This window comes from Macrosteles quadrilineatus, unplaced genomic scaffold (assembly GCF_028750875.1).
Source record: "Macrosteles quadrilineatus isolate MER2022 unplaced genomic scaffold, UCM_ALF_1.0 Scaffold_15__1_contigs__length_3749704, whole genome shotgun sequence".
NCBI classification, from domain to species: domain Eukaryota; kingdom Metazoa; phylum Arthropoda; class Insecta; order Hemiptera; family Cicadellidae; genus Macrosteles; species Macrosteles quadrilineatus.
The window spans coordinates 2,858,299-3,117,014 of NW_026542608.1; the positions used below are offsets into that span (position 1 = coordinate 2,858,299).

The 258,716-nt window shown below is 35.5% G+C and overlaps 3 protein-coding genes and 1 long non-coding RNA gene across 4 annotated transcripts; 3 read left to right on the forward strand and 1 right to left on the reverse strand.

Moving 5' to 3' along the window:
* Positions 1 to 15,247: 15,247 nt before the first annotated feature.
* Positions 15,248 to 140,124, reverse strand: LOC129005094 (host cell factor 1-like). The gene is made up of 11 exons (XM_054433889.1): positions 140,058 to 140,124; positions 117,162 to 117,222; positions 111,478 to 111,529; positions 101,894 to 102,067; positions 94,589 to 94,732; positions 82,108 to 82,460; positions 70,302 to 70,385; positions 61,908 to 62,144; positions 61,041 to 61,214; positions 57,769 to 57,973; positions 15,248 to 16,208 (listed from the first exon to the last, which is right to left on the reverse strand). Exons 1-11 carry the CDS (start codon positions 140,114 to 140,116, stop codon positions 16,114 to 16,116), a joined length of 1,638 nt encoding a protein of 545 aa, XP_054289864.1. The 5' UTR covers positions 140,117 to 140,124; the 3' UTR covers positions 15,248 to 16,113.
* LOC129005097 (uncharacterized) lies at positions 64,444 to 66,991 on the forward strand. Its single transcript, XM_054433892.1, has 3 exons — positions 64,444 to 64,984; positions 65,837 to 66,000; positions 66,444 to 66,991. Exons 1-3 carry the CDS (start codon positions 64,802 to 64,804, stop codon positions 66,916 to 66,918), a joined length of 822 nt encoding a protein of 273 aa, XP_054289867.1. The 5' UTR covers positions 64,444 to 64,801; the 3' UTR covers positions 66,919 to 66,991.
* LOC129005099 (uncharacterized) lies at positions 126,299 to 133,905 on the forward strand. Its single transcript, XR_008491796.1, has 3 exons — positions 126,299 to 126,487; positions 131,707 to 131,878; positions 133,751 to 133,905. It is a non-coding gene; the product is annotated as an uncharacterized LOC129005099 (long non-coding RNA).
* A 1,284-nt stretch (positions 140,125 to 141,408) lies between the features above and the next one.
* LOC129005098 (uncharacterized) lies at positions 141,409 to 239,733 on the forward strand. Its single transcript, XM_054433893.1, has 7 exons — positions 141,409 to 141,422; positions 174,099 to 174,260; positions 187,360 to 187,461; positions 225,965 to 226,067; positions 226,886 to 226,983; positions 238,170 to 238,298; positions 239,127 to 239,733. The coding sequence occupies exons 4-7, from the start codon at positions 225,995 to 225,997 to the stop codon at positions 239,358 to 239,360; spliced, it is 534 nt and encodes a 177-aa protein (XP_054289868.1). The 5' UTR covers positions 141,409 to 141,422; positions 174,099 to 174,260; positions 187,360 to 187,461; positions 225,965 to 225,994; the 3' UTR covers positions 239,361 to 239,733.
* Positions 239,734 to 258,716: the final 18,983 nt, after the last annotated feature.

A 258,716-nucleotide genomic window follows, 5' to 3' on the forward strand; every position in this document is an offset into this window, starting at 1 on the left:
CAGGCTGATAATCTGAAGGTACCGGGTTCGAATCCAACTGGCAGCACTAACTTTTTGTCAACATTTGTTTTTCATATCAGCAAGTTTGGTTGGTTTGGTTAGGTTATGACAGTTTAATTTTATAATTAAAAAATTATAAAATTGAATTTCAGACATTTATAATTTTATTTTTTAGGACAGAACTATTTTTTCGATTAGTAAACCTTCATTCGAGTTTTTCATTATCAGCAAGTTTGGTTAGGTTATGACAGTTTATTGTATTTAATTTAAATTTAACCTACAAACGATATACGTTTTGACAGCGATAGTGATAGAGATAACAATTTTCCGCGAAAAGTTAGGCTATATGCTGATGCGCCGGTATAATTCGGAAGCGTACGACCGTTGTGTTATATAGTTCGATGCGTACGACATGGTGCGATGGTGGGGGGTGTTTTGATCCACGATCCTCGGAGTTGCACTGGCTGCCTAGACGCTTGTGTCAAAATTAACCATTGAAATCAAACAATTTATAAATAAACAAGTAAAATAATGCAACAGCTGACTTTTAATAACTAGGTGGCGTTCGCAAAGGCATCCACAAAATTGAGCGGAGTCATCAAGGGTTCATATTATATTGTTTTTGTCATACTGCAGTAAAAACAGTCGTTTTAATGCATGCGTTGCGGGTCTAAAGTAGTATTTTTACTCTTTAGGGAGTAAAAATCTTTTTAGCCTCTATGGAGTAAACATCAGCTGTTGTCAACTCAGTTGGAAATTTCGATTGCAAAACGATTGAATGTATCGAAATATGTATCGATTCGTGCTTCATAATCATTTTAACCTACAGTCTACAGTCTCTTCCCATATCATTTTAACATTGCAGATACATTAATCCATTCCCACACTCAACACTGCTCACCTTTACTATTTCCTTCACCACCCCCTACGTCACGGACCTCAAGCTAAACTTAGTGTCGTATTTGATTATATTTATGATCCATACCGTTTCTGTTCTAATATCTGTGGAATAATGCTATCAGCTATTTCTTTATCTACTGCATTCAAAAGCCAACAGCTGATCATATGTCTTTGTTTATGTGTCAAATACTGCTTCCATAAGGATTACATTGAAACTTTGAGACCCAGTGGGGCGGATATTCCTGAGAGACATTTTTAACGCCATATAGATGTTGGCACTCACCGGTATGGTCTTTATCACCATGCAAAATTTGAAAACGATTTGATTTAGCCGTCTAGGAGGAGTTTGCGTATTACGAAATGCATAAGAGTCGACGTATAAGAGCTTCGCTCGCTCCGCTCAATTATCAGTGTCATATTTTATTTCGCTAGCTTGTACATTTTTTTATGAAACAGAAAATTACCAACTTATAAAAAACGATGTATAAGCTTATTACCAGCATATAATATTAGTACTTTTATGAAACAGACCGATTTTAAAATTGACTTTCTTCTGTATCATGACATGTTTGCAATCTAACGTTCCATTACGAAATCAGTGGAAATTCCTTTTATCACAGAACTCTTTCAATAATTTCTTATTGAACTATCTAATATCTGTTGTACGGGTTGTTGTCAGCCTTTTTCACCACTTTTGCCTATATTTTATCATATTATTCTACAGATCATCATAGGTTTATTGTCATACATGTTTTAAACAATTGGAAAAATCTTGGATTATGTAATACAATACATAATTATACAAGTGCAGAAGGGCACGTTGCCCATTTGAGCCGTGTCCATATTTTGTTAAATTAATAGTAGTTTACAGCAACTGGATAAAACATTTTACAATATTTATGTAGAAATATGTGCATGACTTAGAAAGTCATTAAGCTGTAAAACTGCAATTTACTAACTTACAGACTCTTCAGAGAGGTTACTTCGATGTTCGTACAGTGTATTCGAACGGTGTATTCGTTCAGCTTAGTGAACACATAATATAGATATGATACGACAGTGAATTTCAAATTTCCCGCGAGATAAGTAAATCGCAGATCCGTCGTGGAGTCCAACAAGCGCCACCGTCATATCACTACCCTCCCTCGCTACGAGTCGGAGGGACACGGCTTCCCTAGGAAGTGACCAAGGATTCAGTGCCGTACCTACCGTCAAGCTATATCAAGTTAAAATGTTCGAATATGGTGTAAGTGAGGGTCGTGTCGCTGATTACCGAACGGGGTATATTTCCAAATGGGTAAGTGTCACTCCAAAAGACGAAAAGTTGTCAATGCTTTAACAATCTCAGATTTTAAAAATGTTTGTCTCGATTTTAGCGATTTTAGTTTTTTCCCCAGTATTGAGTTCATAAAGTATCGAACGTTCTCACTCTCTTTTAGAGGCAAATGTCTCTCACCTCGAGACGCTAAATCCATTTCGAAATTTTACACCATATAATCGAGCGGAGGCATATGTCTCGTCAGTTCGATTATAAAAGGCCCTCTTAATTTCAAGTAATAAATTATTTTGGTTGAGTTTTTTTGTAAATTGGAATGTTAGTAGAAGTTTATTTCGGAGTGTACCATTTTGTTGTTTTAGAGTGTTATTTTAACATGTAATCCTCAATTAGAAGTTCCCTTTAGAATTGTGAGTCTATATTAGTGGTATTCTTATAACTCACGAAGTGTGCAACTTATTAAGTTGTATGTCGTGACCCGTGTGAAGTACTTATCTCGCAAGGCGACACATATACAGAGAGTGTTATTTTATCGTTAATTCTCCAATTTAAAGTCCCCTTTTGAATTGTAATCTTATTTTTTGTATTTTAAGGTCCTACGAATAGTTTAGATAAAGTGTTGCGTTACGTGTAATATTCCGTGTGGGGTATATGTCTCGCATAGTGATATTACCGTATGTTTGAGAATAATCTGTCTTAACAAAATCAGCTTAATAGGCATTCAGTCGTAAGGTTGAGCTAAAGTTCCTCTGTATTTGGTCTCTGAAGTGCGGTGGTCTTTTGGGTATTTTTTTACGTGTTAATCCGCGAGAGGCACATGTCTCGGGCATAGTAGTCTATCCAGATTAATTAAACCCGCCTTCAGATTAATTCACCTATCAAGTCGTAAGGGGCATTTGTCTTGTACGACGTAATTTGTAAACATGATTTTATAGAATATCTGGAGGGGCATATCTGTCTCTTCACGAAATCCAGTTTATCGTTCATCCTGTAAATGTACCGATTCATTATGTATCGGTTATCTTGAGATATCACATTACATGTAATAAAGTGCTACGATTCGCCCTTGATGTGTGAAGTGTAGATTTGGCACGAGAAAGGAGCACGTTTCGACAAACTGTAAACCGTGGTGATTGAGTATCGTTTAAAACCACAGAACTATAAAACGCATTTCTATATATGTATTGCCGCAGTTGTAGTTCATGTAATAAATATTGGGTTCAAGGTTCAATATTGGGCCCTGTATTGTTCAATCTGTACATGGCAGACATCCCTATTCCACGTCTCATTAGCTCTGTACGCCGACACTGATATCCTGTGCCAACATTTCGATATCCATGAGGCCATATATGCTCTGCAATATTATGTGGACGTTCTCATTGATTGGTTCTACAAGTGGAAATTTCAACTAAATGTGAGACCAAAATATTTTCCTTGAAAAAAAACATACATTGCCACATGAAATTCAAATATATGGTAACTTTCTACCATGAAACCCTGATGACCAGCCCATAAAATATCTTGGAGTATGGCTGGACCACGTTAATAAAAAACTGTCTCAAGGTTATGCATGCCTTGCAAGGCTTTTTCCTTTGATAAATACAAAATCTACTCTAAAACCAGCTTGTGCAGTTTTAATCTATAAATCAATAATTCGGCCGTAATAACATACATATATGCATCACCTATCTGGGGATTAGCTATTTCAAAAAATAAACTGTTCAAAATTCAAGTAATCTAAAATAAAATTCTTAGAATAGCAGGGCATGCTCCTTGGTTCGTTAGAAACAAACACATCCACAAAGAGCTTGGAATAGAGTCAGTTTTTCATTGAAAAATCCACCTTCAAATTTCTAAATTCTCTAGACAATGTTCCTGGAGCAATGGCAATCAATCTTGGCGAAACCACAGAAAATGGAAGATTGCGCCGAAGGCTTCCCCAAGATAAGTTGGACGAAGCCTAAAGAAAATTGAACATGTGACCTGCATCTAAATTTACTATGTTAATTACAGGGTATCTCAAGTTTGAGCAAACCCACAATGTTATTTATGTTATTTTATTTTTTCTATTTTGTTAAAACTTCTGCGAATAATGTAATATTGAACCAGAAATAAATGATGGAAAAAAAATCAAATCTGCATTTTAGGTTTTTCTAGTGAGGCCTTGATCCAAGATCCAACACATGAACAAAAGATTTGTAACATGATTTTTATAACAAGCAATCCACAGTCTACTAGCAAATTACAAAACTCATCAGTACAAAGGGGTGATGATAGAAAAAATACAATTTTTCTTTTTATGAAGGACACTAAGTTGTCTCTTTTTGAATTAGAACAATGGGTTGGCCACAACAAGCGTTGAAAAACACAATTTAGAAATTTTCAAAAATCCACCATTTTGAAAAAAGTTTGGTGGGCGGGGGTGATAAAACTTGAAATGTCACTTTTTGAAGTTTTCTGTGTAGTTTGGACCCAAGGCCTTATAAACTTGCCAATGTATGTTAGAATTTGTATACCTGGATCAGTAATCTCTGACCAGCAACTCAGTCAATTAGTGAGCTACACCAGGCTACACACGCGGCTATATTTATTTAATATAATAATAATTATATTTATGTTGGATGTACATCAAACATTTTTATTCCATAAAGGAAATACTAATTTAACTAAATAGATGATATGTAGTTAAGGCATCCTAGTTTAGGTCGAAGATTTTACCGTATGTTACTGTCCTGCTTTATATAGAGCCAGAACCATAGCCTGACACATGTTTAATCTATGGTAGAAAGAACTTATTTTTTACTAGTAGTATTTGTTTCTTGTTATCGTTTTTGTCCATCTAGTGCAATTATGGTAGGGTCCCGGATTCAAATCCCGCCGAATCATCAACGGATTTTATCTAAGTAATAATGCCCAACCCCTAGGTCTAGCCTGAAAGTTTTTTAAACTTTATTTTATTTTACAATCTGTTCAAAAGTTGAACAATGAGCAAATGAAATAATAATACAACATTAAAAGTTACCTTGAAGAACATGAGCTAGTATTGACCACTGCCACACTAGCTAACAAAGAGAATTTTGATAACACTTAGCCGAATCTGAATGGGAGGTCCAATATCGTAAGTTGCTCAGTCTGTAAATGATGTTAGTTGTGATTGTCCAATAAATTAAGTACAAGATGATTTGAATGATTTTCCAATTTAATAATGTATTTTCCACTAGATTTTGTAATTTCTTCTTTGATTGTAATGTGAAAAACAATCCCAGGCTATAGTGCCTGGCCTCTGGCGTCCTAGGACAAAAATAACCTTTTTTGTAGCGTAGCATTGACTATTGATACTTTATTGATTTATATTTATGTTTATTCAATCTTAACAGCCATTTACAATATATTGCTTAAATTAGGCATACTATAACTATATTGAGCAATAAAAAAACGTTTTTACTCTTGGCAAACTCAATTCACAGTTTTCCTATTTTCAAATTTGCTGCCATTTTGTAAAATTTCAGCCATTTTTGAAACAATGGATCAATATTTTTTATGTGGGTCCAGTTTTTGCATTCTTTTTGCATTTTGCATTGGCTCACATAACGCTCTTTGACGTCATATTGATATGACACGTTTCTCATATTCCAGCTTTTCAAGATTACTTCAAATCATCGGTACTGTCTGTGACGACAGGGTCGTCTCACTGTCTGCCTCTGCAACTGTCAAAGTGTCAAGTCGCCAAAATTGGTCGTTTGTTTAAAATGTTATATATTGATAGATCATTGTTATTATGTCATTGACTTTTATTAATACAGTTATTGAGATGGTAAGGTGAAATATATACAATGAATTTTCAAATAAAATAACGTATATTTTGGAAGAGCTCTATTTGTAAGCTAGATGAGATAACCTCTCTGTCTCCACTTTTAGGGTCACAAGAAGCTCCATCCATACTAAATATTTGGTAACTTAGCCTTAAAATATGTGATTTTGCATAGCCTATACGCTTGATCTCTGTTATAAATTATATTTTATAAGTGAAATAAAGCTAATAACTTATTCTGAGCATTTAAAATGTACTGAAATGAAGTAGATGTCAATAAATATTAAGTTTATTATTAAAGTACCTGGGGACCGAGCTTCACTCGGGGAAAATCATTTGTTTACTCTGAACGCAGTTTCAGTATTGCAGATACATTAATCCATTTCCAAACTCCACACTGATCGCATTTACTACTTCCATCATCACTACTCCCTACATCGTGGACCTGTTTTCCTCCCTTCCCATATAGCATTTTTATGATGGCAGATACCTTTATCTAATTGTCATAAACATTTCTCACAGTCCGGAATGCTCGCCTTAACTACTTCTTTCACTACTTCCTACGTCACGGACCTTATTCCCTTCCTTCCAATAGCATTTTAGGATTGCAAACGCCTTAATCTAATTGTAATAAACAGATCCCACACTCCAGACAGCTCGCCTTCACTACTTCCTTCACCACTTACTACGCAGCGGACCTGTTTCATTCCCTGCCCAGTGCCCATAGCATTTTAGGATTGCAAATACCTAAATCTAATCGTCATAAACAGTTCCCACACTCCGGATAGCCCGTTTTGACTACTTCCTTCACCACTTCCCACGCCGCGGATCTGTTTTCTCCCTTACCATATCATTTTAGGATTGCAGATACCTTACTCTAATCGCCATAAACTGATCCCACACTCCGCACTGCTCCAAAAATGAGGGAGAAGTTCTGTTCACAAAAATCGGCTTAGCGTATTATATATATATATATATATATAGATATTTCAATTAATTTCTTTTTATACAGTACCTACTTATGAAAGTAAGCTTGATACTGTATCAATGTAAACGTGTTAATAAAAAACGTGTTTGTCTTTAAATAAGTTTTAAAATTATTGTTCCTTGTTGTGTCTGGAAATTTTTTGGAAAATTATACTTACAAAGTCGACATTTTAAGCACTCTGACAAAGAAAAAGTTTAATCTCTTGTAATCTGAAAAGGAGAGTTTTAGTGCAAAACTTACCTACTTTTTTCAGTGATACAACTTTGTCTGCTCTACTGGCCCTGTAATTTCACATTATCTATTTTTAAATATTTTGTTTCATAATGCTGACGCACATTGTATTCCTTCAACAATTATTGTTTCAGAAAATAAAAAAGTTTTTCGCTTACTACATTATTGACGTTGCCTAACCTAACCTAACATTTTTACACAGTTTAAAAGCAAATTGTGAGATTTTAACAATCAAGGGATTTGAGGAACATGAATTTTTGGACAATAAGTAGGCTATAGTACCAGTTTTTTTTTAATTTAAGTTACATGTAAAACAAAATGGAAATTCAACAGTGAATTCTATGATAGTTATCCTTGTTAGATCTTGGGCTATTTACAAAACAAAATCAAGTCGTCTTTCACTCTTTTTGGCAAAACGTTCGATCACTTTTTCAGTATCTACTTCAATATCCCGGTGAACGTGAAGTAGACAAAGACCCGTAAGACGGGACTCCCCCATTCTCGCCCGTAGCCATGTTTTGACTCTCCTCAATGTGGAGAACGACCTTTCCGCTGTTGCCACACTGACTGAAAAACATTACGTCTGAATATTATTAACTGTACAGATATATATATATATAAACTAATAATTGAAAATACACCACAAGCGTCTACAAATTTGAACATAAATTATTAACTAAAGTAAAACTACCCAAGCAGTTGTGGAACAAATAAATAATTATGTTTACGTTTTGTTCGGCTATCTAAATATATAAAAGGCAAAGCCCTCACTGACACACTCACTCACTCACTCATCACTAATTCTCCCACTTCCCATTTACCTAGGAGGCTGAAATTCGGTACACCGATTCTTTGGGCATTAAATAGGAAAACTAAGTAGTTTTTATTCTGATCGGGCTTTCGGGCTCCGCCCCAGTGGCTCTGGAGTTTCCTATGTTAACCTTATGATTTGTCATATTAGAAAGGAATTAATGAATCTTAACAGCTGTTTCAATTAAACAAGTTGGTTCTGTTCGATGATGTTCAATAGCATTAAATTTACAAGGATTACCAACACTGCAGCACTATTTTTTTTATTTTTATTTATGACAACAGCTAATTTGCAACCAAAAGGTGTGTGAGTGTAGCGAACGAACTTCAACGTGGAGGCGAGTTAGCGTAGCGAACGAGGTAACCTGAAGGCAAGTGAGCGCAGCGAACGAGCTCCAACCTAAAGGTGAGTGAGCGTAGCGAACGAACTTCAACCAGGACGTGATTGAGCCATGCGAACGAACTTCAACCAGGACGTGATTGAGCCATGCGAACGAGCTCATCTTGAAAATTAAGAAGCTAAACGGGGCAAAGCCCGCGAGTACAGCTAGTTTATTAATAAGAGTAATATGCCTCTTATATTTGTTCAGATTTGGGTATTTAAATCCACAATTTTATTTTTAACTCTACTTGTCTACTCCCTTACGGTATTATTTTTATTAGATCAGAGAATCAAAATATTACTAAAAGTGAAATAAAATAAAAACTGTTTTAATAGCTTGTTTACTGTATGCATAGTAGACCGTAATATTAAATACCACATACCTGGAAGAGTAGCCAGGATTCTGACAAGATTTGATATTGTAGGAAATATATTACTGTCACAGGCATCCAATACTTCCATTACGTCTTCAGGCAGCTTAACATTTTTCTCTTGCTGTGACATCCAATGTGTTTTCCACAGTTCCAGTTTACCTTCGAAGTAAATCGTGTTCATTTTACTGTCTCCACTGCCAATGATAGAAGAAAACTTATCAAATGCTGTTTTCAACTGACTTAGTAGATTTATGCGTTGTTCTTCTTTTGCTCCAACTAGAATTGTTGGGATGATCCCTCTTAGACCAAAACATTCTAGGGAACTCTGACTTAGTCTTGTTGATAGATCATTTGATACATTGTCCAGTAGAGGTATGTAAATGGACCTCCTATAATACTCTTCCGGAGTTCCTGGGTGGTTTGATCTTTTTGTTTGTTTGCTGGCAAGTCGTGGCAACCTCACTTCAACGTCTACTACTTTGGCTAGCTCTGTAAATTCAACAAACACTTTGCTGAAGTTTGTTTCAACCTGAGTTCGTTTTACTTGTATTGTGGTCAGTGTGTTGGTTACAGCTTGTGATGCCATATTGGAGTCCAGGGATGGTGTTTGGAGCAGTCTACTAAGGGGTAGTGTGATTTTCAGGATATCAATCAATACAAGCATTGATATCAAAAACTCAGGTGTGCATAACGAGTTTAGCAACGTTGATGCAGTAGATGATGACTTTGAATCTTTCCATGTAGTTATTAAAGTCAATGCGTCAACAATATTGGTTAGTGCAGCTCTAAATTTGATGACGCTTTCGTGGCGCTCCACCCAACGAGTTTCACACAGGCTTGATTGTTGGTATCCTATAGTTGCCTTCAAAACCTGATTCCTTTTGGATGACATATTAAAAAAAGCCTCAACTGTCTTCATCACACCCACGGCGTTTCTAATGCAAGCCACATTAACTGATGTTGAAATTGAGTTATTCAATACATGGTTCAGGCAGGGACATCTACATGCATTCTTCAAAACCTTTTGCATTTCAGTAACAGCACCTACTGATTCGGATGACATGACACTACAACTGTCGGTGCCGATGCCTACACAATCGTTTAAATCTAATGATAATTCTTGCAGCAATTTGACAACAATTTTTCCTAAGGCCTCTCCAGTTAGGCGTTGTTCACTGTCTGTATCTTGATCTAGACTTATAGACGGAATTCTTTTATATGCGTCAATGAATTTGACGAAATCTTCTCGTATTTCATTTTTGTATAAGTATCTTAGATTCAATGAAAGTTGTTCTGTGTGAGAAATATCTGTCGTTTCGTCAAATATAACTGAATAATATTTAGCATTTTTTACTTGACTCAGGATAGTGTCAGTAATTTCTTCTCCACAGCAGGTAATAAGGTCATTTTGTGTCGTATTGCTAATGTAGGTGGCTCTTGAAGAAGCAGTTGACAAGTGACGTTTTAAATGCTCGTCTCCTGACGCCACTTTGAAACGTAGCAATGCCCTAAAATAACCCTCATTGCTAGGCCCAGCTGTCTCTTCCAAACAGCCGTCGTCTCGATGACCTCTTAAGGGGATGTTCTGCCGGCCCAAAAATACTATTGATTCCACTATAGATCGAAGTCGTTCCCTATTTTCTTTTACCTCGTTGGGTATCTACCTGATTCTCAACAGATTTCTGAGGATTGTGATAACTTTTAAGAAAATCAATGCCGGCTTGAACACATGACTTGTGATACAAAGTATCTTCATGGGACTGTAAATGTCCCTGCTTACCTAAAAGCTTAGCGCAAGTGGTCAAAGGCTGAGTGACGAGGTTTTGTGCTATCATACCTTTGTTGTGGCCACACCTTTCGCCGGCAAAAAGCACACAAAACTTACAAAATATTCCCCTTTTTTCGTGAGAATAAACTAGCCAACTCCTTTGTTCTAGATGATGGTGTCCCAAATAACGTTTTAATTCCTTGCCTCCTCTTGTGTGCACCGAATGAGGCAGTTGGTACGATTTCGGTGGTACCCATGGGTTTTCCAACAATTTACACTTTGTTTATTCGTCGACAATTTTATTTATGAACAATCCTATATCATTGGAGAAAATACTGTCATTGCTGCATGACTCAATCGTGGACGAAGCTTCATTTGCCTTCACGTTTTGGGTTTCTTTAGATCCAATGTTATGAATCTGAATGGAATTGACATCATTTTGTGAGGTGCCTGCATCAGATATCCCTTGATCAAGACTGAGTGTCAGTGTGTCACCGAGTTTCATGGACGCATCCTGAGTTACGTAATCTTTCTTGTCTACTTTTTTAAAGTACGAACTTGTTGGATTTGGATTCAAGCGTTTCCGATCATTTTGGAATGCCTAGAACAACGAACGGAATACAATATACAGGTATACATACAAACCATAGGCAATTTAAGTTAAAATCTGTAAATAAATCAAATTAACAAATTACAAGGCATAAATTGTGAAATTTATTCCAAAGTTTGATACGATGTTCATGGAATTTCAAGTTAAAATCTGTAAATAAATCAAATTAACAAATTACAAGGCATAAATTGTGAAATTTATTCCAAAACGACAAGAGGACTATTTTACATTATACTGAAAACTGGCCGATATCATACTAGAGATGTAAGTTATCGTTGTTTCCCAGCAACGCAACTTAATTTTAGTAGGTATTTTAGCAATTGATAGAATTATTGTCCTAGTTTCTAACATCATAATTTATCGTCATTACTTTTACTTAAATGGCTTTTTTTTTTGATAATAATAATTGGAAAAAGCCATTTAAGTAAAAGTAATGACGATAATTTACAACATGTAAATATATTAATATAATTTCCAGTATCCACTTATTTTTATTTCTCAAAGCATTATCTACCGTTTTGAAACTTACGTTATTTATAGTTTAACATTAAACTATGATTTCACTCTTAATTAACTGAATGTTTATAGGTTACTAAAATAAAATACATCACTTTAAGAATTTTTTATATTTAAAATCAAAACAAGTCATAAGTGTACTGCTACAATACATTTGCTCATTATTTTACAAAAATAATGGAGAATTATAGTACCTGGGAATCAGTGGAGAACTAAAATGTGAAAACGCATAAAATAACTCAGGTTTGATAGCAAACAATACGTACCAGTATACTTCCTGTGAGACTTCCGACCTACGTACCATTCCCACACTCCACAGCGCAACATACACAGCGTTTATTACTATTTGGCTATATTGCCGTAACTTAACATAACATGTGGAAGTTGCGGTGACGAGTTTAATAATTCGGTTATTTCAAGACCCACTTCCACACAACAACTAACTACCGTATCTAAATTGTCAGTACATAAACTAGTTGTCGACGATTTCGTCAAAACTATTATAGTTTTTCAAAAATAGCATTCTGTTCTGCGGATCTGTCCGCTGCCGACTGCCGTGGCATTGTCGCAATGAAAAAACCACAAACGCAATGAATATTATAACATCGATATTTTACAATCGCTTACTGTTTGTGCCACTGCGACTTTGTTAATGTCTACACATGAGTGGTAGTAAGTTTAATGGCGGTTGCTCAATTTCGAGTCTAGGCTAACCTAACTTAGAAAACAACTAAGCCTAGGATTTGAAAACTTTCATGATCAGTACTTACCATTATAATCTTGTCCGGTGCTTGAGCTCAAGACGCTCAAATGGAGATGAACATTGGTTATATCTTGTAAAACTGTGTTTTAATAACAAACACAACAAAAAACGTAACAAATTAACAAAACGAATACTGAGCTGAGCCACAAGTGTAGGTGTAACGTAATGTGGAGGTATGATCGACACGGTGACGTACCGGATGGCAGGAAACGCGGATGCGCGCGGACGCGGTGCCACGCCCACTGCCCAGACTGCATCGCTACAGAGTGCAGAGCGGGGTTTCCCAACGATTTTCCAGACACACAGTTTGTCCAAGTCTTTCAATTCTTCAGTGACACTTATAGTCCAACATGCTTATGTGCGTGTAATAGTCTACTCATGTAAATAAAATAAATGTTTAAATAAAAAAAAATAAAAAATAAATCTCGGGGGGGGGGGGGGGGCATGGCCCCCTCCTGGAACCGCTACTGACAGGGCCTATGTTATTAAAAGACCGATTACATTCATATGTATTTTGCAGTTAAATTAAAAATCATATAACATTACAATGCAGGTTAGCTAATTGTAATCATGATAGGATTTAATATACAGGAATATAAGCTGAACAAGTGTCCAAGTGTCAATGCAGTGAGTTGGTGATTAACGACCGGCCAATGTCCACTCAAGCGCGGCTAATAAGGGTCGAGCCCCGGTCTTCCCCGACCGATGTTTTCTGCCATGAGAGTACACGATTTCTACTTAAAATCCATGTGCCAGGTTTCATCTGTCCATCAGCGAGGCAGCGGCGACTAGAGGTCACGTGATCACTCGCACTCGCTGGTGCCAGCCACCAGTGTTAAGTATTCTATAATTGATTTTTATTTTAGTCTGTCACCAACACATTTTTTTGGGGTTTTCAATTTTTTACTACATGTGATTATTGTTGTTATTGTTCAAAATGGTCAAGAAATACATCTAAGTTTTGTCCTCAATCTTTTTACTTTTATTTAGTGGTGATTATCTCTAGATTATGTAAGTATATCTTAAAAGTTATAAAGGATTTTCTCTTTCTTCAACACTATTAAACTCAAGATTCAAGATTAGAAAGATATAACTATTCAAGGTAAATCTCTATCCTTTTCCATTATACATCAAGCCTAAAACGATTCTCTCCTCTCTAAAATTCCCTAATCATTTCAACCAGCGTAGTCTGACCACCTCTAGAAGCGTACCAGTTGCGACCAAAGGTAATTTTCAACCTGGTTTTACACAAAAGGGCCTATCTCATTTTTAGTGAATTTTCCATATAGCGAACAAGCTATTGTCGTAGGTCTCATAGTAAGATCTGAACCCGGGACAATTAAATTTTTTGTTTTAATGTCCCCAGAGGCCAAAAACAAATATAAATAAATAAATATATATATATTTAGCCTAAATGTTAATAATAGGCCTATATAATTATGACAAAAATATGCCTAGCGTATTAAATATATATAGATGTTATTTATAATAGGCCTACATATAAATAACATAGGCATTTTTTTTTTATTTTCTCCGTAACCAATAACTGTACAAAAACACTTCAACATACTAAATTATTTGTTTAAGCGAATTTCCCATATAGGGAATAAGCTATTACCGTAGTACTCATGGTAAGACCTGGATCCGGGACCAATTTACTTTTTTGTTTTGAGGTCCCTAGAGGCCAAAAACAACATCCGTTCAAATTCATATATATATATATATTATTTATATATATATATTTATATATGTGTCCGTTAGCGCGATAACTCGAGCAAAAATTATCCGATTTTGATGAAATTTGGTACAAACCTACATTTATTTGAACGAGTTCGCGAACCAGCATGATCGGACTATGGGAACGGGGTTTTATATGGGGTTTTAAGGGGTAAAAATGGGGTTTTCCCATTTTTGACCATAAAAACACAAAATTTCACAATTTCTTTCCAACCCATTTTGTGGAGCTTAAAAAAACAAATAATTTAGTACATTGAAGCGTTGTTGTGCGCCTAATGGTTACGGAGACAATTCCAAAAAATTGTAAATTTAAAATTCCCATGTTATTCTTATGGAGAATAAGTCAACTGTTGTAGTTTGCTTGTTTATGAACATATTTTAGCTGCAATATACATTAGGAAAAAAAAGTGAGGGGGGTACCCAGTAAAACTACTCCTTAAGACCTCAAACCACCTAAATCTTAGTAATACAAAAATCCAAATTGTGTATGGCTTTCAGCTGTTTTGGATGAGATGCACTCATCATGTATAGGTAGTTGAAAGTTTGGTTATTTTACTCTTGCATTCTCCCAATATATCAACCTTAGAAGGTTGAAGGGTTTCTCAACCCCAAAAATATTTTAATTTTTTTTTATTTTGTACAAATTACTGTTTTGGAGAGCTACAAACAAAATGTCATCAAAAAAACAGTACGGTATCAGCAATATTGACACAACTTTCTCCCATTAGTTTGTCAACAACCCTCATCGTGCTTTTGGAGGGGTGAGAGTTACTGTGATACTTTTATGGGAAAATTCACCATATGAACCGTAATTTTTACAGCAACAGGGGTGTACTGTTTTGTTAAAGTTAATAGGACTAATAAAATACTCATTTTAAATAAAAACCTTCAAATTTTTGGTGAAAATCAGATTTTCATGCTATTTTATGGGAAAATCACCATTAAAAATCAAAATTTGAGAAACGAAGAATCAGAAAACGACTCAGTTTATTGTTCGCCAACAATCAGTATTATCTATAACTCAAGTTATCTAAAACTGGGAGATTATAGAGTTGACAACATTATGCTTACATTCAAACACTTTGTTTTATTAAAAAGTACATTTTGTAAATAAATAAAAGAAAGAAAAATAAAACATTAAACAAGCCGTTGGTATAAAAAAATAAAAATTTTTTTACTCAGATATGAAACTTATTAAATATAGTGATTTTTAAAATCAAGGTTATTGTTATGAGAGTACAGTACAGTAAAACCTGGAATATTCAGAAAAGGTCAATCATGGTAAAAAATTCACACTCAAAAGAGTGTATGAAAACATTCATTGCTTTTGATGCTTGATTTTAACAACTAGATAAAAAATTAGGTTTTTTTTATTGACCAAACACAACCACTTGCAGGTGGGAAGAAAGAAAGAAGGGTGAGAGTAAAATGACAACAGAATGACTAACTTACAAGCGTTAAGTGTTCTTCTATGGCAATAACACAATGTTGAACAATGGCTAATAGAATATTTAAAGTTAAAGTTTATCAAGTAAATTTGAATGGATGATGTTGTTTCAAATCACTCATCTTTTGAAAGCTGTTTTACACAATAAACATGTAGCATGATTTCTTTCTTTGTATTAATTATCTTTGTAATATTTACATTAAATCGCTTTGAGTAATTTTCAAGTTGGCCAAGTAACTTGAACCCTTGTTTCCAGTTATTCTTGGTTATTCCCGTGTTCATTATCCTGCATAATCAAAGTTTTATTGTACTGCTGACGTATTTTGCTGCGAAATTGTAATCTTCAGTAGGTCACCAATTATTAAAGTTCCTAAACCCAATTTACACAGCACAACTCTAAAATTTTTCTCTGGAAATATAAACCAAATAAAAAGAGCTTACTCTTGACTTACTTCAATAAATATTTTACTTTTATTATGACATTTTTAAGATTGGCATGGTTAACTTCCTGTTTTGAACCTTTTCTGAGGAGAGTTGCCAAGATTAACGTCACGTTTAGGACCTGGCTTTGTTGGACCACCAGCTGGAGGCACATCTGAAACATAATGTTAACATACATAAGTCGTCATACTGTTTGAGGTTTAGTTGGATGTTATGTACATTACATTTTCCCCTGTAATACACTATAGGTAATTGCTTTCAATTTGTGAGGATTTTACTAACCCTGGCAGCCATTAAACAAGATTATCAAAGAAAAACGTAAATACGATAGCTATAATATATGATTGTTCGAGTAGTTTACCAGGGTTGTCAGCAGAATCTAAAAAAAAAATTCCTGGCTAAAAAGTACGAAATTCCCGGTGACTAATATAGGCTACTTATAAGAAAAACCCAATAAAAGTTGTAAAAACAAATTATTATTTTTTTTTTACCCACATACCTCTATTAGCCCTTAAGGCAAATTAACTCTTAATATTCACTCAACAAACACTGCAAATTAAGGTAAAAAATTAACATTAATGAGTTTAACATTGTACAGAATAAACTTGTACTACTGAGCTAGGCCTCCTGAAGCAGTTTCAAACTACCGACCGTGTAAAGAAAAATAAAAATAATATTCCCTAGGGTATATTCTTTTGTAAAGAAAAGTAAAAGACTTCTACTTTATATTAACCATTTCATCTCTTCAAAACATTTACTCACACCTATATGTAATATAATTTGGTATTTCATGGAGGTGTGAATATACCAAAAAGTTGCCCCCTGGTGGGGTTTGAAAATGAATTTAAATAACTTTAATTAGACTACTGAGGACAAATCACAGAGCTGCGCAGTGGAGATAAAGATGTTAAGTGTGAGCCCTTGTATTAAGTACCTCAGAAGTCCGATTGATGGACCGTGAGAGATCTGATGTATGTCCTCCTATGATTATCTTCAATGATCTTATATTACTAGTGTCAGGGTGTCTAGTTTATTTCCATTCTAAAATTCAAGACTAATTCCAGACTTTTCAAGACTAATTCCAGATTATTCAAGACTAGTTTTTTCAACAATTAGTGGGTGTTGATACTGAAATGTATCGATTCTCGATTCTTGATACCGATACCAATTTTTAAAGCTTAACAAAATTTTCTGAATAATACTACACCAACCCCTGTCTTTGTCATAAAGTAGTATTATGACAATGTGGTGTTTTCAAGTAAAGAAATAATGCAGCAATCAAAAGTTCTAACTAGCAAATTTGTTTTTTTTTATCATGAAATCTTCCACGTACTGTACGTTGAGACATCATCATTGACTGCAGCGGTTACAGAAACGTGATCGACGTCGTCCGCGATCACGGCAAAATCATAAACATTTCCCGCGGCCTTGTAGACATCAATGACATCATCGTCGTCTCCCGAGGTCTCAGAAACGTCATCGTCATCGTCCGCGATCGCGGAAAAACCATAAACCTTTCCCACGGTCGTGTAGACATCATCGTCGTCTCCCGCGGTCACGGAAACGTCATCGTCATCTCACGCGGTTAAGGAAACGTCATCGTCGTCTCTCGTGGTTTCGGAAAACGTCATCGTCGTCGTCCACTATCGCGGAAAAATCGTGAACATTTCCCGAGGCCGTGTAGACATCATCATTGGCTTTTGCGGTTACGTAAACGCAAGACGACGATCGCGGCAAAATCATGAAAATTCCCGACTTTGAAATCAAATTTAAGACTAAATCCCGACTTTTCAAGACCATTTTGAAATTCAATACTAATTCCCGACTTTCCCGATTTTCCCGACTACTAGACACCCTGTAGTGTACATGTTGCTCGAAATCGAGCAATTGCAAATAAGTACAGGAGTTATTTATAAACAAATAACTTGTTTAAAAACTAAAACAGTCATAATTTCCGATGATTTTAAAAGAGACAACTAAAAGATTAATAACTAATGGGAATACTCACAATTTACATAACAGTCCTATTCCAGTTTAAAGGGTTAATTTTTAACAATCAAACTGTCCATAGACGGGAAAAGATAAGCTTACAATTTAAGTCAACGTAAAAAGGCTGTCAGCTTTTATAAAGTACCGTACCTAAGTTTTTTAGCCCATTTGTAGACAATAAGGTGTAGGCTACTTTAAACTCTACATGACAGAGTTAGACAAACACTGGCAGAACTCTGAAATGGTGTTACATCATAGGCTTACTCATATGCCAAATCCTTAAAATAAAAATTCTATAATTAATAACTTATATCATTAAACACAAACCAACATCTTTTTTAACATTTGTAATACAACATATAGATAATTTACACATCGACTGTTTACAATTAACATATCCTCTTTTACTCACTATTAATTTTTGCAACGGGAAAAATCTGTTTCATAATCATTGACATAGATTTATAATAAATAATCTATCATAAAGTTTAAGATTAAATAAACCTGCCACATAGTTGTTTTATTTTTTTTTTTATCAGCTGGCTGAAATTTTTAAATAGGCATTTGACAGTTCTGGTTGTTTACATTTAAATGTCAAAGCAAATGTAAACATTGTGAATTTTCTCCTGCTTCCATGGTGACCAATTATTAATATTGAATTTCTGACAACAGCTGGAGTTTCAAAACAATTTTTGTTTCCCATGTTAATCTTATGGAGAAATACGAAACTTCAAAGGGCCCCAGGGCCTCACTCTCTAATTATTTTCCTAAAAAGAAAGTTTCCTGCACAACTTCACGATACGCTCTTTCCAATGACACCAAAAACATGGCAATCGGTTCAGTAGTTTCGGAGGAGTAATTGTCACAAAAATCCTGCTTGCGTATTAAATAAGTAATATAGATATCACTTCTTAAAATCTAATGTATTTGTTAACTTGTACTCTGAAAATAAAATGTTGACTTTACTAAAATGCTGCAATTCATGTAATGATTCTGTATTATTAAAATCTGTGAATACCAATATTTTATATAGGTACTGTTTAAAACCCAGTAGTAGTAATCATTTTAATAATTGTTTTAAAAGAACAATGCCAATGTTTTACACTCTTTGTGTAATCATTCGGTTAAGCCGATTACCTTGATTGCCTTAAACTGACAACAAATATATTGAACACAGGGAAATCAATAGAATGAGTGAGTAACAATTATGTATATTAAATAAATTCAAATATCGTGATACACTTTCAATAGCAACACCTAATGCATATATTTATTCACAGTGAGTACTTTTACATATTTTCTAAAGAGAGAATTGATTGCGAATGTTTAAGTTTGTTTGTGATATCAAAGGTGCAGAGCCTCGGGAACCTAGGTTTGTTTATTTAATATATATTTTTAGGCTACCAGGCTTCCCAAATGATATAGTATTTACGCAACTGGTCAGCTGATTTGTATGATGCAAGAAGGGATTAATCGTGCAGTTGTGAATAACTCACACCTTAGTGCTCAATGGCAAACTGGGGCCAATCGACTTCTGAGTCGATTATTTGAAATGAAAGTTTATTGACTCTAAAGGAAGCCTACCCTCATAGCCTTTATTGCAATCCTATCCTTCTACCGAGACTATGCTCTGATTCGATGGGGAAACGGAAGCCTGGCGAGCTCTGGCCCTAATCCGGGGTCGAACTCTTTTATGCTTCATTAGGCTTCAGTTCGCACACCAACTAGCTTTCCCCCCAAGAATACCTCTCTCCCCAAAAAGTACCTGACCCGTGGGTAAGAGAAGAGGATGACTTTGGTGCCCCGGTGGGGGGTGGTGTGCAAAGGGCAATGGCTTTGGGGAGGAAACACTTCCGTTACTGAGAGGGCAACTGATGGGATAGTGACCTTCCTAGAATTGAATTCTTATTGTTGAGATATTAAGTTAAACAAAATGTATTGCAGCCAATTCATTGGATCACTAGAGTAATAGCATAAAGACGATTCAGGAAATGAGCTAGCTATTTCCGTCTTAAATTAAACTTAAGCATGAGTAATATATGGACGGTGAGCCGTGACTTGTCCACCAGGCGTCCCACCAATGTCACGCCTCAGTGTTTTTGTATAGTGCGAGTGCTGGCCTTGCGCCGGAACTCGGTCGGTTTGGGTCAGGCAGCAAACCTGCAACCCAGAGTCAATGTCCGCCTGACGTTTGGGAGTCAGAAGGCGTGCGACTGTCAACCATCTCAGACTTTGTGATTGTTTGCATAAAAAATTGTATCTGTGTAAATCGTTTTTATGCCGTTGTTCTTCATGTTGTTTTCAATCAATACAACGTTTTGATCCAGTCATGTAGTTAAGTGTTTTGCCAGTCGTCAGATGAGGTCCCGGATGGGAGGCTTGTTTCGGCTGCTGTCTTCGGAGAGAGTCGCCCGGGGGAACATACCATCCTCTTCCTCCTCGGGCTGCCAATGGCCCAGCTCCTCCGGGGACCATTAGGCCACCATCCGCCCTATACCACCACCGCCTGCCACCAACAAGGACTACTGTGTATTGTGCCGCCAAGAACCGCAAGTGTTTTGGACTGATTAAGATTTTTAAAGATTTCTATTTAAAAAGGGGGCCCCTAAATTATTTATTATCTGTTATTTATTTCTAGTAATTTATTAGATTGTTGATTTATTTAAAGTTTAAAACAGTATTTACAGTTACCATTTTTTAAATTATTCATAGTTAGGCCTAGTTTTTTCAGTCACAGTTACCGTCCAATTTAAATTTTGTTAGGTCAATTTTTTATTTACTGGTACCAGTTTGTAAGTTCAGGAGGGTAGAAATAAATTCTTTGCTTTAAAATTTTTGAGAAAGAGATTATTTAAATGAGATTCTTTGGACGGATGGAATTTGTTGTTTGTTAGTTGTTGAATTTTTGATTAAAATATAGGCTTTGTTCACTATTTGTTTTTGTTTTGATATTCACCCACGGCCTTTCACTTTTGTTAGCGATGTGGGGCGGCCACTTGCACTGTCACTATGGGGGGCACGTTTCCAATAGTTGTTCGTCTGGGGGCGGTGCGAGGGGTCGGCTCAACGGCTCAGTAAATTGCTAAATAGTTTCTAATACATAGTTTTCTCTAGCCTTTATATTTTCTGCTCCCTTAGTGCACTGTTTTATTTTACAATAAAAACCAAAAACTTAGCTGTTTTTTTTGGGAATTTTATTATCACTTCATTATTATTGTATATTTGTTATTGTGAATATTGTTTTATATAATTTATCATCTATTTAGTCAATCAAATTCATAAGAACAATAAATAGTTTTTCACCACACTATGATGTTTTTGGGTGTATTACATACGTTAATTGGTGGCTGAAAGTTACGTTTTGCTGGCCATGCCAGCTGTCATCGTAATTTGGGGACCGAGCAGGTTTTTACAGGCCGGGGCCACAAAATCAGCTGTCCGTTTACTTACTTAAAACATGAATGCATTTTAAATACACAATCAAAATCCATAGCATTGCAATAGAGTTGTGTTATTGTCACCGTTGCCTAGCAACTATTTATTTTATTTTTGCTAATTCCTCAAATTATTTCTTCACATAACCTTAAAGTTGTAGTTGTGTTGACTATCAGTGTGCATTATTATAGTGGTGAATAGTGGTAATAGGGTATAGTGTGGTGAAAAATAGCGTTCGTACCATGGACCGAAATGGTTTTCCAGCTCTCGATCGATTTAAGTTCTCGACTTCGTCTCGAACTTAAAAACTATCTCGAGCCGGCAAAACCTCATTTTCGGCCCTAGGTACGAAATATACTATTATATACCTTGTTGAGTTCACAATAAAAGTATCTTTAATTTTGACCGTATTTAAATAATGATGATTAAATTTAAAACAATAACGTAGGCCTAGTAACTAGTGTTGCATATACAACATTCGGTTGTGAATTTTCTTGTGCTTTGCCTTGAAACAAAAATTAGTTATATATGAGCGGTCTCTGGAACGTGTGCTCCCACTATCTCCGCGTTCCACCATCTCCGAACCCAAATCTGTCCCGCCATCTCCGAATTCTTGAGTGACCCTTATAATCCCGTCACTGCCTGCGTTAGCTGTCATTGCATCCACGGCTGCGAAGCCCCGTGGATGGAAGATTTAATGAAAATTTAACCCGTGGGTTAGGTTAGGTCAGGTTAGGTTAGGTTAGGTTAGGTTAGGTTAAGTTAAGTTAGGTTAGGTTAGGTTTGGACGGAAAGTCTTAACGCAGGAAGTAACCGAGGATTATAGGGGTCACTCTTAAATTCGGAGGTAGCGAATGGATTTAACTTAATTCCTTTGCGGTACACGGAGATGGCGGGACGCGGAGATAGCGGGAGGTAACCCTCTGGAAGATCACGCGGGATTGGATGAATAGTTTAATGATGCCTATTGATTTGTTTCTATTGTTTCAGTACAAATTGATCAGTTTGTTAAGCGAATTTTCTATTCAAAGGTATAGACTATTAGCTATTACTGGAGATCTCGTTGTAAGACTCCCAGGACCGATTTACTTTTTCGTTTTGAAGGGTCATAACAGCAAAAAACACCACCCGTCCACATTTTAGCGAATTTCCCTATAGGGAAGTAGCTATTACCGTAGGTCTCATGGTAAGACCTAGGCCCGGGACCGATTTACTTTTTCATTTTGATGTCCCCAGTAGCCAAAAAAACAATTTGTTCAAATTTTTATATATCTATATATAGAGATATACATATATATATATATATATATATATATATATATATATATATGTGTCCATCCGCTCGATAACTTGAGTAATTTTTGTCCGATTTTGATGAAATTCGGTTTGAAGGTGTAAGGCGGGATGAACTTGAATGAGTTCGCGAACCAGCATGATCGGACTATGGGAACAGGGGTTTATGGGGGGTTTTATGGGGTAAAAATAGGTTTTTCCCATTTTTGACCCTAAAAACACAAAATTTCACAATTTCTTTTTAAACCATTTCGTAGAGCTTAAAAAAACAAATAATTTAGTATATTGAAGCGTTATTATGCGCCTAATTGTCACGGAGAAAATTCCAAAAAATTGTAATTTTAAAATTCCCATGTTATTCTTATGGAGAATATAAGTCAACTGTTGTAGTTCGCTTGTTTATGAACATATTTTGATCAAATTTGGAAAATAGATTAATTTCTTATTAAACCACAGTACCTTTTAACATTTTACATTTAAAAAAAACTTGTTTACCCTCCCTGTTGCAGCAAACCTAAGTACTCATTAAACTAATTCTGTTTGAATAGGGAATAAATGTGATATTTGTAAGGAGACATTTTAGTTTAAATCCAATCAGGCAAATGGAAATTCGCTTAGTCTGCAGGTTTGCTGCGGCGGGGGTATTTAGATATATGTCCGTCAGCACGATAACTCAAGCAAATATAATCTGATGTTGATGAAATGTGGTATAAACGTGTAAACTTTCGTTAAATAATAAAATAGGGATTTCCCATTTTTGACCCTAAAACATACAGTTTTTCTATTTCTTTCTAAACCATTTTGTAGGGCTTATAAAAAAATCATTTAGTACCACAAAGCGTTGGTTGTACGCCTAACGGGGAGATAAAATTCAATAAAAATTGTAAAGTAAATATTACTCTTTGTTATTTTTATTTTTTAAATCAACTGTTGTAGTTTGCTTGTTTATTGACGGATACTAATCGGGGAAATTTGTTTATTTCATACCAAGCTATCGACATTTTAACCAGCAAACACACCTCTTTACTATCACTTTAGCAGCAAACTTAGGTAATCATTAAATCACTATCATTAGACAGTTTTAAGGGAATATGTTTGTGTAAATCTTGTTAGGTAAGCGAAAATTAGCTTAGTCTGCAGGTTTACTGCGGCGGGAGTAGGTTATTTTATTATAAGATTGAATTTGTCTGTTGAAATGACATATTATGGAAGTACGTTGTTCATACAATTAAAATTTTTATAGTATTACATTTCATATCATTCGTTAGGTAGTGTTAATTTCCCCATTATGTGTAATTTTAATATTTAATTCCCTTATTAAATGTTCCCTACACTTAATTTGTCCTCACATATTTGTAATTTGTAAATAAACCTAATGTTGACAAATATTCTTTTCAAGCCAGCACAATACCAACTACCAAATATAAGAGCCCCCATAATTATTTTAATAACCCCTGAACATCTTAGTAATAATCCTACAGTATATTAATTACCAGCAGAGTACCCGTCCTTACGGGGCTGGCGTATAAGTATGAAATGCTTATTGCAGTTATACTCGTAAATAATATACTACAGTATTTCGTCAATTCGGTAAATTCCGAATAGGTAGGCCTAAATATAATAACAGTTAAAGCAAAGTTGGAGAGGTTAAATTATAATTTATTTTTTACATTTTAAATTGACATGTTTGCTTTAATATTACGGTTTAAACTTCCGCGAGGGCCACGTACATTTCCTAATCATGTACTTTTCACTGCTTACGCTTCTTCGAAACTGACCAAAGTATACATTTCATTATCTAAATCATCGTATAACATCATAGTAGCCACTAGTAATCTCTCCTGTGAACTTATTTTACGCACCAACCATGTGTATTGTACGCAGTCTAGGAAACCACTCACGGCAGCTGCGTTTTGGGGGTGTTATATACTTCGATGTTTGGGACCTGGACAAAAGCCACAGCGCATCTAGGAAACCACAGCCTTACGACTACGATCAGTAGGTGCAGCGTTTCCCATTTCGTTCGATGTTTGGATTTAACTTAACCTAAAAAAATGTTTGAAAGACTAACTATTTATATGATTTGTAAGGAAAATATAATGTGTAACACGAGTGCAAACTACCTCTGCCGCACTCGATAAACGATCGATTGATTGAGAAAATCATTACTTGGACTGATAAACACGGACTCAGACTCAATCACGAAAAAACTAAACCTATCATAATTTGTCATCCTCGGTTACGGAACTCAATTTACTTTCTCACGACAAATTCAATAAATATAAATGGAACAGCTTTGCTTTACTGTGACAAGGTCAAACACCTAGGTCTTACTATGAACTCGACACTTACTTGGGGCGATGCAGTCTAAGACATCCGTAAAAAGGTGTTTGCATCAATCCACGCACTTAAAAAATTACAAAACTTTTTGCCAATGCACATAATAATACATCTCGTCAAATCACTTGTCTTCCCCCACTTCACTTACTTCAACTCTGTGCTCAATGACATGACTGTAAACCTCGCTGATGCTCTCCAACGCGCTCAGAATTACTGCTTGAGATTCATTTATGATCTGAGACGCAGTGAGCGTATCACGCCTTACTACATTAATTCTAAACTATTCAAGCTATGTGACCTTAGATCAATTAAAATTCTTTTGCTAACCTATTCAATAATAAAAAACAAATTTTCCAAAATATTTTGTAGATGATTTTAGGTTTGTAGCTGAAGAAAGTGTTAGATTTTCACGCTATGCTTCATTGACTTTGCGTATACATCGTCGATAAGGAAAAACCTTATTTTCCTATATCAAATGCATGTAATTTGGGTTTGACGTGGTTTAACACTTCATCAAATTGGGCCTTTAGTGTTGGGCCCAAATAACATGCATTTGATATAGGAAAATTAGGTTTTTTGTTATTTACGCAAAAACTAAAAGAGATACGAAGTAAGTGTAAATTACAAAGTTGTTAGGAATTAAAAAACCTATAAAATCATGTGCAACTTGACATATGTTGCAATTAGAATTTTTTGAAAAATGAGCATTTGCAAATTTTCAAAAATAAATTGTTTTGGAATTTGTATAATTTCAAAAAACCGTTACTTGTAGCATATCAAATTAAAGCTTATTTCATAACGAGTAAGAAAATTCAACCGGAGAAGGGATAAATGCATTGGTATAGGAAACACAGAGTATTAAAAAAATATAGATTTTTTCCAAAAAAACTGCCGCCATTTTGAAACGGAAAAAGATAACTTATTTCTGTTTTCGCCAAAATGTTTGTCTATCTAATACCTTTAAAATGATGTACAACATGACACATGTTTACATTTGAAAATTCCGAGATTCGAACTAGTGACCCTCAGTTTTTGGCACACCCTGTATTGGGAAAAAGTTAAAAATATTTTTACGTTATTCCTTGGGGTCAATTTAGCGGGAAATTATTTTATTTTATCCTTGTACGTTAAGCCGTTTTCCCGTAATCAATTTGAGACACCTCTCGTGAGACACCCTGTATATAGATACATATATACATATATACAAATTTGAACGAAAGGTGTTTTTGGCCTCTGGGGACATCTAAATGAAAAAGTAAATCGGTCCCGGGCCTAGTTCTTACCATGAGACCTACGGTAATAGCTACTTCCCTATAGGGAAATTCGCTAATAGCCAAAACAGTGCAAAACTTAACTGGAGAAGGAAACAAATGCATTGCAGCACATAATATGGACTCCGAAGATTGTAATATAGAGAATATATCAAAAGATTATTGTAATGGATAATGCCAGCTACCATTCGAAACGACTTAACAAAATTCCTAGTTCAAAATCAAGAAAGGCAGACATTGTGAAGTGGCTATCAGATAATGGTATTGAACACAATCCAGTCCACACAGTAGCTGAACTCCTTACCACCGTGCGGCAGCACAGGCAAGATTTTCCGGGGTAGCGGATTTTTATCCCCCTGGAATTTTAGCCCCTGGGCAAACGTGACATCACAAACCAGGGGGTAAAATTCCGGCCGCGAACTTTTGAGTTTCGCGACATCAGCTCGATGGATTAAACGCGGAATTAAACATATATTTTCAAGGTTGTGAATTTAATCAGAACACATTAAATTATAAAAACCTAGAGTGTACGGCCCGGATTTTTACCCCCGGAATTTTACCCCCGGAATTTTACCCCCCGGAATTTTACCCCCTGGCCAGATATATAAATTAGTGAGGATGATTAATTATATTCATTCTGTTTTAATTTAATAGTAAACATTTTATTATTAAGTAGGTAGCCTATATTATATTTTTTTGTAACATTAACTAATCGAAAAGGTTTTTAATTTTAATTTTGAGATTCTAGTATTAGGATTCAATCTTTGAAGCCAACAGTTGGTTAATATGACGTATAAACAATCAACTGAATGATAATTGTTTCGAACATTTCTTTAAAAAATAAATAAATAAAGATAGGCTACTAAATAATGAAATGTTTATAATTATTTAAAAACAAAAATGAGAAAATCGATAATTCAATTTCTAAAATTGGCCAGGGGTAAAATTCCGGGGGGTAAAAATCCGGGGGTAAAATTCCGGGGGTAAAAATCCGGGGGTAAAAATCCGGCCCGTACATCTTCAGTTGTCTAAACGCTAGTTATATGGACAGGGGGTAAAATTCCGGTTTTTATCGCTGATATAATTAATCACGCTCTGGCTATTTTCATTAGACTTCCAAATCCGCGGGGGTAAAATTCCGGCCGCGAACAAACTTTTGGCCACTCAGGTTACTACGCCATGTGATGTCAGCTTTGCCCAGGGGGTAAAATTCCAGGGGGATAAAATCCCGGCGACCCGATTTTCCTCCACAGTACGAACTGGATGAACTTGCGTTGCAGATGGGTCTGAGGTTGTTCGCCTACCCCATACCATTGTCAATACAATCCCATAGAGCTAATTTGGGCTCAAGTGAAAGGGGAGGTAGCGCAAAATAACACATATTTCAAAATAAAGGATGTCAGGAACTTTCTTGAAAATGTCATGAACCATGTAACAGTAGAAGACTGGAAGCAATGCGTAATTCATGCTGAAAATATCCAGGAACAAGATTTTTTTAAGAAGGACTGCGTGACGAAATTATGGAACCATTCATTATAAATCTGCAGAATGACACTGACTCTGGTGGCTTAAGCGAAGATGATGGTGAACATCTACTTTCCAGTTATGAGAGTGAATGATGTAATGGAACGTCTCCAGTACTTTGTTAACGTTCACATTACAACTAACTTTTGTTAAATTTACATAATTGTGTTCATTTTGTGGTTTAATAAATGTTTTATAAATAAAATTATATTTATATATTTTTACGAGTTTTGTTTTCTATTTGGTGTGTACTCAGGCATATTGGGCTTTTATTATTAGGGATTTGAAATATTTATACAATTAGTAAACAATGAAAAAATGCAAAAACTTAAATATAGCTGTTTCATACAAATGGTTTAATTTTTGTGTATCTTTTAAGCAAACTCGTTCATTCAAATAGTATGACCAATTTGTTATGTTAGTTTACCCTCAGTAAAAGAAAATTAGGCCTATAGCAAATAATGTATGGTATAATAAAACAAGTTTAATGAAATGACTCCGTTGTTCATCATGACCTAATAGGTACATATTAAAAGCATAAATATCAGATTTATCAGGTACAGATCAAAAGAATAAAGTAATAAAGTATAAATAATAAGTATAAACTAATATAAGTAATAAGTAGCATAAAGTAGTAATGTTAGTCCAAGATTATCTATATTACAACAAAACTTCTAGTAAAATTAAAATTAATACGTAGATTATTTATGTTAAAATAAATCTTCTTGTTTTATTATGTGTGTAGTTCAATCATAATAAACAAATGCTTCCTAAAAACCTGTCTGCAATATAAAACAGATGATTGTTACGGGTAATTTTAGTGTAGAAAAGGGTAAATGAGAGGGAGATTTACCATAATAGGGAAATCATATGTTGAATTCCAACCGCACAATTATTTTAGACAGACTATAATCTTAGACATGTAGCCAAGGCTTTGCTAAAAACTTTTTATGTTGACAATTGCCTTACGGGAGTTAACAGTATTTCTGAGCAAGAGAATTTCATAAATGATGCTCAAACACTTTTAAAGCTAGGAGGCTTTAACCTTAGGGGTTGGACTGGTAACGGTTACTTTAAAACTCCTGAACAAGTTGAGAACGTCTTGGGACTTAGATGGTTAGGCTCTAAAGATGAACTGTACTGTAATGTTCAACCTTTGAATATCAAGGACTCAGTACTTACCAGAAGGACATTGCTATCATGTGCTCCAAAGGTTTTCGGTCCTATTGGTTTTACTGCTCCGGTTGGACTGATTCCCAAAATTATTTTGCAAACGACTTGGACATTGAAGGTAGGTTGGGATGAAGAACTACCTCAAAACCTACAGGTACAGTTTCAAAAATGGGTCGAGGAACTAGGCTGTCTGGAAAGGTGTGTATTGAGTAGGAGAATATTTTTGAATGCTTCAAGTACAGTACATGTTTTTTGTGATGCCAGTAAAGCTGCTTTTGGATGTTGTATTTTCTTAAGAACCGAAGTAGATGGTATCATTGACATAAATCTTATATTAGCCAAATCACGAGTTGCACCAATCAAACCAATTACTTTACCTCGTCTTGAGTTAATGGGTGCAATTACTGGTGTGAGACTCTCATGTCTAGCTTTACAGTGTCTCAACAACCCCAAAGTCCCAGTTTATTATTGGCTGGACTCCACCGTAGTTCTAGCATGGATTGCAAAGCAAGGGAAGTGGTCTGTTTTTGTTGAAAACCGAGTGAAAGAAATTAACAGATTGACCCAACTTTCACAGTGGAGACATGTTTCAGGACCTGACAACCCTGCTGACATTCTTTCCAGGGGATGTACTCCTAAAAAATTACTCAATTCTCAATGGTGGCTTGGCCCTCAATGGCTATATGCTTCTCCTGATAAATGTCCATCAGAACGCCCATCACCTGATCCAGAAGAGCTTAAGGAAGAACTTCGTAAATCTGTCGTCACTGCTAGTTCTGTTGAGCCAATATCAATCGCTCAATGTTAGGAAATAGATTTTCCAAGTATACTAAGATAGTAAGAACTGTAGCGTGGATTTTGAGAATGTCTCCCAATAATAAATTGAACTTGGGAAATAACATCAGTTCTGAAGAATTCTTGAAGGCAGAAAAGATTGTATTTAAATTGATTCAAAGAGAGAGCTTTCCTGAAGGTCTAAAATCTCAAGAGCTAAGTGGTGTACAAAAATTCGTGGATGAAGATGGCGTCATAAGAATGAAAACCAGAGTATCAGATCGGGAGGAAGGTTTTGAATACCAGTACCCTGCCATTCTACCTAGCAAACACCCTGTTGTTGAGAAAATGATCAGACAGTACCATTTACAGAATAAACATGCAGGAGTACAAGCATTGATTGTCATCCTTCGTGACAGAGTGTGGATCCTGAAAGGCAGAAGGGCTGTTGGAAAGGTAGTTCACAACTGTGTTCGATGCAAGCGACACATAGCAAAAGCCTTAGAGATGCCATCACCTCCCTTACCCACAGACCGCACTCAGATTTCTTCATGTTTTCAAGTATGTGGGATTGACTTGGCTGGTCCATTGATCACTAGAGATAATCAGAAGTGTTGGGTGGTAATATTTACATGTGCCGTGTATCGTACAGTCCACTTAGAAGTCATCCAATCCCTCGACACAGAAGCCTTCATAAGAGCCTTACGACGGTTTATAGCTAGACGAGGCCGGATAAGTGTTATCTATTCAGATAATGGCACGAATTTTGTTAGTTTAAACAAAAATCTGAAGTCTCTGAACTGGACTGAAATCCAAAATACATTCAGCCTCAATGCGATTGTGTGGAAGTTCATTCCCCCTGCAAGTCCTTGGTGGGGAGGATTTTGGGAAAGACTGATAAGGATCCTAAAAGGACTCCTCCGGAGGAATTTGGGAAATTTATCTCTCACATACGAAGAAATAAACACCCTAGTATGTGAATGTGAGGGAATAATGAACAGAAGACCACTAACAGACGTCTCAGAGGAGACGGGAGATTTAAGATCTCTGACTCCATCTATGTTTCTACAAAGCATTGTGGGAAATGAAGTCAGAGAGAACCAGTTTGAAAACAAGATGGAGATATATTCAAAGTCTAAGAGACAATATGAACTCCCGTTTCAAAAAGGAGTATTTGGGGTTCCTGAAATCGTCCAACAAGTTAAAATCTGACGATATTAAAGTTGGAGACATGGTATTGGTTCAAATTGAAGACAGAAGAAGAATTACTTGGCCTTTGGGTATTGTAATAAAACTGTTCCCAGGGAAAGACGGCAAAGTTCGGTTGGTACAAGTAAAAACTAAAAAGGGTTTAATACTAAGACCCATACAACGACTGTACCCACTGGAAGTTACCGGAGAAGGACTGAATGAAGACTTCTTATTTTGCGACCTCGCAAAAAAAGGGGGAGTGTGTTATAAAATGTAATATTGTTATATAATTCAATATTATCCTCTTTGTAAAGATATGATATATTAACAGATGTTTAATTATGATAGTTAAAAGAAACATGAATGTAAACATTGTGTGTTGAAAAAAGAAATAGTAAATTTGTTCCAACTAACTTGAGACTGATTTTATTTAACTTTATTGAGAATTGGTTCATATTTGAAGTTAGTTTACACACGGGTTTCACCCCGTTTGACTTCATAATATATTGATTGGTTAGGTTAAACTGAAATAAACCAAACTGAATACAGTAATACAAACAAATAATCTCACCTGATTTTAATAAGGTAATAAATTGAAAGAATAACATACAAATGAATACAGCTGAGGTATTTTTATTTTTATTTATTTTATTTTACTTTCCAATGCTACAAAACAGCACATGCCAATTATTTTGTAGAATTAATCATGTAAAAATAATGACAAAAAGAGTATTACAATATATAAATAAATATAACAAGGGAAAAATGTCCGTCTTCTATGGTGGCAATCATATAACAGTTTCACTCAAAATATAAGTATAAAATATAAATACAAGAATACAAAATATAAATGAAATACCAAATAAATAAGAATGCAATATAATATTTATATATCTAGTAACAAGAGAATTTAACTAACTAAAATAATAATACTGATGGTCATGAATCAAATGTAATAAATACGCAATAAATATAATATAAAAAATAAATAGGTACTATTTTGAAAAACTATTAATTAATGTTGATAAGAAAGTCTGAAATAATTTGACAAATAGACATTTAACATTTTGTGTGATAAGTAAAATATATCTAACTGATAGGCATTACAAGTGTGAGACATTAGATTTAGTGGGGAATCGAATCCAAGATTGGTACGAGAGTAACTAGGGGTAAAGACAAGAGTGCTGCGTGAATTGTGTCGTGGAACGTGAAAATTGATTTGTCCCAGCAAGTCACTATCGTCCAGAACACCGCTCACCAGTTTATGGATATAAGATAAGGCGGCCAACTTCCTTCTGTCACTGAGACTAGTCATTTTAAACATGGTCAAGAGCTGGTGGTATGAAATGTTAAATGTATAGTGACCAAATGTTTTAAAATACATAAATCTTAAAAACCTCTTTTGAATTGCCTCAATCATGTCTACAAGATAAAGCTGATGCGGATACCATACAACTGATGCATATTCTAATCGTGAGCGCACTAATGAACAAAATAATAATTTTATTGAATTTAAATTTTTCAAAAAGCTGCAAGATCTATGAATGATACCTAATACTGAATAAGCTGCCTAACAAGTGCTCATTACGTGTTCTGCAAATAAAAATTTACCATCGAAAACAACACCAAGATCTTTAAATGTTGACTTTCTACATAAGACAACACCATCCATTGTGTAAGGAAAGTTTACAATAGTTTGGCTAGTTTTCCTTGTATAAGTCATAACAGCACATTTTTTAACATTAAATAATATATTGTCTTTACTCCAAGCAATTAGTTCATCAATATCAGTTTGTAGCTGTTGAGAATCCAAGATTGTGTCAATATTTTTGAAAATTTTTAAATCGTCAGCATACGTTAAAATTTTACTATGTTTTACACATCTGGTTATATCATTTATACAGACTATAAATAATAAAGGCCCTAAATTTGAACCTTGGGGGACACCTGAGTACACCAGAAATGTGTTGGAGCATGCACCATTGTATGTTACATACTGTTTACGTTTGTATAAATATGAAGAAAATAATCTTAATGTGTTCTCAGATAGGCCATAGTAATGCAGCTTAGACAATAACACTAAGTGATTAACTCTATCAAATGCTTTTTCAAAATCGGTGTATACACAATCAACTTGAATGTTCTGATCAATAGAATTTATAACATACCGTGAAAAATTGATTAAATTCAAATTAATTGATTGACCAGGGTAAAAACCATGTTGATGAGGAGTGATAAAATGTGATACATGACCGAGCAATCTGTTGTATAATATGCACTCAAAGACCTTAGCTGGAGAAGATACAACTGCGATTGGTCTGTGGTTTTTTATATCATTTAGAACACCTTTTTTCGGAATTGCTACTACTTTTGCAATCTTCCAAATATCTGGAAAACAGTTATTCTTCAATGAGAGGTTGAAAATGAAGTGAAGTGGTTTGACTAAAACATCAGCACAGCCCTTTAATAAATAAGGTGGAATGTTATCCGCACCTAATGACCTTTTTGATTTTAGTTTTTTCAAAGCATTTAAAACTTCCACTTCACCAATCTCAGAAATAATCAATGAATTGACATTCTCCAAAATTGGCGAGCAGAGCGCCTGGTTTACAAGGTCGTCAAGGTCAAGGTCATTGGGTTGGTAAACAGATTGAAAGTAATTAGCCAGGGCCTCAGCTATCTTATCATTTCCTTCAATTTCCTTATCTTCATATTGCATAGTTCGTGGACCCTTATCACTTGCTCTTCTCAACTTCTTTATAACACCCCAAAATGATTGTGGGTTATTAGACAAGTTCATTTTGATATTTGTAATATATGCATTCTTTATTTTTTATCATCAATTTTAATTCGTGCGAGAACCATGAGGGATATTTGGGTCGGGATTTGGGGCGTCTTGCTGGAACGTGTGTGTGTAGAATTGTATGTATTTTGCTGTAAAAAAATTCCAAAGTGTTATTTAAATCATCACATTGAAACATTTCAGACCAGTCGCAGTCACGGATGTCATAGTAAATTTTAAGAAAATCTGCTTTTGTAAAATCGTCTGTGTATGTGTGTGGTGTGTCAGCACTAAGGTCTGTATCCCCTCCCCGCACCCTCCGTACCATCTGGAATTCACATAACAGCGCGGGGGTGATAACCATCAATATTTACAATAGGATTAGATTCTTCAACAACAGTTAAATTATTTATATCACTTAAAACTAGATCTTAAGTCCTACCAGTTACGTTTAATATATTATTTTTTGACACCAAATTATGTAAACTACAATAACACATTAACTGTTTGCAAGTTTCATTTCCCTGAGATAAATCATATCCAGTCCCTACAATGTGTTGATTAAAATTCCCTATTACTATTATATGTTCTTGTCTACGTACAAATAAATCCAGCTTATCAAAAAATGATTTGTAACAACTAACATGCGAGTTTGGTGGAAAATAATCTGCAGCTAATATCACAGAAAAAGTTTTAGTAAATTTTAAACAAGCCCAAATATTATCTCCATCTGTTTCTAATTCAACTAATCTCTGGATAATAATAGAATCATCTACTGCTAACAGAACCCCATCACCCCTACTCTTCCCTGTAAGCATTACATCTCTATCACGTCTCAATACAGTGTAATTGTCTGAAAAAAGTTCAGAACTGCTTATTGAATTATTAAGCCAAGTTTCAGTGAGTGCTACTATTGGATAACAATTCTCTAATAAATTTAAACGGAAAGTATTTAATTTGGACCTTAAACCTCTAACATTCTTGTTCTGTATGTAATTAGAACTAATAATAAATGTATTTGTAAAAGTACAATTTTAACCAACTTTATTCAACACAAATTAAAAACAAAGTGAAGAAGTAAACATTATAACCAGCTGGTGATAGTTATAAAATAAATAATCAATAAGTAAAGATAGACATTTAGGATGTAACACTTCCCCTTCTTAAGTGAGCTTCATAAATTGAGTCTATCCACGGGTTTATGTGTCCTTTTTGAACGTCTCACTGTAATAGCGGGAGTTGGTGCCACTGGAACATCTGATATGTTGTGATCGTTGGCCTCTGGAACATCTGATATGTTGTGATCGTTGGCCTCTGGAACATCTGGTATGTTGTGATCATTTGTTATGTGGTTTTCGGTTGGTATGTTGTGATCATTTGTTGCGTGGTTTTCGGTTGGTTCCTCTCTGACTCCTCCAAAATGGACTCCTCCAAAATTTGTTGGTATGAATACTTGATTTTGCTCATTCCTTAATGAAAACTCACACAAGTTTCGCCCTGAACGTCTAATTTGGTCTTGATGACGTCTGATTGTGCCACTGCTTGTGGATATTTCATAATTTCTTGGTCCTTCTTTTCTATTGATCTTTCCAAAGCCCCATTTGTTGCAGGTCCCATATAGGCGGTAAGCAACAGGGTCTTGAGCTTTAAATGATTTTTGTCTGTCAGAATATGATTTTGAGTCAAAATTTTGGTCCATTTTTTGTGACAAATCAGGATACAATAAGTCAAGTCTTGATCGAATTTGACGTCCAATAAAGAGATGTGAAGGAGACTGTCCTGTAGTACTATGTGGAGCTCTTCGATAGGCCATTAAATATCTCTGTAATTTCAACTCAATTGAGCCTTCCTCAAAGTGCATGGCTCTGATAGTATCTTTCAAGTCTTGTACATAGCGTTCTACTTGGCCATTAGTTGCAGGATGGTAAGGTGCTGATCTCTTGTGTCTAATTCCGTTAGATTGAAGAAATTTTTCAAACTCTAACGAAACAAATTGCCTTCCGTTGTCTGACACTAATATGTCAGGGATTCCAAAAGAGCAAAAGAATTTCCGCAAAGCCTCAATGGTTTTATGAGAATTTATAGTTGTAAGTGTTACAATCTCTGGCCATTTACTGTAGGCATCCACAATTAGGAGAAAATAATGGCCATAAAATGGTCCTGCAAAATCAACATGAACTCTTTGCATAGGCCTTGAAGGCTATTCCCAGTGGTGAACTGGTGCTTTGGGTGCTTCATGTTGTACTCGTTGACATCCCAAACAATTTAAGGTCATATTCTCAATGTCTGCATCAATTTTAGGCCACCAAACATACGAACGAGCTAGTCCCTTCATGCGAACTATACCCACATGAGCCTCATGAAGTTCTTTCAAAATTCTTGGACGAAGTTGTTTGGGAATCACCACACGATTCCCTTTTAATAAGCATCCAAGCTGAATTGACCATTCTTGTTCATTAGAAGACATCGGGTGATGTATTGGCTCCCCTCTGATTAGTGATTGATAAATATCTCTAAGATCTGGATCAGATTGTGTATTTTTTGCTATTTCTTCAGCTGTGACAGGTAAAGTATAGATTTGTTCTATTTCATGAACATCGGCTGAGTCAATAACAGCAGCTTCTTCAACATTTTTAGGTAGTCTTGAAAGTGCATCAGCATTAACATTATCTTTGGTTGATTTATACTTTATGTCAAATGAAAATGCCTGAAGGAATATAGCATAATGTTGTAGTCTTGTTGCGGCCATAAGTGGTATTCCATTTTTCGGTCCAAATATTGATACCAGGGGTTTGTGGTCTGTAACTAGGGTGAAATGACGTCCATAAAGGTATTGGTAAAAGTGTTTAACTCCAAAATAAATTGCCAGGGCTTCTTTTTGTATGACACTGTACTGTTTTTGTGTTTGTGATAGTGTTTTGGAAGCAAATGCAACAGGTCTTTCGTTTCCATCCGGAAACACATGAGAAAGAATTGCCGAAATTCCAGATTGACTAGCATCTGTTGCTAGAATGAGTGGTAAGTGTGGGTCAAAATGGCATAGTATATTCTCTGACATCATTTCCTCCTTCACCAATTGAAAATCTCGTTCACATTCTTCAGTCCAATTAAAAGGTACATTAGCTCTTGTGAGATTAATAATAGCTTGCATCTTTTCACTTAAGTTTGGAATAAACTTTCGATAGTAACTTATCAACCCAAGGATTTGTCTAACTTCTTTCACATTACTTGGTCTCTTCAGGTTTCTTATTGCTTCAGTAATATGTTTACTTTTACTTATTCCCTTTGACGAGACATGGTAACCAAGAAAGTCAATCTCTGGTACAAGGAATTGAGATTTAGAAACATTAATGTGTAAATCGTTGTCTTTGAACCGATTTAATACAGCACGGAGTCTTTTCAAATGTTCTTCCTCACTGTGGGCTGTTATTTTGACATCGTCAAAGAAAACATCAACACCATCAATACCTTGTAGAATATTTTCCATTGCTGATTGCCAAATAGCAGGTGCACTTGCAATTCCGAATGGTAGACGATTTACTCGATATAGACCTTTGTGTGTATTGATTGTGAGCAATTCTCTGTATTCTTCTTTCACTGGCATGTGTAGGTAAGCTTCGGATATATCAATCTTTGTAAATTTAGTCGAATTACCCATTCTGGCCAAAATATCATCAATGCGGGGCATGTTGTGTTCTGGTATTACCAAATGGGGATTGAGGGTTACTTTGTAGTCTCCACACAGTCTGATATTCCCATTTGCCTTCATAATCGGTACAACTGGAGAGTAGCCCAAGAACTCTGATTCACCTTTGTAATTATACCTTCTTTTTCTAGTCTGTCGATTTCTGCACTAACTTTTGGTAACAAAGCATAAGGTAGTGGTCTAGCTTTTTTAAAAACTGGTGTAGTGTCAGGCTTTAAGTTAAGAAGTGCTTCTCCCCCTTTGAAACTTCCAACTCTTGGTTCAAATATGGATTTAAATTCCATTAAAATATCGTGTACTTTGGGATTTGAGTGTTTAACTCTATTCAAGTCAGCTCCGTGAACGTTATTTATGTCTGACCAATTTATTTTAATCGATCTCAGCCATTCCCTACCAAATATCGTATCTCTATTACCATCGACTATATACAATGGAAGATATTTGGTTTGGTTACCGTAACCAACCTGAACAATGGTTTTACCCAATGGAACAAATTCATTTTTGTTGAAATCTCTTAATATTATGTCTGGATTCATTAAAGGTCTGTGTTTTGGAAAAAACTTGGAAAAGTTACTTTTTGACATCAAAGATACCCCTGCTCCTGTATCTAGCTCAAACGGAATAGTTTTCCCATTTATTTTTATGTTTAACATTATTTTCCTAAATTTATCTTCTGATGTATTCATAGAACAAATGTCAATAACATTAGTTTCCTTATAGAGGGATCTAACAGAATTGTTCATATTTTGTTGTAGAAATATTTCACTTTGATCTTCAAACGAGTCTGTTATTTGTTTTACATTTCTTGAAGTAGTGTTAAATGTAGTCTTATTTTGTCTTTGCAATTTGATAGGTGCATTAGGATTCCTAAAACAAATCTTTGCTAGATGCCCTATTTTTTTACAGAAGTTACATGTTGTATTTTTGTGTTTGCATTCAGATATGTATTCATGTAACTCTCCACAACGGTAACATTGTTTAAGATTGGTACTGTTTTTAGGTTTTTGAAAACTTTTCTGTTGTACAACATTTAAGTTAACCGGCAATTCATTGTTTTCATGATTGAATTTTGATTGGATTGTTATTGAATCGTTTTGAGCCTTTTCAATTACTTGAGCCATGTCTACAGCTTTTTCAAAACTCAAATCACTGTCACTTAGAGTAATTAACCTTGCCTGTATTTTTTCATCCCTTAGCCCGAGTATGAATTGGTTTCTCAGGGCTTTTGACAGAAATGTGCCAAAATTACAATATCTAGACAACTTTCTAAGATCCAATGAAAATTCAGAAACGTTTTCTCCTTCATATTGGTGTCTACAATGAAATTTGATTGTCTCTGATACTTCATTTGGTTTTGGTGTAAAATGTGAATTAAGAGTTTGAACTAATTCAGCATAGGATTTAGTTATAGGTGATACAGGATGCAATATATCCCTAAGTTTACTGTAAGTGTCTGATCCAATACAGTGAAGTAACGTAATTTTCTTTTTGTCTTCCGAAATGTTGTTATAAATGAATGATATCTCTAGTCTTTCCATATACATTTCCCATGTTTCATATCTTTCATTAAAGGGTCCAATCAATGCTGAGTTAATCATTTGAATGTTTTGAGATGTATTTGAATTACTTGTACTCACCTCCATCGTCGCCAAATTGTTCTGTATGTAATTAGAACTAATAATAAATGTATTTGTAAAAGTACAATTTTAACCAACTTTATTCAACACAAATTAAAAACAAAGTGAAGAAGTAAACATTATAACCAGCTGGTGATAGTTATAAAATAAATAATCAATAAGTAAAGATAGACATTTAGGATGTAACAATTCTGATAATAAATTTCAACCTTATTGTTTTCCATTTTTTAAAATAAAACACATGCAGACTAAGCAAAAAAAAACATGCAAAATGAATAAATATATATCATGCTTAAATTTATATTAGATTTAAATACATAAATAGGAACATACTTGAGGTTTATTTTACAGGTCAAGGTCGGCCTTTTCAGTGATGTGGACCGGTCTCGCACCATCCTTTTGTCGTAGGAACACCTTCCCAACACTGGTTATCCAAGCGTATTTGTAGCCCTTGTCTACCTTTAACTTGCGCGTAGCCTTCCATAGGTCCATGGTCTCCTTAGTGAGTGACAGGTTGACGTACACCTTGCTCTCGCTGTTGTAGCCTAGCTCTGCTGCTGAGAAACCGTTCTTCACTCTGGTCTTGCTCCTCATCATCTCCATGTCGATGCACCGGCAGAATTTTGATTATAATCCCCCTCGGAGCCACCGGGTCGAGGTTCGGTGGAAGACGATGAACAGCATCAATCATCTGATCTTCTAACTGGAAGTTCAGCGCACGAGCCACTCCCTTCACTATATGGATAATGTCTTCTTTATCAGAGTATGGAACTCCACGTACTTCCAGGCAATTACTTCGTGAATACTGCTCTGCTGCGCGTTCAGATTTTTTAACAGCAATTAACTCCTTCTTCACAAGTTGGTTCTCCGAAGATAGATGCTCTATTGTATTTTCGTACTGCATCAGCTTTTGTTCTCGTTCATCAATTTTTTTCTTACAATTATTTATCTCTTCACTGCAAAAGTTGATTGACTCATTTACATCAGTTTTCAAGTCCTTAATATATTGCTTAATTCCTAAAATATCATCACTAAATTTTCGTCACTCTTTATTTCAGCAATATCTGCCAACCATAAATCAAGTTTCTGATCGACGGTCATGTCACTGGAGCTATTGTTGCGTGTAGCTCTGGTTGGTGGTGCCATCACGCGGGGTGATTTGAACTAGTCGGCGTGCGGCGTGTGTCACGTGACCTTGGACTCGACCCGGAACACTGATTATAACCTGTAAACTAGGTTAGGTATTTAACCGATTGTGAGTTAAATTTGGTGGATAATTATATAGTACTTACTGGAAACGGTCAAACACTCACACACAAACAAACACAAAATATAATGTTCGCACAAAAAGCCCAGTTAACTCATATATTGCACTGATTTCCCGGAGCCGATGTGACACACAACTAGACAGCTGACATGTTATCCCCTCTTTTTTTTACATTAGGTATATGGAAATTTCCCTTTGGAAAGCAATTACGGAAATAATGGATAGTTTTGCGCAAGGTTTCTCGTCATGACGAACATTTTAAGTATATGGTTTATGGGGGTGTTTTCTCAAAAGTTCATTGGTACTTTTGGCTTTATATATAGATAAATTTTCGTTGTTTTATTCTACGTATTCCTGTAAAAACAAAATTTTTTTAGCTCGTTTAGGACATTTTTTATGACAGTCGGAAGGTAAAAACTCCCTGTTTTTAGAGTATCAAAAACCATCTTAAGACTTTGAAAATTCGCACAATGTAAACTAAAAGTCAGAACTTTATCAATCTTTAATACAATATAGACACATATATGGGTGAATCTCACAAAATGGTTTAATTTAAGTCCCAGCCAATATGATGTACTAACAAATAAATAATTGCCAAATAAAACTGTGTTTAATTACTTCCCTCAATCCCTATTTTCCATTGCATTACTATTTAAGAATAAAAAATATTCAATTTATTTACTTAAGAATGTTTATTTCACGAAAATACAATTCGGCAACGTGTCCTCGACTATTGTCTGCTACTTGACTTGCAAACAAAACACGCAATATGTGACGAAAATATCAATGACATTTGTCAAAATAACAGCTGAAAACAGTAAAAGAGGAAAGCAAATGCTAAATACATAATATACCATTGACTAAGGAAGTTATATTTTCAACTTTCGTGGTCCTTGGTCTGCTCCACGCCAAAAACGGCAACGAGAAAGTGCCGCCTAAATCTACGACGCGACTTTGAGCGGGAACGAAACGATCACCGTTCGTTGTGCTTATATGTGGCGAAGATATATTATGTTGTTTCTTTTGTTTAAACGTTGATTAATACCTCAAAATAAATATTTTCAGGTAAGAAAAATTACGTACCTTAATTCAATAACAAAACGGTAACTCAATTTTGTTGAAACTTTTAAAACTAGATCACCGTTCAAAGCTATGTTTATAACAAGTTTGTTGTTATAAACCTAACCTAAATCTCCCAAGGTCGCATAAGGGTAAAAACACAGTGGAGCAGGGCAGGTAGCTGGTAGCCTGGCGGGTCGCTTAATCGCTTACTGCGATGTAGAATTAAAGCACGCGTTGTTATGGGTACGCACACAGTCGCGCCTAGCAGGTAGCCGAGAGGGTAGCAGTAAGCTAGGCGGCAAGCTAGAAGAATTGCCAAGTCGATTGTTTGGGAGCTTCAAGCGGGGAAGGCTCGACTTGGGCATGCGCAAATAGCAGAACTTGACAGCCATGTGTTCTCGAGTTCGCAAGTTCCACGCGGGATCTGTCACTGCGCATTCTTTGTATACGTTGTGTTGTTTGTTTTAGTTGATTTATTTGGAAGCTGTTTTGTTTACATGAAATAAAATAATGGACGTAGACAAATTAATATCAGAGGTTATTATCCGTGTGCCATTGTGGAAACAAGTCCATCCGGACCACCACAAACGTCACGTACTCGACGATCTGTAGAATGAAATAGCGAATGAACTAGGATTCAAACAAAAGTTTATCCTGTACCATGTGATAATATTAGTATCGGCGGCTGACAAGCGACTGTACTGAGCGCCACTGTGTGTATGTCCCAGCCACCCTCCAGGTAACCAGCAGTAAGCGAGTAAGCGACCAGCCAGGCTACCAGCTACCTGCCCTGCTCCACTGTGTTTTTACCCTAATGCCGCCTTTCGTTACTACGTTGTATTTAATCTGGAATTCACCATCCGGTAACGAACATTCCGGAGAGGTAAAACTATAGTTTGACAATTTAATGGTATTATTTACTTGTACACTTGAGCTATGTTGTAAAGTTTTGCTATTAGTTGGCGATTTATTAATTTAGTATTATTCATTAAGTGTTCACATGGTAAAATCAATCTTTCACTTAACTTTAACCATATTTTTTTTGTTGATTGCGTTTTTTTATTAGTGTTATTTATAAAATTAATAGCCCAGTCAAAAAGTATTATTTTTAATGTCACTTTCGTGTTGTTTTTCTCTATGCCCAGCTGTCTGGATGTGCAGTGAAGTAGCAGACAATAGGTGATGACACGTTACCGAATTGTATTTTATCGTGAAATAAACTTTTCCTACAGTTACCTAACAATGTACATGTCCTCTCACTGATTTGAGAAAGCAAAGTGGCCAATTCGCTCATCAGTGAGACAATGTTAACATTGTCTCTCAATATTGTATTGTAACAGTATTGTAACATTGTCATTGACAATGTTAACATTGTCTCACTCTAATTACTTTGTCTCACTCACTCCAGATTTGCAACGTGAAGGCACGAAATAGTGAAGCGCGTAACATGCAGACAAGGTCGTATGCGCGCGAAATACGTTGGCAGCACTGGCTGTAAATCAGCTGGTCAGCTGTTGTACTGTTGTATCATTAAATGTCATATTAAAAGTTCACTTCTGTGTAAAAATATGCCACGTTTCTTTACCAATTTATTTGTTTTATGGTAACTGTAGGAAAAATATAATGTGCAACTCGAGTGCAAAGTGTAATTGCCTCACTCGAGAAACCATTCCTCACTCACCTACGGCTCGTGAGTAAGTATTTCTCTCGAGTGAGTCAATTGCTCACTTTGCTCACTAGTTGCACAAATAACTATTCTTAACTAAATAAATTGAATATTTAATATTCCTAAATAGTAATGCAATGGAGAATAGGGATTGAGGGAAGTAATTAAACACAGTTTTATTTGGCAATTATTTATTTGTCAGAACATCATATTGGCGTGAGATTCGTCCTTATACTACAATCAGGTAACGGTCAATACAATCAGGTAACGCATAATGAAAACTAGTGCAGATTTGTTAATAATTTAGTAAAATTTATAATTAATTAATCATTATATTCTTTAGAGTAAATATTACACTGGTATTAAATGTTACACTGGTAACAGTGAATATTTAAAAGATCCCAAGATTATGTAGGTTTAATTAGATAGTTTGTGTGTTTAAATTATCAGGTAACCAACAAATACGACAATTTTTCCTTATATTTAGCAAAGTAATATGAATACAATTTTTTAACATTGGAATTTTAATAATTAAGGGTCTATTATATTGTTTATATAATTATTTTATCATTTAATAAAATTTATCACTGCATTTTTTATCAATTTTCAAGCGTTACCTGATTGTAAATGTTTCTGTGTCAACTAAATGTGAAATAATGGGAAAAATAGTAAATGATCAAATTCAGCTCTGCTGATAGGAAAATTTATTTTACACAATATAAAGTTTCAATCTACTAATAATTTAAATTATTTAAAACAATAAAATTTTTTTTTTTTTAGTTTATTCAAAGTGTCACATTTTGTGAGATTCACCCATATAATGAATTAATTAGTGTAGTTTCAGAGTTTTTACTCTACCCAAAAAGTTTTTGTTGTAACTTTTGTAAATTACCTTTTTTTGTCAAAAACGGCAAACGCTAGAAAAAAATTGAAAAGCTTGTTTTGAAGGTGGTTGGTTTTGTAAAGTATGTGAAATATTGATTCTGCTAAACCACATTATTACGCATATTATTTATATAAGTTAACATTTAATTCGGATAGTGCAGAGGCCGAATACGGCACTTCCAGACCGCTGCTGGCTCTGACTGGACGCATACCCCGTACAGTTTTGCCAAATTGAACACCTGGACAATGGGCAGCGATAGGCTGCGAACTGTTGAGTCAAAACTGAACAGCAGTTATTATTAATTATTGAGCGGAGCTCTTATACTACACTCCTGCTTTTGTTTTACAAATACTCCTCCTGAACGGCTGAAGCGATCTGCATGAAATTTCGCACAGTCATAGTAACCAACCACGGGAAGGTATAAATCTGAAATGGTACAAATCGAACCACAGGGCTTTTCCCTATGTTAATTTAAACTTTTAGAAATTTAACATGGGCCTTATGGGTTAATTGGTTGCCATGACAGTATTTGCAAGATAACAATAAAAAGGTAAACAAAAGTTGTAACATGTGTTTACAAATAAATCATCTAAACTAGCACATTGCAAAATAGAGAACAAAAGGGAAGAACAATCGGATTGATACCGTTGAGCATTATTTGCTACAAAATGTATAACTAATAAGGATTATGCACCATATTGGCTTTTGATGTTACAAGTAGACATTTTTCATTTACGTGAACCAGACGTACAATTTACTTTGAATACTGCACATAGGGATTCCAAATTATGTGACCAAATATATCATTAACTTTGGATACAGCAATTAGACATTACATTAACGTGAACCAGATGCATTATTGACTTTAGATACTGGAAGTATAGATATCCCATTTACAATAAACAGAGACATTGACTTAGATACTGCAAGTAGACATCCAATTTACGTGAACCAAATGTATCATTAACTTTGGATAGGTACTGCAAGTAGACATTCCATTAACTTGAACCAGACGTGCCATTGACTTTAGATACTGCAAGTAGACAATTCATTTACGTGAACCAAATGTGCCATTGACATTAGATACTTCAAGTAGACATTTAATTTATTAGAACCGGATGGACCATCGACTTCGGATACTGTAAGAAGACATCCCCTTTACATATAACACATTTGGGTTCTGCAAGTAGACATTCCATTATTTATGTGAATCATACGTACCATTGAATTAGGATTCGTTAAGGAGACATCTCATTACGTGAACCAAATGTACCATTGACTTTGGATACTGCAAGTAGACATCCCATTTACTTGAACCAAATGTGCCATTTGCATTGGATACATCAGTAGATATTTAATTTATAAAAACAGAAAGACAATTGGATTTAGATACTGCAAGTAGACATCTCATTAACCTGAACCAATTGTACCATTGATTTGGATACTGCAAACAGACTAGACATCCCGTTTACGTTATATAAATGCACCATTGACTTTGGATACTGTAAGTATACTTCCCATTTACGTATAACAAATGTAGCATTACCTTTGGGTTCTGCAAGTAGACATTCCATTGTTTATGTGAACCAAACGTACCATTGAATAAGAGGATTCGACCAGGAGATGTCTCAATTACGTGAACTAGATTTAGCATTGACTTTGGATACAGTAAGTAGACATTCCATTTACATATAACAGACGTAGCATTGACTTAAAAAAATTATTAATATACTTGCTCCGCTCAATATTGCAAGCATACAACTGCATTGCACACCTAGTTAACCATTTCCCATCATCTTTTCTAAAGAGGGCTTTGGACCTCCAACGGCACTCCCTCACTTAAAAAAAAAAACATAACACTGACAATCATTTCATATTCCGAATCTGACAGTTTAGATTTAGCACCCATTTTTAGCGATGTGACACTAGCTAAAATTGAAGACAGACTGAGGTGGATTACTGATGACATATTTGGGGTGGTAATACTTTGGGCCCTTTGGAAGAATCGAAGAATGCAAAACATGATATTTCCTGTGAGTCAGTCGCCAGTGACACACACTGTGTGAATCACCTTACGCTCGGTCAAAGTCCATCGTGGCAACACTGCACTGGATTCCTGAGCGGGCGATGGCGTCTGCACCCCTTGCAGGCGCGAGATCATCCAGTTTTTTGTTAATTTATATAAATAACATGCTTCACAATTTGGTTGAGCAGTATCAATATTTCAAATACTAAACCAATCACCTTCATAACAAGCTTTTCAATTTTTTCCTAGTGTTTGCCGTTTTTGAGAAAAAGTTAATTTACAAAAGTTACAACAAAAACTTTTTGGGTAGAGTAAAAATTCTGAAACACACAAATTTATTTATACAGGGTTAGTAAAAAGTGTGGAGACCCCCTGTTATTTTTTTAACGGCCCATACTAGAAAAACTAAACTTGGCACACCTTTTTGACATGTTATGAAGTACTTTTTGGGCATAACCGTCACTTGGTGTACATCCCCAAAATGGGGGATTTTGGGGGAAACTCAAAAATTTCAAATACAAAGACCCATCGAGTGACCCCTCATTTTGAAGGTCCTGGCAAAAGAAAATCAACAACGCAAACTAGAGGTCTTTATCCCAATCCAATAAAAAATGGCAGCCAATTGAAATTCTCTGAAGTTAAATTTAACTTACAGCTTTCCAAGTCTGGAGACCCGCTGTAAATTTTGTAGCGGCTCACACTAGGATAACTAAACTCTACACACCTTTTTGGCATGTTATGAAGTACTTTTTAAGCCTAATAGCCACTTACTTACCAAACCCAAAATGGGGGATTTTGGGGGAAACTCAAAAGTTTTAAATAATAAGCCCCATCGAGTGACCCCTCATTTTGAAGGTCCTGGTAAAAGAAAACTAACAATGTAAACTAGAGGTTTCTGTCTCAATCCAGTAAAAAAATGGAAGCTGAAAGAAGTCTTTAGAAATCGGAAATAACTTGCAATTTTATATTTAATTGCCATATTTTACTTTGTTAAGATAGAGACCTATAGTTTGCATTGTTCGTTTTATTTTATTATGACCTTCAAAATGAGGGGTCACTCGATGGGGCTTATCATTTAAAGTTTTTGAGTTTACCCCAACATCCCCCATTTTGGGTTTGGGAACTTATGAGAATTTCAATTAACTGCCATTTTGTACTGAACTGAGATGGAGACCTCTAATTTGCGTTATTGGTTTTCTTTTACTAGGACCTTCAAAATAAGGGGTCAATCGATGGGTCTTTGTATTTGAAATTTTTTAGTTTCCCCCAAATCCCCCCGTTTTGGGGATGAACACCAAGTGGTGGTTATGCCCAAAAAGTACTTCATAACATGCCATAATGGTGTGCCGAGTTTAGTTTTTCTAGTATGGGCCATTAAAAAATTAACAGGGGGTCTCCACACTTTTTTATAACCCCTGTATATGTGTCTAGATTGTATTAAAGTTTGATAAAGTTCTGACGTTTAGTTTACATTGTTCGAATTTTCAAAGTCATAAGATGGTTTTTGATACTCTAAAAACAGGGAGTTTTTACCTTCCGACTGTCATAAAATATTTCCTAAACGAGCTAAAAATTACTTGTCTTCACAGGAATACATACGTAGAATAAAACAACAAAAATTTATACATACAACGTGTTTTTCTAAGCTAGTTTGGTTACTTTCTGTAGAGCTCCAAACTCGAGTGTCTAAACTTTTTTCCCTGACAGTAGGCTAACATACTAAAACATGATTGCTGTGGAAAAACATTATTAGATATTCAATTTGGACAGATTGGTTCAACTATAAATACACATAACATAAATTACACAGTACATTTACTTACATACATAGAAGACAAACAGACGGGATTACTACATTTGGGGTAAGACTTCGCGAAACGGTCAATTTTGACAAAACGTTTCTCGTGCAATGCCGGACGGTCACACTGAAATTTAATAATTCAATTCGTTAATTTTGTTTTCGTTCCTTCGCGAATCGATTCGTAAACACTCCAGCAATTCAGACAATTGTTGTTGTTCACACAATTGTGACACGTCATCCTCAGTCAACAGGATTACGTGAACAAGGTACACGACTTCCTTGAAAACAATAATATTGACATTCTCACTCAGGACCCGACGACCTCATTCTCCAAAGACATAAATAAATTGATCTCCTCCAGTACCAATCTTTTATCATCAGATGAAATAAAACATGTTAAGGTTACAAACCCTCAGGCTCCCGTCTTAAGAGGATTACCAAAGATTCATAAACCTAATGTACCAATTAGGCCCCTTGTCAATTTTAGGACATCCCCTGCATACAAGATCTCGCAAAAACTAGATAATATAATCAGGAGAGAAATAGTTCTTGAAAATGATTATAGCGTAAAAACACTGTAGACTTAGTTAACAAATTAACAAACATTGAATTAAAAGGATCATACATGCTCGCATCCTTCGATGTCGTTAATTTATACACCAACGTGCCTGTTAGAGAAACAATCCACATCCTAGAAACTAACTTACATAAAAATTCTTCTTTGTCGACAGTTGCTAAAAGAGAACTAATCAAATTAACAGAATGCATCTTAAATCAAAATTACTTCACATTCAATTTTACAAACAGAACGAAGGACTAACCATGGGCTGCCCTCTGTCAAGTATTTTATCAGAATTGTTTATGAACCACATAGAGAATGAATATTTATGGTCAGATTTGAATCGACATAGAGGAAAAATCATACACTACAGCCGTTATGTTGACGATACATTAGTTTTGTTCAATGGAAACCAGAGGCAGATCAACTTACTAAAGTTCGGCCGCTTAGAAAAAGACCTTCTCCAGCATTGGTTTAGCATTAGCGCGCAGGTCGTTTTCTAAGCGGCCGAACTATAGCCAACTATTTGAACATTGTCCACCGTAACATAACCTTCACACTAGAAACTGAGAACAATAAATCCATAAATTTCTTAGATGTATCAATAACCAGAACAGATAAAGGAATTGATTTTAATATTTACAGGACGCCAACAACGACGGATCAGACAATCCATTCATCCTCACACCACCCTCATAACCACAAAACACAGCAGCTTTCAACAGTTATGTTCACAGACTATTATCCATACCGTTGAGTAATGAAAACTATAGAAATGAAGTCGACACCTTAAAACACATAGCAGTAGCCAATGGTTACTACAGCTCGTTAATTGACAAATTGATAAGGAAGCACAACAACAAAACCAGACAAAGCAACGCAACAGATAACAAACAATATGTCAGCGCTGAATTTGGCACAGTCCTAAATAATACCCTAACTAAACAGATGGCCCGAAATAATATTACGATAGCCTACAAAGTTCTAATAAACTTTCCAACATCCTACAACAGACCAAGAACAATCCCCGTAGTAAAGTAAATGGTACGGGAATTTATAAAAACAAATGTGACAACTGCCCACGTTTTTATATCGGGCAAACTGCTCGTTCATTCAAAACCAGATTTAAAGAACATTTACCAAAAAGAAACAACAAATCCGCTTTTGCCGACCATCTCATTAACCACAACCATAACTACACTGACATAGAAACAAATTTGGAAGTCATGCATTTTTGCAACAACAAGAGGCGCTTGGATACCATAGAAGAATTTGAAATCTATAGAGCAGCTATAGAACATCCTGACCATATCTTGAATGAGCAGCTGTCATTCAAATCAAATATTATTTATAACACCGCTATCCGCATCATGAACTTGACCAATCAGCGCACGGGTCCTGATAAACAACAGGTGATGGGGAGGGAAGTGAATGTCTCCGATACCACCGTAACCACGCGCCAGTCATGACCTACACATTACCGGCGCCGCGTCGTGTGTTTGCGGTACTTGGCCAAGTGTTTGTAATGGGATCATCTCATAACTCCAAGGTTTCATAACTCCAAGTGATCATAACTCCAAAGTTTCATAAGTCCAAGAGATCATAACTCCAAATTATATTTAATCCAAAGTTTCAAAACTACAAGTACCCGAAAAGGGATAATTTCATTACTCCAAGAAAAATATAAGTGCAAGTGATCATAACTCCAAAGTTTCATAAGTCCAAGATATCATAACTCCAAAGTTTCATAAGTCCAAGTAAAAATTAAACCAGAGTGTCATAACTCCAAAAGTTGAGTGGAGTCTCATATCTCCAAGTGGAATGTGTAGTACAGTCAGCGCCACAAGTTCCTGCGCTGTCCGCTCCGCTGTAATACTGTCAGCAGCCGTTGTCGCATTATTGTATCCATATACCTACCGTCGCCTGTCAAACGATTATGTAATTTTGTTATATACTTACAGATTAATTAATTGCTATACTTCTTACTTCTATGCTAAAGGTACTTTAACCTTTAACTACTCGCGCGGGTTTTACTAACGTATGTACTCGCGTGGGGTGTTTTTGACACCCCGTTATTACATATTTGTTATAATTGTATTAACACTAATAATTGGTAAATAAAATTTTTTTTTGTTATTTAAGTTTATTAAAACGTTTTTATTAGCTCGCTTTCTTGTCCGGTACAAATTTTGCAATCAATTTTATACTAACTTCCCGATGAGCTAGAGACTTGAAACTTGAAACATAGCCCACAAATGGAAGACAATGCAATATAATATCATTTAATTTTCATATTTTCCTTGGGCTACGCCCCATGGGCTTGTTATTATTTTACTGTATACTGTTTCCAATATGAAAGAGTTATTTATTTTAAGTTATACAATGTAAATAATATATTTCTTTTACCAACTGCAGTTTGTGTGTGTATTTGGTCAAGTTTTGCATATAAACCATTTGTTGTATTAAAAAATATGTATTTTGTCATTGAACTGTTTGATATTGAATAACTAGCATATGTACTACCCGGAAAATATATAATTTTTAAAAGATTATATTATGTCTGTGAATGGTAAAGGTATTATTTTTCCCTAAAATGTACTACTAAAAAAACAGTTTTTAGGGGGGGGGGGATCGTAATACACACAAGTTTTGTGCAAACAAATTTATTTATATGTCAAAAACACTTTCACTATTTCAAAACGAATAACAGTCATATTTACAACGAATTTAAAAGAGTCAACTCAAAGATTACCGGTGTGTAACTCGGTCTAGACTATGTTTATCTTCGTTATTGATAAACCTAAAGCATTAGGGCCGGTTTTCTCCTTCTCAAAATGCCTCGCTGTACAGGCAACACAGGTCATATAGTACAATACTATGGCTATTGTTCACAAGGGTAGAGACTGTCCCATATTACCACCGCTCGACTGAACTCGCAACAATGGGAAGCATCTATACTTATTTAATACACAAGCAAGATTTTTGTGACAATTACTCCTCCGAAACTACTGAACCGATTGACATGTTTTTGGTGTCATTGGAAAGAGCGTAATTCGTATTTAGATCACAAACTCTATCTACACTAGGCACTGAACAATACAAAACCCTCTATATACGTCACAATACAAAGACTGAGCAGAAAAGTTAGGTTGTGTCAATGACCGTGCCTAACCTCAAAATTAACGTACAGTAAATCGAAAATAATGCTACTACTGTACTGTCGGCCTTCCGGCGGCCTGCCGGCGACCCCATACACGTAACGATCGGCCTGAAGGCAGGGGTTGGCCGGACGACGACTGATGGGAATACCATCAGTCGTCGTCCGGCCAATTTGATCGTCCGGCGGCCGGAAGACGACCCCATACACGTAACGATCGGCCGGCCGGCGTGGACTGTTCAGACCGGGCCGGCCGGCCGATCGTTACGTGTATGGGGGGCCTAAATATTAGTTAGTTTCTTTGGCAATAAACAGGAAAAGGCTCACACTGTTTACGTTTGCGTTGACAGAGAAGCAAGCAACAGTGTCACATTCACTTTATTTCATGATTTCACACTGCTGATATTAAATAACTAAATTGACATTGAAGTAGTACAGTTATTCCATGAATGGTCGCCCATTGTTTTGAAAGTTACACATTTAAATCTACCTGTAGGTCGCAGAATATTAATACGTATAACCTAAAAGTTTACAAGAGAACATAATCCTAAGTATAGTATCCACTATTCTCAGAGTATTGTTTTATGGAATTCGTCTGTAATTTGCAGACTATTAATTCGTAGAGTACAACTGTATTTATAGCGGGAAGTATTTTGTTGTAAAATAGCTTAGACTTCCCCACTTCAGGTATCCCTCCCAAGAATACCTGAGCCAAATACGTTTGTTTGACATAGTCAAGGAAAAGTTTAGTTAGTTATTTACTAAAGTCAGTTTCATCTTTTTACCATAATTCGTACATTAACATAATTCATAATTATCAGTGTTATCTAGCATATGTACTTAATTATTTTGGAAGGGGTTAATTTGTGAACAGAACGCCTCATTGAGTTCTAAACAGATTTTGAAAATGTTAATGTAATTTGTAAAAAGTATACTCTGAAGTTGCACTAACAATAAAATCAGCTCAAAATATGGTAGGGGATTTTCCCCAGTGTTTTCTAGAGACCTGCTACACCGGTTCACATTTTTATAACCCTCGAAATTTTGGTATATCGATATAGACTACACACATTCAACAAACATGACATAACTTTCATGGCATAAACTTATCGGCCTACTTACACAGATTTGATTTCAGACAAATCTTGATTTTACCCAAGGGTAGAAGTATTAGAGATGTATAGTTCAAATCTACAGATTTCCTGAATACAAAGATCCGTTACGGTAGGAAAAAACAACATTTAAAATTGAAACAGTATGCGGGCAAACACCGACGATCAATATTTAAGTAAACTACTTGTAACATAAAAACGTCAATGACAGTTTGAAACCAGCTGTTAGTTAAAACAGCACTGAAACGACTTTAAATTATTAGCGTCGGCTGCTAGACTAAAAAAATTAAACTTAAAAAAATGAAATCATGGCATTGACATTCCCTTCCTTAGAAAATTATATTTATTTCAACACAAAAATCACGAAATCGCGAAAGTGGTTGATTCAGAATCCTGAAATGAAAAAAAAACTCTGTCACGTTTAAAAATATAATATACCACAATTAATTGCACACTCTAGTGGAAATCGATGAAACCCACCCATATGAATTCTTGCTTATCCGTTTACTTTTCCACTCTTTGCGTTTTTGTACATGCCAAGTCAAGTCTGAAAACATTACATTTAAAACAGTTGTATTAAATCTTCCATAAATTACAAGAAACAGTGACTCATCCATTTTCCCCGATTCCGAATATTTGTGCGCAATCTTGGCGACTTATGTTCAGTCTCCAGCATTTTGGAGGTGTTCGCAATTCAGACACACCCGTTCCCATAGTCCGATTATGCTGGTTCACGAACTCGTTCTAATAAACTTAGGCTTACACGTTTGTAACAAATCTCATCAAACTCGCAGCGTTGTTGCCCGAGTTACCGCGCTCACGGTCACATATACAGAGTGTATTTATAAAGTCCCGCATGGGCTTAATATTTTCAAAACGGCAATTTATTGGTATATCAACACTGATTGCAAGTCCTCTTCTCGATTTAAAGTGATTCTGATATTTTGATTATACTTTCATTATATTTTGACTCTATTCCAGTGATATGAAACTAGCCTAGGCTGTTTCTGAATTAAGGTACTTTTTGGCATAACCTTTAGAATAGTATCATTTACATATTTGTAATTACTAACAATTAATTATTTCGATAAGTTTAAGGGATTAATCCCCTAAAAGATATTATTATGTTTATTCTTATTTAATAATCTGTTTCTAATTTTCAAATTATTAATTAAATCGGGGCCAAACCTAAAGCAATGTGATTCATTTTTAATACATTTAAAAATTATTCTATTTTTAACAAATGTGTTGCTTAACAATTACCATAGGGTGTAAGGTAAGTTTACTGATGTTGATAAGTATAACTACCATTTGATGCAACAGAAAAAATGTATACTTTACGCATTATCGTTGGTTATGAATTAAGTATAAAAGAATCATTTTTTAAAGTCAATCTTTGCTCGCATTATTTATATTAGTTGTCTTAGAAGTGCATACACATCTAAATCTACTGATTGATATTCCACCACAGCGTCTGCAATTTTCTTCTGTGGAAAAGCTGTTGTCCAAGCGACAATAATAATGAACGAGCGGCCGACCCTCAGAACAATGGACTGAGGACTGAGGAGGACGGGCAGCAGGTAGGCTGCCGAGCAGCCCAGCCCTACTAGGGGTAGCGTTTCAGGGGGAGACGATTCCGGGGTGTACATAGGGGATGCCTTGCCGGGAAAGACCTTTCCGTTCCTACTTGTTTGAATTAAAATTAATAACATAATTAGTTCATATCAACTAGATTTTGATAAATTACTTGTCAAGCCCTTGGGGGGGAACGATTCCGGTCGCGGACATAGATTTTATACCAGCTGGTTGTCTGGTTTCGTGACGTCACGTTTAGCCTGGGGGGTGATGTTTCCGGGGGCGACCATTCCGGCGACCCGGATAAACGAAACGTGATACGTATATCTATATAATTAATACGCGAACACGAAGTTTGTCGGTTGAACTCCTCCGTCATTTCTTAACCGATTTTATCCATTGACGTATCATTGGAAAGACCGTGTCGCGTAGATTTGCAAACTGGCCTTGAACTGGATTTGAAAAAGTCCCTTGGGCTCTACCCCAGTGGCTTTGAAGGTTCCCATGTTATCCTTATGAAGATCATAATTGTTCAAATTTTGATCAGCTGTATAATTTAATTGCTGTCAATATTTAAACTGCATTTCAAAGAAAAGCGTCCTACAAAAATTAAATCTTTGAAAAATAAATCATTGAAAGAACCCATTTGCAAATTATTGAAACATTAAAAGTCATAGAACGCCCCCTAGTAGAAGAAATAGAGATAATATTTTTTTAAAGAATTAACTATCGTCATTAGCCTGTATAATGAAGAACACCTACAAGATTCAGATTCCTACAAACTATGAACGAGGATGTTAGCCGAAGTGCTACAAATTTTATTAGGAAACATGGACTTAACTTTGTGATCATTGCAGAGGAAAGCCCTCTAAAGCCAAATAAATCTGGTACGTCAATGACATTAATCTATGTTTTCATAAAAGTCAAGCAATTTTAATAATAGCCTATGAAAATATCCAAGAGCCCCTTACCTGAAGGCTTTTAATTATTATTCATATAATGCTAAGGGAAACAAAAATCATCTGAACAACAGAAGGTCTTTAACTTTGCATTTTCTCAGGTAAATATAATTAACGTTATTGCAACTAAATAAAAAATACACCAATTGAACAAATAAAATTGTGACAGACAATTTGATGAAAAATAAGTACGAAAACGAATTTAACACAAACAAAAAACTAACATTTGGATTATGATTTAAAATTCTGGTGACGCAATAACAACGATAAATATACAGAAAATCAAAACAAATTGAAGACTGGTACACAATCATCACATGTTTGATTTTCAGCGTGGGATGAATATAGATAAGTTCATATTTTATTTGGATTGTGGTCGAGTTTTGACCACTGGACGACATCAATTCTTATATTAAAGTACTTAACTCATTAAGGTACTTCAATAATACATAAATGATAAATACCTTCTATTTAACTCAAATAAAACAATCTGGTATTAGGTATAGATGTATTTACTCAAAAACCTATTTCTATGATAATTTAGTCTCGAAATCCAAATGTTTAGACCTATCTATAGATTATATCCGCTTGTTTGGATCATACAAATCTAGATAGTATTTTTAAAATTTTAAATATGGTATTTTTTTATTAAACCCATTATGCACTACAGACATTTTGCGTACAATTTACTTTGCTAACATACACTCTCAGATTTGTTACGGAATACAGATTTATGAGGGAACAAGTAATTGTAACTACAATCAAATTTTATATTTACAAATGAATGCTACAAGATGAAACCTTAACCTGGATTAATACTGTTTAAATTTTTTCCGAAAATAGGAGATGAAAAATAGTGGAAAAAAATGCACTACGACTTATTTGCGTTGTGCACCACGAATAATATGTAGAAAAAATTTCGAAATTTCGTATATACAGCTGAAGAAGTTAAGACTAAATATTTTTCATAGTTTAGAAATTTTAAAACGTGAACTAATACTGTATTTCCTTAATATTGTTGTTGGAAGACGGCAATTGCTAAAATACTGTGCGCGTAAACTAATTCATTCATACCTCGTGGTGGTCATCTAAGTCGATTATTGGACAAACTAAAAGTCTTACGAAAAAATGTTTGGAACAAAAATTGAAGAACATCTTATTATCTACACTTTTCTCGCTGAAAGTTTTCATCTGACCAAAAAATAAAAAAAATCCTCGCTCACTTACTTTTTCATGTTTACATTGAACAACCTTTTCATATTTTCCATTATTAAACATTAATCATCTGCACGAACTAAATTGTATTTATATAGTATTAAACATCAGTTTACGCAGAATTTAAATATGTAAATTTCATCCTCTCACTATTTGTATTACAATTTAGACGAACGTGCAAAGCGAGAGGGAACGCACCACTTCGAATAATCTCGCCAACATCGGAAACTCTCTTCCAGCATGTGTGTGTGTAATGGGTGCGTGTGTGTGCGTACGTTATCGCTTCCTGCACAGACTGTACCCATTGTCACTTGGAGTTATGAAACTTGGTGTTATGAACCCTTGGAGTTATGAAACTTGGACTTGTGGTCCTTGCAAATCTGTACGTTTGGAGTTATGAAATTTTGTATTTTAATTTACTTGGTTTTATTTTAACTTGGACTTATGAATCTTGGAGTTATGAACGCTTGGAGTTATGAAACTTGGTCTTATGATATTTTGGTTTTAATTTACTTGGACATAATTTTACTTGGAGTTATGAAATGTTGTATTTAAAAGTACTTGGAGGTATGAAAACTTGGAGTTATGAACCTCACCCTTTGTAATATGTGTTTTTGTGTGAACTTCATGTACTTTATGTGTTTTTTGATGTGCTCAACCGCGGGCTAAATGAGTTTATTTTGTGTTTCTTCACTTTGAAGATGTGCTCATTGTAGCACGAAACAGCTGTCGTGTTTGACAACTATACAGGATCATTTTAGGCAAGGTAACATAAACCATATTCAGCTAATTTTAATGATCTAGAGGCTATCCATCATGAAATTACAATCTTATTTTATAAGTTAAAATATTTGTTATGATTGTTATTTTGTCACCAGCTTGCCAACCCATAAGGCCCATGTGAATTTTTTTTTTAATTTTAAATTTATGTTTCATGCTTATTTTTGAGCCTATTTTAATTTATAAAGGGATTCTGCACATCTGGAAAATATCTTTCTAACAATATGCGTAGATTTTCCCTGCGATGTACATAAGCTAAGAAAAAAGGTTTTAAAGAAACATGCTTGCCTATTAATACATAGATAAATATTGCAATGGGGCGCTACTAATGGTTTTGCCTGGGCGCAGACAGGTTCAAAAACAGGCCTGATCTGATTTATTTTTATTTTTTTAAAGAGAAAAAAAAAACAAAGAAACACCTATCATATTTTATGCAAAAATTATTCAAATAAAATCCAATCATTTAATACACTTGAATAATGTTACAAAAGATAAAACACAGAGGTTAATCTGAAATGGAAGTGTACGATTTACCTTGGAGCCATCTGACTTGAGTGGCAGGTCCATAACCCTTCTCATTCTTGGCTGCAATCCTGAAGATGATAGCGGGTTTGGTAGTCATGTCAATGTGAGCAGCAGCTAGAGACGTGTTCTGTACCACAGCCTGGTTCTGTGCCCCACAGTACACTCGCACAAACGCAAGCTGTGTTGGTGTACTGTTTACTGTTTTAGTGTCACCCTGTTAATCATTTCATTTGATAAAAATGTTTTTCTTTAATATAACCTCATTACCTTTAAGTAACTATTTATCTGTGAAATAGTCATAAAACTACACTTTATAACTTTAGTAAGGTAAATTTAAATTTACTAAAGTTGTCTCTTGACAAACTTTTACTTTCGGTGTCTTTAATACAATTTATGAAAGGATTTATCATATATTAATATTTAAAACAATATTTGAAAGCCGTTTTTGTCAGGTCGCTAACTGTCCCCAAGACGTCATAGAGGAACTTAAAGCAGTTTATGGAATTTAAAAAATAAAAATAAATTAACTTTTATGCTGTACATACATTGTTTTGTGTCTTTATTAAGCCCTATTAAGTGTTTTACAATTACAGTCCACTTTTGGTAATTCAAACACTTGATAATTCAAAACTTTCAATAATTCAAAATGAAGGCTCAGTCCCTAGAGAATCTCTCAATATTTCAAATTTTTACCATGCATTTTGATACACTCTGTATTTCAAAGTCCAAATAGAGGGCAGGTCAATTTGTAACACGCAGTAATTCGAAGTTTTGTCGGAAAAACACTCTATAATTCGAAGTAACTCAGTAATTCGAAGTTTCGTCGGTTAACACTCTATAATTCGAAGTCATGCTGTAATTCGAAGTTTTGTCGAAAAAAACACTCTATAAATCAAAGTCACGCAGTAATTCGAAGTTTAGTCGGCAAAACACTCTATAATTCGAAGTGATCTCTTCCTGTTATAACAGGAAACTATACAGTACAGTACATCCTGTTCCTATGGTAGGCTAGTGTTGGACGTTTTGATGTTTGTTTAGTTAGAGCAGTAGTCTGAGTTAGTTCGCTGACTTGTTTTTCTAAGTTGGCAATCCAATCTCTAGATTGCGCGACATCTCCTTGAGCACAAACGTAGTTGTCGACAGCTAGTTGTTGTTCAGCTATTGGCGAAATATATAGCGCTAAATAACAGATTTCTTTGCAACTACAGTAACTGAAAAATAAGCCGTTGATTGTTTAAAAGTGTACCTACTAAAATACGGTATGATGTTTTATTGTAACGTGCTGTACCTTTGTATGTATTAAAAAAATGAACTCTCTGTAATTCGAATGGTTTATTTTTCTACCGATAAATCGAACTCTTGATAATTCAAATTTATATGCTTGGCCCACCAATTTTGAATTATCAAGAGTCTACTGTACATCTATACTGAGATGTTTCAAAATTATCCTCATTGTTTACTTTTGAATTTGTATATAAGTTGTTTATAAACCATGTGTTATGTATCCAAACACCTAGGCCTACTATTAGCTAAATTAATACCTCTAAATTATCACATGTTTACATACAGTAAAAGGGCAAAAGGTTTCACCTGTTGTAAATTTCCATATTTCACATTCTCATCAAACACTATCTTTTATTATTTAATAAGCTGAAATTTGTAATCACTGGAAGTTATTTATACAGTTTGAATTATTTTATAAAATTATTCTTCTCTTTCACTTTTAAAAATATAATTAAAATACTCGATATAATACCAACCAATCATAAGTAACAGTGAAAAGTGAGTGACATCAAGAAACCAGTGATAACCAATTGTTGCAACAGATGTATGAAATTTAACAGGAAGATTTGTGAGTATTTCCATTAGTTAATAATCTTTTAGTTGACTCTTTTAAAACCATCGGAAATTATGACTGTTATTAGTTTTTAAACAAGTTATTTGTTTATAAATAACTCCTGTACTTCTTTGCAATTGCTCGATTTCGAGCAACATGTACACTAGTTTTAATTATATGATTGACTAGCTGTACTCGCGGGCTTTGCCCCGTTTAGCTTCTTAATTTTCAAGATGAGCTCGTTCGCATGGCTCAATCACGTCCTGGTTGAAGTTCGTTCGCATGGCTCAATCACGTCCTGGTTGAAGTTCGTTCGCTACGCTCACTCACCTTTAGGTTGGAGCTCGTTCGCTGCGCTCACTTGCCTTCAGGTTACCTCGTTCGCTACGCTAACTCGCCTCCACGTTGAAGTTCGTTCGCTACACTCACACACCTTTTGGTTGCAAATTAGCTGTTGTCATAAATAAAAATAAAAAAAATAGTGCTGCAGTGTTGGTAATCCTTGTAAATTTAATGCTATTGAACATCATCGAACAGAACCAACTTGTTTAATTGAAACAGCTGTTAAGATTCATTAATTCCTTTCTAATATGACAAATCATAAGGTTAACATAGGAAACTCCAGAGCCACTGGGGCGGAGCCCGAAAGCCCGATCAGAATAAAAACTACTTAGTTTTCCTATTTAATGCCCAAAGAATCGGTGTACCGAATTTCAGCCTCCTAGGTAAATGGGAAGTGGGAGAATTAGTGATGAGTGAGTGAGTGAGTGTGTCAGTGAGGGCTTTGCCTTTTATATATTTAGATTGCATTATTTAGGAAACAAGTCAGATGTTTATAAACATTGTTTTAAATTTTCAATGTAATTTACTATTTTTTTCAGACTTTTAAAAACGTTAGCGACCTGATGTTGTCTTTGTAGTTGATAAGACAAATATTCATAAAAAATAGAAAAACTTGCAATGAAGCTCTGCTATGGTTAGCAATGTATAATGTAACACTTAGTTTATTACTAATAAATAAATAAAAGTATGTATTTAACCAAATAATATTTTTTATTTTTTCTGTTTTTATTTTCTCTCTCAATTTGAAATTCACCCATATATGGAAATATGGTTGAAAACATTATTTAACAATTAGTACTCATTTCATTTAGTTTTTTATTTATTTTATAAGGTCTGCTCATTTAGCTTGCCTGAGAAAATTGAGTCCAGAAGTTAATAGATACACAGTAAAATACGGTAATACAAAATAAAACACTGATATTTCGTCCTGACCTACTATCTGAAGAAGTCCTAAATCAGAACAAAATATCAGTGTTGTGTTTTGTATTCTTTTATTGTGGACTCGTAAGCTCACATTTTTTCAGGTACCGATTAGCTAGCTGAACTCTATTCCTTTTAGAAAAATTCCTCTTCTTGTTATTTATTTCACACAGTATAGTACCTGTTGGTTGGTGGTGGCTTGTCTCACAGCCAGACAGACAGAGTATTCAATAATCTTGCCAGAAGAGGAGGAAGGTGGTTCCCAAGACAAGTGAGCTCCTTCAGCAGACTTGGATATCTTGATGGCAGATGGGGCTCCTGGGAACCCAGGCAGACAGGTCTTGAATGCAGATACCTATCAACAAATACATAACTTAACATGCGAGTGCGAGTAGTGCAAAAACAAGTGAACAAGTTAAACTACATAGTTAGTACAACAGGTATTCAACCAAACTTCAAAATTAAATTCACTGTCATATTTGCAAAATTGTTTTTGATAATGAAAAGGGTCAAGTCGAGGTTTAAATAGGGTATTCAGGAAAGACATTAGCAGTGGAAAATTCTCTTGGAAATTCCATACAATTTTCATTCTAGCTTTTCTCGCATGATTTTAATAACAATGGAATATTTTTGGGTTAAAAAACTTGCAGTATTATCGGTAACGCCATCACTGAAGAGTTTATATGCAATTAACTTACAATTCAGGATGTCACGGTGGTCCCAAATGAATCCAAAATGTTTATCAAATCCAAAGCATAGAACATGATTCCTTGAAATCAGGACTTTTTAAAGTTTTGACGATTCAAGAATAAGAATCCTTAACTATTTTAAAGTTTAACTGAAAAATCACAACTCAATCCAGATTTATCACGGTTGACCAAATTCAAGGCTCTTATGGTTTCATGGTTATGTGGATACCCTGCACAGCCCACTTAATACTAATTAAGGTGTAGGTTTTTGGGACACCTTAGTATGTTTTAACAAACCTAAAACAAAATATTTAGTTTTTTGCATATAGTATACATCTAGTGCTGTATGTGGAGTCTACCTCACTCCAAGGGCCTCTGCCACAGGTGTTGATGGCGGCTGCCCTGAACTTGTAAGCTGTCCCAGGCTCCAGGTCCAGTTTGAGAGCTCCTGTGTAGTCTGGCAGATTGTCTACAGTAATGTCAGGATGATCTGGATCCTCGAATGTCGAGGGGTCGTAGAAGCTCTTCACCAAAAATGAAGTACCTTTGATGATTCCCACATCACACCACACTGGTTCTCGTTTCAGTGGAACATCCTGTTATTTATCAGTATTAATACAACAGACACTCGGATGATACCATTATTGGTTCACTAAAACTTATGCAAAGTTTTATAGCCTAATTTAAATTTCATAAAAATGTTAAATGTGAGAAAATATTAGGGATGTATCGGTTCCAAAAGTCGGTTCTCGGTTCCACCGGTTCTTAGCAAAGGAACCGGAACCGAGGGTCGATGCCAAAATGTCGATTCCTCGGTCCCGGTTCCTGGATCTGATCGTTCTAATTAATTTGCATCACCATTACATTTTAAATTACTACTGTTCAATACCATTTATATTAAATAGTGAATATAAAATTTAAGAGCAAATATTATTATAATTATAATTGTTTTTGTGTAGGTATTGTGCAATTCCATATGAATTATTCAATCAATTTACGTAAGTCAACAGATCAAACAGCTGAAGATAAGCCGTAAAGCCGACGCCGACAGCTGATTGAATCGACTATGCATCAGCACTCAACAAATAGGAAGGAACAAATAAAATAACAATATTGATCTATTTATTTACCACAACCTCCTACTCCTTCCTTATTATCTTTTTAAAACTGTTGTTTGACTTTTACATAATTGATGCGAAGTATCAGGTAAAGAATAAGTTACGTCATGTGCAGCCGTCTGCAGCAAATTGAAAAAAGGAATGCAATATTGCAATGGAGGATAGTTCATACAGGTAAGTGGCAAGCATTACTCTCAATCAATATGAAATAAAAGTCAATATAATTTTTATTTTTTTATTGTAAAAACTGTTCACACACTTTTATTTCATCTATGACTGTTAACATATCGTAAAGCCATTCTTAATTGTGTGAGATTCAATAGGTGGTGGAAAGAGCTTAAAACAGAGAGAGTTTTGGTTTGGTTGTTATTGTTTTTATAATGAACACATTCAACCATTTTGAAAATATTATAAAAACAATAACAATCAAATCAAAACAAATAACAAATATACTAATTTGACAGTTACAATCAAGAATCAAGTGATCTTTTGTTTGCAATCCGAGTGACGTCAGAATATGACGGGAATTAGCACACCTATGTATTTTCCTTCCACCATGATTCTAGGTCCCTTTCTCTGTGTTGCGTTTGCGTATGCACGGGTAGAGGAGCCGGTCTGTGTGCATTGTGCGTTAAATCTCCTTCAGTGTTTGGTGATCAGAGTTGAGGTTATACCTACCTATTAAGATGTCTTCCGTTGTTTGGTCTTACTTCAAGATCGACGAGGTTAATAATAAGTTTGCCAAGTGCAATATTTGCTCAAAATTAATTTCAAGAGGCGGGTGCATGACAAACTCTAAAAGCACTTCAAACTTGATGAAGCACCTAAGAACTCATAAAATTAATCTTGCTCCTGAGCCCAGCTCTAAAAAGGAGAGTATTGGTCAAGCTAAAACTCTTGATGGATTTCTGCAGAAGTCAGGTAAGCCTATGATGCCTATGCCTTGTACTAGTGGTGCTTCCAGCCAAGTTATGACTTCAGAGATAAGACCTATGCCTAGTAGTACTTCAAGCCAGTCTCAATTTAGTGTTACTTTGGATATCGAACATGACCTAAATAAGGTAAGGCCTAGGCCTACATGCCAAGATGATACAAGTAGGCCTATTTCTTCTAATTCCGACCAATCAGAGGGTTCATTTGTAGGATTACTAACTGTGAGTAGGCCATCTTCAAGCACACCTTTGAGGCTTGATGTTGATACACCTACACATGGAGATCCTTTAGGCCTAGGCCTACATCAGTCACAATTTTCACCAATTGAAGATGTAGATGACCCTGATCCATTACAGGAAATGGAAGAAAATCTGTCCTCATCGACAACATCACCCAGGGGTGCTAGGCCTAGTTATCCTAAACGGATAAAACTAAAAAGGTCGAAGCAAATCACCTTACCAACTATGGCTGACAGGATGCAAAAATTCAAAACAACCGACAGCAGAGCGTTACACATAAATAAATTGGTTGCAGAAATGATTTGTTTAGACATTCAACCTTTATCTGTGGTGGAAAATAAAGGTTTTCGACGTCTTTTAAATTACTTGGAACCTAGATATACAATTCCTACGAGGAAAACGTTTACTAATAAAATACTTGTTGAAATGTACGAAGAAACAATGAAGAAAGTGCAGGCCGAGATGATGGAGGTAGAAAGTGTGGCTATTACTACCGACATGTGGACAAATGTCGCTCAAGTAGATTTTATGGCCATAACTGCCCATTTTTTTTCTAACAACGCCAGATTTCATAGGTGTTTAGAGGTTGTGCCTTTTCCAGAAGTAAGCCATACTGGAACCAATTTACTGACCTTTTTAATAAAGGTTTTGGATCAATGGAGTATCAAGCAAAAGGTAGTTGCTGTGGTTAGGGACAATGGTCCCGATATTACGTGTGCACTGAATTTGTCCGAGTTCACAGCAATCCCCTGTGTGGCACACACACTTCAATTAGTGATCAAAGATGGTTTCTTTAACAATGCCAGGATTTCTAATGTTGTGACCAAATGCAAGAAAATTGTTGGTAGCTTTAAGCATTCTGCGAAAAACACTAAGTTACTGAAAAGTTACCAGGCTCAGTTAGGTGTCCCAAGTCACAAACTCATTCAAGACGAACCAACTAGATGGAATAGCACTTTTTACATGCTAAAACGCTTGCATGAACAGAAGCAAGCTCTAATTCTTGTTGGGAGCAATCCTGAGACTAAGCTGTCCACTGAAATTACCAATGAAGATTGGAAAACTATTGAGTATGCAGTCGACATCTTGGAAATTTTTGAGAATGCAACCTTGCAGCTTAGTAAGGAAACATCGACAATTTCTGAGGTAGGCCTAAGTTATATTACACTTTTTCCTTTATACACTAACCCACCTTAAATATTTTCAAAAAATAAATAGGGCCTAATTGTTGGACTAATCAGAAGTAAATTTATCCTTAGGCCTATTTCATTTTCAAAGCTCAAGTAGGCAGGCCTATCAGTATGAAACCTATCCACTCAACTTATGAATGTGTTCTGTTGAAAACTACGATAAGTCAAGGTACCTAACCTGACCTAGACCTAACATTTCTTAACCATGACCACAAATGTCCCTTAGTCTCTGTTTTTAATTTGATTTATAGGGCTAACACAAAGAACTTCATTAACAAGAAAATATAGGTACAGTATTGGCTTTCTTATTTGAGTTTGAATCATTTTACCATTTGCAAAGAAATAATTAAGTTTTACTATATTATATCCCTAAACTGACTAGCTACCGGTAGCTTTAAATTTAAATGAGTTAGGCCTATGATAAAAAAAGATTGATGGCAGGGTAAAAAAAATATCTTGTGCATTTTACTTACCACATCTGTAAGTACTGGTAGGCCTGAAAATATTTCGCTAAATATCGTCCATGTTTCTTTATTATAGACACTGTTTGTAGTTATAGCCTACCATATAACATTAACAGAGGAACAACTTTTTTCTAAGATGTTGGATTTGGGGACTAAATAATAGATAAACATAAAGTTTTCATCTTTTTTAATTCAGCGTATAAGTAAAATAGGCTAGGTTTAAATTTACTGTAGGCTACCTGAAAAGTTCAATGTTGACCATGTTTTAATTAAATGGATGTAAAAAATATTTTTTTATTATGGTTTGAATGTAGCCTATGAAACATTTTCTTCATTCTTCTCAGATTATACCAATGATACACACAATTCAACATGTATTGGAAACTCGTGCACCTCAGGGATCAGGACTACAAGGTCTGAAAAATGACTTATTAGCTTCATTGAAGAGAAGATTTATGGACATGGAGGAAAATCGAACTTATGCATGTGCGACACTACTTGATCCCAGGTATAACACATTTTGTTAGTTACACAAGTGTTAAGTTACCTACTGAATTCTTTTTTACTTAGGCCTAAGTTTAGTTCATATATAACTGATCAAATCTAAAAATTAAAAACTCTGACAAGTGAAAACTAATTTGATTAAAGTATTATATAAACTTAATTATGGTGTTGTTCCTTGACATATTAATAGACTTAAATGTTTCATTCCTTATTCGTTCTTAAAACATTCGTTTTGATTGTCCCAATCCTCCCCTATTTTTAATCAGCATACCATTACTAGACCTAAAATGTTCGTTAATCATATTAAATGCCATAAAAAATAAATTATAATGAATACCAATTTAAAAAAATAAATTTAGGCTATTGTGAGCAACCTAGTAAAAAATTCTAACCTTATATCAAAACATTTGGGAAAGAGAATAAATACAGATTATGTGTCATTAACAGGTTCAAGTCAACACCGTTCAAAAAGAAAGATAATTTTGAAATGGCAAAGATTCATGTCCTGGAGGAAATGAAGACATTTTCAACTCCGACGTCGGAAGCAGCACCACCACCGGCTCCACAAGAAGATACCCAACTGAAAAGGAAAGGTTTTTGGGCACAGTACATGGAAGCGTTTGGCCAGGAAGAACATACTGGTGATGGAGATCAGGAAAAGTCCTTGGAATCAGAAGTCAACGCTTATTTGAATGAAAAAACTTTTGACCCTAAACAGGGCCAAAAAATCGCCGAGTATTGGTCAGTAAGCTCCCACAAACATCTGCGTAAGTTGGCGTACAAATATTTGTGCATGCCACCTTGCACAACTTTCAGTGAAAGGCTTTTTAGTGTTGCGGGAAACATTTCGGACACAAAACGAAACAGGTTAGATCCTGACAGAGTAAAAATGTTGGTATTTTTGAACCGAAACCTAGAATAAATCATTCTTGTTATGGACGGTTTGAAAAAAAATAGGCCTAACATGGTTATGCATTTTATTTGATTACAAATCAAATCTGTGCTATGATTACAAATATCACTCCTCATTTCATATTTATGTTGTTTACAATTTTTGTATTAATATTTTGCTGTTTGTAATAAATATTAATTATTATGCTTAAGGGTTTACCGTGTTTACATCTTTCAAATATAACTGTTACTTTTCACTTTTCAGCCAATATTTAAAACTGTAACATTGATTGGTCAGCGTTAATTGTTGTTCTTTTTAATTCTGCTTAATTGGTTATTGATTTGTAAAATTACCGTTTTGCAATAATTAACTTACGCTGCAATTACCAATTCTTAATGTTAATTGTTGCCGCCAATATGTACTTTTCAATTAAGGAATTAAGTCTTCAAATAATTACTGTTTACTTGTGTTTAGGTTTGAACATTGAATCCTTACGTGGTGTTTAAATAAAATATTTCTGTCAATAAAATCTGATTATTCATTTCCTTGACTTTCAATATTTTTAGGTACTGCCACTTACAACTGTTTTGTTTCGATCAATGAATTTATAGCATAAGTACTCGGGACCGAGAACCGAGAACCGATCCAGTGTAAGAACCGAACCGGAACCGAACCGAAAAAAAGTGGAACCGACACATCCCTAGAAAATATAATTCTTCAGACTATTTCTAGTTAGTTGTGTTGTACTTCAGAAAATTAAGGGAGACTAGAGAAATAATTTTATTTACAATAAAACAAATCAAATGTATAAGATATGTAAAACATTAACCATTCCCAGACGAGCAATAGTATGCACACAGCCAGAAAAATTATTTTATTTAAATAAAAGATAAAAAAATCTTACTTTTTATAATGTTTATTCTGACTTTTTTGTTTATTTATTTTACTATTTTATTAAATTTCTTATTCTTTTAGAAAAACATTCCTAATACATCGGTGAGATATAATTGAATAAAAGTTTTTACAAAGATTAATGATGTTATAGACAATCAACTATAACAAAAACTGTCGTAATAATTGGCGGATATATATCTGCCTACTGTGTTTTGAATCTCGAAACTCGCCTATCGAATCTCGAAACCGAAACTTTTCCAATGTTTTGATGGTTTTGAGATTTGAGATTCGGTTTTGACATATCACTACTCTAAAATAACACAGAGATGTCTTTAATTTGGTAAGATTTGAAGAGAACAATGCTCAGTTTACCATATTGGGACTAAAAAAGTTATTAATAAGATGTAAAGTTGTTGAAAATTAAGTTTCACCAGTATATAAAAAAGTAAACAGCTCTTACAATTCTAAAAAAAAAAAATCATTGAATATTCCAGAAGAAATTTAATCATCTGAAGTGATCTTTAGTACAATAATAAATACTTAAAACCATACAACTACTTCCAAGTTTCTAATCCCCTTACCTATTTTTAAAAGATTTGCATAAGACTATATTATATTACCAATTGAGTTGAAGAATTTAAATAGATTCTAAATTAATTTTAGGCCATTATCATTATGTTTATGAGATGGGGACACCACCTAGGTACGTATTTTAACTAGGGGTCTCAATCCCGGGCCTTCAATCCAATCCCGGGATTTCGGGATTAGTCTCAACCAATCCCTGTTAATCAGCCAATTGATCCCAGGATTATATTATTTTATGATTTTAACTTTTCAGCCATTTGAACGTGAAGTCTCCTGGTTGAGTCCTCTAATGTTTTAAAACCTTACCAGTGTTACCATTGTGATTTTGCGGTTTTCTAAGTAAAGAATTACCACACGGAACTTCCATCACCTATCTTTCTTATTTACAGTGTATAATTGTTGATGTGTCTCTCTAGGATTTAGTAAATACATAAAAACCCCCGCCGCAGCAAACCTGCCAACAAAGCGAATTTCCATTTGTCTGAATTGATTTTCAATTAAATATATTTAAATAACATAAGGTTTAACGAGTACCTAGGTTTGCTATTACAAGGAAACTAATAACGTGTGTTTTTTAGTAAAGTATTAATTAATAGCTTAGTATAAAATAAATCAATTTGCCAAGTTTGGTCAAAATATATCCATAAACAAGCAAACTAAAACGTTTTACAATATACTCCATAATAATAACATGGGAATTTTAAATTTACAATTTTTTGAATTTTCTCCGTTACCAATAACTGTACAAAAACACTATGATATACTAAATTATTTTTTAAGGTCTTTAAAAAAGGCTTAGAGATAAATTGGGAAATTTTTTGTTTTGAGGGTCAAACATGAGAAAACCCAATTTTTACCCCATAAAACCCTCCGTAAAACCCCGTTCCCATGGTCCAATCATCTGGTTCGCGAACTCATTCAAGTTTATCCCGCCTTACACCTTTAAACCAAATTTAATCAAAATCCAACAAGAATTACTCAAGTTGTTCACGGACACATACATATTTTCATAAATAAAAATTAGAACGAATGGTGTTTTTGGGCTCTGGAGACATCAAAATGAAAAAGTAAACCAGTCCTGGGCCTAGGTCTTACCATGAGACCTACGGTAATAGCTACTTCCCTATAGGGAAATTCGCTAAAAACACGAGCAACCGCACTCGGACGTAGCCTACACGTCATGCTGCTTCACTCAGCACTAAACTTGCCAAGATGCAAAGCTAGAAATTTGACTACTAAGAATAATATAAATCAAAATTAAAAGAAAAAAAGATAATATGGGAAGAATCACCAGTTGCTGCGTAAAATTGTCATGTTGACTGACAGCAATAAAACAATTTAAGGAACAAACAACAAACCATCTGCTTGTAGCGTGTGTACGAAAAATGTAGTTATTATCATAAAAAATTTAATCACCGCACTAAAAACCAAATACGAAGAAAACTAGAAAACTTATATACCCTATAAATTTAATCAATCTTAATAATAAAATAATAATGGTGTGCTTATAGGTTAATCTGTAGGCCTTCAATATTATTAGGAAAATAATACTTCAATTACCGATTGCCATGTTATGTTTGCCACATCGATTGCGTTGTTTGCGTTAATTGTCAAAAGGAAAACTCAAAAAAACTTACACTTTAATAAACTTATCGTAATTTAAGTAAACAGTATATGTGTTTCAAGTGCTATTGGAAGTATTTTTATTTATTTTTCGTAAGTAAAAGTCCTAAAATTCACAAAAAAGGTTAATACAAACATAGGTTTTGCAATCCCGTTAATCCAGGGATTAAAAGACACCAATCTCGGGATTTCTAGGTATCAAAAGGGATTGAGACCCCTAATTTTAACCCAAATATGAGTAAAGAATGTTGTTTAAAAATCAAGACAAAACTTGTATGGAATCATTTGATGTTATCACTATGACATCTTACCTCAACTTGCTTGATACCATTGGTCGCCTGGTCACAACCCAAGGCTGCAGACGCTAGGGTTACCAGTGCATCCGCTTCACCAACCTGGAATAGAGTAATACAGAATAGTTTTAACATTTTATACATACAAAATACTGTTTATATTGTAATGTACCTAAGTATAACTAACCTTAATCGTAGTAACTAGACTGTAATTGTAAAGAAAAAATTTTGTGATTGCTTTACTTCACTGAGAGTAATCAATAAATTGGAGATATTGGCATAAAATAGTATTGTTGCGGGGCAATTTTTTTTATCCGAGCCGGTTCCAGCTCGGATCCGGCGGAGGTGGTACTCCGAAATCCGGATCCGACCATCACTACTATTTATTAACACTATATTCTTTAAAAACAGTAATTACAATAACCTAACTAAGCCTACCTAAAGCCGTGATATTCTAATTTACAATGCTTTTACTTACAGCTAACCTTTACAGGATTTATTACTATTTCTGCCACAACACTCACTACACTTTTACTGTCACTGTCACTGTCACTAACACTGGTCACTCACATCGGCGTGCGGTCGCTTCACTGATCTCTGACTCAACTCGAGAGACCAGACTCAGACTCAGACTTACTATACTGGCGTTTGTCGGAAGATGGTCCCTTGTATAGGTTTGCCAAAGAACCTTCTAGAGTAGAGAGTTCAAGTACACCAAGATAAAGCTGTTTTCAGACCGGCGTAGGACTGTAGAAGGTTCTGGACCCCTATTGCTGTAGTCCATTGACATGGGTTTATTGTCTGTCACTGGTGTTCGGGGAATCCCAATAGTGATGCGCGGTACATTTTAAACTTTCTCACCTCATTCGAGAAAGAGAAAGACAAAAGCAAAATTAAGTATGAATCACTATACATACAAACAATAACAAATAAAAGCCCTTTTTGGTTTGCTGAATGAAGGCTTAGCTGTTTGTTATGTAGCCATGTACTGTAGTCTCATCCATAAAAAAAAATACATTCCACCCGTTAAGTTGAAATAGCAGTCTTGCACAATGTGCAGTGTTGCCATTTGTCACGGTGGTTACAGATCGAATGCAATATGATTCGTCGAAATCATTAGTAACTTAATCCAACATTTAACCATTGGAAATAAAAATATCAATAATTCAGCCACTGACTGGACTGGACTGAGTCAAACAGTTAAACTCAGTTAGAGTGAACTTGACTGAGTTTGCGGTTTGAGTCGTACATTCAGTGCTGTGCTGTTCTGCTGTTTATGTATTTGTTGCTTCTGCATTTCCATAGTTCGTACAAAACAAAGTCAAATAAAGAACTCTATGAATAAAATAAAATAATCTTGTGACTTGTAACTATTATTAATGTTACTACTAATCAACATCAGATAAGGAAAGGGTGGTTTTAAGGTAGTTGTAATAATCTATGTCTAATCTATGCCTGCCTTCTTTCTTACAGTTGAACTAACATATGTTTTATTAATTATTAAGATTTTTGTAAATAGTCCAAATAATTACACATCTTTGGTCAAGTCTATCATTTTTGTCTTGTCTGTCTTTAATATTTTTAACATTGGTGCCGAAACCCGACTAATAAATTATGTCAAGAAATATGTCCATACGAAAGTCAGGGAGAGAGAAACATCCTCCAAATAGATATTCCCCTGAAATTGTAAATGACAAGAATGAGGAACCCATAGAAAGAGATGGTCAACCTCCAAAACCCCCTTCTAAGTCAAAAACCACATCTTCAACTTCCAGCAAGCGCCGGTTAGTTCAACTGCAACTAGAAGAAATAGAAGAAATAAACAGGCTTGAGAAAATACATGAAGAAAGGGAGATGCAACGGCTGAAAGAATTTGAAGAAAAGGAGATGGAGCGACAGAGACAAGAGATGGAGCGACAGAGACAAGAGATGGAGCGACAGAGACAAGATATGGAGCGTCAAATGCAGGAACAACAGAGGCGAAGAGAGGAGAGGGAAATGGAACGACGTCAAGCTGAAGCAAAAGAACTAGAACGACAGAAGCGTCTGCTGAGAGTAAGGACCGTACTTGAGTCTGCTTCGGTCTTGGGAAGTAGTCAGTCCGCCTCAGTCTTGGGCAGTCGTCATTTGGAATTGGAAGATAATGAAGACCCTGACAAGGTAAGCTTCAATATTGCTACTGTTGAGGAGGACTCTAATGTCAAAGTCAATAGGTGACTGAATGAGGAACCATCAGTTCCTTTGACATCATCAGCCATCGTGTCCACGGCTATTGATAAACTAGCAGACTCCTTTTCAAAAGCTATCAATTTATCTAACCCCAACCAACCTGTCTCTTGCTGACAGCGTCTTCCATCCTTCAGCGGGAAACCAGACGAGTGGCCCATGTTCTATTCCTGTTACAATAAGACTAAACACCTTTTTAATGACGATGAAAACCTTGACAGAATAAGAAATTGTCTGGAGGGAGATGCCTTTAAAATGGTAAAACCTCTATTTATATCAGGAAAAAATTTGAGTACAGTAATGAAAACTTTACAAATGCGTTTTGGACGTCCAGAGTTTATAGTCGAGTCAATGTTGAAAAAGGCGCGCATGCTCCAACCAGTCAAGGAGGATGACGCTGTCAGCCTTATTGAGTTTTCAACAACTCTTTTAAACCTGACCTCTACCGCAGAGTCGTTGGATTTGGAAATGTACTTAATAAATCCTCTCTTGTTGAATGAACTTTTAAGTAAGCTCCCATATACTCTAAAGTACAGGTGGGCTGAACATGTAAATAGCATGCATTTAGAAAAACCTACTGACCTGAAAGTATTCTGTAACTGGCTTGAAAATCAGTGTTCCGTTATGAGTATTTATTTTCGTCCACCCGAGGAGACAACGCGGAAGAGAAGTGACCCTAAACCAGTTTTTACTAATTCGCCCAATGAAAACGTTTGCATGTTTTGCTCGGAGGGTCATGAAACCGATAAATGTAAGCTTTTTAGAAAAGCAGAAGTCTTGCAGCGGTGGAAGATGATAATTGAGAAAAAACTGTGTTTCTTTTGCTTCCGTCGTCACCACATCAAATTTTGCAATTTAAAGAAACCTTGTGGAATCAATGGGTGCAAACTATCCCACCATCGCCTTCTGCATACTCACAGTGCCACTAAAAATGCCCAAGAGATCAGCTGGGACAGAGTACAGAACACTTTCAGGCAGGAAGGTAAATCAAAAGAAGAATTTATAAGCAATCACTCGGTAAATAACCGTGTTTTACTAAGAGTATGTCCAGTGACATTATGGTCCAAGCTGTCAGATCGACACATATGCACTTTTAGATGACGGTTCAACCATATCTCTACTAGATTCAACTACAGCCAATAAATTAGGCGTCAGTGGTAGCATTGAACCCCTTACCACTTGTTGGTCAAATGCAACTAAACATTTTGACCCAACGTCCAGACGAGTTGAACTTAAAATAAAAGGGCTCTATGAAGACAAAGTTTTCACATTGACTAATGTAAGAACTCAATTTCCCTTAGATTTACCCCAACAGTCGATCGATTCAGTAAAGCTTCGTGAGACATGGTCTCATTTAAATTCAATCGACCAACCTCTACCAACATCTCATGCCAAACCTACCATCTTGATTGGTCAAGATAATTGCAACCTAATATTGACAAGGAAAGTTGTGGAAGGACCTCCTAACTCGCCAGTTTTATCCTGGAGTTACTTAGGCTGGTCGTTGCATGGAAAATGTCCAGGATACAGTGGAGGACGTATCGATGACAACTTTGCTCTGACATGTTTTAAATATGATTAATTGTACAAAACAGCAGAGGAATCATTTGAGATTGACAACTACGGTGCAGAAAACATCTCCCAAGAGGAAAGGACTCAAAACAAAGATATGAAAATCAAAAAAGCACATTTAAACAGGGATCCAATAAAAGAAAAAGCGTTAGAGAAGGAATGCCAACCCCTGGAGGCTAAGAATATGATTCAAGACTCTGAGAAACATTCTGACATTCTCACCAGTGTCCAGACAGTCTAAGTAGTTGGAGAGAAAACGGAAGAGCCTGATAAAGAAAATGAGATAGGTCTAGTTGACGATGAGCTGATAGAAAATTCCAAAGTACTTGAAGTCTTGAAGGAAGCCATGCTGGAATCCAGTGTCAAAATCAAGAACAAGATCTTTGCGGTAACTGGCAAAAGGAAGAATGTGAAAACAGAAGACAAAAAACTTAAAGCCAAACCTCTATGGGAAATGAAGAAAACGGAGAACGATTCAGAGTTGAAAATTTGTGGTGGATGTGATGTGCAGTTTGACAATACCTCCTTCTACAGACACAAGAAGAAACGTGTGTGCTGGAAGGAGCACAAGAATAACGATGACAATCAAACAAACAAGTGTGCTCAGTGTGGCTGCAAGTTCCCATGTCTGATGGTCTTGTTTAAACACAACTGTAGTCGCTCACAGGAACCTACGATGCCACAATGGTGTCTTGAAGAGCAGATGGCGGAGGTGCTAAGAGACAGCGTGGAGGACAGTCCCAACTTGTCACCTATGAAAATATCCAGAGACGAGTCTGTGAGGAGAATGTCACTAGTGGACGATTCAGTCAGCCACGAGAGCTTTGACATCTCACAGTACCACAACAAGTCCAGCAGTGCGTTGTTAACCAGAGGAATAAGAAATATTCTGAAATATTCAAAGAAATCAAACATCAAAGAAGAAAACGTATGCTCAAAGTGAAAATCACTAAAGAACTGGTGAGTGCCAAATTTAGGCTTCGCAAGCCTCGGCCAAAAATTACTATTGCTCCAAAGAAAAAACTAATGAAAAGGAAAAAGAAACTAATTTTTGAAGCCCGGCCCACAACAACCCAAACAACGCACGCCCTAACGGTTCATATCCCTGTGATAACAAGAGATGTAAAACATGTGAAATAAATCAACCCAGCCAAACATTTTCCAGTTCCACAACCAAAGAAAACTACAACATCCGAGGCTTCAACACTTGTGAAACGAAGAACATTATCTACCAACTACAATGTAATAAATGTGATGCACAGTATGTAGGCCTATCCACCAATAGCCTCAGAACCAGGATGAATGGCCATAGACAAGATGTATCTACTGGATACAAAGACAAACCAGTTGTACAACATGCCCAGAGCCACAACAACCCTAGTTTCAATGACTGCTTTACAACCAAAATAGTCAAATCACTGCCCCCTCAATGTAACCAGTCACAACTGAGAAGATGGGAATTGTCTTATCAATGGTTTACTAAGTCTAGACAACCCCCAAACCTAAACCTGAGATAATACCTTCATCTAACCCACTCCACTTCAACATCCAACCCAACTAGCAGGCTTACATATTTATTCATATATATATAGTGCATATAAGATAAACTGAAACTGTGTTTTTTGAATTCATACTATTGGCAACACTGACTCAACAACTCACTGGCCACCATTTTGGACATCTAGAAAACTATCTCTTCCTTAGTTGAAAATGCTGTCAGTGACAATGAAATATTCTAATGTTTTGTGTATATAGTGTAAAGTTTTGTTTTGTGTTTCCTGTGCCAGTTTGGACTCTTTCCCATTCAGGTAAGCCTGCTATCCTCTCAAAAAATCCTAAAAAATCTAGGCCCTTGTGCTCTATACTACACCCTTAACCTAATTTTTGAATGGTTAGTTCTTGGGGGGGGGGGGGAGAGAATGTGTCTAATCTATGCCTGCCTTCTTTCTTACAGTTGAACTAACATATGTTTTATTAATTATTATGATTTTTGTAAATAGTCCAAATAAATACACATCTTTGGTCAAGTCTATCATTTTTGTCTTGTCTGTCTTTAATATTTTTAACAGTAGTGTAATGATTTTGTTGAGTCAAAATAAATCATTTATTTGATCCAGTCTTTCTTTATTAAGCTTGCCTTCTGTCTTCTGCTTAAAGATGGTGGAGGTATTGGTGTCGATGATTGCACCACTCTATCAGCTGACAATAGTAACGACAACTTAACCAAACCAAATCTGAAATAATCATCTCATAGCCTACTATTGATAATATTTAGGGGTCTGCGGTGCACCGAATAAGTCGGTACGGTACGGTACAAGCTTAATTACCGTCATCGGTTCGGTACAGCATTTTACACGGTACAAATTCGGTTCGGTACAGCCTATTATAATAATAAATTACTTTCAGTTTACTATCGTAGTCAACGGCAGTTGGTTCCGAGCACATAAAAGTCTTATCAGATGTTTGTTTACGATTTTCATAATTTATTACTAGCGTGATGATGCAATAAAAAACCCATTAGCAGTCCCAAATCCATTAACATTTTATCACGACAATAATTGTTGTATTGAAGTACTTCCAAGAACTGTTGAGTTTTATCACTTTTATTTCTTTACGACTTTCCCCAATTCTGTTTTATCATAAAATAATAATAGTTTTATGATGACTGTAAAATGTTATCTCTAACTTAATCAGTATTTTCGTAAATATTGAATTTGCCGCTGGCCATTGCCTACTGCCATAAAACTGTTTATGGCTACATATTAAACTTGAAACTAATCTACAATCTTATTTTATAAATTAAATATTTGTTATGGATATTTTATCTTTCTATTGACGACCATGGATATATACAAACTTTTGTCGTGATTTTAATTTCAACATCAAAATACAATATTGCACAATCGTGATATTTTAGGCCATTGACCTTTATTATGCATCCGGTATTGCTGTTTCAGAAGAGAAGCACGTTGATAAATTATAAATTGATATTCCCGTTGTTAAAAAGAATTATTTTATAAACCTATAAAACAAAATCATAAAATCTTACATAAAGATAACAATAACGGAAATTGTAAAAAGGGTATAAAGATAACAGTCGTTATTCTTTTTCTTTGTTCTTCTATTTCTTGGGTTTCCCTTCATCACGCATTCAACAAGTTGCCATGGTTACTAATCACCCATGTTGGACATAGCGCACAGCAGGGGGTTAAAACTTGACGAAAATCGGTTAATTTTTACCTTATTTAATTACCAATGAATGTACTACTTTATTGGTATTTGGTACTGTATCAATAATCGTTTAAAATGGCCAATTTTTGTCAAATTTAACAAAATATTTATTGAAATTTCAAGGTGAATATTAATAAAACAATTATTACCAAATATTTGTATTCATTTAAAAGATTGATTTGTGGTATTGGGTTCCCGACTGAGTGCAGCCGAGCGGCACTAATGAGGGTCGGACCTTCTTGGGGGTGAACAATAGACGGCTTATCAGACCCTCCCCTCCCCGTCCCGTGGTCTGGAGAAAGCATGTAAACAAACTATTGCACAAGAGTGACTTGACATTGAGCTGCTTCAACTATAATTTTGTCAAATGAACTGTGATGTTTCAAAATCAAAAACAATAATTTGGGACCATACTGCTTAACAACAATGGACTGCAATTATTGTTTAACATACAATCCATTTTTAACAAACTAAGATTATACGATTCAAATACAATTATAAAAGTTATCTTGGTATTTTACTTGGGGTAATGAAGTTATGTAGGCTAGTGTAATTCTCGGTTCATCAAGGTTCTACTGAATTATGTTTGGCAGTGAATAAGTGTAGAATGCAATTTATAAATTCAGGGATACACACCTTTTACACAGTTATAAAGTCTAATTGCCCAACATCAAATCTTACTCTGTGATAATCCAAATTTTAGTTTCAGAAAAAAACTTTGCAAGAATTGTATCCATCTTATAACAACTAGTTTTGAAGCTGATAAAAAAAATGGTCTTTGCCATTACTTCATCATAACCTCCAGTTTTTCATTGTCATCTGCTGTGAACAGCTGGCAAAACTACACTGTCTTCTACTGAATGCTTTTATATGTTTTTAAAATAAAAATAAAAAACTAGAAATTGTGTTGGTTGGAAATAATTTACCAGTTTTGTGAAATTATCTTGTCAATAAATGTTTCAAACATGTTTATTCATAAAAACGATTCTTATCCTATTTTTAAACTACTTTATCATGGCTATTCAAAGTATCTCAGAGTAAAATAGGTAAAGCCTTTATCTCAACTGTGATTTTTCTTGACACAATCCTCGTAGTAGTAAAAGGTTTTGTTTTAAAAATATGTGGTACAGTAATTGTTGTTAGAAAACCATGAATGTAGGATACTATCCATTTTCATAGTAATGTCTATGTATTAAAGTTAAAAATAATGGTTTAGATACAGTTCTGAGAAGAAAACCGCAAAAATACGGGTAGCCGCGTACCGTACCGATTTTGTACCGAGAACCGAGGTACAAAATATTGTACCGTACCGAACCGTACCGACCTTAAATTTTCTGTACCGCAGACCCCTAATAATATTTTATGATAAATATGCCCTTTCAAATAGCCATGATGATAATCATCATGGTTGACAATTTGAATTTTGTAAATGAGTAAATAAAAATATAACCTATTAACTTAGTACCGAAGGTATCGGTACCAACATTTCACAATTGATTCTTGGTCCCGGTACTTTTCCCAAGAACCGGTGGAACCGACATTTGACGTAAAGTACAGCTCGTGACATCTAAGCTGGCACTTGGCCGATCGCTAATAGTACCTATTTCAAAAACATTATCAGGGTGTCTACTACATTCTGGATAAAAAATTCATGGACAATTCCCGTACATTTAAGGACACTTTGCCGTAATCTTTGTCGGTGTCATTAGGCCTACCGAATAATTTTCCTGATTTGTCAAACTGTATTAATCTTGTTATTCACTGTAGTTGTACCAGAGAGTAAAGTAAATAATAATAGATAAGAGTTAAAAATTGCAAAATAGAAATTTATTGAAAGTAAACAAACATAGGCCTACCTATACTTTAGGTAAAGCTTTTATAGTGTAACAGAGAAACGCAATCATTGTCTCCTGCAATAGCGACAAATATCTCCATCCGTCACGTAAACTTCATAAAATAGCTTATCCGATCCAGGCGGATTAATTTGGCATGATTCGCCCTGGCACAACGTTAGGTTCTCGACTACTTTTGAAAAAAAATCTTTAATGCATATTGTTACTCAATTCTTAGTACAAAATCAAGGTATGGTAAGCGGCTATTAATAAGCAATAAGCACAGAGTAAGATTATTGTATTCATTTGTAAAGTTAATATCACACATAGCAATCATAAGTTGTTTATCTTAGGCTCAATTACATTTTCTTAATATATTTTACAGCTCTTTCAAGAATCAAAATACCCAGGCCTAAACCTAATTATTTAGGAGGGCCTATATAAACTGAGTAACAAACAATGAGGTTATAATAGCAGCAAAGTTACTATCATCATTCTAGTTCATAAGATTTTGATTGCTTAAAGCATACAACTCAATAAATAAATATATGGGAAACAAAAAACATTGAAACCTGAATAGCCAACAATATAAGACAAAGATACAGAAAATGCAATGACATAATTTGAAACCAAGCAGGCCTACATAGTGATAAAACATTAATGCAAACAACGAAACAACAATGCTTGTGGTTTTGTCAATTGAAAGATAAAATGTCCATAAAAAAGGGGTTAACTTACAAAATAAAGACTGTAGATTATTTACATGTTTAATATGAAACCATAAACAGTTTTATGGCACTAGGCACTGGCCACGGCAAATTGAATCTTCAAGCCGAAAGTACAAGTAAGAAGTGAAATTTAACAGCCATTATAAAGCTATTATTTTCAATATAAAAATGGTTTATTTTACCTTTTTGCGTCGAACGATCCGTGTGTAGTTAGTACAACTACAGCTGTTTCATACCACTAGGGTACATCATCAGGTTGTTGGCAGAACGTTAGATAAAACAGCATTCATTAATAGATGAACTTGTCGAAATAAATATGTCTATATACACATAATACACGAAAAACATTTAAAAAACACGAATTTACGAACTTGGCCAAGTAACGAACACACGAGACAGGCGCCGATGGATGTTGCGTCATGACTGCTGTCGTGTGTCCAAGCATCAGCTGTTACCCCTCCCCCCCAACTCCTTTATCAGGACCAGTTTTGTTTTGGTTTAAATGAATGGCAGTATTGTAGATGATATTAGATCTGAATGAAATTTGTTCGTACAATATATGGTCAGGGTGTTCTTTGGATGCCTTGTATATTTCGAACTCCTCTATTGTGTCCATGTATCTGCCTTTAGTACATAAATGCATAATTTCTAGATTACTATGTATGTCCGTGTAGTTGTGGTTTGCGTTAATTATGTGGTTGGTGAATGCTGATTTCGAGTTCTTTTTGGGTAGGTGTTCTTTAAACCTAGTAGCGAAAGAGCGAGCAGTTTGGCCGATGTAAAAGCTCGGGCAATCGTTACATGTCATTTTGTAAATACCTGTGCTGTTTACTTTATCAGAATGTGTTTTATTTTTTTTCTTTAAGCATAGTAGATAATTTGTTAGATGTTTTGTATGCAACGTGTACATCGTTCTTTGCCATTTCTTTTCTCAAGGTGTTATTGAGTACTACTCCAAATTCAGCACATACATACTTTTTGTTTCTGGGTTCTAGAATCTCTTTTGTTTTATTTTTCTGTTTTCTGATAAGTTTATCAATGAGAGAGCTTTCATATCCATTGGCAACGGCAATGTGCTTCAAAATGTTTATTTCATTGTTGTAGTTTTCTGTGGTAAGGGGTATGGATAATAGTATGTGAACGAAACTATTGTAAGCAGCTGTCTTGTGGTTGAAAGGATGGTGTGATGACGAATGGATGGTCTGGTCAGTTGTTGTTGGTTTTCTGTAGATTTTGAATTCCATGATGTGATCAGTTCTTGTTATTGTTACGTCTAAGAAATTAATTGATTTGTTAGCTTCGGTTTCGAGGTATTATTTTCACGATAAAATAGGTTTGGGATCTAATAATAATTACCCTAGTAATAAAAAAAAGTTGTAATGGAATAAAAGTGATGCAACTTTTATGAGCTAGCTGCTGAGTCAACAGTTCTTGGAAGTACTTGACTTGACACTTGATTGTCGTGATAAAATATTAATGGGTTTGAGATTGTTAATGGGATTTTTATTGCATAATTACTCTAGTAATAAGTTATGAAAATGCAAACAAACATCTGATAAACCTTTTATGTGCTCCTAACCAACTAGCGATCAATAAAATTATGGCCCATTAAAAATTTAAGGACATTGTCTGGCATTTAAGGACAATTCCCGTACATTTCATTGCCAGTAAAAATTTAAGTACAATTCCCGGTTTTCCCGGTTGGTAGACACCCTGATTATGTGCCGTCATGCGGGTTGTATCAACTGTCCTCGGGACCCATATGAAGGCGCTCAAGTACATAATACAAGGGGAGTCAACCCCTTGAGGCAGCGGAAATGTTTGCAGTCCGGTCTTTTCCCTAACTCCACCCTTCTCCCGCCTACACTGCCCGCGCTAGGCCAAGTGCCAGCTTAGGTGTCACGAGCTGTACTATCACTGTACCATCACTAGTTTTAATTTCTAATGTATTTTGTTCAGTAGTCAATAACTGCAGAAATGCGTAATGTAAGCCAAGGGGAGATTTGAATGGTTGTTGTTTTTGGTCAGTTACATTACAAAGCTTTATATTGCAAGTATGGTACCTTATTTAACTTATTGTAAGTACGACAGCCATTTCTCTAGGGGTACAATTTTTATGTCATGTTTCGCTTACAATACAATAGATATTTAACTTCATAGAACAAAGTAACAACAAATTAATAAGAAGATTAATTGAAAACTCCCGCGTAGAGTTACCAAATTAATACACTTTACCTCGGTTTTCAAGGTCTTGAGCTCGTCCACAGGCTTGTTTGCTTGTTCAATGGGTGTAGGCAGGCTGGGAGTGTGAGGCGTAGCAGTCGGTGTAGCAACAGCTGTTGGTGGAGGGGGCTCAACAGAGCTGGGCTCTTCTTTCTTGACAGGAGCAGAGGAGTCAAACTCAGAAACATAGTCGTCAATGAGAGACGGGGTGTGTAGCATTGTATCCTTGGGAGGGTCGGTAGGGATGGCTGCCTCAACAACAGGCTGCTCAGGGACAGGGGGTGGGTCTTCTGTAGCAGCTGCCGTAGGCTCATCTTGGGCAGCCTCCTCCGGCACTGCTACCAGGTCTTCTTCCTCAATGTGGTCTAAGACACATCAGATTAAAATTAGAATCTTTTATGAACTCAATAAAAACTATTTAATATTACATATCACACCTATCGACGAATACAGTCCTCAAAACAAACAGTGTCAACAAAATTTAAGACTATCCTATATTTTGAAATACAGTAAACTTCCTCTAATCTGGCATTCGCAGGACTTGACACATGTTCATATATTCATATTCAAACATCTTTATTCATCATAAGTCATGTACATTGGTGGTACAGTGAATAGTGTCAGAATACTTAAAATAAAAATACTATATCTATGTATGGGAGGTGGAAAATTCCTCAAAAGAATATAATGCTAAATTTGTTAAATAATCTTTTAGAATTTTCTTGAATTTAGATAGGTTTGTTTCTTTTTTTATCAATTCAGGGACAAATTTTAGAAACTCGTTACCAGCGTATGAGGTTTTTTTTTTCAAACATGCAGGATGATGAAATATTCCAGATTACAGGATGAATATCGGGAATATTGTGGATTAAGCAAAAAATTACATGGAGTTGTGTAGGCATATTTACTCTTAAAACAGCTAAACTACTCTTAAAATCCTTTATTTGTTACTACACACCAAACTTAATACAATATAGATAACAATGACATTAAAACATCACTTATTCTTTTTCTGTGTTCTTCTATTCTTTATTGGGGTTGTCTTCACCACACATTCAACAAGTTGTCATGGTTACTTATCACCCAACCAGGGCCCTGTTTCGTAAAAATACTAGTGTTGTAAGAATATATTACTTACGTCAATCAGCTCATCAGTACATGTACTGAGGTGAAACTCACGACTCAATGAGCTGATTGACGTAAGTAATATATTCTTACAATAATATCCACAGCTCAGGGGCTTAACAATGAATTAAAAAAAAAAAAAAAAAATACTAGTCTAGTATTACTAGTGGTTTTTACTTGTGTAGACAGCAAGTGTGTTTCATAAAGTTTTACTCTTGTAAATTACACTGATAAATACTTGCCATTTTCTAACAAACTCTCTACACCCGTATTATTTGTAGTACACTAGTATTTTTTAAAAGAGTGATATTTCATTACTTACATCATTGTAAAAATGAATTATTAAGCTTTTTTGCCAGTGCAAATTGGCTCACGTTAGATAAAAAATAGTTTTGCGAGTGCTAAATATGATAATTATTAGAAATAAATTACAAGCAATAAATGTACGACGTAGTACAAAATGAGTGAAATTGAATTTTATAATGTACGTATGTACAATCTCCCTATTAGAATAATTATAATTATAAGTTATCAATTTGTGTGAAATTTTAGTATAATTTTACATGAGTTAAATGTGATGGTTATATCAACTATTTAGCTATAATAACAGAGAAAAGATTAAGTTTCGAGAGAAACCAAATTAAAACCGCATACCGTATTGTATACAAAAATCTTCAAAAATGTATCCAACATTGCAACATTAATCAAATTATTTTACACCCAAGGCTCTCGGTTTTATTTAAGGACATTTTGATAGGAAATAATAGTAAGACAATTTTAAAGAGGAGTTGCATTGTGTTTTTTTTAGGTGCTAATTATTTGCTTCCCTAAATAGCTAAAAAACAATACTTAAACTGTCTAACCGTTTCCAAGCATTAAACAGCCTTGATCAAGAAGACTCAGAGGTAAATATAATTGACAAGGTTTGGAAGAACATCAAAGAGACCCTGCAAGACTGTGCAAAAGAAGTTTGTGGGAAAAGGGAAAGGAAAACAAAAAACCATGGTTTGACGAAGAATGTAAAGCTAATGTCTTAACCCTCCGAGTGTCACTCGTCGAAAAATCGACGCGCGACTCGACGCGCGAACATCGTTTACGGCGAAGGCTCTATGACTGACTGAATCGGATTGAACTGGATCGAGTTAGGTATCGTTATTCTCGTTATATTCTAAGCTTTCTCCAGAGGTCTGTCTCAGCGCTGTATGTTCTCCGAGCCGATCTTAATTGTAGCAGACAGCTGACGTGCGTATTTGTAAATAGCTAGGTTACCCTCGGACCGATGACTGATGTGTTTTATTACGTTTATCATTGTTTTAGTGTTAAAAATCAAAAGTAGTGATATACATACGTGGTGCATTATAAGAAGATTTAAGTGATTTTGAAGGGCTGGTTGATGATCCTGAAGAAGTAGGTAGTGATATTGATGTAAATTATCAGCCAGATTCCTAGCTATGGTTAGGCTATGCATTCTTAGCTAAACGCTATGTACTGAAATCTGTTTTTTGCCCATAACTTATTTATTTGCAAATCTACTTCCTTATATTATTATATATTTGTAATCCTCATAAAATTTAGAACAAAGTGTCTATTTTCAAATATTTATAGGCCTATAATTTATCCAATTTCATTGAGCGCGAACTTATTTTTTTTTTTTTAATTTTCCAAAATATTTTTTTTTACCTAAAAAATTTTTTTGAAACAAATGTTCCTTATGTATAATATTGAAGCCCATGATTTTCCAAACAAAATGGTATATAGAACAGTAGAATTAACATTGTTTTAAGCTTCTCAGATCGGTTTTAATAAAACCTTGCAAATGCGCCAAAAATAGGCGGACATTAAGGCCTAAACTATGGACATTCGGAGGGTTAAGCCCCGTGTACACGTAGCAAGTTTACTAGCAGCTAGTATTCGCAGCTAGCACTAGCTGGGCACATTAGCCCGAAAATTCCCATCTACACGTGGCTAGTTATTAGCGCTTATTATTAGCGCTAGTCATGTAGAAGTGAAGTGTTCATTGGTCGCAATAGTCATTTCAGTTTAGCACAAAATGTCTTCTGTTCCTTTTAATTTTTAAGAATTGGTGTACAAGAGTTGTGTTAACATGAACTTAATCTGTGTGGGTTCGAAAGTGGATTATGAGGCGAGAATTTCTTGGTGCGTCCAATACTCTTTTAAGAGAACTGGCGTTGGGAGACCAGAGTACTTTAAGTTTTTGAGAATGAATGCTTTAAAGTTTGAAGAACTGTTGGAACTAATCACTCCACTGATTAAGAAAAATGATACTGTGATCACTGGCGTATGGCGAGTGGCAATTAGCACTAGCAGAAAGAAGTGCAAATGCTCCGCTAGTGCCGCGCTAGTTCGCTAGCGCTAGTGGTCACGTGACCACCCCCACCACTTATTAGCGCTAGTAATATCAAACATGTTCAAAACGACTAGCAGCGAGTAAAATGCTAGCGCGCTAGTAAATTTTTACACTAGTAGACCGTTTACACAAAGCGAATTTACTAGTGCTAATCAACTAGCTGCTAGTACTAGCCTCGTGTACACGGGGCTTTACAAAGGAAAAAAGCAAAAGAAGTCTGGCTCAATAAGAAACAAGACAGAGATAGAGAAAACTATACAAAAATCTCAAGAGAGACAGTAAAAGTGCTTCGGAGGAAAAAAAGAGAATGGGTAAACCAAATCTTAGAGAAAGCTGAACAGGACAGGACAGCAAACAACAGTAGAGACTTCTACCGATCAATAAGATTTTTTAGGAAGGGATACAGTCCAATGCCATATGGCATAAAAAAACAAATCAGGACAACTGGTGGTGCAGAGCAAAGAAGGACTACAAGTATGGCAGGAACATTTCAAAGATCTTTTGAATGTAAGACAGTCAGAACAAGATGAAGAAGAGGAGGAAGCGTACCAGAATGTAGATCCAATGGTACCATACCCAACAATTCAAGAAGTAGAAACGTCAATCAAGGAATTAAAAAACAATAAAGCCCCAGGGGAGGACTCTATTCCATCGGAAGTAATCAAAGCAGGAGGCACAGAACTGGCAAGGGAGATTCATAAACTGATCATTGATATTTCTTGGGACAACGAATTGATTCCAAATGAGTGGAAGGAAGCAGTTATCACTCCCATTCACAAGAAAGGAGACAAAAATGAATGCACCAATTACATAGAAATTTCCCTCCTCAACTGCACCTACAAAGCACTATCAAAGATTTTACAAAAAAGACTAGATGAATATACATCAAATATCATAGGAGACCATGAAGCCGGCTTTACAAGAGGAAGATCAACCACGGACCAAATTTTTATACTGAAAGAGGCAATTGCCAAATATTATGAATTCAACAAGTCCTTTCTCTGCCTTTTCATTGACTTCTCCAAAGCGTACGACTCGATCACTAGGAGAAAACTCTGGAAAATAATGGAAAAGTATGGAATACCTAAAAAGTTAATAAATCTATCAAAGTCAACTGTATCAGGATCTAAATGCAAGGTTAAAGTCAATGGAGAATTCTCAGAGGATTTTGATATAAATACTGGTGTGAGACAAGGAGATAGTTTGTCCCCATTGCTATTCAACCTAGCTCTGGAAGACTCTCTACAAGAATTACAAAAGCTAGAAGCTAGAATTACTATGGGAACCAACATAAATATCCTGGCATTTGCAGATGATGTGGCACTTGTAGCCAAAAACGAAGAAGAACTAAAAGTTATGGTCTCAAAACTTATAAACCACACTAAAAAGTTGCCTTAAATATCAATGAAGACAAAACCAAGATAATGAAATGTGGAAGAGCTACCCAATTAAATAAAGAAAATCATGTAGAAATAGAAGGACACAAATTTTATAAAGTAAACAATTTCTCTTACCTAGGAGTAATGTTGACGAATAATGATGAAGAAGACTCTGAAATTCAGCAAAGATTAAATGCAGCACATAAAAGTTTATCGGCACGCCACAAATTGTTGAGTTCTCGCCTAATCTCACAGAAAACTAAAATCCGTATATACAAAACTATAATAAGACCAGTATTACTATATGGCTCAGAGAATTGGGTGATAAGCAAGAGAACCGAGAAACGACTTATAGTGTTCGAAAACAAGATTTTAAGGAAAATCTTTGGACCAACCTTTGAAAATGGAGAATGGAGAGTTAAGCACAACAGGGAGTTGAGAGGGTTGTACAGGGACCCAGATATTGTGGCTGAGGTGAGAAGTAGGAGATTGAGATGGGCGGGCCATGTGTTAAGAAAGGAAGAGGGCTCCTAGTGGCTCTTACTAGTGGGCTTAGTGGGCTCTTAGTGAGAAACGCTCTAAACAACTGTAACAATCCGATTGTGGGCCACCATTGGAGGTTGGACTGATCACCCAACCAATTACTTTCAACATTGTATTTTAGAAAAGCGCTCATACAATGGCCATAATAACCCTCGGTTGATTGTAAGAATATTCAACGCCAAGAAGTCATGGAAAAAAAATCATGTTTGAGGCTAACAGACGGCCTAGGTTCCAATTGGATTCGGATGGAGTGAGTGGCTGGTGCAGTGAACGCCCGGCTAGAATTAGGTCCTTTCCATTTTTGATTATCGAAGATAGAACATCTGAAAGAAAGCCCTCGCTTGATGTTAAGGATTGAAAGCACCAAATTGCTGATTTTAGAGGTAAGGCAGAGGAATAATTCGTCTTTTTAACATATTTTTCTCATTTCATTTTATGATTCAAAATTTTGATTTAAAGGAAAACTAAATTAAAAGTTAAAACTTTGTCGTCACATTCCATTCATGTCTGGTTCTGAACAAGTTTGTAGAAAATGTAACTTTGAGAGATATTTCTTTGATTCAAGTGATATTTCAATGTGGAATAAGTAGAATACTAACTAAGCCATGTTTTCCAATAGGCTAATTAATTGTAAAATGGTTCTGTTTTGTTTAAAATGCGTAAGATAGGCCTCTGGTCTTGGACCTTTTTCATGTCAAAGTTTGCAAGGTGTGACGCACATATTTCCAAGTTTTACTTTTGGGAATAATTACGATAATTTCAAGGATACTAATAGCCTAGATTTGTTGACTGCCTCTCAATTCATCAATAGTAGATTTTTAGATATTATAATTTTGCTAACTTGAATTTTATGCCTAGGCCTAGCCTATTCAACTGAAAAAAAACCCAAGTGTTCTCATAAAGCCCTATTTCTTAGGCTCAAGGTTAGTAAGTAATATCATAGATAAAACATACTCCCATGTTGCCATTTTACTTGATTAATTATTGTAGCCTATTTTGCAAGTTAATCTCACAAGAGAGTTAGGCCTAAGCTGAATTGAGTCAAGCCCATTTCAGAAAGTCAAAAGGCGCTGAAAATATTTTGTAAATAAACCGAGACAGATTTTTTTTTTATCGAAGCGAAAGCGCAACTTTCTCTAATTTTGAATTTTGTGTATTCGAAGGTTCTCTTGTGTAATAGGTAAATGTCCGTAAAATTTTAAATAATTTTATTATGTCTCCTGCAAATTTCATGTTTAGCTTTATATTACCTTATGTATTTTGTTGTTTGTAATTCACAATAGGCCTAAACCCCTCCCCCCACAGTGTAAATATTGTGTACCGTATACACCATACTATTATGTTTTGGGGTTTATATAGGGCTGGTACTTTGGTATTCTACTGCCGTGCAGTGCTGACGTGCCTTGAGAATTTCGCCTGTGTACTGCCTGAGAGACTGGTGGAGTGCGCTTGTACGTGGAGAGCAGCCTATTCCAGACACGGCTAGACTTAGGCCTACCATGGTCTAAGCGGACTTGTGGATCCCCCCCCCCCCTTGAGTCTGAGGGACTTCGCTTCAAACCGATAAATGATAACTTGTTGTAACTTGCCATTAGAGTAACCTCACTCTTGGAAGAAACCCCAGTTAATCGGTTGCTGGACAGCCTTTCAAACAGTGGACAGTGCGACTGACCCAGAACTAATTCACTTTTGGATTTTACGGGATTCCGGATTGTGGGGCCAATTCATCTGGTTGGAGGGAGGGGGAAAATTCGTAATTTAAGTTAGGTTAGGCCTATGTTTTATGTTCCTAATATTCATGTTCCTTTATGTATTTGATATTTCACCGGGTGGCCACCGTCAGCGTATTTGTATAGATAATTAAGTTGTTTAGATATATTACTTGTCTCAAAAAGGGTCCATTTATTTAGATTAATAACTTGTTTACATTGTCTGATTTTTGCCAAAGTGCCTTAACCATTGAGATTTTGTATAGATTTGTATTGTATCTTTGTTGTCAACGTCATTATTCTGATTTAGAGTACCAACATTTGTTTGCTATTAACTCTTGTACCTTGTTTGAACTTTCAAAAGTGCCTTAAACACAATCATTGATTAAAGTTAATTGTTTTCCTTCAGAAATATCATTCTTTTTATTGATCTCCTTAAACTTGTCTAGGTTAGTGTTAGTGGACAATCAAACAACAGTTGCAAGTGTGGCTTAGGCCAATTCTTTTCAGTACAATTAAACAGATTTTACCTAATTTGAAAGGTATTAACCTTGATTGGTTGGATAATTTCCTTTTGGTATCTTATTATCTTAGTCTTAAGTCAGTTGGTACATATTTATTTGAATAATATTGGGTACTGTATATTTGCATATTTGTTTGAGATTGATCAGGTAGACTTACTAAATACATTAGGGTATTGATGTTACGGCATCAGACATGAAAATTGGGTTAGGTAAAGTTTAACTCTCTGCCTTACTACCATAGCAACCACCAGAAGAGTTTTTCTCTCCGTTGTAAACTCTTATGAGAGATCTCCAAACGGAGTGGCGCCCCCTAAACCGAGCTAGTACCAATAGACCCGGTTGCTATAGAAGTAAAAAGGTTAAAAAGAAGATATTTGTGAGTGAACCCGGCCCACCTCCCTGAGCAAAGCCCGGCACAGCAGTTTGTGAGGCTGCACAAAAACCCGAGGGTAGGAGACCTCCTGGAAAGCCCAAGCTGAGGTGGAGAGATCAAGTGAGAAGAGATCTGAGAAGAATGGGAAGAAGGGAGGATGAAGCAGTGGATCGTGCAGTCTGGAGGCAGTGTGTACCAATACCCACGGCAGTAAGTAAGTAAATAGCTAAAACCCTGTGATGTACTAACAGTTTTGTAGGTCTATATCTGATTTTTGTGTGTTGGGCTGAACTGCTTATCATAAAAACATTATTTTTTACCCATTTTGGTATCCTGAATTTCTTCTTCAAAGTAATAAAAAAAATAGATAGTGTCATTTAAGTGGAAAAACATGTAAAAGTTTAATTAATGGAATAAAAAGATAGTAAGTGGTGCGGATTTGAACCAGGGACCCACCACATGAGAAGCGAAAACTCTACCTCTGAGCTACGCCCTGCCATTGCATCTTGGCCATGTTTTACTATACTTGAAAACCTTATTCCCCATTGCTTGTAACAGTGTTGCAATTATTTGTTACATCAATAAACGTTTAGGCTTATTATTCATGGTTTGTAAACTCAAAATTAGAACATCACCAAACGGGTTTTAACCCAAATATTCTTATACATTCGAATATTTGAAAACATAGGTTAAGGTACTTGAAAATGTTCCTAACAAAATGTCCTTAGGCGATTTAATTACATTCATAATTTGAGCCTTCTTTTCTTTATTTTATACGTCAGAATAAAAAAAGACTATAAAAATCACAGCGAATGCGGCAGCAACAGATCAACTTCCAACCAACTGTTAAGCGCCGCAACTAGGCCTACAACCGGCTACTACAATGACCGTGTTTGTTTGCGGCAACGCTGGCGGCGGGCTCATTGATGAGCATAATAGCGGTTTGATAAATAATATGTGATTGTTTTACTTATATTTCTATATAGTTATGGATTAAAAGAAGACACTGCGTTTCTACAGCCATTTACTTTTAGTATCAAATGAAAAAAATTAAAACCCTTTATTAAGCGCCAGAAAACCCGTGATTGAGGTTAGAAATTAGTGTTGAGAGTTCACTTGTAAAGTTGGTCAAGTGACTAGTAAAATACAGTAGTATTTACTAACGGTATAAAAACGTTTAAGAAACAGAAATTAGTAGGACAGGTAAATAAGGGACTAGTATTTACTAGACTAGTATTTTCATGAAACAGGGCCCAGAGGCTACTAAAGTTGCCATGGTAACGAATCAACTAATCATAACCTATTAAAGTTGTCATGGTTACTAATTACTCAATCACAAGGTCTACTGTTGCAACAAAGCCCAGTAGTAGACAATGTGAAAGGATTATTACACATACAGTATTGTCAGTGCAAGCGGATAGCTCGACCTTAAAGCTATCGATCAATATTTCTCTATTATGCTTCCATTTTGTTTGTGTCAAATGAACTGCCATGTTTCAAAATCATAATGTGGGAGAGCCTACAGCCACTGCATACAAATAATAGACAGAAATAGTTGAATACACAATACACTATGCATTTCAACACATTAGACTAAAGAAACACAATTTATAAAATTGTCTGTGTATTTTTCTTGAATAATAAGGTTAGCAAACAATTTTAGAAGCACCTACTAATCACGGTTGATCCGCCCCCGTTTAATCGAAGTTCTACTGTATTATCCTTCAAAATGTTTTCCTGAAGGTCGTGCCAGATTATCAAGAGTGACAGATTGTAGGATGCCGGATCAGAGGTAGTTTACTGTACTTCATATTTAGAACAAATGTATGATTTAATCATTACTGGAGGTGTCGTATTGAGTCTAAAATGAAAATGACACAGAGTTTAAAAAAATTTAATACCAGAACTACAGCCCGCCCTCGCTAGTCCGACGCTTTGAAATCCGACGTACTCGGTAATCCGACGCGCCGTCAGGCGCCGCTACGGGAGCAAAAATAAGCATGCAGTGACATGAAACACTGTGACTCACGTCTCGTTGCCGACGGAGCCCTTTCGTTCAGTGTTCAGTTGACTTTCGAGACGTGCAGTTCACTTTTCCGTTGCAGTCGTACCTTTGTTAGTAAGTGCAAGTGTTCGTGTACAGTACAGTAGTTGTGTGAAATGGCTAGTACAAGTGGTGTTAAACGGAAACACAAAACTTTAACAATATCGGAGAAGTGGGAGATTATTAAAAGAATAGATAGCGGTGAAACGCCGACTGCAGTAGCGAAATGTTATGACATCGGACGGCCTGTGATCTATGATGTAATGAAGAAGAGAGAAAAAATTGAAGGGTTTATGAAGTCTGTTGAAGACGACGCTTTAAACAGGAAAACACTGAGAACAAGCGAGTTTCCTGAGGTGGAAGAAGCACTGTTCATTTGGTTTAAACAACAACGAACACTGAATGCTCCTATTTCCGGAGACATACTTAAACAAAAAGCGCAATATTTCTACACAGAAATAACAAAGAAGGATGATTTTCGAGCTAGTCATGGATGGTTCGAAAACTTCAAAAAACGCCATGGTATACGGTTTATGAAGATGAGTGGTGAAAAGGTATCTGCTGACAAGTCTGAGATTGATGCGTTCATTGAAATGTTGGACAAAAAAATTACTGAGCTTGGTTTAGTTCCCGAGCAACTGTACAACGCCGATGAAACCGGGTTGAATTGGCGACAGCTCCCGGCAGAAACATTTGTAAGTGATGAGGAAAAAAAAGTGTCTGGAAGGAAATTGCAAAAAGAACGATTCACGCTTATGGTGTGTGCTAATGCATCAGGCACTCATGCTTTAAAACTGCTTGTTGTAGGAAAATCAAAAAACCCTCGAGCATTCAAAAATGTCAAGGTTGAATCTCTGCCAGTAACTTACAAGTCACAAAGTCGCGCTTGGGTCACAAAAGAAGTTTTTCATGACTGGTACACTAACAGCTTCGTTCCACAAGTTAAGGCTGAATTAAAGAAGAACAAGTTACCAATGAAAGCCCTTCTTTTACTGGATAATGCGCCAGGACATCCTGATGCTGATGAATTGAAAATCAAAACTGCTGATGGCTACATTGAAGCTATGTACCTACCAAAAAATACCACAGCTTTAATCCAGCCCATGGATCAAAATGTGATAAAAACTCTCAAAGCTCACTACAAAAAGCGCATTCTTATGGATGTTGTCAGTCAACCTGATGCTGATATTGCAGCGATTTTGAAAGCTTTCAACATTAAGGACGCCATTTTGAATGTTGCATATGCTTGGCAACAAGTAAAAAGCACAACTTTGATCAAATCTTGGAAAAATGTATGGCCTAACAATCCATGTCTTACAACATGTAATCCTACATCCAGCAGCGACCCAGAACCCGTTTTGGAGGCTACATTGGAACTTTGTAACGAAGTGCAACTTGCCCCCGCATCAGTTGAAGAGCTTAGGACATGGATCATGGAGGACAACCTTGATGCTGACGTGACAGATGCAGATATAATCCAAGAAGTTACAGCAGCTGATGACGACGTGATCGAGGACGCAGCGCCAGAAAAAACCTTAACCGTCAGCTGTGATGACGCTGTATCGGCTGCTAATACTTTGTTACGTTGGTGCCAAGAGAGAGATGTGGACATGACAAAAGTTTTAGTTTTAAAAGGATTGCAAGAAGCAGCAATGATGGACTGTGTACAAAAAAAGAAGCAGAAGTCAATCACAGACTTTTTTAACAACTAAATACCGTGCTGAAACACGTATGTATTAATTTTACAGGGGCCTACTTTTTTAATGAATTGTGTACTGTAGGCCTACTTTTATGCGTATTTTTTGGGATGTACAGTACTGTTTGTAAATACTGTAAAATAAGTTTAGCTACATAAATTAAAATTGTGTTTACTTTATTCTGTGTTTTTAATTCTTCCCAAGAATTTAATAGTGATTAATATATTGTTTAAAATGATAGTTATATCTTTTTGGCAATCAAATGCATTACAGAATAGCTATTTTCGATAATCCGACGTTTTTGAAAATCCGACACTGCGTCAGTCCCGTACCTGTCGGACTAGCGAGGGCGGGCTGTACAAGGTTCACAATAATACATTTGCTAAGGTAATATCAGGAATGGTCAGCTGGGTGGAGATAACACATGTGTATTTGGCCTATGTCGAAGGGACTAGTAGAGTGAGAAAATGCAGGAAACCAGTACTTACTTGCCAAACAAATCTTGACTATCAATAAACAAGAACGTTAGAATCACAATTTCACAGTAAAATTGCAGGAGATTAATTATTAAGGTAACTATTTGTTAAAAAAACACAAGAGAATAAAAAGGCAAATTATTAAAATAGTTAATTGTTGATGGGACAAAAATCTATTGAAAACAAAATCAAACCTATATAGATCTAGGTCTAGAGCCTGTCAACTGATTAATAAGAATTGGTTGTGATTGTTACCTTGAGAGTGCGGTTCTTGCTGAGAATCAGTTGTATCTTGGTCCTGCTCCATCGCCTCAGTCTCATCTACAGCTTGTGACGTCTGTCCATCCGCCTCTTCCATCACGGACTCCTGGCTCTCTTCATCTGGAGCTACCGGTATCTCTAGTTTAAATAGTAAAAGAGAAAATTTAATAACCGGATGGTGTGTGAACACAATAACTAACACAGTTATGATTGGAAAAATATGGAGTTATGGTTAAAAATCATTATGAGATGTGATGAAACTTTTACAAACCATTGACATTCCAATTAAACACCTAGATACATCATGGACATAGGTTTATTGTCTACAAACCAAAATTTATTAATAATGGATTCCTGTTACCTTTTTTATGTTAACCTCTGGATTACTTTGAATATATGTGTTGATTCCACTACTTTTAGCCTACTAATAAAAGTCCACATTTTGTATAAGAAAATAGAAAGTAGGTTTTTATTAAATCACAATCTGTAAGTAAACATAAAAAATTCAACAAGTAAACAAACTAATAATTTGAACAAAAATGTTAGAAATAAAATGTAAATAAAACATATGTTAAAACCTCCTCCTCTATTTACTGTGCTTCCAATTAAACACCTAGATACATCATGGACATAGGTTTATTGTCTACAAACCAAAATTTATTTTGTATAAGAAAATAGAAAGTAGGTTTTTATTAAATCACAATCTGTAAGTAAACATAAAAAATTCAACAAGTAAACAAACTAATAATTTGAACAAATGTTAGAAATAAAATGTAAATAAAACATATGTTAAAACCTCCTCCTCTATTTACTGTGCTACGGCACTTTACGAGGAATCAGCTGATCAACATGTCTTTAATTATTCGCCCATCTTCCAGCTGAACTACGTACATTACATGTCCTTGCTTTTTAGTTAACTATATAGTAGGGACGGACAAGATTGAATTTTTAGTTCGAGACGAGACGAGATTTTTTATTTCTCATAAAATTTCGAGACGGGATTTCCCTTCTCATACACAACGGGAAATGCACGTTCAAAATTTTTACCTGATTTTGTAACATTGTTAGATGACTGTTTAAATACAAAAATAATGATAATTAATAGGCAAGAATATTTATAATCTTTTAACATTAGAATAACATTTTTTTTATTAATCACGCCTAACTTATTAAAAATGCCTACGATTAGGAAACATAGTGATATCAGTTAGGATAGAGTTCAACTTATCCTAAAATAAAATAAATCATAAAATAAAAGCAATATTAATTTTTATAAAATAGTTATTTGTTTTGACTTTTTATAGTAATAAAACATTCCTCACACTGCTTACACTTAACAAAACTTCTCAAATGTTATTAAAGTAATATTATTAAAATAATTAAAGTAATATTTACATTTATAGAATTAATTAAATAAGAACGCCTTCACAAAGGAAACGCAACTACAACACGCTCCTGTATTGCGGGTATTGCATTGACTTTCTGCAGGCGTTTTTAATTTTTTTTTTTATTCTCGTCTTGATAAAAATCTCAGCCAAAAAGAAATCTCGTCTCGTGTAACGAGATTTAAAATTTCCCGAAAATTTCCTGAAATTTCGAGACTTGACCATCCCTACTATATAGCTTAAGTACCACTTGGACAATCCATTGACATATTCCTTTATAGTGGGGTTGTATAGTTGCATATAGTGACAGAATATTTCAGTTCTGGCGGGGAGGCTGCAACTTTAGGTGGTTATAGTATACAAGTTCCTGAACCTAAAACCGCCCAGACCCCAATTTGTAAGGACCTCGGTCATCCGTAGTGACGTCATCAAGATGGCGGCTGTAAAAGGATGCTGGGTCGCCATGAATTGGTTATAACACTCAAATGTCTGAACCGATTTTAATGAAATTTGGCATACAAGTACTTGAATACATTATCTCGGCACAGGTTGTCAATAGTCGAGTTTGATCAAGTCGTTTCAAAATGGCGGCCATTAATAACTAAAATAATAAAAATGTTTCAGTGTTTTGTGTTGAGATCTGCAGCAACCTATTCATTTTCCTTGCAATCACAGGTTGTGATATCGTCTTTGCATTTAATGGAATACACAAAATACCCTCACCACAGCAAACCTACAGATTAAGTGAGTTTCCATTTCCCTGATTTGATTTTCAATTAAATCAGGTCTAATAACATTTGGTTTCATGAGTACCTAGGTTTGCTGCTAGAGGGAGAGTAATAAAGTGAGTTTTTATTGATATATTTTAATAGCTTAGTTTAAAATAAATAAATTAGCCATGTTTCATTAAAATATAATCATAAACAAGCCAATTACAACAGTTTATGTACTCTCCATAATAATAACATGGGAATTTTAAATTTACAATGTTTTGAATTTTCTTCTTAACCAATAACCTTATAAAAACACTTCAATGCACTAGTTATTTATTTGATTAAGCTCTTTAAAAAAGTTTAGAGAGAAATTAGGGAATTTCATGTTTTGAGGGTCAAACATAATAAAACCCAACTTTTACACCTTAAATCCTCCCAAAAACGCCGTCCCCATGGTCCGACCACGCTGGTTCACAAACTTGTTTGAAGAAACGTAGGTTTACACGTCTTTACAAAATTTTATTAACATCGGATCATTTTTGCTAACGGACACACACATATACAGTGTGTTCAATAAAGGTAGGGACAAAATTTACGAATTGATTCATTGGATTAAAATAAGAAGGAAATAAGGAATACATTTTTTTTACAAAATTGCTTCGTTACCAGATATCCACCATTTTGTATGTTTTTCATTAACATTTTATCCTTTAATAATTTTGACTGAACAATAGAATTGTGGTCAGCAATGGCGGCAAAATGCTTAATATCTCCCATGGTCGTGTGGTCATTATCATCGTCTTCTGCGGTCACAGAAATGTTATCATCGGCATCTGCAATTGTGGCAAAGTACTGGACATTTTCCGCAGTTTGTAAACTGAATCGTCGTCTCCTCTTAAACTCTCTTAAAATTCTGGACATTTCCTACGGTCGTGTACATATGACCATCATTTCCCGCTATTACAGAAATATTATCAACGTCATCCGCAATTGCGTGAATTTTTCGATTGTGCGACCTTCACAGACGCATTTTATAATTGCGATTGTAAAAGTTAGGCTCAAGCTTGGTTTTCCAACTACGTGCTTGATATCTGAACCTAGTAGGCCAAGCTAAGCTCGATTTGAAAATCACGTTGTGCGCAAACTTTTAGAAAATACTCAAATTCACACTCAAAGTTCAAATTCTTTATCTATACTATTATATAAAAATCGAATGGTGTCTGTCTGTGTGTGTGTGTGTTAATAATAGGTGCAAAAACTACTGAACCAACTGGGCTTAAATTTTACAAAAACTTGTTTAATTGAAACAGCTGATAAGATTCATTAATTCCATTTAAATATGAGTACTCATAAGGTTAACATGGGAAACTCTAGAGCCACTGGGGCGGAGCCCGAGAGTCCGATCAGAATAAAAACAACTTAGTTTTCCTATTTAATGCCTAAAGAATCAGTGTACCAAATTTCAGCCTCCTAGGTAAATGGGAAGTGGGAGAATTAGTGATGAGTGAGTGAGTGAGTGAGTCAGTCAGTCAGTGAGGGCTTTGCCTTTATATATATATCTATATATTTAGATAGATAGCTTTCAGTTCACATTTACTTTATTTGATAAATTTTGCCACACCACTGATTAAATTAAACCAAGGAAAATATCATAAAACTAAGCAGTACACAGTGTTCTTTTGTTTCCAAAATCAATGAAATATCTGTTGCTATGTTTACTTAATGGTAAGTGTGAAAATGTAAAGGCAATGGACGATGGAGCTGATTAAAAGAACTGGTTTGTATATTAAATTGTTTGTTGATATTTTTGTAGAGTAGAATCAGAGATACATTGAAACATATACTGTATTTGCTGTTACATTTTTTAGTCCTTGATGCTTTGATAATCATATTAGTTTTGTCTGCTGTCTTTAATGCTAAATTATTTGTTTGAAATTTTGTTTAGTACCTATAGATATAGTTTCTTTAATATTTCAAAAGACTGTATTGATAAGGCACACCAATATTTCTAAAGTTCATAACAGCTGACTAAGTTTTGCTAATGATTTATTGTGAGTGAAGGAACTGAAAATGGAAGGATTTGTGATTTAATATAAAGAATAGTGAAATAAAAAAAATGTACATTTAAATTTAATAATTAGTAGTGTAACTTCAAAATTGAAATATAACCCTAGCGCCGGAAAACGCCGGATATACGGCGCGAACGGCCGCGGCCGAAATGGCAACGCCGGATATACGGCACCAATGCAGGCGTCAAATGTTTATGAATTTTTTTGGCCGAAAATCCGTTAAAAACACCTCAAAACTCATATCAAACGAAAATTCAGGAGTTATAGTACTTATTTACAATACTTTTAAAATGTTTATACCTCTTTGGACTGATTTGAACTGTATGTAAAAGATCGCAATCGCTTGTTATTGTTTTCGTTGGCTGCCGCTGCCGCTATAAACAGTAAACAGTGTCGATTGGCAACGTTTGGATGTGTTTTTGTTTATTTTTATGTGTTTATTAGTGTTATTATTTGTAGTAAGTATTTAAATAAGGTGAATTAACATGTTAGTGGGTAATATGCACTATTTTTGAATATGGAAAAGAACTTAAGAGATCGTTCAAGTGAATTGCGTGAACTGATTGAAGGGCCTATGTCCAGCATTGATGATGATGATGACAGTAGTTCTGATTTAGAAGTTGACAATGATACTTATGACAGTAGTGGTAGTTTAACTGATTTTTCATCAGGAAGTGAAGATGATTACATTCCTGACACTGATGATATTAATCAGTGGAGGAGTGAACATGACACTGACTTTGGCCCCCCACCAAACAACATTGCTGCTAAGCGGGGGTACGATCAGCATAATAATAGGGCTATCAAACAAAATACACAAAATAAGCTATATAAACTATACATTTTTGGAATCAGCACAAAATATACTACAACTTTACAATTTACCTTATGATGATAAGTCTTACATGCACTTAGCTACACGACGGAATATAAAACATTTTATAAAAAAATAAAATGGTTTATATTACCTGTCCGTCAGTGATCCTAATGTTGTTGTCGTCTTAGGATCACTGACGGACAGGTAATATAAACCATTTTATTCTATAAGTGATCCTGGGCCACTAAGCATAATGAAATTATAAAAAAATTAATAACGCCTAAAATTCGGAAAAACTAAAAAAAAAATTTTTGTGGTAACCATGTAAACCACCTATATTATTTTTCTTTGTCTTATTCTGAACAAAATGATATATAATAATCCATAGTTATGTTGCTATTTCTAATTTTTATGATGGTTTAAAAATGATATTACATAATCAATAATATCCCTATGCCAGTACAGCGTTACACTAGTGCCAGCTCTAGGGTTAAAATGTCAATAATAAATAAAAAGATAACTAAGGGAGATGAAATGGTGGTATCCACTACTTACCAGATTGAGAAGTCATAACTTAAATGTTTCTAAAGGCCATAAAAGTTGAATTTTGTTTCTAAAAGCGTTGGCGGATGTGTAACTATTATATGCAACAGATGTAAAGATTAAAGTGTTTCTATTTTGTGTCCTCTTCCTGTTGCAAAGCACGGGTACAACAGCTAGTTGACTTATAAAACTAATATGAAATATTTTTCACAAACAACCTCATTTTAATCGGGAGGAATCAGCTGAAGGCATGGTAATTTCAAACACCCCCGCCACAGCAAACTGCGGGAAAAAGTCGGGAATTTCATTTTAGAAATCTGGTAGACTGAAGAAGTGCTGCTTTTTACGATTATTGGTTACGGAGATAATTTAAAAAATTTAAAATTCCTATGTTATTCATATGGAGAATAAAACTTGTTTTTTATCACAATATTTGTAGACGCTTTCTGTAATTGCTCTAAGATTGCATTAAAACAATTTATGATTTTTAGTGTTGTACGAGGGGGTACCCAAAAGTTCCCGGAATAGCTCTGCCGTGGGCGGAGCTTGCGTAGTACAAATTCTCGCCGCTTGGCTCATGTAGCGCTGCTTATAGCCAGTTCAGTGCCGCCTGTTGTGTTGACCTGACGTGTTCTGTCCCCGTGCAGTGCTGTTTTGTGATTTTGTCGTTTTTTACAATGGCAGGCAAGTTAGTTAAAAAGTTAGTTTAAAATGGAACAGCGTGCAGCTGTGAAATTTTGTTTTCTACTTGGCAGAAACGCCGCTGAAACAGTTGAAATGTTGAAGACAGCCTACAAAGACGACGCTATGGGGAAAACCCAAGTGTACGAGTGGTTTTCTCGGTTTAAAATTGGTGACATGTGAATTCAGGACAAACCTCGTTCTGGACGACTATCGACTTCACGAACAGACGAAAATCTTGTGCAAGTGAAAGAAATTGTGCTTGCAGACCGACGATAGACTATCGAGCAAATATCAGAGGCTAGTGGGCTATCATGGAGCTCAATTCAACGGATTTTAACAAAAGATTTAAACATGAAAAGGGTTGCCGCCAAGTTTGTGCCTCGTGCTCTCACTGACTTTCAAAAGGAACGTCGAATTGAAGCCTGCCTTGATTTGAAACAGCAACTTGAACCCGATCCAGATTTTTTGTCCAAAATAATTACAGGTGACGAATCTTGGTGCTATGGGTACGACCCTGAAACCAAACAACAATCCAGCCAATGGAAGACGGCATCATCACCCAGACCAAAAAAATTCCATCAAGTCAGATCGAGTGTCAAAACAATGCTCATTTGTTTTTTTGATGTGAAGGGGATTGTCCATTCAGAATTTGTTCCACCAGGCCAGACAATAAATCAAGTGTTTTATCTTGAAGTCTTAAGAAGACTACGGAACAGCATCTGTCGCAAAAGACCTGATTTGTGGCAAACAGGGGACTGGTTTTTTCACCACGACAACGTGCCTGCGCACACGGCAATCTCTGTCGCCCAGTTTTTGGACAAAAATGGCATGGTTACGCTACCACACGCACCCTACTCACCAGATCTGGCTCCGTGCGACTTCTTTTTATTCCCACGGATGAAAAGGGGCATGAAAGGTCTCCGATTCAAACAGTGGAAACAACGATGGGATAAGTGTATAAAGTGCAATGGAGAGTACTTTGAAGGTGATAAGGTTGTTTCGTAAAAAAAAATAAATATATGTATATTTTAAACAAAATTCCGGTTATTTTTGGGCACCCCCTCGTATTTCTTGCTTCTGCCACCTACCTGGTTGTTGTGGAGCTGTCTCCTCCCCAGGTTCTGTCACCTCCCCAGGTTCTGTCACCTCCCCAGGTTCTGTCACCTCCGTCTCCCCCTGTTCTTGTTCCTTCTCCTGCTGCTGCTGCTCGGGCTCAGCCTGATGCTCCATTGCCAGATCCACATCTGACAACTCACTAATCTCTGCACAGTTTACATTAACTATTCGTTAATCCAACTATTCTTCAATGAACAATTTTGATTTTAATTAGTCTACTGCCACACAAGACCTCCAAAACAATTAAAACAAATAAAATAGTCCTACTATCCCTATCTAATTAGGAATTAACCATGATCAGAGCTGGGAGAGGAAGGGTTGAAATATGTAGATTTAATGCCTGCTTGAAAATAATGAGAAGAGGAGCACTAAAGAGTAGCCTATAGCAATAAAGACATCTTAGCAATGGCTCAGGGCTCATTGGCTGAAATAGCTTTGGATGAAAGAAAGAAAGAGGTATTAGGAAATGATTTTTGTACCAATAGAGTCTAACATATCCTGTTAGAATTCAGCTATCACAAGAGTTTTAATCAACTCAAAAAAGATAAACAAAAATGTACAGTAGCTGATTTTTACCAGATATTTTTTAATTTTGAACTAGGCCTAGAATGTCATTATAAAGAAAATGGACGTCTTTTCAAAATTTTAATTGAACTGTTTGAATAATTTTTATTTCATTTTTAATGGTGCTGACGACCTTTTTACCAAATAAACATTTGTGGGCTTTTTCGTGGTATTTTTAAACATAACTCAAAACTTTTTGCCCACAAACATTTTGACAGACATACAGTAGACTCCCTCTTATCTGGGCACCTTTTAACCAGACATCGGTTTAACTGGACTACACTCGGCGGTAATGACATTTCTTGAACCGGACAATTGTTATCAGCACATCGGTTCAACCAGACTAGATCGGCAGGAAGTGGGTGGTACTGAAAGGACTATTCTCGTGGGAAATATTTGGGACCATAGATCACAAGTCTAAATACAAAGCTCTCCTAAATTTTAAGTCAAATACTGTATACAGTATGCATTTAAACGGTCCGTTTTAACAATTTTTTGGGGACTTCGGTTTAACCGGGAAAACCGTTATCCAGACTGGTCTCGGTCCCGAGGAGTCCGGATAAGAGGGAGTCTACTGTACACTAATTATTATGTATATCATTGGTAGTTTCTGATTTCAAAATTTTTAATTTCAAGTTTACTTCAAAAGTGCCACTTTTTTATCCTTGGGTCTTTTGTTCTACATATTAGACAGAGTTTAGTTAAGACTACATAGTTTATACATCAGCACACAAAGTTCAAACAGGATGGGAAATTTAAACATGAAAATCATAAATATCAAATCAAATCATTCTTTATTCATCATATACAAAGAACATGTATTGAATAGAGTCAAATAACTTATAGACTATAAATACATCTATACAAACATACAAAATTCTTATATACATTTAGTTTCCGGGGTAAATTAAATTTAAAACTAATAAGTATTCTTTTAGGCATGGTAAAAATTTAAACCGTTCCACCAATTTTGTTATGGAGTTCAAATTGAAATCATGTAGGCCTAATTTAATTTATTTTCTTCTAAAGAACCAAATGGATATTAGATTAAAAAATCTTTTAGCATTCTTTAAAATGTATTTAAATTTTCTCCACTCTTTATCAGAGCCGGTAATTGCTGTAATAAAGTTAATCTTGACGAGCTAGTTTTCTTTTAAAAAATTTCTAGTTTATGCCGAGTAAGTTAATTTTGAATCTAGTGTTATTATAGCCACCAGAATTAATTGAAGTGGATGACAGTTGAATTTGTTTTGCATAGACAGATATTTCATAAATATACAGATTATACCAGAAGTCAATTATTGAACAACATGTTCAACATGATTATTCTAAGTAAGATTTTTACCAATTATCAGGAAATTTAGTTTGTTTAACTTGCTCTATCCTGTCATTTTTCATAAAAGTTATCGTCTCAAATTTTGTTTTGATTGTTTGGTTGAAAAATATAGCCCATAAAATTTGATTTATTTGTATTTATAAGATTTTTTTCTTTTACAAATTCATGAGTTATTAGAAGATTTTTTGAAGATATTTCAATTTCAGAATTAGAATTTTTAGCGTACAGACACATGGATCCGTCACTCCCAGGAATAGTCCCAGGCAGGAATAGTTTCTAATATAACAAAGAAAGAGTAGAGGGCCCAGGATCGATCCCTGGGGGACCCCATATCGCAGCGTCCGATGCTGAAATTGAATTTTTTTCTTTATAATTTATATCATTATGTTCTATAATATCGTCCACTTCAATAAACTGGTGCCTATTTTGAACTTAGGATTCAAACCATTTGAGTTCTTTACCACGGACTCCAAGTTCATTTAAAACTTGTATTTATTTATTGTGTGACACACTGTCAAAGGCTGATTACCTGATTACCTGATTACCTTCCTCTTCACCAAGACCAGCTTTGCCGGATAGGTTGTGTCATGATAAAATAAAAGTAAAGTACTATTTAATAAAATCTATTTACAATATATACATTCAATCACTTATGGCGGTGGATCAACCCTATTTATTCACTGTTTCAAAGTATTCGTCAAGGCTATAAAAAGGTTTGGTTACTAGCCAGGACCTAAGGGCAGTGCTAAATTTCTTTATTTCCAGGTTTTTTATCTCTTGGGGCAAGTTGTTGTAGATCCTAATTGCTATGGTCGGGAAGGCATTCTTCGTCTTAGCAAGTCTACAGAAGGGGATGTCAATTTCATGGTTTCGTCTTGTCTGGTGTTTGTGAACGGTATCTCTGGTTGGAAACTTATGGATATTGCTTTTAACATATGTTGCACTTAGTAGAATAAAGTGGCTAAAGACCGTTAATATGTTTGTTTCTACAAAAAGAGGCTGGCAGTGGTCCAGTCTTTTGCTGGAAGTTATAGCCCTGACAGCCTTCTTCTGCTGCAAGAGTACATCCTTACAATTTGGCGCATGCCCCCAGAGCAGTAGGCCGTAACTCAGCACACTATGGAAAAGAGCGTGGTAGACCACCTTTAAATATTGTGGAGTTACTAGCTTGGTAAGCTTGCGTAACAGGCACACGACTCTTGACAGCCTTCTACAAACAACTTCGATATGATCTGCCCACGTCAGTTTGGGGTCGATGGTGAAACCTAGCAGATGGACTTTGGTTTCGATTTGAGGATATCGAGTTAGGGTGCATACGATTTTTTGGGTCTTTTCCTCGTTCAGCTTAAATCTGTTGGCTGAGAACCATGCCTTAGCTTCATCAAAAAATGTTTCAGCCGTGTCAAGCGCACGCGCAGGGGTAGAGCCCGTTGCAAAGATGGTGGTATCATCTGCAAACCTGAGAGAAGAACCATTTAGCTCAAGGTCGTTGATTGATACCAGAAATAGTACTGGTCCCAAGACCGATCCCTGAGGAACGCCGTGTTGGATTGTCAGAGGTCTAGACTGGGCACCGCTAAGTGAGATTACCTGCTGCCTATTTTCCAGATAGGACTTTATTAACGTGAGAGCCACGCCCCCAACCCCATAGCATTCAAGTTTGTCTGTAAGTATGCTGTGTGATATACAATCAAACGCTTTACTTAAGTCACAAAGTGTTAAGGCAAGCGAGTCGGATGCCTCAAAGGCAGTTTGCACTCTGTTAACCAATTCAGAGACGGCCGAAGTTGTTGAATGGTTCTTTCTGAACCCATGCTGTAGGTTTGAGAGCAGATTGTTTGATTCAAAATAATTCACCAACTGATCTTTAATGACGGACTCGAAGACTTTACTAAAGACTGGTATCAATGAAATGGGGCGGTAGCTGTTTAAGTTGGACGGATCACCCTTTTTGTATATGGGTACCGTGCGAGCCACTTTTAGGATGTTGGGAAAGGCCCCTACTTTTAGGCAGCTGTTTATAACCATAGCTAATGGATGTGCAATTTCACTCACTATTGCCTTAAGAACTAATGTGGTCATCCCATAAATATCCTGACTGCTAGATGGTTTTAGCCCAGAAACTAATTTCCTTATGTACATTGAATCTACAGGATTCCATTTGGTTAGGTTATCTGAGGCCTGCTGACTTAGGCCATTCATATTCAGGGGGTTCAGGTCTGTATTTGGAATGCTATTTACAATATCATGCACATTATCCACTAGGAACCTGTTAAACTCGTCTGGGCTAGCATTGCTTAACATAGTCTTAGAACTAGATTTTCCCCTGGACTCGTTTACTAGGGACCAAGCTGCCTTGCAGGGGTTTAATGCAGTTTCTATTTTTTTGACATTGTACAGTTTTTTTGCCTCGTCTACTTTACATTTGTAGGAATTTTTAGCTCTGCTATACACATTTCGAAGATGTTCCTTCACGTGTTCACAAGAGGCCGATAGGTACCTGTCTCTTAAGGCTAAAACTAGGTTCTTATATCTAGCCAGGTCTGGCGTATACCATGAATTTACCTCCAACCTACCATGTTTAGCCTTACTTAACTTAGGCCTATTAGGAGAAATTCTCACCGTTCTAGAAGGAAAGTAATCATTAAAGATATCATTCACTATATTAAAGAAATTAGCAAAAGACTCTTCAGGATCATTGACCTGTAGAACACGACCCCAGTCAATCTGTGACAAGCTATACCTGAATTGCGGGAGACGATCCTCTTTAATTATTCTAAAACTCCTAGTATACTCTAGATGCCAAGCAGGAAAAATTGGAGTGCTACTCACCAAGCTGTTGTGTGTACTCAGAATAACTGCACCATGATCCGCAACCAGAGGCTCAGTTACTTCTACCTCATAATCCCAGGAGTCCAGGTTCGTGGCGATGGTATCCAAGCATCGGTCTCCCCTCGTCGGTGCGACACTGGTAATGAATAAGCCGTGTGCACGGAGTAGGTTTGTAAAAGTTCTTGTGTGTAATTCGTCACAGTTTAGGGCAATATTGAAGTCACCTCCTAGTATGATTGTTTTCTTCAAGTTGGATAAGTTTGAGAGACAGATATCTAGTCCTTCAAAAAAATTGTCAATGTTGCCGTTGGGAGAGCGATAAACACTCAGAAATATCATTTGTGTTCCCAACAACTCAATTCCAGACACTTCAAAATTTAGCTCAGCACAGTATCTTTCCAAGTCTAATTGTTTTATTTCAAGGGTATCGTTTACAAAGATGGCCACTCCTCCACCAAGCCTATGCCTTCTGCAGAAGCATGACGCCAGTTGAAAGTTTTCAAATTTTGAATAAAAATCACGTTCTTCCTCAACCAACCAATGCTCACTGATACATAGGATATTTAGCTTGTTCTCACAGCAGAATATTGGCATTAGATTAAATTTAGTCCTGAGACATTGAACATTTAGAAAAGCTACTTTGAATACATTAGATTTATTTACAATATCTACACTTGCAAGGTCTAAAGACTTTGGTTCTAGTAGGGATGCACTTAGTCTTGGTTTAGGCCTAGGCCTAGTCTCCCTTGATTCTCTGACAATGTTTTCCCCGAGGCTATTCGGAATAAAAAACGCTTAACCGTAACATTTTTTGGCCACACTGATCTGTTTAGGAATTCTTCTTTGGCGGCAAAGTCAATACCTATCTTGAAGCTATCACTGATGCCCTTCGTTTCAAGCTTCTCAACTTCACAGTTCACGTTAGGGAAGTTTTCATTCACGAAGTGCTTGACCGCATCGACCGATGTCCCACTTTTCACTTTTCCGAGATGAAACCAGGCTTTCTTCGTACCTGTCAATAAATCACTATGTTTCCCCGAGCCGATAATAACTTTCCGGGGGTTTTTAGGTTGCTTAGACTTCGATTCAAGATGGCGAGTCACATTTACATCATCTTGGCGTTCACGACGTTCCCGTTGTCCGTTTTGTCCCTTCTTCTGCTTCTCACTCATTAGCGCTTGCTCTAGCTGTGGTTCCTTGATCGTCTTTTTTCCAGTTGCTGTTTTTGTACAAACTACAGATGCGTAGCTTTTGTGGTTGTTGTTTCGACTTCTTCTTACTTCAACTTCATTCCATTTCTCTCCACTTCCAGTTTCAGCATCTGATGTGTTTTCAAGGGATATTATTTTAGTTTCATTTTCATACCCATTTTCCCCCGAGTGTTTTACTACCGGGGACAAAATTTTGTGGCTAATGAGATTCTCATTTTTACCATTAAGCCCAACACCCAATACGTCATTTTGTGATGAGGGATTGCCCTCCTGAGTGTAGTTGTCAACTTGATTTTGGTGATCCGACGTCATGTCGTTTGTCAAATTATTCATGTCGTCTGTCGAGTTGTACGTCATATCCTGTTTTGAAACACGCTTTTGATCCTGAGAAGAGGTTAGGATGGAATCGGTTTTATCAGTATCTAAGCAATTAGACTGAGTCTGTAATTTTGAGGGACTAGCTGGTAGAGTATTTTGCAATAAATTAAACATTTTAGCTAACATTTTCTGTATATCTATGTACTCATCACAGTCGGTCCACGACTTCTTCAGCTCCGAGAGCCTGGTGGTACATGGATCGCAGAACCACATCACAGTCTCTTCTATCTTCTTAATCGTCTTGTATTTTGAGCTATCCACGTTGACACATCGGCCGTGAAACCATTTATTACAAAACCCATCACAATTTAGGGCCATGTCGTTATTTTTAACTAGTTTATTGCACTGCCCGCACTGATCCACGTCCTCATCCACCGCCATCTTTAACTCGAATCTCTACTGAGATCTAAGAATATTCCTACAACCTTTTTCCCTTTATCAATTGCACTTATTATGATGGAGTCTATGAGGCGGTTTGGGAGCTCGGTATTAGTGCTAGTCCGCGACTAAGAACCGGATGTTTCCGGTATTTAGGCTGCCGCCTAGAAAACGAGTTTGGGAGCTCGGGATCAGTTAGGCGCGCGCTTAACTTGTGCAGGGATAATCTCGCGCCCAGCGGGATAAATATTGTTGGTTTGGGAGTCAGGTAGACTTAGGCGCCAGCCTAAGAGATAGTCTCGATGGGTTTGGGAGACCGATTTCGGGACTAAGTAATATATTTTCGTCATAAAAATTAGTGAGTTTAGTCCCCAACTTTAGTCCTGCCAAGGGGCAGGTTTAAGTCGACATCATGCCGGTATTAGCTCATTAGCAAGTTAATTGTTTACATATTAACTAAAAGAATGTTATATTGGAATTCGTTATTAAATTCCGAACAATTTAATTACTCTCAAAGTATATTTGATAAAAGTTTTTTTTTAGGTTTCTGTTGTTCAAAATTACAAAAAATCTTGCAGAAAGCTAAATTTAACGAAAGATTATTTGTTTTTTGTTTTTACTGTTAATTGCAATAAAAAAATGGACCCTAAATAGAATTTATTTCACCTGAGAGTTTGGTTATAAGCACCCGTACCTTAATAAAAAATATTTTATGAGCTAAGAAAATATTAGTGACCGCATACATACACCCCCACTCACCCCCTACGAAAGAGTGAAGAGATAATAAACAAAACATAAAAAAACTGCAAATAGCTCACAGTCATAATCGTTTTATTTTTATTGCGTTGTGATTGAGCTCAGTTCAGTGTCATTGACCAAGTGCTAGTTACATCAAAATGTAGTACCTAGAATATTTGGGGTATAAGAAAATATATACAGTATATCAATAACCCCACCACAGAAAACCTACGGACTAAGCGAATATCCAATAACCTAATACTTTCAATGCAATTTATTAAAATAGCTTTAGGTTTAACAAGTAACTAAAACTACCTACATGTAGGTATGCTGCTATAGTGAGGGCAATAAAGTTAGTTTTTACCAAAATATTAACAGTTTTATATAAAATAAATAAATTTGCCAAGTTTCATCAAAATATATCCATAAACTACTAAACTACAACAGTTCTCCATGAGAATCACTTAATCACATGGGAATTTTTAATTTACGATTTTTTTAATAATCTCTGTAGCCAATAACCGTACAAAACATTTTACTAATTTGTTTTGTATACTCTTTAAAATATTTGAAAGATAAAGATTTATGTTTTAGGGGTTAAAATTGAGAAAAAAACTATTTTTATCCGATAAAACCCCGGGTTCCCATGGTCTGATCATGCTGGTTCACGAACTTATTAAGGTTTATCGTACCTTATACTTTCATGCCAAATTTTATCAAAATCAGACAAAAATTACTCAAGTTGTCACATTCATGGACGTATATATAATATATTGGCTATACATATACAAACTTTTGAACGAATAGTGTTTTTGGCCTCTAGGGACATCAAAATGGAAAAGTATATCGGTGCCGGAACTAAGTGCTACCTACGGTAATAGCTACTTCCCTATAGGAAAATTAGATAAAAGAGTGTCATGTTTAAAATGTTTAAAATTGACAACAATTGTTTTGTAAGATTAAAAGATATACCTTTGCTTCACACAATCATAACCTCCGCAATTACTTAAAATACTTTTTATTTTTTATTTCCGTCAATACCCATATATTATACAGGGCAATTGCTGTTTAATTTTGAAGCTTTTTATTGCATGAAACGGAGATTCAGATGTTCCTGTTCCACACACAGGGTAATCTTTGTTAAATTTTTTTGATCTCTGAAAGAAATCATATTGATTTTCAGAAACCTATGTTGCTCTGTACGTATTTGTAAGGTGTAGTACCATAGATAAAAAATAGCCGTCATCGAGATGTAAATCAACGATCTTACAAAACAACATTTTTGCAATGGTACAATGCATAAACATACACCATAGTATACTAATTAGCCACCGTTGATATACCAAGATAAAATTGTATCCATCTTCAATTGTTCATCTTTTGTTGTTGTCAACGGTAACGTGTTCTGCAGTGGCCGTTGCCAACGTCAAAACCTGAATTCCCCGCGATTCCCTGTCCATCTAGCTGCGCTGCAACTTAGTCGCGACTATACTTGATCTACGACCATTTCAACTTAGGCGCGAGCTCCCAAGCCTGGTTTTTGGTGCGGGGACTAAAGTTAGGCGCGTCCAACACTAGGCGCGTACTAGCTGGGCTCGAGCTCCCAAACCGCCCCTATAAGTTCTATACCAGCTGTTACTGTATACTGTTACGGCTGGTGGCCATACATTTTTACTCTAATAGTGTAGTCATTTTAAATCAAAATTTCTCCATTGCCTAAAAAAAACTCTTATAAGTGTAAAACTTGGTACGTATATTGAATTTTACTTCCGGAATAACATACTAAAAGTCCTCAAAAAAAAACTTGTGCTACGGCCGCCATCTTGGAAAATGGCGTCCAAAAACCAGAAATGCTTTATCGTGATTTAAAACATGTGTTAATAACTTAATATTTAGAAATTAACTTAAAATATTGATTGGAAGAGTAGTATGAGTTGTTTACCATGCCACTTTCAATTAATTGTTGTAGGTAATGACAGTATTTATTGCCACAAAATAATAGAGTCTATAAGTGGCCAGTATACTGTTACTGTAAATAGCAAAAAGCTAATCGGTTTAAATGATTGCTTTGATTTTGAGAAGAAAATAGGATATGAAGATACAGAAATAAAATGTTTACCTTGATTTGGATTCTCTGTAGCAGCTTCATTTTCACCTTCCTCTGCAGTAGGCTGAGGAGATTGTAAAAAAATATTAACATTATTACTTGAAATTTCCAATAGTTTATGATTGTAAGTAATAATATAATATAGCCTATGTATTAAAAAAAAGAATTAAAAATTGTTGATTTTTTTTTACTATAGGGGAGAAGCTATTAACATGGGTGGCACAGAAAGACCTAGAGTCGGTACCAGTTTATTATAAACACCGCTTCAATATCATGCTTGTTTGCAAAATTGATGGAATGAATCTAAGTTTGCACGTTGTATCGAAATTCAATTCATCAAAATCATATGATTTTTACTTGAGTTATGATTCTAACACTTTATATACATTGGGACCCTTGTTGTTTTTAATCTATATTAACGACCTGCCTTTTAACATAAACTCAAAGCTTGTTCTATACGCAGATGACACAACAGCTATATTAAAATCAAACAGCCCTAACAATTAACAACATTTGATAAACCAAACTTTAGAAGATTTAAACAAATGGTTCACAGCAAATGGTCTGAGTCTAAATTGTTCTAAAACTCAAATTGTCAGGTTCAAAACTACTCATGACAGAGAAACCATCGAATTAAATATTAATTTTCGGGGGGAAATTATTAATGAAACGTCATCTACAAAATTTTTAGGTATTCAGGTGCAAAACACTTTAAATTGGGATAAATACACATCAGTTCTAGCTAATAAACTAAATACAGTCTGTTTCCAGATGTCTGTCCTGCAGCATGTTACTGACCTCAGAACAAGGATGATTGTTTATTATGCTTTGTTTGTGTCAAACATGTTGTATGGAATAGAGTTCTGGGGCAGCTGCTCAAATGCCGAAACCATTTTCAAAATTCAAAAAAAGATCCTTAGAATTATGACATTTTCAAAGCCTAGGCAATCCTGTAAATTATTATTTAGAGAATTGAAAATATTAACACTTCCGTCTGTTTATATCCTGCAAACATTAATATTTATTAAAAAAAATATTGAATATTTTATGAATGAAAACCATAACCATAATTATTTAACACGACATCAAAATGATTTACAACTGCCCATTCATAGACTTACCTCACTAGAAACCCTTCCACAATACCTAGGGAAAAAACTGTATAATAAACTGCCTGATAATATTAAATCATTAGAATCTTTTGAAAAGTACAAAAAAGAAGTTACCAAATTGCTGCTTAATAAAGGGTATTACAAAGTTGATGATTTTTTAAATGATGTATATATTTAATTTCTTAGCATATTGTATAGTTATTATAGTTTTATGTATTTTAATTGTCCATGACCATTTCACCTGTTTCCCAGCTATGCTGGATCTGTAAAACGTTATGTGAAAATAAATGATTGACTTGACTTGACTTGACATACAAATTAGAACAGAAGGTGTTTTTGGCCTCTGGGAACATCACAACGAAAAAGTAAATCGGTCCCTTGTCTAGGGTCTTACCATGAGACCTAACTTACAGTAGAACAGAACCTCTATTAACCGTCGCCCTCGGGCCGAATAGTGTGATGGTTGAGCAAATAGACAGATAATAGAATTAGCCCTGTTAAATTAGACTTATCGGGTGAAATAATTCACGGAGAGTTGGAAATTTGATTTAACGTTCCTTTTGTTCATTAGATTGAAGAAAATAATAAGTCCTGATGAGTGGGGGTTGAGCTTGGCTAAGGGACTTTTTTTTAGTTTTTCGCTTAGGTTATATATTGGAATCTGTAAGTCATATTGAAAAGTGTTAAACACAAAAGTTAAAGCTGACAAAATTCCCTACAAAAAAGACTCCATGCATTTTTTCATAGGACTTAACCACTTAAAGCTAAAGGGTGAAGAAAATAACAGTATATTAAAATTGTGTTTTATTTGCATAGGAGATGAAACAGGCCCGAAAAGACAAAGTCTTATCATTGGCCTCAATGAGCAGCACTATCAAAATTAATGACGTAGTGCATGTGGTGGATCCACTACTCATATCTCAAGAAGTTGCAATATTAAAGAAAAACGACGAGGATCTAGAGGACCTTCTGCTCTACGAGCTGCGTCTTTTCCCTTAGAGCTCTATTTGATAAAAGAGGGATGAAAAAGACGAAAAATTCTTCCTTATACTGTATGACTTTTTCCATGTTCACCAGTTAACTCCAGACCTTAAGTTCTAAATTAATGTGATTGATGGTGGCTTCTTGTTACATCACGTTAAGGGGAGTGTAGGCTCAACTTTCTCGGTTGTAATCAACCAATATGTGACGTACATAAAGAAACACTATGGTGAATTCTGCACTGTTGTGTTTAATGGTTACTCAGATACTGTCAACAGCACAAAACATGCAGATCAGCAACTACGAGCCACAACCAAGACCGTATCAGTCGACATTGATTACACTGAAGAAATGACAGGTACAGGACAGCAAGAAAACTTTCATTGTTATGACAAAAATAAGACCAGGTTCATCAATATGCTTTCTCAGAAAATGATCCCCGAGGGTATATAAGTCAGACGTTCTGAGGCTAATGCTGATACAACAATTGTGCGGTGTGCAGTGAAAAAAACAGCATTCAGTGGTCATGTTGCTATCATTGTTGTAGAGAATGTAGATTTTATGGTCCTGCTGATTGCATTAGCTTCACTCGAGCAAGAAATTATCTACTTCACACCAGAAAAAAGGTAGCCTTCGTTGAATTACAGATGTGACTTTGCCAGAAGCATATTGTTCATTCATGGGTTTAGTGGGTGATACCACGTCGTCATTTTTTAGAAAAGGCAAGTCATTATAGTGAAATTGTTTGGTAGGGATACCAGTCTCGATACCATCTCCAACATATTTTACGGCCCGACTTCGGCGCAAAAGGAAGTCTCGATAGACAATGAGCGGATGATCTTAGTGATGTACAAATCCCGAGAAAAAGATCTGGACAGACACCGATACATCGCATTCATCAAATCCACCACTAGGCTGAATACAGACCTCCGGTCTCTGCCACCAACGAAAGGCTCTGCCCAGCAGCATTCGTATAGAGTACATTTGCAAGTGCAAGAATGGCTGGGAAATAAACTACCACCAATTGATTGGGGTTGGACAAAGGGCACCGAAGGACTACAACCCCTTACTACCCTACTGTCGGGGAAATAATTATGTGCACTCGAGTTTTAGCTTAAATATCTCTGAGTTGTATTATCTGATTTTGTTGAAACAAAAATTAAATATAAGCTAGTTTAAATAAGTTTTACGTGTCGACAATTAAAAAATTATTTGTTTAGCAAAATGATTTATATAATTGAAAAATCTTAAAAAGTACAGGTTTTTAAGAAACTCTGCGCTAACGATGAAGTTTGAAAATTAATTGTAAACAAACCTTTAAACCAATATTCCTGAAATTGTTATGGCTTATTAGTAGGTTTATTGTTATCATTTTCACACATTTTCAAAACTTTATTTAAAATATTTTGTAGCCTATGCTGAGCTGTTAATTTTTAAAATGTATGCTAAAATTGTTAATAAGAGGCTACAAAATACCATCATGTTTGTCGTGACACAAGAAATAATACAGCGATATGTCAGATTTATAATGCGAACAAAGTTTTTTTTAAGCAAATTTATATTCTCCCATGTCTGACAGCGGGCCGCTGGCCGCCTCATATTTGATATTTCCTAGCCGGGCGGGAGCGTGTGTGACACTGCGACGTTGCCGATGTCTACCTGGCTACCATACTGACATTTCTACAGTACAGTATTCACTCACGGATAACTACTGTGAATATCATTACATTATCTACTTTGAGTAGATGTTACCAGAGTAAATATCTAAGACGAACTCGCTAGCTTGGTTAGTAATCTCATAGTGACCATAGTTCAAGAAAGGAGGGAGCTCAGCTAATGCTGTAAACTCCATTAGTCATCGAAAATTCCAGCTAACACAACTCTTCCCGGAGATGGTGATGACCTCTCTGACTTCTACTATCAGTTATGTATTTTAAAAGTGGAAAATAAGTAAACCATTAAATGAATACTAAAGGGGAAATGTATACTTGACAGTTAGCTTTTATTATCTTTTAACTAGCTTACATCAATCAACACGAACAAAACTGTCTTGGTGCTCGTAATACAAACCTTATTTTTTCTTACCACCATAGTTAACTTATCATGTTTTTGTTCCATAATTAGATAATTGGAACAATTTATTATTATATTTCTGTAAATTTCAAAGTAGATAACGAAGAAGAAAAAAAGTCAGTTTGGTAGCCAGGTAGACATCGGCAACGTCAGTGTCACGTGCGCTCCCACCCTGCTGGCAAATCTGTATATTAATAGGCAAGCATGTTTCTTTAAAACCTTTTTTCTCAGCTCGTGTGCATCGCAGGAAAAATCAACGCATACTGTTTGAAAGATATTTTCCTCTAAATGTGCAGAATCCCTTCATAAATTAAAATAGGCTCAAAAATAAGCATAAAAAATTAATTTAAAGTTAAAAAAAATTAACATGGAGCTTATAAATTGCCATGCAGGTGACGAAATAACAACACAATATAAACAGAAAATCAAAACAAATGGAAGAAATTCCAATCACATGTTTTATTTACATCGTAGGGTGAAAATAGAGAAGTCTGTACATTAAATAGGCTATATTTGGTCGAGTTTCCGACCACTGGACGACCTCTAGTATTGTACAAATACGAGGCAACCTGCTGCCAGCCACAAGAGAAATTTTTGTTTACAAATATAAATCTGTTTAAAAAACATCTTTGTTCGCATTATAAATCTGACATATCGTTGTTATTTCTTGTGTCACGACAAACAAGATGGTATTTTGAATGAAGTTTGTAGCTTCTTATTAACGATTTCAACATACGTTTTAAAAATTAACAGCAGCATAAAAAATATTGTAAAGAAAATTTGGAAAATGTGTGAAAATGACGACAATAAACCTACCAATAAGCCATAAACAATTTAGAAAGATTGGTTTAGTGTAGTTTTTACAATTAATATTTAAACTTCAGCGTCGGTGCAGTTTCTTAAAAAATCTGTACTTTTTACAATTTTTCAATTATATAAATTTTTCAACTAAACATATAAATTAATTTGTTAACTGTCACCACGTAAAATTTATTCAAACTTGCTTATATTTGATTTTTGTTTCAACAAAATCAGATAATCCATCTCAGAGATATTTAAGCTCAAACTCGAGTTCACATAATTATTTCCCCGACAGTAGTTCCTGCTACTCCGGCCGCTATCCTCACAACAATCTTTAGCAATCATACAAAGTTGGGGAAAACATTGTGGGTGCCGTAAAGCAACGATCCACTGCTCAACAACGTGTGGAACTGCGAGGGAGCGTGCAATGGCCGCTGTGTTTGTGTTTGTGTTCATGTGATTTTGACGACGTCCAAGCGACCGACTGTGACAACAATGCTTTGATTCTCGACATGTCCAACGTGGCCATGACGCAATCGGCATCGAAACCATGGTTGTAGCTCCTATACAACTTTTTTGAGCTGTGACGATAATACAAGGTAAATAAACCAATATTAATATTTGTCTTTTAAAGCATTGTATTCTACTTCTATAGAGGACAAATGATAGAGAGCTAAGTGACCTATTTTACTTATTCATATTACAAGGTTTCAATTCAAGCTTTCTTACTTCAAGTAAATCCGTGGCCAACATCAGTTCTTCCATTTTAGCAGTTCTTGAAACGGTTCTCCTGTAACACACAACAGGATGATGATGATTACAGGTTAATGATTGCATATCACTGAATTGGACAGGTTAATTAAGGCTACAAATAAAAAATTAAAAAAAACTCATTAGGGTAACACTTAAATTATACTCCATTTAAGTAACATCTAAGCTCAATAAGTCAACAGTTTACAATAAAAGTCATATTTTTTTTCAATCTCACCATTAAAATAAAATCATTTGTAAAATTGTAAGACTATTTTTGTAACCTTAACTGCCAATCACCTTAGACTTTTAGGTCTGTGCAAGGATCTTATAACAGGCTTACAAAGGCTATACATCTATACGCAAGACGTCTCAATTCTAGAGAAGCCTCAGAAGATAGTTGACTTGAGAGAGCCAACATGGGCAGCATAGTCATTCCAGTCTTGTTTGACTGTTTAGCTAGAAACCTATACTTTTACAGTTCAAACCATGCATCAGGGTAATGTTCATCAAAATATTTGTTCCATCTTCCCACTTGGTGACAGTCCTTGTAGTTCCACCAAGCCTCAGGTTTTGATAAGTTTGGTCAATAGGAGAATACATATAGTTATCATACTAAGAAAAACAATGGGTTGGCTCACCGATGTAGCCTAGTATGTTGTTGAAATTATTACCCCCCCCCCCCTTCACTATTGGAGATGTAGGGAAAGGCAACTTAAATGTGAGTTTCCAAGAGTCACCTAGTGCACAAAACCTATTGAAATCTTAACAAATTAGCATGGTATATGATTGCTTAAAATACTAGGCTGTAGGTAATAGTCTTCTTAGTAACTTCTCCCTCATAGTCTTCAGCCCTTAAGACTTCTGCTTATGTAAGTATATAGCCTACGATAGCTGTGTGACAGTAGCTTAGGCTGAAAAGTCATCAATGCAATTCCACTGACTTGCCCATGTTACTTCTACAGTATGGTTGGTCTATGGTGATAGGCGATTGAGATAAAAGAAAAATTTCTCTAGTGAAGACACATTTTTCAAAGTTAGCTAGCCTACCTAAACCAATCATTCAACCTAGAAGCGCCATGTGTCGTGATTGTGGTTATTTGGTTCAGTTTCTAAAGCGATGATTAGTGATGATTAGTGAGTTGTAATAGCGATTCATTTTTAGCATGACACTAAATTGGCTGTAGGCCTAAATCAAAGAGGATCCTAATTATCTATTCTATATATAATTCAGTTTTAAAAATCTTTGTAAAACTAAATCTAGAGTTCTACTGGACTGATTTTATTAATTAATGGGTCGTTGGAAAGCTAAAGTCGTGTAGATTTGCAAATAATGATGAAAGTTTGTTTTTGTTACAATTTATGGTGAAAAATTAAAAAAAAACATGTTTACCATAAGAAATACATCGAAAACGGTGTTTTTCACACTTTTTATTTGGGTGCGACTTTTGGCTGCCTTTTTTGAGTATTTCCAAGAAGTGCATGGTATCAATTTGTAGAACATTTTATTCTCTTTCAGAATATCACCTTCCACTTTGGTCGATTTCCTCACCATTTAAAAGTTATTTGCAAAAAAGCTAAGCAACCTCCGAATTTATAGTAATGAGAAAATATTGAGTTTGGTATATTTTTGATAAACTTTGAACAACTAAAATCTAGATTTCTACTGGACCGATTTTGTTAATTAATGGATCATTGGAAAGCCTAACTCATGTAGATTTGCAAATGATTATAAAATTGTGATTTTATTAAATATTTGTCGTGAAAAAGTAAAAATAACAAAAATACATTAAAAACTGCTTTTTTCAAGTTTCTGTTTTTAAAACGTTTTTATTAGCTAGCTTTCTTGTCCGGTACAAATTTTGCAATCGATTTTATACTAAGTTCCCGATGAGCTAGAGACTTGAAACTTGAAACATAGCTCACAAATGGATGACAATGCAATATTATATCATTTAATTTTCATATTTCCCTTGGGCCCCATGGGCTTGTTTTTATTAGCTCGCTAGTCGCTTTCCTAAAAAAACGAAGTTCCCGATGAGCTGGAGACTTGAAATTTGAAACATAGCTCACAAATGGATGACAATGCAATATTATATCATTTAATTTTCATATTTCCCACGGGATACTCCCCATGGGCTTCCACATTTTCCATGTTTACATTTTAAAAGAATGTAAACATATCAATTAATTTAAGTCAGCTGTAAATACTTAAATTTGACAGTTCGAAGAGCAAAGGTTAAGAGGTAGATATATATATTATATATATATATATATATTCAGGTTCTGCTCTAGATATATTCTAAAAATATAAAACAAGCATTTTAAAGTAAAGATAAAACATATGATTAGAGATAATAAGGTTTTGGTTTGTTGTATTAATAGTCAAAGGTTATATATATATATATTACCAGACTAAAAAGTTGAAAATAATTTATAATTACCGTAACAAACTTTTTTAAAACAAAACGTTTTCAAACGCACTAAAAAGTAGAAAATAATAATTTATAAATATGTTGAGAGAATAAATACTTGTAAGATTTAAAACGAAAAACGTTGGGTGCATGCAATTAATTAATAATAATACATTAGTTCAATAGGTGAAGGTAATTGTAAAAAATTATCTATTGCATGCACCCCACGTTTTTCGTTTTAAATCTTACAAGTATTTATACTCTCAACATATTTAAAAATTATTTTCTACTTTTTGGTGCGTTTAAAAACGTTTTGTTTTAAAAAAGTTTTTTATTTATAAATTATGAAGATTCTATTTGTAGCCAGCTGCCTTTAATAAGTATTTTCAAGAAATGCATAGTAGTTATTTGTAGTAAATTTTATTCTCCTTCAGAATATCACTTCTAATTTGGTCGATTTTCCCTCCATTTAAAAGTTATTGGCAATAAGCTAAGTGATCTCCAAATTTATAATACGGTAGTGAGAAAATACAGAACAGTAACTAAATGCATCTAACTGCCGCAGAAGAGTGTAAAAGATTAAATGGTAATTATTTAGTATAGACATTAGTAGAAACTTAGTAGAAACATGGCTAAGTGAATATAAGAAATCCACATTTAAAAAAAATTGCCATGATACAAAAACAGAATATTACAGACCCCATACTGTAGGAGGAGGCTTCTCTATTCTCATTAAAAACAACTCTGTAATAAAAGTAAGTGAAATTAAACAAGTTAATTCTTTAAGTGTTGAGGGGGGTAATTGAAGGCTGTTGTTTGCTGGTCTCATTCAGTGATTTCAAGTTTATTGTTTTAAATTTATACAGTCCACCTTTTGAAGAGAGGTTTATTGATTTTCTGGACATAGGGGAAACTGGGGCACAGCGGGCCACGGGGCACAGTGGGCCATAGTTAATATATTATACTGAACTAGGCCTACTTCCAATAAACCAGGTAAATTTTCTTTTGAGAGGTCTCTAGGTTGGTCACACTGAGGAGAAAAATCTAGAGTCTACAACTATTTGGAGGGAAGTTAGAAGCACATGTTTGTTTTTGGTAGTCTGATTGCTGAAACAGGTAGTGTTAAGATATCTTATTTTGGCAAGTTATTGTATATATTAAAAATGAAAATTAACATAAATATTTAGTTTTATACCTTACCAAGCCACTCCACTTTCTTTCTTTCTTTTGTGTATTCATCTTAGTTTGGTGGTAATTAAATCTAACCTAAAAACCAACATTAGCGGCACAGTGGGCCATCTTTGGCGGGGCACATTGGGCCTAGCTCTTGAACAGGACATAGAACGGAAACTTCCAAAACCAATACCACATGGAGGCACAGAAAGGACCTTAACTCAATTGAGCTTTTCTATTGATCTTCAATGTTACGGAAATTGTTTGCCCTGAAATTTTGAAACAATCGTCTTTTCACTTTTAAAGATTTTTTTATATCAAAGGACTTTTAATTTTAAAAGATTTTCAATTCTAAAGGGTTGTTAATGTTTGTTAAATTATGTTCATAGGTTTTCAACTTTGTATTTTGAATAATAATGTTTTGTCTCAACATTAAGGCATAATATTTATTCATGGCCCACCCTACCCCATTGTGGGGTAGATTGGGCCATTATGTAAATAGTTTAAAAAAAAATTACTACAAATTTTATTTTTCATAAAAAAAATTAGAAAAAAATTGTTAAGATCAATGAAATATGGTACTTTACTATAAAAATATTAGTTTTGCATTTAGTAAAGTCATTAATAAATTATAATAGCAAATATATAAAACTGGCCCAAGGTGCCCCGGTCTCCCCTACTGGATGAAGCGCTTAATCTAATAAGAAGCAAATATAACTTACCATTGCTATTATGCGGGGATCTAAACATTAATAATTTGGTCCAATCTATAAATAAGAGTTGCCTTTTAGATTTAATAAATAGGCCTAGGTAGGCCTACTTACAAACTACAAGTGATGTTTGAAGGACCGACCAGGGTTACTGAGACAACATGCACACAACTTGACTACATTATCTCCGAGCCTAATTTAAATATAATCAGGGAAGTGAGATCAGATATAAACATTCTAAGTGACCACAACATACTTTTAGTTGAAATTGGGGTAAAAAGTAACCAAACTGAGAACTAGGCTACAAGATTGAAAAAAGAATTATTTCCAAACCGGCCTTGGAAGCATTTTGTCGTCTGCTCAAAATTAATAAATGGAAGATAAGACATAAGACATAAGACATTTATTGATCTTTAGGCAAAATTACATGCAATAGATCTTGTCATGGATGCTTGAAATGCACAAGACAGTCATAAGTACAATAGTAAAACATGCTGACTAAAGCAAACATAAAATAAGTGTTCATTCTACAAAATTAAATAAGATTGGCTGATAGAGGAAGTAAGCCTACTTGCCGATGAGCCTACAAGTAAATTGAATCTTATGTTGAAGAATTCTATTCAACCTTCTTGTACTTCTTTGAAATATCATTCCCTAAAGTGATGACTAATTTGAAAAATCATAACTCAGTAAATTGGATAAACGACGAAATAAGAAATTCACAAACAGTCTTAAAATACCTTTATTGAAATACTTACTAGAACTTCAAATACTGGTAATTTACAAATGAAAAGATTAACCAGGCCAAAGCCGATGTGGTACTTGATTGTAAAAAAAGGGTTAAGTTAATACAAAATAAAATTAGTCATTCCAAAAATATAAGTCGAGATCTTGGAGAGTAGTACGGAGCCTGACCGATAAAACATCTACAAATGAAGATATAACCCTAAAAAAGTTAGAATCTTTAATTAATGACCCTGTAGATGTGGCAAACCTGTTCAATTCAGTCTTTGTTAACAAAGTAAGGAAGCTAACTGAACTGCATGGAAATATCACCGAGGGTACGTACAGGAGTCAACCGATGGACCAGATCTTGATCTCGATGACTGCAAGCAGCTTGAACCGACTAGAGAGGAGGAAGTACTGAGGTGATGACTGCGGTGGGAAGGAGGACCAGTGCAGGAGTTGATGAGGTACCGTGCCATTCATTTGGAAGTTGTACTGAATTTATTGCCAAACCTTTTACACTAATAATCATCAATGAATCTTTTGCAATTGGGACTTTTCCAGACAAATCAAAAGTGTCAAAAATAATTCCTATTCATAAGAAAAATGATTAAAAAAACTTGCAGCTAACTATAGACCAGTAGCAATTCAATCTGCTTTTTCCAAAGTGTTTGAGATATTTATTCATCTATCTCATCTATCTATGGCGGAACTAGTCGCCTACTAATTTTAGGATTGACGACGTAAGGTATGTTAACCTACATTGTTTGAGATAATTTTCCTGGATAGACTAATGCCCTTCTTAGAAGAAAACAATATACTTAGTAAAAATCAATGGTCTCCGGAAAGAAAGATCAACTATAGACTCAGTTTTTTAATTAATAACCAAAATTTATGACAAAATTAACTTAATGGAGGACTCTATCCTCCTATTATATGACATGACCAAGGGGTTCGATTGCCTGGATCATGAAAGACCAAGTTAATGAAAATTGGTTAGGAAAAATACCTTAAACTGGATACTGTAACGTAATTTCTTAAAAGCAGATACCAAATTGTAAATATTAGAAACACCAGTGAGAGGAATGTTATAAAGACGTTTAAATCAAATGTCTCAGACTGTAACATAGGAGTCCCGCAAGGATCACATCTCGGACCAGTGTTGTTCCTTCTTTATGTTAATGAATTGCCAGAAGAGATCCAGGACGGGAAACTATTGATGTTCGCAGATGATGTGGGACACCTTACCTATGGAAAAGACCGTATGACAGTTATTAAGAAAACTCAGGAAGGAATTAATAAACCAATTGATTGGAGCACAATAAAATGGCACTTAACAGTTCAAAAACCAGTCTAATTCAATTTTACAATAGGAACCAACCGGACTATTCACCACTTTTAAAAATGGGATATATTCACCCAATAAAAGAAAAGTCAGCTAAATATCTTGGAATAACAATACATTTAGGCCTATCTGAAAATTTATCATGGGAAAACCATATAGACAATATAGCAAAAAGATTAATAGTTGTGTGCCATCCAATTCGTAGACTCCAAAATATAATCGACAGAAACATCCTGTTAGGCTACAAATTTATCATGGTTGCTTCCATACTGTCTAGGCTAAATGGCCTATGGCATAATGCTATGGGAAAACAGCACTGAAGCTCAAAGAATGTTTATATTAAAAAAACGAGCAATAAGAACCATTTGTAAAATGAGAGGTCGAGACTCCTGTCGAGATACCTTCAAGGAACTTGGCATTTTAACTCTACCAGCAGTTTATATTCTAGAATGTGCTGTCACTGCTAAAGCCAAACCAGAATATTTCACCAACAACAATAGTATTCATAACTACAACACCAGACGAGCCCAAGATCTACATGTAGGCTACAGCAAGTAAGAACAGCATTGGTTAAAAAAAGTCGCCATCACATGTGCGTAAAAATTTACAATAGGCTACCTACTTAGTTTATCTCAAAATTTAAAAAATGAAGATCAAAGTGGCCTCAAGGAAAAATTAAAAATGTAGGCCTACCTACCTGGTAGAGAAGAAAATATACCTAGGGTGAATAAAAAGTCAAGACCCCCCCCCCAATGTAAATATAAGTATAAATATACCCAATGTGTAAATATAGCCTAACTTATAAGTTATTAACTTAAAACGTTGCTAAAATTAAGTTAGGCCTACTGGTATTTCAAAATACTTTTAACACACGACAATGCAGAGTAAAACCACCCACAGAAACTCCAAATTGGTTTTGTAGTGTAGCCTACAACCACCATTTTTAGTAGGCTAGGCTTAACTTAACAGTGTCTAGTGGTGCTTTTAAGAGTTTCACTTACCTAGGAACAAAAACTTTTGAAATCGGGAAAAAATTTGTCGGAGCAAATGTGATAGGCCTAAGCCTATGTTTTTAAGGTAGGATAGAATAAATATAAACTAGGTTAGGTAGGTAGCCCACTACTAGGCCTAGGCTACTTCCTCAACAAATAAGAGAGCATTCCTAAAAACTGCATTTAACTTAGTGAGTATACCCACCTAAATTAATATCATAGGCCTACAGACAGTGGTTGATAAATTTAATCCATTAAATATAATTGTTATAGTTAAAACCAATTGAATGAAGGTTACTAATCGAATTGATATTTTCAATCGATAATAGGGTACGGTTAACTTAAGAAACTGTAGGCCTACCCCAGTGCGTTGGCCCAGTGCGTGTGTATATTTTAAAAACATAGGACCTAGCCTATTTATCCTCGATTTAAATCGTTTAATGGAGAATTAGGAGAATAAATTAGCAAACAACTATTGACAATGTTGAATAAACTTAGGCCTATCAGTTTTTAATTTTTGTCGCAGGGTTAACATAAGTAACTTAGCTGAATTACTTATTTGATTTAAATATAACATTTCTTACCTTATAGCTGCTGAAACACGGGTTAGGTACAAAGGAAAAGAAAATAATAATTATTAAAAGCTGTATCTGTTTCTGTTAGTATTTGAGTTTGACAATGACAATACCGGCAAGGACGCCGCCATTAATATTCACGAAACCTTACCGACAGAGACCGCCACCGCCCACCACCGCGCCGCGCCGCGCCGTGCAGAACCACGGCCGCCTTTAACTCCAGGCCGCGGCCTGTAGTTAAAGGCGGCCGTGGCAGAACCAAGCCTGCACTAGCGTGGGGTTCCAATTTATCGACATCCCAAAAGATCGACACTGAAATAGTCCCACTTTGTCGACAACTCAAAATGTCGACGGTGTTGGTAATACCGTACATAGCCAAACTGGTTCATGGGAAATTGTTATCTCTATCACTGTCGCTGTCCATAACTTATCGTTTGTAGGTTAAATTTAAATTAATTTAACTGTCATAACCTAACCAAACTAACCAAACTGGCTGATAATGAAAATATCAAATGAAGGTTTACTAATAACAAAATAGTTCGGTTCATAAAATAAAATGATAAATGTCTCAAAATCAATTATATATATTTTTTTTAATTATAAAATTAAACTATCATAACCTTACCAAACGAACCAAATTTTGCTGATAATAAAAAAATCGAGTCAAAAAGTTATTTCCTCCGGTGGGTTTCGAACCGGCTACCTCCGAATTATCAGCCCGGTGCGATATCCACTACACCACCGAAACCTAATACTATGGTTGTTCAACGTATCGTTGCGGTAATGGTGTTCGCTCGAGCAGTGGTGGCTGGTGGTGGACGGTAGCGGTCTGTCGGCAAGGGTTTCTTTAATACGCATTATACAGTATTTGTTTTTTTACTTGTCTCCTAGCCTGTTTCTAGCTAGTGAGACACGACCTTCTAGTCGAAGGGGGAGGTGCAGATGTCGCGCATGCGCACAAGCACTGCTATGCTGTCACTGTTATTTGCACAGTTTAGCAGTCCACTGGCACGGCACTGTGTGGTGACTAAAGCCGTGAAGCATAGGTCTCTTTCTAGGCGAGCATTTCAGGGCAGGAATTGGACTAGCCTACTGCGCATGCGCAAACCGTAAAATTGAGCTGATCTCAAATGAACGACTCTCACACAATTGAAGCAAAAGAGTTGTTTACTGTTCTGTCGTTCTGTCATCTGTCTGCCACTGCTGTGCCCAGCGATTGTAGTTTTCAAAGTCTTTAAGCTGTGTGTTTTTTTTTTTTTTTATAATTTGAGGTTTTATCGAAGTATCGTATGTTTTGAAGTCGGATTTAGGTGTATAAAAGAGTGTTTATTGTTATGCGTTCTACCGTGCCATCCCCGTGCACCCTACTTGTAAGTTAAAGTTAGTTTTTATACTGTAGGCCTAGTCTTTAAAAGTGTTTGTTGTGTTTTGTTCCAAGTGTTGTCCAAATAAAACAAGGATACAGTTTCTTAACTGGCTACACTAATATCGATTGAAACTATCGATTCGATTAGTAAACTGCGATTTTTTCACCATCAACAAGTTTGGTTAGTTAGGTTAGGTTATGATAGATTAATTTTATAATAGACATTAGGCCTATATTTTAAAATATCGATTATTAATCAATATTTCAATTCGATAGTTCCAATCGATATTAGGGTAGCCCAGTTAAGAAACTGTTGTACCCCTGTAGGGACACACAGTTAGGACATGGTTAGGACTACCGACATTTCCCATAAACATTGCAAAAGGACGAATCTTATAATTATAAGAACTGTCTAGGCTGTGTGGTAAAAGGCACTTACAAAATAAGTTACCAAGCGGTGTAACTTTCATATTAGAAACCCTTGGGTGAGTTGTATTTTAAAGGCCTAATCTTTAGGTTGACACATTTAACACGTTCGCTACCGAGCGACGCACATTTGCGTCGGTCCGGTCACTCCTACAGACCAAAAGGAATGATCATGACGTTGCTTACAGACCAAGTGATATAGGAATAACATTGCCGACAGACCAAAAGAGAAATATCGTTTAAATGGACTAATTGACTTCATATTAACCTTAAGTGAATTAGTAAGCAATAAATATTGATTTATTTATCGTTTTGAGCAAATTTTAAAACGCCGCATATATGCGTCGGTCAGTCTATTTAATGAAATCCGGTTAAAAAGATGGGTTTTTAGGCCTAGTAGACCTAATGCGTTTCATGATCAAGCTTTTACACAAACAAATAAAGAAACTCCACTAAACACTTACTACCCAAAACTTCAAAGGTCAGAGCGTTTACATCTGTTCTGTGATGTCGCGGAATACACAATGTAAACAAAAATGTTGCCAACTGTTGTGTGACGTCATATCCACAGACCAAGCGACGCACATTTGCGGCAGATATCCCTCTAGACCAATACGATTAAATCAGGGCTTTAAAATAGACCGTTGCTAAGAAATACGCTGCTTAGTAACATTAGAACACCGACGCAAATGTGCGTCGTTAGTCTATTTCAATGTGACCAGCTGACGCAAATATGCGTCGGTGGTCTATTGTGAGAAACGAGTCGACGCGCAATTGCGTCGCTGGTCTATGCGAACGTAAATTCCATATAATTGTGGTAGCGAACGTGACCTATAGCCTGTAAACCATTAACTGTTTGGAAAAAAGTCTATGCCGTAGACTAAATATGGTCCTTAAGCCAATTAAATGTGTAGGCTAACTAACTAAAATTTAAATAACTTAGGCCTTGGCTAGGCTTTGCATTACCCTGGCGTAGGGCAAGGCTAGGTTCCGCTATCCATAGAGAGGCCTACACTATAGTACCCTATTAGGTTACTATATTATATTGGATCTTTCACTCTTTGGCAGTTTCCTGTTAAAGGGAACATTCATTATTATCGATGATTTCTTTTCGATATAAGCTTATCAATATTTTTGTTTTACTTCACGATTCATAACTTATTCCTTCTGTTATCTTCAAACACATTTAAATTATCTAGGTACTAATTTAGAAGTAGGCCGAACCTTGTTTAGGCAAACATTTAATAGCCTAGTTTATTGGATTATAGAATCAAACTAAGCTAATCTAACCTAAGTTAAAACATAACTAACTTTTGCTGTATAGGCTATGTTACCGTTTCAAAATTCCGTTTAATAACAGAAAAGGAATGGGGAATGGCTGTTTAACGGACAGGAAAGTAGGCCTACCCATTCTTTACATTATACCATAGACAAAAAGAATTAAATATAGACCGTCAGCTGTGCTGCGGTTACCATAGGCTCTGGCGCACACCGCTTGGAGCACCACGGTAGTTACGGCGTACGCGCTGCGTAAACTACAGCGGTGTGCGCCGGAACCTATGGTAACCATGGCAACCGCAGCACAGCTGGTAGTCTATATATAATTCTTTTTGTCTATGATTATACTTGCTACTCATACACACATATAGTCTCTAACTTAATAAGAATGCTGTAACCTTTTGAAAGAGGCATTTCCTCGCGCTGTTGTAATAGTCAGAATATTAAAACATCGTTTGTTTAATTTAAATAGCGGTTTGTTTGAAATTATTTAGAGTAACATGGCCATGAGAAACATGCTATTTGAAACTCCAACGACAGGAAAATATACGTTAAGTTTTATAAACGATTAAATTGTAGGCTAGTTATTTGTAGCGGCCAAAAACTGTTGTCCCGTTACCTACTTTTAGGAATAAACAATTTGTCCTCTACTTAGTGATGTAAAAATCATTATACAGGTTGTTATGGTCATATTATTATAAAGATCAAAATAACTAGGCCTACAATTTATTCTTTAGTTGGGGTAATTTTGATGAAACAAATAACAATACATTTACAGTCTTCATTTTATGCTAGAATGTTTTACTATGAACAATGTAGGCTATTAAGAACTGCAGTAAAGTCCTTTAGAGAACCTGCAATATCAGTACCTTCAATACCTTCAATATATATTGGGTGAAATATCAGTTCGTTATACAAATAGTACTTTATACTAGGGTTGCTTTCAGAGAGGTGAAAGCCAGTTGAGCGGAACAAACGTGATTTTATATTATTGTATAAGTAACTAAATGTAAAAAAGTCAATAGATATACTAATGCTTGTTTTATTGATAAAAATTATAATACAAATTTGTTTTAACTACATCTTGTTATTCAGATACCTCTTCCAGAAGTGCATTATGGCAGTTTTGACCAGAAAAATATTACAGTAGTTGGAATCTGATATTAACATCCAAAAAGGGCATTCAAGTATAAAAAAGAGAAAGGAAATTTAACATTCTAATTCAACTGTAGCCTACAACAAAAACATTGGACTTCATTTTTCACCCTTACAATCGGTTAAAGTATTTAAGTATAAAAAAAAACAGTAACTATTTAAAAAACGAGTATTAAAGTATAAAATCAGGAGGGGAAATTTGACATTTAAATTCAACTGTGCAACATAAACATTGGTCTAAATTACTAGCTGTACCCGCGGGCATTGCCCCGCTTAACTTCATAAGTATTCGCATGGCTCAAACACGTCCTGGTTGAAGTTCGTTCGCTACGCTCACTCACCTTCAGGTTGGAAATCGTTCGCTGCGCTCACTTGTTTTCAGGTTAACTCGTTCGCTACGCTTACTCGCCTCCAGGTCAATGTTCGTTCGCTACGCTCACTCACCTTTTGGTTGCAAATAAGCTGTCGTCATAAATTTAAAAAAATCATCCCTTTTGTTGTTTATAATACTTTGATAAAGGTTTTTATGTTTTAATATTTAACATTGGAGAATTTAAACGTTGTTGAGTGCACAGGTGTGCTGCGATTGGGGTTTAATACCTTGGACTTATTAAAAAGTAAAATAGTTTTCTGTGCTGCAATCTGTACAAACACTGGGGCACTATTTCAAATCATGACTAATGCTAATACAGAATGTTGTGATTATTCAAACCTACAAAACAGTTGGTGAAAGTAAACATCTGCTTTTAAATTATATTTATTTGTAAACATTGTAGATCAAAAAGTCTGATATTGGCCCACTTAAAACCCCCTGGGGCAGAGCCCTTTTGACGGATCTGCACCAAACTTCACTCAAACCATCCTTGAAAGATGCTTAATAATGCCTGAAAGTTTCATTACAATCTGTCGAGCGGTTTTGGAGTCCATAACGTATATACACATATATATACATACATATATAGTTCCTCTTTTATAGATATAGATATGTTAGTTTTGCTATGGTCAAAGGTCCAAATCCAAATGTTCTTTTCTTTTGGTCTGTAGGCCTATGTAGTAATTTGCTAGTATCATTGACTTTATATAAAGTCAATGCTAGAATACTGTAGATGGTTTGTTAAGAACTTATGCAGCATTTTTGAAATCGTTTCCCCGTTTAACCAACTATTCCAAAAAATAAAAAATAATATGGTGCAACACAAATAAATAAACCGATCACCTACCTATAACCTACACTTTACCTCCCTAATCTAACCTTACTTCAAAACACTTTATGTAGTCACGAATACTCATAAACCCCGACCTACCTTCCCCACATGCCTAAATTAGATCAGTGTTCAATCTGCGTTTTATTAATAAGTGTAATAACTTAACTGTATCATCGATGTAATTCAACATAATATAACCTGTGAGGTATTATCGAAATAAATATCGAATTCGATATATCGCTTATTAAATCCTTATTTCTAACATTGACTGTTTCTACCTTGGTAAAGGTAAAGTTTCTAATCAGCTGGCAACACAAATAGGTGCCCAAGCCCAAGAGTAAGTAGTCACTGCGATATGCTCCGCGCATTGAGAAAGTAGTTCCGTCTATTATCGCAATTTGTAGTGAATTCCGCGCCTTAAAAAAATGTTTTAACGGTATTTTCTTGTTAATTAAGATCATAGGAATGATTTAAAAACGTTTAAAAGAAAAGTCTAGAAAGTTCAGAAATACCTTAATGATTCTCTTGTTTACATTTTTCTTGTAAACAAAAAACTGTCATATGGCTACTTTAGTCCCATAAGCCTAATGTTAAAAATTAGAAATTTTAAGTTCGTTTTAAATTGCATTAGCATTATCTAATTGAAATTTGTTTGTTTAAAAACCATCTCACTATTAGTCTAAGTAATTTTGTTAAGTTTGGCTGAAATGCGTTCAGCCGTTATTGAGTGATGTTTCTCTATTTGTTGCATTGAAGTTGATCCCAAAGAGCTTCGCTCGCTTCGCTCGCTCCGCTCAATTATTCCCTGCGATATAAATTCTGATTTTTGTTTTGAGTATTAAAGGTACTGTATCGTGATATGAATATTTAAAGCCATAGATTCTTTTTAAATAGACTTTCACACTGTGCTGTGGTAGTTAAACAAGGTTAGTTCAGTTTGGTTTAGTTTATGTTAATAAAAACCAGGTAACACCTAAATAAATACAAATTGTTCCAATAGCATCATCATTGGGTTGGGTTAGTGTTGTACAGTTTTCTATCAAAACTGATTGTCAAAAGCGCCAAATTATACCTAGTCGTGTCTTTTCATGAGTAACTTAGCTTATAGAAAAAAGCTAAACGTTTTGTTAATGATACCTTGTTTGTTTATAAACTATAGGCCTACCACTTTCAAAAGAACCTGCGCAGAACCATGACTGTCTCGCGCATGTAGGGGTGAAGGGTGATGGTGGGGAAGGGCCTGGAGCAGTGGTGGGGATAAGTCGTTGGGGCGAGGTGTCTTTCCCCACCACTCTGACTCTCCTCCTGTCCTGCATGCACGACTCATACAGGTGCGTGGTTTTTTTCTTTGTGGTAGGCCTATAAGCTAACATAACCTAAACGCCGCCGCAATGGTCTGTAAAAGATTGGCGGGTGGTCCTCTTTTTAAAAAGACTCATAGGCTAACAGATTAATAAGCAGGCCTATTTCTTAATCAATATATATTATATAAATTTGAAGCTATTGTCAGTAGGCTTATTAATTTATAGAAACTGAAAATTTGATAGGATAGTATAATACATTGAAGTTTCTCTGCAGAACTTTACCCCATAACATTGCTGTTGCAGTGCAATGTAATTTTCAGAATCAGTCTTCTTCACTTTGTATTTAGGCTAAGTAAAATTGATTTTCCTTGCTGCATATTAGGGAACATTATTACTATGTTTAATAGCCATGATAAGGTACAGTAGACTCCCTCTTATTCGGACACCTTTTAACCTGACATCGGTTAAACCAGACAACACTCGGTGGAAATTACATCTCTTAAGGCCTATTTTGCTTGGAGCGACTGTAGCGATAGTCGCACAGCGATTATCGCTCAGCTACTATAGCTGGCAAGGCGGCCGTTTTGCTTAGAGCGATTGATTTTCGGTCGCACAGCGATTTTTCATAGTTAGTTAAATATCAGCACTCACAATGGTTAAGTCATGAGTGCGAATTGTAAGTCATTAAAGCGTCTCCTCGGTGAGGATTTAGGAGACGAGGCTCTACTCGACCCTAGTGGAAGTATCAATGGACGATCGATTGAAAATACATAGTGATACGTAGGATTAGGGACGGATACGTATCACTAGAGGTCACTAGATAGGACATAAATAGAAAACTGTAGTGATATCAATGAAAAAATATATTTATATAAATAAAAAAATAGTGATATCAATAAGAGTACATGAATGTTGGAAAATAAAACCTGGAGTCTAAATTAAAAAAAAAATATTCCATACAAAAACTGACACAGTATTAACGCCCACACTACGTAAATAACACATAACAACTTGGAACAGTCAAGCATTTTATATTTAATAAATTTGAATAGACGTAAATTACCTTAACAAATTTAAACAAGTCGCCTGTTTCTACTAAAATTTAATTTAGAAAATGAAATTAATGTGTAATGAAATATAACCAAAACAGTAGAATCGTAACAGCACATGAATAGAAAAATTAATGTGAACAAAAAAATAAATTATGGTTAATTTAACCCCTATTATGTGCCTACTGAGTGAACTGCACTGTTTTGAGGTTCTGCGCATCAGTCGCGGCGCGATTATCGCTCAGACTGGTCCCCGGGGCAGTGGTCCGCGACTGTAGCTAGCGACTCTTGCGATAGTCGCTCCAAGCAAAACAGGACAACGCAAACTCCGTCAGAGCAGTGCCCGGCTACTATCGCGGAGCGATTATCGCCACGCGACTATCGCTGCAATCGCTCCAAGCAAAATAGGCCTTTAACCGGGCAATTTTTATCAGCACATCGGTTTAACCGGACTAGGTCGGCAGGAAGTGGGAGGTAAGCGTTACTGAAACGACTGTTCTTGTGTTAAGGATATGAGAACAGTGATTATGCTCTACTACATTTTAGTCAATATACAGTATGCATTTAAACGGTCAGTTTTAATGAGTTTGTGGGACGTCAGTTTAACGAGAAAACCCATTATCCGGACTGACCTCGGTCCCAAGAGTCTGGATAAGAGGGAGTCTATTGTACTGTACATTTTACTATGTTATAGTGACACGAATAAAAAAATAACAGCCAAAACTTCATGCAATAACCCCATAGTACCACATACAATATGTTTAATAGTGTGAACTACGCTGTAGGCTTCACATTGAATGTGTTGCCCATGTTTATTAAATTAACCTAAAACAGAGTTTTTTTGTTACAGAGTCATTGATTGAGGTGCTGGTGAACTAATTGAAGACTTAAAAATGTTTTGTTATTAGTGTGAGGTGTGATAGTACGGACTGTTGTGATAAATTACCACTGTTTATGATTTACTTTATATGTTTTAAAATAAATGTTCTACATAAACTATTAAAATTGAATGATCATTTACAATGCCACTATTTCCAGCTGTAATAATTTGTTTATACTTCTTTTAATTATTTTTTACTTTGTTTCTAAACATAAGTTCTGATGTAGTCAATATTTGCATAATATGCACTTTCAAAAATATAAAATAGTAAACACAACAGCAGGGCCGGACTTAGGACTTCAGGGGCCCCGGGCAAATTTTCCAATGGGGCCCTAGGATTTCAGTTCGGGGGGGGGGGTCCTCCAGTGGGATTGGGGGGTCCTCCCCCAGGAAAAATTTCTAAATTTAGGCTAATTTAAGGCTAAATAAGCAATAAGTTCTATATAAAAAATTGTTCTTAAAATATAACTATTTTAACATATTTTTATATACAGCATATTTTAATTTTATACACAAAAAACAAAATTTTTGTTGCTTTGTAGTACTAGTGACGGCATATTTGGTATGGTTGTATGGTAGGCTACCATAATATATTTGGATTAGAAGTATTGATATATTTTTGTTTATTACGTATTTCAATTATCGATTATTGCCGTCGATTTGTATGGTTTTTCAATATTACTACAATATAGGTGTGATTATTTTATTTTCATAATGGTTTTGGTACCTATGGCATTATCGTTTTTATAATATGTTAAAGTCCTAGCATGAAAAGTACCATTAAGGATTTTCAAGTTTGAGTTTTTTATTGACGAGCAAAATCTTGCAATGTCTAATAAACACTCACAAGCTAACTATTTATATGAGTAACTGAAAGATGTTTCAATGGATCCAATATTGATTAATACAACACAAACATAGCATTGAATACAACATTACTCACTTCAGCTTTTTTTTTGTACTGTTAGTTTGCAGAATTACAATAAAATAACACAAAAGTAAGACAATTTCAACCAACTTGACGTAACCATAGTCTCAAAGGACAAACTATGGGAGTAAAGTGAATAAAGTGATTTAAATTGTTTTGGATAGGCGATAAGGCATTTTATGAGTGTGTATGTGCTTGCGTGAGACAGACAGGACTAGACAGGATCCCTTATCAGCTCATTATCATTTATCATTATACCATCAGACGACTCTAGTTGTTTTAAAGTGCCTATATAGATTTAAAAAATCTTACTGGTGCTATATGATTTTGATTCCAAAGACTAAATTGGAGATCAAAATTTTGACGCATAAATTAATTACTATTTTACAAAACCTATTGAACGGATAATATACTTCTACCCCTTAAAATCCTGATTGGTATATACTTAGAGGTAAAAGAAAAGAATAACATTTAATAAAACATAAACGGAGCAATGTTTTTATTTTAAAAAGTATTTGAACTCCAGTGGATCTCCATTTAAAACAACACAATTTTACAAGTTACGTTCTACGTTGGGACAAGAGTTTTCATATTTATTGTATTTTTGCCCCAAGCGCGGGACCCCCTTCAACTCATTCGCCGCGGCCGTACAGTCGGGCGAGCGGCTTCATTGAAACTGAAACTTGTCCGTCACAGCCTAGCACATATACTCGTGTAAACCAGGCCTAAGCGTGGGGCCAAGTGCAACTCTGAAAAAAAATCCCTTAGGGTCAAGAATTTAATTCCTAGTTATGCCTTAAAATGCACCTAACAATAACCTTAAACATAGGATAACGAAAATAAAAATAAAACTGTTACAAAAGAAGGCCATTTGGTAAGTGTCTGATCAATTTTCGAAGTTATTAATAAAAACTACTGTACAAAGGGGGCCCCTAGGGGCCCCCTTGGCCCGGGGGCCCCGGGCGTTCGCCCCCTTCGCCCATAGGTAAGTCCGGCCCTGCACAACAGCTTTTTATATACCATTGTTATTATTTATTGGTGTTTTTGTATTGCAATCGTTAAGTTGCATGCGTAGTTGCAGATACATTGGTCTGTTTAAATGTATAAAGGGACTAAAATAATACTGAAAATTCCAGACTAACATAAAGATTATTCAAACAAAGGAGGTTGAAGTATGTACAAAATTCCAAAAACTCTTATATTGAATTTGGTAAGTTTAATTTGATACCAAATATCGTTGACCTTATTTACTATATTTTCTCTGGATGGTATTTCAATTTATTTTATAGTTGAAATGATTCTGCTCCACTCAAATTCCAGGGCATGGACTGCAATTAACATCTGCCAACATCAAATTCGAGAAAATCTAAAAATTTGTTAACTCACTTGTATATACTGTATAACATTTAAATACAACATGAAAAATAATAGGATTTCCTGGAATTTTTCTAAAATGTTTGAGATCATTCTCAACATCCCAGGCAATTTCCTTGAATATACTCAGATCATTAATAAAAAATATTCTAAGAAATTTTTTATATATCCTAGAAATCTGGAGAACATTCTCAGAATATTCTGGAAAAGTACTCTGGAATATTCATGGTATATTCTGTACATATTAAGTTTAAATTATTAATTTTGTCAAGTATCACAAAATAACTTGAAAAATACAAAAAACAATGTTTTAAGGGTAAAAAATGGGAAAACTCAATTTTTAGTCCATTCCCATAGTTAGTATTAAAGTACCGAATAGGTACTTAAAATGCAACGGATGATGGGGGTGACAGAGATGACTGACTCAAGTCGTCAATCGTCAGTCGTCACGGAGGTAGCTAACAGCAGAACTGAAACTGAACTGAACTAGTAAGTTATGACTCCTGAGTCGACTCGTTGAAGACCAAATACAACTGAATTGGTTCTTTCTAGCGCATGCGCAGTAGGCTAGTCCAATTCCTGCCCTGAAACGCTCGCTCTTTCTAGGGCTAGGCTAGAATTGTATTGCTAACCATTTAGTGTTGGATTTTATTATTATTTTCGTTTATGCCTATATTACTATAGGATGTGTTGGTATACACTTTTACACCCTTTTTAGCTTAGTACACATATTTATTTTTAGTATCGATATTTTACTCCGATATTGCTACTATCAATATTTCACTCCAATATTTTTTTTAGTAGCCCATAAATTAGTATATTAACTCAGATATTTATTTTTTACCATCATTTTATTCTTTTACTAAACCTCGATGTTTTTCTCCAATATCTATCGATATTTTGACTTTGATATTCTTTTGACATCGATGCTTAAAGGGCGATCGATACTAATATCGACGTTACTGATGTTTCGATGTCCCAACACTGTGCTAAGTCCTGGAAATACAAGTTAATCTAGGCTTAGGCTTAGAAGTACCGGTAGGCCTATAAGAGATACATCTACATACCTTTTATTCGTCAGTTTGAAAAACAAACTCTTCAGCTTCAAGTGAGATGTTGATATTGTGAGTTTGTAGAATATGATTTCTAAGGTTTTTGTACCACCAGAGAAATTGTTGATTGCATTCTTTCTCGGGGCATAACAACTTGGACGAGGTAAGTCTTTTGTTAGTACCACTGTGCACATTTCTTTGGTGTCTTTTTAGTGAATACGCCGAAGAAAATAGTTCATTACAGGTTTTACTTTCCATATTTAAAAATTAATCAAAGTTAACATAACTCATCCTTGGTCTAAGTTACTTAGACCTAAGTTAGTGCAAACTTTAACTCGAAGTTCGAGGTTGTGAAAGGAAACAAAACAAACAACCCAAAATATCTGTCAAACTGAGTGAGTATGCGTGGCAGTGGCAACTCCGTTAACGGTTACAACGTTACAAGGTGTAGTGACCGGGAACGGGAAGTAACGCAATAGGTTCTCAAAACTGCTACTGCTACTTTGAAAATAACAACAGTGACAGCTTTTGCGCATGCGCGACATCTGCACCTCCCCCTTCGACTAGAAGGTCGTAACGAGACCGTCCATGGGATGGAGGACCCAGACCCCCGCCACGACCTTCTCACAGCAGTATTTCCCCTTCCTTTTTTTAGCGAATTTCCCATATAGGGAATAAGCTATTACCGTAGTACTCATGGTAAGACCTGGACCCGAGACCGATCTAATTTTTCATTTTGAGGTCCCTAGAGGCCTAAAACACCATCCGTTCAAATTCATATATATATATATATATATTTATATATATATTTATATATATATTTATATATATATTTATATATATATATATATATGTGTCCGTTAGCGCGATAACTCGAGCAAAAATGATCCGATTTTGATGAAATTTGGTACAAACGTGTAAACCTACGTTTATTCGAACGAGTTCGCGATCCAGCATAATCGGACCATGGGAACAGGGGTTTTTGGGGGATTTTATGGGGTAAAAATGTGTTTTTCCCATTTTTTACCCTAAAAACAAAAAATTTTGCAATTTCTTTCTAAACCGTTTTGTAGAGCTTAAAAAAAGAAATAATTTAGTATATTGAAGCGCTGTTGTATGCCTAACGGTCACGGAGAAAATTCAAAAATAGTTTAATTTAAAATTCCCATGTTATTCTTATGGAGAAAATAAAAATTGTTGTAGTTTACTTGTTTATGGATATATATTGATAAAAATTGGCAAATTTATTTATTTCATCCCATACTATTCACGTATGATCAAAAAACACTTTTTACCTTCCCCGTAGCAGCAAACCTAAGCACTTGTTAAATCTAATGTTATTTAAATAGGGAATAAATATGTCTTATTTATGGAAATATTTGAGTAAGAATGTAATCAGACAAGTTGAAATTCGCTTAGTCTGCAGGTTTGCTGCGGCGGGGGTATTTAACTTTTGGAACAGTTACACGGAACTGTTTGGAATAGATTTGTTAAAACCGTTACATTACAAACAAAGAGTTCCATTCCATTCCCTTTTAGCGAATTTCCCTATAAAGAAGTAGCTATTACCGTAGGTGGCATGGTAAAACCTAGGCCCGGGACCGAATTACTTTTTCATTTTGATGTCCACAGAGGCCAAAAACGCCAATCGTTCTAATTTATATATATATATATCAGAATCAGAAATACCGTATTTATTTGTCACTGGACATTACAAAAATGCATTGACATAACGGAAAATACTTTGGAAAAATGCAAAGTAGGCCATTTTTATGTATTCAAAGTCAACAAAATACTTAAGACGTCTAATGAGATATACCACTCTGGACAATCTTGCAGCTATATGATCGATGTTATTGTCCCACTGAAGATTATTATCAAGATAAATGCCTAAAAACTTAACACAACTTACATTATTAGGCAGTTTAAGGTTAACAGGCCTGAGACTAAAAATAATATTCTGTGTTTTATCGTTATTTAATAGAAGCCCATTTTCTTGGAACCACACTGATGTCTTGTTTAAAGCCCCATCAGCTAAAGGTTTAAATTATCTAATGATTGCTAACTGATACAAAAGTAGTGTCATCAGCATACAGTATGGTTTTTGTTAAGCTAGGTATTTTTTGGCAGGTCATTTATGGCTACTGGGAATAACATTGGTCCCAGAACAGAGCCTTGTGGTACTCCAAACTTGAGAGTAGCCTCGTCCGACCACAAGCCATTTAAAAGTACACGTTGCTTGCGATTTTCAAGGTATGATTTAAAAAAAGAGAGAGCAGACCCCTTAATGCCTAAGGACTCTAATTTGCACAATAGATTATCATGGGCCACACAGTCAAAGGCCTTGCTCAGGTCACACAGTGTGGCCCAAGCAATGGCCTTCCTCTCAAAAGTATTTAATACTTCTTGTACTAAAGCATCGATGGCATCTGTGGTTGACATTGTACTGCGGAAACCATATTGAGACATATAAATAAGATTGTTATTTTCTAAAAAATTGCTGACTTGATCAAACCCAAGTATCTCAATAACTTTGATAGAGTTGGCATGATTGATATGGGCCTATAACTTTCAGGCCTATTCCTAGTACCTTTCTTAAAGATTGGACAAACACGTGAAATCTTCAGTTGACCATTAAGCAGACACAAGTTGATACATGAAGTGAATGGGTGTAATATACCAGATATAATGTGTTTTAATGAGTTGTTTGATATATTTTAGAAATCATTACTGTTTTTTGGACAACTACTGAACAATATAGTGAAACAGTTAGATCTCAGCATCGAATATGTGGTCCACAACGAGTTGGGTGAAAAAGTGGTTAAGAGGGTTTCAAAATAAACCAGAAGCACATTTATCATTTACCAATTTAACCTTATTTTGTTTCGTCCATTTAATGAATTGCTAGTATGTAATTTCATACCTTTGTTTCGATTTCGGTGGCAAAAGGTTCGCACAAACGGTTTGTGCTCTCATTTCCATCTCGTCAACTTCACTTTCAGTGACATTTTTAAATCAGTTTAATCTACCTTCCTTTAACTTCCACCAACTTAGGTTAAGAATACGCGAGTATCAACAGGAACAAGTCGGATCAACAATTAAAATTGTCAACTGATCAGCTGATCAGCTGTTTAGTTGACATTCGAAGCTTTACAATTTTACTTCTTATCTCTCAATCCTTGAACCTCATTGGTCCGTTACCCGTGTTGTTATGAGAAAAACTATGCTGTTATGAAATGAAACTATGCTGTTATGAAAGTAAACAGCTGTTAAGTGAAACTTTTCAATTCTAAAAACTGAACTGAAATGGCTACTTTAAAAAAAGGTCGTAGGTAAAAGGTATATCATAATAATTCAATTTTTATGCACGAAAAATAATCAAGTTGAGAAGGAACGGAGCTACTTGTAATATAACGGTTTCGCCAAACCTATTCTATACTTTTTGTCACAGTTGCATTGAACATTATCCCAAACAGTTCCGTGTAACTGTTCCAAAGGTTCTAAAAACAGGGAGGTGAAATACTGCGGCGAGAAGGTCGTCCCCCCGCCACCGCGCCATGGAACAGCGGAATTGCTCTCGGTGGGTGAGCAACTTTTGGGATACCTCGGAATGTGATAGTGACGTCATAGAATAGTTCAAGTATCGACCAACAACCAGATGGGCGGTTTTAATTCGTAATCGTGTCGTAGTCGTAAGTTTTTTTTTTTGTAAAATTTTATTTAATTTACAATCTGTTCAACAAAAAATAGAACAATAAGCAAATTTGATAAAATTTAAACACAGTAGTTAGTCTTTATCCAACAATAGAGCTAACACACAAACTTTGCATATTTGGTACAAAGTTTAAAGTCTAAAAACGACTACTTAAGTCCAAAACATGGCATCTTTTCAATCTGTATGCATAGTTGCTGTTGTCCGATAAATTTTAAAGCAAGGTAGTTAGGATGGTACTCTAATTTCTTTTAGTATTTGGCACTTAATTTTGAAATTTTTTCTTTGACTGTTGGGGTTCGACTGTCCCTGTGAATCACTTCGTTATTGACAAACCATGGTGCCTGGAGAATGTGTCTTAGAACTTTAGATTGGAATCTTTGGATGATGTTCAGATTGGATTCACTGGGTGTCCCCCACAGTTGGATACCGTACGTCCACACTGGTTTTAGAATGGTTTTATATAACAGCAATTTATTTTCTGTTGTTAATTGAGAATTTTGATTTAATAGCCAAGAAAGATTTTTAAATTTTAAATTTAACGAAATTCTCTTGTTCCAGATGTGGCTTTTCCAAGTGAGTCTTCTATCAAGGGTCAAGCCCAAGTATTTAACCTCATTGCACTGTGGGATTTGAACGTTGTTTAGGGTAAATCTATATTACTCATTCGGTTGTTTGTGCCAACAGATATGGAAGTGTACCCATTGCCTCTGGTATACAGAGAACAGTGACAAAAAAGAAGATAAAAATTTAGAAATTCATTCTAACTGCAATTTTTTTGTATGGCGGCCACGGCCACTTTTATAGTGATTAGATTTGGTCATAACAAACAGTTTACAAGTACATCCTTCATTACATTTAAATCCAAGGATACGGGAAGAACTTTTCCAAAGACAAATTTCCTTCCACCAAATACTGCTCTAACTTGGCAAAGGTCAGATTTTAAACAGGAGTGGGCAGATTATAACACTGGGTTTTCATCAGACCACAAAGTTTATTTGGGTACTTTCCTGTTAAAGGGAACATTAATGGGTACGCGTCTAATTGGCACCGCGTCAGATTGGCACCACGACAGATTGGCACCGCTCCTAGAGGTGCCAATCAGTCGTAACAGTACACGACAGATTGGAACCTGGAGAAAGGGGTGGTGCCAATCTGCCGTGGTGCCAAGCTGACGGCTGCCGCAGAGGTGCCAATCAGTCGTAACAGTACACGACGGATTGGAACCTCGAGAAATGAGTGGTGCCAATCTGTCGCGGTGCCAAGCTGACGGCGGCCGCAGAGGTGCCAATCAGTCGTAACAGTATACGACAGATTGGCACCGCTGCCCTCAATAGGCCCACCTTTTCGTTTTACTTACTAGTCTGATGTTTGGAAGCAGAAACGTGTCAATACTTGATGCATGTCAATTAATGCATACACATTGATAATAACATTAACTTTAACAGCACAAACCGCTTCGTAAATGGTCCATCTAATCAAAGTTACAGTTCCTCAAGGCTTTTAATATTATGCCATTAAACTCAAGTTTATAATTTGGAAAACGTCTGATACCTACTAAAGTATTTGGCACAATTGAATGAAACCTTGCAGTCATTTTTCGGAAGGGGGTGTGCGTTAACCTGGTTAAAAAAAGTTTTTTTTTTCATTTAGAAGTTACAGCTTGTCAAAGAAATTACAATTTATCATTCAGTTAACTAATATTATTTCAATGAAATGATATTTTTTATGCATTATAGAGTGATAAATTATGATATATTTGAGATGCTGTAATTTATTACTTAATTTACCTTTTTGTAAACAAGATGCGGTTGCACGCAAGTAGGCTTGCCCTATAAAATAATTACCGGTACTTCCTTCTTGGACCAAAACTCTAAAATCAGGTAATGTATAACTCGAGGTATAGTTAAAGTGAATATGCAAATCTTCTGAAATGGGGTTATTTAGGCGTGAAATTTACGTGAATTAAAATATATAAAGCTATGGAAATTGAAAGTGGTCGCTATGATGGATTTTCTACATCATATCAGGACTTTGAGAAAAAATACTTTTAAACACTTTCTTAGTATGCATCTAGATATACGCTACATGCCATGATGTCGTGTTAGTTAAGCAGTTTGTAACTCGAGACCGGCTGGATCTTTTTAATGATTTATGATTTGTTGGATTCGTCTTTAACACGATTAACACATGTATCTTCAGTTCAGTATTTAAATTTAGGGCTAAGCCCCACATAATGTATGTTATGCGTATGAAGAAAAATATGATGGATTTTGACCATATGCATACATTAATTTAAATATTTTCGATAATTTAAATAAATAATTTAAATAAATAAACAAATAACAAAAAAAAAATATATTTTCGAAACAGCTGATTAAACATTTGACAGGTAATGTAATTGAAAGTCATTTTCAGCTGTTTTATGTTGTATGTGATTGTTTTTAAAAGGCTTATAAAGGTGGCCGGTTGATTTGGTTTTTTTTTACTTTTATGGGGTACAAAGTTCGCCGGGTCATCTATTTTGTAATGTACAGTTCGCTCAATGTTTCTGTAAACATAACAATAAAATACGTTTTATATTAATCGTTTTTCGTGTTAACATTAACAATTCGCATGTGTTTTCCTAGTAAGGCCTACGCTTTATTTAAGGAATCTTGATCAACAGTAATAACAAAAACTAGTCGAAATCAAAATACTACTGAGCAAGGCTTGGTCCTAACAGTAGGCCTACTTTACAAATTAGGATTGAGAAACAGATGGTGTGGTGTAGTTAACTGAACTGTCATTAATAAAAAACGACCCCTAAATGCCTAAAAGGGTCACAGCACTGACGCTAGTTTTTATTTATGGCCTTATCCTATTTAAAAAAAGGATCATCTTATAAAGTTCCGAGTTTTTTCTTGGGTTTAAGTTCATCATATAAAAGTTTGGCCGACCGCTCACCAACACACTCGGTTGCCTTCCTCTTCACTGCGTTGTTCACCTTCCTCCGATTCAACTGTTCTTCACTTAGAGGTTCGTGGTTATGAACACCCGTACACCTGGATTCCAAGTTTCCTTCTTCTAAAGTGTAGATCACTGCATAACACGATTTAACACTACATCGCCACCGTTCCTCTTCTGAAATCTTCAGCTTATTATCAAATCGTAATGTAAAATTTTCTTTTACCAAAAAGGGCAACCCCTTTTGAACTAAACATTTTTTTCATCGCGCACAAACTCTGAACTGAACTAACTTACCACGACAACGTCTCGAATTAAACTGTGATACTGCCATGGTGACCACGGTGGAAACAAAGTTCGTTATTTTTAAGGGTTGTATTCCATACCAGCAAATATTATTGACGTAAGCGTTGACATGCTCGGATACAAGAACGCGCATTAGCATACCTTTACGTTCTAAGAATCCTGGGAAATTTACGTCTCACTCTACAGCCAAATATTAATGTAGCCTAATGATGTGTCAAAACCAAATTCCAAAACCGTCAAAACTTTGGGATTCAAAATTCCTAATTTTGATTATCGCTCTAATAATAATGTACTAAAGAGTATTAGCAGTTTAAGGCTCTTTTAAATATACACACACACAAAATATTGGATACTGGGTTAAATTAGAAAATACAAAAACACAAGTTTATTTACAATAATGGAACTTACAGCAAATTACTCATATTTATTTGTAAGGACACATAAATATTCAGAATTTTAATAAGAGATTTATCAATTTGACCAGGTTTTAAACAGATTTCCTATAAGGATAAAGTCGTTACCACGATGGCGTATGGCCATTATAACTTTTAGTTTCAAAGTCCCCATAGGGTAAAAACACAGTTTGATAAAATGAATATGTATGCATATATGTGAGCACGTTATATTTTATTACTGTACATACTAAGGATTTTCAATTTTTTTTCTTTAAGTAGGCTATAATCTTTAAAACTAACTACTGTATTTCAATTAAAATCTTACAGCCTTTAAAAGTAATGTATAATTTCAATAATATCAGTAAAAATTAACGCCAACTCTGTTAAACTCCCAATTGAAAAATGTCGTGTGAGGAGCAGGGATACTTGTCAAACACAACTGTTTTGATGGTTCCTTGATTCTCATATTGTCAAAACCTCCCCTACAACAGACCTGCAGCCTAGGTAACCAATTATACAACCTCTGTTAATAACGCTTGATTACCCAATTAGTCTGCCTGACTGGACGATGCGCAAGTCGGACGTTGGGGTGCGTTGAAATTTGTCGACCCCCCGCTGATGACCCGGGATTATGCGCAAGTCGGATGCGCCCAGGATGCCAGCAGTCCCTGGTGGTCGCCCGTAACAAAGACACTGTTGTTTATCAACAAGGGATTAGGATTGCCCGTCTACCTGTTATGGGGGGAGGACGCCCCGACTTTTTTTCCCGACCTTAGGAAGCCAGGTTATTGAACCACGAGGGAAATAATAGCTAAGGTAAACCAGGCCAGATTTAGATTAAATGTGCCGCACACATTATGTCAGTAGTGAATTGATATACGGGACTCGTATTAAGTGTACTGTACACTGTACTGTCAATAAAGGGATTTCAATGATTTTAATTAACTTTAATATGGAAATCTTTTTTTTTTGTAAGTAAAGCTGGGTTTTCCTAGACGCGGAGTCGGCCAGCGGAGAGAGGAACGCGGAGAGCGGAATTGAAATTAACATGGCATTCCGCTCCGCTTCTAGGAAAACAGTAACATTAAATTGCCTAAGACGAGCTGAGTCCGCTCTCCGCGTTCCTCTCTCCGCTGGCCGACTCCGCGCCTAGGAAAACCCAGCTTAAGACACTGAATTAATATGAGTAAATATGGTATAGTACATGTTATAATGACTTTTCTAACATTAAATTTGAACATGAGGTTAGGTTTCTCCAATACAGCATATGCAGACTCACGATAATCTGAGCCCCAATTGATCAAGCCTCCGTAGATAACCGAGCTCATCGGAAAAGTATAATAACAATTAAGCTATTAAAACCACGAAAATTAACGTGAAAAGTTAAGTTTCTTTCTTTTAGTGCAGTAGTAAGTAGCAACCAGGTAGAAGCATTATTCTTACTAACAGTTGTTCGCTCAAGCTGTTGATTATCACAAATAGTACGTTCGTCTTACGCAAAAATCTTTAGTAGCAATTGTTACATATTTTACTGTGGGCCCTGACTGTGATATTTTGTATATTCCACGAAGCACGAAATGGAAGAATCCTTATTCACTAATGCCACATCTGATTCAAAGTACACTGCTTAATCAGTTAAAAAATCATTCTATAAACATGCTATCTGGTAGCAAAAGCGTAATGAAAAAATCACTCTAAAAGGGCCATTACTAGTTTCTTGCAGATGTTTGGCGGTTTTTCACTCAAGAAGTAGTTGTGATTTCTTCCATATGAAAAGGGATTTGTTTGAATTTTTACGAGCAGGAATAAAATAGTTTTGCCACCTGTTTCAACTACACAAGTTGGTTCTATGATATTAAATAACATTAAAAAGATATAAGGTTTACCAACAGGGTGCAGTACTATCAATTGTTTAAATTGATGACAACAGCTAATTTTAACCAAGCAGCAACAAAAAACTGTGATACAAAATGAGAACTGTCAAAGTAGGATTTTTCCTGAACTATGTTTAGGTTTTTAATTTAAGAAATCAATTTTGATGTTTTGGGAATAAGAAGTTTTATTTTTTAAGTGATTCACAAAAATTCACAGAATCTCATTGTAGAAAACGTAATAACAGGTATGTTTGTTAGTTATTAAAATATGTTTAATTTACACATTACCTGTAGTATTTACTTGTCAAGGCAGACGTAAACCGATTTGCTAGAAATTTAATGTAAAATGTCAAAAAAATCATGACTATGAACGTAATGATATTTGTTTTTGTAGATCATCAAAAGTTGCACAAGCTACATATTTATACTGAACATATTAATTATGAGTCAGTAATATGGTTTACACAAGAATCTATGGAATGACTGTTGAAGTGATTGACTTTAAATTAAAGAACTACATTTTAACGTTTTATTTTATTTTTGTATATTATGATTTAGTTAAAATTGAAATAAAACGTTTAATTTATAATGTATGTTAATTAGATGGAAATTAAATAAAAGAAACGTCTTATAACATTAAAAACATATATTTATGCTTATACTGTTACAAGACGGTAAATACACAAAAAAATATGGTAAATGGTACTTACCATCTTTTTTGTACATTTACCGTCTCTACTTGAATACTGCAAGTAGGTAGTTAAATCTCATTCACGAGGAACAGGTGTAGTATTGATTGACTTTAGAGAAGGATTGGATTAATATTCCAGCTCCACCCAATATTGCACGCAGAAAACTGCGTTGTTGTATTTGTAAACCTCATTCAAGAAAGGGGTGGTGGGTCGCCGGATTTCTACCCCCGGATATTTACCCCCATGAAAAAACGCCTACGACATTTTGACGTCACGAGGGGCGGGGCTTATACACGGTCGTGAAACAGCCCGCGACTGGAAATCTACCCCCGGACATCTACCCCCAGATATCTACCCCCGGACATCTACCCCCGGACATCTACCCCCGGAAATCTACCCCCCGTGGGCAGCTCTGCCGCGTATCGGCCAATATTCATTGTTGTAATTGATTTTATTATTTGCTTTTGTAAATCAACGGCTCTTCGGTCAATCATTACCCTTTAATATCTGGTATTAAGCATGTGATATGTCATTGCCTTGTTTAACATTATCTATCTTCCTAATAAAATAAGCTGTAACAGCCCTTTTTCACCCGAAATACTTCACTGATATTTATGATTGAGGTGTAATTTTAAATCTTAAGATCCAGCTCAACGCAAAATGGCATTTAAAACTATATGTTGATAAAGGGCTTCAAAAGTGTGACCCTTAAGCATTTGATTCATTTCCAGACAGTGATTTAAATGGTTGACCAACTTTCACATACAGTAACAGCTAACAACGCATGCATGAGCGCGGATCGGAAGTGTTTATCACAAAAGATTGACCAATACGATTTTAATACTATTTAAAGGTTCTTCCAAAAGAAGAGAACCCAGTTAACATTGAAATAATTATAAGAGTACGGAATGGGAAATATTTTATATACAACTAGCTGTGTGCCCGTTCTACGCACGGGGATCTTATAGTAGCCAGTTGAAACCTTCTTATATTAAGATTAAGAACAGCAATTAGTTTGCATATTTGCAGATATGCTGGCAAAACTATTATATAAAAACCTCCGCAAATACAGTATCTGACAGTTTAAGCCAAAATAAATGCTTCGCAATTAAATGTCACCCGGATCGTGTTGGTCCATATGTCCAATGATTAAACTAAAAAATGTTTTATAGATGCAAGCCGGTGTCCCTAAAGCTAGCTCACCAGAATATAAGAGGCCTCTTCAGCAAGTTAAATGAAACAGAAATCTTTCTGGAAGAAGTAAGCCCCGATTTCATCTGTTTTACAGAACACTCTCTCAAAGAAAGTCATCTTCAAAACCTCTGTTTGGAAGGCTATAAGTGTCAATCTGCATTTTGCAGATCCACAAAGAAGGGGGGTGGAGTTGGTATCTGGAGCCGGCCCAATATAAAATGTCAAGCATTAGAGTGTGAGCCGATTGAGGGAATCTGTGAGCTGGCTGCGGTTTCTGTGGATCTAGCCGACAAAGAAAAAAATGTTGATTATTGCATGCTACAGGCCTCCAAATAATTATTATAATGAGTTTTTTGACACGATTTTAGAATGTCTAAACAAATACGTCCATAAACATGCAAAAGTAGTTATCATGGGAGATCTTAACATTGATCTCTCTAAAGAAAAATTTGAAAGTCAAAGACTTGCCTCATTAATGAAATGTTTTAACTTAGATAACGTGATCAAATCATATACAAGAGAAGCCTTGGGCTCTAGATCCTTAATAGACCCTATCTTCACTAACGACGTGGAGGCAAAAGGCTCAGTCATGGTTACCACTTTGTCAGACCACCACGCACAAGTGATCTCCATAAAAACTTCTCCCCCTGAAAACATTAATGAAATCAGATACAGGGTTAGTAGGAGGTTTGATGAGGCAAACTTAAACGTTTTCAGATTCCACCTTTCTAATGAAACTTGGCTAGATGTATTCAGTTCAGACGACATGAATCTAAAATACAATTTATTCATTGACAAAGTAAAATACTATTTCGACATATCTTTCCCAAAATTGACAAAGAAGATCATAAATAAAAAAATTAGGAAAACTACCCTTAGCCCTCAAGCTTTGAATATTAGGAGTGAGCTATGCAGTCTTTACCACAGAACAAAGGATCTAGAGTCAACTCATTTCATGCGTGAGTATTACAGAAGGCTAAAATGTCGCTATCGTTCTGTTATAAAAGAAGAAAAATCTAATGAGATATTACGCAAAATCCAGTCAGCTGATAATAAATCAAAAGTGATTTGGCAAATTATTAACAGCAGAAGGCCAATAAAGAATAATAAATTTGATGATATGTGTATTAGAGACATTGATGGAGAACTGACCCACGACCCCTTAAACATTGCCAACAAATTCAATGACTACTTTGTGAAGCACAATGATAAATCAGTAAAAACATGTAGAAAACCCGTAGCTGAACAGCCAAAGGAATCTTTTTTCTTCCACCCTACATCTGAGAAAGAAATAAAAGAAGTAATAGCAACGCTGAAAAACAAAAAACTCAGCTGGAGTCGATGAAATATCAGTTAGAATGTTAAAGAATATCACTGACTTACTGGCAGAACCCATCAGCCACCTGATGAATTTTTCCTTTTCTTCTGGTTGTTTTCCCGACTCCCTAAAGCTTGCAATAGTCAGACCAGTATTTAAAAAAGGTGACTCTAAAGATCTCAACAACTATCGGCCTATATCCATTTTGACAGCTATTTCTAAAGTTTTTGAAAAAGTAGTATTATTGCGCCTAACAAAATTTCTAGAAAAACATGAAATAATTAGTGAATCCCAACATGGCTTTGTAAAAAATAAATCTACCACCAGTGCGATGTTTGCTCTCATTGATGACATCGTGAGTGCACTTGATGAGGGGAACTGTTCTGCTGGCCTGTTCTTTGATCTGAGCAAGGCTTTCGACTCAGTAAATCATGACCTCCTACTTGAGAAAATGAAAAATATTGGAATCAGAGGCTTGGCTCTAGAGTGGTTCTGCTCTTATTTGAAGGGAAGGAGGCAATGCGTAAGGGTGTCGTCCGTTGATGAACATGGAGTACTACGACAATATAACTCACCCGAACGTCCTACATTGAGTGGTGTGCCCCAGGGTTCTATTCTTGGCCCTACTCTGTTTCTGTTGTTTGTGAACGATCTCCACACTGGAATCCAATCGGCCAGGGCTTTCCTTTATGCCGACGACACGTCTCTCGCATTGTCCGGCCCCACTGTGGAATCCATAGAACAATTAACATTTGCAGAGGCCAACAGTTTAGCTCAGTGGTTTGACGACAATCTGCTCTCTGTCAATTCCCTTAAAACGCATCTTCTTAATTTCCACATCTCTGATCGTTCTTCCTCATCGTTTAGCTTTCATCTAGATGAGTATCCTGTCCACCCAATTAGTTGCACTAGATTTCTCGGATTGTTTTTAGACGACAAGTTAAAATTTTACCATCATATTGACCACGTAATAAAAAAAGTTAGTTCAGGAATATTTGCCATCCGCACCCTTGCAAATTCGACGAAATCTGATGTCCTACTTTCCGCCTATTATGGCCTTATTTTCCCACATCTTACCTATGCCTTGCCCATATGGGGGTATGAGAATAAGTGGACCTTATTTCTATTCCGATTGCAGAAGCGGGCAATTAGGGCTATATTTTCTTTAAAAAGACGACAAACCTGCAAACCATTTTTTCAAACTGCAAACATCTTAACGTTTCCATCACTTTACATCTACAAAACCTTGTCATTCCTAAAACAAAACATCGACAAGTTCAACAATTCCCGTAACCATGCTTACAATTTAAGAACATCTTATAATCTTCCAGTCCCTGTCCACTGTACAACCTTTTTTCAAAAAAATCTCCGTTACAATGCAGTAAATATCTTTAACCACCTTCCAACGCATCTAAAGGCAGAGTCAGACCATCTGAAATTCAAAAGAAAGTTAAAATCTTTTCTATTAAATAAATGCTACTACAGCGTCCGTGACTTCCTGACTGACGGCTAGAATCTTATTTATCTTAATTTTCCTTTAGACAGATTGATTTTTAAAAAGTATGTTTAAGTTAATTTTATTATTTTAAGTTCAATTCCAATGCATATTATATTATTTTGACCTAACCTATACATGTAATTGTGTCTACTTGGTTCAATAAACGAGTTATTGAGTTATTGAGTTATAGATCCATGAAGCGTAGCCCTAAAGTAGGCCTATAATTGAAAGTTACTTTCCACATCGGTTAACTTAAACGTATTTAAAGTACTACCTCGACCTCACCAATTAACACTTTATTCCGGTTGACATTTTCAGTATCAAAGGTGCTCTTGTCCATTCCGTGAAACACTGAGAAATAAGGACATTAATGCGTTACCAACATACAACAAAACAACACAATACAACAATCCAACAAAGGCCACGAACTATTGATACATAAACAATATAAAGGCGTAAACAATTCATGATGGTTTGCCCAACAAATGTTTTACTCAAATAGGTTATCATTTTCTTAGCATACCGGGTAAGCTAAGATTTGGAATCCAGACAGAAAAAGCAAAACTATACAGAGTTAAGACATCACTTAAATTGAATACGGACGGCTCTAATAAATAAGGTGCAACACCAACGATATCAAATTTGTAAACTACCGGTTCTAAGGAAAAGAACCAGTACCTACGTAAGAACCTACCTAAGAACTATAGTAAATCGGACCAATTAAATACATTAATATCTAGTCCCGAGGTTATTGATCGCTTGCTTTTGGATTTTCTCGTAAAAAGTTATAGCGTAAACTTATCGATGTCAGTTTGAAAAAAGCAACCTTACCCAAACAACTTTTTGTTATTTAATAGATTACGCATTCTCTAAACAATGATTAGTATATCTATTAACATTAGAAGGAAATGTGACGAAAATCACACAATGTTGGGGTTTTGGTCATTTGTAATTTTATTTTTTAAGTAGGTAGGCCATGTATTCTATGGAAAAGTACCGGTATCAAGGATTGTCGTCAAAAAGGTTGTTATGAATAAATATGTAGGCTTACGTACCCAAGATATGAGCTATGGGCCTATTGGCTGTATGGTCCAGCGATTGCATCACACGGTGAGTAGAAACAGAAAGTGACACATTGGAAAAGCGAGTTTAGTACTTCCTCTGTTAAACCTCTGTTACAATCACCCACTGCAGTTGTGATTTTTTACTTTACACTTTACACAACCGCCATTGAAGCGCCGTCAATGAGTGGAAACCTTTTTTGTAAGCTATTGGCGACGATCATTTCAGTGTCACAGCCCTATACAACACTGATTCAAGGTCTTCTTCTTTCTGGTTGTCAAAACTCAAGAAACATTTTATACTCAAAGAATTTCTGGTTCCGATTTGGACGATGTCTAGTTATTTAATTTCATTTACGGTTACACTATTAGACTATATTATTGCACTTGCGATTAATTAAATCCGTTATGTAAGAAAAACGTTTTTAATCTCACTTGGTTGGGATTTGCTTTCAAAACGTGATTCAAAAATAGTTGCGGTATTTGTAAACAACATTTGTAAACATGTCATTGACAGCTAGAAAAAATAATCTTGATCCGAACAGCTGTTCGTTATTTCATAGACGATTATGTGATAAAAATTGAACGAAATTTTGACAAAAATCGCACAAAACTGCATTTTTGAACGTCCGTAATTTTATTTACAAAGTAGTGAGGCTATATTTAAATCACTAAAGACACTCTCGCCAATCCAGTGAATACATTAAAATGACTTGGATCTTGATATGTACTCTGGTTTTCACGGAGAAGATTGCGTAAAATGCCATCTTGAGTGTTACAGACAAAGGGACAGACAGACAGACAGACAGACAGACAGACAGAAATTGAGATAAGGCTCGTTTCTGCTTCTTTAATGTATAAAACGTAAAAATAACCTAAAAGTATATAATTCTGAGCAATGTACAGACAAAACTCTAATTTTATTTATATAGATATCATTTTATATGTATATATATTTTATATATATCTCAAAACACCTATATTTTCATATTTATTTGACGAAGACGATTTCTAAAATTCCAATCAGGGAAGCTTTTATTTATCCTGATTACCCATAAGAACAAAGCTACCTTAGTAAACCAGCATCACAAACAATGATGTGTTTTCTGGTGTGATTCAAATCATTTATTGAAAATAACATCAACAAATAAATCAAACATAGACGGGCAACAAACTGTTTTTTACACAAAAGATAATGTCATTCTGAGTTTGTTTAAATACTGGAATTGCAATCCGTTGTTTTACATTTGAGCTTTTTAGGGAATTATGTCCCTACAAGCCACTAGTATTATATTATTTTCATAACTTTTTCATCTCCTGTTTACAGTTGCAGACTATCTATTCATGTTTTCACAACCTGACTTAAAAATTGATCTGATGAGTAATCTGCTCACATTTCACTTTTACTGTTACTGTATAGTGTAAAAGTTGGTCAACTATTGGAAGCACCTTCTAGGAATAAATCAAAGGCTTAGGGGTCCACCTTTTGAAGCCCTAATCGAAATATCTTTTTAATTACCATTTTGTGCTGCGCTAGATCTTAAGCTTTTAAAAGACACCTCAATCGTAAAAATCAGTGAAGTAGGTCTGGTTGAAAAGGACTGTTACAACTTATTGAATTATAAATATGGATAATGTTAAAACAGACATCGACATATCGCATGTTTACTACTGGATATAAGAAGGTAAAGCAATTTATAAAATCAATTACAAAAATGAATATTGGCCGATACGCGGCAGAGCTAACCACGGGGGGGGGGGTAGATTTCCGGGGGTAGATGTCCGGGGGTAGATGTCCGGGGGTAGATGTCTGGGGGTAGATGTCCGGGGGTAGATTTCCAGTCGCGGGCTGTTTCTCGAACGTGTATAAGCCCCGCCCCTCGTGACGTCAAAATGACGTAGGCGTTTTTTCATGGGGGTAAATATCCGGGGGTAGAAATCCGCTACCCCGGGGTGGGTGCAACGATGTATAATACTCTACTGGATAGCGCGCTAGGTGGTGGAAAAACGGTCCGTGCCCACCAGTCGAATTGGTGGGATACCGAGGCGGACGGGCCGAATGAACCTCTGTCTTTTTCACAAACATACTTTCACTCAACCTGCCCTGCTTCACTTATTTGCCAACGTAAAAATTTCAAATTTTTATTTTTATTTTCTGGAAAAGACAGTGCTTCTTACTGTATAGTTTGTTTTAACCTAAACATATTTTTTATAATTTATTTAGGCAAATTAAAACTGATTATCGTTTTTTAACACAACTAAAAACATGAAAAATGTAGTAAGCGAGGAACTTTTTTATTTTTTGGTCAGGAAAAAAATTCCTGCGGCAAAGTTTTAGATTAAAGTATGAATTTTATTTTTTATATGAAGCTTTTTTTGATACGGAGTTTTCTTGTATCATTTTTAAGCGATTAAAAATGGGCATAAAATCGCTTGGCGCGGCATTGGTGCTAGGAGCTCGGCCGGCTACTGTCGGGGAAATAAATATGTGCACTCGAGGTTGAGCCTAAATATCTCTTAGATGAATTATCCAAATTTGTTGAAACAAAAATAAAATATAAGCTGGTTTAAATACATTTTACGTGGTAACAACGAAAAAAAAATCCGTTTACCAGAAACATTTTTATAGTTGAAAGATCCTAAAAAGAACCGGTTTTTAAGAAACTCTGCACTAACGCTGAAGTTTAAAATTTAATTGTAAACAAATCACTGAGCCAATCTTTCTGAAATTTTTATGGCTTACCTACTGGTAGGTTTATTGTTAACATTTCCATGCATTGTAAAATTTTTACCCGCAATAGTTTTTATGCTGATGTTAATTTTTAAAACGTATGCTAACATCGTTAATAAGACGCTAAAAATTCCGTTCAAAATACCATCGTGTTTGTCGTGGCACAAGAAATAACACCAATATTACAGATTTATAACGCGAACAAAGGTGTTTTTTAAACAGATTTATATTTGTAAACAAAAATGTCTCCCGCGACTGGCAGCGTGGCATTTGTACGATATTTTACATCGTACATCTAGGTATCGTACAACTAGGCATCAGTTTACGGGATTTAGATACTCAGTTTCTGGCATTTAATTATCATAATACACATTAAATACGTCATTACATTACGAAGGATGGGTAACTAAATTCACAAGCGTATGTTTAGGCATTTTATTGCTTATCGTAGTCTATAGTTTTAAAAAAATCGTTGAATCAAAGCATGCATTTTGGATTCACAGTAGTATTTAATATTAATCTGAGAAAATAATTTGTAATTATTTTGCTTTACTGAGAATAATCAATGAATTGGAGATATTGGTATCCAATATTATACACTCCTTTTATTTAACAACATATAATATATTTTACAAACACGTATGACAAAGAAACATACTGTAATATAACCAAAATGTATATTCTTGCATGTTGCTAAGTCTCTCAATAATAATTGGGGCTCACATCAGCAAATTATGACATGCTTATGTGATCAAATATTATTGTGATATTTTGTTTTGGCCAATGCCCAAATAGGTTATAAATAAATCGAACTCTTTCATAACATCACTAAATTTCTTCTGAGATTTACTTTTGATGCATAGTCTGTAAAGTGTGAGCAAGTAATTAAATTAATTATATTTGCTTACAAACCTACATAATTAAAAATAGGTATTTACCTTCGTCTACAGCTCAATCTGTTGTAACTTGAGTTACGGCCGTTTCGGCATTATAATGCCATCGTCAGACGTTGAACATTCAGCTGAAGTAGCGTCGTCATAGTTGAAACACATAACACGAACACGAATAACATTTTACAATTACTGTACTAACGAAGACACAACGAACAGGATATTAATAATAACGAACAGATTGAGCTGTAGGCGAAGGTAAATACATATTTTTAATTAATATCACAGCTCAGGGGCTAACAATGGATTTTAACCTCCATAGGTTTGTTATAATAAATTTTACTCGTAATAATTCCACAAAACTAACATAGCAATACGCGGCGAGAGCGGGCGCGACGCTCGCCACTAGGATGACTCATGCCTTTATCCCCACTCCTCGCGGACAGAGCGAGGTAGCGACGGACCGTTTTTCGAGCCCTACTTCAACCTCAGCGGGCAATCCAGGGAGTTATTATACATCGATGGGTGGGTGCCAATCTGACGTGGTGACAAGCTGACGGCGGCCGCAGAGGTGCCAATCAGTCGTAACAGTACACGACAGATTGGAACCTCGAGAAAGGGGTGGTGCCAATCTGTCGCGGTGCCAAGCTGACGGCGGCCGCAGAGGTGCCAATCAGTCGTAACGGTGTCGTGGTGCCAAGCTGACGTGGGGTGATATTTCATGGCTTCATGTCAACGAGGTTCCAATGTGACGCCGGGTGCAAAAACACCATGGTGCCAATCTGTCGTGGTGCCAATCTGACTGCGACTCACATTAATTATTATCGATGATTTCTTTTCGATTTATCGATATTTTTGTTTTACTTCACGATCCGTATTCCTTCTGTTTTAATATCTTCAAACGCAAAAATTACAGATTAAGAACTAACCTTGTTTAGGCAAAAATAATAGCCCATAGGCCTATATTGGAGTAGGAAATGAAACTATTCTAAACTAACCTAACATAACTAACCAAACTTGCTGTAGGCTAAGTTACCATTTCAAAATTCCGTTTTATAACAGAAAATGCATATGGGGAATAGGCTATCAAACGGGGCTAACGGAAAGTTGAAATGTTACAGCAAGTTTGTGTTTGGTTATTTAGGTTAGTTTAAAAGAGTTTTATTTCATTACAATATTTTTTTATAATCAATATCGGATAGAAAATCGCGTATCTGTTGGCACAAACAACCGAATGAAAATATCGGGCGATACCCTATATCCATTATTCGATATACTTATCGTGTGGTTAGTTAGGTAAGGTTAACCATAGATAAATCATACTCCCTTGGGTTAACCTAAACTAACTAAGTTAACCAAAACAATATATCGAATGAAACAATCGAATAATCGATATTTTCATTCGGGGGTACACTTCCATATCTGTTGGCACAAACAACCGAAACCGAATGAAGATATCAATCGATAGGCTATATCGATTATTCGATATATCGTTTTTTAGTTATGTAAGGTTAACCTAACCTAACTAACCAAACGATATATCGAATTAAACAATCAAATAATCAAAATTACTCATTCGGTTGTTTGTGCCAACAGATATGGAAGTGTACCCTCATTCGGTTGTTTGTGCCAACAGATACGGAAGTCTGGGTGAGGTTCATAATGTCCAAATTTCACAAACTCCAACATCTAAAATATTAAATAAACAGTGCGTTTCATAACCTCCAAGTTTCATAAACTCCAAAACTATAACTTTCAAATAAGCACCGTTTCACAATGTCCAAATTTCACAAACTCCAACGTTAATATATTAAATAAACAGCGTTTCATAACCTCCAAATTTCATAAACTCCAAAACTATAACTTTCAAATAATCATCGATTCACAATGTCCAAATTTCACAAACTCCAACGTTTAAATAACAAATAAACACAGCGGTTCATAACCTCCAAGGTTCATAAGCTCCAACGGTACAGTCTCTGTCAGAAGTCGCTGCAGAGGTTGCCGTGGTTCGGTATGTAGGTGCTACACGTTCTACTGTTGTAGCGGCGCAACACGAAGCATCATTGTTGCTCCGTAATTGCTTTATAAGTATACAGGGTGATTGATATAAGTGTGCCAGCCGTTTTATTCGAAAACCATAAGAGATATCAAATAAAGTTAAATGGTAAGTGCCTTGGATTTTTTATTTAAAAAATTGTAGTCAAGTAAAAAAAAATATATTTTAGCCGCCATTTTTCCAATATGGCCGCCAACTTTGATTTTTCTTATGGAACACCCTGTATTTTATGATGTATTCTGGTAGGAAATGTAATTTTAAGACGATTTTATTCTTGTGGTTTTTTTTCATAAACCTAACTAGAGAGACTTCTGGCCCAGACTGTACCGTTGGAGGTTATGAAATTTGGACATTATGAACCGCTCTGCTTATTTGGTATCTAAACGTTGGAGTTTGTGAAACTTGGACATTGTGAAACAGTGATTATTTGAATGTTATAGATTTGGAGCTTATGAAATTTGGAGGTTATGAACCGCTCTGTTTATTTAATATTCAAACGTTGGAGTTTGTGAAACTTGGACATTGTGAAACGGTGATTATTTGAATGTTATAGTTGTTTTGGAGCTTATGAAATTTGGACATTATGAAACGCGCTGTTCATTTAATATTTTAAGCGTTGGAGTTTGTGAAATTTGGAGTTTATGAAACGCTCCCGGAAGTCTACCCAAAAATCGTATTACAATCTCTCAACAGTTTCATCCATTGCACTTTCATTGTAACTTATGTAGCCTGCATTCATGTAAGTTAAATAGCATTGCCTACGGTGAAAGACTCAACGGCCATTTTAAATGTTTAGATCTTTGCTATGGAGTGTAAAAGAATGCTAAGGAGCAAGAATTCATAGGCTTGGCCGGGAGGTTAACCATGATAGACATAGGACTAATGTCTTATTTTAAATTATCATCTTCTATATATATAAAAGGCAAAGCCCTCACTGACTGGCTGACTGACTCACTCACTCATCACTAATTCTCCCACTTCCCATTTAGCTAGAAGGCTGAAATTCGGTACACTGTTTCTTTAGGCATTAAATAGGAAAAATAAGTTGTTTTTATTCAGGTCGGACCCTCGGGCTCCGCCCCAGTGGCTCTGGAGTTTCCCATGTTAACGTTAACCTTGTGAGTACTCAACCATATTTAAATTGAATTAATGAATCTTAACAGCTGTTTCAATTAAACATGTTGGTACTGTTCTGATGTTTTGTTCAATAGCATTAAAGTTAAAAGGATTACCAACAGGGTGCAGCACTATTTTTTTTTTTAATTCATGACAACAGCTAATATGCAACCAAAATGTGAGTGAGCGTAGCGAAGGAGCTTCAACCAGAACGTGATTGAGCGAACAAGCTCACTTAACTTATGAAGTTAAACGGGGCGAAGCCCGCGGGTACAGCTAGTTAAGAATAAATGTAAAAATTGAGTAGGCATAGGCATACACTAAAATATTAGTTTACGCAACGATTGCGTTAAGTGAGTCTTTACGACACGAGTAGAAAATTTAAGGCACGAGCCTTGGCGAGTGCCTTAAAAACTTCTACGAGTGTCGTAAAGACTAAACGCGAGTTGCGTACACTACTTTACCTACGACCGTTTTTTAATTACTATCAATCTGGATTTAATTACTAACAATAACTACTGAACTGATAACTTTTTAGAGAGGTTATGTTTTCGTGTATTGTCATTGCCACTGAAAGTGATGCAACGACTTGTTGTATAATCAGCTGATTTCCTGTAATTACGTGTTTGTTAAACTTCGTTAAATATTACATTGCTAGCAGCATTCTTACCATAAATAATATTGTATCAGGTACAATTCGGCAAATATTTAATTTATTTTTGGACTTCTACCAACTTAATTAAGAATACGCGAGTATCAACATGAACAAGTCGGGTCAACAATTAAATTGGTCAACTGATCAGCTGATTAGTTGACGTTCGAAGCATTACAATTTTAATTCTTTTCTCTCAATACTTGAACCTCATTGGTCCGTTACATGTGTGGATATGAGAAAACTATGCGGATATGAAATGAAACTATGAGGATATGAAAGTAAACAGCTGTAAAGTGAAACTTTTCAATTCTAAGAACTGGACTGAAATGGCTACTTAAAAAAAATGGTCGTAGGTAAAAACATTAAAGGGGCAAAATTACAAAAGGATAATAGTACATTTTTATAAAGTTTAGTAAACATGCTATTTATTCACAGAAATGGATTTTAATCTATGCAGTAAAAATGTATTACCTAACCCGCCATGTTAAACTTCCCTATCCCAAGCGTGATGTATACAACTTCCTTACTTCTCGAGTGATGTAAAGTATCAAAAACTCACTCGGTGATGTAATGAAACCCATTTAAATAGCATTGAGTGAATAACTTAAAAAATATACCTCTATGGAGCAAACGACGTTCAACGCTAGAAATCAGCTGTGTGCTTGAATTTTATTGTTATGCTTTGAAGAATTTTCCTAACCTAGCTTTTGTTTGTAAATGAACGTTACTGTTAGAAGATGAGTGAAATGGATAATGAAGCATATTGTTCGTAACCTCATGTATATTGTCGGGTCCGGGTCAGGTAAAATTTTGTACGTTACACGTTACGCAAGAGCATGTTTACATCACTTCGGTGAATTATGCAACTCGCTTTCGCTCGTTGCACAACATTCACCTGCGTGATGTAAAAACGCTCTTACTACACTTGTAATGTAAATAGCTATAACGATACCCACAAGATTAATATTTTACAAAAGACTACACAATAGGATAACAAAACGTAAATATCACAACATCTACATGTCCAGCGATCATAAATAAATATCACAAGAAAAAGAACTTCTTTTAGCGAATTTCCCTATAGGGAAGTAGCTATTACCGTAGGTAGCACGGTAAAACCTAGGCCCGGGCCCGATTTACTTTTTAATTTTGATGTCCCCAGAGGCCAAAAACACCATTTGTTCAAATTTTTGTATATATATATATATATGTCCGTGAACGCTATAACTTGAGTAATTTTTGTCCGATTTTGATGAAATTTGGTTTAAAGGTGTAAGGCAAGATAAACTTGAATGAGTTCGCGAACCAGCATGATCGGTCCATGGGAACGGGGTTTTCCGGTGGGTTTTTATGGGGTAAAAATTGGTTTTTTTCATTTTTGACCCCCAAAACACAAAATTTTCCAATTTATCTCTAGACCATATATTTTTTTTTTAAGGGTGAGGAGGGAAAATGGTTTTACGCACACAGGTAGCCTGCCTGTAGTGCGAGACTCCTGAGTTTATCATAGACTACTCACTAAAAAACCCCCTCTACTCTGTTGGACACAGACCTGGAATTGTTTGTCACATTACTTCAAGTCAGGCCAACATGTGACCTAAGCCCACAGGGCTCACAACCTTTCTGGCATTATTTATTTTTTTGACCTACACCGCATCCCGGTCGAGGTCAAGCTTCTTGGCGTGGAGAACACCCTGGATGTAAAGTGACACACAGGTCCAATTGTCCTCACCCTCCATCATCATCGGTATGACCGTGTCCACCGACAGCAGTCCTACGAACTGTTGAGCCTCTAGGCGGGGCCTTTCCCAATGCTGGCAGTGGAAGAAAGTGTGTTCCACGTCATCGGGAATGCCTGGGCAGTATATGCAATCGGGTGACACAGCTTTGCCAATCCTGAACAAGTACGACCGGAAAAAGCCGTGACCCGTCAGAAATTGGGTGAGGTAGAAGTTCACCTCTCCACACCGCCGATTAACCCAAGGTTGGGCCTGTTGTATCAGTCGCCTGGTCCAGAGCCCCCTTGTCTCCTGTTCCCAGCTCTCCTGCCACAGCTGGAAGGTCCGGGTGCGTTCCTCAATTCTTGCCTGGTCCTCCCCACGGCGCTGATAAATTGCCTTCCTCTCCGCCGCCAAAAGTTTGACGGGGATGACTCCAGCAACCATCAGGACGGCGGGTTCGGACACTGTTCGATAGGCAGATGCTACCCTTAGTGCTGCCTGACGCTGCACTCGGGCGAGCCGCATCCTATATATCTCCTTATTGAGAGCGTCTGCCCAGACTTCCGCACCGTACAGGAGCACGGACTGGACCGCAGACATCAACAGCCTTCTGCGGCTGGACCGCGGACCTCCGACATTGGCCATTAACCAACTAAGGGAAGAAACCATTTTAGCGGCCTTGTCCGCCGTGGGTGATCTGGTCTCGCCAGCTGAGCTTGCTGTCCACCATGACCCCAAGGTACTTTGCGGCACGAGTGGTTTGGACTTCAACGTTCCCCACCATCAAAGGCACGATGGTGTCAATCCTCTTTTTAGTCAGAATCACAATCTCAGTTTTGCTCAGAGCGAGCGAGAGACCATGTTCTGCTATCCATGCATTAATGGTTCGCATGACTCGATTTAGTTTCAGCTGGGCAAGCTCAATGCTACGTGCAGCTATTAAAGCCGCAACGTCATCTGCATACCCAACTAGGACAGTTTCCTCAGGCATCTCTGATCTCAAGAGGCTGTCGTAGGCGACGTTCCAGAGGTCCGGGCCCAGTATGGATCCTTGAGCAGCACCAGAAGTTACATCCATCGTCCTGGAGCCTTATGTAGTGTCGTAAATGATGAGGCGGTACCGGAGGTAGTCCTCTACCATGCGCATGAGGTATGCCGGGACGTGGAAAGTGTTCTCCAGTGCGTCCAGCATATCGCACCACCTCGCGGAATTAAATGCGTTTCGCACATCAAGTGTTACAAGCAGCACAACCCGACGAGAATAGTTGTTAAACTCCTCAGCTATCATTACGGCTCGCTTAACCTCCTTAATAGCGTCAACCGTTGACAGTCCCTTCCTGAAGCCGTACTGACGAGGGGATAGATTTCCTGCAGCAACCACGGCTGAATTCAGTCGGGAACGGATCAACTTTTCCAAGACTTTCCCAGCAGTGTCCAACATACAGAGAGGTCTGTAAGATGAGGGCAGGTCTGGGTTTCCTTTTCCCTTCCCCACGAGCACAAGCCTAGCTGTTTTCCAGCAGAAGGGAAACTTCCCCTCGGCCAGACAGGCATTGTACGTGCTCAAAAGGATTTGTGGATTTATTGAAAAGACTTTCTTCAGGGCCTCACCAGGTACCCCATCCGGTCTAGGAGCCTTGTTGTTCTTCAGGGATAGAACAGCCGCCTCCAACTCCTCGAGACTGAAAAGCGGTACGTCGTCCACCCTTCCAAACTCCCGCAATGGGCGCATTGTGTGAGTCGGGAAAAGGGTTTTTACGATCCTCTCCATAGAGGCCCCGTCCACAACGGAAGGTGGAGAGCGGGTGCCAAGCTTTTTGGTTACTATCTAGGAACCCAGGCCCCACGGATCGGAATCGACATCGTCCCTTAATTTCTCCCAGCAACTGCGTTTGCTCCGGTTAATGGCCCGGCGAAGAGACTTCCTAGCCACCTTGTAAGCGTCAGACTTAAGAAGTCTATCTTCAGGTTCTCTGGCCCTGGTAGCAAGACGTCTGGCTCTCAATGCTGCGCGTCGCAGTTCTGCTATCTCGGTTGTCCACCAGTACACAGGTCGCCTATCGCACCGGGATCTCCTGCAAGGCATTGACTCTTCGCAGGCCGAGACTATCAGCCTCATCAATGATGTAACTGATGTCTCTGCGTGAGCCACGCCAGATGCAGCAGGTACCACTGGCTCTCCCCGTAGTATGACTTCAGTGAATTTGGCCACGTCCAGCTTTTTGGTGTTCCACCGAACGGCCACCTGTCGAGACACGGTAGCTTGTCTCTGATGACTATCAAGGACATCAAAAATGATAATATAATAGTAGTATGATAGTATAATCCTCTAGGACTCTCCAGGCTCGTATCCTCGGCAAGAGGGACTCAGATGCAAGCGTAATGTCTGGGATCGTTCCCCTCATTCCGGGACGCTGGAAAGTTGGCGTGTTGCCCTCGTTTATGACAACAAGTCCAGCCCTGGCAGCAAAGTCCAGGATGTACTTCCCCCGGGAATTAGTGAGAGTCATTCCCCACTCGACAGCCCTAGCATTGAAATACCCAGCCACGACAACGTGCCCGGCGGTATCGCGCACGCTCTCTTCCAGGTGGTCTATCTTTCCACGAAAGTCACGGATAGCCTCGTTGGGGGTGAGGTATACACTAAAGTAAGTGACATACCCGCACCGGACCCAAACGAATCCTCGGCCCTTCGCGTGACTCCTCACCTGCACTTTAGCTGTATTGCGAACCCAGAACGCAGCAGTACCAAGTGTATCGGGAAACCAAAGAGGTGGGTCCCTGTCCCGGTACTGGTACTGTTCGCTGACCAAGAGCGCGTCAACACCGTGTTCGAGGGCAAGCTGACTGAGAAGCGCGTCAGCCGTCCTGGATCGATCTACATTGCACTGGAGGATCCTTATCTTCGTGGTTGGGCTTTCGCTTGTTGTAGTGCGCCTTTAAATGCACTGCAACTGCCCAGACCCAGCTATATGTTTAGCGTTTTTATCATTGAGGCCTTTCTCCTTACAGAGGAAACAGGTCTCGACTTTACAGTCCCTACGAGTATGACCCACCTCCCCGCATCGAAGGCAGTTCTTGCCTCGGTCGGGCCCTTCGCAGTTTCGGGAGGAATGGCCGAAATCAAGGCATTTAAAACACCTCGTTACTTCCACCCTCCGTCTCAACCTGCAATTAACCCATCCAACCCTCAAATGCTGGAGTGCCAAAACCTTACTGGCGTTTGCGTCTGCCATTTCGGCGACCGCCATCCGCTGTTGACTCCGGTTTGGTTTTGTGAGCTACACCCTCAGACTAGCCGTTTGTCCGGCAAGCTCGGGGACAGTTTTTTTAGGGCATCAATGACGTCATCCTCCGTTGACGCACAATCCATATCCCGAACCTCGACGGACGCCTTGGGTTCAAGAGCACGAACGGTGCCCTGACCTTCCACAGCTGCCTTTAGTTCGGCAGCAAAGGCTGCTTTATCTTTAGACTTACCCAGTTCGAGGAGGACGTCCCCGTCCAAGGTTTGTCTAATCGACCGTCCAACCGTGTCGGTTTGCTCTGGATTAGCCTTGGCCTTGATAACACCCAAGACTTCGGCGAATGATCTTCCCTCCAAAAGCTTGACCAAAATTGCCTCAGTCTTGGGCTTTTTGGGCCGCGACTTTTTAGAAGCGAGTGCCGAGCCAGGCACAGCTTGGGCCACGCCGGTCGACTGCGCCCTCACTGCCACATATGTCTTGGAGCCGACTTCCGCGTGCCTCAATTTCCTCTTCTCCTTTTTCGTAAGGCGCTTTTCCCACACTGTCCCAGATGGTGTTCCTACGACTGACCCCTTTCGGGAAACCCACCCACAATGGGTGTCGCAGGTTGCTGTGGCTGTTGAGGTTTCGCTGGAGCGGCAACTACGTCAGAGAAGGACCTAGAAGTCTGGGTCGCCTTGACCTTAACTTTAGGCTTTGCTGTCTGAACAACCTCTTCTCTTTTTGGAGGGCTTTCTGATGTAGGCCTCCTGAGTTTCTTGGAAGGTCGCGCATTGTCGTCAGGTAGGGACACCACCTTCTCGGCAATCCTTTCCATGGCCGCCTTGCTCACCAGCCGGCAGGCGAAGACAAAACCAAGGTCGTCCTCGAGCTTAGCCATACCATTTTTAACCACTTGGTTAACTCCTCTCTGCGGCTTAAAGGTTTCAAGCATTGCCTTTATGGTCTGCTCCATGTTTGGAAGCCGGTTTTCAATGTCATTTTCTGCGTCAAGATATTGCTGACGCAGAAGTACCATTCCCGACACTTCCAAATCTAACGCTGCTGTTAGGGATTCCTCCGGCATCCCTTCACAAGACTTAGAGGGTGGTCCACCGTTTCCTTCTCCACTTGTCAAGGGAGATCCCAAAGTCAAGTCTTTTCTACACCTGAAAGTTGCAGGTGGTGGGGACGTCTTCACGCCTTTCAATGTTGGCGATCTCTGGACCTTGGAACTTCGCCCAAAAGGGTCTCGCTCTACTTCCGACTTCTTTTCTTGCTCATCCGAGCTACTTATCAAAGATGTGTTCAGGGTATTTGTTTTAAAAGCCATCTTGTGCTTACCAGCGCATCGTGCGGCAAGGGGCGGCCCGGAATAGTCAGGAACGGGTATACCCTCGGAGACAGCGCCCCTACCCCAGTTCCCCTAGGCCTAACCTCCGTTTTCCCAGCACCGGATGCCTGACGTGCCGGGGGTCACCCGTCACAATGTAGAGCCCGACCTCTACATCCATGCCGCACTCCCTGACCAAGGACCGAAGTGGCTGGCTTCTCACGACTCACTGAGAATACCCATCGGCAGTGCAGAGCACAAATCAACCCCTGCAAACACAACAGGGGCACTCCCAGGGGCTCCCAGTGAGGGCGTCGGTCACCCTTTTAGTCGCCTCTTACGACAAGCCCGGGAAGACTGCGGTTCTATTCTAACCCCGAAACCGAGGGGGTCTAGACCATATTAAAGAGCTTAAAAAAACCAATAATTTAGTATATCAAAGTGTTTTTGTACGGTTATTGGTAACGGAGAAAATTCAAAAAATTGTAAATTTAAAATTCCCATGTTATTCTTAAGGAGAATATTGAAAATGTTGTAGTTTGTTTGTTTATGGATATATTTTTATCAAACTAGGCAAATTTATTTATTTTTTACTAAGCTATTAATATTTTACTAAAACACACTTTATTAGTTTCAGTTTCCTTGTGGCAGCAAACCTAGGTACTCGTTAAACGTAAATAGATTCAATTGAAAATCATTCAGAGAAATGGAAATTCGCTTAGTCGGCAGGTTTGCTGCGACGGGGGTATTATCAGCTGATCGCCCAATGCAAATCTAATGGAAATTACAAATAAGTTGTAACTTGTAGTTTATTATGAAATGGGCCCCTGGACATGTTTACTTCCGATTTGTTTTCTAGCGCGTTCGAGCACTTCGCGGTCTTTAAATAATTAAAATAAACCCCCCTAATAAAATTAAAATTGGACGATTACAAAATGAATATGAAAGGCACTCCATGAGTTCAAATAATTTTTTCACTTTTTAATTTGGCACTCCTCTGACGTAGACAAAATGTGCTCTTATACAGTAGTTTATTCTATGGTGCTAGGTTACATACAGTTAATTTCATTTTCGGTTTACCGTGATTTCATTCAACAATAATGTACCAAAAAATCCATTCTTTGTTTTGACTTTGATTTAAGTTAGATTTGCTAGTAACAATTGTTATTTTGTTAACCTTCTTGGTTGGGCTTTACGCAATCATTGAGAGTATTTGTGCTAATAACTATTATGGAGCTGAGTAGCTCATAAAATTTCAACTATACTGTTCGTTGATACATAACTTATACAGTATTTAAAATAACATAGGCCTCCTATTGGAAATCTTATTATGAATAATAACATAAAAAAACATGTTTACTGCAATTCTGAAGTAGCACAGTTTGTTATATTGGATTTTGGTGTACCAAATCAAACTAAAATAACTGATTTAATTTTGGATGTAAGTTTTTAGTTTATGGTATAAGAACAATATATTCAAGCAATATCTTTGGACTCTATCATGCCTCACTTGCCCACCGTTGTCTTATTTTATGCACTTTTGTTGTGACTTGTTAATTAAAATTAAAATAGGCCTAATTAATATTTATTAATAAATTAGTATTAAAATATAAGTTAGGCCTAGACCCCAGTCTCAGTTGTGATAAGTTAGCCTATTTAGGCCTAAGTTAGTCTTTTCTAGCTGGGTACTTTCCTGTTAAAGGGAACATTCATTAGGCCTACTCATTATCTATGATTTCTTTTCGATATATCGATATTTTATTTTTTCATTCGATGTATTCATATTAACAAATTGAAAATCATCAGCAAATGACAACTAGGCCTATGATAAATAACTTAAGTTAGGCCCAAATGTTGTTCAGTAATCAGTAAACTTATCAACAAACAATAAAAAATATATATATTGAAATGAAACTGTTGTAAACTAACCTAAGAACCAAACTTGCTGTAACATTTCAAAATTTCATTTGGTAGCCTATTCCCCATAATGCCTTTTCTGTTATCAAACGGAATTTTGAAACGGTAACTTAGCCTACAGTGAGTTTGGTTAACTTAGTAATGTTACGTTAGCTTAGAATAGTCATTTCGTTACTTACTTTCCCTGTAAAAAGGGAAAATTCATTATTATCGATGATTTCTTGGGTACAGTTTCTTAACTGGGCTATGCTAATATTAATTGAAACTATCGAATTGAAAATATTGATTAATAATCCATATTTTTAAATATTTTTATTATAAAATAAAACTATCATAACCTAACCTAACCAACCAAACTTGCTGATGGTGAAAAAATCGCATGATTGCTTACTTTGTTTACTTTGATTTACTAATCGAATTGATAGTTTCAATCAATATTAGCATAGCCCAGTTAAGAAACTGTACCCGATTTCTTTTTGATATATCGATATTTTTCTATCCGATATATTGATAATAACAAATTGAAACATATCGGCTGACAACTACGATAAGGATACAGTAAGTTAAATAATACTAGTGTACTTGTTGCTCGAAATTGAGCAATTGTTAAGTACCAGTATTATACAGAAGTTATTTTAAAACTACAGTAATAACAGTCATAATTTTCAATGAGTTTAAAAGATCCGACTAAAAGCTTATGTAACTAATTAAAATACTCACGCTATTTCTTAATAGCGCTTTGAAATAATAAACGCTACTTGTAAAAATATTTTAGCATTTTTTAGACCCGGCTTATTTTTTAGTGTTTTCTACAAATGTTTCCCGACTTAAAACGGTTACCAGTAAACATTTCTTGCATGTAGCTATTTATTTGATCTGACATTAGGTAGGTTTACTTTACCACTGTGACAACATGATGTGTAAATTCTTCATGGTTTTTTTTTTTGGCTGCACTTTACTTGACGTCCTACACTCATTCGATTGTTTTTTCGATTCGATATTTTCATTCGATTGTTTCATTCGATATATCGTTTGGTTAGTTAGGTTAGGTTAACCTTACCTAACTAACCAAACGATATATCGAATGAAGCAATTGATTAATCGATATATCGATCGATATTTTCATTCGAATGAGTGTAGGACGTCAAGTAAAGTGCAGCCTTTTTTTTATTTCCAAAATGTAAGTTGCTTAGCATAAATGGCAAAAATGATTCATCTCTCCAAGTGATTGTGTACCTGGATTCCTTACTGTGAGACCAGGCCTCTCCTCTACTCTTCTCATTTGTATAAGATTTTCTATTAATTGTCTCCTCCTCCTGTTTTCAATATTTCTCCTTTAAACTCAAGAAATTTTCTGTCCTTCCAACAAAACTGATTAACTGTTTAGATTTGTCCATACAGTAGAACCCCTCATATCCGGCCTTGGTTTTACCGGTCCTCTGTTTATCCGGCCCCTTCCAGGAAGCCAATATCAAAATTTTTTTTCTCACAGCTTACAGACGTTAAGATGCAGCCACTAGTCTTTGTGACTGCTCAAGTCATAAAATAAATTGTTCTCATTATTTATCTGTTTACATTTATTTGCTGAGTCACTATACTCAGTTGAGCTAGTATAGGCCTAACCTCTGATCAGTTGGTTGATTATTTCCAAAGTGGGGTTAGTACAGTACAGTACTAGTACATTAATTTTTGTATTTCACAAAATGGTTAAGAATGTTGAGTAGAAATGCATGTACCATTTAAGTCCTAATGATCTTTAAGTACAATTTATTGTCATTTTTACCTCCATTTAATAGGTTTTGTTACCTGGAATCATAATATTTGTACATTCATTACTTAATTACTTTAACCTAACCTACAAATATTTTTTTCTTTTTACAAACATGTCTATTTTTCTAAAAATGATCCCAGAACGGAATTAAATTATACTTTTGATTGCATATATTGATTACCTATTATTATTAGGTATGAATTATCATTTTCATAGTAGGTTGGTTTATCCGGCCAAATCGTTACCAAACATCAATATATTTACTCCCAAAAAGCTGGTGAGTTTCTTTTTATGTACAGCTGTTTTTGTTTTTAAATTTGTTCAATGTAATTCCTATGGGGAAAATGCGACCTTTGAGGGCGTCTCATGCCATTAAGGGTAAGAGTTTTAAAATTCTAAAACCTTAATGAAAAACTACGAATTGAGACAAATCATTTGACACCTCAAACGATAAAATCGGTCCAGAAATAACAGAGGAGTTTTGTTCTCAAAAAACAGCCCTCACGTATTAATATAAGAGATTGTTCAGTATCAACAAACAATTAAAAAAATATATTAAGTTTACTTATATTGAAATGAAACTGTTCTAAATTAACCTAATTAACCAAACTTGCTGTAACATTTCTAAATTCCGTTTGATAGCCTATTCCCCATGCCTTTTCTGTTATCAACGGAATTTTGAAACGGTAACTTAGCTTACGGCAAGTTTGGTTATGTAGCTATGTTTGGTTGGTTTAGAATAGTTTCATTTACTAACTTAATCCAATACCGGTATAGCCTATATTCTATTATTTTTGCCTAAGTAAACAAGGTTAGTTCTTAATTTTCTATTTAAATGTGTTTGAAGATATTAAAACAGAAGTAAAACAAAAATATATCGATATATCAAAAAGAAAATCATCGATAATAATGAATGTTCCCTTTTAACAGGAATGTACCTTGTTCGATTCATAACAAAATGAAGAAAGTCCTACAAATATATTAATTATAACCCAACAGAACATAACCGCCTCAGTGCGTTGTAAAATATGTGGCCTACATATTTATAATAACAAATGTAGCCGACCTCTTTTGTTATTAAAATGACTCTTATTAACTACAAAATAATTAATAAATGCACGCATATTAACTCAACACAAAATCTAATTCATGAATGTTTACAAAACAAAAAACAGTAGAAAACCATATGATAGTAAAAGTAGGTATAAATGAATTATTAACAGTCTTAGAGAAGACATAACAGTCTCCCCCACTATTTTGAACTTGCAGTGTATTATCATGAAAGCACAAAGTCCTTGTATCGGCCCGGCATTTGCCTTTGTCGCCTTGAACTCTCTTGATTCTCAGGAATATGGCCATTGTTTGTCTCTGTTTCCTGAACTTCTGGAACCTCTGAACTGTTTTCTTTGGAAGTTGGCGGTTTTTCGGGAATTGATGGTCCTTCGGGAGTTGACGGTCCTCCGGGATTTGATGTTCTTACGGCAGTTGATGGTCTTTCAGGAGTTGACGGTCTTTCAGGATTATCTAATTGATTATAAGGAGTAGCAGACGTAGTGTTTCCTTTGGTGCTGTGTTTAGAAGCCCGTGGAACATCAAATATGTGGATTGGTCCAGCCCTAACAACCTTTGGTTTTGGTATCAAAGTAGACCGCAATTGATCAATGTGTCGTTTTATAAGTCGGCCTGACGTATCAAGGGAAACTAGATAGTGTCGAGTTCCCAACTTGTTATTTACCTCTCCAAACTTGAACACTTCTGTTTGTTTAATGTGTAAGTCAAAATCTGAGAGTTGTTGAGGACAGGCCTGTAGATTTCTTTTGCACTCATCCATTGTTGAGCCATGGCAAATTATGTCATCAAAGTAGGCCTCGGTTTTAGGCAATCCCTTCAAAATTTGTGTATGAATTCGGTTGAATTCAGAAAGTGCTGTCTTTATTCCGAAACTTAGTATATTGACACGATATGTTCCACGTTGTGTTGACATTGTCTGGATAATACTGGACTCTTCGTCGACTTTGAGGTGCAGATAAGCTTTGTACAGATCAAGTTTGCAAAAGTAACGAGATCCTCTCAAACTATCGAGGACATTGTCAATTTTTCGAATAGGATGGTTTGCCTGGACTATTCGTTCATTCACACCACATTTGTAGTCGACACAGAGACAAACACTTCCATCTGCCTTAGGTATCACGACTAGTGGTGACCCCCAATCACTTGACGTAACAGGCGAAATGATTCCTTCATTTTCAAGTAATTCTAGTTCCTTGTTGACCTGATCAATAAGAGCATGAGGTACGTTCCGTTCACGGTTGAAAATAGGCTTTGCTCCTGATCGAAGATGTAATGATACTGTAAAGTTTGGAACGCATCCAATTTTTGGCTCGAAAATTGGCGCAAATTTTTCAAACAGTTCCTCAACTGAATTTACTGGTTGTAATTGAAGGGTAGTAGCTGGTCGGTTCATTTCAGCGTCAATTTCACTCAGTTCAATACCCAGTCCTCGGATCCATTGGCGCCCTAGTAGAAGTGCATCATGACCTGAAGGGACAATGTGAAGGTCACCTTTGAACTGTTTACCCTTGTATGATACAGAAACTGATACCTTTCCCTCTGGTTTGATTATGTCTCCAGAGTAAGAACGGAAAGCTAGTCTTGATGGTTCTACAGGTACGTTCAGATGTAGACGTTCAAAGTCATTCTTCGCAAGGAGAGAAAATTTAGCCCCACTGTCAACTTCAAAACATTGTAATCTTCCATTTATAGTGACAGAAACAATGTACTTGTCTGAATCATATCCAACTTCAAATAAATCTACGACATCAAAGTTCTGGTAGATCGAATCAATTTTGTGCACTCCGTAATCAGAAGAATTGTCACTAGAATAATCGTCATAATTTGATCCTGAATGTAGGTTGTTGGTTGAATTTAACTTTGATGTTGATTTCTTAGTCTTTGACATCAGTGTAGTTAATGCAGACCGCAGAGACATGTCCTCGTTTTAAACACTCCCCACATTGGAGTTTATACTTGTGTCTGTTACAATTTGCAGCAATGTGTTTGTTACTTCCACATCTAAGACAGAGGCCTTCTATTCCGAGGGCATTGAAGTCAGGTCTTTTGTCATTTGAACGTTGTTTCCAGTTGAGAGATGTCTTGTTGGATGAGCGATTGTTAGAGAACTGGTGGGATCGTCTGGAAGACCTTGTAATTTTGTGCACTCCAGCCGAATCCATATTAAAGTTGTTAGAACATGCATGTTGGTGAAATTCCTTGCTTTCAACCTTTGATGCTTCAAGGGCAATAGCTTTCTCTAGAATGTCATCAAACTTTGTGTAAACGGATTGTAAAAGGTGTTCCCTAAGCCAAATGTCCTTCAATCCTCGTATGAACTGTGCCCTCAAGAAAACATCAGCAATTGACACAGATGTTCCACATTCATCGTTGGAACATTCAACTGCAAATTCACATTCTTGAAGATCACGTCTGAGGTCAGGCCACAAACTCTGAAATTGACTGGTTTTCTTTTTGAAAGATATTTAAGAAATAATGTTGAGCAACAACAACACTTTTCTTTGGAATCAATAGTTTCTTGAAGTCATTCAACAGACATAATTTAATGATTTGAGTGGCTTGTCTGGGCCCAAAAATGCAGAGATAGGTTGTTATAATGTTCACTACCTATAGAATTACACAAGAGCTGAGCAATTTTCTTCTTATCAGTCAAACCTTTCATTGTATAATAGTTTTCAAAACGTTCTAAATAGCTGGTAAACTTTTCTTGTTTGGCATTGAAGTTTTCGAATGTAGCAACATTTGACATTGTAGATTGACAGCTTTCTTCTCTAGGTTTTCCAATTGATGTAACAATTGTTTGAATTTGAGCTTGAAACATGTTTGACATCTCACGTACAAGTGCTTTTTGTTGTTCATTGAATGTGTTTAGAAGTAAGGTAAACTGTTGTGCATCCATTATAGTTTGAACTGTATAAAATATTAATGTGTCTTGAAACTAGAAATTGAATGTAATTTTGAAAAGTAAATGTGTTGAATTTTTCAGTGGCTAGTTGATTTTCACACTTGTCGCCAATTAAAATGACTCTTATTAATTACAAAATAATTAATAAATGCACGCATATTAACTCAACACAAAATCTAATTCATGAATGTTTACAAAACAAAAAACAATAGTAAACTGTATGATAGTAAAAGTAGGTATAAATGAATTATTAACAGTCTTAGAGAAGACATAACAGTTATGAAAACTAGGTCAATCATAATTTAACTGTGTGTAGGCCTAGACTACTCAACCAATCAAAATAGATGATTGATGGCATGAGTTCTTTGTCTTTGTGCATGTGTAGGCTAATTTTTTTTTCAAATTGACTGATTGCCATCATTTCAAGACATGCTGTTAAAAAGCATACTCAATTTTTGTTTTTAACTACCGGTAAGTAAAATTGCATAAGTTACTTAGCATTTTATAATCTTAGTTTAAATTAACTGTTATTGTATTATAAAGTTGTTTTTTTTTAATGTTTTTCAATGAAGAGTGTGAGCAACGTACTGTGTTTGTCACAAGTGGGCCACATCCCTGCAATTGGCTTGGCTGTAGTTAATGCTTCATACCAACCAGTTGTCAAATTGTCAAGCACACAGTCTCCTTTCAAGCTACAAAAGATTCTCCAAGCCATAAAATCTTTTAAAGAGACAGTAAGTTCTTTTATTTTTGTATTTTATAACAACGATCTACCTATATTGTTGGTACTCATGCTCATGCTATAATTGTCTGGTTGTCAAGGGGTTATTGTGCTTGTCTTAAAAAAATGACGGTTGCTGTTTCTATCCCAAGCGGGGTTGATTCTGCCCCGGATGCTGTTTGGCATTGGCTTATCAACTATAGTGATCCATCAAAAGTTCAACGTTGGAGGAGATTAATAGTGCTTGCATCTCAACAGCCATTATTTGCATACCTTTACTCACATAAAATATGGCTAGGAACATTCTGGGACACATTTTATACAACCCAGATACTTGTCTCCCAACTGGAGATTTATAGTGTTAGTTACCTGTCTATTTGACTCAGTGCGGGTCTCTTTTCCAACTCTTGCACATTTAAAAATTTCAACTTTGAGCAACTCAAACTGAGTTCAATGTTTAGTTAATAGCAGTTGGTATTTTAATTGTGGTTTTACTACTAGGATTGCTTTTATAGTAGTGAAAGCCATAGACCAGTCAGCTAACATTATAAAAGGCAAAGTTCACAAAACATGGCGTAGACATGAGAGTAATGTAAAACCAAGTTTGCAGCTTCGAACGACCTGTGCTCGCGAGACGTAGGAATTGGCTAACTCAGGACTTCGCTAACTCGGTCGTGTGTCGGAACTGGCTAACTCTGGAACTGGTTAACCTTCTCAGTCAGGAATTCGCTAACTCCGGAACCCGCTAACTCGATTTTGTCTCGCGGCGGAATTCACTAACTCTGGAAGTTGCTAACCCGGCCGCGCTTACTGCACGGAGCATTGCCAACCTTGTACAACGAAATAATCGTACACTGCCGTATTTCAAAATGTCAGTGACAACAGAGGTGTATAGTCAATGGTGACAATGAAGTTACAGTAAATGTTATTGTTTTTTGTTATCAATTCCCCTTTTAACAGGTAACTAGTCCAAAGTAATTCAAAGACAATAAACAATCATGAAAAAGTGTTTTTTTTTATTTAACTGTGCAATGGCCAATTAAATGTTTATGGTTTCGATCTTTAATATAAACGCCATCAGTAGCCTATAAAAGAAAATAACGGAATATGAAAAATATTGAAAATTCAGTTTAATTGGTACTAAATAATTAAACCTCTACGAAATTCAGCTAAAATACACGCAAGTTCTCAAACACGGAAAACAAATTTAATCATAATGTCGTGTAATAAACCAAAACCATTAATTATTACAGTCATCAACCACCGTAACTTTCAAACCTAATTCATAGATTTAAAATTAAATGTTCGTCGTTGAATCTTCTAACTTACGTGTATAAATATGACATAGACTAAGTTTTATATAAATTAATAGAATAGCTGTAGGCCAAAATCTAGGCCTAATAGTTTAAACCAAAGCATTGTAGGCCTACTAGTAAATAGTTGCCTAATTCTAAAATGTGTTGAATTTTTAGTGATAATGTTAAATGTTACATGTTTTAAAACAGTTTTTAGATTGTACACCTAAGCACCACTAGTAAATAATAGGAGAAGATATAATATTCATATAATAAAACGTGACAGGGTTATTTTAATTCACGACTCTTAATTAACGACTTGACGGATTTTCCTGATTTGAGTGTGGGGTTTTATTATATTGCTTTTACCATCGAAATAAACTATACCAAGCCATTGCTCGGTTCCCCGTTCCCCGGTACTAAGCTACTCAATAGACAATAGCTTTGTTTTTAAATAAGATCAGGTAATTTTAGCTATGGTCACCATTCATAAAAATGGTAACAAACAAGAACGCCTGGGTCCATTTAGAACCGTAAACACTCAAGACTTTTAAAAAGTAGGCCTACTGAAAGATGTAAAATTAATAATAATTAAACAAAATTAAGAGGATGACCCGGGTTCTACACTAGCCTACGATAACAGAAATTTACAAGTTGTATTTATGCATAGACTAATTTTTATTGCAATCCATGAATACATTAGGCCTACCACTTTATAATGTATTGATCAATATTTATTTAAATTCAATAGCTCTATTTAAAAATACATTACCACTACAATGTATTTCTGTAATGACGTTTAACGTGTAAATTTTATCATAATTTATGATTTATGAGTACATTTCTCATCCTTATGGATCAGCTGAAGACAGTTGTATTGTTAGTTCTGTCCGGTGCACTGTATTTAGAGGTCGTGTTTTGTTTACAATTGTTTATTGTTTTCGGCCATTTAAAACCTCGTTTAACTAAATAAAACGTTTTAATCACAACTAAAAACACGTCCCCTAGACGTAGTAAATAACAACATATAGTGGTCGAGCTGCAGTACAAGGTACCACTAATGCTCAACGGTCAGTGCGCGCATTTTCCTTAGTCTATGCTTCAGGATGGAGCTTGTTGACAAGCTATAAATATAAACAAAATAAATATAAACAAACAGTAAATAAAAAATCATGAAGTTAAATATAAAATAATAGAAACACAATTTCGTCGACACTAGCGATCAGTGTCACCTGACATGAACTGGATACAAAAAACTAGCTTCAAAGTTTACAATGGGATACTCGTGTTGGCAACACGATGTGTTGGTTAGTTTATGGTAAGACTATAATGCATTTTCCACCCTAAAAATCATAAGAATAATATTAAACATACTTCTAAATATATTTATTTTATCGACAACGTTGCTCTTACTCCTAATTATTCGTAGAATACGACATTATGGTACCGATACGATATTGGTACTATACTTTCGGCAATACTGACCAAAAATCTTCGTGCTTGGCTCCCATTGGACGGCCCGCGAGGCTTCTGATTGGGAGTTAGCGAGTTCCGCCGAGGGACCGAGTTAGCGACTTCCGTACGTGGCTGGTTAGCGGGTTCCGGAGTTAGCCAATTCCGAAACCGAACAAGTTAGCGAGTTCCTGTCATCGACCAATTTTGAAGATAAGGCGTTAACATTGTTGTTATTATGGGGTTAGCGAGTTCCAGAGTTAGCCAATTCCGCGGACCCGTGCTCGCTGCTAGGTGGTCAAAATAACTCAATTTTCTTGTACTTTTTAGTTTTCTTTAATGAAATCTCGAAAATCATGTATTGTACGAAAGAAAGCGTTATAACCTTTTTTGAAGTAAATTAAATTCCGTACAATTTGGTATCAGTTTTCAGCTCTATCTATTATAGACTTTAAAATACATCATTTATAATTTTGGAATGTTCAGCAGTTGGGGGTAGACCCCCTATAACTATAAACTATAATGACATATTCAAAAGGACTGCTTATGTCGAGTGCTGTCGTTACGACAGTTTTGTCAGCGTCTACTGGGGCTACTTCAATTTTGATTCCTTCTTTTTCCATTCTGGAACAAAGGAAGCTGAACAGGTGCCGCTTTTTGTGGTCGCTGGACAGAAAAATTGTATTTCCAATCGTTCTATTGGGTTTGGATGTTATTTTTTAATTGGAATCATCAGCATATAGATAAAGCTGATTGTTGTTCTTACAAGACAGAACCTTATTTATATCTTTGAGATATATTATAAAAAGCAAAGGTCCTATAATATTGATCCCTGTGCGACACCATATACAAGGGATTAACACAAAAGGACAAAAGTGAACTGTACTACGCTTAAAATAAAACCACTGTTTTTAAGTTCCCAGTTTATCTTGGATTTTTCTTATATGTGCAGTTAAAAATACAGTAAAAGAGTGTTTAAATGTTTTAGAACATTTTTTTAATGTGAAGAAGTTATAAGTTTTCAGTATAAGTTAATTTAAATAGCTATAAACACATAAACTCATTGCTTCCTACAAAGCATATGGCTACATTCTAAACTTACCTAAAGTTGGTTATCAAAAATGTTCATTTAAAAACTTACTTATTATATCCTACAAATAACATTGGGCACTAGTGTATCAAAAATCAAAAGACTTATTTTATTATTTTATTTAAAAATTGAAAATCGAACTATTTCATTGCATAAGTTATTAAAAACAAACATAACTCTACAAGATAACTGATCAAACTTGTCAACAAGCTCCATCCTGAAGCATAGACTAAGGAAAATGCGCGCACTGACCGTTGAGCATTAGTGGTACCTTGTACTGCAGCTCAACCACTATATGATAACAGACTTTACTTATCTGCCACTAATGCTTAGATATCCCTGATAAGAATTTTTCTCCAATTGTCATCACACTTTGTGAAATTCTTAAAGATAATTAATTATGCAGTTGTCTGATTATTGATTGTGATCTCGAATGTGTTTAATGATTAAGTTTTTCTACTGTTTTAAATGCTAGAGGGATTTTTGCAAGCCAAACGGTTGAATCTAGAGATGGCAAATCTACAGGAAATAATAATTGAGTCTAATGACAACCATGGCTTAATGCAGGACTATATAGCTAAAATATGCTTTGAAATAAATTTAATAAAATGCAATAATCCTGAGGTGAAAATGGAAAATCTTGTGTCCGGCCTGGAATCACTTATTAAACACTGTGACGGTGTCCTATTAGACAGTGAAGAAAATAAAAAAATACTTGACTCGTCTCGAAGGGACAGCGCTATCTTGGAGTCTAAACTAGTTTTACAAAAAAAACAAAGGTAACAAGATTTAAATCACTCATTTCATCTCCAAGAACAATAAAAAGATGAAAAAATGCAATTAATGAAACAATTAGCAGAAATCGAAGAGAAACTTAAATCGAATGCTGAAAAATACAACTCATTACTTCATGAAAATAGGGAAATTGTACAGAACGTGACTAAATTAAAATCTACAAAGGACTCCCTAGAAGAACAGTTAAATAAAAAAACTTCAAACATTGCGAAATTGAAATTTCAACTTCAAGCAGTCTCTACAGAGTTATTAGTCCACCCTAAAAATCATAAGAATAATATTAAACATGCTTCTAAATATATTTATTTTATTGACAACGTTGCTCTTACTCCTATTCGTAGAATACGACATTATGGTACCGATACGATATTGGTACTATACTTTCGGCAATACTGACCAAAAACACAACATTTGAAACATTTAAAACATTTGAATTTGGTTGTGTTCTGTTTGTGATCTACAGAAGGACAACAGAGGCAACAGAGGTTGGGGTAAAGAAAAGTGGGTTGATGATTCTGTTCTGAGTGGCTACTTCTCTGCATTGTCAGGCTGTATCAACTCTGAAGATGTTTTATTTCTGGGACCGTCTGTTACTGCATTGATCAAACTTGGTTCCCCTGAAATGGTAGCGGACATCCTTTCTGGAACTTCTTTCAACACTTGTAAATTTGTCTTCTTATGCCTGAGCAACAGCAATGATCGTGAAAATGAGGACACTGGCTCGCACTGGAGCCTGTTGTTCCTGGATAGGTTAAACAGCACAGCATACCACTTAAATTCCTTGAGTGCAACAAACAAAGTATCGGCTATAACGGTTTCCAGTAAACTTGGTATTGATAGTGACAATGTCTTAGAGGTACCATGTATGCAACAGAAACAATCGTTCGAATGTGGGATGCATGTCTTAGCGAATGCAAAGTATATAGCTCTTCATTATTGTGCTAAGAGTTCAAATACAGTCCCATTTGTTGAATGGTACATAGGTAAAGCGACTGTCACATGCAAGTGCAGCAGCAATCTCAGTGAACAAACTACGTTGATCGACAATGTCACACAAAATATCTCAGGCGAGAATATTAATAAAACTGCTGATAAAATTATTCGTAAACAGAACAAGTGGAAAAAAGTAAATAATCGGGGCAGATCTCTTAAACAAAAATCCATCATAAATTATCACATTACAACAAAAAATAGATTCAAGGTTTTGGACAGTATTGTTGAAGACAACAGATGTAATGATGAACAGAGCAGCAAAATCTCACCTACTAAACAAAGGGACACAGAGCGGGCTTTAAATTGCAATGTTTTTACTTCAAGAAAAATAAAAAAGGCTAATCAAAACATCAAATTAGATTCAAATCACGGAAAACCTAAAATAATCATGAAAAGTGATAGCCATGGGAAGGACCTAACTCATTACATTGACCAGGCTAGTAGCAACAAGTTTAATACAATGAACCACTGCCAGCCGGGGGCTCCTTTTGAGGTCATTGTGGAATCCATGGGAAACTCCAGGGAAATCAAAAAGCTGTCAGATAGTGATTTTGTTGTTTTAATTGGAGGCACTAATAATATTACGAAGACGACTACGAGAAACTCTGAAGGATTCTTAAAATCATTCAAAAACCAGCTTAATGAAGTACTGGTGCATCTGGAACATACCAACGTTATCTTATCAACACTACCTTATAGGTATGATTTGAGCGCTTCAAGCCAGGAGAATAAATTAGTTAAAGAAACCAATTTCATTGTCAGACATCTTGCGTATGAGAAACCCAACATCAAGCTCTTGGATCTCTGGACCCTTGAAAGACGCATCCACACCAGACATGGACTACATTTTAATAAAAGTGGGAAAAGGTTTATCTCTAAACAAATTCTTATACTAACAGAGAATCCCAACAACAGAAACCCTTCCTGCAGTACCTTGAACTCAACCGACCCACATGTTTCAACCTTATCTTCGCCAGCAGAAATAGTTAATGCTAACAAACCAGAACCTTTCAATAGAACATCTACTACAGAATTTTTTCCTGAAGACAACACTTTCCCGTTGCAAATAATTGAAGCTGACATGTCAGAAGTAATAGAAAGATTTTTTAATGACACATCTGTAGCTTTTGCCCACTCAATTTCTGGTGACTTTGAGGACGAAAGACAGATGAGTAGAGGTGTTGCTCTTGCCTTCAGAAAGAAATTTGGCCGACCTTTACGTTCAGAGTGCCTAAACAGCCATGTTACTCTCCAGAACAAGCAAGGTGCCGCAATTTATGGGCTTGTGACCAAGGATATTTATAGGAGTAAACCCACAGTCATGGACTATAACCTAGCTTTCAAGAAATTCACAGAGGAATTCAAAAAGAAAAACTACAAAAGACTTCTTTGTTCTCCATTGGGCTGTGTGAGGGACAAAATATCACTAAATATTTTCTCCAAAAATATAGTGGATTTCCACTACATCACTGGGGCAAGGGTGGACATAATTGCTCAGAAGGAGAAACCAACAAAAGTGCTAAAGAATGGACTAGAATATGAAACATTTTTAGCTATGCTACGGAGCTGCATCACAAGAGAGATGAATTTAAGAGTTCCTGCGAGCCTACCTGAAGATGCTCAGACTCTATCTCAGAAGAGTGTCAAAATAGCAAGTACACCTGTTGCTGTTCTACATGACCACCCATCTAAGGAACAAGTGAACTGTAGTAATGTCATAATAGACCATAAATAACCTACATCACTTTGAGCACAAAAACTCTGAAGACTGCCAGACACTTACTGGAATGTCATCTGATTCCCTTTTCCATGGATTTAAAACTCCTGACAAAAGTAAAGCTGGAGAATTTATGAGGAGACTACGCTCAATCGAAGAAAATTTCATAGGAACAAGAACTGAAACTGATAATGTAAATAATAATAAGTTAATTAGTCATAAGAAGTATTTTTTAAGAAACAAAAACCAAAACAAACACTAATTTAGCACCTGTTTCAAAAGCCAGTAAGAGTAAGAAATTATATATTTTCCATCAAAACATACAATGTTTAAGTAGCAGAATTGATTCTTTAGAAATCACAATTGATGAAATTAAACCAGATGTTATTTTATCAGAGCACAAATTAACATTAACTGAAATTGAAAATTTTGAATTGATTGGCTATAATACTGTGAGTTATTATGTAAGGAATGTAAATCAAGGAGGCGGGGTATTAATTTTAGTTAAAAAAGAAATTCGATGTAAAAAACTAACTAATTCATTAATAGATAATTTAAACACAGATAAGATTTTTGAATCATGTGCAGTCGAATTAGAATTGAACAATGTTAAGGTTATTGTAGCTGGCATTTATAGAACTCCTTCAAGAAATATTGCTGGTTTTTTAGAAAACCTGGACAAACTTTTATGTTTTCTATCAAGTTTTAATACTAATTTATGCATTGGAGGAGATTTTAATATTGATGTATTGACCGATGATTGTAAAAAAATTTATTTTGTTAGTTTACTTAAGACACATAACATTTATTACACAGTAAATATTCCTACTAGAATAACTGATAGTTGTGAATCGGCAATAGATAACTTTGTTACAAATATTAATAAGACATATGTAAGGGTAATTTGTATTGTAACTGCACTCTCTGACCACGACGGGCAAATTCTTGAATTGGATAATGTCAAAAATAAAAATAAAAATATAAGGCTGTGGGAAATGAAACGTTGTTTTAAAAAACCAAATATTGAAAACTTTGTGAATGATTTGACAAATGAAAATTGGGACAAACTATATCAAACACCAATTTATAACAAATTTTCATATTTTTATAATGTATTGAACTATCATTTTGATAAAAACTTTCCAAAAATAAATGTTAGAAGTAACCCCCAAAGAAAAAATTGGATTGATTGGGAAATAAAACATGAATGGACTAAGCTCATAGATAACTATAGACAAAAAAGGAGAAATAAAAATGTTTGTGTAAAAAAAAACTTAAAAATGCAAAAAAAGGAAATACAGAAATCTTGTAATACAAAAGAAAAAGCAATATTTTGAAAACATAATATAAAATCAGATAACCCTACAAAATTTATTTGGCAATTGATCAAGAAGGAACTGTACAGTAGCAAGGATCAAACAAAAACAGAGCTATTTTTAAACCACCAAGGTAAATGTGTCACTGATCCTTATAAAGTAGTCAACATATTGAATAATTTTTATGCTGACCTTGTAGAGAATATAATTATTCCTGAAATTAAAATGAATAAGAGAATAATAAATAGACCAATAACAGATGCAGTATTAACTAATCATACTTTTAGGTTCAAAACCATTTCAGAAGAGGAGTTGATTCAAATAATAAATTCAATCAAAAGCAAATGGTCCTCTGGGTGTGATGATATCCCAACAAAAATAATTAAAGATGCTAAGTGGGCAATTCTCAAACCACTTCTTCATGTTATAAATGCATGCCTCATTTCAGGTGTTTTTCCTTCTCAGTTAAAAATATCCAAAATAATTCCATTATATAATAAAGGAAACAAAAATGAACCGTCTAATTATAGGCCTCTTTCAATTCTACCCTCTTTGTCAAAATTCTTTGAAAAATGCATGTTATTACAATTGACAGAATATTTTGAAAATAATAATTTGTTAGACACTGAACAGCATGGTTTTAGGCAAAAAAAATCCACTGTAACAGCTATAAAAGCCTTTGTTGAAAATGTGATTAACGAACTGGACGAAGGTAACCAATCAGTAGCTGCTTTTTTAGATTTAACAAAGGCTTTTGATAGTGTTTCCCATTCACTTTTATTAAAAAAATTAACTTCCTTTGGTATATCTGGCAAAGAATTAGCTTTGTTGGAATCTTATTTAACAGATCGCCAACAATATGTAGAAATATCACACATTGAAAATAATAAAGCTTTTAAAATCAATTCAAAAACCAGATCTATTAATTATTCTGTACCACAAGGTTCTGTCCTTGGACCATTTTTGTTTCTTTGCTATTTGGGAAAGTTGCCAAACTGTCTACATACACTTACAGCTAATAACAATTTCAGTATTTTTGCCGATGATATTAATTTAACAATCTCATTAATAGATAATTTAAACACAGATAAGATTTTTGAATCATGTGCAGTCGAATTAGAATTGAACAATGTTAAGGTTATTGTAGCTGGCATTTATAGAACTTCTTCAAGAAATATTGCTGGTTTTTTAGAAAACCTGGACAAACTTTTATGTTTTCTATCAAGTTTTAATACTAATTTATGCATTGGAGGAGATTTTAATATTGATGTATTGACCGATGATTGTAAAAAAATTTATTTTGTTAGTTTACTTAAGACACATAACATTTATTACACAGTAAATATTCCTACTAGAATAACTGATAGTTGTGAATCGGCAATAGGTAACTTTGTTACAAATATTAATAAGACATATGTAAGGGTAATTTGTATTGTAACTGCACTCTCTGACCACGACGGGCAAATTCTTGAATTGGATAATGTCAAAAATAAAAATAAAAATATAAGGCTGTGGGAAATGAAACGTTGTTTTAAAAAACCAAATATTGAAAACTTTGTGAATGATTTGACAAATGAAAATTGGGACAAACTATATCAAACACCAATTTATAACAAATTTTCATATTTTTATAATGTATTGAACTATCATTTTGATAAAAACTTTCCAAAAATAAATGTTAGAAGTAACCCCCAAAGAAAAAATTGGATTGATTGGGAAATAAAACATGAATGGACTAAGCTCATAGATAACTATAGACAAAAAAGGAGAAATAAAAATGTTTGTGTAAAAAAAAACTTAAAAATGCAAAAAAAGGAAATACAGAAATCTTGTAATACAAAAGAAAAAGCAATATTTTGAAAACATAATAAATAAATCAGATAACCCTACAAAATTTATTTGGCAATTGATCAAGAAGGAACTGTACAGTAGCAAGGATCAAACAAAAACAGAGCTATTTTTAAACCACCAAGGTAAATGTGTCACTGATCCTTATAAAGTAGTCAACATATTGAATAATTTTTATGCTGACCTTGTAGAGAATATAATTATTCCTGAAATTAAAATGAATAAGAGAATAATAAATAGACCAATAACAGATGCAGTATTAACTAATCATACTTTTAGGTTCAAAACCATTTCAGAAGAGGAGTTGATTCAAATAATAAATTCAATCAAAAGCAAATGGTCCTCTGGGTGTGATGATATCCCAACAAAAATAATTAAAGATGCTAAGTGGGCAATTCTCAAACCACTTCTTCATGTTATAAATGCATGCCTCATTTCAGGTGTTTTTCCTTCTCAGTTAAAAATATCCAAAATAATTCCATTATATAAAAAAGGAAACAAAAATGAACCGTCTAATTATAGGCCTCTTTCAATTCTACCCTCTTTGTCAAAATTCTTTGAAAAATGCATGTTATTACAATTGACAGAATATTTTGAAAATAATAATTTGTTAGACACTGAACAGCATGGTTTTAGGCAAAAATAATCCACTGTAACAGCTATAATAGCCTTTGTTGAAAATGTGATTAACGAACTGGATGAAGGTAACCAATCAGTAGCTGCTTTTTTAGATTTAACAAAGGATTTTGATAGTGTTTCCCATTCACTTTTATTAAAAAAATTAACTTCCTTTGGTATATCTGGCAAAGAATTAGCTTTGTTGGAATCTTATTTAACAGATCGCCAACAATATGTAGAAATATCACACATTGAAAATAATAAAGCTTTTAAAATCAATTCAAAAACCAGATCTATTAATTATTCTGTACCACAAGGTTCTGTCCTTGGACCATTTTTGTTTCTTTGCTATTTGGGAAAGTTGCCAAACTGTCTACATACACTTACAGCTAATAACAATTTCAGTATTTTTGCCGATGATATTAATTTAACAATCTCTGACCGAAATATTAATAAAGTTTTTTCTGAAATTGGCACTGCAATCAATATAATTAATGACCAACTAAATAGCTTAAATTTATTAATTAATAAAAATAAAACAAAAATTATTAAATTTTCTTGCAGGAAGTCAAAATCTATTACTTCAATAGCGCCACCTTTCAACCTTTGTGAAAATACGAATTTTTTAGGTTTAGCGTTGGACTGTACTCTTAATTGGACAGGTCACGTTAATAAAGTCTGCTCTAAAATAAGTTCTGGGATCTTTGCTTTAAAGAGACTGTCAAATTTCTGTGATTTGAAAACAATTAAATCGGTTTATTATTCAGTAATTCATTCACACATAACATATGGCATTGAAGTCTATGGAGCTACTTCAAATTTTAACATGAATAGAATTTTATGTTGGCAAGAAAAAGCATTAAGAACTATGTTAAAACTAAAATATGACACTCCTTGTAAAACTTATTTTTCAGAATTAGGGATAATGACAGTTTACAGACTTTATATTTTAAACACCATTCTCTATATAAAGAACATAATTGGCACATTATCAAAAAATCTCGACAAACATGAATATAATACTAGACAAAGACATGATTTTCAAATTACAAAACATAACAAAGAGTTTTTTAAAAAGAAGCCAAGCTATAATGGGATTATCTTTTTTAACAGCCTACCAATTTCAATTAAAAATAAAATAACCTCTGGCAATTTAAAAAATGTTTTAAAATCTTTTTTAATTGAAGGTGCATTTTATAGTTTTAATGAATTCCATACAAAAACTAAGCAACACTATGTTAGTCTTTAAGTTTAGTAATAGTTTTATATTGACGCCATTTATGTATTCATATTGTATATAAAAATGAATAAAGATGATTTTGATTTGATTTGATATTTGACTAGTTCCAGGTCTTAAGCCATATTCGCTTATTTGTTGTTTGGTGACAAATGTTTTACTTACCGTATACATATCCTTACCTATTTACCAGAAATGAAATACAGTAAACCAATTTAAAGATGTTTTTGAAACGCCAATATTCTTTGATTTTTCTATTAAAATATACTAAATCTATCAAATGCTCTTGAGAGGTCCATATATATACCATTTTATGATGGTTAAAATGGGTGCATATACTTATCCCAGTTTTATTCATAATGTACCTCCAGGATTCATTAAATAACTTAATTAAGGTTACTGACTTGTCGTCAATCAACCCTATTCTATTTCTAGTTTCTAGTGGATAACCAATTTCGGGGTTTTAACCCCATTTACAACTCCTTATTATGAATTACTCAGCACTTGCCTCGGTCAAATTTTACAACAGCCAGTGCTGAGTAATTCATGTTTGACGAGAAGAAAATTCAAATAAGGATTTGAAAATGGGGTTAAAACCCTGAAATTAGTTATCCACTAGAAACAATAGGATTGATTGACAACAGGTCAGTAACCTTATTTATTTCACCCCAGTTTTTTACGCTTAATTGAAATAGCTATACTTTTTTACAAACTACATTATTATCATGAACAAATTTAATCTGTTCTATAGGTAAAATGCAGAGCAAGGATTTCAAAACAAGAATTTCAAGACTGCATACACTTAGGAATCAAAACTGCACTAGAAGATTTTGAAAACTTCCTCAATCAATTGGTTGGTGTTTGAATTAAAGGCCACACTGAGCTCGCTACCGTGGCATGAGCGAACTTTGAAAAATGACTTATTATGTTAACAAATGGGTTAAGTCACACAGCACTACCGCGCAGCGCGCGCCTGCGATAGGTAGTGTCTGTCACAACCGCTAGCTGAGCGATTTTTGAGACTACCGTGGCAGGAGTTTTGTTTAGCTCATGCGCAAAGGTACATCTCGAATGGACGAAAAGCCAAGCCATTTTAAAGTTTAAACCTAATTCAGTTTACAGTTAAAAATTAAATTTAATATTTTTCTTTTGATTGTTGATGTATGTTTTTTGAATTTTCGTTTCACTACTATATGTAATGGATTGTTTTTGTTATGTTTATCACCAGAACAAATTCTAGATTGTTTACCATGCAAGAAGAATGTTTACTATCAAATTTTTATATTGTAGACGTAGAACTGTTTCAATTTGCAACAACCAAAACTGTACAATCAATGTAAATTTGAACTTTTAAAAGAAGGCCTAGCAAAAAAATTCCATTAATTTTGAAATGTTAGTAACTGGATTAAAAAGTATTCCATTGTATGTTTTTATTAAAAAAAGTCATTAGTCATGTAGTGTATCAGAAAATAACCTTCAAAACACCAGTGAAAGTGGATAATTTATTCTCAGCCATATTTAAAATGCTTGCACTTTGAACATATAGTCTCAAATAAAAAAATAATAGTTACACTTCACTTATTAATGTACATTAACAAATAATAAAACATTCAATTGCTTCTAAAAACACTTTACTAATTTCAAAACAAGAAAATTGACATGGCATATTTAATAGGTAAGATGTGTTTATTATGTCAAACCAATTCTTATGAAAATCACGTCAAAACTCCCTTTTTACCTTGGTACCTTTTTATGGCTTGGCTCGAGTTAAAACACCCACGCGGGGTACTCCCGCAGCAGATGTCGGTGTAGTATAGCCCTAAAGTGTTTGGTTTATGGTTACAAGATACCTAGTCAATTTTTGTTCATACTAAACAAGGTTGCGAAGAAAAATGTCAGAACCTGTTCCAGCTTTAACTGCGAGAACCGACAATTTAACTATTTTTTGAGGCCTCAAATGTACCCTTATACAATTTGGAGGTGTGGAGTTTAAGTGTTAAATGTGTATTTTTAGATGGACTACATTTTGTATGCTTAACTTTTTCCTGTATCTCCAATAATAAATTAAATTATGCTGCCAGAGGTGCCCATCCCCCCAAGGTCAGGATTGTGAATGCCCCCCCATATCACATTGCCTCTTTTTCAACCCCCCCCCCCCCAAATAAAGAACTTATCTACCTGACACCTTCCGACCGACACCAAAACAAATATTTTAAGGATTTTCTAAACTAATAAAATAATATAAACACCAGCTATAACTGTCAATACAAAATGTTACTTGGAAGGTTCCTTTTCTAATACAAAAATTACAAGGACGATGAAATAGTCATGATAGTTGAATAATTTGAAATGTTGAAATTACTATGTTCATGGAAAAGAATTTGGGAGGATCGTACCATGGTCATCCCCCCACGGTCACGAAGATATCATCGTCGTCTTTATTGTTCGCAACAATATTTTGACGTTTCTAAGCCGACGTGAAGACACCATCATCATTGCCTCTTTGATCGCAGCGATATCTTGAAATCCCTCCGCGGTTGCGAAGACATTACCATAGCCTCCTGTGTTTGCAGCAATATCTTGACATCCCTCCGCGGTATCAAAGACATGATTAGTGGCGGCTGGTTTATTAGCACTCTGGAACGGAGTCCTCCCATTTTCTAGGCAATAGTATAATTAATAACTTAATAATTATTAATTATCACAAAAATATGATTTTTATTCCTACATTTGAATGTACAAACATTAGCAGGGTCAATGTTTTTAGGACACCGATAATGGACGCAACATATTTTTGCAACAGGTAGTACACAGGGACTAAGTAGATATGAGTCCAAACTCCCATATAAAACTGCATAGAAAAATTCAACCAATCACAGCACTGTGCCAGGCACAAATGCAATAGGTATAGGGCATTTGTGACTATGTCCAAACAGAAGTTTTACCTATTGCCCCAATGAGCGCTGAGCGCTACGACCTGTTGACTGTCAACACAATATCTGTCAAATATGTGAATGTAGTTTAGTGATTCGTAGAGGTTATGTTCATTATGCCGCTGGTATTCTGGGTGTTATTTAATTAATGTAGGTATACTATTGTTTCTCTAGAAGTGTGTGTGTGTGCGCGCGCATAATGCTAATGAAATCTGCACTCTGTTCAAAATATTTCTGCAAATTATGCGAGTGGTTAGGACAATTAAACAAAGAGACAATGAAAACAATGAATAAAGCAGTTTATTGTGATACCTTCCCTCGGTATCATTAACCTCCCAAAAAAATTTATGCGTCCTTCCACTACTTTAACCCACTAGCCGCCACTGGACATGATCACTGCATCCCGTTATCACGAAAATATCTTGACACTCCCCGTGATTGTAAATACATCGGGTTATTGTGATGAATAATGATTATGCATATCCAAAATTATGCTGGAAGTATTATTAGAGTGTGAACTTAAAAGAACAACTTTTAAAGGGCTATTTATAAAATAACTTCAATCAACTGTAGGTTTGCACTACTCTGCATAATATTAAAAGACGACATACTATTTTAACATCTTATGCAATTAAAGCTACTTACAATATATAATTAAAAATTAAAAACAGTCCTCACGGCAACACAACAACCAACAATAACCACCCACATTTTACATTACTAAATTTCTTATGATACATTTTTGAAAGAAAATCTGTCTATACAGGGTGGCTGAAAAGTAACTTGCACCCCACTTAACTTTTCAACCATTTGAGATATTTGAAATCGGTTTGCGGCAACCTTCTTAGATATGAGGGGCTACAATAATTATGGTCGATTTTGAAAATTGTGCCCTTAGGGGTAGCGGGGGTAGGGGGTAGCTCAAAATTTTCAAACGACAAATATAGTCGAGTTTGGTATCATTTTACAGGTCTTGACGAAACATAAACATTGACATAAAGAAAACCACTAATAACAAAATGGCGCCCTAAAACTTTTCAAATCCAAATAACCATGAGAGTGGCAAAAAAATTAACTTACACCCTCTTTAACTTTTTAACCATTTGAGATATTTGAAATCGGTTTGCGGCAACTTGTTTGGATGTAAAGGGCTACAATAATTATGATCAGTTTTGAAAATTTTGCGCTTAGGGGTAGCGGGGGTAGGGGGTAGCACAAAATTTTCAAATAGCAGGTATAGTCGAGTTTTGTATCATTTTGTAGGTCTTGATAAAACACAACAAATAACATAGAGAAAATAGAAATCGGACCATTAATAACAAAATGGCAGCTAAAAATGGTTGAAACAATGGTTTCTTAAAGTAATTTTGAACTGCCATTTTGTTATTAATGATCCGATTTCTATTTTATTTATGTTAATTGTTATGTTTCGTCAAGACCTACAAAATGATACCAAACTCGACTATACCTGCTATTTTAAAATTTTGAGCTACCCCCTACCCTCGCTACCCCTAAGCGCAAAATTTTCAAAGCTGACCATAATTATTGTAGCCTTTTATATCCAAACAAGTTGCCGCAAACCAATTTAAAATATCTCAAATGGTTAAAAAGTTAAAGAGGGTGCAAGTTAATTTTTTTGCCACCCTCATGGTTATTTGGATTTGAATCGTTTTAGGGCGCCATTTTGTTATTAGTGAGCTGATTTTGGTTTTCTTTATGTCAATGTTTATGTTTTGTCAAGACCTGTAAAATGATACCAAACTCGACTATACTTGTCATTTGAAAATTTTGAGCTACCCTCTACCCCCGCTATCCCTAAGGGCAAAACTTTCAAAATTGACCATAATTATTGAAGCCCCTCATATCTTAGAAGGTTGCCGCAAACTGATTTCAAATATCTCAAATGGTTGAAAAGTTAAGGGGGGTGCAAGTTACTTTTCAGCCACCCTGTATTAGTAGCCTATATTTCATTACTAGGACCGAAAGTGGCATTTTCCGTCGTGCGCTCAAGTTTTTGTGTGAGGCGAAGCCTCACACAGGGAACCCCAATTTCAGGTGCAAGGCAAAGCCGAGTATGTGAGAGCTATTTTCACGTACGAGGCGAAGCCGAGGACGGGAATAATGGAGCAAGTGCCGGATAATAACTTTTCGGTACGAGTTATGGACGATACTTTTCATCACGACGAAAAAATACACAAACACAGATTAGCAAACCTCAGTAATATTACAACTATTTTATTTCTCAATTAATTTGATTGAACATCAAAATAAAATTAAATCTTCTAAAAGGAAACCTACGTATATTTCTCAATAAATTTTGTTTAAACATGAAACTAAAAGAATAAAACAACTTTTAACAATACATACAGCTGATTCAAATCATTAAATTAAACCTAACAAAACACTAGCGCGTGTAGAGAATAAATGGAGAAATAATTGAGAGCGAGGGAAAATCAGCTGATCGATTTTTCCTCGCCCTAAATTAGAGCTTGGGAAACGACTACTTTCATTGATGTCAGCTGTTATCGAAAATAGTTACTTTCGTTACGGAGTGATGAAAATATATTACACGCTAAGCCGATTTTTGTGAACAGAACTCCTCCCTCATTTTTGGACCGATTTTGATGATTAAAATGTTAAAAGAATGGCCCTGATCAGTGGTTTTGCAAAGTGTTTTTTTTTTTAATCTTTATTAGTTCGGGCTGCATCTTCCATCAAAGTTGGGTTTTCTCCCATAAGATTAACATGGGGAATCTAAATATTTAATTGGAAACTTTGTCTCCTCTAATTTAAGAGAATGACTGGGCCACAAGTGAGAATCACTTGGTAGAGGTGTCCAAAGAAAGGTCTTGGTCTGTAGATGAGTTATCAAAAGAAAAACAAAGTAAATTCCCTTAGAGCTCTGCCCCAGAAGAAGTCTTTAAAAGATCCCTCCACAGATTTGTTTACATTTTGGCCATGTGGATAATACTTTTTAATGAAACAGCTGTTAATTTTTAAATTGTATTTTAAACAGCACACATTTAATTGAGAGTTACTGACTTACTTACTTACTTTCTTATTAAATGGCGACCATACTGAATTGTCCAAAGGAAGTATTTGCAATGTTATTTTCTTGAACTCTTAGAGAGCCTTTGAATGTTATTAGACTAACGAAAAAAGGGTTGTGCATGTTTACTAGCGCTACTCAGCAAAAAAAAAAAAAAACAATTTTATTTATCTCTAAAAAATATATTCTCAAAGTGCACTGAGCAGCAGGCTAAAAATACTATGTCACTTCCTCATATAGTTATAAAATGCTAAAACTCGTATTGTGACATTTATGATTCGGCTTATATTTCTCCAACAGTTATTCATCTGCAGAAGAAGTTCAGTGTGCTCTTATCGTGTCTAATAAGATCCAAACACAAAAACCTTGCCTAAAATGGTACCTATCTTGACAAATTATTTGCAGTGGCCCACTGGGTTGGTAACATTATTGAAAGTAACACAATATTTTGGCTTTATAAGAGTAAATACAATTTAAGCAGCTACTGTCATGACAGAAAGGTCATATTCCTTTTAAACTAGATCACATTATCCTTTAAAATATACGTTGATTAACAATGCATGTAAACGTCAATATTTCCGTAACAGCCAACTTACAGTATGTTTTTCTCTTTGGAAATGCCACATTGCTATTTCGTTTGCATTATTTGTTGCCAATGAAGCTACACGATCATATAAACGAAAGGCCCCTAACCATCGATTTCGACGGGTTTCACCTATTGATTTATAATATAGCAATATGGTTGAATGTTTGGGCTGTTTAATTAATTATAAATAACCCTCCGCACATCAAATTAGGGTTGATTTCAATTCAAAATTAAGAAAACTTGTGGACTTCTTATCAAATCCTGGCGTGTATAATCTAAACCAGAACCTTCAGCAGTGGCACATTGTGTACTCATCAGCAGTGGCCAGAAACAAGGTGATCGATCTTCTTATGTATAGGCTAGTGCTTTGTGTAAGACAAACCACCTTAAACTATTTTGTGTTGACTTTACTATGTTTACAATAAATGCTGATCTAGCTGATGGTGGATTTCCCTAGCTAAAACCTCCCCGAAAATAAATCATTGTTGATAGTAATAGATACCATTTCTTATTATAGACTGAAGGAGAAAATAATCCAGAAAAACTTCAAATAACCATTTTCTCTATGAGAAACCTTATAGACACACTAGACTACATGAAAATGGCCCTTCCTCTTCTCAAAATAAAAAATCTCTTCAAGATTCAGGTAAATACAATAAACTATGGAGGTTGCTCTACATATAGTGTATGTGATAGTACTAATAGTCACCTGTAATAAATTAAGGTTCATTTCACTGAATATTATTTATAAGCCGCCATTTAGTGAAGCTTTCTAAAGGTCATAGAAGTATTTGAAGATGTTTAATACAATTAAGAATAAATATGACGAGATACCAATGATTATCTGTACTGTAGTGATTTAAATGTTGACAGCCTTGAGAAATCATATCATAAAGAGTTTAAATCATGTATTACTGTCAAACAATCTTAGCATCACCTTTGAACATTTAACAAGAGTTTACGGTAACCCTGGCAGACATACTGTTGATTCCACTAATTTTACTAATAAAAGTTCACATTTTGTATAAGAAAATAGAAAGTTAGTATTTATTAAATCACAATCTGTAAGTAAACATAAACAATTCAACAAGTAAACAAAATAATAATTTGAACACATGTTAGAAATAAAATTTAAATAAAACATATATAACACCTCCTCCTCTATTTACTGTGCTGCTGCACTTTACGAAGAATCAGCTGGTCAACATGTCTTCTTATTATTCGTCCATCTTCTAGCTGAACTACGTACATTACCTACATGTCCTTGCTTTTTAGTTATCGAATACCACTTGGACGAACCATTGACATATTCTCGCGCTTGCACTTTATCTCCAACTTTGAAATTCCTTTTTATACCGACTTGGACTCCCTTCTTCTGATATTTTCTCGGTTCTAATGTTGGAACAATTATTGCAAGGTTTGTTCGTACACTCCTTCCAAACATTAGGTGGTATGCTGATGTACCAGTTGAATTCGGGGATTGCCTGAGTTGCATTAAGAGTCTTTGTAATTTATTTTGCAGTGTACCCTTTTCTCCCTCCATGGATTTTAACGCCTTCTTGACAGTCTGTACGTATCTTTCAGCCTGGCCGTTTGAGTTTCGATGGTATGGTGCCGTTGTTCTGTGAATAATCCCACATTCATTCATGAAGTTTTTGAACTCTTGAGAAACAAACTGTCTTCCATTATCTGAAACTAAGATGTGAGGAAACCCAAAAGTTGAGAAGATTTTCCGTAATTCTTGGACTGTCCATGTACTTGTAGTTGTTTTAGTCTGTATCACCTCCACCCACTTACTAAAGGCGTCCACTAATATCAGGTACTGTTGGCCATCTGTTGGTCCTAAGAAATCAATGTGCACCCTCTCCCTTGGATTAGAAGGTTGTTCCCATGGATGGATAGTTTTTCTCAGGTTGTTGCATTTTTCAATGCATTGTCGACATTCAGCTACCATCTCTTCAATATCCTTGTCTATACATGAGGTCTGAGAGATTGAGGTATCATGACTCTCAAGCCCTTCAGTACACAATCATCTTGAATGGACAGCTCGTTATCGTGAAATCCGTATTGTTCAACAGATTGTCCCGATTTTAAGGCCTGTAGGACTGGACCCAAAACAGCATCGTTGAGAGTTTCCTTAGCCACCACGGTACTGTTTATATTGAGTGTTTCCAGTTGATTTATGTGGTACCTCCAGAGGTCATCTACAGAATGTTCTTGAACAACTTCGATAGGGAAACGTGAAAGATAATCTGTATTGCTATGATGAGCGGTTTGCCTGTACTCTATGTCATAGTGGAACCCGGAGAGAAAGTGAGCATAGTTGAATATCCGTGTTGCCGAGATTGTTGGCAAGGTCTTTTCTGGATTAAAAATTGACATTAGGGGTTTCTGACCTGTGATCAAAGTAAATTTGCGGCCATAACAAAACGGGAAAAACTTTTTCAGGCCCCAATATATTCCCAAGGCTTCCTTATCGATTTGAGAGTATTTTTGTTCAGATTTTGACAAGGATCGAGAGGCAAAGGCAATCGGCCTGTCGTTTCATCTTTATAGCGGTGTGAAAGAACGGCTCCCACACCTACTGGTGAAGCATCAGTAGCCAAGACCAGTGGCAAGCTACTTACCATTTTACTCGTCGCCATTGTTGATTCCACTAATTTTACTAATAAAAGTTCACATTTTGTATAAGAAAATAGAAAGTTAGTATTTATTAAATCACAATCTGTAAGTAAACATAAACAATTCAACAAGTAAACAAAATAATAATTTGAACACATGTTAGAAATAAAATGTAAATAAAACATATGTAACACATACCATAGTCAACTGGATTATTTTATTACAGACATTAAAGGCACATTAGCAATTCCATAGAGATATTACCTCCACTCCTCTCTGATCACAGTAATTGACAATTTTTTCTTGTTATTCCCCTATTGGGTCTAATGATGATTGAAATGTCCAATTGAAATGGACCACCACTTACAATCTTTTACACGTATTGACTGTCTTTGTTAGACAACATTATAAGTGTACATATACGTATGTTTCAAGTGTCAGATGTTTTTTATTTAATTCCTGTAAATTTCATAACACGTACAAATGTACAATGCTGATCATTAAGTTATTTAGTATTTTAATGTTTTACATAAACACAAGCATACCTCATCCGTGTTAGAAGATTGTGAAGAGAAAGATATAAATATTAGTTTTATTCAAATGCTTAATTACTGACAATGCAAAGCTAGCCAGAACATTATGTATCAAGTGTAAGGAAGTTTTCCCTTTGAAGGAGAAAGGTTCCTTCACACTCCAATTTTTCTTACTAAAAAGGGGTTTTATGCTGGTTAAATTAAAATACAACTCAGTGAATGAAAACACAAACTTTCTAGTTCATGGAAGAAGCTGACAATGAAGAAGCTATTTTATAGCTCCAGGATGATATTAATAGTTAATGTAATAAATAGCCCAGAGATATTATGGAAAACGTTTTTATACTGAACAAACACTATTAATACATCCTTTTCCTGAAAAATACAGAAAATATATACGTCTAATAACACTTGCAATAATATATTTACACTTATACTGTTGACTTACAAGACGGTAAATACATGTAAAAGTTGGTAAGTGCCCTAGTGGAAGTGATCAATATATATCAATACAAAAATTGTATATTGATACGTATTGATACTAGGGATGGACGGGTCCCGAAATTTCGGGAATTTTTCGGGAAAAAAATATTCCCGATTATCGGGACGGGATTACATTTGACTCGGGAATTTTTCGGGACGGGATTTGGTCCGATCGTCGGCGATTTTTCCGCTTCGCGAGTGCCGATAACGCCGTTATTGCGAGCGACAGGTCCGCGAACGCAGGAGACGAAGTCATGTCGACGATTACGCCGTGACCGCGGAGTCCTACAGACGTCCGCGCCGTGACCGCGAGTCATACCGACGATCGCGCCGTGACCGCGGAGTCCTACCGACGATCGCGCCGTGACCGCGGAGTCCTACCGACGATCGCGCCGTGACCGCGGAGTCCTACCGACGATCGCGCCGTGACCGCGAGTCATACTGACGATCGCGCCGTGACCGCGGAGTCCTACCGACGATCGCACCGTGACCGCGGAGTCCTACCGACGATCGCGCCGTGACCGCGGAGTCATGCTGACGATCGAGCCGTGATCGCGAGTCATACCGACGATCGCACCGTGACCGCGGAGTCATACCGACGATCGCGCCGTGACCGCGGAGTCATACCGACGATCGCGCCGTGACCGCGAGTCATACCGACGATCGCGTCGTGACCGCGAGTCATGACGACGATCGCGCCGTGACCGTGGAGTCATACCGACGATAAACCCGTGACCGCGGAGTCATACCGACGATCGCGCCGTGACCGCGAGTCATACCGACGATCGTGCCGTGACCGCGAGTCATGACCCGTGGAGTCATACCGACGATAACCCCGTGACCGCGGAGTCATACCAACGATCGCGCCGTGACCGCGAGTCATACCGACGATCGTGCCGTGACCGCGAGTCATGACGACGATCGCGCCGTGACCGTGGAGTCATACCGACGATCGCGCCGTGACCGCGAGTCATGACGACGATCGCGCCGTGACCGTGAGTTATACAGACGATCACCCCGTGACCCGCGAGTCACAAGTTTCTATAGGTTACCCATTTTTTGGTTTTTATAGATCAGTGCCACAAATGGTAAAAATTGATTTCGTATGTCTCTTTTGGTAACTGCAATACAGTACTTTCTTTTTATGCACAGAAAAAAATCCCGTCCCGTCCCGTCCCGAAAATCGGGAAGGAAATAAAAATCCCGTCCCGTCCCGTCCCGAACTAAAAATTCAATCCCGTCCATCCCTAATTGATACGTATGTGTATTTGGGCCAATACACATCAATACACATCAATACATATCAATACAAGTAAATATAGGATCCGAGTCATTAGCTTAATTGAAAATAATTTGTAGCTTGTTAAAAAACAATTTTTAATTTGTTTCAACACATTGAATCACATCTACTATGCACTAAAAATAAAATAAAAATGAAAAAGTAAAAAAATTCTTGTCAAAAAGCTCTAGGTGTGCCCGAGATTTGAACCTGGGACTCCAGCATGGTAGCCGGATGTCTAAGCCATTACACCACGGACGCTTCATGTCTGACTTAGTAATGATAGCCAATTTGAATGCGAGAAGCTGTGTTAGGCCTCATAATTAAACTTTGAAAAGATTTTTCAATGGTATTTGTGTCATTTCAAGCATGTACCTATATGCTTTAACATGTTTCAAAACTGTTTTATTACCAGTTCAAACTGTTTTCTTGCTACTTGGGTGATGTGAATAGTGTGTCAATACAATTTATTTTTATTGATTTCTAGAAATAAGGAATTCAATTCAATAATGAATTTGTGAGTAATTTTTATCCCTAATAACCCATTAGGAAAGAAATTGTTAAAAGTTGTCAAAACTTGTATTACAATTGTTGTATAACAATTTTAAAACATTTTGATTTAAACTTCATATTACAACAATGTTGATATAAGATTGAAACAATTTTAAAAATGTTTAACAATAAGTTGTTTGCAGTTGAAAAAAATAAGTTTCAATACGAGCTGTAACTGTTTTACAACAATTTTAAAATTTTTTTACAATCAGTTTTTTGAAGTTTAAGAAAATTAGTTTTAATACAAGTTGTAAACCGTTTTATAACAATTTTAAAATTATTTAGCAATCAGTTTTTGGCAGTTTAAAAAATAAGATTTAATACAAGTTGTAACTGTTTTACAACAATTTTAAAATGATATATTTTAAAATTATATTGAGTTTTAGGTACCTCAGCTAACGTCTATGACCTAAAACTAAAGTTTTTCCTTTTTTCAAAAAATAACATTTTTATTACTGTTTATTTAACCACTTTACATTGATATTTTGTATAATCCATAATGCTCATTTGTGATACATTTGAGAGATATTTTGAACTTTATTTACCCGTAATTGATGTCTATTGATTTATATTTACATCTAACATATTTAAAAATATTCTCTATTGATATCAATGAACGATTTGTTTGCTCTAATGATCTATATTGATATATTTTATGTTTATAGATGTCTAGTGATATGTATTGACTAAGTGTTCAGTGATGTCTATTTGTTTGTATTTACTTGTAATGATATCCATGAACATCTATTGATATCACTAAGCATCTAGTGATATCAATAGATTTTTTCTATTGATTTCTATTGATGTCTTCCACTAGGGTGGTGATCGATTTCGATTGGACACTCCAATCATCATCAGACCCAATAGGCGAATGTAACTATTTATATTTCTAAGAAATTGTTTTTACCTATTGTCTACAGCTCAATAACTTGTAACTTCCGTTACGGCCGTTTTGGAATTAACATGCCATCATCAGACGTCTTCGGCTGAAGCAGCGTCGTCACACTAGAAACATATAACACGAACACATTTTACGAATACAAATAAACGAAAATAAAACTAACAGGCCTGTCGCACACACGTTACCGGTTGACATGATGAGAGCTAAATGCCGACTGGAGGTTAATCCTGCATCGTTAACCTCCAGTCATCATTTAGCTCTGATCATGTCAACCGGTAACGTGTGTGCGACAGGCCTGTTAGTTTTATTTTCGTGTATTTCTATTCGTAAAATATATTTGTGTTCGTGTTATATGTTTCTACTGTGACGACGCTGCTTCAGCTGAAGACGTCTGATGATGGCATGTTAATGCCGAAACGGCCGTAACGGAAGTTACAACTTATTGAGCTGTAGACAAAAGGTAAAAACAATTTCTTAGTTATATCATAGCTCAGGGGCTTAAAATATGGATTTCAATAATATTTATATTTAATATGCATTCGCCTATTGGGTCTGATGATGATTGGAGTGTCCAATCGAAATCGATCACCACTTACCAACTTTTACATGTATTTACCGTCTTGTAAGTCAACAGTATAAGTGTAAATATATTATTGCAAGTGTTATTAGACGTATATATTTTCTGTATTTTTCAGGTAATTTAATAACACGTACGATGCTAATCAAGAAGTTATTCATACATCCTTTTAACAATTACACCAAACCACAACATACAAAAGGTAAACAAGACAATTAATATTTGATCAGGTGATGATGTAAAGACAAGATGAGAAATATTACTTCTCTAACAGATATATCAGAACTATCAATAAATATTCAAACTGAAAACTCTCTTTTGGTTCAGAACTCTAAAGATGAACATTCAAATAACTCAAACTGGAACTGAAGTTCTTTAATGGTGACACAAAACCCTATGGATTTCATACATTAACCTTTTTGATACTACTATCTACTACTGTGTATAGATTATCCCTTGCTAAGTTCACTTGAAGGTGAAGCCTTACACTTAGTCAAATCATTACCAATCTCTTATGGCAATTATACAATAGCCTATACTTGAGCTTATAATGCCCTATAATGCCTATAATGCTTTAAGTGAAAGATACCACTCAAAGCGTAGGTTAATCAGTAGGTGAGCGTAGGTCTGTTCACCTCAGTAAAATTGTCAATCTACCCAACATCACTGACACGACACATCTGTCAAAAACCTCAGATCATTTTTAACGATTTCAATGAAAATGAACAAGCTCTTAGTGTTCTTGACTATAATGTCATGGAAGACAAATATCTCAAGTAGGTTGATCTTACGCAAAATGAATTCATATATCTGTCAACAATTTGAATCAAATCAAAACACATAAACTCTTCTGACTTTCCTCAAGCAAGTGAAATAATCAAATTCCTCAAGGAATTTTGTAACAACAGTAAAGATGCTTCTCTATGTCACAGTCAACAAACAGTCTCCTCTCCAAATATCCAACTCTCACCAAGTTTCATGTCAAAATGAACCACATTTATTTTTAATTACTCACACAAAAATCGCCTATTTCTTAAAATAACAGTTTCAGTTTGCATTACAAAATGCATACATAGCAGGCTCAACACATGCCTATGAGCAGGCAAATATTGGGTTAATGGGTGTATAGGGGGTGAGGGTAGTTGTAGGGGGTCAGTAATACATACAAAATTTACCACGAGGGTCCTTGAGTTATGAGGTTTGAGAACCCCTGCCCTATGGCTTTTGTACTTCAAAATGATTTGAAATATTTCTGTTGCCATGAAAATCGCAAAATATATAGTTGCCCTGTATTTCATAGTAAAGCCCATAAGGAAAGGTTTAACGTTGTACGTGACTTAAAACACAGTACAAATTGCCACGGAAATCACTTTGCTAAACGCTGCAAGTCTACTAATATTTGTAAGGCCTGTTTCAAACCTCATCACTCACTCCTCCATTTTTTAAAGCCTACTAAGCCAATGGCTGATAACAGAAACCGCTGAATCAAAGAAGAAAATACAACATTTAAAACTGATCCTATACAGTAGTTCTAACAACTATTTTCCCTAACCCACAGAAGACAAATACGTTTTTAGCTAAACTAGAACAAAAAGAAGCAATCTCTAACTCAAAACCAATAACTCCTCTTTCCGTAGAACCTTCTAAACTGACAGCTGTAACTCCTGGTCATCTTGCCGACTCTTCTCTGATATCTGTTCCTGACCCAAGAAATACCTCACCTCTTACTGATAATTTGCTCAAGCCTTCACCCAAAACATATGATGCCTTTGGAGTCATAAATATATGAAGACCTCTCAACAACGTTGATTTAACTGGAACACGAAGAAAGAAAACCTCAATGTTGATGACTGTTTTTTCTTCAACACACCAGCTCCTCAAATTGACAGACCAGCTGATCCTCATTCAAGACCATCAGTCAATTAAGTTTTCATACCATTAAAATGTGTTCTTTAAAAAATTGTACACGCCCCCCCCCTACCCCTATGGTCAGTTCTCTTAAATTGTATATTGTTTTTTATTTCTCTTTTTTTAACCTTATTGGTTCAAAGGGGACAGTATGTGCAGTCAAGTTGTCTTTGTATTTTTGTTATTTTAAATGTCTTTGATTTTAACAGTCCATATGAAATTCCATCACATGGCCATATCCATTGTTGCATTCATTCACCACGAATCACCTCTCATAACAACACGTATTCATTTTTTATCTTATAAATTAAACCTCTTTTATACCAAAACCCTTGATTTTTCCTTTTATATTATAACTACACCACACAATGTTAATGACATTTCCGTGACAAATGGAGATATTCAGGGCTTTGTTGCCAGACATATTTGATACAAAATGTTACACAAATCGGTCTATGTTTACAAATTTTATTCCCGTACTTGTGGATACTTAGGCCCAGGTCCATGTTAATATAGTATAGTACACTTGTATAGTACACGACCATAATCTGTTTAGTTTTGGTGCATTTACACAATAAAAAAGGGTTTTACTTGAACCATATTCAATAGGTAGTTGTGAAATATTAAATGGTAAAATAGTTGTCTTGTTAGGTTGTTGAGCTGACAGAAGACTTTTTGAGTCAGCATCACCTGAGAAAAGAGCCATGTTCTTATACATTTTTAGAATATATTCAGGTAAGCATTTATTAATTAGAATCAGTGTTGTTCTTGTTTTTATTGAGCTTTATTTTAATTTAAAATGATCGTTTAACGGTATATACTTTGTACTATCTATTTCAAGATACGTGTGCTTTGCCATTTAGCTTACCCATCTAAGTGTTATTAGTAGGAAACTTTAAGACTTGTTTGGAAATTAAATTTAACTTTTTGTTAGTTTCAAATTCGGCAATATAGGTAACGAAACTGGCTTAGCTTCTTCCATCCTGAACTTTTGTATAATTTTTTCAATTAACCTAGTTTGTTTTAGTTTAAGTCCTTCTTCACACTTTTCTATAGAAATACCAAGGAACTCTAGATGTTTATCATCAGTAAGATCTCTCATTTCAAATGAAGATATTAATTTGGCTTTAACTTCCAACAAAATATTCTTTTCTTTGGCCAGAATAATCATATCGTCAACATATATAACGATAAAAACATCTTGAGTATAATAGAAACATGGATCAGAAGACGATCTCTTAAAGTCAATACTGATCAAAAACTCATGAAGACAAGTATACCAACATTTTGGCGCTTCTTTCAATCCATATAGTGATCTTTTAAGCTTGCACACGATACCATCCTCAGTATTTACCCCTTTAGGCGGTTTCATATACACAGGGTTGGTTAGATTTCCATTAAGAAATGCACACTTTATATCTAGTTGACAAAAAAACAAACTATGCACAACCAAAAATGAAAGTAAAGTTCTTATCGTTATCATGCGTGCTACCGGAGCGAATATTTATTCACATGACATCTCCCCATGAAGAAATCCGCGAGCAACAAGCCGTGCTTTCTTAACTAGGTTGCCGTTAACAGATTTTTCCCGAAAAATCCACCGAGAGTCAATTATTTTAGCGTCTTTTGGAGTTTCAACCAAATCCCAAGTTTCGTTTCTGTGTAGACAGTTTAATTCTTCATTCACTGCACTACGCCATCCTTCATCTTGAAATGCCTCCTCATAAGTCTTTGGTCCATCGTTCAAAAGTTCATCCACAGAATAAGCAGCTACATAATTTACCTCATAGTCATCCAGCCATGTAGGTAGTTTATTTTGCCTTGTCGACTTTCTCAAATTATCTTGTGTTTCATTGAGGTGATAGTCATTGACATCTGGTTCTTGAAAGATTCCACCTTGTTCAATTTAAGGATTTTCAGGACCTTCAACTTCTCTATCACTGTCATTTGAGTATACATCAGGTATGTAGATTGAAGATTCAAACTGTAGAATGTCTTGTTTGTCTTTCACATCATAGTACAGCTCATTTTCAAAGAACTTGACATGTTTAGCTATGATGACTTTTTCTTTCACAGGGTCCCATAAACGATAACCATTGTTTGCATAGCCAACCATGATCATTTTTGAACTGCGGTCATCCAGCTTCTTCCGAAGTTCCTTATCGACATGACAGTACGCTACACAACCAAAGAGTTTGATTTTTGCCAGATCAGGTTTATATCCATACCATATTTCAGCAGGTGTAACATTTTTGTCTAGAGTTGCAGTAGGTCTGCGATTTATTAAATACACAGCTGATCGCAAAGCATCACCCCAGAAGTGTTGTGGCATTTTCGAGTCAATTAAAATGCAACGCAAACACTCACAAATAATCCTATTAACACGTTAAGTGCGGGCATCATCAATAGATGATGTCCGACACTAGCACTGGTGGCGGACATCAGCTAAAGCTGACGTCATGCCACTCTCTCCACTTTAGTTTAGTGTGAGCTCAGCCATAGCCGGGGAACGTTATAATCGTTGTCAGCCTGTAGCTTAGATTATTTAAGCTAAGTCTGATGTAGGTTGGTACTAAAATTTCCCGTAAAATCCCGTCTAGCAATACTTTTGTCCCGGTTCCGGCAATTTTCTCTTTTCAAGCCACTTTACAAAGACACTGGCTACGAATCCAGGCAGTGCTGCTACCTTTGGGTGTTTCAGTGAACTACGTCCACTCTCGGGCTAACACAGCACAATCACCGCTGCTCTTTTTTCATTCGTCAGACTGAAATATTTGAATGCCAATTGCGTTCACCGATTCAGTTGCGCTGCGGGGCTTCGCCCGGGCCTCGCCGCCATTATCGAGCGCCTGTTTGAAGGTATGCCGCACTGAACGTGTTAAGCCGTTCACTGCATCCATTCTGTTGGGGATTCCGTGGTACAGTATACTCTAAGGTTATACCCTTTTCACGACAAAATTTTTGAAATTCTTTAGATGCATATTCCCCACCGTTATCACACGGAAGGCGGTCAATTTTACTTCCAAAACGTGCAGAAACAGAGGCTTCAAATGATTTAAAATGTTCTAATACTTCATTCTTGCTTCTCATTAAATAACAAAAAGTAAAGAAAATTATGAAAGCTTACCTTACAAACAACTATTAGGAAGTTTAATATATCTCATGTTAGGTACAAGACCAGATCTGAGTTACTCTGTTACGTACTTCAGCACCTTTCAAAACTGTTATGACATAGGACATTGGAAGAACTGAAAAAGTATTGTGAGGTACTTAATTGGAACCAAGGATTTGACGCTGACCTATTCCAAAAATAGCAAAACAGAAAATCTCATTGAATGCTACTGCGATGCAGATTTTGCTAATAGTATTGAAGATAGGAAGAGTATCAGTGGTTATATGTTTAAAATATTTGGCAACACAGTGGCTTGGAAAACTAAGAAACAACCAATAGTGGCTCTTTCCACTTGCGAAGCGGAATATATTGCCTTGGCTACATGTGCAACGGAGTGTGTGTTCATAACAAGATTATTATCAGAAATACTACTTAAGGTTCAAATAACTCCGGTTGTTATTTGGGAAGATAACCAATCTTGCATAAAAATGGCTAAGACACTTGAAACTAAGAGATCCAAACATATTGATGTGCGATTCCATTATATAAAGGAGCTAATAGAAAATGGTGTAGTGGAACTTAAGTATGTTGCATCTGAAAAACAAGTTGCAGATATTTTTACCAAAGGGTTGCCTATATTTAAATTCAACAAATTCAGGAAGGATATGGGACTTAAATGAAACTTGACATTTTTAATATTTGTGCCTGAAGATTATAAAATTGCGGGGGAGTATTGAAGCAATTTTAATAAGCCTGTTTAGAATGTCATATTAATTATAAAACATATGACATTTTTTACTAAATGTAATTGTTCAGTTTGTATTGGTGTTGTGTTCTGTTCTGTCTATTAAAAGTTAAATTTAATTTCCAAACAAGTCTTAAAGTTTCCTACTAATAACACTAAGTAACCAATGAATGAGGGAAAATGTTTTAAGTAAAGCTGTGACTTAATGGAAATTTAACAGTGCTTAAAATTAAAACGATAAAGAGGAATGACAAAAATGCTATCTGCAGATGACTTCAACGTGAGCAGAGTTTGTTTGAAAAAATTAGACTATTTGGACTAATAATGTACTATTTGACATCCTACTGCTTTTAAAAGTAGGGCACAGATTCATTCTGCCAATAAAAGAAAATAGTAAATAACGTTCTTTGGCTAACAAAATAACGTGCAGTAGGCTAAAATCTATCAAATAACAAAAAGTAACACTAGGTACCAATAAATCAAATTGATAACTTTTGGTTTATGGTACTTCTTTTGAGGGTGAAATGTATTTGTTCTAAAACCAGGTAGCTGGAACTCTAAAGAAGTTGGATGAGGTGATGAAGCAGTGGTTGATATGCGGTGATGTCGCCCAGCACCTAAACCTGGTCATACAAAAAATAACTATTTGGTGTGACGCTAGAGACTGTATTATACGACCCACCTTACCATCACCTACCAACACCTCTACAGGTTTGTAACATCCTACTATGGTATCACTCAAATAGGCAAGTCGCCAAAAGCTTGCAAGGAAGGAGCATGCCACATAGTTTTGTTTTAAATTAAAACTTATTTCAGCTGATTAATGTATCCCAAATTTTACCCTTGTAGCATTGACTATTGGATACTGAAGCTTGTAGGTTGCAATGCTAGAGGCTGGAATGGTGCTAGATGTGTATTCTTTTTAGCACCATGTCCACATGAATCAACTTTTTGACTAATTTAGTACTGGCATAGACAAATAGAATAAATATAGACCGTCAGCTGTGCTGCAGTTAGCATAGGTTCTGGCGTCCACCGCTATGTTTGACGTGTAGTTACGGCGCATACCGCTGCAGCGTCTGCTGGTCACATACGGCTCCTGCCCTCCTCACCTGCTGCGGTGTGCGCCGTAACTACACGGTACTCCTAGCGGTGGGCGCTGGAACCTTCCTTTGGCAGTCTATATTTATTCTATTTGTCTATGGTACTGAATTGCAAAAAAAAATGGCCTTGAGTTGATTACTATATTACAGTTATCCAAAACTTAGAAACATAATTAAGAGAGCAAGTTATCTAAAAATTCATGAAAAAATCACAACCAAATATATTTGTAGCTTAACTAAAATTTTTGATCTGATTAATATTGAGTTTCTTTTTTAATATGTTTATAGGTTATATCATAGATAAAACATATATGGAACAGCTGAAGCCAATTTTATCGCGGTGCACTGTAGGTGTTGTGTTTTGTATACAATTTTTGTATTGTTATTTCAGTCATTAAAACACCGTTTAACCAAATAAAACGATATAATCATAAACAATAACTCATCCTCTAGTTATATAACCAAACAGTAAAGCACAAATCATGAAATTAACCCTAAAACAATAGAAACATAATTCCGTCAACACTAGCCACCAGTGTCACCAGACATGAACTAGACATGAAAAACAAACTTCAAAATTTTCAATGGGATGGGAATTCTATTCTACTTGTTTTGGTTAGTCTATGGTTATATAGTATGTTTTTGATTGGAAGAACATGCTTAATGCTTAATTACCTGTAGGCTACAGTAGCTAGTCGATAGAAAACACATTTATATTTCACACAAAAAATTGAAACATTTCATGTCACTTTGTCAATCACAAAGAAAGGAATATTGAAATGGTTGTATAGGATGTAGTAGAGCCTGGGAATAGTTTCATGACCATGTATTCTGTCTGGATTAGTGACATCTGGATCTGAGGAGGTAGCTGATGACACTGACACACAGACATTGGAAGTAATTCACAGGATCCCGACTGTGGGCATTTGTGAGACTCGCATGTTTGGAGATCCAGTACTGCTTACACCTTGCCATTGGCAGAACCATCTACATTCGGTACAACATGAAGCACTTAATCATAATGCAAAGGTATAGACAGTTTGTTTAGTTAAATAGGAAATTTTAGGTCAGCCGAGAGTACCTTAGGCCTACTTATTTTATAACTTCCAGATGATAGTATAATTTACTTTTGTAAAAAAATACAACTGACTTCAAACGCTCTAAAAAGAATGAAATTATAGAATAATTAATTATTAAAACTCATTTTAAGTAAACTCAACCAAAAACTATTTATTTACAAAAACTAAACAAATAATGTAAACAAACCAAATAGCAGATGATTCATACTTCATAACTCAGCTGGTAACAATAATCCTACATTTCTCCCCACCCAATTTAGGCTGAGTTTCCGAAACTATGTACATAATCATTTTCAGTTTCCATTTGCATTTTCCATTGAGGTGGATCAGTTGCACCTTCTCTTGCTCTCAGCTGGTCAGCGTGTTTTCTCTTTACATCTCCCCCAACTACAACTGTGTACGACAGCTCTCCCGTCCTTTCTTGTACTGTTCCTGGTCTCCAGCCCTTCTTCGTTTCATTTTGAACCCACACTTCTTGTTTGGCAGAAAACTCCTTTGGTTTGGATTTTAAGTCGTGGTAGTACTTCTGTCGCCACACTTGATTTTCTATTCTCTCTCTGCTATTACACCTCCACCTATCCAAAGCTGTTGGTAATCTTCTACCATAGAAAAGGACTGATGGTGGTTGTCCTGTGGTCTTTTGTGGGGTGTTTCGATACGCAAGCAACACTTGTAAAAGTGCAAGTGATGAACTGAGACCTTCTTGTTTGCAAGCACTATATCGACTCTTGAAGGTTCTGATAATCCTCTCCACTAAACCATTGGTTTTTGGATGATACGGCGCTGATGTGACATGACATATGTTATTGTTCTTACAAAAAGTCTTAAACTCATGGGACGTGAATGGGGTGCCATTATCGGATACAATTTTTTTAGGAATACCATACCTCGAAAACCAAGTCCTTAATCTATTTACAAGAGCAGCAGTTGTCGTACGGTCCATAACTTCGATCTCAACCCATTTTGAGTAAGCATCGATTCCTACTAACCAGAATCGGTTGTCAAATGGACCTGCGAAGTCGAGATGAATTATTTCCCAAGGATCACTTGGCACATTCCAAGGATATAGAGGCACTTCTGTGTCAAATGATCGGTTACTCTGGCAAGGGTGGCATCTACGGACATAAACCTCAACATCCTTATTCAGATTAGGCCACCAAACATAATACCTTGATAGGGATCTCATGGCCTCTATTCCAGGATGTCCTTTGTGGAGTTCTTTCAATACATTTTCTCTCAAAATCTGTGGCACCACAATTCTTCCTAATCGCATGATTATGCCGTTTTCTAATGTCAGCTCTTCTCTCTTATTCCAATATGGTTTCATAGATGATGGCAAGATTTCTGTATCTTTTGGCCAACCATGCTCCAGGTAGTCTGTAAGTTTCTTCATATTTGGGTCTTTCTTATACTCTCTTACAAGTTCATGATTTTGATAAACTACGTCAATTTTCTCCTGAACCAATGCTCGAATCTCTCTCTCATCTGGATCTAATACTTCTTGTGTCTTGAGTGAAAACCGAGACAAAAAATCAGCCACACAATTATCCTGTCCCTTGATGTACTGGATCTCAAAATCATACTCCATTAAATACAAAGCCCAACGAACCAAGCGGTTGTTTACTACTTTGGTAAGATCTCGATGCATTCCAAATATTCTTTCAAGTGGCTTGTGGTCCGTCCTCACCTTGAAATGTCTTCCACTGAGGTATTGTCTAAACTTCTTCACGGCAAAAACTAACGCCAGTGCTTCCTTGTCAACTGTAGCATACCTTTTTTCTGCTTCCGTTAGTGTCCTCGAGGCGTACATGACTGGCCTTTCCGTTCCATCCGGCATCAAATGTAACAGCACTGAACCCACCCCTTGTTCACTAGCATCACATTCAACAATGATCGGCTTTGATATGTCGTATGGGACTAATGTCTTCTCTAATGACAGGATATTCTTCAACTTGTCGAACGTAGTTTGTTCGGTGTCAGTCCATTTCCATTTAGTCTTCGTACCAGTCAGCTTATGCAAGCTCGAAGCGATCGCATGAAGATTAGGTATGTACCTTTCATAAAAATTTAGTGCCCCTAGAAAAGCTCGTAATTCTTTCACGTTTCTTGGCCTTGGTGCGTGTCTTATGGTTTCAACTTTGTCTTCGGAGGGATGAATACCATTCCCATCTATTGTATGACCTAAATACTTTACAGACTTCTGAAAGAACTTACATTTTGACAGTTTTGCTCTTATTCCACTTGATTCTAGCCGCCTCAAAACTTCTCTAAGAGTGGTTATATGGGTGGTCGTATCCTTACTAGAAATGATTATATCATCAAGTAGAACTCCAACATTAAGTCCTTTTAGTAAACTTTCCATGTACCTTTGAAATTTTGCTGGACTTGAGGAAAGACCAAAAGGCAACCTTTTGTAGCGAAAGTAGCCTACATGAGTTGCTATTGTAAGATACTTTTGTGACTCAGGGTGTACTTTCATTTGCAAGTACGCGTCTCGAAGATCTATCACTGAAAATATCTTTCCATCAGTTAATTTGGAAGTCAAGTCATCAAAGGTTGGTAAGAGGTGTCTCTCCGGAACTATGTTTGGATTCAAGGTTGTACGAAAGTCGCCACAGATTCTGACTCTACCTCCACCCTTGTCTACGTTGACAGTTGGGGTACTCCATTCTATCGGTGTTTCGGAAGGATCCACTGCTTCCAAAACTCCTTCCTGTACTAATCGCCGTAATTCTCTCTCCACTGCCTCCCTTAAGGGGAATGGAACTCGTCGTGCCCCGTAAGATACAGGTTTTGTTCCACTTTTTAGATGGATAACTTCATTAGAGTCAGATATCGTTCCTAGCTCATCACGAAAGAGATCAGAAAACTCCTGAGTTAATGTCACAACTTCTTTTTGTAACTCTTTTCTACAACTTTCTTCATTCTTGCCTGTCTCTTTACTATTTGTCTTTCCATTATCAATACGCCTAACCCTAACTTCCCTAGGCAAACTAAGATTGAAAGCTACACTCCACGGCAACCCAAATAATGGAACATCATCTTCTAGTAATACAATAACTGGCAATCGCTTAGTACGATTACGTAAAGTAACGTCCACAAAAGCCTTACCCATAACTTCTAGCTTATTTTTCCCATAGCCAGTGATTACATCAGACGTCTTTTTTAGAGATTCGCCACTTGAATTGATCTTATCCCAAAGAGACAAACTTATAGCACTTACCCGAGCTCCTGAATCAAACTCCATTCTAACATTATACCCGTTCAATTCTACATCTATCGTAGCTCTGGGAACCTTACTCTTGACAGACCTAATTTGTGTTCCGCTAACATCAATATCAGAACTACACTCATCATCGTAAGTTTGATCACAAGAATCATCTACTTTTCTCAAATTACCATCTGTTCTCTTGAAAAAATTATGTTTACTTTTGCACATTCTTGCGAAGTGGCCTCTCCTTGAACATTTCTTGCACACAGCAGAAATAGCAGGACACCTATCTTCACTAGGGTCATGTGTAAACCCACATCTATAACACCTATTGAAGCCAGTAGATTTCTGTACCTCTGGTTTCCTCTTTTCCTTACTGTCACTTACTTTAAAAATCTCATTTTTACACGAATGTTTGGAAACTTCATCTCTCGCTCGTTCCATAGATTGGGCTAACTCTAGTACTACTGTTGACTTAACACGCTCACCTCGGTTATTAACTCCCTCGGGCCATCTTTGTCTGACTTCGACTTCAAATTCTGGGCAGTTGCTTCCTACTGCAAACCTATCTCGTACTCGTTCATCTAAGCTATCTCCATATTTACAACTTCTAGCTAAAGACTTCAATCTGTTATAAAACAAAATAAATGTCTCACCATCTTTTCTTATTGCTCTTTCGAACTCAAACCTTGTTGCAAAAAGGGTCCTTGTAGGCTTGAACAACCGGTTGGCTTCCTCTTTGACTTCGTCGTAGGTGCACTCCTCCCAGGCCCTTGGATACATCTGGTCCGACAGTGCCCTGAGGTGCTCCTCTCCGATATTTGCCAATAGAAGATCTCGCCGAGCCGCTTGTTCTTCTGTGTTAGCACCACCCAGTCCCTTAACTCTGCAGGTCAACTCAAAACGAGCTATGTAGTCTTCCCACAATTGTTCACTATTATACTCTTTAAATGAAAATCTGCTCATTCTATCTTGTATGCAAGACATGTTACTACAGTCAATTACACTCCTATACTGAGACTGGTCTGTTTTCCTCGGCATTTTCTCGTCGCCAATATAGAATAATTAATTATTAAAACTCATTTTAAGTAAACTCAACCAAAAACTATTTATTTACAAAAACTAAACAAATAATGTAAACAAACCAAATAGCAGATGATTCATACTTCATAACTCAGCTGGTAACAATAATCCTACAGAAATAATTTCAATAAAGTAAACTTTTGTATTAGTCAAGCTCACGTATTTTAAGTTGGCGCGGCTCTATGATGATTTTTGATACAAAATTGATGCAAATGTCCACATTGCAGGTGACTATCTATAACTGAAGATGTTAATCTGCATGAATTTCATAGTTATGCGTTGGGTATTGTTTTATTACTGTAACCAAAGATCGGCAGATACCGTACCATCATAAAGTTTTTTTTTATAAGATAATAAATTATAATCTTATAGCGGTATTAACGAGTATCTTTAAATACTTTAAATACTCGTGCTTTGCATTTGCAATGAGAGAGGACACGTTTTGAGGAAATTTGGTTTACTACAATCTACGGTATACTATAGTATATAAAACATCTACCATAGCCATAATGTTCTACCACTTCACCTAAACAATAAAAAGAAGTAAAGTTCACACACTCAGGTTTTGTTGCTGCTTGGTTCAAATTAGCTGTTGTCATAAATGTATAAAGAACTAATGATGCTGCACCCTGTTGGTAAACCGTAACCTTTTGTTGCTATTGAACATCATAGAAACAAATTGTGTAGTTAAAACAGCAGGCAAAATTATTTAATTCCTTTTTAAGAGTTGTTAGCCTCCGGATTACGTTTGAATATTTATAATGGTTTAAATACCTCCATATAGGGAATAAGCTATTACCGTAGTACTCATGGTAAGACCTGGATCCGGGACCGATTTAATTTTTCGTTTTGAAGTCCCTAGAGGCAAAAAACACCATCCGTTCAAATTCATATATATATATACACGGCCGCACCCGGGAAGCCAGTCACATAAAATATACACTGGAAGTCAGTCAGTTGCACCCCCCAATATATTTCAAGACTATGATATATATATATATAATATATATTGGTAAATATCATAAGCCTAGACACTTCTGAACGTATATATCTATTTTTTTCTTAAAAATACTAAAATATAATTACGTAAAAACTGCTATGCTAATGCAGTCACCACCGCATTTGCATGGGAAAGCCAGTCACGTAAAATTTGTGCTGCTAAGCCAGTCATTATATATTTTACCGCATACCACTGGAATCCAGTCACTGAAAATCCGCCGGGTATCCCGTCACTTCAGTCAGTTTCACCCCTGTCCTTCTACTTTGTAATATTTATTTGTTATACAAGCTTGAACATCCGCACCTCAAACAAACGGATTATGTTTCAGGCATTGGGCACTCTCCTAACCAATCTTTCGCGGCACTTCATTTTAATTAGTTGTCTTCCAGATTACTTAGCAATTACTGTTCGACAGGCTTAATACTTAAATGCCAATGTAATCTTTGGTCGTCTTAATGGCGATCGTCCTGCCAACTGTGGATACAAATATGTACCGAGCTAATTCGCAAGCGCAAGGTTGGAAGTTATTGCTTTATAGTTGCACAAGTAGGCCTATTGTCGAGTCCTTGGAGGCAAGCGGCCATCTTGGATAGTTTCAAACAGTTGCAAAATGTATCGTCAAAAATATTTTTTCAAACACAAACATGTTTATAATTTAAATATCTAGTATACCGTGGGATTAGAAATGTTCTTTGTAGTTTTGAATTATTCTCCAATGGAGTCGATAAAAGCTAACGGTCACGGTCATCTTTGAAAAAGACCAACTAATACGAAAACAATATCCTGAGTTGCACGGGCCGTAACACACAGATAGTTTTCCCGCCTCAAACAATCGATGGTGGGTGGAACAAGGCAAAATTCTTGTCTTTCTTGCGGCGAGAGGTAGGGGCGAGCCTAACGGGTTCCATTCATTGATGGGCTACCGACCGACCTGGGGTAGCGACTAGCGAGCCAGTGGAAGAATCGGCCGGTTATTTCCAACTTATTGCTGGTTCTCGAGCTTACTGAGCTCGTTGTACAGTGAAATCTTACTTCCCTATTTTATATAGCCACAATCGAATCGATTTTTACAAGAAAGAATGAAGATATAGACTCAGTGATGTGTGGTTACTTAATCAAATCATGTTCGTTGATTGTTTATCTTTTTATAAGAGCCAATAATCAATCAACTTAATTTCTTTATTTTTAGATCTATTATCTATATTAATTCAAGAGTTAGCCCTGTACCTGGTTAACACATATACCGATTACTTTAAACGTGTTTTCTTTGAGTTACGCCCTTTAGGGTTCTAAAGTTTCACAATGTTTACATTTTTGAAGAATGTAGATAACATAATTATAACGAAGTCAGCTGTAAATGCAGTGATTTGATTTTACGGTCCAAAAGATACAGTAGAAACTATTCGAATTGTGAAACTTTTAATTTTTGCTACGAGCCTGTTAATTGGAGATTGTGTTGTGACTTTCTAAATTTAAGGATGTAAACGTATTAACATGACGTGTTTGGAGTGGGATTTGAAATATGTGACGTGTATCAAACTTTTTCTCTTCAAAATCCTCTCCGATGCAAAAGACGGGTACGGCAGCTAGGTTTATTAGAATTCAAAAGTTTTTTATGATTAAAATTGTCCTCCAATGTTTAGAAATTATTTTTCGATCAAGATGTTTAATGAATAAATAATTGTTTTGCCAAATTATGTTTCGAAACCAGGAACTAAAAATATATCAGGAAATAGACATTTTAGTTCAGAAAACAATGTCGATCAAATAGGCCTACGTACTTTTTAAATAAAAATACTGGTCGGATGGTTTGTAACTTTGTTGTTTATTTACTTCATTAAATTTCTCATAAAAATCACCACAGGTACAAATCTATATTAATAAAATTAGAGTTTTGTCTGTACATTGCTCAGAATTATCAATTTTTAGGTTATTGTTACGTTTTATACATTCAAGAATCCAAAAAAGATCTCATCTCAATTTCTGTCCGTCTGCCTGTCTGTCTTCCGTCTGTCACGGACCAAAAGCCATTTTACGTGGCCTCCTAAAAAACGAGAGTAGGCCTACCTATCAAGATCCGAATAATTTTAATGTATTCATTGGATTGGCAAAAGTGTCTTTAGCTATTAAAATATGACCTCACTACTTTGTAAAAAACTTACGGACGTTTAAAACCCCAATTTTGTGCAATTTTTGTCAAGTTTTCTCACAATGTTTATCACATAATCATCTATGAAATAACGAACAGCTGTTCGGATCAAGATTATTTTTCTCTAGCTGTCACTGATATGTTTACATTGAATTTTGTTTACAAATGCCGCAATCATTTCCGATTACGTTTCAAAATTAAACCCAAACCAAGTTGGATTAAAACCGTTTTTCCTTACATGACAGATTTAATTAATCGCAAGTTCAATGTAACCGTAAATAAAAAAAGAGCTTCTTTTTGTATAAAATTTGTATTGAGTTTTGATAACCGGGGAACATACCTTGAATCAGTGTTCTATATGGCTGGGAAACTTACATTTTTTACATAAGCGTTACCAATAGCTTACATAAAAGGTTTCAACTCATTGACGGCACTTCAATGGTGGTTGTGTAAAGTGTAAAGTGACAACTGCAGTGGGTGATTGTAACATAGGTTTACGGATTATGCTCAAATCGCTTTTCCAATGTGTCTTCTCAACGCTATTTGCTCTCGCAGGACCATACAGCCAATAGACCAATTGCCCATCTCTTGGGTTCGTAGGCCTAAACTCACAAAATCTCACACAGCGTGTATTTTACTATTCATAAGTTGGTAGCGCATATTACACAGTGTTCCGTACGGACAGGACAAGAGCACCCTTGATAGTGAAATTTCCAACCTGAATGTTTTATGGCAAGGTTGAGGTATAGTATTTTAACTATACATCGTTTGGTTAGTTAGGTAAGGTTAACTAACAAACGATATACTGTATCGAATTAAACAATCGAATAATCAATATTACTCATTTGGTTGTTTGTGCCAACAGATATGGAAGTCTGGGTGAGGTTCATAATGTCCAAATTTCACAAACTCCAACATCCACGGGCACACAGCTAGTAATTAATATTTAATTAGAGTCGGGACCACGTAAGTTTGCAGTTGAGGGAGGAGCCTATTTACCATATGGTTTTGAATGAACCAATGAGAACCGTGCGGTGTTGCCAAATCTAATAATACCAGCTGATTTGAAAATATTGCTTAGTATATTTTAATTAGTGTTGTCAACGGGCGATGTGGCAACGTCGCACTGGCCTTATCTTTGGATTGGCTGCCACCAACTGCAAACTTACGTGGTCCCGACTATAATACATCTTATCCTATACTCTAATACTAGCAATGTTTGTTTGTATGTATATATGCTTGCTTGCTTGCAGAAAGATCTCAAAAACGGCTCCGACGGTTTTCTTCAAATCTTGTAAATAGTTTATTTCTGGCCTAAAAACGAGTTTACTGCAGTTAGTACTTCCAACAAAAATCTAATAACGTAGAAAAATAAAACTGAAAGTCACATTTTTTTAGCATTAGTCTTATGGGTTGCAAAGTAACCATTTTGGCTGAATTAAATAACAAGGAAAAAGTAAACAAAATACTTGTAAGTTGTCTATCCATAGTATACTAGCAAAACAAAATACAGTACAAAAGGAAAAACATCAGTTGTTTCTATTGAGCAAAGATTATACTGAAGATTACTCGATACATTGTAGCATTGACTTTATATCTTACGGTATCTGCAATCATTAAATACTATGGGAAGGGAGGATAACAGGCCCGCGATGTAGGAAGTGGTAAAGAAATAGTCGAGGCAAGCTGTACGAAATGCGGGAACTGTTTATGACGATTAGATTAAAGTATTTGCAATCTTAAAATGCTAAGGGAAAGGAGGGAAACAGGTCCGCGACGTAGGAAGTGGTGAAGGAAGTAGTCAAGGCGAGTAGTCCGGCGTGTGGGAACTGTTAATGACGATTAGATTAAGGTATCTGCAATCTTAAAATGCTATAGGAAGGAAGGGAAATTTCGTTTACGTATAAACTGAGTGATAAAATTCTCTAAAACATCCTATGGGCCAAACATATCTTGAAAAATCCTATTTTCCATTATCTACCAACTATAGCAGGCAAGATAAGTTTTAAAATGTGATAATTTTTTTATAAAGCTTAGTATCTCAAAAACTGAAAATGTTATTCAATTATTCAACAGACATAACAGTTGCAATACTTGATTTCACTAACAATACATATTACTGCTGGCTGGTAATTTTTTCATTATATTTGTATTTTATCATCTACCTACTATCCTACCCTAATAAAACTATTTTTGTTGGAATTTAAGCAATAAAACCGGGCCTGATTATAAGTTACATATAAACTGCACAATATTAATCACTACCCTAGTAACAGTGAAATACCACCGCCGAAGCAAACCTCCAGAATAAGCGAATTTCCATTTGCGAGATTAACACTAAATTATCTCTTAAAAATATTTACATTAATTCCTTATTTAAATAATATTAGTTTAATTAGTACTAAGGTTTGCTGCAGCTGTAAGAGTTAAAAATCGGGTTTTTTGATGGTTCGTTATTTTATTTCCAAATTAGTGAGGCCATATTTTAATAGCCAAAGACACTATAACCAATCCAGTGAATACGGAAAAAGATTTGAATCTTAATCGGTAATCTAGTTTTCTCGGAGTAGGCAGCGTAAATTTACATTTTGTCGGTAGAGACAACAGACAGACAGAAATTGAGATGAGACTTGTTTCGGCTTTCTTAGGCTATGAAACGTAAAAATAACGAAAAACAGCATGATTCTACGCAATGGATAGACAACACTGCAATTTTATTTCTATAGAAGAAGACTACTACTCTACTAGTCAAATTTGTACAGTTTTAAGCACTCGACACACGACAAGCTGGTCGGAGTCCGACACCATTAAATCACTGCAAGGGATGCGCCCAGAGGTAGACGAACATTCAGATGACTTCAACTTCAATTTCAACTTTCTCATTTTGCAATGTGCCGTTATAGCCTTACTTGGAAGAGGGGGATTTTCGGACCACGAATGAGTTTGTATTTGTTTAGTTTTAAATACATCCGACCTAAATATAAAATAGCAATTACAAGTCTGCAGTTTGCGTTTTTGATCAGTAACGTAATTAAAATTTACCAAAATAAAATAAAGTGTCTAAATCTAGTGCAACAAACCTAAATATTGACTACTGGTTTTGATTAACGTCAATTAGTAATACTTAACGTTATTTAATCCTATTGTATGTATGATAACTAACCTCCTGACTTTTATTTCAGTTACTAAGTACAATATTATTGTCAAACAATGCAATAATGTTATTTCATAAAATTTGTACCTGAGAAATCTAAAAAATGGAAAATGCATTTCTCGTAAGTGTAAGAAAATTTAAAAATGATACGATTTGTAATGATACGACCTCCAAACGAGCCATTCAGTATTCTTATTCAAAACACCAAACACCCCCACTGGATCAAAATATGCCCGCACGGCACAACCCCCCTCTCGTACAATTTAAATTACGTACATAAGCTAAAAATTACAAAAATTATATAGAACATTTCACTCTTTAGATCCACTGTTTTTTCAACTTACCTGACCAGAAAATAAAATAAAGTAGTAGCTGACAAAAAAAGTTCCGTGGAAATTTGTCATGTCACATTTCATAAAACATTTAAAATACATCTACTTTATTTGAATATTTAAAATGAAAAGTGCCGGGGGACCGAGCCGTGGTTCGGTATGTTTATTTCGATTATAAAAGCATTATAAAGGAAACTCGCGTTTTCTTTATAACTAATTTCGGCTTTTATTGTTTAAGTTTCAGTGGAATTTTAATTTACTACGATGTAACTTTAAATGGACAATTCAACTCATTAATTTGTTTTAATGTTACACATTTCTGTTATTGTAAATAAATCATACAAATGTAAACAAAATAAAAGAAGTATTTTTTTTTAAATACGTTCCTATTGTAGGAATTAATATGCGATCACAGGTTAATACAGTAGCAATCAGCTAAGAGCATTAAAACAGCACAGTACAGTGTATGTAAGGGGTGTGATTTATTTCTTGGTACTATAAGTAAAACTTCAGCGTGGACATACTCCCTATCGTGCTATCATAAGATGGATTAGCTGAAGGCAGATTGACAGATAAGTCCGATTCAAGCTTAAATTGCTTACTATAAAGATTGTTGTAATACAATTAACTTTAGCTAGTGGTCGTCCAGTGGTCGAAAACTCGACAAAAAATATGTAATGTACAGGTTTCAAATGAGTTAGGCCTAAAAAGATTTGAGCTGTGTGGGTAACTAAGGACTTCTGGAAAATTTAAATGTGATATTTAGATATATGCTTACTCGGGAACAATTCCGTTCCGGGACACTCTTTATAAATGGAAGGTTAACGTGATTATACATTTGCATTTTACATTGTCAAAATACAATAGGTATTGCGCAACCGTGATATGTTAAGTCATTAACCTTGGTTCAGTAATAAAACTACACCGTGTCCTTACTCAACCCAAAACAAAATTGCTTACTGGACAGCAATAAATCACGTAAAGAACAAAACAAAAGGAAATCTAGACTAATAGACTACTGATAGGTACCGTAGTCATCATAGGCTACTACTACATGATGTTTCAGAACAGAAGTATGGGGATGAAAATATTAAATAACTCATAAAACACCATAAAATCATAGTACTGTACTTAAGTATTTTTGGTAATATCAACAATGATAAAAATAAGATAAAGATAACAATGATTTAAAACACCTCTTATTATTTATCTTTGTTCTATACAAAGATAAATTCTTATCATGCGTTCTTATTATGCGTTGTAATTCTTATCATTTGTTTCATTCTCCATCGATTACTATTTTCAAAAAATGCATCACTGGCTGTCTGATAGAGTGGGGTATAGATGAATCAGAACTCCTAATCAAAGCAGAGTACAGGCAGACTTGACCCTACTTTATTCTCTCGTAATCTTTACTGAATAACTGAATTACTAACATTGAACATTCTTAACTATATTTATGTCTGTGCCCTCCGCCTTGCCTCATTCCTCAAATTGCTCATTTCACTAATTTAGCCTCAGAATAGTTTTACAATTATATTAAATTATTTGTTTTTAAGATTCTCTGAATATTTATGAATATTATTGTTTTCCAACAAATACGAAATCACTGATAGCGACTGAGCCTACGCACAGGCTTCCAGCCCATGTAGGCTTATTTCCTATTGTATATGTTTAACATGGCTTCTCTGAGACCTTACATCCTTTGTTGTTATTATTAAGTTTACATGTATTTTTATATTACATTATTATTATTAGTAAGGATTAGCAACCAAATGTTTCTGGGGCGTATCAAAAATATTTAGTTCAAAAATACTATCCAAAAACACAAAATTAAGAATCTATAAAACTTTAATTCAACCAGTGCTTTTATATGGTTCGGAAACCTGGACATTAACTAAAAATCATGAAAACAAACTTATAATTTTTGAGAACAAAATTTTGAGGAAGATTTTCGGACCTATAAATGAAGAAGGTATGTGGCGAATAAGAAAAAACCGAGAGCTCCGTGAACTGTACAAAGAACCGGACATTGTAGCCATAGTGAAGAGTAGACGACTGAGATGGGCAGGCCATGTAGAAAGAAGGGAAGAAGAAAGTATGCTTAAGAAGATCGCCAATGGACAACCACGAGGCACTCGCCCGCTAGGAAGACCGAAGTTGAGATGGAGAGACCAAGTCCAGAAGGACCTACGCAGAGTGGGGGCATCTCTTGACATGGCGGCAGATCGGCAGCAGTGGAGGCAACTTGTTGGCGAGGCCAAAAACCTTCTTAGGTTTGAGTGGCCAAGGAGGTAAGGTAAGTATTTTTATATTTAATTATTTTTATCTATGCAATAGCAAGTAAGGTGTCTGTTCACTGGAAGTTATGTTTATAATTTATATTCTGCAATATTTTTGGAAATAAAGTATGTTTTGATTTGATTTGATTTCTATCCTCTCTTTGGGTTCTCTCCATCCACAAGTGGTCATGGTTACTAATCACCCAACGACCCAACCACAAAATGTTGTAGTGTTGTGACAGCAGACAGGAGCAGGCGATTGTCAGTATGTCTGTCAGTGTCAGTGCAAGATTGTCAGTCTGTAGGTGCGAGCGTATAGCTTGACCTTGAGGCTACTGATCGATATTTCTCCGTTTTGCTTCCATCTTATTTTTGTCAAATGTACTTTAATGTTTCAATAATTGGGAGCATACTGCACATAAAAATTACCGTAAATAGTTAAATATATAGTTCATATCGAAATATTAGACTGAAAAACACAATTCATAAAGCTTTTTCTTGGGATTTGTGGGGTTACATAGGCATCATGTTGGTCCGACCCCAGTTAAGCGAGGTTCTACTGTATTTGCAAGTTTAAGTTACAAATAGAAAACCCCATCACATTATGGTTGGTTCAATGACCGATGTATTGTCAAAAATTAATTCATAACTTGTTAGCGAATTTCCCTATAGGGAAGTAGCTATTTTGATATTAATCAGAAGCATTCATTACAGCTTGCAGCATAAATATACAAGTTACTATTACTTTAAAAAAATAAAACACGAAATTGTGTGGCCATTCAATTTTAATAAACACAGTGTTAAATGTTTTACCCTGCAGAATACCGGATGGTGATGGTAAAGAGTGTTTGGTTTCAAGAAAAAAAAATTGTTTAACCAGCTTTACTATTTATTTTGAAAAACAATAGAAAGGAAACCATAAGGATAGGTATGGGATGGATCTGAAATAATTGCAGGGAACCTTAAATAGTTAAGTCCACAAACTGTACATTGTTAGAGAGAGAGAGTGTGTGTGCGAGAGAGGGGGACTGTGAGGGAGAGAGGGGGAGAGAGGGTGAGAGAGAGATTTGATAAGGAATCTGAAAAGTAAACAAATAATCGTTTCTGGCGTTTGTCATATTGTACCCCCCCCCCCCCCGCATTTGCACTCCTGACCACTTTTTGTTGCTTCCTTATCTTTCATCCGTCCCAAAATAGAATTCCTGTAAAAGTTTGTAAAATTAAAATTATCATACAAATCTTTTTATGTATCGAGTGTAGTTTCGTGGTTATTCTTATCAGATGTTAGTTCCTCCTTCGGACAACAGTTCCCGTATCTTGGACAAGATTCACGTATATTTCCCGAGATAAAAAAAATCCGTATAATTCCCAATCTTCCCGGTCCGTGGACACACTGTAAATATTGTACGTCATACAGGAGAAATTGACTAAAATTTCTACTGAAGGTGAAAAAAATAATCAAAACTTACAATATGAGATGATGAACGGGTAGGATCAAGATTCAACCGTTTATAATAAATTAATATTCGACGTTCCTTATTAGAGGTGCATCATAGTTATTTGGAATATGAACATGCTTAAACATTAACACGTAGTTAATCACTATCCCAACATAAATAGTAACAAGGAGTCAACGAAGGTTACAGACCGCTGGGTGTTACCGCTACAAAGTAGGCGAGGAGGGTGCCGTACTTGGCTACGCTACTCCACGATAGAACTCACGGTGACAGTCTCCTCTCCGCATTGGTATTGCAGTTATGCTTATCGACACAGGCAGCAGCACCGGTTAGCTGTTTTCATACGTATAAAATGCACGGGAAGCCATACCTGACTGGCTTTTGGGAGAGCTGACTGGCTTTCGGGCGGGTGACTGCCACACCGAGTAAATTACCAGCGCAGTGACTGCCACTCCGGGTGGGTACAAAAGTATATATATATATAGTAACTCTACGTTATCACGCTGCTCTATAGTACGAAGCTTTTCAACTAGTGTTTTAATTGTTCTATCCTTAGATGGCATAGCTTCCCATACATTTCTGAATTCACGAAAGCTTGGCCCCAAAGTAGATAAAATTCTTGCAATTAAAACTCTATCACTAAGCTTTGATTCCTTTTGTTTCTCAAGTGCATCATTTAATTCGGCAAAATGTTTTTGAAGCTTTGCCACATGGGTAGCTATGTCCTCATTAGGATCCTGATCCCACCTAAAGAACTAAGAACTCATCTAGCAAACGATCTAGCCTTTGTTCACTAGACTGTTCATACACAGATATTAAACAACCCCAAACTTCTTTAGAAGTCGAGCAAGTCAAAACTAGTGTAGATGGTTCATCGCCTAGAGATGACATCAGGTATAACTTAGCAGAAGCATTTTTTCTGTCCCAATCTGCAATAGCATTTTGCTCAGATCCAGAGATGTTAGTAATGGGTCTACAAAAGTCATTATATGGTGTGAAACAATCTTCTCGTTGTTGGAGCTTGAAACATTGCAAAGTTTCTTAAATCTCAAGGTCTTAAGAGAAGTAAATCGGATCCCTGTCTCTTTTATAAAAATCATCAAGGTAAGAAGCTACTTGTACTTATTTATGTAGATGATGGATTAGTAGCTGGAACCGACAATGGCATCATTGATGACTTCATGAGAAGTTTATCCAAAGTTTTTAAAATAAAATCTGGTGAACTTGATAGTTATTGAGGATTGCAGATCAAGAAAGGTTCAAGTGGAATATGGATTGGTCAATCAGCCTATACTAAACGCATATTACAACGTTTTGGTATGAGTGACTCGAATTCTACACCATGTGAAAGACCTATAAACAATGGTCCATTGGAGACTGTCAATGGAAAAGTTCCATACCGTGAGGCTGTTGGAAACTTGATGCATTTAAGCTGTGTATCAAGACCTGATATTTCCTTTGCTGTGGGATTGGCTGCGAGGAATATGGAACATCCTACTCAAGCGGATTGGTTGAGTGTCAAAAGGATATTTAGATATCTTTGAGGAACCATAAATGACGGTATCTTGTACAAGTCTTCACCATGCAGTAATCTGGATGTTTTCACTGATTCTGATTTTGCTGGAGAGGAAAGTACTCGAAAATCAACGTCTGGGTTTATCAGTTGTTATGCTGGAGGTCCAGTGAGATGGCGAAGCGAGAAACAGCGTTCTGTATCACTGTCTACGACAGAAGCAGAGTTTGTGGCTGCATGTGAAGGAGCTAAAGAAGCTATATCGCTGAAACGTCTGTTTGAAGAAATAAGTTGTCACTCACAATTGACACCTGTTCTGAAAATTGACAATGACAGTGCTGTGAAACTCATAAAGAACCCCGAGTTTCATCGCAGAACGAAACATATCAAAGTTAAGTACTACTTTGTAAGAGAACAAATCTTGGAAGGACTTGTTGATGTTGAACATGTACAACATATCAACTTGCCGACATCCTTACTAAACCTCTGAACCTCTCAATCGAGTAAGGTTTACACAGCTTAAAGTAAAAATTGGACTTTGTGACATGTTTTAAAATTGTGAAAGGAGTATTGGAACATTGACAATTTTGCCTCTGAACTGTTTAAATGTACATTGTCTTAAAATCATATGTTTTACTTTTTATATTAAGCTGTGTTTGTGTTCATGTTTGTATGATCAAAATAAAAGAGTGGATTCCTTTCTTTAATATATTTGTTTCTCATTAATTTAAAAGTTTATTCTCATAAGTCACCTAGAGAAAGAATGCCTTGGACAAGTACGTATCAATACTGACCTCCGGAAGTACGACTCCTTGCTTAAGGCGAGTCCACACGCAAGGATTTATCGTACGTTTTACCTGCGCAAGTAAATTGTTGCAGTCAAATCGTTGCGTGTGTACCGCAAAACTGTGCATTTTTGAGAACTGCGCGGAGACTGAAGTCGGAGCGATAAAACTATTGCGGAGAGCATAGTTTTGACGTTTTCAGAAAAGTCATTGCGTGTGTACACTGTCATCCGTTTCAACTCCGTTTTACGCCCAAAACCCCAGTATACAGTGTTGTCTTCACGTGCTGTCAGAGGTATAAGTGTGTTTTTTAATGACGATCGCCAATGCCCCGTGATTTTATTTTTGAATTCATAGAACTGTACAGAAGTTTTCCTTATTTATGGAGGGTCAAGAGTAAGGAACATAAAGACTGTGATATGAAAAAGACTTAGAGACTTTTGAAAAGTACAAAGCAGTAGATTCGATCGTGAACATCGTCTTTTTAGTAACCAAAGTCTTGACCATAGTGAGCGCCGTCGTCGCTCAGACTTGTTTCTTTGCTTTCTTGTAACACTGGCTGCAGAAATCGACCACAGTAACACATCTTCCATGTTATTACATGCACATACACTGAAAGTTATCACAAAATTACACTAAAAGTTGGTGCTGAAACGTGTACCGTGTGGACGCATTTCTTTGCAACGACTTGACTGCAACGTTTTATCTGCGCAGATAAAACGTTTGCGAAATCCTTGCGTGTAGACCCCCCTTTAATCAAACTGTCCCTATTGGTGTTTATTTAAGATTTCTGTTGTCACTCCATTCAAGTTCCATACGTTATTGGTGTATTGTAACTTGTAACCAATCGACAAATTAAGTGACAACTGAACAATCAATGTTGTATTTTAAGACTTGTCTTTACTTAACTAATCAAACACATTTTCAGTATTTTGTAGATGTTTGCAGTAAACTTGGGATGAGTGAAGAATACCTTATAGCGAAATATGAAAAGAGAAACCAACCTGTGAGATTCATGCTGTTGATGCCTGGTAAGACTAAATACACCTATTGCTCAAGTATGTTATTGTTATTAAACATTTCTGTTTTAATTAATTAATTAACGTATAACAGTATTTGGTGAAAATATTTTGTTGTGGACATTTGCTATAGGGTACCAAACATTTGAGGGAATTTCTGTATTATGGGTGTGAGTATAAGAAAGTTTTATTTTAATTTATAATTTTGTTCTCACAGAAAAAGTTAGTCAATAAGTTAAATGCCTGATTACTGATTTGCTCGTACCTTATGTTTGCTTTTTTTTCATTGAAATTCTGTCTTTTATAATTAAAAAAGCGACAATCATACTTAGTATAAAAGTACCAAACAAATTAAATATTATTTATGTACTTAAACTTCGTTTTATGATTTCTTCCCTTGTGAAATATATATCAAAGAAAATTTTAAAATCATCCAAATTTTGTGGCAGTAAACCTTCTTGATACCAGCAAAGCTACTTATAGGCTCAATAGAAATCATCCAGTCAACCTTCCAAATTGTTTTTAGTTCAATAATACCTAATACAGTATGTCAAAATTAGTTGTAGTTAGGATAAAATAAGATAAAATGAAGTTTGAAGTTTTTGTTTTTAAATGCTATTTAAGTATCCAAAATAAATTACATAAGTACCGTACTCTAGAGTATGATATTTAATAACAAATTTTATAAAATCCTAATTAAAATTTCATTCATCCCTAAATACAGGTTGATATATATTTAATGATAACTTATTCTATAACAAGTCTACAGGTTTGATTTATTTATGAAAAATCTGATCTTACTTTTTATAAAAATCATTCTTTTCTGGCAGGAGAAGGATTTTTGTTGGTAAAAGAGTTGGTTTCTGCTGAAATGGCTTTTCCAATACCTAATATCCCGCCAAATTTGAGTCCTTTCTCCACTTTCAAGGTAAGTGGCTTTTGACGTAATTCATGTACAACTATGTATAGGCCTACTTATAAATAAAGATTCTTAACTATGACTATAAAACCTCAAGTAAAAAAAATACATATAGAACTACATTTTTACATTTACAATTGATGTGAGCAGTTTCACAGAGAAGTAAGGTACAGTGGAAACACCCTTATGGGACAACCATGCGCTTTCAGTCCTACGTATGTTGTGCCGGAAATATTTGTGATGAGCAAGGAAGAGCCCTAGCAGGGGCAGTGTTGGACTTTGCCCTAGACACCACTTAAGTGTACCATTGAGTGTTTACTCTGCAACTTTATGCTCTGTGGTAGTTTCATGTTTCACTTGACTTGACAGGTAAGGTAAATATAAATATAAGGCTAGACGGTGTCAGACATCTAGCTGAGTTGGATTCAAGTTTTGACTAATAATTAAATAGCTGATTCTGAACAAGCATATTTATATTCCTCATATAGGTATCACATTTCAATCAGTAAAAATATAAATGACGGCATAATTTAATAATTACATTGATTCATTCATATGAAATGAAATGAAACGAAAAATGTCTTTATTTGAGAGGCAAAGTTAGGACTTGCAAGTCCTCTCTACCACTTAACCTGTAAAACATAAATAAAACTATCCACTTATATAAAAACTTGAACTTACCCGTTTTCATCTACAAGTACCTGGGGACCGGAGCTTTGCTTGGGGAAAATCATTCCCCCACTCTGCGATGCCAGCCTTCACTACTTCCTTCACCGTTTCCTACGTCATGGACCTATTACCTTCCCTTCTCTTAGCATTTAAGTATTACAGGTACATTAATCTAACAGCCACAAACGGTTCCCACACTCTGCGATGCTAAACTTAACTACTTCCTACGTCGTGTACCTGTTTTCATCTCTTTCCATAGCATTTTAGTATTTTAAATACATCTAGTTGCCACAAACATTTCCCACACTCTGCACTGCTAGCATTTACCAGGCCTACTTCTTTCACCATTTCCTTTGTCTTGGGCATGTTTCCATCCCTTCTCATAGCATTTCAGTATTTCAATTTCAGATACATAAATCTAACTGTTACAATTAATTGGTTTCCAGTTCCCAGACTCCCCACTGCTCGCCTTTACTTCCTTCACCTCTTCCATTCTTCTTCTTCTTCACATACATTTTAGGATTGTGGATACCTTAATCTAATCGTCATAAACAGTTCCCACACTCCGGACTACTCACCTTTACTACTTCCTTCACCATTTCCTACGTCGCAGACCTGTTTCCCTCCCTTCCCATAGCATTTTAGGATTGTAGATACCTTAATCTAATCGTCATAAACAGTTCCCACACTCCGGACTACTCGCCTTTACTACTTCCTTCACCACTTCCTATGTCGCGGACCTCTGTTTCCTTACCTTCCCATAGCATTATAGAATTGCAGATACTTTAATCTAATCGTCATAAACAGTTCCGCACTCAGGATAGCTTGCATTGACTACTTCCTTCACCATTTCCTACGTCGCGAACCTGTTTCCATACCTTCCCATAGCATTTTAGGATTGCAGATACCTTACCATCCTTATGGAACAGCTGAAGCCACTTTTATTGTTAGTTCTGTCTGGTTTTCTGTAGATGTCGTGTTTTATTTACAATTTGTTTCTATTATTTTAGGGTTAGTTTCTCATTATTTCCTGACAATATTCCTGACATTATTTCTCAGACATCCTGACAAATACCAAATGCCTGCTAAACTAGTTCTAGACAAATTTTACAATCTCAATAGTGTAAAAGTTCAGAGTAGTATTAGCTCAGATTCATTAAAAAACAGTGATACTTACAGTAAATTTAATTTAGTAATGCACTACAATTTGTCAAGGGTTAAATTCTACTAAAATATCAGAGCTCAATTTATTTTTTTCACAGTCCAAATCTATTATATTATTAAAGTGATACAATCAAATTTTATGTAAACGGTTAAGGCCATTTACCAAATAAAAATATAGGCATATTTCACATCAAAATGAAGCTTAGAGTGTGTAGATTTGCCGAAAAGTATTGATATGGACGAATTTCCTAAGGGCGCTGCCCCACAGGCTGATTTTCAAAGGGCTACACCTGGCATGCTTCCAAAGTTTACATGATTTAATTTAATTTAGTTAATGAAACAGCTGGTCAGTACAATGAACTGGTGTTTATTTATTTACTCGAAAAAGATGTTTGTGATGCTTAATGTAGATTTAGTAGGGTTATGTTTGGTTTTAAAGAAAGGTTGTATACGTTTTGTAAAATATTGCTCAAAAGTTTCATTTTGTAATTTATATTGTAAGCTACATGTAAAGAGGCTTGACTAAAGTTGAAGAATTATGGTAAAACATGTCATTCGTGAAGCATAAATATGAAGCAATTGAAGCTGTTGCTACACTAAGGTATGTTGTCATATTCTTTTGGATCTATTAACATAAAAAGTAGGTGTTTGAAAGTAAGTAGGTTTACACTTTTTAATATAATACATTTTCAAACTAAATCATGGAGTTGCCGTATTTTAAAACACACATCAGAATGACTTTAATAGCGCTCTAGGTCACATTTTCTTCCCGTTGCAAAGCACGGGTATAGCAGCTTGTTAAATATTAAAGTCATGTCATTAAATGAACTTTGGTTGGATAATGATTCTATTTATTTACTCAATACAATAGATAATTTTAGAAGGGCTGACTCTTATGTCAGAAATAGTGGCCTAAGGGGTGGTTCATGTATATTAGTTGATAATAATTGTAAATACTTAACTGTAAAGGAGTTTTCTTATTTAAATGAAGATTTTATTTTTGAATGTTCTGCTATCGAACTTGTAGATTTCAATTCAGTATTTTTTCCATTTATACAGTGCCAAATTATAATTCAAGTAAATTGTTTTTGGACAAACTTGAAAAGCTACTTGTTAGTTTACAAAAAAAAAAAAGCCAAAAGGAAAAATGCTTTTATAACGGGGGATTTTAATATTAACATTTTAAAGGATGATGCAATCACAAGTAGGTTTAAGGAAATTGTCGAATGTAATGGTTTCTGTTTGCAGTTTAATGAGCCAACTAGAATAACTGCCAATTCATTTACTTGTATAGATAACATGATTTAAAAAAAAATGTATAAAGTAGACCACAAATTGAATAATGATTTAGGGTTATCTGACCATAACGCCATATTCCTGAGCCTCCCTGGGCAATATAAGAATATATTGACTACTGGTAATAATAATAATTATACAGGTTCCTATAGGCTACCAAAAGAATAATTTCAAATAGAAAAATAGATGAATTTTGTACATATTTAAACCAAAATATTAATTTTACATTTGATCCAGTCCTGAACCCAAATGAAAACTTTAGTAACTTTTTAAGTGATTTTCTTTTGACTTTTAATTCTATATTTCCTCCAAAGTTTCTTAAAAATAATAATAATAATTCTAAAACCAAGTCTTTCTCTGTAAACTGGATTACTCAAGGTATAAAAATTTCAAGTAAAACAAAACGACAATTGCACATGCAAGCCAAGCTCAGTAATGACCAACAGTTTATTACATATGTTAAGCATTATAAAAACATATTTAATATAAAGTTGTAAAAAAAGCAAAATTACTAGCGAATAGCAATTTTATATAAACACCAGAAAAGAAAACTAAGGCAGCTTGGCAAATTGTAAATCAAGAGCTTGGCAATACAAACCAAAAACCAAAAGAAAGAATAGTTTTGAAAGATACAAATGGTCATGAGCCTGGTAATCCTGGAAGTATTGCTAAAGTTTTTAACAATTTTTTTTTCGAATACAGTAAGTAACTTAAATGTACAAAAGGCTACTGTCAATGGAGTCCATGCTTTAGTGAAACATATCTGTAATGATAATGGGATATCCTTGTGCAGCCTCAAGCTAACTAATGTGGAGGAAATCAAAAAGATTGTTCTGTCAGTAAAAAACAAATCATCCGTTGGCTGGGATGAGATCCCAATTAAATTGATAAAAGCCACTGTTAATATCATTGCCGAACCTTTATCTCAAATTATTAACCAGTGTTTAATACATGGAATTTTTCCCATTTTTTACATGGAAACTAAAACTTTCCCAAATCTCACCAATATTTAAAAAGGGCCTAAAATCGGATATTAACAATTACCGTTCAATTTCTGTATTGAGTAATTTTTCTAAAATATTTGAGAAGGTCATAAATTTGAGATTGGTTAGTTATTTTGAAAGCAATCATCTATTTTATAACAAACAATTCAGGAAAAATTTAAGCACAGGTTCTGCACTAACACAGTTTATAAATGAGGTTACCCAGGCTTTGGACGGGTCTCAGGCTACAGCTGGTGTTTTCTGTGACCTGTCCAAAGCTTTTGACTGTGTTGATCACTTAGTCCTTCAGCTCAAGCTGAGTGATTATGGTATTAGGGGAAGTTGTCACTCTCTATTGAGTTCTTACCTTTCTAATAGAAAACAAAGAACTGTAATAACACTGGATAAGATCAAGCACTATTCGCCATGGGAAAACCTATCGGCAGGTGTGCCCCAAGGTTCAATCTTAGGTCCTCTATTCTTTCTAATTTACATTAATGGCCTCACTAAAGCTATTGATCAGGAACTAATTCTTTTTGCAGATGATACAACAGCCTTGATAAAAAATAATAGTACTTCTGAAATGCTATCTTCTCTTGAAAATGTGGTTCATGACATGGAGGGTTGGTTCTTGAACAATGGATTAAAACTTAATCTTGAAAAACGCAAACAATAAAATTTTCCGTCAGAAACAATGGTAATCAAATTGAATCCCTTAAATTGGCAACGTCTCATCCCTAGTGGAAGACATCAATAGAAATCAATAGAAAAAATCTATTGATATCACTAGATGCTTAGTGATATCAATAGATGTTCATGGATATCATTACAAGTAAATACAAACAAATAGACATAACTGAAAACTTAGTCAATACATATCACTAGACATCTATAAACATAAAATATAATCAATATAGATCATTAGAGCAAACAAATCGTTCATTGATATCATTAGAGAATATTTTTTTAAATATGTTAGATGTAAATATAAATCAATAGACATCAATACGGATAAATAAAATGCAAAATATCTCTAAAAAGTACCACATATGAACATTATGGATTATACAAAATACCAATGTAAACTTTGTGAAATAAACAGTAATAATAATGTAATTTTTTTTTTAAGGAAAAACTCTAGTTCTAGGTCATAGGTGTTAGCTGAGGTACCTAAAACTCAATATAGGTAATTTAAAAATATATAATTTTAAAATTGTTGCAAAACAGTTACAACTTGTATTAAAACTTATTTTTTAAACTGCCAAAAACTGATTGCTAAACATTAAAATTGTTGTAAAACAGTTACAACTTGTATTAAAAATTATTTTGTTAACTGCCAAAAACTGATTGCTAAACATTAAAATTGTTGTAAAACAGTTTACAACTTGTATTAAAACTGATTTTCTTAAACTTCAAAAAAGTGGTTGTAAAACAATTTTAAAATTGTTGTAAAAAAGTTACAGCTCGTATTGAAACTTATTTTTTTCAACTCCAAAAAACTTATTGTTAAACAATTTTAAAATTGTTTCAATCTTATATCAAAATTGTTGTAATATGAAGTTTAAATCAAAATGTTTTAAAATTGTTATACAACAATTATTATTGTAATACAGCTTTCGACAACTTTAAACAATTTTTTTGCTTATTGGGTTATCGTTAGGAATAAAAATGCCTCACAAATTCATTATTGAATTCCTTATTTCTAGAAATCAATAAAAATAAATTGTATTGACACCATATCACCCAAGTAGCAAGAAAACAGTTTGAACTGGTAATAAAACAGTTTTGAAACATGTTAAAGCATATACAGTAGGTACATGCTTGAAATGACACAAATGCCATTGAAAATTTTTTTCAAGTTAAATTATGAGGCCTAACACAGCTTCTCGCATTCAAAATGGCTATCATTATTCAGTTCAACAAGAAGCTTCCGTGGTGTAATGGCTAAAACGACCGGCTTCCATGCTGGAGTCCCCGGTTCAAATCTCGGGATCTCACTGAACTTTTTGTCAAGAATTTTTTTACTTTTTAATTTTTATTTTATTTTTAGTGCATAGTTGATATTATTTATTGTTTTGAAACAAATTAAAAATGGTTTTTTAACAAGCTACAAATTATTTTCAAAAAAGCTAATGACTCGGATCCTATTTACTTGTATTGATATGTATTGATGTGTATTGATGTGTATTGGCCCAAATACACATACGTATCAATATACAATTTTTGTATTGATATATATTGATCTCTTCCACTAGGGATAAATTTCTAGGTGTTTACATAGATGAATCACTTAAATGGGATTTACATCTGAATCAATTAAAAAGTTAACTTAGATCCATGTCAATTGTATTTCTGCACTTAAGGGACTGTGTTCCTAAAGAAACTCTGAAAATGGTTTATCATGCTTATGTAGAATCAGTATTGAGGTATGGTATAATCTTATGGGGTCAGGCTACCGGAGTCAAATCAATATTCAGGCTACAAAAATACATTATCCGTATTATGACCAGCTCCAGGGCCGGATCTACAAAATATGGGCCCCCCTGCAAAAGTCCTCCAAGGGCCCCTACAGCTGCGTACGGGGCTCCAGGGGGTTTGGGGGTGTGGAGCACCCCCCTAGATAAAAGGGGGGTCCGGGGGTCCTTCCCCGGAAAAATTTCACATTTTTATAGCCGTTTGGTGACTTTCTAAAGCAATTTTTAACGCCTAAAACTGTGTCCAATAATAGTCCAAAAACTCCCATTTCACCTGTTGTTTGTCACGAGCAAGTAGACATAAGTAGAGTAGAGTAAAGTATATTTTTTAAATAGTTTTTACCAATTTATTTAATAGATCAGATTTATTATCCTAATAGAACTAGGCCTATATTAAAATATGAATAGATATTGCAAAACATAACAACTAATCCTCTATTGTGGTTTCTATTTCATAATTTAACTTGCACTTTTTAAACCTAGTTTTAATCTAATTTCTAGAAAATCATTTTCTACTCTTGCATGACTTTTGAGATTGGGTTATAAACTAAATCAGGTTTTGGCGGGCCTAGCTAGCAGCTTTAACTCAACTCTCTGTTTAAAACTTACAACCTCACCACTGGCATACTTCGTAGAAATGTTTTTCACCTAATTCATTGTTTATTAATTCACACTTAACTACACTTATAACGAAAAGAAACAGAGGTACAGGTACAATTGTGTATATTAATTAATTATTTAATTTAAGGGGATCCGCCACCTCTAAACCTAATTTTCTTATTTAAGCTAATATTTTCATTTTTTCTCTCATTTTTAGTTATTTAGCGTTTATATAATAGATATATGACAATTTTTTTTATATATACCTACATATATATTATATATACATATATAAATTTCGGAGTGGGGGGAAGAAAAGCTTAAATAACTTTTTTGTTTATTAATATATTTCAAAAAAGTAAGTATTTTCATGTTCCTTACAATCTACTGTAACTTTAATGGTATAATAACCATAGTAACGCAATTGTTACAAAAATTATAGCAATTTTCATAAAGTGTAAAAAATTTGACCTTAATTTTTACCAAAAATGTTTCAAAATATATTTATTTTTGATTGTATAAGGCTTATTATACCATTAAATATAGTTCATAGTATGGGGATGATGTGGTAAAAATTTGAATTAGCTAGCTCAAATACTTTTGATTTTATTTAACAAAATGTTAAAAAAACACGACTTTTGGGAAATTGCGTTCAAAGTCCGCGAACACCTGGTTTGCCCAAAACAGCTGTTTTCTCAAACAGCTGGTTACATATTATATTCATATAGCTCAGGTGCATTATAGCATTCAAACTGTTAAGTGTTTATATGTATGTGATAAATATGCCATTTTATAAATAAAAATTATTCTTTACTATATTATAGGGAATATATAGATGATTAAAAAAATAAAACTAAAAATCCGAATATTCTCACTTTTGTTTTGTGGTCAAGGTACCAATAGTAAATATGGTCAGATATGCATGAAACTTCACATGGATATTGTCAAAAGCATACCCAATAAGAAAATGACATTTTTGGAAAATTGTAAAAAATCAAAGAAACACCCATTTTAGAGGTGGCGGATCCCCTTAACAACTATAGAATACCGGCGGCACGGCACGATAAACATAACCTCACAAAACTACAGTAGTATTCACTATTTTGACTGATCTCTAAATAATTGCGTTGACAGATTGAGATCGCTCGCTGCACCCAGCGCTTGTCGTGGCAATAGTTTAAACTACTGTTTGGACGGAGTCCCAAACGCCTTCGAATACTGTAGGTCATTAGATAACGCTACAAAGATTAGTACAAGTAAGTCACTCCTGTACCGCGACAGACTTATGACTTATTGTTCAGCTCAACTGATGTGAGAGTGAGTGCTAGTGCTAGTTGACGTTGACACTTCGTCGTCACGTCGCTCGGTCCGATCGGACTGTAGTGGTCAGTGGATCTGTGAAGCTCACCATGCAGCTGACGTGCTGACTGGACTGAGCTGACTGAGTATGGACTGACTGAAAGTGGCGAGATTGAACTGTCTAGCTAGGGCGAGATCCCGAGTTGTCGAAGAGTAAAATCACAAGTCTAAATTTACTTAACAATTCTAACTTTAGCTTTGATGTTGACAATATTTATTTGTCTGTCAAAACTAAACTTGCCATCCTATTCAATTATGTTTATATGCATTAAAATAATTTTAATTTTTACGAGCTCTTTGGGCCCCCTAAGGGCTTGGGCCCCCCCGCATTGCGGGGTTTCGCGGTTCCTAGATCCGGCCCTGACAGCTCTCATCCACGTAGTTCATGCAAAAGCCTTTTTCAAAATTTGAAAATCCACACCCTAACAGGACTGTACATTTTGGAATCACTAAACTACATTCATTCAGCTAAAAACGAGCTCCCAGAATCAATTAAAATCAACCATAGATATAATACTCAAAATGAAAACATTTTTAGATTTCCAAGGCACCATTTGACCCTTTATGAAAAAAACCCACTATATGCTGGGCTGAGGCTGTACAATTTGCTGCCTGCAAACTATAAATTGTTAAATGAAAATAATTTTAAAGATAAAATAGGTGAACTCTTAATTGACAGAGCCTTTTATTTAATTGCAGATTTTCACAATGCCCCTTTAGTTTAGAATAGTTTTATCATTCAATTTTGTTAATTTATATTATCATCTTGATTACTATTTTATTTTTTATATTCTGATAATTTTAACTCTGACAATGCACCTATTCTGTATGTAACACATGTAAAGAATGTTATGTGCAAATAAAATATGTCTATGTCTATGTCTATATTAATATAGTACGGTAATATAGTGAAAGAAAGAAAGAGTTATCGTTTATGATTAAATAGTATTATTTGGTTAAACGAGGTTTTAAATTACTGAAATAACAAGAAAAAATTGTAAACAAAGCACAACATCTACAGAAAACCGGACAGAACTAACAATGAAATTGGCTTCAGCTGTTCTATAAGGATGGGAAATCTACCTTAATCTAATCGTCATAACAGATCCCACACTCCGTACTGCTAATTGTTAGCCTTTACTACAATTTATCGAGTAAGCTTCAGTATAATCATTGCTCAATAGTAACAAGTGATGTTTTTGCTTTTGTACTGTACTAGCTGTAACCCGCGGGCTTTGCCCCGTTTAACTTCTTAATTTTCAAGATGATCTCGTTCGCATGGCTCAATCACGTCCTGGTTGAAGTTCGTTCGCTACGCTCACTCACCTTTAGGTAGGAGCTTGTTCGCTACGCTCACTCACCTTTAGGTTGGAGCTCGTTCCCTGCGCTCACTTGCCTTCAAGTTAGCTCGTTCACTACGCTAACTCGCCTCCAGGTTGAAGTTCGTTCGCTATGCTCACTCACCTTTTGGTTGCAAATTAGCTGTTGTCATAAATGTAAAAGAAATAATAGTGCTGCACCCTGTTGGTAATCCTTGTAACTTTAATGCTATTGAACATCATAGAACAGAACCAACTTTTTTAATTGAAACAGCTGTTAAAATTCATTAATTCCATTTCTCATAAGGTTAACATGGGAAACTCCAGAGCCACTGGGGCGGAGCCGATTGGACGGATCACGAAATTGATGGTGTATAAACCTATTCCATGAAATTCTACACGTATGTACCAAGTTTCGTGGCAATCGGTTCAGCGTTGTCTGAGTTTATCACTGCCAAATATATGTATATACAAACATCCTCTTTTATACTTATAGATTTTGTAATTTCTAGTATACTGTGGGTAGATGACTTTATGAACACATGTGTTACAACTAACAAGTCTTTTGTTTACTTTTTCCTTGTTATTTAATTCAACCAACATGGTTACTGAGGAACCCATAAGACCAATGTTAAAAAAATGTGCCTTTCAGTTTTATTTTTCTACGTAATTAGATTTTTGTTGGCAGTTCTAATGGCAGTAAACTCGTTTTTAGGCCAAAAATAAACTATTTACAACATTTGAAGAAAATCGTCGGAGCCGTTTTCAAGATCTTTCTGCAAGCAAGCAAGCATACATACATACATACATACATACATACATACATACATACAAGCAAACATTGCTTGTATTAGAATATAGGATAGTCTCCACTTAGGTTTATGTGTTGGCTTTAGCTTGGACTATGCGCCAAAGAGGCTGTGTCCTAGTGTCAAACACAAAGTATAAACCCAAAACCCACACTCACACAACATATCTATTAACAATGACACTCCAAATCATCAAATTCAAACTGACCAATTTTGCAAATATTTAATGCCGACAACAACATAACACAATCCCAAACTAGTGTTGACAGACAAAAGAGGATAAAGATCAGCTGTTGCCTAGTACTTTAACTCACCACCAGACAGCATAGGCCTCGACTGAGCTGAAATCGTGATTTGACCAAGGAAGAAGATTATTAGTTTGTACACCGTAGTTGAAGTAACATCATTGTTACACGCTACCTACGCTCACACTTCGATCAAATAGCAGTATTATATTAAAGCAACAAAGCAACGTATAATAATATTTTTGAACCGCTTTAACATAAACACTCCAATTTTCAGATGGATTCAGAAGTGACAACTGCACTCTCGTGTTTGCCTTCAATCTCTACATACGATCCAAGTGAATTCTCATCCAAGTTGTACAAGCATTTATTACGGAAAATTGAGCATCCAAAACCAATGCAACTGGTAAAAAATACAAATATTGTTTGTTAACCGAACATTTTCACCATCTCCAATCCACACTGCTTATTCTCAATTGTTAGCACAGGACCTGCAAAATTGTACAAAATATCACTCACATTTTATGAGAATTGTATTTTTCAACAACTTTATTTGGGCCATAATCCATTTGATCTTTTACCAAACACAAAGGTTGTATAGAGGTTGTATAAGGTTGTATAAGGTTGTATAAGGTTGTATAAAGGTGTAAAGGTTGTGTTGTACAGTACAACATCCAAGAGGAGGTGTTGGAAATGCTATGAAAGGTATTGGGACATTATAAAGTTTCAAAGTCGTTAAAAATTGAATACATGTAGGAATGAATGGGAGTGCTGAAATTTTTAACTGTGATATCTCTAAACAATGAAGAATTTGTCGAGATATTGTTCAATGTAAAACAGTGCACTTCTCAATTATATTCTTCTATCCAATATACCTACATTCATAAGGTCGCCATTTCAAAGTAAAGTATCAAGTATTAAAATATACAAACTTGCAGAGTTAATTAACGTTTGAAGACTTTCTTTTAACTTCCAAACAGACAGACAACATCATCTGTAAATTACACTTGGAATGCCCTTTTCTGAGAAGAAAGTGTAAATTTTGTTAGTGGAATAAAATCCCTCAGTCCATTACCCTGAAATGGGGGTTTTTTGGAGGGAGGCACAACATTCCAAAATCAAAACCCAGATTGACACATTTTTAATAGGGCTTTGAAAAATTCAAAGGATAAAAGGTGTGTCTTAATTATTATATGCTTATGTTGTCTCATTTTGTTAACAATTATTGTTGTAGAAACAAGAATCAACCTGTACAGATCCATCCCATAAGTCCATTGTTGTGAGTTTGGAGGTGAAGAAAAAAACAAGAGTGAAGAAGAAGATTACTGAGGGAAATAGGCTCAGAAGAAGTTTACACTTGGCAGATCCACTTCCAAAGTTGTCTGAGAGTGACCAACAAACCCTGGCCCAGTGCTTGTCTAGACAAAGAGAAAAGTTCAAGTCTTCATTGCATCAAAATGTTAAATGATACCCAAACTAGGCCTACTGCAGTGCTAAAATTAAGAGAACTATTATTAATTAGGGATCTAGTTTAAAATGTAATGAATCACAAGTCTTAGGGTTCTTGCAAAGTTATTTAAGTTAAACAATTTAACTGAATTTAACCTATACTTTTTATACCGATTTAAAATATCACTTAATTCAGAATCTACTGTTACTAAAATATTATTTTTTTTTAAAGTTAATCAAAGAATGTTTTTATTTGAAAATAGCCTACCTGACTTAAATAGGGATTATGTTTTATTCTGAAGTGTTTCACTTTAAGGCTAGAAACAAATACTTAAGTCACTCTAAGTTAATGTGGAATAGTATACAGGGTTAGTTATAGATTTTGTGTTTAATTGTTACAGTACCAACTAAGGGATTTATGTTATGTTTATAATGATGCTATTTAATAAAATAATGCTGGCTAGTTGTAATATTTCTTGACTGTGTTCTTTATATGATTCTTTTTGTTTCTTTAGTGCTGTAAATGATTCTTTCATTCTTTGGAATTAGTCACTCTTAACTGTTGGAACATAATATTCCATCCCAAATACTATTTTAACAACCAACAAAACCGAACTATTGGTGCTTTTAATACAAACAATTCAATGCTGCTTCAGAACTGCCTACCATTAACGTTGTTTCAAAATTCTATGCAATTATTTTTTTTAAATATCAGATCCAACAGTTCTAAAATGAAGTAAAGCCATTATTTCATTTTTCTCAACTGTTTCATGGCTAATTTTAGTTTTGAGTTCTCATACTTAACCCTATCCGGATGGGCAAAATCGTGACATTGAACGGGAAAAACTTATAGGAAAAAATAAAAATTAATTTTTCTTATTTGTGTTCTGTTATACAAATATACATAAAATAAACACAATGGAACACTTCATTCTGTCAAAATAATTTGTTACTAGTTTTTAACTATGCGGATATACCCTCTACCCGTCCACGAATGAGTAGAAAAGCGAAAAGCAGCGGATATATCCGCCACCCGTCTTTGAAGATATGACCACACAACGTTAGGCAATAAATAAAGACAACGTAGTGTTGAGCGCGAAACGTTGAGGGGGGAGCGTAGAAGAGGTGGGTGGTGCACGGGAGATGGGGTAGGCACAGGAGAGAGGGGGGAGTGTGGGAGAGAGCGCAGCGATGGAGAGAGCAGGAAAGTGGCGCCTTCGTACCATGAAACATCTGGTTACTGCTCAAGCACCTGTCAGTCTGTCTGTAGAGAAGGCGGATACATCTGCTTCCAGTCCGGAACATCAAAAACCATAAGCGGATATATCCGCCACCCGTCCTTTATCTCCAAAGTCTTAGGCGGATATATCCGTCACCCGTCCGTAAAGGGTTATGAGATTTCATTTATCTTGATTTTGAACTCTATATACTCTAGCAATATATATTCAATTCAAAAAGTTGTTATTCATTAATATATACAAGAATGGTGTCAAATTCATCATTACATCAAATACTGAAACATATTGCCATGAAAGTAATAATTAAATACGGTAACTTCTTTATCAGCATTGTACAAGTTATTAAATTACCTGTAGAAACTTTATTACCTGTTCTATAGAAACTTCCGGTAGCCAATAGTATATAAGGGACCACATTGAGATTCTTGTCATTCGCCTATTATTGGGTCTGATGATCACCACTCACCATCTATTCTATATATAATTCAGTTTTAAAAATCTTTGTACAACTAAATCTAGAGTTCTACTGGACCGATTTTATTAATTAATGGGTCGTTGGAAAGCTTAGGTCGTGTAGATTTGCAAATAATTATGAAAGTTTGTTTTTATCATGATTTATGGTGAAAAATTTAAAAAAACATGTTTTCCATAAGAAATACATTGAAAACGGTGTTTTTCACACTTTTTATTTGGGTGCGACTTTTAGCTGCCTTTTTTTAGTGTTTCCAAGAAGTGTATGGTATCAATTTGTAGGAAATTTTATTCTATTTCAGAATATCACCTTCCACTTTGGTCGATTTCCTAACCATTTAAAAGTTATTTGCAAAAAAGCTAAGCAACCTCCGAATTTATAACAATGAGAAAATATTGAGTTTGGGATATTTTTGTTAAACTTTGTACAACTAAATCTAGACTTCTACCGGACCGATTTTGTTAATTAATGAGTCATTGGAAAGCCTTACTCATGTAGATTTGCAAATAATTATGAAAGTTTGATTTTATTTAATATTTGTGGCGGAAACATAAAAATAACAAAAATACATTAAAAACTGTTTTTTCAGGTTTTTATTTTCAAGTTTATATTTGTAGTCAGCTTTTGGCTGCCTTTATTAAATAATTTCAAGAAATACACAGAAGTTATTTGTAGGAAATTTTATCTTCTTTCAGAATATCACGTGCATTTCCTACGATTTACTCACCATTTAAAAGTTATTGTCAAATTAGATAAGTGACCTCCAAATTTTTAGTTGTTAAAAATACTGAATTAGGGATATTTTGTTAAACTTTGTACAACTAAATCTAGACTTCTACTGGACCGATTTTGTTAACTAATGTATCGTTGGAAAGCCTAATTTGTGTAGATTTGCAAATAATTATGAAAGTTTGATTTTATTAAATATTTGTGGTGAATAAAGAATAAAAAGCAAAAATACATTAAAAAATGTTTTTTTTTATAGTTAATATTTTAAAATTTTCTTTTATATGTATTAAATAACGGCTTGTGAGTAAACAGTGTAAGAGTAAATATACAATAGGGTGGCTCGAATTTTTTATTTTTTTTTTAATAAAATTCTAATAACGAGGAAAACTTGTGCATAGACGTGAAATGCATAATAAAGGCATAATAAGGAATAAGGGCTTGTGCATAATAAAGGGAAAAATAATAGAAAATTTGAAATCACGCAGTAGGCTTAAGTTACAAAAAAAATTAAATTACCAAAATTTTTTTTCCTAATAGTCAAAAAAGTGCTTTAAAGAGTGCTAAAGAGTTTAAAGTGCTTTCCAAACACGTAAATCATACTTTCAGACCTGTTATTCTTTGACTGTATGTATTCGCGCAAAAGGCCGAAAGTACAGTATAAGTAAGTTGTTGTTTGTACAATGTTCGACTTACTAAAAATGGCATTTTCTATATCTGATGAGTGTAACACATTAAGGTTTGTATTAAGACACTAACAAGTGATATTCAAACAAATGCATTAGCCAAAAACATCATATTACACTACACAATGCTATTGTTATAGGGAAAAGTTTATTTACAGTACATAGAAGCCCCTTTGAATTGTGACTTGAAATTAAATGTGGGCATCAGCTGCCTTGATTTTAAAGTAGCTCTAATATATCCATCTCGATTTTCATGCCCGCACACTTTTTCTGCTGATTCTGCTGGGTGTGACATGGGAATTCGAGGTAGTTAAACTCTGGTAGGGCTTTGTCTTTCAATAAAGAAGCAATATGTTCAGTTGGCATCTTAGACAGTAGTGGAGGCGGTGTTAACTTACAGGTTGACCAATCATTAAGTTCGGTGTAGTCGTTTGCACTAAAATTTATTGAAGGTACGATGAAGTCTCTAACGTATCCTTCAGCTGATGGCTCATTTCTGGATTTTAGGATTCTTCGGTACCCAAGTTCTCTAATGCTTGGGCTGTTATCCATTATTATAGCCAACATCATATTTTCAGGGTGGCAGAAGAATGCGTTCCTTTGAACTACTGGATCAATGATTTTCTTGATATTGTCCGTCAGATGTCTGGTTGTTTTCACTACCTTCAAAATATGCTTCGGTCGATCTTTCACAGTCCAGTATTTCTTGATATCAAACCACACAGGTGCATTTACTATGTAATTTGCAAGAGTCTGTAACTCAATTGTTGGACTAGTTTGGGAGACATACAATCTTAAAACCCGGTTAGCACAGGTAAGCCAACGAGAGTGGCTGATGGGTCCAGGATCCTTAGCAGCCAAATCTGGAGTACAAATTCCTGTGTTGACTGCTCTTACAATGTCTAAGAGATACTGCTGATCTTTACTCAGATTGGATTTTGTTATATAGATGACTTCTTCTGATTGAATCGGTTCAAATTCTACAACACAGAGTTTCTCACAGCCGAGGAGTTGTTTTCCGATTGGACCGCTGAATGAGGCTGGCCCTGTTGTAGTTCCATCCAAGTGTTCAAATAAATGCCTATATGGCAACTCATTAAAATGTATCAAACATATAAACCATTGCAAAGGACGGCGACACTTCACTTCTATGTTATGAACAACACCGTTTCTCCATCCAGTGTTTGTAGCTGTTCCATAACATCCGATGGCCTCCACTACACTATCAAATCCTTTACTGTCCAAGTGTTCGTAAATACTATCTGGAATTTCATTGCCGGTCCCTTTCTTTGGTGTGACGTGGCAAATGAATTTACTACCAGGCTCACTTATTACGCTAACATGTTCTTCTTTTATAGTTCTGCGGCACATTTTCGATCCAACCTTCTCTTGGGTTAAAGTCTTATCTTTTCTCCCTGTGGTGTTATTAATTAACCATATGTTTTATGTTTAAAAGACCAGATGAACTGATTATTTATTGTTATTATTTACCTTTTGTTTTGAGATGAGTTGTTGAAATTACTAGATAAAATACTGTTCCAAAAATGTTCATTTTGATTAATTAGATAGTTTCTTCACATGGTGTCAGGTTGAAAGAAATATGGGAAGCCGAAATAAAAGAACATCTAAAAGAAATTTGAAGAAGAGAGATTACTTACAAAAGGAATTTGATCTTGAATCAAGTGAAGATGAGTCCAAGCCTAGGAATCAGGTTTGTTCAAAGAACGGTGTAAGAGATAAAACCTCAACTGAAGCTTCGAGGGTTACTACAGTTTCAGGTATGCAGACTCAAATTTCTCCACCAGAAGCTTTTGATTTTCAAAATCCTGCCTTATGGCCTCGTTGGATGAAAAGGTTTGAGAGGTACAGGATTGCTTCAGAGCTTTGCTTCAAGCCTGACAGTCAACAAATTAGTATGCTCTTGTATACTCTAGGCGACAAAGGTGAGGATCTTTTCCGTACTTTTGGTATTTTTGATGAGAATAATCTTCAGTATGAAGAAGTTGTTAAAAGTTTCAGTGATTTCTTAAAAGTCAAATGTAACATTTAAACGTGATCGAGCTAGAAGACGAGAAAAATATAATCATCAACTGATTCAATATTTATACTACAATGAAAGAAAAAAATGTGTGAGAACTGTGCTTTCTGATGAACAGAAATTATGTAATATTCCAATAAGAGAATTACAAGAATCCTTTCAAAACAGATGGTCAAAAGAAAATAATGGAATGTCAAATTCATATAAAATAATTGATGAAACTTTACAAAACTCATTAGACACAGAGGTTGAAGTCAAAATTACCTGTAAAGAACTTTCACAAGCCTTGAAAGGAATGAAGATTGACAGTTCACCTGGCCCTGACCGAGTGTTAATCAGAACTTTAAAGACATACAATTGTATCCCAACAATATGTAATCTAACAAATATTATGTTGAGATTTAATTTAGTCCCAGAAAGTTTTAGGGAAGCAAAAACTATTTTAATATATAAAGGGAATGATCCCGCTGATCCTGCTAATTGGAGACCAATTTCAGTCTGTTCAACTCTTAGAAGATTGATAGAGAGAGTGCTGGAGAAAAGAACAAGAAATTACATAGAACTTAATGTCAACCAAAGAGGGTTTGTAGCTCAACCTGGAGCCTTCATAAACCTAGCCCTGGTCAATGGATGTTTACAAGATGAAAAAACGAATAAAAAAGACTGTATGATTGCTATGTTAGATGTTTCAAAGGCATTTGATTTTATTGGTCACGCACATTTAAAAAGATGTCTCCAATCAACAGAAATGCCTTCAATATTAAAAAACTTATTAATAAATTTAATACAAGATAACTATACAAGAATTAGGATTAAAAATACCAAATCTGAAAAAATTTTATTGAAAAGAGGTGTTTTTCAAGGGTCTCCCCTTTCTCCAATCTTTTTTAATCTAGCTATAAATGATATCTTAAATACTATTTCAGAAAAGTAGTATCTAACAAATTTGGATATAACGTTAATTCTAATTTAGACAATATTAGCATCGCTGCCTTTGCAGATGACATAGTGTTATTCTCTAACACAGAAAAATCAATGTCTAAATTGATTAGGACAACAAAAGAACTACTTTCTCAAATTGACCTTGATATTAATATAAATAAATCAAAAATAATTAATATTAAGAAAGGTAAACTTGTTGAAGAGGACATCTACATTGAAAATGAACAAAATGTTATTAAATTCAATACTCTAAAACTTGGGGAAAAAATTAAATATCTTGGTGTAAATTTTGAAAATGAAATAGTTTTTGATAGGTGTGAAGTTATACAAAACTTTCAAAAAGATCTAGAAAGATTAGTTGGAACTAATGTTTTAGGACCAAATCAGAAATTGAATATCATAAATCAGTACCTCTGGCCTAGACTAACATATATTTTGCAAGTAACACCAAACGAATTAATAAGTATTACATTTCTTGAGGACATCGATAAAATTATTAGAAGTGCAGTAAAAGAAATTCTCACTCTACCAAGTGACACACCCAATTCTTTCTTATATTCCCCTAAAAGATTCAAAGGTCTGGGAATAATTCGAGCAAAATGGGAAAGTTCTATACAGCATATAAATATGTGTGTAATTCTAAAAAACGTACAAAATAGCCATGTAAACGAGCTAATAAACATCCCCCAAAGAATTACCATGTCACTTCAAAAACTTCAAATAGAAATTGATGACATTTTTACACATGATTTTGAATTTAAAGAGAAAAAAAGGATTGGTTTAAATTTGAGATCAAAATTACAGTTGAAAGAATTTGAACTTTGGTCTAAATTACCATGTAAAGGTAGAGGAATAGAATTATTCAAAGAAGTGCCTAGTAGCAACACATGGATATATTTAAAAAATGGCCTTACTACAGGAGAATGGATCACTTAATTAAAAATGATATCTGGTGTTGTACCAGTACGCAGCGTACCAGGGCGAAGCCAGGATGGAACCCTTTGCAGACATTGCAAGGAGCCTGAAACCCTTCCGCATGTCCTTGGCTCTTGTCCCTTTGGTGCCTTACTGCGTAATGCAAGACACCATGCTGTAAGAGCAATGATCGCAGAAGAACTACGAAAAAAAGGCTGGCAAGTAGTAGAAGAAATACATTGCACTGAAGATGGTGGATCGAACAGAAGATTGGTCATTTTAATTTATGATACAAAATCTAAAAGTGGAGTTGTAATTGATCCAACAATAAGGTTCGAAACATCAACAAATCAACCCCTAGAAGTAGATGAAGAAAAGAGGAAAATTTATAGTAAATGTGAAACTTATTTAAGAAACAAATATAATCTAAATTCTATATCTGTAATTGGCATAATGATTGGTGCAAGAGGGACTATTACAAAATTTTTTGACGAATTAAAAAAAAAATAAAATCTTCCATCAAAATTAAAAAATGAAATAGTCATAAAAGTGTTAAAAGAATCATGTAAAATCATTCAAAATCATTTATATGGACAACGTTATTAATCTATGTTACATGTTATTTATATCGTAAATTTAAGTTTTTTTACTGTGTCTAATAGGCAAAGTTTATTAATAAACTCAGTTTTCAAAATAAAAATAAAAGTATATGAGTTTCTTAAGAGAAGACAAGGGGCCGATGAAACAGTAGATTCTTTTATAAATGACCTTCATAAATTAACTGAAACGTGTGAATTCGGAAATTTAAAGGAAGAGCTAATACGTGATTTGATTGGAATTGGAGTCAATAATCCAAAACTTTCAGAAACTCTACAAATGGACGATTCACTAACTTTAAGGAAGGCTATCAACAAAGTTCGGCAATCCGAGTCTATTTTGAAACAGGAAAAAGTAGTAAGAGATCGAGTAGGCGACATATCAAATTCAATTAGTCAAGATGAGGTAGTAGGAGCCGTTAGCAGTAAAGTAGGCTCTTTCAGAAACAAGTTGAGATGTAACAAATGTAACCTATATCATAAGTATAGGGAGTGCCCAGCATATAAAGTTGAGTGTTTTAGATGTGGTGAGAAGGGACATTTTGCTAAGTGTTGTATAGAACAAGGACAGAAAACAATACGGGAAGTTGAGGACAACAACGGAAATGACACTTCAAATTTTTGTTTGGGTGAAATTCAGGTAATGAAGTACGGCAAAGAATGCCCTGTAGTTGAAATAGAAATCAATGAACACAAAGTTTGGTTTAAAATGGATACAGGGGCCGATGTATCAGTCATTGGAGAACATCAGGCTCGATCCCTCGGTCTCCAATTACAAGGTTGTGATCGTGTATTGTATGTATGGACCAGGCAAAAATAGGCTCAACATTCTAGGTGTAGCTAAGGTTCTTCTCAAATACAATGACCGAGTATACTATCAGAAGATTTGTACGTGCTAGTTAAACAAAATTCTCCGTTGCTAAGCCGAAATGCACTACTTAGTTTAGGTCTGATAACCTTTAATGTCAATTTAATTGATAAAGATGAAGTTGAACAGTTATGCCCAAAGGTTTGCAATGGGATGGGCAGTCTAAACAGTACATACAAGATTAAACTACAAGAAAACGCTCAACCTTATGCAGTAATGTCCCCCAGAAAAGTGGCTGTATCTCTATACAAACAAGTAAGAGAAGAGCTAGATAAAATGATAAAAGAAGGTGTAATTGAAGCCATATCAGAACCAACAGAATGGTGTTCACCCATCGTAGTAGTGCCTCGTGTAGATGGTAGAATAAGGCTATGTGTAGATTACACAAAACTGAATACTTATGTGCAAAGAGAACATTTACAACTACCATCAGTAGAAGAATCCTTGGCTAAGATTGGAGGAGGTAAATATTTCAGTAAACTGGACGCAGCTAATGGATTTTGGCAAATACCTCTTGACGAAAGTTCATACAAGTTATCAACTTTCATTACTCCATTTGAAGATATTATTTCAAAAGGCTACCATTTGGAATTTGTTCTGGCCCAGAGGTATTCCAAAAGAGGATAAGTCAGATATTAGCAGACATTCCAGGAGTGATTAACCAGGCTGACGACATATTGGTTGTAGGGAATACAGAAGAGGAACACGATACTAGAGTAAAGCTTGTGATTGAAAGATTGACAGAACACGGAGTGACTCTTAATAAAAACAAGTGTTTATTTGGCCTCACAAGTGTAACATTCCCTGGGCATTTAATTACTCAAGATGGTATAAGCCCAGATCCAGAAAAGATTAAGGCAATTTCTTCTATGAAGGAGCCAACTTGTGTTTCAGAGCTGAGACAGTTTTTAGGAATGGTGAATCAACTAATGAAATTTGTACCAAACCTAGTAGAAATGACAGCACCTTTACGCTGTCTATTGGGTAAACAAAGTTTGTGGGTATGGGGGGAATCCCAAGACAAGGCATTCAAATTGTTAAAAGATGCAGTGACAAAATCCCCAGTGTTGGCTCCTTACAAAAGTAATGCTGAGACTAGAATTACTGCAGATGCATCTTCATATGGTACTGGGACTGGGGCGGTAATGGAGCAGCTGCACGGTGAGGTGTGGAGACCAGTAGCATATGCATCCAGAAGTTTGACTGATGTTGAAACACGCTATGCGCAAATAGAAAAGGAAGCATTAGGCGTGACTTGGGCATGTGAAAAGTTTTCAATGTATATTTTGGGAAAGCAATTTCAAGTGTACACAGACCACAAACCATTAGTAGAAATTCTAGGGTCAAAGCCTATTTCAGAGCTTTCGTGTAGACTTCAAAGATTTAGAATGAGGCTTTTAGTCTTCGATTATAAGACAGCTTACCTACCTGGGAAAGAAAACTTCACGGCAGATTGTTTATCTCGAAGTCCTGGAAACATCAAAGAAGACTTCGTCAAAGACAGAATCTATGAACTGACTGTTAGTCCAGGACCTGACTAGGGTTCTGTGTGCATGTCGTGTATAGAGAATTTTGCTTTTGCTTTTCAATATAGGTGTCTTAGGAAGTGTTTTCCACTCGGGTGTCAAGTTCGCACCTGGTACGTTTTCGAGCTATGACGTCATCAAAATGGCGGCCATTGATTTTTTTAAATCGTATATTTCGCAAACTATTTGTCGGATCGGAATGAACTTTTTTTTGTTTGAAAGATAATTTTAAATGCTACCTGTTTTACATTTACTTATTTGTTGTATGTTTAGTACATTCTTCGTAATTTTGCAAAAACCTGTATTTTTAAATATTTTTGAGTTATTTTTGTTTGTAACGTTTTATTGATACAATTTATCAAAAACCACCAATGAAAAAAGTTGTAGAACATTTAAAAAGCTTTACAAAAATACCAAATTCGATATGTTTTACTCAAAAGATTACGCCAAGAAACTAGATAAATCTCATAAAAACACCTATTTTGGCGCAAAAACGCCTATTAGTCCGGCATCTAGGGCAGTTCGCAAGTCTTATAAAGACAGTTTCGCCATTCAATGTTGATGTATGTGTCTAAATAAGTGTTTTCAACTCGGGTGTCACGTCTGCACCCATTGCAGTTTCCGGTTATGACGTCATTAAAATGGCGGAAAGGGCTATATTAAAAATAACGATATTTTACATACCATGTATCGGATCGGAATGAACTTTTTTTTGTTTGAAAGATAAGTTTACATGCTATCTTTCTTACATTTACACTTTTGTTTTATGTTTAGTACATATTTCGTAATTTTGCAAAAACCTATATTTTTAAACATTTTTGTGTTATTTTTGTCGATAACGTTTTATTGATACAATATATCAGAAATAACTTAAAGACAAAGTTGTAGCACGTTAAAAGAGCTTTACAAAAGTACCAAATTCGATATGTTTTACTCAAAAGATCACGTCAAGAAACTAGAAAATCGTACTAAACAACCTAATTTTGCGCAAAAACGCATATAAATCCGACATCGATGGCTGTGTACGAGTCATATATAGACAGTTTTACCATTCAATGTTGATGTATGTGTCTAAAGAAGTGTTTTTAACTCGGGTGTCACGTCTGGACCCACTGCAGTTTCCGGTTATGATGTCTTTAAAATTGCTACATGTTACGATTTCACCAGCTATTTTACTTAAAATAAGACCATTACCCTCTTTTATGCAAATAAAAGCACAACAAATCAATGTAATTAGTCCATAGGAATGTTTCCACTATATAAATACCCACGGTGCAGCAATCCTGTCGACTAAGCGAATGTCCATTTGCCTGGATTGATTTTCAATTAATCTATTAAATTAACATTGTTTGAGTTGTTAATACAATGTTAATTTAATAGATTAATTGAAAATCAATCCAGGCAAATGGAAATTCACTTAGCCGACAGGATTGCTGCACCGGGGGTATTTATATAGTGGAAACATTCCTATGGACTAATTACATTGATTTGTTGTGCTTTTATTTGCATAAAAGAGGGTAATGGTCTTATTTTAAGTCAAATAGCTGGTGAAATCGTAACATGTAGCAATTTTAAAGACATCATAACCGGAAACTGCAGTGGGTCCAGACGTGACACCCGAGTTAAAAACACTTCTTTAGACACATACATCAACATTGAATGGTAAAACTGTCTATATATGACTCGTACACAGCCATCGACGTCGGATTTATATGCGTTTTTGCGCAAAATTAGGTTGTTTTGTACGATTTTCTAGTTTCTTGACGTGCCTGTGTATTTATCAGGTAGGACCGAGGATGATTTGATTTATTCTCAACATGTCCATAACGTTTTAAATCTGGAATCCAAACTTTGTCATTTTGATCAAGCTGTGAGAGATCTCTTACACCTTTCCTTACATCGTAGTTTCTCTTATTTCTTTCCTTGATTGAAAAATCCTTCTCTTTAAACTTTTGCAATCTTTCCCTTGTTACCTGTCTGAAGTTATTTATTGACGGTAATATTGATAGGAGCTTCCGTGAATAAAGTAACTCTGCAGGTGAAAGACCAGACTCTAAGGGTGTATTTCTATATTCTAACAATCCAAGATTTGGATCACTACATTTCGTTAGAATCCGCTTCGCTATGTCAACTGCTTTTTCTGCTTCTCCGTTTGATTGTGGATACCTTGGGCTTGATGTCACTATACGAAAACCATATTCTTCAGCAAAATTTTTAAAATCCTGAGAAGTAAATTGCGGACCTCCATCAGCTCTTACCACATATGGTACTCCATGTCGAGCAAATATATTTTTCAATCTAGCAACCACAGCTCCGGTAGTCAATGCATCCACATAAACCAGTTCAAGAAATCTAGAATAGTAATCTTGCACAACTAAATACCATTTTGCATTACATTTCAAAAGGTCAATACCTAAGGACTCCCAGGGATTTTTTGGTAGTTCAGTCAACAGTAAAGGTTCTGATTTGTTACTTCTTTGCTCCAAGCAAACTGGACAATTTGTTACAAGTGTAGCAATATCTGTTGAGCAGCCAGGCCACCACACCGATTCATACACTCGCCTTCGACATTTGACAATTCCCATGTGACCTTCATGTATTTTACTCAGTATTTCCTTTCTCAACGATTTTGGAATAAACAGTCTTGTGCCTAAAAGGAGGAATCCTTTACTGATGTTTAGATCAGTCCTGTACTTCCAATACACCGAATTTGTATTCCAATTGTTATTCACAATCCAGGATTTAATTCTTCCGCATTCCTCATCAATATCCTGAGCTTCTTTGATTTCCTTGAGCCTTTTGTCAGAACAAGGAATAGCATCTAAAATACTCTGAACAAACAAATCTTGTTCCAATATGTCTTCATGTTCTTCATTTGACTCAATGGGGTTCCTAGACAAAACATCTGGTACATAAAATTCCTTTCCTTTCACATATGTTACTTTATATCTAAAACAAGCCATTCTCATTCTTAACCGCTGAAGTCTTGCCGATAAACTAGCGATTTGTTTACTTCCAAGCACCTGAACTAAAGGTTTATGGTCAGTCATAAGTTCAAACTCGGTTCCTAAAACATACTGTGAAAATCTCTCACATGCCCAAGTCAGTGCCAGTGCCTCCTTTTCTATCTGAGCATAACGCATCTCTGTCGTTGATAAATATCTCGATGCATAGGTGATTGGTTTCCACTTTCCATCCACAAATTGTTCAATCACCCCTCCTAGGCCAAATGACGAGGCATCAGCTGCAACTCTGGTTTTACGATTTTTGTTGTAAGACACCAGAACTGGATTTGAAGAAATTAGGGATTTAATTCTATCCCAAGCACTCTTTTGAACGTCAGACCAAACCCACTGATAACCTTTCTTAAGTAAAATTCGCAATGGAGCTGTAACTTCAGCCAAGTTAGGGATAAACTTCATCAAATAATTAACCATGCCAAGAAATTGCCGAAGTTCGTTAACATTATTTGGGGTTTGCATTTTCATAATGGCCTCCACTTTCTCAGGATCAGGCTTTATCAATCCATTTTCAATCAAATGTCCTAGAAATTTAACTCTGTTCACATTAATGTTACATTTATCTTTATTAAGTGTAACATTGTGTTCTCTCAATCTTTGTAATACATTTGCTAGTCGATGGTCATGTTCTTCCTGTGTTCTACCGACCACAAGTATATCATCTGCTTGGTTTACTACCCCATCCAGTCCATCCAAAACTTGGTATATCCTCTTCTGGTAAACCTCTGGGCCAGAATTAATACCGAATGGTAACCTCTTGAAAAAGAATCGCCCAAAAGGAGTTATAAAAGTCGTAAGCTTGTAACTTTCATGATGTAAGGGAACTTGAAGAAATCCATTTGTAGCGTCTAGTAATGAAAATATTTGTCCGCCTTCTAATTTACTTAGACTTTCTTCTACAGTTGGTAGTTGCCACCTTTCTCTCTGAATGCTTTTGTTGAGTTCGGTATAATCAACACATAGCCTCACTCTATCACCTGTCTTACGCGGTACAACAACAATTGGTGCACACCAGTCTGTTGGTTCTACCACTGGCTCAATTATTCCCTCAGAATGCAGTCGATCCAATTCTTCTTTGACTTTGCTCAATAATGGAGCGGACACTCTACGAGGAGCTGCCACAGCAAAGGGACGAGCATTTTGTGTTAGTGCAATTCTGTAGTTTTCCCCTTTCATTTCACCAATAGAACCAAAAACATCAGAAAACTGAGAAAATATTTGGTTAGAGAAAATCGAATCTATGTTGAACTGAATTAGGTTTAATTTCAACATTGCATTTCTACTTAAAAGTGGAGTAGGTTGTTGCTCAATGACGTAAATATCTTCTACAATAGATTTATTTCTAAAAACTAAAGTAGCAACGATCTTACCAACCACTTTCAACCTAGTTTTCCCCGGACCAAATAATATTTTACTTGTTTCACTCGTTTCCAGTTTTAACTCCTTGCAAAGATCATATCCAATTATAGAAACATCTGCTCCAGTGTCTAACTTAAAATAAATATCATGCCCCTTAACATTAAGTTTTACTTTACAAGGATTTTGTCCTCCAACCTCTTCTATGGTCAATTCCCCTAAATAGGTTTTAGGCTTTTCTAATGGTTCATTACTTTTATTAATTTCTCTCACTTCAAATCCTTTGGTACAACATCTCACATAGTGTCCCTTTATTCCACATCTGAAACATGTAGACTGATTGGCAGGACAATCATTGCTATTGTGATGCCCAACAAATCCACATTTGTTACATTTACCTTTCTTTGAAAAGTTTTGATCTTGACTTTTATTGCAAGAACTGTCCCTAAACCGATGTTTAGTGGATTGATTAATCCCCTTATTGACAAACTCAATTTCTGGTGATTCCCTCACTACTTTTTGTTGTTGTTTTAAACTCTCTGCTTGTCTTGCTTTCAAAATTGCTATACTTAAGGTTAATTTTTCATCCAACTGTAAATTTTGAGAAAGTTTATCATCATTTACCCCAATTACTATCAAATCTCTAATTAGTTCATCTTTTAATTCCCCAAGTTTACATCGCTCTGCCTGTTTGTGTAAACTATTTATGAAAGAATCAACAGGTTCCCCCTCAGACTGACGTCTTTTTAGAAATTTAGCTCTCTCATATACAATATTGATTTTGAAACCTAAGTAAGACTCAAATCTACCCTTGACAGTGTCATAACTCTGTAATTCTTCATCTTTTAATCCGAAAGATGTTAGAAGGTCTTCTCCTTCATCTCCTAGACAGTATAAAAGCATATTAACTTGATTTTCCCCACTCTTACTGTCTAAACCTGAAGCTAATCTAAACCTTTCAAATTTTCTTATCCATCTAGGCCATTCAGAAGGTTCCCTGAAATTGAAAGGTTCAGGTGTGACAAGTTGGTATTGAACTGTAGGTACTAATTGTACTACTCACTGCTTCAGCCATTCTTAGTTCTTTCTTCTCCACAAAAGTTTATTTAACCTGACACCATGAAATGAAAGGTAAAACTCACACCACAGTTAAACATAGATACTTTATTAGCCAAGATCCCAAAAGTAAGTCTTCAAGCTCAAAAACAACAATACAATAAAAACAAACATCAAAATATGCAACATATGATAGTAATTATAAAAATACCAAACAGCACAATGATCCGGAGAGTCAAGAAATCTTGTCGTCAATTTTGGAGAATAATTGGCGTAAGAACTCAATATTTTGGAAATATAAAGATGAACTTGTTTTGGAAGATGGTTTGATAGTAAAAGGAAGACGAATGTTCATACCTAGAAGCTTACGGAAAGAAATGTTAAACAAAATTCACGAAGGCCATTTAGGTATAGTGAAATGTCTTTCAAGAGCAAAAGAATCCGTCTGGTGGCCGGGCTGTTCGAGAGATGTCAAGTCTGAAGTAGAAAACTGTCTTGTGTGTCTTGAACACCGTCAAGTGAACAAACAGCCTTTGATGCCCACAGAACTACCAAAAGGTCCTTGGGTCTATCTTTCCGCAGATCTATTTATGTGTAATAGAACGTGGTTCTTGGTGGTTCAAGACTATTATTCAAGATTTATTGAATTAGTTGAACTCAGTGTTCTGTCCTCCAATTTGGTTGTAGGAAAGTTAAAGAACATTTTTGCAAGACATGGAATTCCATACAAGATTCGGACTGATGGCGGAACTCAATTCACATCACAAGAGTTCAAGGATTTTGCAAAAGAGTATGGGTTTGAAGCAACTACCACCAGTCCGTACTTTCCTCAGGCAAACGGTGGTGCTGAGAACGCAGTGTCAATAGCTAAAAGAATATTGTTGAAAAATAAAGATCCAAATCTAGGGTTATTAGTTTACCGCACAACAAAGTTAGAATCGGGACTGTCTATTTGAGTTCCTACGGAATCAGCAATAAATAACTAAAAGTCCTAATTCTTTCTTATTATTAGGGCTAAATAACAAAGAACGTTTATACTTCTCATCTAAGCAACAGAGCAGCATGTCCTCATATGTAGGCAGCGATAATCCACTTAGTTCTTTAGGCACTCCGATGATAGGGCACGCAATAGACTGTCTTGTAACACGCGGACTGTTTCGAGATGCCATCTCAAAACTACAAAATATAATTACACTTTGTCACAATGTTGGTTATAACACTGGTTGATTACACTAACAAAACGTAGCACTACCATTAATGCGGACCAGTTGCCACTGCCATCACTGCCCGCCTCGGCGTCACGTAGCCTGGTCAAGTCTATTGTCGCCGGCGGAAGGGGAGTTAGCTTTGTGGATAGCTAACTAATACTATACTCTCGGCCTTTTGCACGAATACAGTCAAGGAAAAACAGATCTGAAAGTATGATTTACGTGTTAGGAAAACTATTTAGAATAGTTTCCACACTATTACAAATTTAAATTAATAGTTTTATGGTTTTGGCATATGTTTAAAAATCGTAAAGAGTCATGAAAAATTGGTTTTTGACGAAAAATCCTGCAACTTTAGGCCTTTTGCACGATTTCAGTTCAATTGCAATGGGTCTTATTTTTATTTATATGCATTAAGGCCACTATTTAAAGCACTTTTTTGACAATTAGAAAAATAAAATTTTACGTCTTTTTGAAAATTACTGGTAATTTCATTTTTTTGGTAACTTTAAGCCTACTGCGCAATTTCAAATTTAAAAAAAAAATTTTATTATTTTTTCTTTATTATGACGTACATGCGCAAGTTTTCCTCGCTATTAGAATTTGATAAAAAAAAAAATTAAAAATTCGAGCTACCCTAATATGCAAGTAGTGTTATTTGACATATTTTTGTACTTTCAGAATAATTAAATGAACGTTTCGTGGACTAATTAAAATATACTAGGCAGACTTGGTTTTTTTCTCTGTTTTACATTCATAACACCTAAACATATATCTACCAAATGGGTTACTTCTATTCATTGTAGAAAAAGTGTCAATCCCAAAAGAAAAAAAAAAAAAAAAATACAAAAAATAAAATAAATATAAAAGACAAATAAATACAAAAAACAAAAAAAAAAAAATGTAGAGCTCAGTGGTAACTAGAGCATAGAGCTATGCAGTAAAATGTGCTATAATTTAATGGGCTGGAAATAAAAAAAAATACTTGTAGAGGTGTGTTTTAGTGAGAGCTTTTAAGTTGTCCAGTTTTAGTAACCGGTAAAACAATGAAATGGATAAGCGTTGAAGTTGACTCCTTGTCAACTCATACTAACCGGTAGTCCTTCAATAAAATCTTCACTTTTACTTACCGTAGCTGAGCAGTCGACAAGCTCAGATTCAACTGGCGGAGTTATGAAAAAGAAATTATTATAGGGAGTTAATTAAAAGTTTCTTGTCATTTTTTTTCTTTCGCTATTTTGTGCATGCCTTTGTTTCCCAGGCATATTAAATCTGCAACTCTACAGTAACATAGTACCTAACTGCTATATCACTGAGACAACACTGTTACTACACCAACACTGAGAAATAGCTTAGGTTTACTTCACAATGTTAGTGTACCATCTACATTTTAATTACTAAAAATCTTTTGCAAAACTTATGACAGCTAGGCTGACCATACTACTGAACCGAATTACATGCGTTTGGTACCAAATGAAAGATATTTTCCTGTAGATGTGCAAAATCCCTTAATAAATTAAAATAGGCTGAAAAAAAAATTAATCTTATATATTTAAAAAATTGGTTTTTCTTTCCCGACTACGTTATGGCTCTTCTACCCAACCAATTTTCATGATTGACGTCTCAAATTGAAGGTATGCAAGCACAGATTTGCCATCAAGCATCGGCATATAATTATCTATAGTATCACCCGGTTTATACGTATAAACAAATTTGCTCCCCATGTATTTCTTATGGGAGTTAAATTTGGTTTCTCTTTACCGAGTTCATTTGGCTCTTCTACCCGACCGATTAACATGTATGAGGTCTCAAATTGAAGGTATGCACGCACAGATTTGCCATACAGCATCAGCATGTATTTACCTATAATCCCACTCGGCTTATATGTAAACGAAATTTGCTCCCCATGTAGTTCTTATGGGAGTTAAATTTAAATTCTCTTTGCCGAGTTCGTTTGGCTCTTCTACCCGACCGATTAACATGATTGAGGTCTCAAATTGAAGGTACGCACAGATTTACCATCAAGCATTGGCATATAATTATCTATAATCCTACTCGGCTTATATGTAAACAAAATTTGCCCCCCAAGTATTTCTTATTGTAAGTTAAATTTGGTTTCTCTTTGCCGAGTTCGTTTGGCTCTTCTACCCAACCGATTTTCATGATTGAAGTCTCAAATTGAAGGTACGCACAGATTTACCATCAAGCATTGGCATATTATTATATATAATCCTACTCGGCTTATATGTAAACAAAATTTGCCCCCCATGTATTTCTTATTGTAAGTTAAATTTGGTTTCTCTTTGCCGAGTTCGTTTGGCTCTTCTACCCGACCGATTAACATGATTGAGGTCTCAAATTGTAGTATCACTCGGTTTATACATAAAAAAAAATTTGCTTTCCATGTATTTTTTAAGGGAGTTAAACTTGGATTCTCTTTGCCGAGTTCGTTTGGCTCTTCTACCCGACCAATTTTCATTATTGAGGTCTCAAATTGAAGGTATCCACGCACAGATTTGCCATCAAGCATCGGCATATATTTATCTATAATCCCACTTGTCGGCTTATATGTAAACAAAATTTGCCCCCCATGTATTTCTTATTGTAAGTTAAATTTGGTTTCTCTTTGCCGAGTTCGTTTGGCTCTTCTACCCGACCGATTAACATGATTGAGGTCTCAAATTGTAGTATCACTCGGTTTATACATAAAAAAAAATTTGCTTTCCAT

Coding starts and splice junctions, on each gene's coding strand:
- LOC129005097 (XM_054433892.1), top strand. CDS start 64,802: ATGCTAAAACGCTTGCATGAACAGAAGCAAGCTCTAATTCTTGTTGGG. Junction 64,985..65,836: donor AAACATCGACAATTTCTGAG/GTAGGCCTAAGT, acceptor CATTCTTCTCAG/ATTATACCAATGATACACAC. Junction 66,001..66,443: donor GCGACACTACTTGATCCCAG/GTATAACACATT, acceptor TGTCATTAACAG/GTTCAAGTCAACACCGTTCA.
- LOC129005094 (XM_054433889.1), bottom strand. CDS start 140,116: ATGGAAATGAGAGCACAAACCGTTTGTGCGAACCTTTTGCCACCGAAA. Junction 102,068..111,477: donor TACAGAGAATCCAAATCAAG/GTAAACATTTTA, acceptor TAAACTGTGCAG/AGATTAGTGAGTTGTCAGAT. Junction 94,733..101,893: donor GACAGCTCCACAACAACCAG/GTAGGTGGCAGA, acceptor TATTTAAACTAG/AGATACCGGTAGCTCCAGAT.
- LOC129005098 (XM_054433893.1), top strand. CDS start 225,995: ATGAGTGAAGAATACCTTATAGCGAAATATGAAAAGAGAAACCAACCT. Junction 226,984..238,169: donor GTCCTTTCTCCACTTTCAAG/GTAAGTGGCTTT, acceptor TCCAATTTTCAG/ATGGATTCAGAAGTGACAAC. Junction 238,299..239,126: donor ATCCAAAACCAATGCAACTG/GTAAAAAATACA, acceptor TTATTGTTGTAG/AAACAAGAATCAACCTGTAC.